Source organism: Macrotis lagotis, chromosome 1 (assembly GCF_037893015.1).
Source record: "Macrotis lagotis isolate mMagLag1 chromosome 1, bilby.v1.9.chrom.fasta, whole genome shotgun sequence".
Lineage (NCBI taxonomy): Eukaryota > Metazoa > Chordata > Mammalia > Peramelemorphia > Peramelidae > Macrotis > Macrotis lagotis.
In genome coordinates, this window is record NC_133658.1 from 631,452,149 (window position 1) to 631,740,506 (window position 288,358).

A 288,358-nucleotide genomic window follows, 5' to 3' on the forward strand; every position below is an offset into this window, starting at 1 on the left:
TTGAATAGGAGTTGAAAGGAATATACCATTTTTTCCTGTGGTGCATGGAACCAAGACAAAAAATTTTCAATGAATTAAGACATAAAACCCTCCTAATAGACTGCAGGAAGGCAGAAATATTGAATGCATCCTTTGCAATCCATGATGCAATAAAAATCACAAGTAATAGAGGGCCATGGAAAGATCAAACACAAACAAATTGAAAACGATTTAATCTAAGTTTAAAGAATGAGTGGATTAAATGACAAATCTTAGAAAAACTAAATGACTTCATTCAAGAAAATGACATTAACAAGACAACATACCACAATTTATAAGATACAACCAAAACAGTTATTACGGGATATCTTTTATCTCTAAATGCTTACATGAATAAAATAGAGAAAGAGAAGATCAATGAATTGATCATGCAACTAAAAAGAGTTAGAAAAACTAATTTGAAATCTCCAATTAAATACTGAATTAGAAATTCTGAAAAATAGAGATGAATTTAATAAAAATCAAAAGCAAGGAAAATTCTTGAACTAATAAATAAAACCAAGAGTAGAATTTATGAAAAAAAACAATAAAACAGAAAAATCTACGGTTATTTTCTTTAAAAAAAAAGAAGAAAGCCAAATTACTAGTACCAAAAATGAAAAATGTTAATTCACCAATGAGGAGAAAATTACAGTAATAATTTGGAAATATATCGACAAACTGTATGTCAATAAATTTGATAATCTAAGTGAAATGGATGAATACTAACAAAAGTATCAACTGTCCAGTTTAAAAGAAGAGGAAAATAGATACTTAAATAACCCTATCTCATAAAAAAGAAATTCAACAAGTTGTCAAAGAGCTCCTTAAGAAAAAAAATCTCCAGGATCAGATGAATTCACAATTGAATTCTATCAAACATTCAAGGAACAATTATTTCCATTTCTATATAAACTATTTGAAAAAAAATAAGTGAAAAAGGAGATCGGCAAAATTCCTACTAAAAACACTAGACAGCAGAGGAATAAATGGAAAGTTCCTTAAAATAATAAGCAGTATCTATCTGAAACCATAAACAAACATTATATGTAAAGGGGTTAAGCTAGAAGCATTCCCAATAAGATGAGTGGTGAAACAAGGAAACCTGTTATTACCACTTTTATCCAATATTGTATTAGAAATTATAGCTTTAGCAATAGAAGTCAAATAAATCAAAGCAATTAGAATCAGTAATGAAATATCAAAACTCTCACTCTTTGCAGATGATATGATAGTATTCTTACAGTTCCCTAAAAATTATCTAAAAAACTACTGGAAACAATTAGCAATTTTAGCAAAGGATATACAATAAACCAAGAGTAATCCTTAGCATTTCAATACACTACTAACAAGATACAGTAGCAAGAGAAAAAAGTGAAATTCCACTTAAGATAACCTCAGACAACATAAAATATTTGGAAATATGCCTGCCTAGGAAGTCTCAGAAACTTTATGAAACAACTATAAAATACTTTTCACGCAGAAAAATATCAGATCTAAATAGCTGGGCAATAAACAATTCCTCATGAGAAGGACAAGCAAATATAATAAAAATGACAATAGTATCTAAATTACTTAATGAATGTCATATCAAATTGACAAAAAATTCATGAGTAGAAAAAATACTAACTAAATTCATATGAAGGAACAAAATGTCAAGAATATAAAGCAAATTAATGAAAAGATAATTCAAAGAAAGACAGAACTATCCATACCAGATGTAAAATTATATTATAATATATTAGTCATCACAACTACTTGGTACTGGCTAAGAAATAGATTGGTGAAGGAATGGAATAGATTAGGTGCAAAAGAGAAACTAAAAAATATTTATAGCAATCTACTACAAAAATTCTACAAAGAATTCAGCTTCTGGAATAAGAACTCTTGGAAAAAATTGCTAGGGAAAACTGGAAGATAGTATGGCAGAAACCATGCACCTTAAATTCTATACCAAGATAAGGTCAAAATGGCTGCAGGATTTAGAAATAAAAGATATTATTATAAGCCAAACAAGAAAACAAGGAATAGTTTACCTTTCAATGTATGGAAAGGGGAGCAGTTTATGACCAAAGATATAGAGAACATTTTTAAAACCAACTGGATAATTTTGATTACTTTAAATTGAAAAGCTTTTGCATAAACAAAATCACTGCAAAAGATTAAAAGGAATGTAGCAAATTGGAAAACAATTTTTACAAATAGTATTGTTGATAAAGGACTCAACTCTAAAATATATAGAGAACTGACATAAATTTATAAGTAAAACAAGTCATTCCTCAATTGATAAGTAATCAAAGAACTTGAAAAGAAATCAAACTATCTACAGTCTTACGAAAAACTGCTTTAAATAATTATTGATTAAAGAAATACAAATTAAACCATTTCTGAGGTACCACCTCACATGTATCAGATTAAACAAAAATGCTAGAGAGAAAAATGATGAAGGTTAGAGGGGATGTGGGAAAACTGGGACACCAATACATTGTTGATGGAGTTGTGAACTGATGCCACATTTATGGAGAGCAATTTGGAATTTTGCCCCCAAAGCAAAAAAAAAATATGTTTACCCTTGGATCTATCAATACTACTGCTGGGTCTATACCTTGATGAGATCATGAGAAAGGGTAAAAATCCCACATGTATAAAAATATTCATAAAGATATAGTATCAAAGAACTGAAAATTGAAGGGAAGCCCATCAATTAGGCAATGATTGAGCAAATTGTTTTATATGTATGTGATGGAACACTATTATTCTATAAGAAATAATGAGGGACAGAGTAGCAGAAAAGTAAGGAAAGATCCACATGATTTGATGCTGAGTGAAATGAGCAGAACCAGAAGAATATTAGACACACTAACAACAATATGGACTGATGGTCAATCATGTTGGACTTGTTCATTTTGGCACTACAATAATCAAAGACATTTTTAGATTTGTGCTGGAAAATACCATCCCTACTCAAAGAAGGAATTGTGAAGTTTAAATGAAGACCAAAGCTTATTATCTTCAATTTTTAAATGTTGTCATATGTATTAAGGTATCCTGTTTCTCTGTTGTTTTTTCTTCCTTTTGAATCTTATTCCTCTCACAATATATTCAATTTCAGTCTTTGTTTATCATGGTTTCAAATGTAGATCCTATAAATCCTATATCAGATTGCTTTCTGTTGGTTGCAGAGGGAAGGGAAGGGGGAAAGGGAGAAAAATTGAAAAAACTCAAAATCTTTCAAAATATAATTGGTAAAATCTAACATTATATGTAGTTGAAAAAACAAATAAAATATCTATATAACTAACATAAATAAATTAATAAATTTAAAAATAAGATATAAAGGTGGCAATTATATCTTTTTCAAAGATACTATAGGCAATAAAGTTGTGTCATAATTAAACATATATACACTTTGTGTTATAGCATCCAAATTCTTAGAGAAGCTCAATGAATTACAAGAAGACATAGATAGCAAAACTATAAAAAGGGGGCATCTCAACCTCCCTCTCTCAGAATTAGATAAACCTAACTACAACATAAACAGGAAGGAGGTTAAAAAGGTGAACAAAACCTTGGAAAATTTAAATATGATAGACCTCTGGAGAAAAATAAATGGGGCTATAAATATATACCATTTTCCCCATAGTATATGCCACCTCTACCAAATTTAACCATGTATTAGGGCCTAAAAACTTAAAATCAAATGAAAAAAGGCAGAAATAGTAAATGTATATTTTTCAGATTACGATGCAATTAAAATTATGCCAAATAAAGTGTCATGGAAAGACAAAACCAACATCTAATTGAAAACTAAATAATTTTAAAGAACTAGTGAATCAATCAAAAATCATAGAAATTATCAATTATTTCATCAAAGAAAATAAAAATGATGAAACATCATACCAAAATTGATGGAATGTAGCCAAAGTAGATTTTATGGGTAATTTTATAACTCTAAATTTTTATATGAATAAAAGAGAAAAAAAGGAGATAATTGAATTGGCTATGCAATTAAAAAAGCTAGAAAAAGAAATTTAAAGATATCCAATTAAATACCAAAATAGAAATTCTGGAAATCAATGGAGAGATTTAAAAAACATTAAGAGAAAAAAATTTGACCTAATAAATAAAACTAAAAGCAGGTTTTAGGAAAAACAACAAATAGATAAATCTTTGGTTAATTTGATTAAATAAAAGAAAGAACTATGTCAAATTCCCAGCATCAAAAATGTAAAGGGTCAACTCACCACAGTGAGGAGGAAATTAAAGAGATAATTCAGAGATATTTTGTCCAATTGTATGCAAATAAACTTGATAACTTGAGTGTAACAGATGAATATTTCCAAAAATACAAACTGCCCAGATTAACAGACGAGGAAGTGAAGTACTTACAGAACCTCACTTCAGAAAAAAAAGAAAATGAATAATCCATCAATAATTTCCTTTAGGAAAGGTCTTCTGGTTCAGATGAATTTACAAGTGAATTCTACCAAACATTTAAGGAATAAATTATTCCAATTCTACATAAAGTACTTTAAAAAATAGGAGTCCTGCCACAATCCTTTTATGACACCAAGATGGTGCTGATGCCTAACCTTGGAACGACCAAAATAAAGACCAACCATCTTAATGAAAATTGAAGCAAAAATCTGAAATAAAATATTAGTAAAGAGATTACAAGTTATTGTTAGGATAATACACCATGATTAGACAGGAGTTATACCAGGTAGGCAGGCAAGGTACAATATTAAAAAATACTCAAAATAATTGAACATATCAATAACAAAAAATAGAAATCATATGATTATCTCAATAGATCTTGAAAAACCCTTTGGCAAAAAATAGAGCATCTATTCCTTTTAAAAACATAAGTGAGTATAGCAAGAAATGGAGTTTTCCTTAAAATAATAAGCAGTAGTTATCTAAAATCATCAGCAAATAATATGTAATGGGATTACCTAGAAGTTTTTCTAATAAGATCAGGGGTGAAATAAAGAAGCCCATTATCACATTGCTATTCAATAAAGTATTACAACAGTTAGCTTTATCAATAAAAGAAGAAAAAGAAATTGAAGAAATTTGAATTGGCAGTGATGAAGCAAAACTTCCACTCTTTGCAGATGATATGATGATATATATCGTCATACCATAAGCAATATATAATATATATATATGTATATATACATATATACATATATATATATATATATATATATATATATATATATATGCATCAAAGTCCAAGAGCAAGTGATAGAAAGAGAAATTCTATTTGAAATAACTGCAGTCAATTTTAAATGCTTGGTAATCTATCTTCCAAACCAAACCCAGAAACTGTATGAACACAATTAGAAAGTACTTTTCACACAAATAAAGTGAGATCTAAATAACTGGAAAAAGTCAATTGTTCATGGTCATATTGAGTTAATATAATATAAATGACAATTTTACCCAACCTAAAAAATTTATTCAGTGCCATACTAATTAAACTAGCAAATAACTATCTTAATGAGCTAGGAAAAATAGTGACAAAATTCAACTAGAGTAACAAAATATCAACAATATCAAGGGAACTGCTAAAAAAAATGTAAAGAAAGGGGACCATATTCTACCAGCTCTAAAAGACATATGCTATAAAGTGGTAGTCATTTAACTTCCTGATATTGTTTAAGAAATAGAGTATTGGATCAATGTATTTGAATAGGTTCAAAAGAAAGAGTAGTAAATTTTTTTTTTTGGTAATCTACTGTTTGACAAACACAGAGACATTACTTTATAGGATAATTTGACATTTCCTGACAAAAGGGGAAAATAGTATGGCAAAACCTAGACAAAGATCCACATCTTATACTCTAAACCAAAATATGGCCAAAATAGGTACAGGATTAGACAAAAAGGGACAATACCATAGAACAATTAATAGAACAAGAAAAATCTGTAAGATCTAAGAAAAGGAGAGAAATTTTAAGGAACCTGGAATGAAAGTTCAGTATAAATTGCAAAATGCATGATATTAACTGTATTAAATTAAAAAAAGTTTTTGCATTAAAATATCAATTATGCCAAGGTAAGAAGGAAAACAGAAAGCTGAGAAACAATTTTCACAGCTAGAAGTTCTGATGAAGGTCTTATTCCTAAAATAGATAGAGAACTGAGTCATTGATTTCCAGGGCAGAGCGAAGATGGCAGCTTGAAGTTACCATGTACCCATAGCTTTTCCAAAGATACCAAAGATAAATGAAGCCTCTAGTTTCACATTCAAACTACAGATCCCACAAAGAAAAGAGAATATTCAAAGAAGTTTTCAACTGTAGACATCTTGGAGGATATTCAAAGTAGGTCTGTCTGTTTGGGGGAAAAGGGCAAGTAAAGGACAAGAGACCAAAGTGTTGGAAAGTGAGGGGAAGGCATTTAGTCACAGCCTAATCCTGGTCCTGACAAATTAACAGCAATAGAAGTCCTGGCAGCTAGATAGCAAGCCAACAGAGAGGATCCCAACCCAAAACAAAGAATGAACCCTGAGAACACTGGGATATAAGGTAGGATTTGTTTTAGAACAAACAACCGCTAAATCAGAAGCTGGACATAAAGGAGGAAAAAGACCTCTGCAAAGGCAAGGTGTGGACTGCATAGGCAATATTTTGGTTGATGACTAGCCAAGGTTCAGACCCCAGGCTCAGCACAAAAATGAATCTTGGCTCTATACTCCCTACATCCCAGGAGCAAAGCTCAAACAACAAAGATGAACAAAAAAAGCTAAAAGAACACACACTTTATAAAATTACAGATAAAGTTGACAGCAATGCCATGCCTGAAGAAGAAAGCAGTGAAAAATCACTTATAGGTGGAGTATCAAAACAGTCTATAAATTGGAATCAAATGCAAAAGCTCATCAAAGAGCTTAAAAAGAATTTAAAAAACAAAGAACAGAGGAAGAAGAAAAATGGAAAAAAGAAATTAAAGTCATGCAGGAAAATTATGAAAAAGTGATCAAAGAAGTAAATTCCATTAAAAGTAAAAATAACCAGGCAGCTAGGTGGCACAGTGGATAGAGAACTGACCGTAGAGTCAAATCCAGCTTCAGACACTCAATAATTACTTAGCTGTGTGGTTTTGGGCAAGCCACTTAACCCCATTACCTTGCCAAAAAAGTAAACTGGAAAAGGAACTGGAAAAGGAAACATAATAGTTAATTGAAGAAAATTATAACCTAAAAATTAGAATTGAATAGAAAACAATGAATGCATAAGACTATCAGATTCCATCCCAATGAAAATACTAAAAAGGTTGAAGAAAATGTAAACTACCTTTTAGGGAAAAGGAGTGGCCCTGGAAGATAGATCAAGAAGAGACAATCTACAACTCTTTGGACTACCAGAAAGTCTAGATCAAAAAAAGAACCTGGAAAACATGATGCAGGAAATTATTTGGGAAAACTGTTCAAATCTATTAGAACAAAAATGTACAGAACACATCCAGAAAGAGATTCCAGGCTAAAAACTACAATGGCTGTTGTAACCAAATTCAAGACCTCTCAAATAAAAGAGAGAATATTGCAAAAAACAAAGAGAAAGCAATTCAAATACAAAGGAAATATGATCAGACTCACACAGGACTTTTCAGCCTCAACATTAAACAATTGGACCTGGAATAACATATATTGGAATGAAAAGGACCTAGGATTACAACCCTGGAAAATTCAGCATATACTATCAGGGAAAAAGATGGATGTTCAACAAAACCGAGGACATCCAGAATTTCCTGAAACAGAGAGCAGAACTTAACAGAGAATTCAATTGCCAAATACAGGACTCAAGAGTTGCATGAAAGTGGTAAATGAAAAGGGGCAGGGGAAAAAAACAAACAAAATAAATATTGGTCAAGACCATCGAGTTATATACAATCTTAAAAGGGAAGATATAACACTTCTAATTCTTTGGAATTGTATTTCTCTTAGGATAAATAAAAATCTAATATAATTGAAGAGAATGGACCTAAAGGATATGGCTATAGATGAGTTTTATTTCTCCATTTAAGAGGTCCAAGATGACAACACCATGTGTTAGACGAAAAGTCCTGAAGAAAAGCAGGAGTGTGAATTTTAAAGCTAACCCATTAACCCATTAGTACTGTGTCTAATGAGGGCATCCTGGTTCATTGTCTATGTAATCATTTGTGAGTTTCTCAGGTGAGACCCCTAGCATCTCACAGTACTTAGAGATGTTTAAGAGGCTTGCTGTTAATGAGATCAGGGTGTGACTTAACCTGTGCTTCACTTTACAAGGGGTTAAGTAAATTGACCCTGGCTGGGGGAGCAGATAATGTGTGAGAGAAATTAGGACAGGGGGAAGTAGCACAAAAATTTTGGAGAAATGATATGACTTTGGATGATTCTTTGGCTCATGAGGAGGATTGTATTTAATTGAACGATACTTGAAAAGAGGGAAAAATTGATTATAATTACAATTTGATATAATTTGAAACAATGCTGCCTATCAAGCAATCAAGCAAAGTATCTGTGATTATACCTTGTATTAATATAAGCTTATCAAGCAATCGTATGACCAATTTGTGATGGTTGATACCTAATTAATTGTACTAGACCAATAAATAACACCAAGGGAAGAGGCACAAAGATTATAATTTTAGAAGTTAAGAAGGGATAATATGAATGATGAATAAATTCTATTCAAAAGATTAAGCTCAGAGAGGGAATATGATACATTCCCAATTAGGTTGAAAAATTAACCCCAATCTCCTGAGAAGGGGGGGGGACTGGAAAGAGAAAGATACTTGAAGAGACAAATAAAAGGGAAGGCAAAGGTATAAGTTAAAATAAACTGAAAGTAAATTTTTAAAAAGAAAAGTCAAAGGGAAAGGTAGAAAAAAAAGTAATACATTTAGAAAAGAAAGGAGAAAAATATAAATGGAGAAAGATAACATGGAAGGAAAGGCAAAATTAGCAATCATAACTGTAAATGTGAATGGGATGAACTGTTCCATAAAATGGAAGCCTTCAGCAGAATGGATTAAAAACCATTCAATATGTTGTTTTCAAGAAACACATTTGAAACAGAGAGATATCCACAGGATAAATATAAAGATTGGATCAACCTATATTATGCCTCAGCTGAGGTTAAAACAAAGGGTAGCGATCCTAATCTCAGATAAAGTAAAAGCAAAAATCAATCTCACTAAAGGGATAAGGAAAGAAACTACATCTTCTTAAAAGGTACCATTCATAATAAAGTTATATCATTACCAAACATGTGTGCACCTAGTGGTATAGCATCCAAATTTCTAGAGGAAGAGTTGAGTAAATTACAAGGAAAACTTTAACAATGGGAGACTTTAATCTCCCTCTTTCAGAACTAGATAAATCTAACAACATAATAAAGAAGAAGGTAGTTAAGAAGATGAATAAAATCTTAGAGAACTTAAATATATTAGACCTCTGTAGAAAATGTAATGGGTATAGAAAAGAATATACCTTTCATTTGGCCGTTCTTGGCAGCTATACCAAAACTGGCCATGTCCTATGGCACAGAAATCTTTTAATCAAATGTGTAAAGGCAGAAGTAATAAATACACACTTCTCAGGCCATGATGCAATAAAATTTACATGTAATAGAGTTTTATTGAAAAATAATCCAAGAACTAATGTCTAAATAAATAACTTTATCTTACATAATTGGGATCAAATAGCAAATAACAGAAATAATCATTAATGATATTCAAGAAAATGATAATAATGAGACATCACTCAAAATTTATGGGATACAACCAAAGACAATTTGAGGAGAAATTTCATATCTCTAAATGCCTAAACAAATAAAGTAGATAAAGAGGAGGTCAATGAATTGGGTGTGCAACTAATAAAGCTATAAAAAGAACAAATTAAATATTTCCAATTAAATACTAAATTAAGGGGCAGATAGGTGGCACCATGGATAAAGCACAGGCCCTGGAATCAGGAGTACCTGGGTTCAAATTCTGTCTCAGACACTTAATAATTACCTAGCTGTGTGGCCTTGGGCAAGCCACTTAATCCCATTTGCCTTGCAAAAACCTAAAAAAAATACCAAATTAGAAATTCTGAAAATCAAAGGACAGATTAATCAAATTGAAAGCAAGAAAACCATTGCTCTAATAAATAAAAGTAAGAGTGTTTTTTTAATGAAAAATACAGTAAATAGACAAGTCTTTGGTTAATCTCATTTTAAAAAGGAAAGCAGATAATCAAAATACCAGTAACAAAAAATGAAAAGGGAGAATCACCAATGAGGAGGAAATAAAAGAGATAATTCATGACTACTTTGCTAAACTCTATGTCATTTAATTAGATAAAATATAAACTTCTCAGAATAACAGACAATGCAATAAATTGCATAAATAGCACCCTTTGAAGAAACTACCAATAAACCCTCTAATAAAAAAAAAAACTCCAGGTCCAGATGGATTTACAAAGGAATTCTATGGACTAATTCAGCAATAATTAATTCTTATTATACATAAAATATTTTAAAAATACTAAAGGAAGGAGTTCTGTCAAACTTTTTTATGATACAAATATGCTGCTGATACCCAAATCGGGAAGAGCCAAATCAGAAAAAGGAAATTATAGACCAATCTCCCTAATTAATATTGATGCAAAAATCTTAAAATAAAGCTTTAGCAATGAGACTAAAGGAAGTTATTACTAGGATAATACAACATGATCAGGAGACATAATTAAACTATTAATAACAAAACTAACAAATCACATGATTATCTCATTAAATGTTGAAAAATCTTTTGATAAAATAGAGCATCAATTCCTATTTAAAAAAAACACTAGAAAGTTTAGTAATAAATGGAGTTTTCCTTAGAATAATGAATAGTATCTTTCTAAAGCCATCAACAAATATTATATTTAATGGAATAAACTCAGAGCATTTCCAATTAATTCAGGAGATAAACAATTATTTTCATTATCAGCAATACTATTCAATATAGTATTAGAAATGCTAGCTGTAGAAATAAGAGAAAAATAGTAATTGAAGGAATCAGAATTGGCAATTTGGAAGCAAAACTTTCATTCTTTGCAGATTGTATGATTGTATAGTTAATGAACCCAAGAAAATCATCTAAAACCCTCCTTGAAACAATTAAAAAATTCAGTGAAATAGCACAATATAAAATTATCCACATAAATAATTATTTCTGTATATGAACAACAAAACCCAAGAGCAAGAAATAGAAAGAGAAATTACATTTAAATATGGAATAGCCAAGATTAAATACTTGGAAATCTACCCCCCCCCAAGACAAACCCAGAAACTACATGAAAACCAGTATAAACCACCTCTCACCCAAATAATGTCAGATTTAAATAATTGGGGAAATATTAAATAATCATGGTTAGGTCAATCAAATGTAATAAAAATGACAATTCCACCAAAATAAAACTACTTATCAGTGCTAAACAAATCAAACTACCAAATAACTACTTTCCCAAGTTAGAAAATATAGTAATAAAATTCATCTTGAGCAAAAGGGCAAAAATAGCAAGGTAACAGACGAAAAATATGGAAATCAAGGTGACCTAGCTCTACCAGATCAAAATGTATACTATAAGGAGGCAGTCATTAAAACTGCCTGGTATTTCTTAAGAAATAGAGTAATGGATTAGAAGATTAGAACAGGTTCAAAAGAAATCACAGTATATGACTAGAGCAATTTTCTATTTGACAAACCCAAAGACATCAGCTTCTGTGATAAGAACACACTATTTGCCTAAAAAACTGTTGGGAAAACTGGAAAATATTATGACAAAAAAACTAAGCATAGATCCACATCACACAACTTATACAAAAATAAAGTTAAAATGGATGAGGATTTGGACATAAATAATGAAAACATAGATAAACTAATCGACCAAGAAAAACTCTATCAGATCTATGGAAAGGAAAACCATTTATGATCATACAATAAATAGAACATGCTATAAACTGCAAATGAATAATTTTGATTATATTAAATTAAAAAAGATTTTGCACTTATAAAATCAATACTGCCAAAATTAGAAACAAAGAAGAAAGCTGAGAAACAATCTTCACAAATATGAGTTCTGATAAAGGTCTCTTATCTAAAATATTAAGATCATTTCATTAAATTTATAAGGTCACAAGTCATTCTCCAATTGATAGATTTTTTTTTCTCTTAAAAGAAAGATTTTATTTGTTTTGAGTTTTACAATTTTTCCCCTAATCTTGCTTCCCTCCCCCCACCCCCACAGAAGGAAATCTGTTAGTCTTTACATTGTTTTCATGGTATAAACTGTTCTAAATTGAATGTGAAGAGAGAGAAATCATACCCTTAAGGAAGAAAAGTATAGTATAAGAGCAAAATGACATAAGATAATAGTTTTTCCCCCTAAATTAAAGGTCTTTGACATTTGTCCAAATACCACAGTTCTTTCTCTGGACACAGGTAGTGTTCTCCATCCATATTCCAAAATTGTCCCTGATGGTTGCATTGATGGAATGAGCAAGTCCATCAATGCTCAAAATCACCCCCATGTTGCTGTTAGGGTGTACAATGTTGTTTTCTAGTTCTGCTCATCTCGTTTAACATCAGTTCATGTAAATCCTTCCAGGCTTCCCTGAATTCCCATCCCTCCTGGTTTCTAAGAGAACAATAATGTTCCATGACATACATATATCATAATTTGTTAAGCCATTCCCCAACTGAAGGACATTAACTAATTTTCCAATTCTTTGCCACTGCAAACAGTGTTGCTATGAATAGTTTTGAATAAGTGATGTTTATACCCTTTTTTCATAATCTCTTCAGGGTATAGACCCAGTAGTGGTATTGCTGGATCAAAGGGTATGCATATTTTTGTTGTCCTCTGGGAGTAATTCCAAATTGCTCTCCAAAAAAGGTGGATGAGTTCATAGATCCACCAACAATATATTAGTGTTGAGATTTCTCACATCCCCTCCAACATTTATCATTGTCTTGTCTGGTGATATTGACCACCCTGAATGGTTTGAGGTGGTACCTCAGAGATGCTTTAATTTGCATTTCTCTAATAAGTAGTGATTTAGAGCAATTTTTCATGTGACAATGGGTTTCCTTATCTGTAAATTGCCTTTGCATATCCTTTGGCAATTTGCCAATTGGGGAATGGCTTCTTTTTTTGAAAATTTGACTCAGTTCTCTGCATATTTTAGAAATGATTCCTTTATCAAAAATACTAGTTGCAAAAATTGTTTCCCAATTTATTACATTTCTTTTGATCTTGTTTACAGTGGTTTTGTCTTTGCAAAAGTCTTTTAATTTAATGTAATAAAAATTATCTAGATTTTTTTTGTTATTCTCTCTATCTCTTCTTTGTTCTGACAGGTATAGATCTGACTGCTATACCACTCTTTTGATCTTTTAGATCGCTTATAATAACATTTTTTACATCTAAATCCTGTATCCATTTTGATCTCATCTTGGTTTAGGGTGTAAGGTGATGGTCTAATCCAAGTTTCTTCTATATTAACTTGCAATTTTCCCAACAGTTTTTATTGAAGAGAGATATTTTATACCAATAGCTGGACTCTTTGTGTTTATTAAACAGCAGATTATTATAATCATTTCCTGCTGTCATTGCACTTTGTCTATTCCACTGATCTGCCACTCTATTTCTTAGCCAATACCAGACAGTTTTGCTGACTGATGTTTTATAATATAATTTTAGATCTGGTAAGGTTAAGTCACCTTTTTTTGCACTTTTTCATTGAATGCCTGGAAAGTTTTGATTTTTCATTTTCTCCATATGAATTTACCCATGAATTTTTCTAACTCATTAAAGTAATTTTTTGAATATTGATTGGCAGGGGCACTAAACAAGTAGTTTAATTTTGATAGAATTGTCATTTTTTATATTAGCTCAACCTATCCATGAGCAATTGATGGTTGTCTACTTATTTAAATCTGCTTTTATTGGTATAAGAAGTGTTTTGGTAATGGTTTTGAAAAAGTTTTTGGGTCTGTCTTTGCAGGTTAGACTCCAGGTATTTTATATTATCTGAGGTTACTTTGAATGGGATTTCACTTTCTAGTGCTTTTTTCTATTACTTTCTAGTAATATGTAGAAATGTTGAAGATTTATGAGACTTTATTTTGTATCCTGTGATCTTGTTAAAGTTGCTAATTTATTTCTAGTAGTTTTTAGATGATTTTTGGGGAGAATCTCTAGGTATACCATCATGTCATCAGCAAAGAGTGACAGTGCTTCCTTCCCAATTCTAATTCCTTCAAATTCTTTTTATTCTCTAATTGCTGAAGTTAACATTTCTAATACAATATTGAATGGATGTGGTGATAATAGGCATACTTGTTTCATCCGTGATCTTACTGGGAATGCCTCTAGCCTAGCAACATTGCAAATAATGATTGTTGATGGTTTTAGATAGATTCTGTTTATTATTCTATGGAACAATCCATTTATTCCTACACTTTCTACTGTTTTTAGTAGAAATGAGTGCTTTATTTTTCAGAATCTATTGATATAATCTTTTGATTTCTGATAGGTTTGTTATTGAAATAATTAATTACACTAACAGTTTTCCTAATATTGAAACAACCATGCATTCCTGGGATAAATCCTACTTGCTATATTGTATTACCTTAGTAATAGCTTGTAATCTTATTAATAGTTAAGATTTTATTTAAGATTTTTGCATCTATATTCTTCAGGGAGATAGGTCTATATTATTCATTCTCTGTTTTAACTCTTCCTGGTTTAGGTATCAGCACCATATTTGTGTCATAGTAAGAGTTAGGCAGAGTTCCATCTCCACCTCTTTTCCAAAGAATTTATATAGAATTGGAAACAATTGTTACTTAAATATTTGATAGAATTCACTTCTGAATGAATCTGGTCCTGGAGATTTTTTCTTAAAGAGTTCAATAATGACTTTTTGAATTTATTTTTCTGAGATAGTGTTATTTAGATATTTAATTTGCTCTTCATTTAATGTGAACAACTTATATTTTTTGTAAATATTCTTCCATTTCATTTAGATTATCAAATGTATTTGCATGGAATTGGGAAAAATAATTCTGAATTATTACTTTAATTACTTCCTCATATATGGTGAGTTCACCTTTTTCATTTCTGATACTAGCAATGTGGTTTTCTTCTTTCTTTTTTTTTCATTTCTCCTTTAATTATTAGAATTTCTAATTGGGGGGTTTTAATTTGTTCTTTCTCTATTTTTTATTTGCAGGTTTGTTCATTGATTTCCTATTTCTCTAATTCATTCATGTAAGCATTTAAAGATATAATATATATATACCCTGACAGCTACCTTGAATGTATCCCATAGGTTTGGTTATGTTGTTTCATTATTGTCATTATCTAGGATGAAATAATTAAGAATTTCAAAAATTTTTTGTTTGATCCACTCATTCTTTCAAATGAGGTTTTTTGGTTTCCAATTAGTTCTGGTTCTGTATCTCGCTGGCCCAATATTTCATATGATTTTTATTGTATTATGATCTGAGAAAGATGTACTCACTATTTCTGCCTTTCTGCAATTGATCATTAGGTTTTTATGTCACAGTACATGGTCAGTTTTTGTGTAATTGCCATGTACTGCAGAAAAAAAGTACATCTCTTTCTCTCCCCATTCAATTTCCTCCATATGTCTATCATATCTAGGTTTGCTAACAATCTATTTACCTCCTTAACTTCCCTTTTGTTGATTTTATCCAAATCTCAGAGCAGGAGGTTGAGGTCTCCCACTAGTAGAGTTTTGCTGTCTATGTCTTCCTGTAGTTCTTTCAGCTTCTCCTCTAAGAATTTGGATGTTAAATGATTGGGTGCATACATATTTAATATTGAAATTATTTTATTGTCTATGGTACCTTTTAGGAGGATAGAGTTTCCTTCATTATCTCTTTTTAACAATATCTATTTTTTTCAGTTGCTTTGTCTGAGATAAGGATGCTACCCTGTATCTCTCTCTGCTTCAAATGGGTTTCTTGTAAGCAGTATATTGTAGGATTTTATTTTTAATTCATTATGCTATTCACTTATGTTTTAAGGGATAGTTCATCCCATTCACATTAAAAGTTATAATTGCTAACGCTTTATTGTTATCCATACTATCTTCACTCTGGTTGTATTCCCCCCCCCCCTTTTAAACTTTATCCATCTTCCTCAGTATTTTGTGTCTGAATACCAGCACTTTCAGTGTGTTTGTCCTCCTATATTAGCCCCCCTCCCCTTTTGCTCCCACTTCCCATCCCCCTCCCCTTTTCCCCTTTTAATACTTGAAAAGGTATGATAAGTTTCTTAACTTAGCTGAATCTGTGCAATTTAACTTTTAGCCAAGTCTTATGAAAGGAAGATTCATTTGGTTCTCACCTCCCCCCTGCCCCTTCTCTATTACAAAATGTCTTTTGTACCTCTTAATGTAATGAGGTTTCCCCATACAGTGTCCTCCATCCTTATTGTCCCCATTTTGAAGGAGTTATTGCTTTTAAATCATTCTATCTGATTCACAGAAAAGTAATGAGTGTCCATCACTTCTGGCTTAGTATATTCTCTCTAATAGAGTTTCAATTCTCAAGAGTTATGGGAATCTTTCTCCTAGGTGAGGATATAGCCTGTTTCATCTCATTGGATAGCAGTTTTTTCTTTACCCTTTTTTTTAGGTTTTTTTTTTTGGTAAGGTAAATGGGGTTAAGTGGCTTGCCTAAGGCCACACAGCTAAGTAATTATCTAGTGTCTGAGACCAGATTTGAACCCAGGTGCTCCTGACTCCAGGGTGGGTGCTTTATCCACTACACCAACTAGCTACCCCTTCTTTACCGTTTTTAACCTTGTCATCTGTATCTTGAGCATCCTGTTTGATGTCCAAATTTTCTATTTAGCTTTTGTCTTTTCATCAGGATATATTGGAAGTCTCCAAATTTATTAAATGTCTATCTTTTCCCCAAAGAGAAGGCTCAGTTTTGCTGGATAGTGAATTATTGGCTGCATTCCAAGCTCCCTCGCTCTTTTGAATATCTCATTCCAGGAAATGGATCCATTAATGTTGATGCAGCAAGGTCTTGCATAATCTTTACTGATACTCCTTGGTATTTAGCTTGTTTCTTTCTGGTTGCTTGCAGGATTTTCTCACTCTTATCTGATAGTGCTGGAATTTGGCCAGACCATTCCTTGGGGTTTTAATTATAGGATCTCTCTCCAGATGGGGTTGATATATTCTTTCAATAACCATTTTGCCCCCTGTTTCCATAGTATCAGGGCAGTTTTCCATCACTAAATACTGTAATGTTAAGTCCATGCTTTTTTTGCTCTATAATGTTTTCATGAAGACCTGTAATTCTTAGGTTGTCCCTTCTCAAAAGATTCTCGAAGTCAGTGGTTTTGCTGATAAGGTATTTTACATTTTCTCCTATTTTTTAATGTTTTGCTTTTGTTTAACAGAATCTTATTGTCTCATGAAGTCATTAGTTTCCATAGATTACATTCTTTATTTTATAGAGGAATTTTCTTTATTTACCTTTTGCAATTGCTTTTCTAATTTGTCAATTCTATTTTTGAAGGAATTTATCATGTGCCCAAGTATAGTTTTGAGAGAATTATTTTCTTTTTCCATTTTTCCAGTTGAGGATCTGAGAGAATTATTCTCATTTTGTATTTGTCCAATTATATTTTTCAATGACTTTTTTTGTTGTTGTTGCAGTATGTTAATATTCTCTTGAGTTTCTTTTCCAAATTTTTCCAGTTGATTTTTAATATCCTTCCTGATTTCTTCAAGGAAGTGTTTCCAGGCTGTAGACCAATTCATATTCTCCTCAGAAGTGCTAGAACTCTCTGGGTTAAAATCTGTTTCTTCTAAGTAGTTGTCCATTGGCCTTGTCCCCTAATGGCCTTTCTTCATTTTTCTAGTATCTTTTGTTGAGGGAGGGGCTGGCTCTCAGAGGCTTCCTTATGAAAACCCTAGAGGCTTTGCTCACTTGGCTTAGTAATTCCAAGGACTGGCCAAAAGGAGGTGCTGATTGTTTCTCTGGAGTGTTTGAAGCCCTCTCCCTAAGATTGCAGGGAGTTAGGAGGAGGAGCAGTTTCTGAAATGACCTTGAAAAATGGGCTAGGCCCTGGGGGAGACAGTTACTCTCCCTTTCAACTGAATGAGTTTTGCTGCCTAAACTTGAGCCTGAGGGAGCACAGGAGCAGTTACTGTATGTTCTTAGAAGTATGCTCCCCTAAAGGTATGGAGCTCAGACCACCAGCCCAACTGGTAGATTTCCAGGCAGGCTTTGTGATTATCTGTGCTGGAAATGAACCTCATTGACTGGGGCTAACTAGAACTCCTCTCCCCTGGCCAAAGATTCCCTGGCTAATGTAGATCCTTGGACCCTCCCACTCACCAAAATCTCTGCAGTTAAGGCCAGTCCTCTGGCTTCCCCCTGATGCTGTCCTTGCACAAGCCCTCTGCTCTCCATTCCTGGTTCACCCATCAGACAGACCTTGTTGATAGGTGTTCTTCTCCTAGCTTCTTTTTCCTGGGTTCCGATTGATAAATGTTGAAAGAATAAGAACAGATAGTTTTCAAATGAACAAATTAAATCTTTACATAATCATAAGGAAAAAAATGCTCCAAATCATTATTGATTAGAGAAATGCAAATTAAAACAACAATAAGTTATTACCTCACACCTTTCAGATTGGCCAAGTTGAGAAAGAGGGAAAATGAGCAATATTGGAGAGGTTATGGGAGGACTGGGAAACTGATGCATTGCTCAGGGAGTTGTGAATGGATCCAAATTTGCTTGAGAGCAATATGGAACTATGTCCAAAGAACAATAAAACTGTTCATACCCTTTCATCTAGCAATTCCCATTCTAGGTCTATATCCAGAAGAAACTATTAAAAAGGGGAAAAGTCCTACATGTTCCAAAGTATTCATAACAGTTCTTTTTGTATTGGCAAATAATTGGAAATTGAGTAGATGCCCATTAATTGAAGAAATGGTTAAACAAGTTATAGTACATGAATACTGTGGAATACTATTATTTTTTAAGAAACTCGGAATGGTTGGACTTCAGAGATACATGGAATGAATTACAGAAACTATTGCTGAGTGATGGCAGCAGAATGAAGAGAACATTGTACACATTAACAACAACAACATGATGAGATAATCAACTTGATGTATACAGCTTCTCTCAGAAGTTCAGAGACTAGAGCAACCTGTCATACCTATTATGGAATGCTATCCACATTTAGAGGAAGAAAAACAAAACAAAAATAAAACAAAACAAAAACTATAGAATTTGAATAAACTCTATGTTCACTTTTTCAGCATTTCTCTTATGTTTTTATTTACTTTTTATTCATTTTCTATCCCATATTTTCTTTTTTTATTTATTCCTTATTCATACAGCAAATGACTATTATGTAAATACCTTAAACACAAATGTATATGCCCAATGTTCACTAGACTATTTGCTGCTGACAGGAAGGAATTGGAAAGGGAGGGTGGGAGGAAATTATGTGATATCTATATGCATGTGTATACAGATGAATGTTGAAAAACTGTAATAACATGCAATTGGAAAAATAAAGTAAAATATCAATTATGAAAGAAAATAAGAGAACCAAAAGGAAGTAAATAAATCATTAGAAAAAAAGACTACATTCAAAAAGAGGGGAACAGGGGCAGTTAGGTGGTGTAGTGGATAAGGTACCGGCCCTGGAGTCAGGAGTACCTGGGTTCAAATCCGGTCTCAGACACTTAATAATTACCTAGCCATGTGGTCTTGAGCAAGCCACTTAACCCAATTGCCTAGCAAAAACCTTAAAAAAAGAAAAAGAGGAGAACTGAGTCTCTCAGTCCAGAAGCAGAAATCAATAATTGGGGAATGACACTATTTAACTTGCAGGTTAGGACATGTATTTGAAAGTATTTGAAGACAAGGGTACATAGATGGATAAAGGGATAAAGCCAAGTGTCACAATTTCTAACTACTTTCCATAATGGTAAATTAGGCTATGTTCTAGAGACTGACATTAATGACAGTGTTCTGTGATAGTGATGAGCATTATTTTATTTTAGCTAAAGAAAAAGTAACCTGTTTCAGACCCTGCCACCACTGAGATGTAGTTATCCATTGTAGGTCATAAAGCTAAGCAGAAGGAAATAACTGATGACTATCTGGATGAAATGTCACATTGTTTGAAGAAGGAGAGGGAATCAGCATCTATTTCCCAAAAGTTATGTGTGTTTCCATAAGAATTGATTCATTTATCCCTGGGACCTGAATGCAGATGTTATGAAAGCTGAGTCAGGACTAATGCAACAGATCTATCTTGATACCTTCACAAAACATCACTAATTCAAAGATAGCCACAATGCCCCAACCATTTCCCAGGTACATGAATCATTAATCCAGAAAATAGCAATTCCACATGGATGTGAAAGACTGTAAAGAATTTGGGGTGGGTTGTGGGGGAGGCATGGTGTTATAATTTTCCATAGTGCTTATCCTACGAATGTGTCCAGGGTTCCTCTTCTTAGGAAAATTTGAGAATCGACAGCAGAATCTTCCTTCTGAGATCCAGATAACACCACCAGTGCTATCTCAACCATAATGGGCTTTTTTAATGCCTGCTTTTTAAGAGCTATATTTCAAGAGATCATAAAGAAAAACAACTTGAAGAAGAAGAAGAAAGATAGAAAGGCAGGAACAAAGGAAAAGAGAGAGAGAGAGAGAGAGAGAGAGAGAGAGAGAGAGAGAGGTAGGAGGAGCAAGAGGAGGAAAATGAGAACAAGAAGATGTTTTTCTATATCATGAAAATGATGTCTTGACCTATCTGGGATTTGCTGTGGAACAGATTATACAGAATTCAGTGGCAAAGCAAAGGTCAAAATGATTGGTATGGGAGTTAAGATGTCAGGTTAAAGGCAGGGAGACTCCTAACATCCCCACCATCTCACTTCAAATACCTTTAAATAAAGATTCTAAAAATTTCTGGAGTTGCAGAATCCAAAAAGAGATAGTGAAGCGATTGTACAGCCCAAGACAACATGGAAAATCAGAGGGAAGAATCTATTTCTCTGTGGTGAGAGAGAAACAGAATAACTTGGACGGAGCCAGAGTTAATTAGTTCCAACACTCTTGAAGCAAGAAGCATACTAACTGGGACACTGATAGAAGTGGAAATTTCTAGGCCTCTCAGCCCAGTGACTAATAAGAACAATTTGAAAGGTTACCAGGAAAAGTCTTACCCACTGGGGTGACAGTAGAGCATAGTTCAACATAGGCCACAGCAATGCAAACCCCAACAAATCAGGAATAGACCTTTGAAGTCAGTGCATAATCAGCAGCAGTTGCTTCTAGAACTCTCAGTTCATGGATGGTAAGGGGGTTAGAAGGAGATTACAGGGGTCTCTTTAACTATCACTGTGAAAGGACTCTATTACTTTGCCCATAAGCAGTCAGGGTTACAGTCTGGGACCCCAGGTGTAGGAAGAGGAGCAAAAGGTCAGCAGACCTTACAGTGAGGAAGCCCTATTCATAGTCCCAGGGAAGAAAGGAGGAGTTTGTGGTCACCCACAGACTAGAACACAGGGCAGGTGAATTGTCAATAACAACTTTAGGAAAAGTTTTGAAACAAGTTTCTCTGATAAAGACATCATTTCTCAAACACAGAGAATTGAGTAAAATTTATAAAAAATGAGAGTCATTCCCCAATTTATAAATGATCAAAAGATATGAATAGTTTTCAGATGAGTTTGCCAATATTCTCTATTTAAATCATTTTTAAAAATGTCCTTACACACTACTGATAGGAGAAATGTGAGTTGGAGTAATCCAGAGGTACTTCCTTAAACTAATTGAATTCACTAATAGATCAGAAAGAAAAAAAAAATGACAATGTAGGAGAAGATGCAGGGAAAATGAGACATTAATGCACTGATGGAAGAATTGTGAAATGATTCAACAGTTTTGTAGAATAATTTGGAATTGAGCCCAAAGGGTTATAAAACCATATCTACCCCTTGAACTAGCAGTGCTGCTACTAGATTTGTATTCCAGGAGAGATGAAAAACAGGAAGGAAAAGGACTTATATGGATAAGGATATTTATATCAGTTCTTTTCTAGTGGCAAAGAACTGGAGATTGAGGGGATGCCCATCAGTTGAGGAATGACTGAATAAAATGTGGTATGTGATTATATAAGATCGGATGCAATGAGAAATGTACTATATACAAAGTAATAGCAATGTTGATAGATGATCAGCTGTGAATGACTTAACTTTTCTCAGCAATGCTATGACAAAGAGAATTCTGAAGGAATTATGTTAAAGAATATCCCATCCCAAAATTAGAATTGCACTGTTTGGATACAGGTTGAGGAAATCTTTGTTTTTCCTGTATTTTTTATTGAGGTTCCTTCTTTTACTGTGGTGGGGTTATGTTTAATTTTATAACATGACTACTATGATAATGTTTATCATGATTATACATTTCTGACAAATACCAAATGACTTGTTTTCTCCATGAAGGGAATTTAGGTTGGAGGAAAGGAGAGAATTAAGGTGAATGTCAAAGGTTGTTTGTGCATGTAATAGGGAGAAAATCAAAATAAAACAAGCATGAATGGGGATAGTCCATATTAGACTAGTGAATATGACAGTAAAAGGAAAAATCGGTTTGTGGGAAATTAGGGTCACTAATACACTTTTGGTTTAGCTATGAATTTATTTATCTATTCTATAGAACAATTTGGAAATAGGTCCAAAGGACTTTACCTTTGTAAGGTTTAACCTCTTGTATAAGCTTTGACCCATAAATATCCCTACTATTGTTTTAACTCAAAAATGCAAAAAAAGGAAAAGACCTTTATATTTCAAAAACTGAATAGCAATTTTTTCCTGTATCAGCAAAGAAACAAAAATTGACAGGATGTTTATTAATTGGGGAATGAATGAACGAATTGTGGTCCATGATTGTCATGGAATAACACTATGTTATAAGAAATGATAACCAACATGTTTTCAGAAAAATGTGGAAGAATTACCAGATGTGAAAGCAAGTAAACTGAGAAAAAAAGGAGAATATAATAAATGGTAAAAGTAATATTGTAAAACCATCAAATGTGAATGACATATATCTTCAGTAAGATCATGATATAAGATCATTCCAAAGGATTTATGATGAAAAATATTACCTACCTTCATAGAAAGAACTGATGAAGTCGGCATGCAGATGAAAGCATACTCTTTTCTTCACTTTATTTTTCTTTTGTTTCTTTTTTTGGTTTGCTTTCCCAACATGATTTAAAATATCAAATAAGAGACAAAAATTAGGAAAAAATAAGGCATTACAAGAAAAGAAAAGAAAATTAAAAGGAAAACATATAAAAATATTACATGTAATTAGAAAAATATTTTAAAAGACATCTGTTGTTCTAATGACTACAATATTCATATATTTAGGTAAAACATAGAGCTATCATGTTTGCAAGGCATTTTGAGAGGGAAAAGCATTAATAACTTGAGGTCCTAGAAAGTTCTGAGTGAATGGAATTTGAGCTGTTTTTTAAACAAAGTAAGAAAGTGAAAAATCAAAGGTTGAAAAGACATAGCATTTAAACACTGAGAAACATGCAGTTAATGCAAAGGTTCGGAGAGAGAAGATGACGTATCCTATCTGCAGAAATCCAAGTACATCAGTGAAATTAAAACATACTGTGCTTTGAGGAAAATACTGAAAATACAGGAAAAAGATCAATTTATGAATAATCTTAAAATCCAAACAAATAATCTTATATTTTATCCTGTAGTTAATAAGGAATGACTGGACCTCATTGATCAGGGAGTTGATAAGGCCAGACTTATATTATGGAAAATTCACATGGGCAGTGTTTGCAGGATAGATTTGAGTGGAGAGAGATTTCAAGGAAGAAGATAAAGAACACTCCAAAATCCCAGAGGAGAGATAAAGAGTGATTGAAATAGAGGTGTTTTTGGTTGTTTGACTTGGGAAAAGGAATTTAGGAGAGATGGTATGAAAATAATAAAAAAAAATAAAAATGTAATCAAGATTTTGCAGTGAATTGCCAATGTGAGCTCAATAAACATCAGGTGTAAAAAAATCATCGTGAACTCCAACGATCTACCAAAGAATTATGTAGTACAAAGAAAATTAAATACCTCATTATTTACAATAACCATTAAAACATATAAATTTATAGGAGAGATCTGTGCTTAATATAATGGCTAAAAACAGACTCATAGGAAATATTATATTTCAAGCACCATTTCTAAATTATTGGTCTTGTGAATTTAGGCAGCTCTCTACATTGCAGAGAAATTAACAACCAATATTAGAAAGGGGAATTTCCTCACCTAAAATGTACCTGTATAAATGAAATTCTAGGTTATCTCACTGTTGTTACACTATAAAATGAAGTGGCAAGTCTATTATCTCAAAACTAGAGTCTGAGGATTATTTCAGTGAAAAAATATGAGCAGTGGCCATGGTTATTGAAATTATCTAGAAAATATTTTAATTCACTTCATTGCTTAGCAAATATAGCCCTTGTTCTTCAATTTGAGCTCAATCCATAAAATCAAATGCTTACTTAAACAGAAATCCCATTATTTCATATGTTAAGTTTGGAAATACTGAATTATATTTGGAAAATGCCCAGCACTAGTGAATCAATTTTCTATCAGCTTTATACAAACAACTTCTGGTTTATTGCTTTTTGGAAATGAAGTCGAAGCAAGACTTCACAAAAGCCACTGAACAGAATTCATGACAGGATACATTCAAATTTTTCTGAGTAATTTGCATCATTTCTGAATTTTTTGGATCATCTAATATCATTCTGAGAACTGATTATATTCTTCATTTCTCTCCATTCAAATGAAATAATTGACAGTTTCAAATAAAAAGGATAATTTAAAGTGATACAATAAGGGACAACTGGCTAATCAGTCTCATTTTCAATTAATCCTAATGGAATGTCATTTTTGTATTTAAAGTAACCTTGATATAATCTGATTAGAGAATAGAAATGCCATTCTTATATAAGGAACAAAGGCAATAATTTTTTTTTTTGAAAATGAAGATATTTTCCTGTTGGGATAAATGAAGCAGACAAGCTTTTGAGATAATAGAGTTCACTGGTTTTTGGTGGTTGTGGTGGTGCTGGTGGTAATTTGTGGGGGGATATTAGCATTTTTTTATGTTGTCAGGAAGTAATAGTTGGGAAAAATAAGAGTGTGATCTTGTACCTCAGTCCACCAGTGAAAAATAAAACTTTTTAAATTGAACTTAGTAATATTTCTCAACCACATGAACATTTTTAGCAAATTTTTTTTTAAATTTTGATTTCCAGATTATGTCTCTCTGTCTTACTTTCCTCTACCCTTGAGAAAGCAGTAATTTGATTTCATTTCTACATATCATGTCATAAAAAACATATTTCTGTATCAGCAATGTTGCAAAGGAAAAGAAACAAAAAGCAAATTGAAAAAAGTTTTAAAATATACTTCAAACTTTAGAATTCATTAGTGCTCTCTGTCTCTGCAGGTGGATAGTATGTTTCATCATAGGTTCTTTGGAATTATATTGGAACATTGTATAAATCAGAGTAACTATGTCTTTCACAATTATTATTATTTCACATTATTATTCCAATATTGCTATTACTTTATACAGTGTTCTTTTGTTCATTTCATTTTGTATGAGTTCATATAAGTCTTCCCAGGTTTTGTTGAAACCATACTGTTTCTCATTTCTTAAAGCACCATAGCATTCCAAAACATTCATATATCAAACTTGTTTATACATTCTTGAAATGATGGACATCACAATAGCTCCCAATATTTTGCCAGTACAAAAACAACTGCTATAAATATTTTTGTACAAATTGATAATTTTCCTTTTTCTTTGATCTCTTTGGGATATAGACTTAGAAGTGATATTGTTGTGTGAATAGTAAGCACCATTTTATAGACCTTCAGGAATACCATGAAATTTATCAGTTTTGATGACTGATACTTTATAATATAATTTTATATATGGTATATCTAGGCATGTTCCTTAGTATTTTTTCTTTAATTCCCTTGAAATTCTTGACCTTTCAGCTTTACCACATGATTTTGATTGTTATTTTTCTTGGTCACTAAGGTAATTTTTTGGAAGTTTGATTAGTATGGCATTAAATAATTAATTTAATTTATGTAGAATTGTTATTTTAATTATATTAGCGTGGCCTACCATGAGCAATTGATAGTTGCCTAGTTATTTATGTCTGATTTTATTTCTGTGAAAAGTGTTTTATAGTTGTTTTCATAAAGTTTCTGAGTCTGCCTTGTCACATAGACTCCCAATTATTTCTGCTCTTATTGAACTTATTTCTAACAGTATATTGAATAGTAATAATGAAAATGGGCATCCTTGTTTTACTCCTGATCTTATTGGAAATGCTATGAGTTTATCCTATTACATATAATATTTATTGTTTTAGACACTATTATTTTAAAGAAAACTCCTTTCCTAAACTTTCTAGTTTTTTAATAGGAATGATGCATTTTTATCAAAGCCTGTTTAGCTTCTACTGAAATAATCATATGTTTTCCTGTTGGTTTTGATATTTATATTTTTAAACTATTTTGAGTGTTTTCCAAATGTTGAACTATCTGCTACCTGATTGTGTTGTATTACATTATAATTTGCTGTAGTCTCATTGCTCAAATTTGATTAAGATTGTTGCATCAATATTCATTTGGGAGATTGGTCTATATCTATCTTTGTCTGTTATGGTTCTTCTTGATTTAGGTATCAGCATCATGTTGATGTTATAAAAGAAATTTCATAGAACTTTGTTGTCTATTTTTAAAATTTCTTTATGTAGAATCAGAATTAATTGTTCCTTAAATGTTTGGTAGAATTCACTTGTAAATCCATCTGCAACCTGGATACTTTTTCTTAGGCAATTTATTGATGGTTTCTTCAATTTCTTTTTCTGAAATGGGGTAATTTATGTAATTTATTTCCTCTTCTGTTAAATTGGACAGTTCATATTTTTTTAAAAATACTCATCCATTTCAGTCAAGTTATTCAATTTATTGACATAGAGTTTAGCAAAGTAGCTTCAAATTATCTCTTTAATTATCTCCTAATTGGTGGTCAGTTCAGACTCTTCATTTTTGATACTGGTAATTTGGTTATTTTCTTTCTTTTTAAATCAGATTAATCATAGGTTTGTCTATTTTATTGATATTTTCATAAAATCAACTCAGTTTTATTTATGAGATCAATGATTTTCCTGCTTTCAGTTTTATTAAGTTCTCCCTTGATTTTCAGAATTTCTAATTTGATATTTAACTGGGGATCCTTAATTTGTTCTTTTTCTAGCTTTTTAGTTACATATTCAATTCAATGATCTCTTCTTTCTCTATTTTATTTATATAGTAGGCATTTAGAGGTATTAAGTTTCTCTTCAAAACTGCCTTGGCTGCATCCCATAAATTTTGGTATGATGTCTCATTTATTATCATTTTCTTCCATATTATTATTGATTATTTCTTTTATTTTCTGTTTGATCTACCCAATCATTTAAGACAGAGTTATTAAATTTCATATTAGTTCTAGGCTAATCTTTCCATGAATGTTTATTGTATGTAATTCTAATTGCACCATGGTCTGAGATCTGTGTATATATTATTTCTGCTGTTCTGCATTTCATTAAATTTTTTTGTTTCCTAGTACAGTCAATTTCGGTATAGGTGCCATGTAGTGCTGGAAAAATAATATTCATTTCTATCTCCAATAAGTTTTCTCCAGAGGTCTATCGTATCTAAATTTTCTAAGATTTCATTTATTTTCTTAATTTCCTACTTGTTTTTTTTTGTTAGATTTATCTAGTTCTGAGAGAAAGGGGTCCATGTCTTCCATTATTAATATTTTGCTGTCTATGCCTTCTTATTTTTCACTCAACTTTTCCCCTAGAAATTTGGATGCTATACCACTAGATCCATACATGTTTAGTAATGATATAGCTTAATTTCCAATGGTGCCTTTTAAGAAGATGCTGTTTCTTCCTTTATCCCTTTTAATGAGATTGATTTTTGCTTTTACATTTTATGAGATTAGGATCCCTACCCCTCATTTTTTTAGTTCAGCAGAGGCATAATATATTTTTTCCAATCTTTTTCCTTTGCTATGTGTGCATATCTCTGCTTCAAATGTTTTTCTTGTAAAAAATATATTGTAGAATTCTGATTTTTAATCCATTCTGCTATCAGCTTCTATTTTATGGGACAGTATATCCCATTTAAATTTATGGTTATGAATGGTAATTTTGTATTTCCCTTCATGCTATCTTTCTCCATTTATAGTTTTCTTTTTCCTTCTCTCTTATTCCTCCTCACCAAAATTTTTCTACCTTTCTCTTTGACTTTTTTTAAAAATTAACTTTTAGTTTATTTCCACTCATACTTTACTTTCCCTTTTATCAGTCCCTTCCTCTCTTATCTTTCCCTTTCCCACTCCCCTCCTTCCATGTAGACTAGGATACACTTTTAAACCCAAGTGTGTTTGTATATTTTTCCCTCTCTGGGACAAATCTATTGAGTAAAATTTACTTATCATCCAAATTATCCCTTCTTTCCCTCTAAAATTATAAATATTTGTGCCTCTTACCTTGGTGTTATTTATCCCTTCATTACTATTAATTGATTATTATCAACCACAGTTTGATTTTTCGATTGCTTGATAAGCTTGCATTGTTATCAAAGTATCATTATAGATTGTTTGCTTGAGTGCTTGATAAGCAGCATTGTCTCAAATTGCTTCAAATTATATTTATAATCATTTTTACTTTACTCCCTTTTGAAGTTTTTTCAGGTACACATAATCCTGCTCATGAATCAAAGTATCATCCAAAGCCATGCCATTTCTTGAATTATTTGTGCCCCTACCCCAAGACCCATTTTGTCTCACACTTAAGCTCCTCACTTCCTCCCTCACTAAATCTTTTTAAATGAAGTGAGGCTTATTTTCTCTTCCACTTCATCTCCCTGGCTCTGCACCAGGGTACTTAATCCATTGTTAAGAAAAGCAAGGGATTAAATCAAACCCTGATCTAATTAACTGCAAGAAACCTAAAGTTTTCTAAGTGCTTGTAGGCTCTGACAGTCTCACCTGAGAACTTTGCAAAAGATTGTAAATTACTGAGACACTGACTCAGGACCTTGAATTTTATGATGGCCTCATTAGACAAAGTGCTAAGCTCAGTAGAATTACTCATTCAAAGGGTAATGAGACACTTAAATTTGAAGTTAACACTCCTGTTTTTCTTCAGGGCTTTTTGTCTCACACATAGTGATGTCATTTTGGACAGCTTAAATGAAGAAATAAAACCCAACTATACCCAAATCCTTTACATCCATTCTCTTTAATTGTATTTGACCCTTTCATTATCTCAAGAGAAGAAAAGTTCTACAGAATTAGAAGTGTTATGTCTTCCCTTTTAGGGTTGTATACATTTAAGGGTCTCAACCAAAGTTTGTTTTGTTTTGTTTTATTTTCTTTCCCATTTTTATTTAACTTTTTTATTCAACTCTTGAGTGGTATATTTGGTGATTTAATTCTCTGTTTTGGTCTGGTTTTTGTGTTAGGAAATTCTGGAAGTTCTCTATTTCGTGGAACATCCATCTTTTCCCCTGGCAATATATGCTGTATTTCACAGGGTAGTACAATCTGGGTTGTAGTCTAAGGTCATTCCATCTCCAATATATAGTATTCAAGATCTTCCTAACCTTTATTGTTGAGGCTGATAGGTTCTGTGTGAGTCTAATTGTGTTCCCTTTGTATTTGAATTGTTTTCTTTTTTGTTGACCAAAATATTTTGTCCTTTATTAGAGAGTTCTGGAATTTGACTATAACAGCCCTTGGAGTTTTTAATTTTGGGTCTCTTTCTGGAGGGGTTGTGTGGATTCTTTCAATGGTTATATTGCTATCTTGTTTTAGTAGATTTAGACAATTTTCTCTTATAATTTCCTGTATGTCCAGACCCTTTTTTTTTTGATCTAGGCATCCTGGAAGTCTGATGATTCACAGGCTGTCTCTCCCAGATTTATTTTCCAGGTCATTCAGTTTCCCTAAAAGGTACTTTACATATTCTTCAATTTTTTCAGCCTCTTTATTTTGTTTGATAGAATGTTGTAGTCTTGTAGATCCATTTGTTTCTATTTGTTCAATTCTAATTTTAAGCTTTTTAATTATCTTCAATTTACTTTTGTGTTTCTTTTTCCAATGGTTAGTTTTACACTTAATGGAGTTTATATCTTTGGTCAATTTTTTCATAATTTCCCTACATGAGTCTCATTTCTTTTTCCATTTTTCTTCTTCTGTCTTTTGCTTTTTAAATTTTTTAAGCTCTTTGATGAGTTTTTGTCTTTGAGTCCAATTTATAGACTGCTTTGATACTTCCTCTGTGAGTGATTTTTCACTGCTTTCTTCTTCTGACATGGCATTCCTTTCACCTTTGTCTGAAAAAAAATAGTTTTCTCTAATGAGCACTCTTTTAGCTTTTTTGCTTATCTTTGTTGTTTTAGCTCTGGTCCTGGGGTATAGAAGTATAGATCAAAGTTTGTTGGTTTTTTTTTTTTTGCTAGAGCTGTGGTATTTTCCATGACTTGTCATTAGCCAAGATGTAGTCTATGCAGTCTATTTCTTGCCTTAGAAGATTTTCCCCCCTCCATTATGTCCAGTGTCTGACTTAGCTTTGGTTTATTCCCTACGCAGTCCTGTCTTTTATCCTGGTGTCCTCTGGGTTCAGACTTTGTTTGGGGTTAAAGTACTCCCTGCTGGCATGTTATCTAGCTGTCTGGACATGGATTGCACTGCGGCTAAAAACCCCCCTTCTGAGTTTCCTGCTCTCCTACCTCCTGGATTATACAGGGATAGACCTTCATTGAAAATCCTTTACAATGTCTATAGTTGAAAACTTCTTTGAATCTTCTCTTTTTTCTTGGTGGAATATGTAGTTTGAAAGTCAGAGCAGCAGCTTCATTTATCTTTGGTAGGGAAAAGCTCCAGGAGCATAATAGCTTCAATCTGCCATCTGGGTTCTGCTCTGAAAGTCTGAGAAATGTCTTTGCAAAGGTTTATTATAAAGAAGGTATGATACATAAATGACATTTATTAAAAGACTTGGAATTATGAGTTCAAGTTAACAATGAAATATTGCATCATTAAAATAATAAATAATTGCTGTAACTACTTAAACCAGAATTTGAATACAGTTCTTGAGCTATTATTTTGCCCATTTTTTGTGATTCCATGATTCCATCTACATATCTTTCATTAATGTTTGGCTTCAGAATTTTTTGAATTCAACTGAATGTCACAGTATAGAAGGCATTTTTCCACTAAGACAGAGGTGAGCAATCTTTTTTTCTACCAAGGGTCATTTGGATATTTATAGCATCATTTGTGGGCTATATTTGGTCAAACATTTGATTAATTCATCTCTAAAAATCTTTTAGATTTATAGACTATCAATTCCTACCTGAGGTTGCTTTGGCAATGCCAGAGGGCTGGAAGTTCCCCCCCCCCACTAAGATTTGACAAATTATGGGAATCATTGATTTTGAATAGAAGGGGATATAGAGAACATCAAATCTATTACCATTTAGAGAAAGAAACTAAGACATAGCCAGGATTATAGACTTTCTTATGGCCACATAGCTAAAAATGTGTAGACATGGGATTTTAACTTGGTCTTCCTAGCTCTGAGTCCATTACTCCATCATGATTTCCACAGTATCTGTCCAGTGAATACCCTGTTCCATTAAAATACAGTATTAACATTTTGGAGTATTCAGGGAGCTCTGATCACACAAAGACTGGTATGAAATCCATTGTGTCAAAACAGTACTAAAAACTATGTATATTTCTTAGGGCACAGGCATAATAATTGGACATTGGTTTATATTTATGATGTCTTTGATCCATGTGAATGTGTTTCAAGAGAGTGATTTTTTAGATGTACATCATGGTCCATAGGTTGAGTTGTTGGAAATTTGAAGCAATAATGAAAATAATATGCAACTCCATTTTTTGTTCCTTCAAGAGCAATTCTAATCTCCAAGAACTACAGTTAAGGCATTGAATGACTTAATTTAATTTATACATTTTTCATACTGCTTAAATAATATGCTTTGCTTGTATACATTATTTATTGAATACATATAGATGCTGTTGTGATTCATAAAATGCTAATTTAAAGAATTAAGACAGTAGTTCTGCATCATCAAGAATTTTCTCAATCAGTTGTTACTAATAATACAACTACTATCATGTGGGAATTTGCAAAACATTTTGAAATTAAAAGGGAAAGGGGGTAGCTAGGTGGTACAGTGGATTAAAACACCAGCACTGGGGTTAGGAGGACTGGAGTTCAAATCTGGCCTCAGACACTTAATAATTGCCTAGCTGTGTGACCTTGAGCAAATTACTAAATCCCATTTCTTAAATAAATTTATAAAATGGACAATAAAAAAAGTAATTAAAAAGGAGAAATGAAAATATTGGAAACCTTTCATCTAGCAGAAAAATTCTGACCTCATTTTTATAATGTATTTATACTAAAAGTTGTCATTAATAAGATGATAGAAATGTAGGAAGGTGGCTTCCCAAATTATTTATGGGAGCTATGACTATGTCATTCTACCTGGGCTAGGAGTTTAAGAGGAATGACACAATTAATGACATTTGTATTTCCAGTGCCAAGGACAGCATGTTGCATATGGAAAGAGAATAATGAATACTTGGTGATTGATTTGTATTGCTCAAGACATGCCTAAAAATATGTTTAACATTATTGATTTGTTTGCTTGTCAATGCCTAGGAAGTCTTATAGGGCTAGGGGTATATCTAATATAGCATCTGTGTTTTTGTGTATAAGAAAGTAAACTATATGGAAGAGTGAATGGTGCTATTGTATACAAATTTAGAAATGGGAAGGAGTAAACCTAATCATCCAGTTATTTGCTCCAGAGCTATTATTGGTCATGGAAATGCTTAGACCTTTCTCTTTTAGGTTGTGGTTTCCCAGGGCAATGGAAATAATATCTTGTGGTATATGATCCATTGTGGATCAAATGTGATAAATTGTAATGTCATTTGTTAATATTTTAGAATTAACAAAATGTTAGATAGTATCATTATTGTTGCTACTGCTGTTGCTGTTGTTAATCACCAATAAGTTGGGGAAGGAAATAAGCATTTATATAATGCCTAGTATGTGACCAGGGAATGTGGTAATAGCTTTTTGAAAATCATTTAATTGTAGTAGTTATGGTCTTTGCAATTCCAGCTTGCAGCTATTTTTTCAAGTTAATAGATTGTTTCCAAAACTAAAGTAAATTTAAAATCTCTTCTTCTAGGACAGCCCTTCAGTTATTTGATGATCACAATCATGTTCCCAATAAATCTTTGCTACTAAAGGCTAAACAGCATTGGTGAAAGAAGAGAAAGCTAGGGTTTTGGGGGGCAGTCTGCTGAGAAAGAAACAAGACGGTTGTTAGTGATCTATGACAGGCAAAAAAGAGAAGGAAAAAAAAATTTCTTTCAGTATTAAGTGATACAAACCAGTTCCAGGGCAGCAGCTACCTATAATGTCCTATGTGGAGTAAGCATACAATTAGTGACACACCTCTTTCCACCCCACTGAAAGTTGCAGGTGTAACCCCATAAGTGAAAGTGAGAACAAGTATATTTCATGCTAACCATATATTTTGTATAAACCAATCTTCTTTTTAATCTTGGAAGAAAGCAAGTCAATATGGCAAATGTGCTACTTCCCCCCTTCAATAAAAATTTCAGAAGCTGAATTTTCCCTTAGTAATTAAACCAAGGACTTTCATACCTCTCTCCCTCTTCATTTTTGTATTGACTCTTTGTTATATCACAAAAGTGGTAAAATGTATTCAGAAGAATTTATGAATTGGGTGGGAGTGAAACTATATGATCTTTAACTTTCCCTCTAACTCTATGAATCAATGTTGCCATGAAATTGAAGTCACAGAAGGTGATAAATAAAGAGTACCTGGAAGACTAGGGAAGTATGGGATCTAAGATACAAGTGAATAGGGCTGTTTTGAGATTACAGGAGCTCTAGTTAACTATTTCATGAGGCAGACTAATTGGAGGAAAGATGAGAAGAAGAATCTTCAAACTTTTTTTTTAATTTACAAGTCAGTATTCTTTGCTCAATTTTCTATGCTAATTAGCACCAAATTAAAATATTCAAGCCCAGAAAAGAAAATTCAATTTGATATGGAAAGATGACATTTTCTTTCTTATTTTCTTGAATTTTTTCCTATATCTCTGAAATAGATTTAGTTTATTAAAAAAAGAGAAACATTGAATTCATAACATGACAACAAAGAAGGATCCCCATGTTGTTCAATCCTGACCCATTTCTCATACCTTGGGAATCTCTACCTTTCTTTCCCTTTATACCACCTTCTCACCTCCTTTCTATCTTCCCCAAGGCTCCCAGTAGAGGAGATTGCCTTTGTTCCTCTAGAAACAGAGATGTTATTGAGTCTTTTTCTTTTATTAAGGTGGGAAAAATGGTTAAGGGCTGGTAGGTCAGACAGCTGAAGAAAATGAAGTCTCAGGGTATGTAGAATTATCATCTAGCTCATATAAGAATCTGAGTCACTTGGGAATAGAGAATAACATTTGATGGAGGGATGACAACGGTAAATGTCTTATTAAGGATTTAAATGTTCCTTCTCTTAAAGCAATTTCTGTGTAAATGGCAGGAGTACCATAAGAAAGCCAGAATTAATCAGAGGCTATGTAAACTGCTTAGGGATTAACCTATCTAACCATAAAGGAAAACTTTCAGTGAATTTACTTGTTTAATTAAATTTAAATTTAAGATTGCTTTTAAGAGAGTAAAATGATGGAATAACATCTTTCCATAGCTCTAAAATGGTAAATCTTTTAGAATAAAAAGTGATTTATAAGTACATTATGCACAAAGCATTTTACTTCCAGAAAATAAGGCTGGTGACATTTAATCTCTTGATATTTATATTAAGAAAACGTTAGAGATATTTTTTCCTCAGGGGATAAAGCTACTGAGAACAACATTTGAGTCAACAAATGGAAAATTATGACCCTAGAGTTAGCATTAAAAATTTGAACATGGTATAAGAAAATTTTATTCTTTTTCAAGAGTTTTGGTTTCTTTCAACAATTAATACTCCCCTAATTCAGTTTCAGATGCCCAGCATCTGTGTGTCACCAGGCAAGTGCTTAGTAACCAATATGAATTTTTTAAGACTGGTTGCAGTGGTGTCTTAATTTAACTGCTGTCTTTGGGGAAACAAACAAAATTACTGTCAGCTTTTCAACAACAGAGACAAGGAAGATTGATTCTACTCTGATAAAGTCCCCAGAGTATTTTTCAGGTCTAAAGATAATTTAAAACCATTCCATGTAACTCCTAGGCATTTTGACTCTACTAAGGAGCTATTCCTGCCACAGCCTCTGGAAATTCTCTAGGGCAGGCAGACTAGGCAAGGGCAGGAGAATGGACCTCCAGGGATCAGGCATCTGTCCCTGAAAACTGAATGCAAAAGTGATAGAGCAAATAATATAATCTCCAACTGCAGATTCACTCATTTATTGTATAATCTTATAAGTATGTATTCATTCATTCTTTCAAGCATTCATTTTCCATTTACTATGTGCCCTATGCTATCAGACAATAAGGATTCAAATAGGAAAAAAAAAGTCTCCCCTTAAAGAGTCTTTATTTGTCCAGATAAGTCAATATTAATATATACTATGCACATGCAAAGCACTTTCAGTCAGAGGTTAGTAATAACTGAGTCATCCTGAATGAAATAATACTTGATATGAACCTTGATACAGGATGATAAAGAGACTTCCAGTGCAAAGAAAAAGAGGGAAGAGAGGGCATATTGTAGAGTATTAATGTCTGCCTGGAAAACAGAAGGTGTTGAGATATTTTATGAAATCAGTTTGGAACTATAGATGAACCATATTGTGAAGCTTTTTACATATCATACAAAGGATTAAAAAATATTATACAGGAGATAGGGAGACAATGACATTTCTCAAGTCAGAGAGTGATATGTTCATATCTATCCTTCTTTATTACCTTTTGCCTAAAGTCAAATATATTTTGAAATTGTACTAGATGGTGCAAGTAACTATGAAAGATTCCAGATCCCTTATATTTGTGGAATGCAGCAAGGCATAAAAAACAATTTATTATCTTGTGGTCAAAAGTGCAACTTTCAAATATTAGTTCAAGTACAGACACTGGCATAAGTCACTGATATTTGCATTATCTACACTGGAGGATTGTTTTGAAGAATATCTTTTAATCCTTATGGTATTTTGTCAATGTAAGTTATTATTACTTTTGAGACATGCCTCCTTCTCCATGAGAAATTGGTCATTTTGACAATAGAGCAGAGCTGTGAAAATCATGGTTACAAGTTACATGAAATCCATCTTGTTTCTTCACTGATTTCAGGATACTTTGACAGAGCATTAATATTTTTATGCTGAATTTAAAAATTTGGATTACAAAATTTCTATTTCACGACTAGACATTAAGATCTTCAAACAGTTAAGCAGACCACAAACATATACTTAACAAAGAAGTTTCATTGTTTCATGAGACACAGTGATCTAAGGTTATGAAAATTAATCCCTGGGATAGATTATGAAGAACAATAATGTATTTTTAAAATGCTTATTTAAATTTCACTTATGTTAAACTTGAAATCAAGAAAATGTCAGAACATTTTTCTCCTATTTTCCAGTAAATTAGTTAGGAATTATTTGCATATTTTAATACAATGCTACCATTTCCCCCATTTTGCATAAATTCACAAGGTTAGGTAACCCATTTGTTCTCTTCCTTTTAAAATTTGAGGAAAAGATAAATAAAATTTATGAAAATCCATACCTGATTTCCAAACTATTGCAAACTGAATGCCAAAATAAGGAAACAACTTCACATAAAGAGGCTAATCATTGCTAATTGTTTTCCTATTCATTTTGATGATAATAGTAATTATAAACTCATTTGGTGTATGTAGATGTAATATGCAATTATTTTCTCAGCTTTCCAAAACTCAAACAAGAATGCTGATATAGTATGATGCATTGTTTTATGGTATAGCTGCCAAACCATTTCACCTCCAAATAAAAAAGAAGAAATCTGTAATCCTACTTCAATCCTGTTGAATAGCACACATATTTTTATGTGTACTGATATAATGACAAAGGTCTAAAAAAATTCATTTCCATTTGCAAAAGCAGTGAGTGGCTCTTTCCATTGTCTATGAATCTCTGAACTAACTGGATAAGTAATAGAAATTATTTTATTTTGAATGTTATCCCTGCAGGAAAAATGGACCACTTGGCCAGGGCTGAATAGACAGAACTTAAGTTCCATGGAAATTGATATTTCCCATATAATTTGGATTAATGAAGAGAGGAAGGTAGAAGAGGTATGGGTAAGATACAATTTTAAAAGAACTGTTCAGGGGAATTCTGAATTCATTCTCCTAGAACTACGTATGCCTTCTGGGTTAGGTTACCTCCTAAGGATCTAGGTATATGAGGTTAGTCTCTGGGAAAGCACATGTGTTCTAGTCCCTTATGAAAAGGTGTATGTGATCAGAGACTCCTAGTGTATCCCATTATTGCAGACTATACCAAAGAGGGCTGAAAATTGAAGCAATTAAAATTATTCATTCTATTATCATAAAGAAAGAAAGACAATTCCTGTCTTTTTTAGTAAGCTCCTTGAGCTTTTCTACTGCACAAACTAGAGTCAGATGTGGAGATATTTTTATTTATTTTTAGAAATATAGCCCCAGAGAAAATATTTTGGGTCTTTTAAACTTTTTTTCCCTTAGTACTTAAAAGAAATCTATGACTATCTAGTACCTTTGAAATCAAATAGAAGGATTAATGGTATTAAAACCTTATTGTGAAGGAATAGTAACTCAAAACTATAGCTAACAATTTTGACATCTGAACACAGCAAGCAGCAAAAATGACCTTCCTAAATGGTAAAAAATTGTACTGAAAGTATAATAAATAAATAGAAAACCTTAGAATACTTAAAAGTCAAAGAGCAGGGGGAAAATAAGTCCCACAAACAATAGAGGATTGGCCCTGGATTAAGAGGACCTGAGTTTAAATCTGACTCGACTCTTAATACCCAGCATTGTGACTTTGGGCAAGTCACTTAACCCCATTGCCTTGCAAAAACAAAGTAAAAGCCAATGAGGGGAAGATTGAAGTCTGGGGTGAGGATAAATAATAGGACTATTACTTTTTTATATGTCAGTTATAGGGGTAAATTGTTGGTAGTATTCTATCATAACGAGTTATTCTTTCTCATTAGTTGCTAAGTTTACTTGCTTCTAACTATTGCATTGTAAGTGTTTGAAGGTAGTAAAAAGTAATTGCTTTGAAATTATAGTTTGAAAATTTGTACACCTGCTAAATCTGATCATTTAGTGAATATACATCTCTCCATTCTAGTTTGGTTCTGAAGCCAACTACTGATAATGCCACCTACTTTCTTAATATTTATCCATAGTTGGTTATTAGATGTTATATACTTGACTTTTCATTTCTTCATAGAGATATGATGAAATGTTCTTTTCATTTTTATCAATGAATCTTTAAATAGCAAATTCAATGGACAATGTTCAGTCCTGAAACCTGTTGACTTTTCTGCAATATTTGATAAAATTTATCACCCTTCCTCTCTATAATATAGCCCTCTCTTGGATATATTGCTACCAGTCTAATTATTCCTTTTCAATCTTTTTTCTTGGAATATCACTTACATTTCATCCTCAAATCACTGGTCTCCAAAACAACTCAGTCCTTGATGCTTTTTTCCTTCTAAAATATATTTTAACAAATTCATTAGTTCCCATGATTTTAATTATCTCAATGCTAATACCTCTCAAATTTAAAGTAAACCTAAGTGTTCATTCCTAGACCCTCTTTACTCTCACACTACCAGCTGTCTATTAAACATCTCCAAATGGATATCCTTTAAGATGTAGGCATCTCAAAATCAAGATATTTCAAATGAAATTTAATTCTCATCTCTGCCACATAAAAAATCTACCTCTAAATATCTCTCTACAATTCAATATTTCATTTTCCTCAATTATATTTTAAAAATATATATACATATTTATGTAATTAAATAAGAATTCCAAATTCTCTTACTCCATCCTCGATAGAGGCTATACTTGTGCAGTCATGTGAAATATCTTTGACATATTAGGTATGATGTGAAAAAAAAACAGACACTCCTTCCCCCCAAAAAAATTTAAAAGGAAAAAAAAGCAAAGAAACAGCATTTTTTTCTAAATTCAGACTTCAGCAGTTCTTTCTCTGGAAATGGATATATTTTTTCATCATAAGACCTTCAGAATTGTTTTGGATCAATGTATTGCTGAAATGAAGTCATTCACATTTGATAATCATACATTATTGCAGTTACTTTTTATAATATTCTCTTTTTTTGATCATTTCATTTGCATCAGTTCATGAAAGAATTTTTGAGGTTTTTCTGGAAGCATTCTAGTCATCATTTCTTATAGAAAAGATAATATTCCATCATAATCATATACAGCATTTTGATTCAGCCATATCCCAATTGATGAGCAGGCTCTAAATTTCCAATTCTTTGCTATCATTAAAATAGCTGCGATAAATATTTTTCTACAAAATGACAATTTTTTGAGGTAATCAGTATGAACTGACTTGCCCAGGGTCAATACAGCTAGCAAGTGTCTTTAAACATCCCTATTTCTAGAAGGTGCTATCATTTAGGTTGACATCACTGATCTCAGGACACACTAGATTCTACCAACACCAGTGAAACTGCTAGACCCCTACAGTCTCCAAGTGTACCCACCAACTTTGTTCACCATGGGCCTCAGGGAAATATCAGCATAGAACCAGGTAAACAACCAAGGTCTATAGCCATTGGCACAAGAAATCTGAATCAGGGTTCCTTCCATTCTATGAATAGAACCCACATGTTTTTTTAAAAAAAGAAAAAGACCAAAAAAAGGAAAATGAGCAAAAAACAACATTAAGAAATAAATGATTATAGAAAATTACTGTAATGACAGGGAAGAACAAGATACATACCCTGAAGAGGACATAAAAGTCAAAACACCTATGAGCAAAGTCCCAAAGAAAAAGTGGTTTCAAGTCAGAGAGAACTCCTGGAAGAGTCTTAAAAAGAGATGAAAATCATATGAGCAGTAGAAAAAAAATGTGGAATGAAACAAGATAATTATGAAACAAAAGAATCAAAAGTGTGGAAAACTGTTAAAAAAGTATAATTGGCCAAATAAAAAGGGGATATTAAAATCTAGTGAGGAAAACAATTAGCAAAATAAAAAACATTAAATTAGCAAAATAAAAAACCCCAAAAGTTATTTAAAAAAAATAAAATATTGAAAGGTAGAACTGGTCAAGTAGAAGCTAATGACACTATGTAACATCAAACACCAAACAAACAAGAAAAAACTGGAAAAATGCAAATTATCTAATGTGAAAAGCAAATGAACTGAAAAATAGATCCATGAAAGTCAGTCTCAGAATCATTGCAATACCTGAATGCCATAATCAAAAGGGGGACCTGAATAGTATCTTTGAAGAAATTATCAAAGAAAACTGCCTGATATCATATAACCAGAGGACAAAATAGAATTTAAAAAATCCACTAACCATCTCAAGAAAGATATTTCAAATTAAAAACTCTTAAGATCATTATAGAAAATTTTGGAACTATCAAGTCAAGGAAAAAATAGTACTGCAATTGATCACAAAAGGTAATTCAAATCAAAGGGAGCCTGCAACATTAAAAGATTAGATGTCAAGGAATATGATATCCTGGAAGGCAAAAGACTAAAGATAGCAACTAATAATCACTTACTCAGCAAAATTAACCATTGTACACTAAGGACAAAATGGTCATGCAATGAAATAGAAAGATTTCAAGCTTTCATAAGGAAAAGATCAGAACTGAACCAATAATTTGACCTGTAATATCAAGACACAAGAGAAGCATAAACAGATAAAAAGAGAAAGAAAACACAAGGGATTCAGTGAAATTAAACTGTTTACATCCTTACACATAATTCTTTTAAAAATTGTATCACTAATAGTATAGGTAGAGGAATTAACAGTATAGGAATAAGAGGAATTTGAGAGAATGACAAAATAATTAAGAGATAAGAAAGTGTAGTACACTGGCAGAGGTAGAATGGGCTAAATTTTTCACTTTATGAAAGGGTGCAAAGTACTATTACAGTGGAGAGAAAAATGGAAGTGGAATTGAGCATCACTTGAACCTACTCTCATCAATCTTGCTTCAAAAAGGGAGGATTACAAGCAATCATTTGGATGGAGAACTGTCTTACCAGACAGGGAAGCAGAAGGAGAAAACCTATAAACAGGATGGGTATGAACTGACAGAAAAGAGGGATTATGAGGGGAGTTAGTAAATAGAAGCAAAACATGAAGAGAAAAAGGGTAAAAGGAGAGAGAAAGCAAAAAGAAGGAAAATAGATATGGGGGTAGTGACTTTGTGAGAAATCAAGAAACAGTAAAACAAAACCAAATGAATGAAAAACTAGAAGAAAATGTGTATTATCTCATTGTAGAAACAACTGACCTGGAAAACAAATCAAGGAGAGATAATTTTAAAGTAATTGAACTATCTGAAAGTTATGACCTAAAAAAGAGCTTAGATATAACTTTTTTTTCAGGAATTATTCAGGAAAACTGTCCTGATCGCCTAGAAGCAGAGGGTAAAATAGAAATTGAAAGAATCCACTAATCACCTCCTGAAAGAGATCCCAAAAATAAAATGCCAGGAATAGTATAGCTAAATTTCAGAGCTCGGATTATGGTATTCTGGAAGGCAAAAGAGCTTGGATTACAACTGAGAATTAACTACTTAGCAAAGTAGAGCATCTTTCAGGGTAAAATGAAATAGGAGACTTACAAACTTTCCTGTTGATATAACTAGAACTGGACAGAAAGTTTGATCTTCAAGTACAGGTCTTAGGTGAAGCATAGATATGATGAATGGGAAGAACAAATAATGAGGGACTTAATGTTGAACTGCTTATATTCCTACGTGGGAAAATAATATTGATAAATCATATGAATCTTCTCATTTAATAGAGCAGTTAGAAGGAGTACATATAAACAAGGCTTAGAATGGACTTGAATTTGAGGGTATAATATATTAAAGAGATGGATGTAATGGGGGAGAAATGTGCTGCAAGAAAGGGAAAGGAGAATTAGAATGAGATAAGATCTTTCACATAAAAGAAGCAAGAAAAAGCTTTTGCAGAGGAGTGGAGGAGGGAGATGAGGGGAAGTGAATGATTCTTAATGTCATCATAATTGGCTCAGAGAGGGAATAACATACATACTAAATTGGTTATATAAATCTACCTTATCCTAGAGGAAAAATGGGAGAGAACAGGGATGGGAGAAAGGGGACTGAGGGTGGTATAGGTAACAGAAAGGGGGGAAGATGAGGGGAATCAGATGTAACACAATTGTGAGAAGAGACAGGGTGAAAGGAGAGAGAGATTAGAATAAATGAGGATGGGGGAATAGGAAAGATGGAAATACCCCTAGCAATAGAAACTATGGGTAAAAAGTATTGGAAAATAATTTTGTCTGATAAAAACCTCATTTCTCAAATATAGAGAACTGACTTAAATTTACCAAAAAAATTAGAATCATTCCTCAAGTGATTAATGATAAAGAGATATGAACAGTTTTCAGATTAGGTTATCAATGAAATCTGTTTAACTATATTTTAATTGTCCTGCCTCACTATTGAGGGGAGAAATGTGAGTTGGATCAATTCAGAGGTACTACCTTATGTCTATTAGAATGACTAACAGAATAGAAGGAGAAAATAACAGAAGTTGAAAGGAATGTAGGAAAATTGAGGCATTGATGCACTGTTGGAGAAGTTGTGAAATGATTCTACAATTCTACAATTCTCTAGAGAAATTTGGAGCTATACCCAAAAGGCTATATAACCATGGCAATACTATGACCTAGCAATGCTACTGCTAGGTATATATTTCTAGAAGAGATGAAATATCGGAAGATAAGGATCTATAGCTATAGGGACATTTATAACAGCTATCTCCTGGTGGTGGGGAGCTGAATTGAGGAAATGGCCAGTAGTTGGGGAATGAATGAACAAATATTGGCATGTGACTGAGATGAAATGCTGTCTTGTTATAGAAAATGATGAACAGGCTGCTTTCAGTAAAAAAAACTTAAACAAGTGCAATGGGAAATGTACTTTATACAAAGTAAAAGCAATATTGCAGGATGATCAACTAGGAATAGCCTACAATTCCTTTTTTATTGAAATTTAATTTTATTTTGTTGATTACATATTACATATTTCAAAATTCATCCACATGCATATGCATATTTTTAAGTTACATAATTTCTTCTACTCTTCCTTCCCATTCCCATCCCCTCAGCAACTAAAAGCCAGGTGAATATTGTACACGGACATTTGTACTTCTCAGATGTGCTTTCAGATTAGTCATTTTCAGCAAGAAAAATTAGGGTTAAGTGAAAAGAAAGAAAACCATGAGATAGGAAAGAAATACACAAGAGAATTTTTAAAAAACCCATAGGAGTGTTCATTCAATTACTGAAGGGTTTTTTTTTTATTTTGCTTTGTTTTGTTTATCTTTCTTTGGATGGGGATAGCATTGTTCATAGCCTGTTTCATAGGATTGCCCTAGCTCTGTGAACTGCTGAGAGGAATTGCATCCATCAAGGTTAATTAACTCACAATGTTGTTAAAATGTACAATGTTCTCTTCCTTCTGCTCCCTCTGCTCAGCATCATTTCCTGCAATTCATTTCATGCTTCTTTAGAGTCCAACCATTTGTGGTTTCTTATAGAAAAATAGTACTCCATAACATTCATATACAATAACTTGTTCAGCCATTCCCCAATTGATGGGCATTCCCTCAACTTTCAATTCTTTGACACTACACAAAGAACTGCTTGATTATTTTGGAATATGTGGGACGTTTCCCATTTTTTATGATTTCTCCTGGGCCTTCTTCTGGCCTAGAACTCGCATTGCTGAGTCAAAGAATATCAATAATTGTATTGCTCTTTGAGCATAGTTCTATATTGCTTTCTAGAATGGTTGGATCTGTTCACAATTATACCAACAATGCACTAATGTTCCAATCTTCCCATAACAATGATTATTTTCCCTCATTGCCAGCTTAATCAATATGATAGATATGAGGTAGCATTTTATAATTTTTTCAATTTACATTTTTCTAATCAGTAATGATTTGGAGAATTTTTTTCATATGATTACATAAATATTTAGTTTTTTGATTTGAAAACTATTCAAATCCTTTGACCATTTTATTAATTGGAGAATGACTTATAACCTTATAAATTTGATGTAATTCTCAATAGTTTAGAAATGAGATCTTTATCAGAGCTCCTATTTATGAAATGTTTCCTACCTCTCTGTTTTCCTTCTAATTTTGGCAGCTTTGGTTTTATTAGTGTAAAAACTTTATATTTACTACAATTACAATATAATCCATTTTGCAAATGAAAATATCCTCTATTTATTCATTGGTCACAAATTTCTCCCCTTTTCACAGATCTGACAGAAAGAATTTGGGGGTGTTCTGTTGACTGGTTCATAGTGTGGTACTTTATATTTAAATTCTGTACCCATTTTGACCTTATTTTGTTATGAGTTGTGAGAGGTAGGTTTATGCCTAGATTTGCCATACTATTTTCCAGTTTTCTCAACAATTTTTATCAAATAATGAGTTCTTATCCAGAAGCTGATGTCTTTGAGTTTGTCGAATAGTATATAACTCTAGTCAGTTTTGAATCTATCCTAATCCACTGTTTCATTACTTCTTAACCATTACCAAACAATTTTGATGATTGCTTTTCTATAGTATAGTTTTAGATCTAGTAGAGCTAGGCCACTTTCCTATACATTTTTTCATCAGCTCCATTGATATTATTAATTTTTTATTTCTTCAGATGAATTTTTTTTCGATTTTTTCTAGTTTAGTAAGTAAATATTTGGTAGTTTGATTGGTATGGTGCTGAATAAGTAATTTAGTTTGGGTAGAACTGTCATTTTTATTATATTAGCTCGACCTATACAGGAGCAATTTAGATGTGACTTTATTTGGATGAGAAGTGCTTTGTAATTGTGTTCATACAATTTCTAGCTTTGCCTTGGAAGGTAGATTCACAACTATTTCATGTTGTCTGAAGTTACTTAAAACGGAATTAATTTCTCTTTCTATCTCTTGCACTTGGACTTTGTTGTTCATATATAGAGATACTAATGATTCATGTAGGTTTATTTTATCATCTCATTTGCTGAATTTGTTTACTGTTTCAAGTAGTTTTTAGGTAATTTTCATGGAATAACTATATATATCATCATATTATCTGCAAAGAATTAAAACTTTGCTTCCTCATTGCTAATTTGATTTCCTTCAATTTCTTCTCATATTGCTAAAGCTAACATTTCTAATACTATATTGAATAGTAATCATGATAATGGGAAACCTTGTTTCACTCTGAACTTATTGGAAATGCTGCTGGTTTATCCCCATCACATATAATATTTGTTATTCATTTTGATAAATACTGCTTATTATTTTAATGAAAATTCTACTTATTCCTATACTATTCAGTGTTTTTTATAGGAATGGATATTGCATTTTATCGAAGTTTTTTCAGCATCTATTGAGAAAATCACATGATTTCTGTTGGTTTTTGTTATTGATATGTTCAATTATGTTGGGGATTTTCCTAATATTGAACCCTGCCTACCTAGTATGTCCTACCTTTTCTCAGCAATGCTTGACCCAAGAGAACTCTTCGGTACATATGATAAAGAATGCTGTCCATCCCAAAGGCAGATGGTGTGTGATCGTGTATGAATTCAGACTGAAGCATACTTTTTTCTTAATGTATTTTTCTTGAGGCTTCTCTTTCTTCATGGGTATGGGTTATGTTCACTTTTGTACCATGACTATTGTAGTAATGTCTTTTTACATCAGAAAACTTATCCCTTTCTACTAAAAGAAGCACAAAAGAGCTTTGTAATGTTGGTGAAAATGGAGGGTGGGGGATAGCATGCAAATCTTGCTAGTTGGAATTGACTTTCTGAAGGAAATATAGCATATAGTTGGGTATTGTCATCTATCCTGACATATTGGGAAGTAGGAAGGGAAGGGTACAGAGTACATTTGGTTCATGAGGGAGGAGTGACAGATAGAAAGGAGCCAGACTGGGGGAGGAAGACAGAAACAAAACATTTTTAAGAGTGGACAGGATGGGGCGGATCCAAAATGGCAACATGAGAACAGCCTTTCTTAGGTCCTCTCACCAAAATATTTCAAAAAACATAAAATGATCACCTTAACTATATTTTTGAGAGACAGAACCCAGAAAAAGATCCAGTGAGACAATTCTCTGGCCCAAGGCAACCTCTAAAATAGTGGGAAGGATCTGTTCCATGGAGTTGGAGGGGTGGCAGCACAAGAAGTTTAAGCCTTCGGAACAACCCCAAAGTGCCTGGAAGCAGAAGCAGTTTTCTGAACTTGCCTCCCCAGAGAGCACCAAGCACAACTTGGAAGATCAGCAGGGAGACCTCTGCCATTGCAACAGGGAAGCCCAGACAAACTTGGCCATGCTCGGTGTGGCCAAGGCCCTCAGCACAACCAGATTCCAGGAAACAGAAGCAGGACTGTGGAGCTGCCCAGCAGGTGCCAAACAGCAGCTGCTTCCTGGTTGCCCAGCCCACTGAAGATAAGGGAATGGAGGGAGACTGCTAGGGTCTATCTTCTGCCCCCTGGGACAGTACTTTGGGGCTTTTACTTTATTCAGACCCTGGTCTCAGTCTGAGTGCCCAGAGGAGTGAGCTTGTGACCATTCAACAGACTAAAAGAGTAGTCAGACCTTTACATACTGAGGTCCTTGTGGGGTGTCCCAATAATACTCAAAAGCTCAGGAAGTACCCCAGAACTAGTCAGAGGCTGTGGAAATGAGCAAACCAAAAATAAAGGAACTTGACCATGATAATTATTTTGGTCCCATGGAGAAACAAAATACTTAATCTGAAGTTGAGAGAATCCAAACTTCTGCATCTAAAGACTCCAAGAAATATGGAAGCTGGCTCAAGCTATGACAGAGCTCAAAAAGATTTTGAAAATAAAGTAAAGGAGGTAGAAGAAAAATTTAGAAAAGGAATGAGAGATGCAGGAATATGAAATCCGTAGCTTAGTCAAGGAAATCCAAAAAAATTCTGAAGAAAATAACATTAAAAAAACCAGTGTAGGTCAAATTGATAAAACAGTTCAAAAATTCAATAAGGAGAAAAATGCTTTAAAAAACAGAATTGGCCAGATGGAAAAGGAGATAAGAAAACTCTCCACGGTAACCAAATCCTTCAGATGTAGAATGTAGCTAAAGGAAGCTGATGAATTGGAGAGGAATCAACACACAATACTTCAACACCAAAAGAAAGAAAAACTAGAAGAAACTCATTGAAAAATCAACTCATCTTGAAAACAGATACAGAAAAGATAATTTAAAAATTATTGGGTTACCTGAAAATCATGATCAGGAAAAGAGCCTTGACCTGATTTAAAAAAATTTTTTTTTGACAAAGCAATGGAGTTAAGTTACTTGTCCAAGGTCACACAACTAGGAAATCATTAAGTATCCAAGACCATATTTGAACTCAGTGCTTCTGACTCCAGGGCCAGAACTCTATCCACTGCAACACCTAGCTGCCCTCTTGGCCTCATTAGTAAAGAATCTCTACAATAACATTTCTCCAATATCTTAGAAGCAGAGGGTAAAATAGTAATTGAGAGAATCCACTGATCTCCTTCTGAAATAGATCCTCCCCCACAAAAAAAAAAAACCCACAGGAATATTATATCCAAGTTCCAGAACTCCCAAGTCAAAGAGAAAATATTACAAGCAGCCAGAAGGAAACAATTCAAAGATCAAGGAACTACAGTCAGGATTACCCAGACTTTAGCAGCATCCACACTAAGGGCTTGTAATGCTTGGAGTATAATATTCTGTAAGGGAAAAGAACTTGGAAAGCAATCGATAATCAACTACCCAGCAAAACTGAACATCCTCTTCCAAGGGAAAAGATGGAGTTTCAATGAAACAGGGTAATTACAAATGTTCCTGTTGAAACAACCAGGGCTGAACAGAAAGTTTGATCCTCAAGTACAGCACTCAGGTGAACCATAGAGAGAGTGGACAAGAAGGGTAAATTATGACGGACTTAATGATGTTGAACTATGTGTAATCTTGCATGGAAAGATGATACTGATAGTACTCGCATGAACCTTCTCATTTAATAGATCAGGTAGAGGAGGCAGCTAGGTCGTGTAGTAGATAGAGCTCTGGCCCTGGAATATGGAGTACCTGATTTCAAATCTGGCCTCAGACACTTAATAATTACCTAGCTGTGTGACCTTGGGCAAGCCACGTAACCCCATTGCCTTGCAAAAAAAAAAAAAAAACAACTAAAAAACAGAGCAGGTAGAAGGAGTTTTTATAGATGAGGCACAGGAGAGAGATGAATTTGAAGATATATTATAAAAATGGAGCCAATTGGTGAAAGGGAAATGTACTAAGAGTAAGAGAAAGGGGAGGTAGAATAGGCTTAAGAGATTTCATGTAAAAGATAATTCATGTAGCTTTTCAAATGGTATGGAGTGGGGGAATGTGAGGGGTGAATGAGGGAGCCTTTATTCTCTTCCGAAATGACTCAGAGAAGAAAGAGCATACACACTCATTATGGTGTAAACATCTAGAAGAAAAAGGAGATGAGGGGGACAGGGGAGGGGAGGGGGGATTAGTTATAGAGGAGAGGGTAGATCATGGGAGAGGATAGTCAGATAAAACACATTTTATTTTTTGCAAGGTGATGGGACTAGGGGGTCTGTCTGGGACCACAGGGCCAGTTGGTTTCTGGGTCTCTGGGGTGGAATGTGGGCTTGGGGCCTCTTGGCCCCAGGACTGGTGCTCTGTCCACTGGGCCAACTCAGCTGTCCCACATTTTTGAAGAGGGACAGAGTGAAAGTAGAGAGAAAATATAATAGATGGTAGTGGGGAGGAATGGATGAAGGGAATTACAATCAGAAACAGCATCTATGGAAAAATATGGAAGTAACTTCTATGATGGACTTATAATAAAGAAAGTGATCCACCTCAGACAGAGCTGATGGTATCAGAACACAGACTGATACACATTTTTTCTCTTTATTTCACTTTATTTATCCTGAGGTTTTATATTTCTGTGGGGAAGGGAGTATTTTGTTTACTCCTAGACAAGAATATTTTAGTAATGTGTAAATAAATTAAAGAAATTTTTTAAAAAGAGTAGACAAGATGAAGTAATATGAAAACATGCTCTAAATTGTCATTGGTTAGAGAATGCAAATTAAAACAACTATGAACTACCAACCTAATCTATCAGATTGCTTAATAGGAGAGAAAAGGAATATTATAGATGTTGGTGGAGATGTGGGAAAATGGTGATACTTATACATTGTTGGTGCAGTAATACATTGCTTCAACCACTCAGGAAAACAATTTGAAACTGTCTAAAAAGCTATAAAATCATACATGCTCTTTAGGTAAAATCACACCATAATCTCATCTGTATTCCAGAGAGGTAAAAGAAAAACATTAGAATGACATACTTAAAACAGCTCTTTTAGTAGTAGCAAAAAATTTGGAATTAAGATATTGTCCATCAATTAGGGAATGACTGAAAAAGCCATACATAATTTCATGGAATGTTATTGTACTGTAAGAAATGATGAGCAAAATTCTCTGAGAAAAGTTTGGAAAGACTTAAATGAACTGTTAAATGAAATGCAAACTTATATGGAATGTGAAATGTGTTAAACCAGGGGAATATTATAAACAGTAATAGCAATATCGTATAAAGATCAGCTGTGAATGCCATATATTATTAGGAATATAATGATCCAAGAAAATTCTGAAGAACTTATGAAAACTGTTATCCATCTCCAGAGAGAGAATTGAGAGAGTCTGAATGCAGGTCAAAGAAATATTTTTATTTTTCTTGGGATTTTTGGTCTGTCTTTTCTTTCACAAAATGAATGACAGGAACTTGTGTTTTGAATGACTGCACATGTATAATGAATATCCAATTTCTTGCCTTACTATAGGCTTGAAGAGGGAGGAAGAAAATTGGGAACTCCAAAACATTCTAAATATGTTAAAATTATTTTTATATGTAATAGTGGTGGAGGGTGCTGCTAGGTGATACAATGTATACAGCACTGGTCCAGGAGTCAGGAAGACCTGAGTTCAAATATGTCCTTGGACACTTACTAATCACCTAAATGTGTGGTCTTGGGCAAGTCACTTAATCCCATTGCCATGCAAAAAAAGCAGGGGGGAAAAAAGCAATTGTGGGGAAATATAGTATTAAATTATAAAAGAATGATTATCAATATGTCTACCTGTGATTCCAGAGAACTATGAATTAAATCCTTTATACTTTTCCTGTGCTGTATATATGTATATAGAGAGTATAGATGTATACTCTCCTCACATAGAGATGATAAACTTAAGTTGCAAAATTAATACACATATGAATGCATTTATGCATACATAAGAGCATGTATTTTTTTTTACAGTCAAGAAGTATTTTTTTCTTTTTTGACTGCCCAGTTATTATGAGGAATTAGTTCTTCTTTCTTTAAAATGGGAAGGATGAAACAAAGGAGTGAGAATAAACATGCTTATGAATATAATTCAAAAAATAAAGAGGTGGGGACATGATATGGATTTGGAATATTACAGCACTTCAGATGGGATCACTCATGTTATGACTGTTTAGCAGCTTTATTACAAAACATCTTACACAAAATGAGGTAAAATAAACCTAAACCTTTGTAAACACATCAAGAACAATTGTTTTATTCTAATTTTTAGAAACATTTCATTTATTTTTATTTATTTTGAATTTTATAATTTTCCCCCCAATCTTTCTTTCCTCTCCCTTCCCGCCCCACAGAAGGCAGTTTGCTAGTCTACACATTGTTTCCATGGCATGCATTGATCTAAGTTGAATGTGATGAAAGAGAAATCATATCTCTACAGGAGGAACATAAAGTATGATATATAGCAAAATTACATAAGATAACATTTTTTTAAAATCAAAAGTAATAGTCTTTGGTCTTTGTTCAAACTCCACAATTCTTTCTCAGGGTACAGATGACATTTTCCAATGAAGATATCCCAAAATTGTGCCTGATTGTTGCCCTGTTAGTATGACAAAGTCCATTAAGGTTGATCATCACTCCCATGTTGCTGTGAGGGTGTACAATCTTCATTTGGTTCTGCTCATCTAGCTCAGCATCAGTTCATGTAAATCCCTCCTGGTTTCTAATAGAAAAATAGTGTTCCACCACATACACATACAACAGTTTATTAAGCCACTCTGCAATTGATGGACATTCATTCAATTTCCAATTCTTTGCCACCACAAACAGGTTTGCTATGAATATTTTTTTACAAGTGATGTTCTTTACCCTTTTTCATAATTTCTTCAGGGTATAGACCCAGTAGTGGTATTGCTGGGTCAAAGGGTATGCACATTTTTGTTGCCTTTTGGCATAATTCCAAATTGCTCTCCAGAAAGGTTGGATGAGTTCATAACTCCACCAACAATGTATTAGTGTTTCAGATTTCCCACATCCCTTTCAACATTGATCATTGATCATTTTGGCCAATCTGAGAGGTGTGAGGTGGTACCTCAGAGAGATTCAATTTTCATTTCTCTAATAAGTAGTGATGGAGAGCAATTATTCTTATGACTATGGATTGCTTTGATTTCCTCATCTGTAAATTGCCTTTGCATATCCTTTGGCCACTTGTCAATTGGGAAATAGCTTGTCTTTTTTGTCTTTTTTTTTAATTGACTCAGTTCTCTTTATATTTTAGAAATGAGTCCTTTATCAGAAGTACTGGTTGTAAATTTTTTTCCCAATTTATTACGTTTCTTTTGATCTTGATTACAGTGGTTTTGTTTGCAAAAGCTTTTTAATTTAATGTAATGAAAATTTTCTAGTTTATTTTTAATGATGTTCTCCATCTCTTTCTTGATCATAAACTGCTTCCCTTTCCATATATCTGACAATTAAACTATTCCTTGATCTCCTAGTTTGCTTATAATAGTGTTTGTGATGTCCATTTTGATTTTATCTTGGTATAAGGTGTGAGGTGTTAGTCTAATGCAAGTTTCTGCCATAGTAACTTCCCAACAGTTTTTATCAAAGAAAGAAAAAATATTTTTTTTTATTAATTACAGAATGTGAGTTAAATGGGGAGTATATCCAAGTCTGACTTATATCAGGAAAGATTATCAAAAAGTTCACCATGGAATGAAAAACAACTGTCTTTTTAAGAAGTCTACTTTTAAATAGTACTAAGTGTAGGGAAATTTTTTCACTTTCTACCCTTTGTTCCTAGTCAAACTATCTTGGGTCAAATAGAACAATTGTGATACCTCAGTGTGCCAGTGTTGCAAATCCTTGAAGACAGCTATTATGTTACTCCTGAGTCTTATCTTCCATAAATTGAATATATTTAGGTCTTTCAAAAGATCGAAGTTTACATCTTATGTTTTATTTGTGCTCTTTGAGCACAGGGTCAATTTTTTCTTTTTTCATTTTGCCTTTATCTCAACATTTGCATGTTCTTAGGCATTCAGTAATTATTTTCTGATTTAGAAAAAAATCCTACTACTTGTGTGTTAGAAGAAAATGCAATTAGTTGGGTTTATGTCCATCCCATTATGATTCTGGGGGGAGTATCTATCTGAAAGATTACTTAGTGAAATACAGATGCCATCTATGATTAAAAAACCAAGTGTTTGCTGCTGTTATTGTTGTTGTTTTGTATTGATCAGTTGGTTTGTTCTTATTATGTAAGCTTTGACTGTAGAATTTTGATATCATAAGAATTCCATTTTAATCAAGGGTATAGTGATAAATATTTAATAATGAACAAGTCATAAAAATGTACAAACAGCATTTTTTATGTTTGATATGCACTGAAATTTCTTCATTACTTTCTTAAGTCCAGACAAACAAAAAAATAAGAAATAAATTAGACCTGAATTTTGCAAAACTTGCCAAATTTCTGAAGTATAAATTCTCATACTGAAATGTAATAATTAGCTACAACTAACTGGCACTAACTTTCATAAAATCAACTTAATATTTCATCTAATGTTTCTAAAAATCTAGCATATTTTCACTTTCCATTAATATATTACCTAAATTATGGGAAAAAACAGTGATAAAAGGTTTGACAAAATATAAGAGAAAATGCCTAATATTTAATAAGAAAGGCAAATTCTTGAAAAAAAATGTACCAGTCTTTTGTAAAGGTGTTTAATTCAAGTAATTTTTTTTAAATAGTTGCTTTTCCCCGATGGATTACAGAACATACAGATCAATTAAATGAGACTGAATCCTAAGTTGTATTTTTATTTTGTGTCTTTTTGTTTTTAAAGTATATTTTGAGAAATGTGTAAATGGTATTATTCCCATATATTGAACTCGAGAAATAGATCTGAAGTGTCAGAAAAGGGTTCTTTCACTTTTATAAGGATGCTTCTTTTAGATTATTTGATGGAAGATCCAATATTTAGGGTAAATATTGAAGGGAAACAATAACACTTTCTCTAACAGTAAAACAAGTTAAGTAGCTTTCAGAAAAGTAGTTAAATCTTTTCAAGAACCATTCAGTCCATTATCTGTGATAATATTGAGATATTGAGGAAAAGGTAAATCCTTATAGTACTTTAGGGCTTAGAGACAAATTAATGATATTTTTCATACTAAAAGTAAAAACTATGCTACTAACTAAATGAGTGCATAGAAAAGGGGAAAGAAAAGAAAAAAAAGAGAACTATCACTGGCATTATCAATTCAATCCAGTTCAATCTGCATTTGGTAACTAACTATATGCAAAATACTGTACTTAGGAGCTAGATACAAGGCAAAATTGAAAAACCTGCCCTCCAGGGCTTTATATTCTAGTGGGAAATGGAATGTACAGTACAAATAAATAATTAATAAATGAAAAACTGAACCTTGAAGGATATCAAGAATTCCTGCTATCTCCCAGAACTATGATTATAATTATATATGGTCATTTCACTTGCTTTATCTATTATTATATATAACTTTATGGTATTTGTTACCATCCTTACCATAAATAACCATATTTATATTAATAATGCTGAAAATGCAACCTGACTTTTCTCTATAGACACAATGAGATGAAAATCCATGATAGACCCTTACTCTCTGTTACTAATTTTCATGAATTCATGCTCCCCTCCAATCTGTTGTAAATTTCTCATCGCTATAGTTTTTGATATGAGATGAAATTAACTTTATTATCCTTTAATTCCCAGAAAATTGCATTTAACTCTTATTCTCATTCAATATAATAATAATCCTGAAGAGTAAGTATGATTTTGATTCCAAAATTATAAGTGAAGAAGTTGAAATTTAAAAAGGTTGAGACTTTCTCAGGGTCATACAGATGATATATGAGTTGATACTCAAATACAAAACATAATTAACATATATCTGGCATTACCAACTAATATTCTCTGCTGGATCAATGAGGCCATAATTTAAATAGGCATATTATTTCCATGAGAGAAGCCCATTCTATCAAATTAAGAGGTGACATTTTAGAAAGCCCAGTAAATTTCAAAGCAGAAGAAAACAGAAGTCTTGGGAATCAGAGTGGTTAGGAAAAAAAAAACATGGTAAGTAGATCAACTGCAATAGTATATTTTTATTTAGTAATTGAAAGAGAGACAAAGACAGAGACAGAAACATGGACAGAGACAGAGATATATGAGGGAGATAAATTGAACAAAAAAGGGAAAACAAAATGATAATGACTGATATTTAGCAACATAAAAGTTTGCAAAGAATTGTACTATGATATCATTTGACCCTTGCAACAATTTTGAGACAAGATTATAGCCATTATTTTCAATCTTGTTTTAAAACTAAAGTGGTTTAAGTGACTTGCCCCCAGTCACATTTACAAGTAAAAGGATCTATAAGAAGAACATGTAAATGAATCCAGTTCTTTATCATTGGCATATTTTCTGCTTTGCTACAAACTTTTTCCATTTTACTATTTGTTTAGGACTTTCCCATCAAGTAATATATAATTACTGTTGGTAACAAGAGAAGCAAATCAACAATTCAGTTTATTGAAACATTAACTAGTTTTTTTATTCTTTAATAATATATCCTTTATTAGCAAGACCAACAAGGGTTGGCAGTACTTTGATATCTAGATGTGTCTTCCTTATGATTGACCTTACAGTACATAATTTGGATTGCTCCTTAGTTATCTGGATTGGTGGAAAGAGGAGGAGAGGGGCAAGAGTTCAACTCTTCCCCATTATTTCACTGTTGAGAGATGAAAGAATAATCCTCAAAAGGGCACATTAATTTTTAGATAGAGAAAATGACTAATTGCTTTCCAAACTTAAGGTTTATAAGGTTTATAAACCTAGCTTGCCTCTAGGAAACATGACCAAAAAAACAGAAGCCATCTCAACCAGATTTTTCTTGGTTATTGGTTTTCTCTCTCTCTCTCTCTCTCTCTCTCTCTCTCTCTCTCTCTCTCTCTCTCTCTTTGCTTCTCTGTCTCTGTCTCTACCTCTCTGTTTCTGTCTCTGTCTCACTCTTTCTATCTGACTCTGTCTCTTTCTTTGTGTGTCTTTGCCTCTATTTTTTCCCTCTTATTTTTATAATTTATTTTTTTTCATCCATAGGCATAAGTATATTATACCCCTCCCCTCTGTGACAAAAAAGTCAGGTTAGCATTCTACATAAATATTTTGATAAATGTGTTTAAAGATTACTTATTTTCGGTATGAGGAATTAAGATTAAGGGAAAGAGATTGTATAAGAGATAATTTTAATAAAGTATTCATCAAATTCTGAAGGGGTTTATTTTTGCATATGTGTGTGTTGTATTGTGTTTCATTTCATTTTGTTTTTCTTCCTCTGGAAGAGGATAACATAGTCCATTGCCTGTCTAATAAAATTATCCTCTCTGAACTACTAACAGGAGCTGCTTCCATCAAGGTTGTTCATCTCACAATGTTGTTGTTAATGTGTACATCATTCTCTTGGTTCTGCTCTCTTTGTCCAACATCAGATCCTGTAAGTCATTCCAGGCTTTTCTAGTGTCTGACCATTTATGGTCTCTTATAGAACAATAATATTCCATAGTATTCATGTATAACTTGTGTATTCATTCCCGAATTGATGGGCATCTCATCAATTTCCAATTCGTTCCTTCTACAAAAAGATCTGTTATGAATATTTGGGAACATGATAGAGATAGAAAGAGAAATTTCATTTAAATTTTTATATCCCTTTTTATAAAAAATTTCTTCTGGATATAGACCTAGAATTGGAATTGCTGGGTCAAAGGGTATGAACAGGTTTATTGCTCTATGGGTCTAGTTCCAAATGAGACTCCAGAAATGTTGGATTTGTTCACACCTCCCCAGTCAATGCATCAATGCATCAATGTCCCAATACTCCCACAACCTCTCCAACATTGTTCTTTTTTTTTTTCTCATCTTGGCCAATCTGATAATTGTGAGATGTAACTTCAATGTTTTAATTTGCATTTCTCCAATTTGGAGCATTTTTTCATATGATTATATATAGCTTTAATTTCTTCATTTGAAAACTGTCTGTTCAGACTCTTTATCAATGGGGGAATGAATTGTGACCTCATAAATTTGATGCAGTTTTCTCTATATATATTTTAGAAATGAGACCTTTATTAGAACTCCTAGTTGTGAAGATTGTTTCCCACCTTTCTGACTTCCTTGTAATTTTGGCAGCAGAAATCTTTTTAGTGAAAAACCTTTTTAATTTAATATAGTAAAAATCATTCATTTTGAAGTTTACAATGTGCTCTAATACTTTTTTGGTCATAAATTTATCCCCTTTCCATAGATCTGATAGATAGAGGATATCTAGGTCTTTTAATTTACCTATGGTGTAGCTCTTCATGTCTAAGACTCATACCAATTTTGACCTGATTTTGTTATAAAGTGTGAGAGATGTGGATCTATGCCTAGTTTTTGCCATATCATTTTCCAGTTTTCCCAACTATTTTTGTCAAATAGTGAGTTCTTACCCCCAAAAGCTGATGTCTTTGGGTTTGTCAAATAGTAGATTGCTATAGTAATTAATTGTAGTTTCTTTTAAACCATCCTAATCCACTGATCCATTACTCTATTTCTTAGTCAGTACCAGGAAGTTTTGATGACTGCTGCCTTATAGTATAGTTTTAGATCTGGTAGAATTAGGCCACCTTATTTTACATCTTTTTTTTCTTTAGTTCCCTTGCTTATTCTTGCCCTTTTGTTGCTCCAGATGAATTCTGCTAAGATTTTTCCTAGCCAGGTAAAGTACTTATTTCGTAGTTTGATTGGTATGGCACTGAACAAGAAATTCAGTTTGGGTGGAATTGTCATTTTTATTATTTTAACTTCACCTAACCATGAGCATTTGACATTTTTTACAATTATTTAAATCTGACTTTATTTGAATGAAAAGTACTTTATAATTGTGTTCATACAGATTCTGGGTTTGTCTTGGGAAAGATATTCCCAAATTTTTAATGTTATCTGATCCATATTTAAATGGAATTTCTCTTTCTGTCTCTTGCTCTTAGGCTTTTTTGTTAATTTATAGAAATTCTGATGATATATGTGGTTTTATTTTATATCTATCAACTTTGCTGAATTTGTTAATTGTTTCAAAGAATTTTTTAGATGATTTTTTTTGGGTTCTGTAAGTAGGCTGTCACATCATCTGCAAATAGTGAAAATTTCACTTTCTCATTGCCAATTCTGATTCTTTCCATTTCTTTTCCTTCTCTTATTGATATATTTCTCTCTTATTGCTCTTATGACCAGTACAATATTGAATAGTAATGGTAAGAATGGGCATCCCTTTTTCACTCCTGATCTTTTTGAAAATTCTCTGAGTTATTTTCCATCACATATAATATTTGATAGATACTACTAATTATTTTAAGGACAACTCCATTTATTCCTAAAATTTCTATTGTTTTTAATAGGAATGGATGTTGTATTTTAATCCAAGACTTTTCAGAATCTATTGAGATAATCATATGATTTCTGTTGGTTTTGCTCTTGATATGTTTAATTATGTTGAGTATTTTCCTAATGTTGAACCATCCCTGCCTACCTAGTATAAATCCAACCTGATTATGGTGTATTATCCTCATAATAATATGCTAAAATTTATCTGAGTTTTTTGCATCAATATTATTAGGGAGATTGGTCTATAAATTTCTTTGCCTGTTTTGGTTCTTCCTGTTTTCAGTATCATCACCATATTGGTGTAATTAAAGGAATTTGGCAGAATTCTCCTACTTTTTAAAACAGTTTATGTTGAATAGGAATTGATTGTTCTTTAAATGTTTGTTAGAATTCACTTGTAAATCCATCTGCACTTGGACAATTTTTCTCAGGGAGTTTATTGATAGTTTCTTTAATTTGTTTTTCTGAAATGGGGTTATTTAAATAATTTATTTACTTTTCTGTGAATCTGAGTTGTTTGTACTTTTGGAAATATTTTTGCCATTTCATTCAGGTTATGCAATTTATTGGAATACAGTTCAGCTAAGTAGCTTGGAATCATCTCTTTAATTTCCTCTTCATTAGTAGTTGTTCACACTTTATTTTTGATATTGGTAATGTGATTATTTTCTTCCCTTTTAAAATCAGATTAGCTAAATCTTTGTCTATGTTATTCTGGCAGGAAATTCTAGAAGTCCTATATTCTGTTGAACATCCATCTTTTACTCTGATGGTAGGTGCAGTATTTTGCAAGGTAGTACATTCTGGGTTGTAATCCAAGGTCCCTTTTCTCTCTGATAAATGGTATTCTAAGTCTTTATATCCTTCAGTGTTGGCTGATAGTTCCTGTGTGAGTCTGATTGTGTTTCCTTTGTATTTGTATTATTTCTTTTTGCTGCTTGTGATATTCTCTCCTTTATTTGAGAGTTCTGGAATTTGGCTATTATAATCCTTGAAGTTTTTAACATTGGGTTGTCTTTCTGGAGGGGTTCTGTGGATTCTTTCAATGATTATATTGTCAACTTGTCTAGTAGGTTTGGAAGTTTTCCCTTATATTTTACTTCATGCTGTTTTACAGGTTGTTTTTTTTAATCTAGGCTTTCTGGTAGTTGGATGATTCATAGATTGTCTCTTCTAGATCTATTTTTCCAGGTCATTTATTTTCCCTAAAAGGTATTTTACCTATCTTCAATTTTTTTCAGCCTCTTTATTTTGTTTGATGGAATCTTGTAGTGTTGTAGATCCATTGGTTTCTATCTGCTCAATTCTGATTTTCAGAATTTTATTTTCTTCAATTAGCTTTTGCGTTTCTTTTTTCGGTCAATTATTTTTACTTTTAATGGAGTTGATTTCTTTGGTCCATTTTTCATAATTTTCTTGTATGACTCTCATTTCTTTTTTCCTTTTTTCTTCTTCCTCCCTTCTTTGGTTTACAAATTCATTTTTAAGGTCTTTGATGAGTTTTTGTATTTGAGTCCAATTTATTGACTCCTTTGATACTTCCCCTGTGTGATTTTTCACTGCTTTCTTCTTCAAATAAGACATTTCGCTCTTCTTTGACTATAAAGTAGTTTTCTATAGTGAGTACCCTTTTAGCCATTTTGTTCATCTTTTTTTTAGGTCTGCTCCTTGAATATAGGGAGTATGGATTCATGCCTTTCTTTTGTTTTATTATTTATTTTTTGGATGGGACTGGGGTGTGATACCTGGCTTACTGGTGGCCAAGATATTGCCTATGCATTCCAGGCCTTCCATTTTCAGCTGTTTTTTTCTCCTATATGTCTCTTTTTCCTCAAAGAGACTTACCTTCACTTAAGTTCCTCCCTGATGTCTACAGTTGAAAACCTCTTTTAATCTTCCCTTTTTTCTTGGTAGGATCTATAGAGTTTGAATGTCAGAGTTGAGGCTTCATTTATCTTTGGTAGAGAAAAGATCAGGGAGTATGTGAGCTTCATGTGGATGTATTAGATCCACTCCAGAAGTCTTCATATTAAATAGTTTAGTCTGTTTTATAAAAGAGAACCCATCATTTCAATAAGGAAAAGTAAATGGAGAAAATCATGGCATTTCACAATTAACTTCCAGTCTTAAAAATTAGCCTTAGAGTTACATTTACAAAAGTAACAGCAAAATGGTGAGAATAATGAGCATATTAGTGAATTTTTGTTTTGTCCAAATTGTGATGAAATCTTTGAAGGGATTAGAGTGTAAAAGCAAAAGCCTAGGAAGATAATTAATAACAACCCTTAAAATTCCTTTGAAAGAACTTACTCCACATAAAAGAGGGGAACTGAGGTAATGATGTTTATTATAATTCTGAACTTTTAGGTTTATAGTCACAGATAGTTAAAATGCATAATACAGTTACATACAATATGAAATGTAGGGGGGGGAAGCAGTAAGTTGAGCATTTAAGATAGTCCTCCCATTGAACCAGTTTCCTTAAAAAAAGTTTAATGGGAGGAGGAGTGGTGAGGGGGAAGGAGTATGGGAGAGGGAAGGAAGAACAAGGATAAGAAGAGAAAATATAAATGATCTACATAAAAAATACATTGATATGAATTTTACAAGAAACATTCTGGCATAGTGAATCAATAGTTAGCTTTGTTACCAGGAAGACTTTAGATCAAAGCCTGCTTCTGATTTATTCTGGTTGTGGAACTCTGGGGAAGTCACTTAAACTTTCTGAGTCTCAGACTGTTCTCTATGTCAAACATTTACAGAAAAGTGACTAATATGAACTTATTGAAATCATTCTAGGTTTATAGGAAAATACAGTTCTGGTTCATTTTTTAAAAAAGCAATAGATGAGACAGCTAGGTAGTGTAGCAGATAGATAACACCAGTCTTGGAGTCAGGAGCACCAGAATTCAAATATGACCTCAGGCGCTTACTAGCTGTGTCACAAGTCTCAACCCCAGTTAACTCCAAAAACAAACAAACAAATAAAAACAATTTATGTATATATGTGTAGAAATATATCACTTAGCATATGTGAGAGGAATCACATAGTCTATGGTAATTGTCTTTCAACCACAAATATATTTGAAAAAGATTTTTTTGGGGAAATTTGACTGGGATTTTGTATTTGTGTTTTAATGGGCAAATAGATTACAAAAACAATGCTGTTGCTCATGGGTCAGGATCTTTTATCAATACTGGGCTTCAGTAGTAGAAATTTCAGTTCAATGAGAGTCAGTCAACCAGTTAGACAATGAAATGAGAATTTGACTGATATATTTACTGACCAAACTCCTTAACCAAATTCAGAACAAAGCAAAAATATCCTTTCATTTACAAATTTCATGCAACTCATATTTAAATAGTCACTAGGCTTCATTTTTGAAGGATATGAAGAATAAAATATTTTTCTTGTACATACTGGATTTAAAATCTGATGAAGAGACAAGACTTAAACATGGTAAACCATGTAAAAATTTGAACAACAGAATGATTCAGTGAAAAACATTTGAGTTTTCTTGGTCAAAAATACTGGAATTATTTGCCTTTTCTTTCTCTAGTTCATTTTATATATATGAGAAAACTGAGACAAATAGAGTTAAATGACTTTCTCAGATTCACACAGTAAGTGTCTGAGCATAGATAGGACCTCAGAAAGATGGAGTCTTTCTGACTCCTGGTCCAGAATTCCATTCAGTATTCCTGTTATCTTTCCTACAAGCATATATATATATGGATATATTTATGTGCATGTGTCTATGCATATATAATATATATATATAGAGAGAGATGGATGGAATATGTGTATATATTTAAATGTGTCTACATATGCACATATAATGAAGTATATACTTGAATATCCACTCATGTGTATGTTATTTACATGCATATGTGTAAATAAAGTACTATATGCATTTGCATTTAGATATTTGTGAAGTGTTTATATATACATATATGTATATGTGTGTATATATGTATGTATGTATATATATATATATATATATATATATATATATCTTATACATTCCATATTTGTTGGATCATCAACAAAGTCATGAGCACTAACTACAGGTGCACATTGAGATGCTATCTTGAGTCCTCTTGTTTTTTCCTTCTGTATCTTTCTTTGTGATTGCATCAGCTCCCTTAAATTCAATTATTATTTCTATGCCAATAATTCTCCTATATAAATATCTTACCTTAATATTTCTCCTGAGTTTTAGTCTTTACACTTGTGTTATACCACATCTTTACAATATCATTTCAAGAGTTTTCTATCTCTAGCACTCAACACAAAGTTTGGCACAGGATAAATAATTAGTAGAAGTTTTCTGTTCCATCCTATTATATTTTATTCTACCAAAATCAAATGATAATTTTAAGATTAATAAATAGTAAGCACTGTTCTCCCAAGCATCACAAATGATCATCAAACTGCTGAATCAAATGATCTTTTCTCATTCCTGTCCCTTATTGAACTTTCTGAAATATTAACTCTATCACCTCTGCTCCTGAATAATCTTTCCTCTTTATGTTTCATTCAACTGCTATCTTGCAGTTTTCCTCTTAATTGTCTGACCATTTCTCAGAATCCTCTACTGCAATTTAATCGACTAAATGTAGTTAGCTTTTAAGGCTCCTAAACATATACATACAAATATACATATATGTATAGAATATCCCATTATATTTCTGCATGTATGCCTACATTGCATACCCATGTATATGTATTCATATATGCACATATTTGTATAGTTAAATTTTAAAGATATACATTTTAACAATTAAATTATAGAATCTATTAATATTGTAATCTACAATTCGTATTTGACATCAATATAAAAATAAAGGATACAGAACAATGAGCACATTGATGATTCTAACATGAAAATAATTATTTTTTCTATGCAAATACTTGTCTATTAAAAATAAGATATAAGGATTCAGATACTTCACATCACATAATATTTTTCTTTAGCAAATTTCATACCATTTAATGAATAACAGGAAGTCCCTACAGTGGGACAGTGGTCACTTTTTATATGCAATTGTCATTATCTATTAATTAGCTTAATTTATTTTTTCACAATATTTAATTAAGGCCAATGAGATTTTAAAAATTTGAGCTTGACAAATATCTTGCCTACTGCTTCTTTAAGTGCTGAGGGCTACAAAATGAAATTTAGTGCATATGAGCTCCAAGAAGCTATTTACTACTTTAACATTTAACAAGCCATACATTAACATTTAAGAAGTCATAAAAAATTTACATCTTTAAGCGATTTTACTTAATAGGTTAGCAATATGCATCCCATGAAGGAGAGGGGGAGAAACATAGTTAAAATATATACTGAACTCCCTGAAAATAATTTATATAACTAGTAATGAGATGATGCCTAGAGGACATATCACAGCCATGAGTTTAGGGAATTTATCTGCACTCAAATGACAAAGTCCGCCATTTTATTCCAGCATTTGGATAGAGTTCTATATGGAAGTAATATCGAATGACCTTTCAAAATCTCTTTGAGATCAACTTCAAGTTCACTGTCTTCACAGCAATGTTCAACTCATACAACTGTGAAAAAATTGAATTACAGAGTCAATTACTGTGGAACATGTCTATAATACCAATTAAGACAGAAAATATGAGAGTATAGGATTTCTTTAGTTCATGTATCCATGCATGTGCACATATGCGTGAGTTTAAGCATCATGGACTAAAATTAACAGATATCTTTGATATTTCTAGTATGACTCTGGATGGGAGAGGCACTCTGTAAGCAATAGGCTACTAAGTTGTCTTATAAAACCTCCTTAGCAGGAATAATTGGCCAAGTTGAAAAATGGAGCAAGTCAAAGCTCTTAATCCTCTCCTGATCAATAGTGAAATTGAGCCCCATGAATAGTTCTTGCATTTCTATCCTGAGAAAAATATGGAGAACTGAACTTAGGGCAAAACAGAAAACCAAAAAAAAAATCATAGATTTAACAGAAAGATGCAACCCAAAGCAAAATAATAAGATGCAGTTACAGTGACAGGGTTGGCATATAACTAATTAATGGATAAACTAAAAAGAAACAACAGTTCATTAATTGAGAACACCAAAAAGGATGTGAAGACAAATTAAATAAAAGAATGAACACAGTGCTGACTGAATGATTCTATTGTATCTTTTAAATAAGTATATAAAGAAAAAAGGCTGCCACTGAAAACTACATTTTCCATATTAGCAGTTCAATGTGGATATGCACTTGACATGGGTCATTTAAAAGTATACTGCTAGATATTTAACTCTCCAAGGAAAGATTCATTTGTGTCCTACATATGGAACTTGAAAAATTGTTTATTGATCATTTTTCTTTCATGGCATGCAATTGGAATTTTTAAATAAAATTTTCATCTCTTTTTAAAGAAGAAGAAAAGGACACATAGCATTCATATAATTCAAATATGGTCGGTTAACAGATTATAAGTATTTCATTATAAGACAGCCAGCTTTCAAGTAGAGGATTCTTAATTTCTCAAAGACAGTATGTCAAAAAGTTTGCAAATGTTAAAAGGGAAGACACAAGCTAGCCATATTTTATAACTGTTATGGCACCTATTTTTCTGAACCTCAAGGGCCTGACAAATGTTTGTTGAAATAAAAAAACAAAGAACCAATTATCTTATTGGTTACAATAGATTTGATTCTCAGTACATGAAGAAGCACAGAAGTTTTTTTCTGGTTTCTCCAAGACTCTTGTTACTTAAAGGACTTGAGGATCCATTGAAAATTTAGAAGTAGAAAAAACTTATAATGATTTAATTTAAGAAAAATAGATTTAAGAAAATAGTTTGCTGTGACAAAAAGGAAACCATACTTGGAATCAGGAAGTCCAGTCTTCACATACTAGATGTATGAATATGGACAAGGGAATAAATCTGAGTGTACCTGGAAATTCTCTAAAATTATGTTAGGGGGAGGATCTTTTTTCACATTACAAATTCTCCATGTCTATGGAACCATAGGACCAGATCCCAAATTAAGTATATACACATGATTGGAAATAACAGAATTTGAGAAAAGATGAAGGAAAATGAAAATATTTCAAGTTAATGAAATTGACATTCAAAGTTCTTGCTAGACAACAATGAAAAGACTGATGTAGAAGTAAATTTTTTGCTTATATGGTGGATTTCTTTGACAGTATGATGAACTTATCTAACTTCATCAAAGAATATGTTCATATGCATAAAATAAAATACATAGGAAAAACTGTTCCACATGTTTTTGAAAAGAGATCATCTGTGCAGTTAGTAAAACAATCATCACAAAGCTAATGTAAGTGGTCAAATCTACATTCAGTCTAATGTGTACAAACTCATATGAGGTATTTCTGTGCCTGATTTTTTTTTTGCAAGGCAATGGGGATAAGTGGCTTACCCAAGTCCACACAGCTAGGTAATTATTAAATTTCTGAGGCTGGATTTGAACTCAGGTACTCCTGACTCCAGGGCTGGTACTCTATACACTGCACCACCCAGCCACCCCTGTGCCACCTAGCAGCCCCTGTGCCTGAATTTCTAAACAAAATTTGTGTTAGAGTTAATGCCATTGAGGAGGTTTTCAGTAAGAAGTAAAGAAAGGAGAAAAGTCTCCAACCCATCATCTACTATTATCTTGCTTTAACTCTTTTATCTTTTTTTTTCTGGGGAGGGGGGTGATAGAATGTAAGTATGATATTAGAATGTCTTTTTTTCTTTACACTAATCTTTCCTCTCTGCAACCTTAATTAACTTGTCTTTTTATCTATTTTATATTTCATATGGAAAGAGGAAGGAATGAGGAAGGAATGAGGAAGGAGAAAAAAGCAGAGAAACAAAGCAATAAGACAAGATTAATAAGTGAAAAAGGGACTTTATCTGTTTGAAAATGTGGAAATGGAATTAGAGATATCAGAAATACCAAAACTTCTTCCCTCTTTTCCTTACCATTCATAGCATCCTGGTTGATATCCACTAATATTTGGATGTATAGAGAGTACTGAAATAATTTTATAGAAGAAACATCTTTATAAGAAAAAAGATTGATTCCATGCCTTGTTTAAAACAGAATATAATGATTGCATTTTTCAACTTGATTGTATTCAAAGCATTTTTGTTAGGTTAAGCCATGAGGTCAAGAATCTTATTATTATTCTATCCAGAGTTAGACTAGAAAGACAATTTTTAATCAATTTTAATCTGATCCTTTTCTTCTTTAAATTTATACTATTTTCCTGTAATTTCATGTTCTTAAAATCACTGAAAACAATGATCTTAATCCAGATTTTGATAATATACTGGAATTTTCCAAGAGTGATGTGTAGTCAGATAATCAGGTTTCAAGTACTAAACTCACTAGTTACTACTTATGTGAACTTGGGCATATCAATTTCCCTCTCTGGGCTTCAGTTTGCTCATTTCTAAATATAATGGTCTGACTGTATGATCTTAAAGTTTCCCTTCATCTCTGAAGATTATTTTAGAGCTATTGGAAGAGGTATTTATTTTATTTATCTTTAGTATGAAGCTTATACTTCAACATGATCATAATATATATCCATTACAGCTATATCCAAAGATATTATGTCATTATAAAAACATAAAAAACATGTGCATTGAATTCATTTTCCATATTTATTTATGCAGGAAAAATGTCTCTCCCAAGTATCTTTTATAATTATGACTAAGATGAAAATTCTTAGATAAAAATACTTCAAAACTATTCCCAAAATACAATCAAAATAATATTTCCTGTATAAAATTGAAAGGTTTTGTGCAAAGAAATTTGATATAGTTAATAATAAAAAGAAAAATTATTGAATGGATAAGAAAATAACTACATTAAATATATTTAATGAAGTTTTGATATCCAAGATACAAAGGATATTAAAATTCACAATAATGTAAGAGCAAAACCCATTTGTCAGTGGATATAACTGAGGATATGGCCATATAAAAAGAAACATTGTAATCTTTTAACATTGTAATCACAAAAATACAAGCCAAAAAAGTTTGAAGTTTCACCTCACACACAGTAAATCATCAAAAATAATAAAGTATGGGAAAAGAATAGTTATTGTTGAAAGAGCCACGACATGCTAATAAATTAGCCCAAACAAGTGGTGAAGTGATTTGTAGTTTTATTTATTTATTTAAATATTTATACTTTTTTTTTATTTAAATTTTTATTTATTTAAATATTTATACTTTTTTGACAGAGTGGCAGCTTAGGTCGCCCAGTGGGCTTAGAATCAGGAAGATTCATCCCTAGATTCAAATCTGACTTCAAAACCTTTGATTTAATTTCACATTTTTATTAACATTTAATGGACATAGAAGACATTTTCACAAAAAGAAAAAAGAAGACAGTATAAAGAAAAAATAGCATACAAATTAATAGTCCTCATCTTCAACATTCCCTGTAGTACTATCTTCTCTGATCTTTTCATAATCTTTCTCCAGGGTAGCCATATACTCCTATACCTCATAGAATTGCCCTTCCTCCATGCCCTCCTCCACATACCAATGGAAAAAATGATGTATGTTTGGTATACATCAAATCAAACTTTTGGCACACTTGAGCCCAGTTCTCAGCAACAATTGTAATTTTACTCAATATGCACACAGCCCATTGTACCTTGATCAAGTCACCATCAGGAACCACATTGAGAGGCTGGTAATTGATGGCAACCTTGAAGCCACTTGAGAACCAACTTAAAAATTGAATGTTACACTTCGTCTCGATGGTGGCAATGACAGTATTGACATCTTTCGGAATCATCATGGTAGAGCAGGGAATAAGTCTTCTATTTACCATGGCAAGAGTCACGTTTCACCAGCTGGTTATTAGTTTCAAAGAGAGCATTGATTATTTCTGTTGCAATCTGCTCTTCATGATAGACTTTCTCAGCAAAGCTAGAGGGAGATGGATGTGGGGATCTGGCACCTGGTTGGTCTGGAATTCTATCACAGTACCATCAAATCTGGGAGAAACAGTGATAGAGGACATAAGTTGGCTAATAAGGTGATTCAGAGTAGTGTAGGCTGGGTGTTTAATATCCAGGTTTCTGCAACACTTATCATAGATGGCCTCATTGGCTTCCATAAAGTCACAATCAGAATGCTACAATGTGGTGTGAGTGGTCAGAATGGAATTGTAATCCTCAACTACAGCTGTGGAAACCTGAGGGACTTGGTAAAATTGACTTCTGGCCATACTCAACAGACCGAAGTTCCATCAGTAAAGATGTGAATTGAGGAACAGTTTCATCACCAAAGCTGAAGAAAACCAAGAAGCCTTGAAGACCTATGCACTGATCAGCCAGTTTCTGAATTCTGTCCAGAACCATGTCAATTATTTCTTTGCCAATAGTGTAGTATCATTAACAACAACATTGTGAGTTAACCTTATTGGAAGAAGTTCCTCTCAGCAGTACTGGGAGCTAGGACAACCCTAGGAGATTGGCTATGGCCAATGCTGTCTCCTTCCAAGGCAGAATAATAAGTAAAAACCAAAAAAAAACCCTTCAGAATCTGAAAAAACATTACATTCACTTTTTTAAAATTCCTCTTCTGTATTCCTTTTCTATCTCATGGTTTTCTTTCTTTTCCTTTCTTTTTTATTTTTTAATATTTATTTATTCTCATTTTGTACAAATAATGTTTTTATACATTAATAAAATATTCTTGTTTAAGAGTAAAGAAAATACCCCCTCCCCCAAAAAAAATATAAACTTGCTTGAGTGATAAAGTAAAGGGGAGAGAAAAAATTAAAATTAAAAAAAAGAATAGGAATGATTGTAGGTATGGTCAGGTGGCACAAGGCTGCTCCTGGAGTCAGGAGCACCCAAGCCCATATCCAGCCCCATACACCCAACAATCACACAGCCATGTGACATGCAAGCCACCCCAACCCCACTGCCCTGCAAAAAAAAAAAGGAAAAAAGGACCCGAAACAAAATAAAATGGTAATAATAGTAGGGGTGACTGGGTGGTGGAGAGAGCATTGGCCCTTGAGCCAGGAGCACCCAGGTCCAAATCCGGCCTCAGATACCCAAAGATCACCCACCTATGTGGCCCTGGGCAGGACCCCCAGCCCCATTTGCCCTGCACCCCCCCCTAATAATAATAATAATAATAATAATAATAATAATAATAAAATGTGCTTCAGTCTTTGTTCCAACACCAATAACTCTGTCTCGGGTGGATCACATTCTTTATGATAAGTCCATCACAAAAGTTATTTCCATATTTTTCCACCATTGCCATTGCTGATCACAACTCCCTCCTTTCCCTCCAACTACCATGTACTATATTTTCTCTCTCCCTTCACTCTGTCTCTGCTGTAGGGTAGCTGAGTGGCACAGAAGACAAATCCCTGGCCCTGGGGCCAAGAGAGCCGAACCCCCCCCCCTTAGGCCCAGCATCCACCTGGCCCTATGGTCCCAGAGAGGCCATCCAATCCCAGCCCCTTGCAAGAAGTAAAAATGAAAATGTGTTATATCTGACCACTCTCCTGCTATGGTCCATCCTCTCCTCCATCACTCACATCCCGCCCTTCCCCCTGTCCTCCCCATCTCCTTCTTACTCCAGATGCCTATACCTCCATTGAGTATATATGCTGTTTCCTCTCTTAGCCACCTCTGATGAGAGCGAAGATTCCCTCATTCCCCCTTGCCTTTCTCCCTCCATATCATTGCAATAGCTCATTGTAATAAAGAAAAATCTTATTATATGAAATATTTTGGCCTATTCCCCCTCTCCTTTTTCTTTCTCCCATCATATTTCCCTTTTTCTATTGACTCCATTTTTATACCATATTTTATCTTCAAATTCAGCTTTCTCCTGTGCTTCAACTATAAAAGCTCCCTCTACCTGCTCTATTATCTGAGAAGGTTCATATGAGTATTAACAGTGTCATTTTTCTATGGAGAAATACATGCAGTTCATCATCATTAAGTCTGCTCCAAAATCTGTGCTTCACCTGAGTCCTGTATTTGAAGATCAAACCTTCTGGCCATTGCAACAGGAAAATTTGAAATTCCCCTGGTTCATTGAAAGTCCATCTTTTTCCCTGGAAGAGGACATTCAGTTTTGCTGGGTAGTTGATTCTTGGTTGCATTCTAAGCGCTTTTGCCTTCTGGTATATTATATTCCAAGCCCTATGAGCTTTTAATATAGTTGATACTAAGTCCTGTGTGATCCTGACTGCAGCAACATGATATTTGAATTGCATCCTTCTGGCTGGTTGTAATATTTTCTCTTTGACTTGGGAGTTCTGGAACTTGGCTATAATATTCCTAGGGGTTGGTTTTTTGGGATCTCTTTCTCAGGGGAGATCAGTGGATTCTCTCCATTTCTATTTTCCTCTTTGCTTATAGGATATCAGGGCAATTTTCCTATAGTAATTCTTTGAAAATGATGTCAAGGCTCTTTTCCTGATCATGACTTTCAGGTATTCCAATAATTTTTAAATTATCTTTCTCAAATATGTTTTCCATATCAGTTGTTTTTTTCAATGAGATGTTTCACATTTTCTTTTTTTTATTTTTTAAATTTTATTTTTTTATTCTCATTTTGTACAATTTTTTTACATTAATAAAATATTCTTGCTTAAGAGTAAACAAAATACCCCCTCCCCCCATGAATATAGACTTGCTTGAGCGATAAAGTAAAGGGGAGAGAAAAAAATTAAAATAAAAAACCAGTAATATTTATAGGTATGGCAAGGTGGCACAATGGATGAAGCACCAGCCCTGGAGCCATGAGCACCCGAGCCCACATCCAGCCCCGTAGACCCAACAATCACCCAGCCATGTGTCATGCAAGACACCCGATCCCCACTGCCCTGCAAAAACCAAAAAAAAAAAAAGGAAAAAAAAGACCCAAAATGAAATAAAATAGTAATAATAGTAGGGGTGGCTGGGTGGTGGGCAGAGCACTGGCCCTTGAGCCAGGAGCACCAGGGTCCAAATCCTGCCTCAGACAACCAAAGATCACCTGCCATGTGTCTTCAGGCAGGCCACCCAGCTCCATTTGCCTTGTACCCTCCCCCAAATAATAATAATAAAAAATGTGCTTCAGTCTTTGTTCCAACACCAACAACTCTGTCATGGGTGGATCACATTCTTTATGGTAAGTCGATTGCAAAAGTTACTTCCATATTTTTCCATCATTGCCATTGCTGATTGCAACTCCCTCCTTTCTTATTTTTCTACTATCATGTACTATATTTTCTCTCTCCTTTCACTCTGACTCTGCTGAAGGGTAGTTGAGTGGCACAGCAGACAGATCCCTAGTCCTGGGGCCAAGAGGCCCTGAGCCCCCATTCCACCCCATAGGCCCAGAATCCACCTGGCCCCATGGTCCTGGACAGGCCTTCCAATCCCAGCCCCTTGCAAGACGTAAAAAAGAAAATGTGTTATATCTGAACACTCTCCCCGCCATGGTCAATCCTCTAGTCCTTTATTCACATCCCCACCCCTTCCCCCTGCTTCCCCCTCCTTCTTACTCCAGATGTCTATACCCCATTGAGTATATATGCTGTTTCCTCTCCTAGCCACCTCTGATGAGAGCAAAGGTTCCCTCATTCCCCCTTGCCTCTCCCCCTCCATATCATTGCAGTAGCTCATTGTAATAAAGAAAAATCTTATATGAAATATCTTGGGCTATTCCCTTCGCCTTTTTCTTTCTCCCATTACATTTACCTTTTTTGTCTATTGACTACATTTTTACACAATATTTTATCTTCGAATTCAGCTTTCTCCTGTGCTTCAACTATAAAAGCTCCCTCTAATTGCTCTATTATCTGAGAAGGCTCATATGAGTATTATCAGTGTCATTTTTCTATGCAGGAATACATGCAGTTCATCATCATTAAGTCCCTCATATTTTCCTCCTCTCCTCCAATCTCCATGCTTCACCTGAGTCCTGTATCTGAAGATCAAACCTTCTGTTCAGCTGTGGCCATTCCAAAAGGAACATTTGAAATTTCCCTGGTTCATTGAAAGTCCATCTTTTTCCCCTGGAAGTGGACATTCAGCCTTGCTGAGTACTTCATTCTTGGCTGCATTCTAAGCTCTTTTGCCTTCTGGTATATTATATCCCAAGCCTTATGAGCTTCCAATGTAGTTGCTGCTAAATTCTGTGTGATCCTGACTGTAGCTCCATGATATTTGAACTGTGTCCTTCTGGATGCTTATAATATTTTCTCTTTTAATTGGGAGTTCTGGAACTTGGCTACAATATTCCTAGGGGTTGGTTTTTGGGGATCTCTTTCTCCGGGGGATCGGTGGATTCTCTCCATTTCTATTTTGCCCTCTGATTCTAGCATATCAGGGCAATTTTCCTGTAGTAATTCTTTGAAAATGATGTCAAGGCTCTTTTCCTGATCATGACTTTCAGGTATTCCAATAAATTTTAAATTATCTTTCCTAAGTCTGTTTTCCATTTCAGTTGTTTTTTCAATGAGGTATTTCACATTTTCTTCTAATTTTTAATTTTTTGCGTTTTGAAGTATTGATTCCTGATTTCTGGTAAATTCATCAATCTACCTGAATGATATTCTTACTCTCAAGTATTTGTTCTCCTCAGAGAGTTTTCTTCTCTTTTTCCATCTGGCCAATTTTGGTTTTTGAATCATTGTTCTCCTCAATAACTTTTTGAACTGTTTTATCCATTTGACCTAAGCTGGTTTTTAGCATGCTATTTTCTTCAGCATTTTTTTGGATTTCCTTGACTAAGCTGCTGACTTCATTTTCATGATTTTCCTGCATTTCTCATTTCTTTTCCCAGTTTTTCTTCTAACTCCCTCATTTGATTTTCAAAGTCTTTTTTGTGCTCTGTCATAGCCTGATCCTTGTTTCGGTTTTTCTAGGATTCTTTAGATGTAGGAGCTTGTGTTTCCTTTCCTTCAGACTGAGTATATTGATCCTTCTTGGGATCATAAATAATTTATTGCTCAATTGTGTTCCTCTTTTTTCTCTGCTTGCTCATTTCCCAGCCTAAGCCTGTTTTTGGGGTGCTTCCTGACCTTTTGGGGCAGTCCCACAAGGGTCTCAGTGTGTGAGGCTCTGTCCTCCCTCCTGGTCTGTGAATAACCATATGCGCTCCCATCTGCCATGGGCCTGAGGTGGAGGGGGCTGCTGCTGTTTTGCGTGGGTGCCTAGACTGTGATCAGTATCTGAATGTGTTCAGAGGCCCAGAGTCCTGTTCCAGGGGCAGAGGACAGAGCTCTGCAGTCTCTCTTCACTCCCCTCCCTCAGCAAAATGGGCTCATGCCCTGGAGGCTCCTGCTTACTGGATCAGCTTGCTTTTGTTCCTGCATCTGGGCTGCTGAAAGACCATGCTGCTCACTGTGTGCCCTGAGGGCTGCGCTCCATCTGCTAGCTCTGGCAGAGGTCCCCTGCTGTTCCCCCACTTTGTGCCCGGTGCTCCCCGGGGTGTAGCTCAGGAGACTCCCCTGCTGCTGTGAGCTTGGGCTCCCAGTGCCCTGGGGCTGCCTCCAGGAGGCTGAAGTTCTTTTGCTCTAGTGGGCCGTCCCTCCAACCCCAGGGAGCAGAGCCTTTCTGCTCTTTTCCAGATTACCTTGAGTAGGAGAACTGCCTCTCTGGGTCCCTTTGTGGGTTCTGTCTCTCGAAAGTTTAGTTAGAGTATCTTAGTTTAGAAGTTTTATCAGAGAGCTCCTAAGACTTGATCCTTTCTCTGCCCCCTCTGTTTCACATTTTTCCCAATTTTTCATTTTTTTTTTTGGTTTTGAAGTATTGAGTCCTGATTTCTCATAAATTCAGCAATCTCCCTGAGTTCTATTCTTTGTCTGAAGGATTTGTTTTCCCTGGAGAGTTTTCTTAGCTTTTTTTTCCCATCTGGCCAATTTTTCTTTTTAAAGCATTCTTCTCCTTAATAATTTTTTGAACTGTTTTATCCAATTGACCTAAGCTGGTTTTTAGCATGCTATTTTCTTCAGCATTTTTTTGGATTTCCTTGACTAAGCTGCTGACTTCATTTTCATGTTTTTCCTTCATCTCTCTCCTTTCTTTTCCCAGTTTTTTTTTCCAACTCCTTCATTTGATTTTCAAAGTCTTTTTTGAGCTCTGTCGTAGTCTGAGCCCAATTTCTGTTTTTCTTGGAGTCTTTAGATGCAGGAGCTTGTGTTTCCTCATCTTCAGACTGAGTTTTTTGATCCTTCTTGGGATCATAGAAAATGTATTTCCCAATGGTGTTCTCCTTTTTTCTCTGCTTGCTCATTATCCCAGCCTAAGCCTGTTTTGGGGGTGCTTCCTGACCTTTTGGGGTACTCCTACAAGGGTCTAAGGGTGTGAGGCTCTATCATCCCTCCTGATCTGTGAATGACCGTATGTGCACCTCTCTGCCACAGGGCATAGCAGTCCTGTTTGTGGTGGTATAAAATTGGAAATTAAGTGAATGTCCATCAATTGGGGAATGGCTTAACAAACTGTGGTATATGTATTTCATGGAACACTATTGTTCTATTAGAAACCAGAAGGGATGGGAATTTAGGGAATTCTGGAAGGATTTGCATGAACTGATGCTGAGCAAGATAAGCAGAACCAGAAAAACTTTGTTCACCCTAACAGCAACATGAGTGTGATGATCAACCCCGATAGACTTGCTCATTACACCAGTGGAACAACCAGAGACAATACTGGGATATCTGCAATGGAGAATACCATCTGTATGGAGAGAAAGAATTATGGACTTTGAACAAAGACCAAAGACTGTTAACTTCAAATGAGAAAAACAAAAAACCATTATCCTATTATGTACTTTTGCCATCTCATACTTTATTTTTCTTCCTTAAGGATATGATTTCTCTGTCATCACATTCAACTGAAATCAATGTATAACATGAAAACAATGTAAAGACTAACAGACTGCCTTCTATGGGGGTGATGGAGAGAAGCAAGAATGGGAGAAAAATTGTAAAACTCAAAATAAATAAAATCTTTCTAAAAATAAAGGACCCATGGATTAGTCCCAGGTTTTTTTATATTATCAGTAATCTGGACAACGAACTCATTCTGCTTACTTAGAAGTCTATCAAATATAGTCCAATATGTTAATGTGGCTTTAAAATTATTCATTATTTGCTGAAGCTACTTTGTCTAACAGATATTAAAGAACAGTAAACTTGGTCTTAATGACATGATTTTAGGGCATTTTAGAGAAGTTTATGGCACTGTATAAGTTGCAGCCTAGCAGAGTGAATCAACAGGTAAGTCTTGCCTTAGATCTCTACTAGTTTATGTGGCATGGATAAGTAACTTATTTCTCAAGATCTTAGGTAATAACTTATATCTGAGTTGATCTATTATTTTGCAGAAGTTGCCCACATCAACGAAGCTACAGTTTTGGATAAAAGAAATAAACAAAGAAAACAGTGACTGTCAACAAGCTTCCCTTGTGTCTATATACTTTGAAATTTCTAGAAACTTCATTGATCAACTCTAAAGTTTAGACTTTAGATTTTAACACAAGTATTATTTAATTTTAATTCTAATGAAACTAATACTTAATTTAAAATCTCTGAATACAATTAATGACCAAATTAGCTGCTAAACATTGAACCCTAACTGTTTGCTTAAAACTTTTAAAATAATGGCAACATATAAAATAATTTCTATTTATTATGCAAACTGATAGATTTATCTAGCCTAATGTTTTTCAAATTACAACAGGATTTTACTGCTTTCAAGTAAAATCTTTATACAATCAAGAATGACAGAAGAGGGAGTAGGTGAAATGTTATCTTTAAAATAATGTTATAAACATTTAAGTGTAGTGAAGCTACACTAAATTTTTGATTAGGAAAAATGACAGTTCATAAAACTTTAGGCCTAGAAAGTACCGAATAATTAATAATGGGCAAAATTCAATCTCAGTTTTGCAAATGAGGAAATTAAGGCAAAGTGTGATGTACTTGCATGAGTTAACACTCAGACAACTAGTTAGTGGCAGTAGATAAGTCTCCTTACTCCCAATGTGGTGCACTTTCCACTACATCACAATAATTTAGATTAGATTGGCTTAAAAAAAAGTTCAGAATGAGCTTCAATTAATTTAGCTCTGATTTTTGAGGCATGCAGTACAAATGAAGGAATTCCAAAAGTTGTATTTTTTTATGTCTATGCGTTCCTCAAAAATTTTAATCAGAGGGTGAACCAAAAATTTTAAAATACATTTTCAGAAAACTTTTAATGATTAGGTTAACAGGACCTATGCCAATCTCCATACCTGATAAGATCTCTAACCCCAAGATTATTTTTTGGCATATTTTATATACACTCATGTACATGTGCATATGTTTTATCCCCCAGTCCAACAAATATGTAAACTCATTGAGGGCAGGAATTGTTTTATTTTTGTCACTGCTTCAAGATTTTAAATCTTGTAAAGACAAATCTTTTAAAATTATGATTAATGTAGTAGCTGAAAATCATAGCACATGATGGTAGCTATAAAGGAACTATGAATATAAAACCTACTGCCCACAGGTGCTTTCTTTCTCTTGGAAAAATTGGCATATCTCATTTTAATTATTCAAACTTGTAAGTTAGAAATATATTTTTAAGCAAGAAAAAAATACATTTTAAATGTTAGTTAAAATATGAACCCCTCTGTTTCTCTTTGAGTAAATGATACTTCCTTTCACAAATAGATTCCATTTTATCTCTATGACCATCAATAAATTCTAACTCAGAGATATCTGAGCCTCAATGTTCTCATTGGTAAAGCGAGGGTATGGGGGGAAGGTAAGAGGAATGAATTTCTATAGTATTTCTATTTGTATAGAATTTCTATTCCTAGAAGGTGTCAGATATTATACTAAATGCTTTTCAAATTTTATGTCACTGATATTTATCACTCTGTGAGTAAGCCTATAATAATTCTCATTTTCACAATTGTAGAAACTAAGGGAAACAGATATTAAGTGACTTGTCAAGAGTTAAGTATCTGAGACTTCATTTCAGCTTTATATTTTCTGAAGCTAGCTAGTAATCTATTCTAGCTGGTTATTCAGATTACCTCTGAATAACTTTTAAAATCATCATATTATATATATATATATATATATATATATATATACATATATATATTTAAAAACATAAGACTAAATTTTTTTTAATTTACAAAATTCTTTAGATATTTCATTTTTTTTTCAGGGTAAAAAACTGTGGAGGTAGGTGCTATAATGATCTCTATTTCACAAAATGAGGGAACTGAGATTTAAAGACATTAGATGCTTTGATCAGAACCACACAATGGTGTAGAATATTCTGCATACAGCATTTATATTTGCTATGCCAAGTTTCCAGTAACATAATATATTTTACATATAATAACTAATATCTACTCTATATTCTAATTAGCAAAGGAATCAGACTCTTACAAAATTCATGTAGAAAGATTCACTGTCTACACCTCATATTTTTTTTCTCTATTCTTATATATACCCTCAAGACATTCATTCAATTATCTCTTAATTGTTAGATATAATGACCTTTTTTCAGTCCTCATCCACCTTTACTTTTCTGTATTATTTTTTACTGTTGACCATAATGGTGGAATTCTGTACCTTTGATATTCTCTCCTCTTCATTTTCATGAAACTCTTGTTTCTTCTGTCTGCTTCTACTTGTCCCCTCCTCCTTCAATTTTCTTTTTAATCTAAATAATGCTTCTCAATTCGGTATGTCCCAAAGCTCTGAAGGAGCCATCTTCCTTCCACTTTTTATACTCCCCTGTGACCACATTAGTTTCCATGGGTTTAATTATTATATCTTTGCTGACGATCCCCACATCTATCTTTCCAGCCTTAGTCTCTTTTCAGAGACATAGTCCACTATCACCTATGGCCTGTTGGACAATGTAAACTTGACATACTGTAGAAATCTCAAACTCATTTTCTTTCTCCCAAAATCTCCCCCTCTTGAACATCTCTATTTCCTTTGAGATTGCCATCATCCATTCAGTCTCTAATCTTACATTGCATATGTTTTCCCTAACTACTTAATGTCCTTCAATCTAAATTTTGAATCAAAAGTCAAATTTAACTTTTATTACCTCAAAAACATGTTTCATTTCTGATCTGGTCTCCCTCCGTACACAGTCATCCTTTTATTTCACCTCAAGTATCATAGCAGCTTATCCCTACACCAATATTCTTCAAAGTGCTGCCAACTTTTTTATCTAAGTAGAGGTCCATTCCATTTAATTTACTAATAAACTCTATTGTCTCTAGTTAAAATATGATCCCCTCTGTTTCTCTTTGAAAGATTTTCATAAACCAATCTCTGCCTTTGAAATCTCACCACCTATTCTCCTCTCCTTGCACTCACTGGTGTAGCAAAACTGACCATAACATTTTGTATTCATGACTTGACATTAGCTGTCTCCCATAATCTGGAATCCCTTATTTTCCTCAAAACTTAGTTAAAGCACTATCTTCTATCCAAAATCTTTCATGATGTTTTCAATTTCTGATGCCTTTGCTTCTTAGGCTTCCTAGGCATGTATATACATACTATCTTTCCACGTCAAAAAAGTACATTTTGAGGGCAAAGGATTGTTTCATTTTTGTCTTTAATCCTCACTTCTTGGTAACTCCTGAGAAAATGTAGGCCCTTGATAAATACTTGGAGATTCGTTCATTCATTTAGATTCATTGAACATCTATTGACCACCCTCAATTTGCTTGGCTGGAAATCATTTCGTTTGAAGAGTACATCTTTTCACAATAAATTGTTTCACATGGTGCGTTGGAAAATGGATTGGACCAAAGCTTCATGCTTAGAGAGGTTAATTGCCTTAACTAAGGTCATATTGTTACTTCATGGCATTTAAAGCTACACACCTTGCCTCTTAGCATATTTTCATTTGTATCATTCTGGTAAAAAATAATTACAATTTAATTAGGTGAATGATATTTGCAAACTTATTTTATGTAACCATATGACCAATTTAAGTGATAATTCAGTTTCATCCCTCTCCTCCAATGTGCCTATTGACCTAATAGTATTCTTTGATTCTCAATTAAAATCTCAACATCTACCAGAATTTCCATCCTTCCTTAATTCTAATGTCTTGTCTCTGTTAATTATTTCCTATTTATCTTGTATGTTATATTTTTTGTATTTATTTGTTTGCATGATGTCTTCTACATTAGTATGTAAATTCCATAAGAATAGAGATGGTTTCTTTTTTCTTTTTTTTGCCTCTTTTAAAATACAATGTCCAGGATGAGGTAGGCACATAATAAATGTTTATTGTCTGATACATTATCAAATGCATTTCACCATACTTTTTTCTTATTCCTTAGAATTCTCTTTCCTTATCTTTAAAATGAGAAGACTGGGTATGAGAAACTTGATTTTTTATCTCAGTTCTAATGTTTTCAGACCATGTGTAAGCTATCTAATGTTCCTAAACTTCAATTAACTTAACTGTAGGAAAGATTGAAATGTCACACTATGTCTCTCTACACAAAACAATGAAAAGGAGTTGTGCAGAAAAGTTTTTATTGGTAAAAGCTGTATAAATATAAATTATTATTAGTTTGTTGTTGTGAATTATTATTTAGTCAGCCTGTCTTCACAAACTGTGCCCAACAACTGAAAAGATTTCCTTCTATGACTAACTATTAGTGAAGACTTAGGAAAGCATTGCAGTCTTGAGAAATGGAATCTAAATAGTTAGAATTAAGTAATGTCCAGATAGTTTTAGTCCTTGTAAAACAGGAAATGCTACAAATGAGATGCCATCAATATTATCAAAAGCATTCTGTCCTGTTAGAGAATTAATAAGTTTTAATTGCTGATGCACATGCTATTGGCATTGTAGAAGGAATAACTAAGTCAAATACAAAATGTATGACAAAAGCATATATGGGCATAAGCACTGCAATCTCCTGAACCAATCCCCCATAGAAAAAAGTATTCTACTTACAGAATTGCATACAAATGTATAGGAAAAGGCACTCTTGGACCGTATTGTATTTCCCTTAATTAAAGATGTATGTTGAGTTTCAATTGGTTAGTAAAAAGAAGTCTTAAGTGGACAGAAAGTGAGTGTACTCGAAGTGAAAACAATTTTGCTAATTTCCATCATGACAGGGAGGTACTAACTCGTAAGTTACACACACACACACACACACACACACACACACACACACACACACACACAAACACACACACACATACACACACACACACACACATATATTGTTTAGGTTTTTGCAAGGCAAATGGGGTTAAGAGGCTGGCCCAAGGCCACACAGCTAGGTAATTATTAAGTGTCTGAGACAGGATTTGAACCCAGGTACTCCTGACTCCAGGGCCAGTGCTTTATGCACTGCACCACCTAGCTGCCCCCGTAAGTTATATTTCTAAGTTTTGAAGTTGTACTTCATCCCCTGGTTTCCTTCAATTTTTGTCTAAAATCTCATCTTCTACAAGAAATAATTCACAGTTCCCTCAGTCTTAATACCTTCCCCTTAAGACCATCTCCAATTTCTCACATATTTATTTTATTTGTACATGTTTAAAATTATCCTCCATTAACCTGTGAACTCCTTGAGAACATCAGTTTTTTTTACTTATTTGTTTTTGTTTTATATTTCCTATCCTCAGTATTTAGCACATTGACTGAGTCATAGTAGGTACTTAATTGATAATTGACCAATTGACAGGGGAGTTTTGTTCCATTATATCCTACAAAAAGCATTCTGATCCATATTAGTATACTGGAACTAGCAGGAATCGACATGTGAAAATTATTTGTTAAATTTACAGTATGAGCATTTATGTCTCTGAAATTAGCAAATGATATAAATCAGGGATTGATCTTTTCTGTTGGATTATAGAATTAAATTGATGGAGAAATGTTAAGAAGAAAGATTAAATAAAAAAGTACATTAGACAAACATTTTTTCCTCTCTCAGAGAGCAACTTGCCAACATTTTAGAACTAATTTCCTTGTCCCTAAAGTACACAATGGTACTAAAAATACCATAATAATAATAATAGCTTTAAGTGATGTTTTATGAAAGCATTTTACATACATGACCTCAATTAATTTTCACATCTCTTTCAGAAAATAATTGATAGTATCAGTGTTATTTGAGAGATCAAGAAATTGAGACTTATAGATTAACTTTCTAATGATCACATAATATCAGTGGCATAATTTGAACCTATATTTCTTGTGATTACTAGTCCAGTGCTCTTCTAAACTGTGTCCTCCATTCCTCAAATATGGGAACATGGGATCTACATTTTAATTTGCAATGCCAGAGACACATCTCTCCTTCCATGTCTTCATTTTGACCTAGAAGTAGGTCCAGTGACTACGCACATTCACTTAAACACCTCCACTTATGAGAGTGTAGTATTCTTTTTTAGGTTTTTTTTCAAGGCAAATGGGGTTAAGTGGCTTGCCCAAGGCCACACAGCTAGGTAATTATTAAGTGTGTGAGACCAGATTTGAACCCAGGTACTCCTGACTCCAAGGCCAGTGCTCTATTCACTGCGCCACCTAGCCGCCCCTGAGAGTGTAGTATTCTTTAGGAATAGTAATGGGAATTAATAAGGAGTGGTAGTAGAAGAAGAAAAATAAGTAGAATAGATAGCTTTATATCTTGCAAAGTGCTTTTCAAATATTGACTTATTTGCTCCTCATAACAATCACGGTAGGTAGAAGTTATTATTATCCCCATTTTTTAGTAAAAAAAAAAAATGAGACTGAAAAATGAATTATCCAGGATCAAATCTTGAATTTCAGATTACATATCTGACGGGATAAAATTTGTTCTCAAGTGTTTCTGACTCCAGATACAAATGTCTATATACTATACTACTTAGGTGTCAATAAGGCTTCAATGTACCCATTTTACTTTTACATTACAAATTCTGACATTGATTAGCAAAGTTTTCTCTCTTCTCATTAGGTAGAAACTTATCTTCCTACAATTTGATTATTGCTCTAATTCTGCATGTGTTTTTGGTAACCAACAACATTAAGTCTCCCATGATACAACTCTACAGAGACGCTTGAACATATAACTGGAAACATAATTTGCAAAGGCAATTGAGCAAGCTAGTTTTATCACCAAAGAAAAGGAAAGTTGCATTATATTTCACATTAAACAATTATAGAGAAACCAGAAACCAGGAGGGGGAAGCATTATGTGAACTATTTGTGTGTTGATTAGTGGATGTTGGGGGTCCTTCCAACCCCTGGCAGAGCGAAGAATGAGTTAAAGAGTCATGTGACTGAAGGCTGACTAATAAAGGAAGAGACAGGACTCTGACAAGATGGAAAAGAATGTTTGATTTATTGAGCCATACACAAGGTTATATTTTGCAAAAATCACAAGGTCCCTCCTTTATCTAATTCCCTGAGCCCACTGAGTACTGCCCTTGTTCTCAGGCCGTGCTGTTTGTACTGGCATATCAAGTGTGTCATAACTGCAAAACCTCTTATCTTCCAGGGAACATTGTATGCTAGAAAGTAACTACTTAAGTTTTCTGGGATGGAGAACCAAATCACTGCTACAAAGAGGTTTATTCAACCAACATGGTCAAAGACCTACTCACTTGTGGTCTTCAACAATGAGATAAATAAAAAAAAAATTAGGAGAGAAATGAAAATGTGATAAGAATATAATCGTATACCTAGATAGAGAGAAGATATAGATAAGGGCATGGTTAAACATTTAGTATGTTTAATCTAATATCAATATAATAATATAATAATGATATTAATGAATGTGATAAATTAGTGATGATTAGTATCCTCCTTCCTAAATTAAACTTTATTTGCCAAGGTGCTGTCCTGGGCCTTTTTCTTTTTTCACTTCTCTCTCCACATCTTTGCTCTGGTGATCCTAGCAATTTTTAAAGTTTAATTAGCATCTGTATGCAGATAAATGTGATCAGATAGCAGATCAATATGACTAGCCTTGTTCTCTCACCTAAAATTCATACGAACATCATCAAATGTCTATTGAACATCTTCATTGAAATATATTATCACACTCCCTCCAGTAAAACCTGTTTGTTTTTCAAATAACCCTATTTATGTTAAGTAGAATATCATCTTTTGAGTCATTAAGTTCACAGTATCAAAACTATATTTAACTCTTTCCTCTACTTCATCTTTCATATACAATTGATTACCCAGTTTGATTGATTCTACCTCTTAATTCTGTCCTCTCCATTCATTCTCTATGCATTAATTGAGATTCTAATTTCCATTCTTCTGTTCCATTATGATTAACTTCTTTTTTCCAAGTTTGATTTTTTTCAAGTCAATGGGGTTAAGTGGCTTGCCCAAGGCCACACAGCTAGGTAATTATTAAATGTCTGAGGCTGGATTTGAACTCAGGTACTCCTGACTCCAGGGTCGGTGCTCTATCCACTGTGTCACCTACCTGCTCCCTTAACTTCAAATTGAATTCTTGGCTTCCCTTTTCTAATGTGTCAATCAATAATCTAATAAAATAATCATGTTAAAGGATGATCATAGCACTTATCTTTCAGAAATCTTGAGTGGTTCTCTATTTTGCCTTAAGAATAAAATATGATTTCCAAATGTTGCATTTAAGGCTATTCTCATTATGAATCTAGTTTTCCAAGGTTTAGTTTTTATAGTTTCTTAGTCTAGTTTTCCAGGATGAGATGCATGTTTCTATTTCTTTGGTCAAACCAAACTGATCTCCTTGATATTCCCCAAATAGGACCCTCCATCTCCATCTACAGAATTCATTACAAGCCTTCCCCCAATGCCAAAAATGTACTCTCTGCCTTACTGAGTTTCCTTCAAGGTTTGACACACATTGCATCTACCACTAGAATTCTTGCTTTGTCTATGGGTGTGTATGCATAGGGACAACTCTCTTAAAATTTTAAATTCCAGAAAAGGTACTTAACTGCATTTACAGAAAATGTTTTCTCACCTGTGTGCTTCCCATGTCCATGAAATACAGGCCTTATTATCAAACACAAAAATTGTATAATGGTAAAAACCTATTAAAATATGAAGAAATTGCTAAATTTTCAAGAGGATTGACAACTTTCAGTATAAAAGTTGTCATTGAGAAGCTCTTTCATTCCATTTGAAGACCCAGTACCTAGCATAGTATGTCTCACTTAATAGGAACTTAATACTTATTGAGTAATTCATTAAATGTAATAAAACTGAAACCTTATTTTTCTTGCTTTATAACCCTGATTCCTTAATAAAACAAAACAAACAAAAATAAAATGTGTTTTAAAAAATGATCTTCAAGCACAAGTTCTCTTATATCATTAAAACTCATTAAAATCTAACTATTTCAAATTTTGGGAAAATATTTTTTAGTTGAATTAAGCCCTTTATTTAATGTTACGGAAAATATTTAGTCAAACAGACCAAAACCCATATCATCATAAGACTCCTCGGATTCTTCTTTTTTTGCTTCTTCTTTCTTCTTCTCCTCAGCTGGGGCAGCTGCACTAGCAGGAGCAGCACCTCCAGCAGGGGCAGCACCACCAGCCTCTAGGGCAGGTCCACCAACTCCTACATTGCAGATGAGACTTCCAATACTGACATTAGACATAGCCTTTGCAAATAATCCAGGCCAGAATGGTTCTACATTCACACCTGCTGCTTTAATGAGGGTGTTAATTTTATCTTCCATGACCATAACTTCGTCCTGGTGAAGGATGAGGGTGGAGTAACTTCTTCCTTGTGAAGGATGAGGGTGGAGTAGATGCAGGAGAGTTTGGAGTTGGCCATTTCAGGGGATGGAGGAGACCTGTTTGTAGTGGTGCTAGCTGCCGGCTGAAGTGGAGTTACCTCAACATGGCCTTAGCTTCCGAAAAAGAACCGAGCACCTTACAGACAACGGAGGAGAGGCTGGGAAAATATTTAACATGAAATTTGATACATATGTACACACAACATAAAAAATACATTAGAGACACAATGTATAATGTAGTTCTGGATTTGGAGACATAGAGATTTGGTTCAATTCTATACTCTGACACTTAGTAGTTATATGTGGCATTGAACAAGTCATTTAATTTCTCTAAATCTCAGTTATCTATAAAATCAGCACACTGACCCCTGAGTAGTAAGGATCAAATGAAACACTATATTTTTTATTTGTAAAGATTTTATTTCTTTTGAGTTTTACAATTTTTGTCCCAATCTTACTTCCCTCCCCCCACCCCTACAGAAGGAAATTTGCCAGTCTTTCCATGCTTTCCATGGTATACATTGATCTAAACTGAATGTCGTGAGAGAGAAATAACATCCATAATGAAGAAACAAAGTATAAGAGATAGCAAGATCAGACAATAAGATATCAGTTGTTTTTCTAAATTAAAGGGAATAGTCCATGGTCTTTTTTCAAACTCCACAATTCTTTCTCTGGATACAGATGATATTCTCCATTGCAGACAGCTGCATATTGTTCCTGATTATTGTACTGATGGAATGAGTAAGTCCGTCAAGCCTGATCATCACCCCCATGTTGCTGTTAGGGTATATTAAGTTTTTCTGTGTGTGCCCATTTCACTCAGGATCATTTCATGCAAATCGCTCCAGGCTTCCCTGAATTCCCATCCCTCCTGGTTTCTAATAGAAAAATAGTGTTCCATGACATAAATATACCACAGTTTATTAAGCCATTCCCTATTTGAAGGACATTCACTTAATCAATTCTTTTGCCATCACAAACAGGGCTGCTATGAATATTTTTGTACACGTGATGTTTTCCACCCTTTTTCATCATCTCTTCAGGTTATAGACCCAGTAGTGGTATAGCTAGATCAAAGGGTATGCACATTTTTGTTGCCGTTTGGGCTTAGTTCCAAATTTCTCTCTAGAAAGATTGGATGAGTTTACATCTCCACTAAGAATATAATAGTTTCTCAGATTTCCCACAGCCCTTCCAACAATGATCATTGTCCTTTTTGGTCATATTGGTAGGTCTGAGAGGTATCAGTTGGTACCTCAGAGAAGTTTTAATTTGCATTACTCTAATAAATAATGATTTAGAGAAATTCTCATATGACTATGGATTGATTTGCCTTTCCATATCCTTTGACAATTTTTCAATTGGGGAACGGCTTTTTTTAAAAATTTGACTCATTTCTCTGTATGTTTTAGAAATGAGTCTTTTGTCAGAAATATTAACTGTAAAGATTGTTTCCCAGTTTACTACATTACTTTTGATCTTGGTTACAGTGGTTTTGTCATTGTAAAAGCCTTTAAATTTATTGTAATCAAAATCAATACTAGTTTGTTTTTAGTGGTGTTCTACATCTCTTTCTTAGTCATAAACTGCTTCCCTTTCCATAGATCTGATAGTTAAATTACTTCTTGATCTTCGAGTTTGCATATAATATTTTTTATGTCTAAATCCTGCATCCATTTTGATTTTATTTTGGTATAGGGTGTGAGGTGTTGATCTAATCTAAGTTTCTTCCATACTAACTAATTTTCTCAACAGTTTTTAATCAAAGAGAGTGTTTTTATCCCAATACCTGAACTCTCTGTGTCTATCAAACAGCAGTGTACTATAATGTTTTCCTGGTATTGCACCTAGTGTATTCCACTGGTCCACCACTATATTTCTTAGCCAGTTTTGATTGCTGATGCTTTATAATCTAATTTTTGATCAGTAGGGCTAAGCCGCCTTATTTTGCACTTTGTTTTCAATGAATCCCTGGAAATTCTTAACTTTTTATTTCTCCATATGAATTTACTTCCAACTTTTTCTAACTCATTAAAGTAATTGTTTGGAATTTTGATTGGCAGGGCACTAAACAGGTAGTTTAGTTTTGTTAGAACTGTCATTTTTATTGTAGTACCTTGATCTATCCATGAAAAGTTGATGTTTACCCAGTTATATAAATCTAATTTTATTTGTGTGAGAATTTTTGTAATTGTTCTAAAAAAAGTTTCTGAGTCTGCCTTGGCAAATAGACTCCCAGATATTTTATATTGTCTGAGGTTTCTTTGAATGGGATTTCTCTTTCTAGCTCTTTCTGCAGTATTTTGTTTGTCAAATATAGATACATTGAGGATTTATGAGGGTTTATTTTATATCAACTTTGTTAATACTACTAATTGTTTCCAGTAGCTTTTTGGATGATTTCTTCTCATTCTCTAGGTATACCATCATGCCATTTGGAAAGAATGAGAATTCTGTCCCTTCCTTCCCAATTCTAATTCCTTCAATTTCTTTATCTTCTCTTATTGCTGAAGCTAACATTTCCAATATGCTATTGAATAGTATTGGTGATAAGGGGAACCCTTGATTTACCCCTGATCTTATTGGGAATGCCTCTAGGCTCTCCCCAGTGAATATAATGCTTGTTGATGGTTTCAGATAGATTCTGCTTATTATTCTAAAGAACAGTCCATTTATTCCTGCACTCTAGGGTTTTTAGAAGGAATGGGTCCTGTATTTTGTCAAAAGCTTTTTCAGCATCTATTGATATGATCATATGATATCTAATATGTTTGTTGTTGATATAATTAATTATAAGAATATTTTTCCCAATATTGTTCCAACCCTTCATTTCTGGGACGAACCCTATTCGATCAAATGTATTGTCCTAGTGATAACTTGTAATCATTTTGATAAGATTTTATTTAAGATTTACTTCATCTTTGTTTATCGGGGAGATAGGTCTAAAATTTTCCTTTCTCTTTTTTATCTCTTCCTGGTTTAGGCAGCAGCACCATATTGGTTTTATAGAAAGAGTTAAGTGGAGTTCCATATTCACCTATTTTTCCAAAGAGTTTATACAGAATTGGAACCAGTTGTACCTTAAATGTTTGGTTGAATTCACTTGTGAATCCATCAGGCCCTGAAGAATTTTTCTTAGGGAGTTAAATGATGTCTTGTTTAAATTTTTTTTCTGAGATAGGCCTGATTAGGTATTTAATCTCCTCTTCATTTAACCTGGGCAATTTATATTTCTATATATTTTTCCATTTCACTTAGATTGTCAAATTTATTGGCATAGAGTTTGGTGAAATAATTCCAAATTATTAGTTCAATTTCCTCCTCATTGATGGTGAGTTCACCTTTTTATTTATGATATTAGCAATTTCTTTTTTTAATCAAATTGACTATAGTTTTTATCAATTTTATTGTTTTTTCATATAACCAACTCTTAGTTTTATTCATGAATTCAGCAGTGTTTTTACTTTCAATTTTATTATTTTTCCCTTAATTTTTAGAATTTCTAATTTGACATTTAATTGGTCTTTTAAAACTTTGTGCTTACTCTAAGTTTTTTAGTTAAATATTTAGTTCGCTGATTTCCTCTTTCTCTAATTTACCAATGTAAGAATTTAAAGATATACTATATTGTCTGATAGCTGCTTTGAGTGACTCCTAAAGGATTTGGTATGTTGTTTCATTATTGTCATTACCTAGGATGAAATACTTAATTCTTTCTATGATTGGATGTTTGATTCACTCATTCTTTAAAATGATGTCATTCAGTTTCAAATGAATTCTGCATCTGTATCTCCCTGGCCCAATATTGCATATAATTTTTATTGCAATGTGATCTGAGAAAGGTGTATTCACTATTTCTGCCTTTCTTCAATTTGTTATTAGATTTTTATGCCCTAGTACATGGTCAATTATTGTATAAGTGCCATGCACAGCAGAGAAAAAGGTATATTCCTTTCTATCCCCATTCAATTTCCACCATGAGTCCATCATATCTAGGGTTTCTAACAATCTATTTACTTCTTTAACTTCTTTCTTATCTATTTTACAATTTGATTTATCTAAATATAATAGTGGGAGGGGGAGGTCTCTCATGAGTAGAGTTTTGCTGTCTATGTCTTCCTGCAGTTCTTTCACCTTCTCCTCTAAGAATTTGGATGCTATGCCATTGGTTGCATACATATTCAGTATTGAAATCACTTTATTGTCTATGATACTTTTTAGGAGGAAATAGTTTCCTTCCTTATCTCTTTTGACACTATCTATTTTTGCAGCTGCTTTGTCTGAGATAAGGATTGCTACCTCTGCTTTTATCACTTCAGCTGAAGCAAAATACATTTTCCTCTAACCTTTTACTTTTACTCTCTCTCTCTCTCTCTCTCTCTCTCTCTATATATATATATATATATATATATACTCTGCTTCAAATGAGTTTCTTATAAGCAGCATATTGTAAAATTCTCATTTTAATCTACTCTGCTATTCGCGTATATTTTAAGGGAGAGTTCATTCCATTCACATTCAAATTTATAATTACTAACTCTGTATTGCCCTCCATGCTATCTTACCTCTGTTTGTATTTTTCACCTTTTTCCCTTTAACCATATTCCCCTTTATTGTTTTTCTGAATACCACTGCCTTCAGTGTGTTTGCCCTCCTATATTCACCATCCTCCAATTTCTTTCACCTTTTCCTTTTTTTCATTTTCCCTTTCCTTCCTTCTGTTAGTTCCCCTTTTACTCCTCCTCCCTGTCTCTGTCCCCACCTCCCCTTTCCCCCTTTTAATACTTGAATGGTAAGCTGTTGTTTAAGTTAACTGAGTGTGTGTGTGTGTGTGTGTGTGTGTGTGTGTATGTTAACTTTATGCCAAGTCTGATGAGAGGAAGATACAGGTGTTTCTTATCTCTTCCCTTCTTCAACCCTCTGTTATCATAGGTCTTTTTTACCTCTTAGTGTAATGAGATTTACTCCATTCAATCCTCTCCCTCCTCCTGTCTCATTCCTGTCCTCCTTTTTAAGGAGGAAGTGCTTTTAAATCATTCTATCTGAGTCAGAAAATTCTGAATATCCATCAATTCTGGCTAATTATATCCTCTCTGATAGATTTACAATTCTTGAGAGTTATTAGAGTCTTTCTCCCAAGTAGGGAAATAGCAGTTTCATCCCATTGGGTAGCAGTCTCATGGACAAGTCATGACTGTCCATCATTTATGGCTAAGTATATTCTCTCTGATAGAATTACAATTCTTAAGAGTCATGAAACTCTTTTTCCCATGCTGGGATATAGCCAGTTTCATCTTAATGGATAGCAGCATTTTTTTTTTCTTTACCCCCTTTTTTAATTTTTTTTTTTACCCTTTCATGTGTCTCTTAATCTCCAGTTTGATGTTGGAATATTCTATTTAGCTCTGTTTTTTTCATCAGGAATTGTTGGAAGACTACCATTTTGTTAAATGTCTATCTTTTCCCCTGAATCAGAAAGCTCAGCTTTGCTGGGTAGTATATTCTTTGGTGTATTCCAAGCTCCCTGGCTCTTTGGAATATCTCATTCCAGGCCCTTAGATCCCTTAATGTTGATGCAGCCAAGTCCTGCATAATCATTACTGTGGCTCCTTGGTATATAAAGTGTTTCTTTCTGTCTGTTTGCAGGATTTTCTGTGTTATTTGGAATTTGGCCACAAGATTCCTTGGTGTTTTCATTTTAGGATCTCTTTCCAGAGGGGAGCTATGTAGTCTTTCAATTACTATTTTTCCCTATGGTTCCATGACATAAGGGCAATTTTATATCACTTAATCCTGTAAATCTGGCCTAAGACACTTAACAATTACCTAGCTGTGTGGCCTTGGGCAAACCACATAACACCATTGCCTTGCAAAAAAAAAAAAAAAAAAGAAAGAATTACTTTCTTTTTGCTTTTCCCAATTGAGAATGTGAGAGAAATAGTCTCATTTTGTATTTGTCCAATTGTATATTCCAATGATGTGTTTTCTTGTTGCAAGGTGTTACTCTTCACTTGGGTTTCTTTTCCCAAATTTTCCAATTAGTTTTTAAACTCCTTCCTTATTTATTCAAGGAAATCTTTCTGTGCTGGAGACCAGATCATATTCTCCTCAGAGGTTCTAGGTCTCTCTGAGTTAGGGACTTTTCCTTCCAAGAATTTTTCTATGGACCCTCCTTACACTGGCCTTTCTTCATTTTACTAAGACCTTGAATTGGGGAGGGCCTGGTTCACTGAGGTTTGGCGTTGGGATCTCTAGAGGCTTTACTCACTGAGTGTACTCTCTCCTGTTTGCCAGTAAATGGTCCTAGAGGATTTGCTTGCTGAGTGTAATAGCTCCAGCTGGACAATAGGGAGTGATGGTTGCTTTCTCTGGAGTGTCTGTGACCTTGATTGAGGCCCTCTCTCTTTTGGCCTGGTGGGAGTGATTGAAGCTGTTAAATACTTTTGTCTTTGATCAATAATGGGCTGTACCCTGGGGTGAGGTGATCACTCTTCCTATTGTCAGCTGGAGTGGCTCTGCAGCTCAAACACCTGTGCCTGGGGCAGAAAGTCTGTCATTGTGTTTGTTCTGGGTAGAAGCTTCAGCTGAAATGGAGATGTGGACTCTGAGTTCCTCTTGACCTCTCTCTTTCCCTGCCAGCAAGTTCCTGAGGGTCAGCACCAACACCAATCCCTCTGTTCCCTAGTTGACCCAAGGCCCTGTGGTTGACTAGGTTTTGACCCTATTGCTGATCACCCTGGTCTGGTTCTCAGGACTTCAGGCTCCTGGGCTCCAAGCCCTCCTCTCATCAGGCTAAATCCTCAGCTGTTCCAGGCTCCCAGACCCTCCCCTGTCCTGTGCTCCTGGCAGATTCTACCCTCTGTTCCCGGACTCATTCATGACTGTAGAAGACAAATCCTGAGGTAGATGTTCTTTCTCCTGACTTTTCTTTCTGGATTTTGTTGATTGGATTTCTGTTAAGAGGTTTGTTTAATATCATATATGGGGGAATATCAGGGGATTTTAGAACTGTGTCTGTCTTCTCTCTGCCATCTTGGTCAGAAGTTCACAGGAAATAATATTGCTAAATACTTTGCAATACTTAAAAATGCTAGGTGATTGCCCTATAATATTAAGAACTAAACCTGTGAGTTTTTGAGCATTGATGAAACAGAGGTATCAAACATAGCCAATGTGTCACATACCATCTAAAACCTTTGGAAATATTTAACAAAAAAGTAAGGTACAATACAACAGAGATAATTTTATATTTTGAAACAATGTCAATACATAATGCAAAGGAATTCCTGCATATAGTTTAGTGACTGCAATTTCTGTTTAATTATGATACTACAGACTAAGAAATTTGAGTTCCACAGGTCACACAACCAGTTTATGTGAAAGGAAGGTTTTGAAGCTAGTTCTTCCTGATTTTTGAGGTCAAATTTTTACCTGTTATACTATACTGCTTCTCTATGAATATCATATATTATTCTTTCTAGATTAAAATTCATGATATATTACTATTATTCAATAGTAATAAACAAATAACAATCAAAATTCTTTACAATTCTGATTTCTATACTTTTAAAAAGAAGGAATATGATAATTCTTACTAGAAATGAATATAAGAAAATATTATTTTTAATAAATAAACCTTACTATGATTGCTGCAAAAATTATGACCTAGCAATATGATTCAAGAAAACTTTAGTGTCTTAAATACAAGCAAACAAGAAATTCCTCAATCACTATTCAAAACACACACACACACACACACACACACACACACACACACACATACACACTTAAAGACACACCAAGATTTTGTGTAAGGCAGGGGACTGTCTCAGTTTTTCCTTTTGATTGACTTGTTGCCCCTCAGATGAAACTGCCTCTTGTACAATTCACTAAGCCTGAGGTGACCTCAAATACATTCTGGTATGCACAATTTTGCTTTCAAGTTATCTTGTCAAGGAAGCTGACAATCTCAATAATATTACTTTATAGACTCCTTGGCAAAAATTTCTCCATCAAGAACCCAAACCACAAATGTTTCTTGTCCTTGGGTCAAGGAACATAAAATTTATTTGGTCTTATATTATTTGAAACTGGCCTACTTGTATAAACTCTGAGTTTGAAATTGAAACCAGAGGCAATGAAAAATAAAAAAGAAGACATCAGCAAAGACATTATATATATATGTATATATATACATACACATACATACATATGTACATATACAGAAAAATCCCATTTTTATTGATTCTATCTTTTGCCACATCATTTACTGATCCACTTCATCTGGTAGAATACAGATCTTTTGGGCTATCTAATGATGTTAAAATGCTATCACAGCAAAAATTTCCCTTATTGTCCTTGATTTTTTGCAGAAGAACTCAGAGGAATTGTACTACAAAAATATGACATTGACTCTCACAGGAAAAATGAGAATTATTTCCTTAGACACTTGTATTTTCGTTGTTTGTACCTTTGGTTATTCAATGACTGCTCATGTTGTCCATGTTGTATTCTGTATAGTCCAATTCTCTATTTAGCTATCTGCAATAAGTTTAATTAATGCAGATTTAGCACTGGGTTATTCATGTACCCTGCACAAAGCTGATTACAGCATTGTGATAGGAGACACAATTAGTGCTATAACATCAGTACCACATCTTCTACTTTATTCTTTCAAAAGTAAATTAAAATGGTGTTTAATTACAGTATTTTTGAGTATTCATTTTCCAGTTTAATAGGGTTTCCTGATAGAGAACAGCACTGATTATGTGTTCACGATGAATGTTTAATAGCAGAAAATGAACTTGGTTGTAACTGCATTCTGTTTTCTATCTATTCAAAAGAAAACCCATGCATATTTTTTCCCCGATGGTTGCTTTCCCCTCGTGGCACTTCTATTATTTATATAGGAATGCTAAAACATAAACCGAATAGTATGGTGATAGTGTCTCTTGTAATGCAGGTGAAAATAGCACTATTATTCTATGTGTAAAATTTGTGAATACAAAGATTTTAAAAATTGTTAAATATATGTCCACAATACATATGCAAATCACTATTATACTGAATAGAAATTCTTAACTCTAATATTTAACTTTATCCTGAATAAGCCACTCCCTTTGTCTAGTTCTTCTAAAGCTGAATAGTCAGATTTTGCTAGTGAATAAGCTTCATTTCAAGTCTCCATTGAAGACTGGATAATGTTTGAATCATAAGACATGAAGTGAAAATATTTGTGGAGTATAAATTTAGGTTTTAAAAAAGTACCACTCATCTGAACATTGAATATTACTGTGATATGTTGACTACAATCTTAATTGAAGGAAATGCTGTATTTTATTCAAAAGCTAGTGGGGAAAAAAAGATGGAATTTTCCCCTCCCACCTACGTTAACAAACCCTTTGAAATATATCCATGGACACAAATTCAAAACTCTTTCAGCAGAAACAAATCATGTTGTCATTATTCGTTTATGCATAGAAGATCAACCTGGGAGTCTGAAAGATCTGATTTTAAGTCTTGCCTCTGACAAATACTGACTGTGTGGTCATACATTTTCTAGTCATTCCATTTATTTCCCAGTTCCCTAAAAAAAAAGAAATAAAATAATTACATCTGTGTAGACACTTATATTTACAATGAATATGCAATAAACACATATATACGGATACATATGCATGCTTTCATACATAAATTTCTTAAAGAGATAGACACAGTACCTTGCATAAGATTCTCAATAAAATTTCTTAAGTAATTATTTTAACAATAAACTTACTCTGTAGAATGGGTTTCCATTTCCCTTAACTTAAAGGATTTAATAAGAAATACAGTATAGGGTGGCTAGGTGGTGCAGTGAATGGAGCACCAGCCCTGGAGTCAGGAGTACCTGATTTCAAATCCAGCCTCAGACATTTAATAATTACCTAGCTGTGTGGGCTTTGGCAAGCCATTTAACACCATTTGCCTTACAAAAACCTAAAAAAATTACAGTATAATATAGTTAAGTAATTTAGGTTTAATTTTTAACTATAGCTGTACTAACTCATAATTGTTTATTTAAAAAATTGCAGTCTAATAATTACCATTTGTTATTTAAACACATGGCTACAGAGAAATTAATCTAGTGTCTCAGAGTAAAGTGATCTGGCCCAGTCACACCAGTATTCAAAGAAAAGACTGAGAATTCAGTCTTGTTGCTTTCAAATCCAGTTCTCCAAATATAATAATAATAATAATAATAATGATAGTAATATGTTATTTTTATTACTAATAATCAAAATATTATACCATGCTGCATTCATTCTAAAATAGTTGGTCAATTTTTTGTTTGTTTTTCTTTTTTTAGTAAAGGTAATACATCAGTTCTATTTACTCAAAAAATAGAAAAGTTTTGGATGAAGGGAATGTCTCAGTGATGAGATAAAGCATTTTTATTTATTGAAGTATTTAAATATAGTATTCAATAAGCATTTAATAAAGGTCTACTGTTTGCCAGGAATGATATTAGTTTTTTTTTTACCATTTCCAGATAATTTTTTATGATAGTATCAAGAATTATACATGCTACAACAAAGCTGGACAGTCATGGGAAGTCCAAGAGTGGAAGCACCACTCTAAAACACCCACCCACTCACACCCACACCCACCCCCCCACACACACACACATATTGTGCAATCGTGCTGCCCACCTCCATAACCCTTGTGACTCATCCCTCTTTTAGAACACCCATGAATTTATTCTTTCTCCTCCTCCTATTCCTCTCTCTCTGCTTCACTTTGCACACAATGGATTATCAAGTCAATTTTGCTTTTTGAGATCATTCTTAAAACAGTGAGTGGTTAAATTATATGATTTTGAGAATTAGAGGGAAAGATTAAAAAAATTAAACCAATTACAATCTAGGTGGCCAGTGGTTTCAGTATATTTTTGTAAGATTTTGTCTGAGTCGGAAATTTAGGTGCAAAAAGGCATATTAAGAAAATAGATGAACAACATAAAGAAAACAAGTCACAGGATGAGATTAAACAATCAACTACAGATCAGCTTCTGGGAGGAAAAACAAACTGGGAGAGAACTGAAGTTAACAACTCACCCTGAAGAAAAAAAGACAACCTATAGGTTTATTGTAATAAAGCCCAGAGGGAAGACCCTTGCAGGTCAAGATGGGCTTTTGTTTGGTCTTTCTATCCCCAAGCTCATCAGGTGATAGCCACTTTATTAAAAAATAAATGCTGTTGAGTTGGAATGAAAAGCACATTCAAAAGAAGTATTCCTTTTTTTTCTGTAACTAAACCTTCATTGTATCCACCAATGTAGAAAGAGCTAACTTTGCCTTGAACAAGCTAATTTTCAAAGCTCTCCCAAGAAGAAAGAAGTCAAATGTTCCCTTATGCCTGTAGCCAAACCATAACCAGCATCTCCCAGACCCCTACTCCCTTTCCTTCTAAGTGACCTGCACTGAAAGATCCAATAGGGGAATGGAAGGCTATTTTTCAAACTCATCCTTTGGATAAGTAATACTGGTTTTCAGGGAAGAGGATGAAACCACCATGCTTGTGTTCTACAACAGGATGAGGGCACTTATGTGGAAATCCCAGAAAGCCATTTGTCTTGCCGTTTGGAGCTGCCTTGGGAAGCTCTGGTTCTACTGGAGGTATGCCAAAATAATACTGTAGGGGTGGTCCATATTTTCATGGGATCCTGCAAGAACTCAGGGTAGGACCTACTGAAGGATGATAATAAATGCACTGCATTGAGTTCTCTTTTGTTAAAATAAAGTACCATTCTTGCCATTAATTAACATAAAATATAAATTTTATAATATAAGTTCTGTCCAACATTTGACTTCTAGAACTGTCTTTTTAGCAGATGGGAAATGTCTTAAGAAGCTGTCCCTGAGAAAGGGGTCACTTGTATGCCCAAAGACACTGCAGTTGAAAAAGTCTTCGTTCTTTTAATAAGTTAAAGAAACAAGAATCCAGTGTTCTTCCTCAGAACAAATATCCATAAGTGGTCAGGCTAGAGACACAAGGCAAAGCATTTTCTGTCCCTCCCCCTCATTCCTAGGACAGAGGTCGCATGTCTATGAGACATGAGTATTCCATGGTGGGCCAGGAACTCCTTTTCTTTGTTTGAAAAATAAAGCCAGGCAAAATAAGAACTGTTTTCATTCCTTTTGCCTTATCAGCCTAGGCCAGGCTGAGGCCACACAGCCCACTTCCTGGTTGGCTTAGAACAATATGTCTTCATTCTCTATGAAAATCTGCATAATGCACTTCTGGTACTGCATGTCATTGAGAGTGGCTAGGGTGCTCTCCTCGGGGGGCCAAATACGATCCCAAGGTTTTCGGCATTCATGAAGTTTTCCTTCTCATTCATCATGACCTTCTTGAGATGAATCATTAGGTATCTGAGCGTCTCATAATGTGCAGGGGGCAGCAACATTAAGACTTCATGAACAGCCTCTAACCTCTCATCTGGATTGGAGATTTTGGCCACATCTATAAATTTGGCATAGGTGTCATATGTGATGACTGGAATTGGTAGGTCTCGAAAGTACAGTTTCAGAGCTCCAGTGATGATGTTGATGTCTGGATATATGTGGGCAGATATATTTGCCTTATCACCATCTCTGTCATAGGCTATCTTGACATCTTCAATGTGTTCAGTGAAACTCTGTAGAGGCCTTCTGACTTTAAACCTCTGCCCTCTCTCTCTTGGATGCACATGTCAACCACCATGGATCGCTGAGTGTTGTGGGCCTTCACCAGGGTGGTGAGATCACAGCAGTACACTTTTTTGATGTGCTTGAGGTCTGGCTGACAGTCATTGGGAACATGCTTGGAGCATTGCTTGTGGACATTCAAGCCATAGTCTGAACACTGGACTCCCTGGGCAATGAGTCCCCACATGAAATTGGCACAGTGTTCACACCAGTGTGGTCCTCAGAACATGTGGACCTTGAAGTTGTGGGTCTTTTCGTAGTTGCAGTGGTTGTCATTGTGCGTTAAGGCCGCTCTCCGGACCAGAGAGGAAATTTGCGAATAGGCAAAGAGATTGAGCGGGGACCCCAGCCAGACGCCCTTGGCCCCCACCTGGCCGGCCAAGGCCATGGCCAGCAGCTCCTGCCACAGCCTCCGGCTCAGCGGGGCTCTGCGGCCTCGGGCCACAGCTCCGGGGGCAGCCCTGAGCGCCCATCGCCCAGCCGGGAGCCCCGGAGGACCGGCACGTCGGGCCAGCCGCGCCTCATGGCCCGGCCCGGAGCCGCTGCGGGAGGGCGGCCCCTCGGAGAGGAGACACTCGGGGCTTGGGAGTCAGGAATGATATTAATTTTAATAAATGTCAACTCATTTGATCCTGGTAGCAAAATTCCTGTTCTCAAAAACATTATTAGACTTTTAGTTGCCTAAGGATTATAGTACAAAATAATAATAGCATTGCTAAAAGAAATATATATTTTAAATTTGATATTTTCCTATTGATAAAATATATGGTTTACTTTATGTACAAAGGTATACTGATAAACATACAAAATAGTGCATCCATTATATATGATTTAATTTCAATTCATACATTTTTAAAATGTTCAGATATTTTTATTTTCACTGAAGAATGTTTGGGAAAGAGTGAATTGTTTGAATAATATCTTAAAGAGGTAATATTTCTTAAACAATGGGGGGATGAGTTTACACTAATGAACAGAACTGCCCCCTGGTGGTTATTCTGAAAGGAATCATTCACTTTAGAATGGGACCTCTTGATAAAAATACTTCAAAGGCATGTGAATAGTAGTTAATCTCTTTTCCATTTAAACAGGATTTATTTAATTAAAATAAATTAAACTTTAATGAGGGAAAATTAATTAAAATTAAATTAATTGCATTCCATTTAACTAGGACTTAATTAAACACAGTTCACACCTCTTTACCAACTCCCATCAAGCCTTCAGAGGTTCAGCTAACATTGTCAGCATGCCAGAAGGAAAATCAAACTCCAAAATGCATATTTACTCTTTAAAATGAGGTACAATTGTAATAAGAAGGGAAACATCTATGGGGCAAACAGGCAAATAAATAGGGGTATATTTATTGTTCAAATGTCAAATGAATGTAGTGATTTCCATTTTCTAATTATCTACTAGGAATTTTCAAAAAGATATGTTTTGGAATTATTTGTAAAGACAAAAGGAAATTCAAAAAATTCTTCAGTGTGAGTTCTCAAATATAGGATAATGCATGTGAAATATAATTCTTATTCAGCAATTGTTTGAATACAGGTAATTTATTTAGGTTTTTCTTAGCTTTGTGTCTCTCATATCACAGTATCTGAAAATAAAAGAATAACCATATCTCAGAATCTGTTGTCCAGATTCAATTTTTAATTAGTGCAAAGGATATCTTGAACATGAGGACTATAGCATAAGGTACTGAGAGTTAATTTTGGTGAGCTCAGTTGGGTCACACGTTTTTAATGTTTGGTTATTTAGAAAGAATGTATACTATTATTCTTATTTTCGATCCTATGTTGTCCTGTTATATATAGTATCTTTATTATTTCTTCTAGAAATAAAATTGAGATTAAAAGTTATTCATTTTTGCATTCACATCTGAACAATGTTTTCACTGAGATAGGCTCTGGGTTGTTTAAACCACATATACACACACCCACACATAGATGCACACACACACATACACACACACACAGACAGACTATGGTATTATTAAATTTTGATTCAGTTTAACAAGTTTCCCAAGTGTTTCTTCTATGTCCTCATTATTCTCTTCTACATAAGCACTTAAAGGAAAAGAAGATTCAGAAAAGAAAGCAATAAATTTACTTGTTTAATTATAGTATGTTGTCTTTTCTCACATCTTATCAATTCATCTGTCAATCATTTTGAATACTTAACAATATTCTCTATGTTTATAGACATTTCAAATGCATTCATTTTGTGTTGAACAGAATTATTCAATTGCAAAGTTGCAATTCAATTGCATTTCAAAAGTTTTTAAACTCTATGTGTATGTGCATGCCTGAGTTTTTCTGTATGTGTAATGAAAGTTTTTCCTAGTGTGTTGAATTTCATAGACCATTTCTCCTAATGTTTTTATGCATAAAATAAAATATATAGGATTACAGAGAAAGCAACTGAAATGAAATCAAACTTTATATTTAAAAAAGGGAAAAAAAAAGCACTTTCACAGACCCAATGTGAAAAACCACAATGTGTAGCCCAGTGATAAGTATAATTAATGATTTAAAAAATAAGAAATTCTTAGAGCATGCACATGCCTTTTAACCTCAAGGATTTAATGATCTATTTGAGGAACTTAAAACTAATTGTGCATAAAATAATTAGATCACTTTTCAAAGTAGCTAATGACTAAATGTATAAGCACTGAAAATAAATGTAGTAGACATGTTTGTAAACTGCATTAGAACAGAAAAGATATAGGATGTCCAGGATTCGGAGACCAGATAAATACTGAGTTTCTAGAAAGGGAACAGAATTAATTCTAGGCAAGGAAGTAGAAGAAAGAATGGGAAGAGGTAAAGGTGACTATAAATAGTCCAACAATAAACCAATAGACAAAGGTTTAGACAGGAAATAATAAAGCAGTGTGAGAGAGAGAGAGATGCAGCAGCTACATTGATGAACAAGATATGAGAAGCATGGTATAGAAAAGCAGAACTGTAGTAACTGGAATGTTTGGTGGGAGAAGACAAAGTCAGGCCATGAGTCAAATCAATAAGTTAACAATCTTATGGGGATTGAGTCAAGATAGCAGAGAGAAGCCAGGAACATCCCAGAGTTCTCCTCAATTTCAATCATAAATAATGTTAATCAAACCTCTAAATAGATTTTAAAGCAACAAAACCAATGGAAAATGGTGAAATATTTTTCAAAACTAAGGTTATATTTGAAAGACTACAAGAAAGGTCTATCTCATTCAGGTGTAGAAGGAATATGGTCCAATGCAGGCTAGGCAGGGAAGATCAGCAGGAGACACTCAGTTCCAATGCTGATCACCAAACATAGTCTTTAAGTCCTGGCTCAGCAGGCCAGTGACACAGTATGGTAGCTGCAAGGCCTCTAGACCCAACACAGAAGGCAGATTACAAGTCCAAAAACACAGCTCAGTGAGTTTGACTAAGTAAGGCAACCACAGCTCAATTGGGAAGGATCTACCACCAGACATTCTATCACTCCAAAGATTAGTGACTTAGTCTCTAATCTCTAGGCCAAGAAGCTTGTAATAGCACTTTCCTGTGTTTCAGGAGCAGTGTTCATCTTTAAATACCACAATAAGGCTAAACATGAATAAGAAAAGGAAGAAACTCCTAATTAATAAAAAAAAAGATAGGGACCGATTGGTGACTCAGTGACAGAGCACCGGCCCTGGAGTCAGGGGTACCTGAGTTCAAATTTGGCTTCAGACACTTAATAATTATCTAGCTGTGTGACCTTGGGCAAGCCACTTAACCTCATTGCCTTGAAAAAACAACAAAAAAGATACTATGGAGATAAAGAATATCAAAAATCTCACAAAAGGATATTAAAAAATTTGTATATGTGACAATCAAGAGGGGAATATGGAGTGTTCTTAAGCAAAAAAATACTTTTGGAAGAGATCAGAAAGGGTTTAAAAAATCAAGTAGAAAAGCTGAGAAAAGAAATGAGAGATATGCCACAGAGATTTAACAGCTTAGATAAGAAAACACAAAATTTGAGTGTAGAAAACAACTCCTTGGGAGACTTCCATGCCTGAGTCAACATGGCGTGAAACTAGTATGCTCCTGGAGCTTTTCCCAACATTAAAGCCACAGATATCATGAAAAAAGACAAGATCCAAAGACGTTTTCTAAGACAGACATCATGAAAGATCTTCAGTGAAGGTCTGTCTCTCTGGGGGAAAGGAGAATTAAAACTCAGGCAAGATACAACAGGTAGAGCTAGAAAGAGAAATCCCATTCAAAGTATCTTCAGACAATATAAAATACCTGGGAGCCTATTTGCCAAGGCAGACTCAGAAACCTTTGGAAAACAATTATAAAACACTCCTCACACATATTAATTCAGATTTACATAAATGGGCAAATATCAACTTCTCGTGGATAGGTAGAATTAATATAATAAAAATGACAATTTTACCAAAACTAAACTACCTAATTAGTGCCCTACCAATCAAAATTACAAAAAAAAAAAATAATTTTAATGAGTTAGAAAAAGTTGTAAGTAAATTCATATGGAGAAAAAAAAAGTCAAGAATTTCCAGGGATTTAATGGGAAAAAAGTGCAAAAGAAGGGGGCTTAGCCATATCTAATCTAAAATTATATCATAAAGCATCAGTCATCAAAACTTTCTGGTATTGGCTAAGAAATAGAGTGGTGGACCAGTGGAATAGACAATTATAGTATTATAGTAATTATTATTATAGTAATTATAGTAATCTGCTGTTTGATAAACCCAAAGAGTCCAGCTATTGGGAAAAAAACTCTTTCTTTGATAAAAACTGCTGGGAAAATTGGAAGTTAATATGGAAGATACTTAGATTAAACCAACACCTCACACCCTATACCAAGATAAGAACCAAATGGATACTGGATTTAGATATAAAAAACAATACTATAAGCAAATTAGATGATCAAGGACTAGTCTACCTGTCAGATCTATGGAAAGGGGAGCAATTTATGACTAAGGAAGAGATGGAGAACATCACTGAAAATGAACTAGATCATTTTGATTACATTAAGTTAAAAAGCTTTTGCACAGATAAAACCATTGTAACCAAGATCAAAAGAAATGTAGTAAACTGGGAAATAATCTTTACAACTAACGTTTCTGATAAAGGACTCATTTCTAAAATATACAGAGAACTGAGTCGTATTCTAAAAAAAAAAGCCAATCCCCAACTGACAAATGGTCAAAAGATATGCAAAGGCAATTCACAGATGAGGATATCAAAGCAATCCCTATTAATGCCTCACATCTCTCAGACTTGACAATATGACCAGAAAGTATAATGATCATTGTTGGAAGAGTTGTGGGAAATCTGGGACACTATTACATTGTTGGTGGAGCTGTGAACTCATCCAACCTTTATGGAGTGAAATTAGAACTAAGACCAAAGGGCAACAAAAATGTGGATACCCTTTGATCCAGCAATACCACTACTGGGTCTATACCCTGAAGAGATGAGGAAAAAGGGTAAAAACATTACTTGTACAAACATATTTATAGCAGCCCTGTTTGTGGTGGCAAAGAATTGGAAATCAAGTAAATGTCCTTCATTTGGGGAATGGCTTAGCAAACTGTGGTATATGTATGTCATGGAACACTATTGTTCTATAAGAAACCAGGAGGGATTGGAATTCAGGGAAGCCTGGAGGGATTTGCATGAACAGATGCTGAGTGAGATGAGCAGAACAAGAAAAAAAAACAATGTACATTCTAACAGCAACATAAAAGCAAAGATCAACCTTGATGAACTTGCTCATTCCAACCGTGGAACAAGCAGGGACAATTTTGTGCCATCTGCAATGGAGAATACCATCTGTACCCAGATAAAGAACTGTGGAGTTTGAACAAATTTCAAGGACTATTTCCTTTAATATAGGAAAAAACTGATATCTTATTGTCTGATCTTGTTTCTCTCATACTTTATGTTTCTTAATTAAGGATATGATTTCTCTCTCATCACACTAAATTAGGATCAATGTACAACATGGAAATAATGTAAAGACTGACAAATTGCTTTCTGTGGGGGGACGGAAGTAAGATTAGGGGGGGAAAATTTAAAACACAAAATAAATAAAATCTTTAATAGAAATTTAAAAAAAAACTCAGGCTGGAAAGCAAAAAAAGCCAGTGGGAGACTTTAAGCCACAGTGCAGTCCAGGTCCTGACAGCTTGACAACAATTTAGTTCCAGGCAACAAGATAGCAAGCCAGTAGGGAGTGTCCCAACCCCAAGCAAAGTCTGAACCCTGGGAAAATGGGTAAAAAACAGGAGTAGTTTGGGAACAGACTGCAGCATAAGTACAACTTGGACATAAGGGATGATACAAACCTCCTTAAATGCATTTGGAATGCATAGGCAATATCTTGGCCAATGACAAGTCAGGGATCAGACCCCAAGCCCAACAAAAAACTTGTATCTATACTCCCTAAACCCTAGGATTAGACTTCAGACAAATAAGACAAGCCAAAAAGTTAAAAGAGCATTTATGATAGAAAGCTACTATGCAGATAGAGATAATAACAATTCCATCTTGGAAGAAGAAAACAGTGAAAAATAACCTACAGGGAGTCCATGAATGGGACTCAGCTCCAAAAGCTTATAGAAGAGTTTAAAGAAGAACTTAAAAACCAAAGAGAGGAAGAAGAAAAATGGAAAAAGAATGAGTCAAGTAAGAAAATTATGATAAATTGATCAAAGATATCAACTCCTTTAGAAGTAAAAATAACGAAATGGAAAAAGAATGCAACTCTTCAAAAATTAAATTGACCAACTGGAAAAGGAATCTAACTCATCAAAGAGGAAAATTAACTAACTGGAAAAGCTAACTGAAGAAAATAAACACTAGAATTTAGAATCGATCAAAGAGAAGTCAACAAATCTATCAGACTGAAAGATTCCATTAAACAAGGGTTGATCAAATGAAAGAAAAGGTAAAATACCTCTTAGGAAAAACAAATTATCTGGAAAATAGATCCAGAAGAGACAATTTACAAATCATTGTACTACTAGAAAGCCTAGATTAAAAAAAATAAGAACTTGCAAAATATCTTTCAGAAAATTATCAGGGAAAGCAGTCCAAATCTTCTGAGGCAAAGAGACAAAATGGTCAATGAAAGAATTCACTGAACTCCTTCAGAAAAAAAGACACCAAGATATAAACTCCAAGGCTATCATATCCAAATTCCAAATTCTGAAATAAAGGAGAAAATACTGCAAGCAGCAAAAATGAAGCAATTTAAATATAGAAGAAACACAATCAGACTTACATAGGATTTATTAACACTGAAGGACCTGAGGACCTGGAATACCATCTATCAGAGGGCAAAGTACCTTGGATTATGACCAAGAATTTATCATCCTAAAAAATTCAACATATAATGCTAGGGGAAAATATGGATGTTCAGTGAAATAGAGGATTTTCTCAATTTCGTGATGTAAAGACCAGAAAAGAATGGAGAATTCAATCTCAAAATACAATAATCAAGAAATGCATAAAAAGGTAAATGAAAATGGGAAAAAAATTTAGTCAAAAATATCAAATGATATACAACCCAATAAGTGAAGATATAATACTTGTAGGTCTTGAGAATTGCATTTCTTTTGGTATATTAAAGGGTTGAATAAAATTGAAGAGAATGGATTTAGAGGATATGGGTATGGTTGGTTCTTATCTTTCCATTGAGGAGAACCATGATGACATCACTGTATTAGAGACAAAAAGCCCAGATGGAAAGCTAGGGTGTTTATTCTAAACTCATGTGTCTCAGTTTCCTTTGATCTACTTTAATTTTGTCTTGTTAGTAAAGATTAGCAAAGATGAGGGCATGCTATGTTGGGCCATTCAGAGTCTCCCATACCTCACAATCAATTAAAAAATTCTTAAGAAAGCCTTTCAGGGTATCCCATTATTTAGAGTACTTAGAGGCTCTATAGTTAATTAAATCAGAAGTGACTTTAGGGAAGAGGGTGGTAACTTAGAAGGGTTGGACTTAATTCATACTTCAGTTAAAAAGGGCTTAAATACTATGATTGGGGATTTAAGGGGGGAGTGTGGGAGAATGCATGCTTGGAAGGTGGGGGTACAAATAGTTCATGAAATGACTTGACTTTTCAAAATGCTTTGGTACATGAGAATTGCTAGTCCTTGGAGGGTACTTGAAATGGGGATAAAGGATAAAATTATTATAATTCGATGTGATTCATGAGTCTTGAGAAGTGTATTTCTAATGAGATAGGGGGGAGGCAACTAAGAGTAATGCTGATAATTATGCAATCAAACAATCAATCAATCTGTGATTTTACACTGATTGATAGTTCTTTTAGTTTATCAAGCAATCAAGCAAAAAAATTAATCAACCTTTCATTGATGGAAGTTTGATAATGTTTGATTGAAAGAACTTCTACAGTGAAAAGGCACACAAATCTATTACAGTAGAGGGAAAGAAGGGAAGGTGGGAATCAATAGATTTGACCCAGAGAGAGAATAAGGTACATTTCCACCTGCATTTAAAAATCTATCCTAGTCTACAGGGAAGTGGGGTGGAGATGGGAAGGAAAAGGGAAAAGGGGGCTGATAAAATGGAAGGCAAAGGTATAAATGAAAATAAACTGAAAGTTAAAATATAAAAGAAAAGTTAAAGGGGAAAAGGGGGAAAAACTTTTGTGAGGAGGAAAAAAAGGAAAAGAAAGAGAAAAATATATATGTGGAAGGATAGTTTGTTGGGAAATACAGAATTAGTTATCTTAACTTGAAATGTGAATGGGATGAACACTCCCATAAAATGGAATGGATTAAAAACCAGAATCCTACTTTATGTTGTTAACAGGAAAAACATTTTTTTCAGGCAATAAGATATCTGTTTTTTTTTTTTCCTAAAGGGGCTAGTCTTTGAGCTTTGTTTGATTTCCATGGCTTTGTATCTGGATACAGATGGTATTCTCCATTGCAGACAGCTCAAAATTGTCCCCAATTGTCACACTGATGGAATGAGTAAGTCCATCAAGGTTGATCATCACCTCCATGTTGCTGTTAGGGTGTATCAGTGTTTTTCTGGTTCTGCTCATCTCACTCAGTATCAGTTCATGTAAATCCCTCCAGGCTTCCCTGAACCCCATCCCTCCATGTTTCTAATAGAACAATATTGTTCCATGACATACATACATATATATGTGTATATATACATATATGTATGTATATGTACCAAAATTTGCTAAGCCATTTCCCAAATGAAGGACGACATTTACTTGATTCAGGAAAAACATTTGAAGCAGAGAAATACATACAGGGTAAATGCAAAAGGCTGGAGCAAAATATATTATGCTTCAATTGAAGTAAAAAATCAGGGCTAGTTATCTGATTTCAGATAAAGCAAAAGCAAAAATTGGTCACATTAAAAGGAATAAGTAAGGAAACTACATAGGTAATGATGTTATGTCATTATTAAACATATGTGCGCATGGTGGAATAACATACAAAATCCTAGAGAAAAAGCTGAGTGAAGTGCAAGGAGACATAGATAACAAAATTTTCATAATGGAGACTTCAACCTCTTCAACCTCCTGAAAAAGCCTTTGATGAAGTAAATATATTCCTATTAAAAACACTAAAAAGTTTAGCAATAAATGGAGTTTTCCTTAAAATAATAAGTGGTATCAATCAGGGGGCAGCTAAGTAGGACAGTGTATAGAGTGCTGGACCTGGAGTCAGGAGGGCCTGAGTTTCAATCTGGTCTCAGACACTTAATTATCTACCTGTGTGACCTTCAGCAAGTCACTTAACCCCATTGTCTTGCAAAAGTTATAAGCAAAAAAAACACAAAAAGTATCCAATAAGAAATATCTATCTAAAATCATCAACAAATATTGTATGTAAGGGGAATAACCTCAAAGTATTACTAATAAAATAATGGGTGAAACAAAGATGTCCATTATCACCATGACTATTCAATATAGTGTTGGAAATGCTAGCTGTAGTAATAAGAGAAGAAAAAGAAATTGAAGGAATCAGCATTGGCAATGAGGAAACAAAGTTTTCATTCTTTGCAACTGACATGATGGTATACTTAGAGAACACCAGAAAATAATCTAAAAATCTCCTTCAAACAATTAACAAATTCAGCAAAGTAGCAGTATATAAAATAAATCCACATAAACCATCATAATTTCTATATATAAACAACAAAGCCCAAGAGCAAGTGATAGAAATTATTGATAACCTTAAATACATGAGAATCTTCCTTCCAAAAAAACCCCCCAGAAACTGAATATTCACAATTTTAAAGCACTTCTCACCCAAGTAAAGTCAGATCAAAATAACTGGGAAAACATTCAGTTGCTCATGGTTAGGTTGAGCTAATAATTTAATAAAAATGACAATTCTACAATTATTCATACAGTGCAATATCAATCAAACTACCAAATAACTACTTTCCTGAACCAAAAAATAGTAACAAAATTCATCTGGAGCAGCAAAAGGTCAAGAACAGCAACGGAATTGATGAAAAAAATGTAAGGGAAGATGGCCTAGCACTACCAGATCTAAAACTACTATAAAGCGGCAGACATCAAAACTGCCTAGCTCTGGTTAGGAAATAGAGTAATAGATCAGTGTTTCAAAAGAAAACATAGTAAATGAGTACAGCAATCTACTGTTTGAAAAACATGAAGACATCAACTTCTGGGATTAGAAATCACTATTTTACAAAAATTGTTGGGAAATATGGAAAATAAAGTGGCAAAAACTAGGCCTAGATCCACATCTCACAACCTATAGCAAAATAAGATCAAAATAGGTACAGGATTTAGATATAGAGTATAACAACATAGAGAAATTAATATACCAAGAAATACTCAAGCAATTCAATTGAAATGGAATAAATTTATGACCATCAAGGACTTAGAATTCATTATAAATCGCAAAATGAATGATTTTGATTATATTAAAATAAAAAAAAAAACTTTTCACTAGTGGATAGAGAACCAGCCCTGGAGTCAGGAGTACCTGAGTTCAAATCTGGCCTCAGACACTTAATTACCTAGCTGTGTGACCTTCAGCAAGTCACTTAACCCCATTGTCTTGCAAAAGCTAAAAACAACAAAACAAAACAAAACAAAATACCAATAAGAAGTATCTATCTAAAACCATCAACAAATATTGTATGTAAGGGGGATAAACTCAGAGGATTACCACACACCTAGCTGTGTGGCCTTGGGCAATTTGCTTAAACCCATTGCCTTGAAAAATTAAAAAAAAGTTTTACAATAATAAAATCACTTTTGCCAAAATTAAAAGAAAACAGAAAGCTGGGAGACAATCTTCACAGTTATGAGTTCTGATAAAGGTCTCATTTCTAAAATATATAGAGAATTATATCAAATTTAAAGGGTTCCAAGTCATTCCCCAATTGTTAAGTGGTCAAAGGATATGAATAGACAGTTTTCAAAAGAAGAAATTAAAACTACATATTATCATATGAAAAAATGCTCCAAATCATTACTGATTATTGAAATGCAAATTAAAACATCAATGAGGTATCAATTTACATTTAGCAGATTGACCAAGATGAGAAAAAAGGAAACTGATCACTGTTGGAGAGGTTGTCAGAGGATTGAGGTATTGATGCATTGCTGGTGGAGTTGTGAACAGATCCAACCTCTCTGTAGAGACATATGGAACTATGCCCAAAGAGACATTAAAATGTTCATTCCCTTTGACCAGGCAATTCCACTTCTAGGTCTATATCAAGAAGAAATCATAAAAAATGGGAGAAGTCCCTCATGTTCCAAAATATTCATAGCAGCTCTTTTTGTAGTGGCAAAGAATTGGAAATTGAGGGGGTGCCTATTAATTGGGGAATGGCTAAACAATTTTGGCACATGAATTTTATCTAATATTATTGGTCTCTAAGAAACCACAAATGTTTGGACTCTAGAGAAGTATGGGATGAGTTACAGGATCTGATGCTGAGAAAAGGGAGCAGAACCAAGAGAACAACATACATATTAACAACAACATTGTAAGATGATCCACCTTGATGGAAGTAGGTCTGCTCAACAGGTTAGAGAGCGAGGATAACTCTTTCAGACATTGTTTGGACAATGTTATCCCAATACAGGAGAAGAAAAACAAAAACAAAAACCAAGCAAAGAAAAGACAACCCTGCAGAATCTGATGAACACTTTATAAAAATTATCCCTTATGTATCTCTTTCCTTTAATCCTAATTCCTCATACTGAAAAATGAGTAATCTGTAAACATGCTCATCAAAAATATGTATGTGTAATGCTAACTTGACTTTTTGTTCCTTGGAGGAGCTGGAAAAGGAGAGTGGAAGGAATTTTTGTAACTTAAAAATATACATAAAAATATACAAAACAAAATAAATAAATAAATGAAATGAAAAGCAAAAAATTTCAAGTACCAGAAAGAAAGAAAGAAAGCCAAAAAGAAACAATTTAAATATCAAGGAGCCACAGTAAGGATCATGTAGGACCTTGCTGCATCAAAGTTAAGGGTTTTAAAGGGCCTGGAACCAGATATTTCCAAGACCAAGGGAGCTTGGAATGCAGCCAAGAATCCACTATCCTGCAAAGCTAAGGCTTCTCTTCCAGGAAGAAGATCAACATTTAACAAAATTGAAGAATTCCAGAAAATTCTGATGCAAAAACCACAGCTAAATAGAAAATTTGGACATCAAACGGAAGGTTCAAGAGACACATGAAAAGGTTAAAAAAGGGGAGGGGAGGTAAAAGCAAAAAAAACCTGCTATCCAATAAGTTGAAACTGGCTATATCCTTGCATGGGGGGAAAGATTCTCATCAATCTAGAGAATTGTAACTCTATCAGAGAGAATATACCTAACCTGAATTGATGGACATTCATGACCTATCCATGAGACTACTATCCAATGGGATGAAACTGTTTATAACACCACTTGGGAGAAAGACTCTAATAAATCTCAAGAATTTGAACTCTATTAGATAGAATGAACTTCGCTAGACATGATGGATACTCAGAATTTTCTATGATTCAGAATGATTTTAAAAACTACCTCCTTAAAAGGGGGGATAGGAAGGAGATGGGAGGAGGGAGGGGATTGAATGGGGTAAATCTCATTACACTAAGAGGTACAAAATACCTATGGTAATAGAGGGGAAGAAGGGAGGAGATGAGAAAGAAAAAGAAATGAATCCTTTATCAGAAACCCTTGCTGTGAAAATTGTTTTCCAGCTTTCTGTATTCCTTCTAATCATGTTTACATTGGTATTATAAGTTAAAATCTTTTAATTTTGATATGGTAAAAATTATCCATTTGGCAATTTCTTATATTCTCTATCTCTTCTTTCTCATAAACATGCCATAGCTCTGACAGACTATTCCTTTTTCCCCTAATTGGTTTATGATATCACTCTTTACGACTAATTTTTTTTCAATTTCAACCTTATCTTATTGTAGAGTATATGAGGTTGGTCCATAACTAATTTTTACTATTCAATACTACTAGGCAACTTTCCTGTGCAATTATTTTTCATTAATCTCTTGATATTCTTGATATTCTTTTTTTCCTCTCAATGAATTTTGTGACTATCTTTTTCAACTTTGAAAAATAATTTTTGGAAGTCTGATTGATATGGCACTGAATAAATAATTAAATAAATAATTAAATAATTGAAATTCTGTACAATTGTCATTTTATTACACTAGCTTGGCCTACCTATAAGTAATTGACATTATATAAATTGCTTAGATATGTCTTTATCTTTGTGAAAAATTTGTGTTCAAAGTTTCAGTATTTTTATCCTAAGATAGATTTCCAAGTATATCATGGTGTCTACAGATAATCAAAATAGAATTTCTCTTTCTATTTCTTTGGATTATTTTCAAGTACCAGAAGTACTGTTTTCTAAATATAACAATGATAACATCTGTAAAGAATGAAAGGTTTATTTCCCCAATGCCTATCCTAATTCATGAAATTTCTGTTTCTTCTCTTATTACTAAAACTATAATTTTAATTCATTATTGAATAGTAGTGGTAAAAATGGACATATTTGTTTCAACTGTGATCTTATCTGGCCTGCTTCTAGTTTATTCCATTTTATATGATGCTTGCTGCTGGTTTTAGATAGATACTGCTTATTAATTTTAGGAAAACACCATTTCTTTCTCATCTAAGTGTTTTTATTGGGAATGAGTATTGTATTTTTCCAAAGTCTCTTTAAGTTTATGTTGAATAAATAATATGATTTCTATCACTTGTGCTATGATATGGGTGTTTATGCTGATTGTATTTCTTTTTTTATTGGTATTTTATTTGATTTTTTCAAATTGGTTGTAAATGCTATGATTGTTTTTCAACATTCATCCATTTTCAAATTTGTAAGTTACACATTTTTCTATGCCCCCCTTCCCTCCACCCTCACCTTGGCAGCAAACAGTCTGGTAAAACTTGTACATGTAAATTTATGTTCAACACATCAACATGTTAGTCATTCTTGTGCAAAAGGAATTAGGACTAAGGAAAAATAAGAAACAACCATGAAATAGAAAGTCAAAACATAAGAGAAGTTTCAGAAAAGTGATCATAGTATGTATTTAGATTATATTTTGTTATGTTTTATTTTGTTTTCCTCTGGATGTCGATGGTATTGTCCATAATAAGTCCTTTGGAGTGGTCCTTGATTAATGAGCTGCTGAGAGGAGCTATATCCCTCATAGCTGATCAACTCATAATATTGCTGTTAATGTGTATAATATTTTCTTGCTTTTGCTCTTTGTTTAACATCAGTTCATGAAATTATTCCCAAGCTTCTCTACAGTCTGATCTCTCATGGTTTCTTACAAGGCAAGAGTACTACATAACATTCATATATCATAACTTATTCAGGCATTCGTCAATTTATGGACACCCCCTCAATGTCCAATTTTTTTGCCACTAAAAAAGAGTTGCTACAAATATATTTGAACATGTAGGACTTTACCTATTTTGTATGATTTCTTTGGCTATGGATGAAGCATTGATATTGGTTGGTCAAAAAGTATGGTAATTTTTATTTCTCTTTATATATAATTCCAGATTGTAATCAAGAATAATTATATCAGTTCACAACTGCACCAATAGTGCATTAATGCCAAAACTTCCCATATCCTCTCTGACACCAATCATTTTCCCTTTTATCTAAGCCCATCTAATAGGTGTGAGGTGGTACCCCATATCTATTTTAATTTCCATTTCTTTAATAAATAGTGATTTGGAGAATTTTCTGATATGACTATATGTAACTTTAATATCTTCATTTGAAAATAGCTTGTTCATATCCTTTAATCATTTATTCATTGGGGAATGTCTTGCAATTTTATAAATTTGATTCAGTTCTCTATATATTTTAGAAATAATATCTTTATCAGAAAAAACTATCTGTGAAAATTGTTTCCTTATTTTCTTGTTTCTTATTAATCTTGTCTGCATTGATTTTTTTAGTGAAAAACTTTTTAATTACTATAGTCAAAATCATCCATTTTGAAATTTATGATGTTCTCCATTTCTTATTCTCCCCTTTTCCATGGATCCAACAAATAGAGTGCTTTTTAATCTCTTAATTGGTCTATAATATTGCCCTTTATGTCTAAATTCTATACTCATTTTGACTTTATTTTGATATAAGGAGTGAGATGTGGGTTTATGCCTTGTTTTTTGCCATATTTTTTTCCAGGTTAGCTAGCTGTTTTTGTAGAATATTGAATTCTTATCCCAGAAACTAATGTCTTTGGTTTTTCCAAACAGTAGATTACCATAGTGATTTAGTGCCTTTTCTTTCGTATCTAGTATAATCCACTGGTCCATTACTCTTTTTCTTAACCAGTGGCAGACAATTTTGATGATTTCCATGCTATTGTATTCCTTTATTTCTGATACAGCTAGACCATATTTATTTGCATTTTTTCATCAATTCCCTTGATATTATTGGCATTTGTTGCTCCAGATGATTTTTGTTACTATTTTTTACAGCTCTGTAAAATAATTTTTGGGTCATTTAATTGGTAAGGCAATAAATAAGCAATTTAATTTGGATAGAATTGTCATTTTTATTGTATATTAGCTCATCCTAACCATAAGCAATTGACATTTTTCCACACTTTATATTTGTAAAAAGTAGTTTGCAATTGTGTTTATATAATTCTTGGTTTGTCTTGGGAAATTTTTTTCAACTGTACTAACACAAAAATAATTCTCAAGATTTACAATTATTATCTTCCCATGTAGGTATATAAACAGTTTGGTCTTATTGAATAATAATTCAATTTAAGCACTGATTTCTCTTTTTTTCTTATTCTTCCTCAATTTAAAGACTTATTTTCTTCAGTGAGCTTTGGTACCCACTTCTGCATTTGATCAATTCTGACCATAACCTCCTTCAATCTGCCCTCCCTTCAATCTGTTCCCTTCCCTTTGCATTCCCCTTGCCTTTGACTATCCCTTTTATTATCCCTCCTTCCCTATTTTTATCCCTTTCCCCTCTTAATTCCTTTAATGGTAAAATAAATTTCTAAGCACCCTGAGTATTTGTGTTATTTCTTTTTTGAGTCAAATACAATGAGAAAGATTCAAGCAATTCTCACTTCCCTCCCTCCTTTCCTTCTTTTCTAATAGTTCCTTTTTGTGACTTTATGTGATACTCTTTATATGATACTTTATATCATACTCTGCTTCTCCCTTTCCTCTCTTCCCAGTACAATCCTTTTCTTCTTACATTAAATAACTTTTTTTATCATTAAATCAAAATCAGCTTATGCCCACACCCTTTGTCAATGCATACTCCTTCTAATAGAAATACATTTCTCAAAAGTTACAAGAATAATCTTTACATTTAGGGATATAATTTTAAAGTTGAATTCTGTGGTTTAACATATTTTTCCTTTCATGTTTACCTTTTTTATGCATGTTTTGTATCTTTCATTTGAAGATTGATTTTTTGTTCCACTCAGCTTTTTCCAACATGAAAGTTTGAAAGCCCCCATTTAACTTAATGTCTAACTTTTTCCTGTAAGAATATTCTTAGTTTCATAGGGTACTTGAATCTTGCTTTAATCCAAGCTCCTTTGCCCTCCACAATTTTATATTCTAGTGCTTAAATTGAGGAGGAATAAGGTGAAAGAAGAGAGAAAACTACAAATAGAAAAATAGAATGTAGGAGAAAATGGGATGAAGGGTAATGCAGACTTATTAATCATAATAATGAATGTGAATGTAATTAACTTCTCTAAAAAGAAAGTGAATAGAGTAAAAATCAGAATCCTATAATATGTTTCTTACAAGAAACACAGCGGAAACAGAGAGATACACACATAGTAAAGATTAAAGACTGGAGAAGAATATATTACGCTTCAGCTGAAGTAAAAAAAAAATGGGGTAGAAATCCTTACCTCAGACAAAGCAAAAACAACTATAGATCTAATTAAAAGGGATAGGAACAGAAACTACATCTTCTAAAAAGGGCACATGGGCAATGACATAATATCATATTAAACATATATGAATCAAATGGTACAAAATCCATATTCCTCCTTAGTTAAAGGAAAATATAGTCAGCAAATGATATTAGTGGGGGACTTCAACCTAACTCAGAAAAAAAATTAATTTACCGACAATATAAACTATAAACAATTCAAGGAAGTGAATGGAATTTTTAGAAAATTTAGATTTGACAACATTCTGGAGAAAATTTAATATAGATAGAAAGGAATATAATGTTTTATTATTTTTAAAAAGACAGAAGAGGTTTTTCAGATTAAAAAGTGTCCAGGGTGACACTAGTTGTCAGTGGATAGGTGACACAGTGGATAGAGCACTGGCCCAGCATCAGGAGGTCCTGAGTTTAAATCCAGCCTCAGACACTTAATAATTATCTAGGTGTGTGACCTGAGGCAATTCACTTAAATCATTGCCTTGCAAAAAACAAAAAGAAAAAAAGAACAATTTCCCATATCTTAGATCGTAAAACTTTCACAATGAAATACAGAAGGATCAAAACATCAAAGACATCTTTTTCAGATCATGTGTTTAAAGGGTCATCCAAAACAGACTTAATATTACCTCTAAATTAAATAATCTAATTTTAAAAAATGAGAACAAAGAAGAAATGATAGAATCAATAATTTCTTCCAGGACAATAACTATAATGAGGCAATATAACTAAACTTGTAGGATGCAGCTGCAACAGGAATAAGGGAAAATTTTATACCTCTAAATGGTTGCATGAATAAAGTAGACAAAGAGGAGATCACTAAATGGGCTGTGCAACTAAAAGAACTAGGAAAAAAACCAATTAAAAAATTTCCAATTAAGTATAAAATTAGAAATTCTCAAAATCAAAGCAGAAATTTATAAAACTGAAAGTAAGAAAACTATTGAACTAATAAATAAAATGAAATGTTGATTTTCTAAAAAAAATAATGAAACAGATAAAACTTCAGTTAAATTGATTTAAAAAGTGCAAGAAGGAAACTAAATTGCCAGTATCAAAAATGAAAAGCATGCAATCACCACCAATGAAAAGGAAAAGCAAGTAATAATTTGGAACGGTTTTGCTTAACTCCATGCCAATAAATATAACAATCCAAGTGATATGGACAGAAATTTACAAAAATATAAATTGCCAATGAAATGACTCTAAACAAATTCTAGAGTGGCAGAACTTACAAAAGACAAAATAAAACAATTTTACAGTCCAAGATAATTTTGATAATAGGCAGGATAGATCTGGGTGAGAGAGAAGTTCAGTGCACTTTAGACTGGTCCCAGCAATCCAAAAACATGCAGTGGGGCAACTGAATCAGTGGCAGAGATGGCAGTTTCCAAACCTCTCTGTCCAGAGACATCAAAGACAACTTAAAATTCCTGCAGGAAAAGTCTATTGCACAGAGATGAAAATAAAGCACAGTACAGGGCAGGCCTCTGTAGCATAGTGAGGCCCTAGAAGGTCTGGAGCAGGCCTTGGGACTCATTAAGTCAGCAGGGGGGGATGCTGCTTCCAGAGCTCTTGACACACAAATTTTAAGAGGGTCAGGAGAGGACCCGGTCTCATTGCTATAATTGAGGCAGGATTCTGTGATCTAGGTTGATGAGTTGGGTCACAGTGTGAGGAAGAAGAGGAGCAGTATTACAAAAGAGCTTGTGTGCTAGGGAGCAGAGATCCTCCTCACCGTTACAATATGGAATGGAGTACTTGCAGTCAACCACAGACCAGAGCACAGTCAAACATAATAGTAAACAACACTCCTTAGATCAAACCACCATGGAAGAATTTTAAATTTGCAGTACCCTAGAAATTTCTTGAAAACGTCTACAAAAACCCTCAGAATCTTGGGATGGTGTACCCACCATCCTGGATGCAGAACCCTTCCTTAAAAAAAATTAAAACTAAGTCACAGGCTTGAAAAATGAGCAAGCAACAGGGAAAAAAATAACCATAAAATAATTGTAATAAGTAATACATAGAAAGTTACTATGATTTTAAGAAGAGCAAAGCAAAAACTTAGAAGACAACAAAGTCAAAGTTTCTAAAGTCAAAGCCTTCAAAAAAATATAATTGATTTCAGGTTATGGAACAACTTAGAGATGATTTTGAAAATCAAGTAAGATAAAAGTAAAAATTGGTAAGACAAATAACCGTTATGAAACAAGATATGAAAAACAAACCAGAAGCTTGTTAAAGGAATCAAAAATAACTGAAGAAAATAGTGAGTCAAATGATAATAGAGGTACAAAATGCCAATGAGTAAATTGGAAAAAAGAACCACAAATATTCACTGAATTAAAAAACAAACAAACAGCTCCTTAAAAAGTAAAATTGGTTAAAATGGAAATGGGGGTATCAAAAAAATGACTGAAGAAAATAACTACTAATAATTGTATTGAGCATAAAGAAAATAATGACTTTATGAGAAATTAAGAAAAAATAAAACAAAATCAAAAGAATGAAAAAGTAGAAGATTGTGCAATATCTAAATGGAAAAATAACTGTCCTGGCAAATAGTTTCAGAGAGATAATTTAAAAATTACTGGACCACCTGAGAGCCATATTCAAAAAATAAAAGCCTTGACATCATATTTCAAGAACTTATCAAGGGAAAAACTGCTCTGGTATTCTAGAATCAGAGAATAAAATCAAAAATTAAAAGAATTCACCAATTACATTCTGAAGGAGATTACAAAATGAAACTTCCTGGGAATATTATATCCAAATTACAGAGCTCCCATGTAAAAGAGAAAATATTGCAAACAGCCAGAAATAAACAATTAAATTATAATGGATCCACAGCCAAGATTACACAGGATATGGGGGCTTCTACATTAAAGTATGGTGAGTGAGAATATGATGTTTTAGAAGGCAAAACAGCCTCAATTACAATCAAGATTCAACCATTCAGCAAAGATGGACATTTTATGAAACAGGGGACTTCCAAACTTTCCTGATAAAAAGACCAATGCTGAATAGAAAATTCGATTTTCCAATATGAGATTCAAATGAAGTATAAAAAGGTAAGCAGGAAAGGGCTTTAATAATCTTGGATCATTTATATTCCTACATTGGAATATGATTGATAAATCATATGAACTTTGTCTTTTATTAGGACATTTAGAAAGAGAATATATAAACAGAGCACAGGAGAGAGTTGAATATGATGGGATTATAACTTTTAACAAATTAAGAGGTGATAGTAATGTATTAAGAGTAAGGGAAAGGGGATAGAATAGGGTAAATTATTTCACACAAAAGATGGAAAAAATGTTTTCACAGTAGAGTGTAAGAGAAGGGAAGTGAAAGAAAGTGAATGAACTTCACTCTCATGAGAACTGGTTTAAAGAGCAAAAACATATACACTGATTTATCCTACAGGAGAGTAGCAAGGGAAGGGAATGAGAGAAAGGAGTGATGGTGATGATGAAGGGGGGATAGATTTTAGAATAGCCTAGAAAGACTTGTATTAGATGATGCTGAGTGAAGTGAGCAGGGACAGTAGAACATTATATACATTAATAGCAACATTGTGTGATGATCAACTACGATCAGCTACTCTCAGCAGTTCAGCTATTAAGGACAACTCCAAGAATTGTACAGAAAAATACCATCCACATCTAGAGCAAAAACAAAGCTAAAGTACAGTGTCTGAACACATACTAAAGCATACTATTTTCACATTTTAAAGCTTGTTGGTTTTTTTCTATTTTTTCCTTTTATATCTGATTCTTTTTTCACAAAATGACTAAAATAGACATATGTTAGACATTATTTAAATGTGCAACCTATATCATATTACTCTCTGTCTAGGGAAGGGAGGGAGATATAAAAATGGGGATCTTAAAATCTTACAAAAAAAGATAAATGTTGCAATTTTTAATGTAATTGAAAAGATAGCATTCAAAAATAAAATTATTGTAATAAGTAAATAAGTATTTCTTAAGCTCCTAATACATTCTATGCATTTTATTAAATGCTAGACATTTAAAAGAGACAGAAAAAGTAAAACCAATGAGCAAACAAAAAACCACCTGTTCTCAAGCAGTTTATTGTCTATTTTGGGTGAATGCAGATGACATGCAACCACAATGTATAAAAAATATATCATAAGGATAAATTAGAGGTAAATTGAATTTTGAAACAAAGGATTGAGGGGAAGAGTGATACCTCTAAGAGGTATTTCCTACTAGTTTATTTTCTCTTTTGCTCTAACATAGGACATCAAAAGAATCTTAGAACTGAGAAAACTGGTGTCCTTAAATCTACAGAACCCTTTGGTTGGAAAAGCATCCCATAAGTAATGCTGAGTGATTATAGTCTTGCATTCAGATTTTAAATTGGAGTTGCAAGTACAAGTGCACATCAATCAGTGGCTCTGTTTCTTAACTTATCATTATAATTTTCCAGATCAAAACACACTTCCCTGGCTATCACTTATCCATCTCTTTTATTCCTCAACTACAAATATTATATTTGTGACCCCAGAAAAATGCTTGGAACAAGTAAACATTTATTTATTTTTTCATCTTTTCATTCATTTTCCTTAAGTCATATAATATCTGATCCTTCAGTGAGCAGACAATACAAATAAGTAATACATGCAGTCACAAATTGTTCTGAATTTTTAAAATCTTTGACTCCTGTGGGCTACATAAGGAAACTCTTATCAAATCTAAAACTCAAAGGGACAAGAAAGCCCCTTTCAGGGAGAAAAAAATTCAAATAATTACCCCTAGTCTGATGACTAACAATGTTGGGTTCAACCTCTCAGAAATAAACAAATGCTACAAATTCGGAATTGACTTATTGTCTTGACTATAGATTTAAAGGAATAAAGGAGTGCATGTTAACAATTCAAATTAAAATAGAAAGTGAATTATGGAACTATTACCTTTCTGTAAGAAGAAGAATAAAAGCTTCTGAACTTGAAAAGAGAGAAAGAAGTCCTTATAACTTAAGTTTCTGGACTTTAAGCTAAAAGAGAGATGTCAAAGTCTCCTGCTTTTCTTATAAATAATAGAGGTTGTAGCTCACTTATTTGAGGACCCAAGTGTAAACCAGAAGTTGAAAGCAGAGATTGGCTCCACCATATCCTGCCCAGAGGCAATGGTATACTGGAATTTGTTAGGTCACTGTTAAAATTTTGAGTGTGAGCTTTATGCCTCAGAAATTAGCAAATACTAAGAATTAAGGATTCACTTACTATTTTGATGATTGCCTGGTCTTAAGATTATTTATGGATAATAGGTTAACAATGAAGATTAAATTTAAAATGTATTATGGGAACCATTTTTTCTGTCTGCATGAGTATGTGTTTGATAACTCTGTATATATGTGTGTATGGGGGGGGTTAGGGACTGGTTATTAAGCATTTACCAGTATATTACTGTCTACTGGCACACAATTGCTTGAAAGAATAGCTACACTAAACTAGCAGGGTGCACTACCCTATACTCACACACTCAGTAGAGGCAATATACCTGGTAAAAAATAGTATACTGTGAGGGACTGGTGGGAAAAGTATCCAGTGGACCAACAATATATCACCAGAAGGCAGGAAATATACTGAGTGAAAGGCACAGAGATAATAGAATGTTACATTATTTTTATCTCCAGCCATATATAGGCAGCATGATTGCTTTCTCTGGACCAGAAATTTATTATTTGTTCTATATTATAAATCTATAGAACAATCTGTACTTCTATATGGAGCAGTAAGGAATACTGGGAATAGAGCACTGGACTAAGAATTAGGAAACTGACTTCAAATTTGACCTCAGACACATCAGCTTAATGGCCCTGGGCAAGTCATTTAACCAGGTTTGTCTTAGTTTTCTCATCTATAAAATAAACCAAGAGAAGGAAATAACAAATCTCTCCACTATCATTGACAAAAAAACCTCAAATGGGATCAGAAAGAGTCTGATACAACTTAAATGACTCAACAACTATAATTGACCTGATTAGATTTACACATATTTTTTCTCCAAGCAAACCATTTAAGCATTTTCAAATAAGGGTTTGCCAAATATGAATATAACTAGAATGAAAATTCACACAAATGAAGAAAAATCTTTAGATCGTGAGTCATTATTTTAGAATTCCTAAAATGTATATTGTGTGTTCTAGATTTAGATTCCAAGAATTTTGCTTCAAATCCCAATTGTTCATTTTATATTCCTATGATCTTGGGCAACACTTTACAGATTTCTATTTCCTTATCTATAAAATCAGAGAAATGGAAAAGGTAACATCCTAAAAGTCTCCTCCAGATATAACTACTACTACTACTACTACTACTACTACTACTATTGATATTCTTGCTATTATTGCTGCTGTCATTGCTGCTATCATTGTTGCTAATACTGTTGATTAAAAATAATAGATCACATGTATATGAAGCTCTAAGGATAGCAAGACACTTAATATGTGTCATCTTACTTGATCATTTGCAACAGTCTTATAAAGTTGGAAAAATCGTTATTTAATTTTTTCCCCATCTTATACATGAACAAACTGAGGCTTTCAGAGGTTAAGTGACATCCTTTATCTGAGGCGACTTTTGAAATAATGCTTTCTTCCTCCAAGTTCAACATGATCTGTTTCAATATCTACCTAATAACTGTCAACTCTTTGGTCTAATAATCTGGAATCTTAATCCCAATAAATTGTAGGTTTCATTAGAACAGAAACTATATAGTGCTATCTTTGTATGAGCCTAGCATAGTTACTATCTGAATAAGGGTCACTCACTGATGTGCTTTGAATAAGATTTCTCTGTGTGAATGACAGTATTATTGAAATGAGGAGACATGCTTAATCTCTTTCATCCATTTCAGTTCCTTTTTGTTGACAAAGACTTCTTCAGATCAGTGATTAGATGGTAACTCACTGTTGTCTTAAGGAAGAGAAAATGTAAAAGCTCATGCCTGTCTAAAGAGAATTTATTAAAGGACATTTTGTAAAATAACTAAGGCTTCAGCAAGGGTAGAAAAGTGTAAAAGAAGTGTTTTTCCTCCAAATATGCATCATCTTGGGATGGTGGTGCTTCATCTCTAAAAATAATTTTCAACTTTGTCTTTTGGGACAGTAAAATTCTCATTTCTGATTTGTGTTAGGGATATTTTCACTTTTCTGGAGTTCAGGATGGTAATTAATGGGAAAGAAATTATCTCAACTTTAGTTATAGATCTTTGAATTCTGCTTTGTCAAGGAAGTGAGTATTATAAAATTCTAATCTTTCTGATGTACTTGAAGTTAAGTCACAAAGAATATTTGGATAATCTTATCTTTGATCTCAAGTATTTTGGGTTCAAATGAACCTATGTAAACATATACTTGGGGAGTCAGGAGATATTTTTTCATTTGGTTTTAGGGAGAAAGAGAAGAGGAAGTAAAGGCAACTAAATAGGTTAATAGTCAATGACAATAGCTGATATTAATTACAATATTTGACATAGTAAAAGAACAATTATTTAAAATCAATATATATCTGTGTGTGTTCACATATATACACATTACATATACATGTAGACATGAGTATATCCACATATGTGAGTATAAATTGATCAATAGATAATAGAACAGATACTCATTTTAATTTTCTTGCGGATGGGAGGAAAAATTCATCACAGTTTTCAAGTAAAATGATTTGTAAAATAAGTTGTCTCCATTCAGCCTATAATATCAGTGTAGATTTAATTCAAGAATGTGCAAAGTATAGGAAAATTTTCATTGATTATAGAAATTATTATGATGATAGTAACAGTCAACAAGAATTTATTATGTGCTACAGTGCTTTTATGCTTCTTTGGCTTGAGGAGAATGAAAATAACTTATAGGGAATAGATGTCAAAGATAAGTAATGAGAGAGTAGGAAAGGATTAAGCTGCCTTCAGTGAGGTCAAGTCACCTGGTTTGGATTGAGAAGGGTACTGAAAGGATTGGAAGATGCTATTTTTGAGTCACATCTGTTGAGTGATATATGAGATGTGACAAATCAGGAATTACTCCAAGACTGAAGAAAGGAAGGTTTCATGCCAATTTCCAAAAAAAGATAAGAGAACAAAGTTTGTAAACTATAGAATTTAATTCTAATTCTAATAACATGGTATAGAGATTAAATATTAAAAATTAAGAGATGATTTATGAACATGAGCATGAACATGAACTGAAAGAAAAAGGAGTGATACCAGTTTCAACATGGCCTTATTAAATACAAGTCATGAACACAATAATTTATAAAATGTAAACAGTGTTTTAAAGGGGAAAATAACTCTGAAAGACTAAGAATTCTTATCAATAGAGTCACAAAAATGAATCTAAAAAGGAAGATGATAAAATATAATACCCTTCTCTTAGTCATAGACACAAAATGCAGAATAAGTCACATTCTGGGACATGGCAAGTATGTGGATTGGTTTTGTTTGTTTTTATTTATTTGTCTGTCATTAAGGAATGAGCTTTAATTTTTTTTCTTTTGTTGGGAGGGCATTTGGTGAGAAGAGGGCCGTTAACAATATTGTTACTCCCCCTAAAAAAATTCAATTAATTAAAATATTTTTAAAATTGCCCAATTTAAAATTGAAATGAAAACAAGCAAAGTAGCTTTGAAAGTAACATGAAAGTAACTTTAAAAATGTCTGTAATACAGATACAAAGGTTCACTTATTTACTTAATACTTTGCATATGGAAATATTCTCCTTTTGGTGATTACTAAAATTGGGGATGGGCTATGGAGGGGAATAGGCCATTCCAGACTTTTTTCAACATGGTCATGGAGCTGCTAAATGAGGAGAATTATGCAAATTTGAACAAAGTACTTGGTGATATATCACTTTCTATTCTTGTGCAAAAGATAGAATATGTGGGATAGAAATAATAAAGTTAGATATGTTGTTAACTGATTAAATGTCTAGAAGTCATTAATGGCTCAACTTGGAAGGATCAAATAAAATAGTCTGGGGATCAGGTCTTGGTCTAGTGTTATCTACCATTCTAAATTATCTAGAAAAAGGTATGTGCTTTACAAATGACACAAAAGTTATTTTGGATAGTCAATGTATTAAATGATAGGACACAAACATGTGCGCATGCACATACACACACACACAACGATTTGTAAATGGAGACTGCTAAAATGTACAAAAAGAGCCTTTTGAATCACAGATTGACTTAGAAAACCACATATTAACATTATCTGTCTTCTATTTTTTTTGTTAAACATTTCTCAATTACATTTCATTCTGAACCACACTCAGTTGGATTGGGACCACAATGGGGCTTTTGGGCTGCATAGTTAACCCATAAGACCAAGAAAATGGGCTAAAGAAGAACAGATGATTTTGAATAAAGAATAAAATAAATTGCCTAAGATTTTGATTTTTTAATCAGCTATGTAAGTGAAAGATGGAGAAAACTCTTATGACAGTTAGTCTAAAAAAAAATCTCTCATTAATGGACTTTTCTTCTCAATAATCTGTCATAATGACTAAGATAGCTAATGTGATCTTTGACTGCTTTGGTAAGAGTCCTGTTAGGGTCTCTTCTAATCAGATAATAGAATACCTTGAGAGATATGCTCAGATCAAGACATAGTTAATATGACAACGTATTATCAAAAAATACTATGTAATTATTTAGTCTAGTCTCTTTATTGAACAAATGAAAGAACCAAAACTAAAAGAACTGGGATTTCTAAGACTATATAGTGAAATAATAGAGGTATTAAGTATAAAGCCCAAGCTTGTTACCCTCTCATTCAGAGAGGATTTTTTGTCCTTTTCTATTCTTAACCCTATCTTTACTTTTTACCACATACCTTTTTCTTCATGTTCTTTGAATTGCTTAATGTCAGACTGAATAGTTATAGTGGGCATAATACCCAGTGATATGACTTATAATTCAGGAAGACCTGGATTCAAGACACACTTGTGTCACAAACTAACTGTCTTACTGTAAAATTCACAAATCACCCTGTAAACTAAGCAATTGTCTATGAATAAAAGTTGCAGAGAAGGTGAATACTTTTATTGGCAAAAGAGGTTTCCTCATCCAGGTATTCTCTATATGAGTGTAATCACAAGCCTATTCCTTATCAATATTTCATATGAACTACATTATATCAAAGGGAAGGTAAGTAGGAGTACCTAAAAGTTTATATGAGAATCAGTAGGAGGACCTGATCCCTAGTTTGGAGATAATTTATGAGAACATCATAGTCTACTTCTACTATTTGGTGAGAAATAGAGATTAAGCTTGTTCTGCTTGATCAAAAAGTCAAGAAACAAAAAGAATGTATAGAATTTGAAGAGGAGGAAATTTTGACTTGATATAAGCCTGATATTTGAAGATATCCTATATTGGAATAAAACCATTTGGGTTTTAATGCTCTCTACTTCCTCTGAGGTCAAAGATTAACTGACCATTTTGTCAACTATAGTGCTTAGGAGAGGCTCTTTCAGGTACAGGAATGGAGTAGATGATTCTACTGGTCCTGTAATTATCAATATTTTTGCCCATTTGTGACTGGCACACGCACATGAGTTTGGAATCATTGCTTATTCCACCAGGCTTAGTAGAAGACATTTAAGAACTATTGTACATATCTCCTTATTTTATTTTATTCCACTGCAAAGTAGATATCTATTCTCTCCATTGCTGCTGAAGCGTATTCATCCCTTTAACCTCCCCTCCCTCTTGCTCCTTCTGTCTTCCCAGTAACTCTGTTTTCACTATGTTTTAATTAATTGTCCTATCTTCATGAGTGCTCCTTATAAGAGCTTTAAGATCTCATTCAAACATATACATCCCTCTCTCAGAATCAGATAAATCAATTCAGCTACAAAATAAACAAGAAGAAAGTTAAGAAGATGAATGAAATCTTAGAAAACTTGGATATGATGGAACTCTGGAGAAAACTTACTGGGGACAGAAAACAATATAACTTTTTCCCTGTAGTTCATTGCACAAATATCAAAATTAATATTAGGCATAAAAAATCTTATAATCAAATGCAGAAAGGCAGAAATAAAAATGTATACTGATAATATCATGATGCAATAAAAAATAACATGTAAAAAAGGGTCATGCTATGAAACCAAAAATTAATTGTAAAGAAAAGTTCTTGGCCTTTGTTATCAAAGAAGACCAAAATGAATTCATTATTTTTGAGACAAATTACAGTGTGTCCAACTGTGGGCTGATCAGACAAATATGAGCTCTGAAATCTCTAACACAGCTTGAGTAAAAGTAGTCCATGTGAACATCTGGGGAGGGTACTTTAAACTTATAGATGTCATATTTCCTTTGACCTGCTTCAATTCTGCCTTCCTCATAGAGTGCAGCTCCTTCATAGATGAGGGCAAATCATGCTGGGAGGTCCTGTGCCAGTGTCTCCCATGCTATATAATCAATTCTGAAGTTCTTCAATGAGATTTCAGGATGTCTTAGTATCACTTTTTCTGATCCCATTGTGAGTGCTTGCCCTATGTGAGTTTTCTAAAACAGATTTTTTTTTTTTGCCGAGCATACCCCTGGAATTCTAAAATGTGTCTAGTCCATTGTTGTTGCATTCTCTATAGTAATGTTGGAATGCTATATAGCTCAAGAAAGGACCTCAGTGTTGGGTATCTTCCCCAGGTGATCTTCAGAATCTTCCTAAGACAATGTAAATAGAAGTGATTCAGTTTCTTGATATGGCACTGGAATACTGTCCAGGTTTTGCAGGTATATAGCAATGAGGTCAGCAAATTGGTTCTGTAGACCTTTAGTTTTGTGGTCAGTCTAATACATCTTCTCTCCCATACTTCCTTTTGTGGCCTCCCAAATACTGACCTTGTTCTGACAATGTATGTGTCAGTCTCATTTTCAATGTGCATCTCCTTGGAAAGCACACTGCCAAGGTAAGTGAACTTGTCCACAGTACTCAAAACTTCTCCATTTGCTGTAATCAATAGGTCTATATGTGGATGGTATGGTGCTGGCAGATGGAGCACCTGTGTACACAAGCAGCAGAGAATAGATCCAATAATTTGTTGCATCTCAACTTAAAAGACTGCATTGAGTGCATAGTCATCTGCAAACAGGATCATGCACCAACACTCCATCCTCTTTGGATCTGGCTTGCAGTCTCTTCAAGTTGATGAATTTGCCATCAGTGCAGTTAGTTGACCTTGTGACCATGATCATCCTCTTTGAAGGCATTTGATAACATGGTTGAAAATATCATGTTAAAATGTATGGGAGCAAGGACATATACTTGTTTCATTCCATTGGTGACTGAGAAATCTTGAGATGATCATCCACTCTCTAGAATCCAGGTATACACCCCATCATGAATTTAATGTATGGTACCAATAAACTTCTCTGGGAAACCATATTTTGACATAATTTTCCATAAACCCTCATGATTGAAGGTATCAAAAACCTTGTTCAGATTCATAAATGTTGTTTGCAGACCTCTCTTCTGTTTCTGGAGTTGTTGGGCAACAAACACCATATGGACTATTACTCTATCCTTTCTGAAGATACCCTGGCTGTCAGGATTGTGAACAACTTCCAGATGAAAGATAAGGATATTGAGGACTCTGTAAAGAATCTTACCAGCATTAACTAAAAGAGAAATACCCCTGTTATTAAGAGAGGACAATCTATTCCCTTTACCTCTATAGAGATGGACAGTGGAGGCATCCTTGAATTTTGGGGGGATAACCTTTTCATGCCTTATAATCTGGAAAATTTCAGTCAGATTTTGGATGAGTAATGGGCTCTCCACCTTGAAGATCTCAGCTGGAATATAATCAGCACCAGATGCTTTGCCACCTGAAAGGAGCCTAAGGACATTCAAAACCTCTTCTTTAGTTGGAAATTCAGCTTGTGACCGGTTGAGTTAAATTTGAAGTAAATGGTCAATAACTTCTGCATTAATTGATGATGATCTGTTAAGAACACTATGGAAGTGTTCAGCCAATTGCTCTAGTATCATGTCCCTATATTAATCAATGTGGATCCATCCAACTGAGAAGATGAGCTGTACCATACATCTTTGGCCCATAAATAGCCTTCAGGGCATCAATCAAGCATTTTGGTTTGTTACTGTCTGCATAAAATTGAATTTCATTTGCCAACTTACTGTCAAGAATCTTGTATCTTTCTGAGCTTCTCTTAGACTTTACCTTTTGATGGGATTAAATGCTACCTCCTTAGAAATCTATGAATTATCCTGTTGGTAAATCATGTGGAGTTTTCACTTTTTATTTAGTAGTTTCTGTAGTTCTCCATCATTTTCATCAAACCAATATTGGTCTTTGTGAGTATTCTGACCCTGATGAGCAAATGCAGTATTGTACACTGGATGTCTGAAAGCTGCACATTCCTTTTCTTCTCGAATGTTGCCAGTTGTGTGTAGGCTCACTTTCCCCTCCAAGTTAGCAAAAAACTGTTTGTTCTTGCTCAGAGATACTCTAATCTCTTGACATTAAGTCTTCTAGTATTCATTTTTCCTTGAGGCCATCACTTTGGTTCAATATGAATATTTAGATTAGAAAGGTTGAATCTGTGATCAGTCCAGAACCCTACAGCACACTTTGTCTTTGTTACTCTCCTGTCTGTCTCTTCTACTTACAGTCACATAGTCTATTAGATGCCAGTGTTTGCTACCAGGGAGCATCCAGGAAGCTTTATTGCATTTAGGTAATTGGAAGACAGTGTTTGTGATGCATAAGATGCACAAGTCTTCTTTAGAAGGTGACCACTGCTGTTGCTGTTTTCAACTCCATTTCTCCCAATGACTCCCTGCCATGTCTGGTAATCTGAGACTACTCTAGCATCAAAGTCACTCAGAATAATTAGCTTGTCCTCTTTTGATACACTTATGATGGATATTCCAGGTCTTCATAAAATTTTTCTTTAACTGCATCAGTGTTCGTTATGATAGGAGCAGAGACCTTGATGATGGTGGTATGGCATTTTCTGGAAGTAGCAAGCTCATTATCTTGAGCTTGTCATTCACTCCTTTTTGTAGGCATTCAAAAATGTTGACTAGATAAGTTTTGATTGCAAAACCTTCCCTTTCACTGTGATCACTCCAGAAAAACATGTATCCCACTCCCATGTCAGTAAGATGACCTTCATTTGCAAGTCTTATTTCATTCAGGGTTGGTATTTGGATAACATACCTGATGAGTTCTCTCACCGCAAGAGCTGTTTATCTTTTAGGTCTATTGGTTCTTGTATCGTCTATGAGCGTGCAAACATTCCATGTACCAATGGTGAGAGCATCTTCTTTGAAGAAGTTTTTAATAGATTTTTTGTGTCTCAACTGCACTGTGGGATTCCCTGCCTGACATGGTAATCAGGCCAGGGTTGGGTAAGTAGACAATTTTGAGCACTGTTTCTAGACCTTTGGTCATATCAGGAGGTGAACAGTGTGATTCTTAAAAGGGCTGCTCAGTCACCCAGGGCACTGCCAAATCCCATTGTTACTTTCAGTGGAGAAGCTACTCTATTACTCTGGCCCAACTGTGTGCAGGGTTGTGACTATAACTCCTGTACCTGTTACTTCATTACTTGCTTGTCACCACAGGACTTTCAGAGATGGTTATGAGTGATGTATTTTGTGGCATTGTTAAATTGGATTTAAATGAGTTAGAGCCGCACAAGATCAACTGCCTCACTCTGTCTTCCAAAGTCATCATGATACAGCATAATAAGATAGACTCAAGCCAATGGTGATGGTTGTAGATGCAATGGATGACCTTGGCATCTTTTATGTCTAACCAAGCTCTAAATGTTCCAGAGCACATGCTTCAGCTGGGTTCATAATCATTTGAACGAATTGTTCTTCTTGGTCTATTCCACCAGTGGAGGACTTCACATACTTTAAATAATAAATGAATCAAACAAAACATCTTAAAAATAATGAATATTTATCCAAGAAAATGATAAAAATGAGATCATGCCAAAATTCATAGGATGAAGCCAGGGAAGATTTGAGGGGAAATTTTCTATCTCTAAGTGCTTCTAGAGAAAGAGGAGATCAAAGACTTGGGTACACAACTAAAAATAGTAGAAAAAGCACAAACTAAATATCTCCAATTAAATGCCAAATTAGGAATTCTGAAAATCAATGGAGAGATTAAAAAATTGAAAGCAAGCAAGCCATTGATTAATAAATAAAAGTAGGAGTTGGTTTTATGGAAAAAACCAATAAAATAAATAAACCTTTCTTTGATTTGATAAAAAAGAAGATAAACAAATTATCAGTATCAAAAATGCAAACCACTAATGAGGAGATAGCTAAAGAGATATTACAGAGTTACTTTGCTGAATATGCCAATAAATTCTATACCCTGAATGAAACAGATGAATATTTACAAAAATATACAGAATAATGGAAGAGGAAATAAAGTATTTAAATAATTCCATTTTAGAAAACAAAATTGAAGAAATTATCAATAAATTTTCTGAAGAAAAAAGTTTCCAGGGCCAGATGGATATACAAGTGAATTCTACCCAACAGTTATAGAACAATTAATTCCTATTCTACCTAAACTATTTAAAAAAGGTAGGAGTAGGGCAGCTAGGTGGTGCAGTGGATAGAGCACTGACCCTGGAGTCAGGAGTACCTGGGTTCAAATCCGGCCTTAGACACTTAATAATTGCCTAGCTGTGTGGCTTTGGGCAAGCCACTTAACCCCATTTGCCTTGCAAAGACCTAAAAACAAAACAAAAAAAAATAAAAAAGGTAGGAGAAGGAGTTCTGCCAAATTCCTTTTATAACACCCACATGGTACTGATATCTAAACCAGGAAGAACCAAAATAGAAAAAAAAAAACTATAGTTCAATCTCTCTAATGAATATTGATGCAAAAATCTTGACTAAAATTTTAGCAAGGAGATTACAGCAATTTATTACTAAGATAATACAACTTGTTCAAATAGGATGTATACCAGGGAGGTAGGGCTGGTTCAATATTAGGAAAACACTCTACATAACTGAGAATATCAATAAAAAGCCAACAGAAATCATATGATGATTTCAATATATGTTGAATAAAATGCTTTGATAAAATGCAACACCCATTCTCTTTAAAACATTAGAAAATATAGGAATAAATGGAGTTTTCCTTAAAATAATAAATAGTATCTATCTAAAATCATCAACAAATGTTATATACAATGGGGAAAAACTAGGAGCATTTACAAAAAGATCAGGGGTGAAACAAAATTGCCTATTATCACCGTTACTCTTCAACAGAGTATTAGAAATGGTAGATTTAGCAATGAGAAGAAAAAGAAATTGAAGGAATCAGAATTGACAATGATGAAGTAAAACTTCTCTGCAGATGATATGATGGTATACTTAGAGAATCAGGAAACCATCTAAAATTACTTGAAACAATTAACAATTTCAGTAAAATAGCGGAATATAAAAGAAACCCACATAAATTATCAGCATTCCCCAAGAACAAGAGAAAGAGTAATTCCATTTAAATTAACTGCAGATAGCATTAAATACTTGGGAATCTGTCTCCTAAGGCAAACACAAAAACATTATGAACAGAATTACAAAACACTTCTCACACAAATGAAGTTGGATTTAAACATTTGGAAAAAAGGTCAATTTCTCATGGTTAGGTCAATTTAATATACTCAAAATAATAATTCAACCCAAATTAGATTACTTATTCAGTGCCATAGAAATCAAATTACCAAATAATTATTTTACTGAGCTAGAAAAAGTAGTAACAAAATTCATCTGGAGCAATAAAATGTCAATAATATTAAAGGAAATGATAAAAAAAAGTAAAGAAACATGATCTAACTCTGCCAGATGTAAATTTATATTATAAAGTGTTAGTCATCAAAATTCTCTGGTACTGGTTAAGAAATAGAGTAATGGTTCAGTGGATTAAAATAAATTCAAAAGAATCAGTAGTAAATGATTATAGAAATCTGCTATTTGACAAACTGAAAGACACTAGCTTCTGGGATAAGAAGTAACTATTTGGCAAAAATTGTTGGGAAAAGTTGGAGACTACTGTGGCAAAACTAGGCATAGACCCATATCTCACACCCTATATCAAAAAATGGTAAAAATGGGTACAGGACTTAGACATAAAATGTGACACCACAGGTAAAATAATAAACCAAGAAATACCCTATATGATAAATCTATGGAAAGGGGAGAAATTTATGACCAAGCATGAAATAGAGTATGGTATACATTGCAAAATGAATGATTTTTGACTATATTCGATCAAAATTTTGCACTAATGTAACCAATGCTGTCTAAATAAGAAGAAAAACAGAAAAGTGGGAAAATTTTCACAGTTAAAGGTTGCATTTCTAAGATATACATTTCCATCGAATTTATAATGTTACAAGTCATTCCCCAATTGATAAATGGTCAAAGGATATGAACAAAGAGTTTTCAAATGAAAAAATTAAAACTACACATAATCATATGAAAACTTACTCTAATCATTATTGATTAGAGAAATGCAAATTAAAAAAACTATGAGGTATCACCTCACACCTATCAGATTAGCTAAGATGAGAAAAAGGAGAAATGATCAATGTTTGATAGGTTGTGAGAGTATTGGGACATTAATGTATTGCTGCTGGAGTTGTGAACTGATCCAACCATTCTGGAGATCTGTGGAACTATGTCCAAAGAGCAATATAACTAATCATATCCTTTCACCAAGAAATTCTAATACTAGGCAGAAGAAATCATAAAATATGGGAAAACTCACATTTTCCAAAATATTAATAGCATCTCTTTATAGAGGTAAAGAATTGGAAATTGAGGGGATGTCCATCAATTGGAGGGGAATATTTGAACAAGTTATTGGACATAAATGCTATTGTTCCAAAAGAACAAACACATAAATGGTCGACCTCTATAAAAGTATGGAATGAAAAAATAAAATCTGATGCTAAGTGAAAGAAACAGAACCAAGAGAACATTGTACACATTAACAACATTGTGAATTGATCAACTTTGAGGGATATAGCTCCTCTCAGTAGGTCAGAGAGCTAGGACAACCATAGAAGATCAATTATGGACAATGCTCTCCCCATCCACAGGAAGAAAAACAAAACAAAATTAAATAAAAAGAAAATCCTTCAGAATCTGACAAACACTGTATTCAATTAAAAAATTATATTTTGTATTTCTTTCCCTTATTCCTAATTCCTCATACCAGAAATGAATACTCTGTAGACATTTTTAGCACAGATGTGTATGTGCAGTATTCACCTGACTATGCCACTGAGTGGATGGGGGGAAAATATCAATTAAAACACATAGATATGTACATATCTATATAAACACATACATCACTTTCTGTCCTGTACCACCTTTTGGCTCACCTTTGCCTTATAACTACAATACTATGTTTCCTAGTTCCCACTTATTTATACCTATTGAAATTAAAATCATCTTTTAAAATTCAAGTAACTTTTTTTCCATGATATTTGACCAACCTAACTGTGTAGTTAGGCACTCTAAACTGCTTTCCCTTCCTCTCCAGGAAACACTATCAAAAAAATTTTTTTTAATTTATTTATTTTGAATTTTGCAGTTTTTCCACAATCTTGATTTTCTTCTCCCACAATTCCACAGAGGGTAGTCTGTTGGTCTTTACATTGGTTACATGGTATATATTGGTCTAAATAGAATGTGATGAGAGAAATCATATCCTTAAGGAAGAAAAATAGAGTATAAGAGATAGCAACATTATATAATAAGATAACATTTTAAAATTAAAGCCTTTGGTCTTTGTTCAAGCTTCACAATTCTTTCTCTGAAAACACATGGTATTCTCTATCAAAAATACACCAAAATTGTCCCTGATTGTTGCACTGATGGAATGAGCCAGTCCATTAAGGTTGATCATCACCCCCACGTTGCTGTTAGGGTATACAGTGTTCTGGTTCTGTTCATCTCATTCAGCATCAGTTCATGCAAATCCCTTTCAGGCTTCCCTGAATTCCCATCCCTATTGGTTTCTAATAGAACAATAGTATTCTATCACATACATATACCACAATTTATTAAGCCATTCTCCAATTTCCAATTCTTTGCCACCATAAACAGGGCTGCTATGAATATTTTTGCATAAAAGATATTTTTACGCTTTTTCATCATCTCTTCAGGATATAGAGCCAGCAGTGGTATGCACATTTTTGTTGTCCTTTTGGTATAATTCCAAATTGCTTTCCAGAAAGGCTGGATGAGTCCACAACTCCACCAACAATGAATTAGTGTACCAGATTCCCCACATCCCTTTGAACATTGACCACTGTCCTTTCTGGTCATATTGGCCAGTCTGAGAGGTGTGGTGGTACCTCAGAGATGCTTTAATTTGCATTTCTCTAGTAAGTAGTGATTTAGAGCAGTTTTTCATATGACTATGGATTGCTTTGATTTCCTCATCTGTAAATTGCCTTTGCATATAACTTGACCATTTATTAATTGGGGAATGGTTTATTTTTTAAAAAAAAATTACTCAGTTCCCTGTATATTTTAGAAATGAGTCCTTTCTCAGAAACCCTAGTCATAAAAATTGTTTCTCAATTTACTACATTTCTTTTGATCTTGGTTACAGTGGTTTTGGCTGTGCAAAAGCTTTTTAATTTAATGTAATCAAAATTACGTAGTTCATTTTTAATGAGGTTCTTCTTCTCTTCCTTGATCATAAATTGCTTTGCTTTCCAAATATCTGGAAGTTAAACTATTCCTTGATGTCCTGGTTTGCATATAATAGTGTTTTTTTTTTTTAATTCCAAATCCTGTATCCATTTTGATTTCTCTTGGTATAGGGTGTGAGGTGTTGGTCTAATCCAAGTTTCTTCCATACTAATTTCCAATTCTCCCAACAAGTATTTTTTTTTTATCAAAAAGAGAGTTTTTCTCCCAATGGCTGGATTTCTTGGGTTTATCAAACAGCAGTTTAGTATACTCATTTCCTGTTATTGCACCTAGTCTATTCCACTGATCCACCACTCTGTTTCTTAACCAATACCAGACAGATTTGATGACTGAGGCTTTATAATATAATTTTAGAATTCATAGGAGTGAGCTACCTTCTTTTGCACTATTTTTCATTAAATCCCTGGAAATCCTTGACTTTTTATTTCTCCATATGAATTTACTTACAATTTTTTCTAACTCATTAAAGAAATTTTTTGGAACTTTTGATTGGTAGAGCACTAAGTAAGTAGTTTAATTTTTATTATATTAGCTTAGTCTGTCTGTGAGCAGTTAATATTTGCCCAGTTATTCAAATCTCATTTTATTTGTGTGAGAAGTGTGGTGCAATTAATTTCAAAAAGTTTTTGAGTCTGCCTTGGCAGGTAGACTGCTTAGTATTTTATATTATCTAAAGTTACTTTAAATGGGATTTCACTTTCTATCTCTTTCTCCTGCATCTTATTCATCATATATATAGATATGTTGAAGATTTATGAGGGTTTATTTTATATCCTGAGACTTTGCTAAAGTTACTAATTATTTCTATTAGTTTTTCAGATGATTTTGAGAATCTCTAGGTATACCATCATGTCCTCTGCAAAGCGTGAAAGTTTTGTCTCTTCCTTTCCAATTCTAATTTCTTCATTTGCTTCCCCCCCCCATTGCTGAAGCTAACATTCCTACTACAAAATCAAATAGTAATGGTGATAATGGACATACTTGTTTCACCCCTGATCTTATTGAGAATGCCTCTAGTCTATCCCCATTGCTTATAATGCTTGTTGATATTTTCAGATAGATAATGCTTATTATTCTAAGGAGCAATCCATTTATTCCTACACTCTGCTGTATTTTGTCAAAAGCTTTTTCAACATCTATTGATATAGTCATATGATTTCTGATAGGTTTTTTATTGATATAAATAATTATAATAACAGTTTCCCCAATATTGAACCAACCCTGCATTCCTGGAATAAATCCCACTTGGTCATAATGTATTATCCTAGTGATAACTTGTAATCATTTTGCTAAGATTTTATCTAAGATTTTTGAATCAATCTTCATCAGGGAGACAGGTCTAAAAATTTTATACAATTTTTAATTGTACTTTTTTGGGAAATGTTATATTATTTTCTAAAATGGTTATTTGAATATATGTCATTGTTTTATTTAGTGGTGAGCTCCATAATTATAGGATCCAGATCTTTTTTGGACTTTAAATTTTTCTCAGATCTTGTACATATAGCAGCTATGAGTGAAATAGATGAGCAGACTTGATTTTTCATAATGCCTGGGCCTAGAATATTGAGAGAAATTCCCATACTTCACTTGGCAAATGGAAATTATATGCAGAAACCCTGACTATACTAGTGATCATAACTTAGTATGTGCATAGAAGTTTGATATAATACTTACTTAACATCATCCTTGACATGTAGAAGAGCTTATTAATTATTTGATACAAACTGGAATAAAAATATCACACAAGGATCACAAAGAGATCAGAAGAAGCTATAGGACACAATCACTGTATCTCTGAATAATTTTGGAATTGAATGTGAGACATGGAAGACACTGCCACAAGATTTCATAGCATGCCCACATCAAAGTATGTTCTCTGCTCTATGAGAGCAAAGTACAATTTCAGTGGCTTAAAAGGACCAAGATGTATAAAAAATTATTAAGAGACATTTCCACTCCAAATATCTACATGGACTATTTGTACCTGACCTGATCCCAAGCTCACATTGGTCTAACCAAGGACAGTTGGATGCACTATACCTTGACAGAAGCCTAGTAATGTTGTTTTGGTCCTCTTAGAGAAAGAAGTACCACAACCATGTTTGTCATCAGGGGTCTGTCCTGAGTCCTCTTCCCTTCTTCTATTTTACTTCACATGTGAACTCATTAACTTCCAAGGATTTAATTATTGTCTCTTTGCTTGTGTTAATTTATCTTTCCTTCCTAATCTCTGCTGATCTCCAACATTCTTCTGTAACTCCCTTTCAGATCTTTTGAACTGGATTTCTAGTGGACATTGTAAATTTAATATGTCTAAAATAGATCTCAATGTCTTTCCTCCAAAAGCCTTTTTGACCTCCAAGCCTCTATATTTTGTACAGGGCAACAATATTCTTTTAGTCCCTCAGACTCCCAAATTAAATTCTAGATCTCCCACTATTTCTCACTGACCCCAAATTCCAGCTGATATCAAAGCATGTCAATTTCACTTTTGCATAATGTTTCAAATATGCCCCTTTCTCTTCTCTTATATGCTCAATATTCTAGTACAGACCTTCATCACCTCATGACTTGGTTTTTGCAAGTACTAATAAGTCAGCCTGCCTTTTCTCTTTATTCTTTCTAATCCATTCTCCATTTAGACACTAATTATTTTCCCTAAAACTTGGGCCTGAATATGTCTTCCTCCTACTCAATAAATTCCAATTCCTTCCTGTTACCTCCACAAATAAATACAAATGCTCTGATTGACATTTTAAGCACTTTATAACAAAGCCCATTCCTACATTTCTAGTCTTTTTACTTCTTACTTTCCAACATATACTTCTAAATCAGTTACACTGATCTCTTTTTTGTTGCATGAAAAAGACACTTCGTTTTTAACTGCAGCAATTTACTCCAGCTGAATACCATGTCTGGAGTGTTCTATCTCCTCTACTCCAACCGTTGACCTCCCTGGCTTGCTTTAAGTCCCAATTAAAATGCTACTTGTAGAACTTGGCCTGTAATTGAAAAAAAATACAGAGGCCAGGTAGGTGGTTCAGTGGATAGAACACCAGTCCTGGAGTCAGGAGAGCCTGAGTTCAAATACTGCCTCAGGCATTTAATAATTACCTAGCTCTGTGGCCTTGGACAAGCCACTTAACCCCATTTGCCTTGCAAAAAACCTAAAAAAAAAGAATGGTGTCTCTGAAGCCACAGGAAGAAAGACTAGTGGTTAAGAGTCTCAGTTTGGAGGCAGCTAGGTGGTGCAATGGATAGAGCACCAGCCCTGGAGTCAGGAGTATCTGAATTCAAATCAGGCCTCAGACATTTAATAGTTACTTAGGCTTGTGGCCTTGGGCAATCCACTTAACCCCATTTGCCTTGCAAAACAAAAATGCTATTTAAAAAAATAATTAATAAAAAAATCCTACCTTTCCTAACTCCTCCTGCAGTGCTTTCTCTCTTTTATTTGCTTCCTAATTATATATATATATATATATATATAGCTTGCTTTATATACAATTGCTTGAATTTAGATTCCCTCATTATATCATGAACTCCTTGAGAGTGGAATCTGTCTTTTTTTTTGATGTTGTTGCTGCTTTTAATTTTTATTTTTAAACTACCTTTTGTCTCTTTTTGCAGCCCCTGTGCTTAGCAGAGTACCTGGCAAAGAAAAGGCACTTAATAAATACTGATTGATTGATTGATTGATTTTCCCTTCTTCCCCAGTGAAGCCTTGGAGATTGATTCAAATACTTTTTTCAAGTAAGTAGCTTGGTACATAGAAGGCATTTAATAAATACTTTTTCATCATTCATTTGATAGAACAAAGGGTGGTATGAAGACAGGTATGAGATTTCAAGCCTGGGCAATTTATTTTCCCAGTCTACTGAGAAGTATTGCCTTCATTTATGATTAGTAAAATAGAAACTATGTGCAAAAGTTCAGTTCATCTTTGTCCTCAATGGGAATATAATAACTGTTTTAGTCTCGTAAAGCTAGCAGTCACTGTCAAAGAAACTGTCTTCAGTTAAATCTGCTAAAATATTTGAATGAAGTTTACTTTAAAAATAGTGAGATATATATGACAGCTGACCAATAGTTATTGAAGTAACTTTGGGCATGATGTTTACAAATAAACACTGAGGAGGAAGTGAATGTTTAACAGTGAATGTATAACCTCTTAACAAGATCAAGTAACTCCTGAAAACAGCTGAGAAATTTCCCTGGTTACCTGTCAAAAATTCTGCATTTTCTATTTTATGAAAGATCATGAATAGGTGTACTACCCTAAATAACCTACTTAGTAAGTTGACATTATAAGAAATTTCCCAGCACACCACTCTATGATTAAATTTAGTCACACAAAATAATATAGAGTGTTTAAATCTTAGATGACTCTGAAGCCAGAGGGGCTGGTATCAAATTTTACTTTAGATGTTCACAATTTGTGTGCTTTTCACACAATGACATATATTTACATTTACATATGACATTTACATATGACATATAAGTCATTCTCATTATGAAATGAACATTTAAAAACATACTTTTTCAGTTATTTAGAAAATGCACTTCTGTGGAATAGTTTATTTTGTGATCACAATGGATAGATACTTTGTCTCCAACACATGAAAGATATACATCTTTCAGAGGTGACTGTAAAAAAGGAGGTCTTTTATTACTTTGACAAATGGTAAGAACATTACATACATAGAAAAGACTGTGGGATTTCTGTATTCATTCCTTCATTCTTCCCCTCAGGTGGTATTTAAATTAAATTCAATGACTATATATTTATCAAAACTTATGAATACAAAACAAAATCACATGATCAGACATGTATGATTATCATGTCATCAATAAATAATGACAAGAATAATGGCAATTCTTTTGAAAATGAGGAGGAGGCAATGTCCTTAATGAATATTGGGGCAAAAATCTTAAAAGAAATTTTAGCAATGAGACTACAGTAAGTTATTACTAGGAAAATAGACCATTATCTGGTAAGATTTATATCAGGGAGGCAGGGATGATTCAATATTAGGAAAACACTGAACATAATTGGACATATCAATAGCAAAACCAACAGAAATCATATAATTATCTTAATAGAAAAAGTTTTGATGAAATACATCAACTCCTATTAGAAACACTAGAAAGTTTAGAAATAATTGGAGTTTTCCTTAAAATAATAAATAGTATCTAACCCAAACCATTAACAAATACTACATGTAATGTGAATAAACTCAGAGCATTTGCAATAAAATCAGGGGTGACATGAGGATGCTCATTATTACCATTACTATTCAATATGGTATTAGAAATGTTAGCTGTAGCAATAAGAGAAGAAAAAGGAAATGAAGGAATCAGAATTGACAATGAGAAAGGAAAACTTTCACTCTTTGCCATTGATATGATTGTATACTTAGAGAAACCAAGATCATCTAAAAAATTCCTTGAAACAATTAACAAATTCAGTCAAGCAGAAGGATATAAAATTAACCCACATAAATCATCAGCATTTCTATATATGAACAACAAAAACCCAAGAGCAAGATAGAGAAAGAGAAATTCCATTCAAAGTAACTAGAAGCAATCTTAAATTCTTAGGAATCTACCCCCCAAGATAAACACAGAAACTGCAAGAAAACAATTATAAAGAACTTCTCACCCAAATAGTCAGAACTAAATAATTGGGAAAATGTCAATTGTTCATGCTTAGGTCAACCTAATATAATAAAAATGACAAGTCTACCCAAATTGAAATCCTTATGCAATTTGATACTGATCAAACTACCAAATAACTATTTTGCCAGGCTAGAAAAAATAGAAACAAAATTCATCTGGATCAACATAAGGTCAAGAAAAGCAAAGGAACTAATAAAAAAAAAATGTAAAGGAAGGTGGCCTAGTTCTACTAGATCTAAAACTATACTATGAAGCAGCAGTCATCAGAACTGCCTGGTACTGGTTAAGAAATAGAGTAATGGATCAGTGAATTAGGGAAAACTCAAGGAAACCACAGTACCTGAGTACAGAAATCTACTATTTGACAAACGTAAAGACATCAGCTTCTGGGGTAAGATCTCACTATTTGACAAAAATTGTTGGGGAAATTGGAAAATAGTATGGCAAAACCTAAATATAGACTCACACCTCACACCTTATACCAAAATAAGACCAAAATGGGTACAGGATTTAGACATAAAGAGCAACACCTTAGATAATTTAATAGACTAAGAAATATTCTATCAGATTTATGGAAATGGAATAAATCTATGACCAAACAAGAATTATAAACTGCAAAATGAATGATTTTGACTATATTAAAGTAAAAAAAAAATTACACACTAAAAAATCAGTGCTGACAAAATTAGAAGGAAAACAGAAAGCTGGGAAACAACCTTCACAATTAGAAGTTCTGATAAATATCTCATTTCTAAAATATATAGAGAATTGCATAATTTTATAAGGTTATAAATCATCCCCCAATTGATCGATGGTGAATAGAGACTTTTCAAATGAAGAAATTAAAGCTATATATAATCATATGAAAAATGCTCCAAATCATTATTGTTTAGAGAAATACAAATAAAACCACAATAAGAGATCACCTTGCATCTATTAGAATGTCCAAGATGAGAAAAAGGGAAAATGAACAATGTTGGAGAGGTTGAGGGAGGATTGGGGCATTGATGCATTGCTGTTGGAGTTGTGAATGTATCCAATCATTCTGGAGAGCAATATGAAACACTAAAAAGCAATAAAAATTTTCACTTCCTTTGATCCAGAAATTCCAATTCTAGGGCCTATATCCAGGAGAAATCACAAAAATTGAGAAAAGTCCCACATGTTCCAAAATAATCATAGTAGCTCTTTTTGATGTGGCAAAGAATTGGAAATTGATGAGATGTCCATCAGTTTTGGAATGGCCAAACCAGTTATGGTACATAAATACTATGGAATAGTGTTCTTTAGAAACCATAAATGGTCAGACTTTAGAGAAGCATGGCATGAGTAACAGAATCCGATGCTGAGTGAAGGGAGCAGAACCAAGAGAACAATGTACAATTTAGCAATAACATTGTGAGATGAACAACTTGATGGAAGCAGCTCCTCTCAGAAGTTCAGAGAGCTAGAACAAACATATTAGACCATCTATGGAAAATGTCATCCCCATCCAGAGGAAGAAAAACAAAACAAAACAAAACAACCCTTCAGAATCTGATGAACACTTTATAAAAATTATCTCTTATGAATCTCTTTCCCTTAACCCTAATTTCCCGTACTGAAAATAACTAAACTGTAAACATGTTTATTTAAATTTTGTATGTAAAATGCTAACCTGTCTATTTACCACTGAGGGGAGTGGTCTCAGAAGGGAGGGTGAAAGGAAATGTTATAACTTAAAAATATACATGTGCTTATGGATGAAAAATAGATTAAAAAATAAGTTAAAAATGGAGGGGGAGGGGGAGGAGTACTTTCCAGATCTTATTATCTTTTTTTTTTTTTAGGCTTTTGCAAGGCAAACGGGGTTAAGTGGCTTGCCCAAGGCCACACAGCTAGGTAATTATTAAGTGTCTGAGACTGGATTTCAATCCTGGTACTCCTTACTCCAGGGTCAGTGCTTTATCCACTACGCCACCTAGCTGCCCCTAGATCTTATTGTCTTAATAGATACCATGCAAAGTTTTAATTTGAAGAGCTTATTACATAAATTTAAAACCTTTACTTTTATGTGAGACAGGACATGCATTTGGAAAACAGAAATGAACAAAAAACTTGGTTATGATTTGTTTAGATCAAGCATAACCATAGATGTTATCTGATCCCACTCCATTATTTTATGGATAATGAAACTGAGGGCCCAGAGAGTTTAAAACTTGGGTGAAAATGTCAGTGGGAGAGACAGGAAAAACAAAACAAAACAAAACAAAGACCATTTTCTTAATGCTTTCTGCTATAAGCCTCGAATTTAAAAAAGTACATAAAATGATCACTTTATGATGCTTTAGAATTGTCTTTTTAAGTTTTACAAAAGGAAGAAACGATGATATGATGACAGCAAATAGCATTTATTTCTATCATCTTCAGTTTTTTCCCCCCTCCAATCATTGAGGAAGCTATCATATATTCTCTGATATTAAAAAATTGGTACTCAGTGAGAACTTCTTCAAAGACTTTTGTACTTACTGAATGTAATGAAGAAGAAATTAAAGGAATTTTACATACTACTATAATAAAACAGCATATGGTTGATTTGGGAGGTACTTTACTTAGATACTTTATTTTTGTTTTGTTTAAATTTTGGGTGAAAGGATGTCAAATTAATGATACCTTCACTAGCATAACAGTGATTCAGTGAAGCTTGCTCTCCTTGTGGTCTAGAATATAATTTATAGTTTTCCTTTCTCATTCCCACATTAAAATCTAAAGAAAAACTACACAAGTTGACTCAAGGAATAATTTTACAATTTACTGTAGTAGTTAACTTCAATGTGTATTCTATTCATTGAAAACAGAAACTCATTGAGAATATAACATCTTTTTGAGAATGAGGTTGTCAAGCTGGGGGTCAGTGCTGATTATATGGGATATTGCTTTTCTGCTTTCTGCTCTAATTGAGGAAGAGCCAAGGGAACAGAGTTCAACAATGGAACTGATTTGTTAGGGGATGAAGATAGAGGTATTCATCTTGGGCCAGAACTGAGAGCGAAGATCAGAAAGTCTGATGAGTTGAAACAAAAGAGATGTAGAGATTGATAGTGCAGATCACTGAAGAAGAACCTAAAACTATCTGCTTGGGGTCAGTTTGATATATGGTACTATCAGAATGCACTTCAAAGGAACTTTTCCAAGGAGTGGAGCAATCATTGCCAAAGTGTGTGTGTGTATATATATATATATATATATATATATATATACACATATATATACATATATATGTGTATATATATATATAGTATGCCCTTATAAAATTTCAATATGTGATATTACATCTTTTTACACTGCACTGTATTTTTGATAATATATAAAATTTTGAAATGTGCTACTATATATTATGTGTTATATATGACATTTATTTGATCTACATCTATGTGATGTGGTATACATTATTTGTACACGCAAATATATGTTTTGATGAAATTTTACAGGTTTTATTTTTATTAAAAACATTTTTGATTTGTGTATTTCATACTATACATGTGCTTGTGTCCTATGCCTATGATGATATTGTCTTCAAATTAATATCTTGTTTTCATAGCATTGCCCTAAAACTAGCTATACATTTTTAATATATGTGTTTTGTAGGAACTGTAATTTTTTTCATAAGGCAAAAGATATAGCTAATGTATCTGACATGAACAACAGGGCTGTAATCTTCATGATTTTTGAGCTAAAAAAATGATCACTCATTTGGAAAACTTCCCAGAATTCCACTTTTCATCAGATTATATGCTTCTAGCACTGTGACAAGGGCTAAATACCAAGTGAAATAAAAATGTTTAGGGGAAATAATTCCTCATTGTAACTTGAAACATGAGGTGACTTGCATTACAGTGACCATTTCCAAAAATTAAAGGAATAATGGGGACTACTGAATTGCGATGTAATAAGGAGAGAATACACCCAATCCCAGTAATGCTCCCAAGGAATCTTAAACTATACTACGAAAACTAGAACTGAAATTATTCAGTATATTTTCATTCTGGTTGATTTTAGAGGGAAGCAAAACACAGGAGAAAATATTTCTCTCTATCAGAAGTAGAAAGATTGTATGTATCTAAAGTCAAAACTTCTCCACAAACTCAAGTATGATGTTAATTAATGAGATAATACATATAACTGAAGACAAAGAAATAATAATCACTATCAGGAATATACAGAGATATTTTTAAATTAAATTTGACTTTATTTTATTGTTTTATTATTTTGTTGACGAAATTCCTTTATTTTTATATATAAATATTCCATTTTTTCAAATTTATGCAAAGTAATTTCTATCAATCATTTTTTGTTAAAGATTTGAATTTTACAATTTTTTCTCTTTCCTTCCCTTCATTTGCCCCCCACTCCCCAACAGAAGACTCTGATAATCTTTACAATTTTTCCATGATATTCATATATTTGAGAGAAAAAAAATCCTTGAGGAAGAAATAAAACATTAGAGGCAGCAAAATAATGCAATAGATAAAATAACTTCTTTATAAATTAAAGATACTAGTCTTTGGTTTTATTTAAACTCCACAGTTCTTTCTCTGAATATAGATCATATTTTCCATCACATACCCTAAAATTTTCCCTGACCATTGCACTGATGGAGAAAGCAAATCCATTAAATTTGATCATCACCTCCATATTGCTGTTAGGGTGTACAATGCTCTTTTGATTCTGCTTATCTTGCTCAGCATCAATTAATACAAGTCTGCCCAGGCTTCTCTGAAATTCCATCTCTCTCCTGATTTCTAATACAACAATTATGTTCCATCACATACATACAGCACAATTTGTTCAGCCATTCTCTAAGTAAAGGACATTCCCTTGATTTCCAATTGTTTGCCACTACAAACAGAGGTGCTATGAATGTGTTTATACAAGTGATGTTTTTACCCATTTTTATGATCTGTTCAGGTTGCAGATCCAGTAGTTATATTGCTGGATCAAAAGGTTTGCACATTTTATTGACCTTTGGGCTTAATTCCAAATTGCTCTCCTGAAAGGTTTGATCAGTACACAGCTCCAGAAACAATACAATGTTGTCCCAGATTTCACACATCCTTTCCATCATTGATCATAGACGTTTCTGGTCATAATGGCCAATCTGAGAGGTGTGAAGTGGTATCCCAGAGATGCCTTAATTTGAATTTCTCTAATCAGTAATGTTTTTGAGCAATTTTTCATAAGACTAGAGATAGTTTTGATTTTCTCATCTGCAAACTAACTCTGCATATCTTTTGACCATTTGTCAATTGGGGAATAGCTTATTTTTCTGTAAATTTGATTCAGTTTTCTCTCTCTCTCTCTCTCTCTCTCTCTCTCTCTCTCTCTCTCTCTCTCTCTCTCTGTATATATATATATATATATATATATATATATATATTTACATATGTAAGATATATTAGTTAGATAGATAGAGATAGACAGAGAGATAGAGATAGAGATAGAGATAGAGATATTGATAGAGATAGATATTAGAAATGAGTCTTTTGTTGGAAATAATAATTGTAAAAATTAGTTCCCAATTTACTACATTTCTTTTGACATTGGTTACATTGGTTCTTTTTGTCCAAAAGTTTTTGAATTTAATGTAATCCAAAATAATCCAATTAAAACTTTCTTCTCTATCTCTTCCTTGGTCATCTTTCAAAACATCTGATAGGTAAATTATCCCTTGTTCTTCTAGTTTGTTTATAATATTGTCTTTTATGTCTAAATACTGCACCCATTTTGATCTTATCTTGGTATAGGGTGTGAGATGTTGGTTTAATCCAAGTTTCTGCCATATTATCTTCCAGGTTTCCCAGCAGTTTTTTGTTGAAGAGTTCTTTTCCCAGAATCTGTACTCTTTCTCTTTGGCTTTATAAAACAGCAGATTAATATAATCATTTTCTACTGTCTCTTTTGCACCTTATCTATTCCACTTATTCATCACTTTATTTCTTAGGCAATACCAGACAGTTTTGATGACTGATGCTTTATAATTTTAGATCTGGTAGGGCTAAACCACCTTCTTTTGCATTTTGTTTCATTAAATCTCTTGGTATTCTTGAGCTTTTGTTTCTCCATATGAATTTTTTTCAGGCAATGGGGTTGAGTGACTTGCTCAAGGTCACACAGCTAGGTAATTATAAATTTGTATGAGGCTGGATTTGAACAAAGGTCCTCCTGACTCCAAGCATGATGCTCTCTTCACTGAACCACCTAGCTACACCTCTCCATATGCATTTAGTTACAATATTTTCCTTGTATTTCTAATATTTCATTAAAGTAATTTTTGCAAGTTTGCTTGGCATGACACTAAATATGTAGTTAAATATTTGTAGAATTGTCTTTTTTACTATATTAGGTCAGCCAATTCATGAGCAGGTGCTATTTTTCCAGTTATTTAGATTTGATTTTTATTTGTGTGAAAAGTATTTTATAATTGTTTCTATAGAACTTCTGAGTTTGCCTGTTGGGTAAGCTCCCACATATTTTATATTTTCTGAAGGTATTTTAAATTGGATGTCTCTTTCCAACTTCTGCTGCTCTATTTAATTTCCTCTTCATTCAACGTGGACAAATTATATTTTTGGAAATAGACCATTTCACATGGATTATCAAACTTAATGACGTACAGTTGGGAAAAATAGTTCCAAATTATTACTTTATTCGTACAAATTGGTGGTTAATTCACCTTTTTCACTTTTGATAGTAATAAATTCATTTTCTTCTTTCTTTTTAAATCAAATTAACCAAATATATATTTATTTTATTGATTTTTTCATAAAACTAACTTTAGGTTTTAGTTAGTAATTCAATAGTTTTATTGCTTTAAATTTTATTAATTTCTCCTTTAATTTTAAGAAAGTCTAACTTGGCATTTATTGGTGGGGTTTAATAAGTTCTTTCTCTAAATTTTTAATTTCATGCTTAATTAATTTATTTCCTCTTGCTGTATTTTATTCACGTAAACATTTAGAGATACAACATATCTCTTAATAATTGCTTTATATGTATCCCATAAGTTTTGGTATGTTTTGTTATTATTGACATTGTCTAGGATGAAATTGTTAATTCTATCCATAATATGCCATTTCATCCACTCATTTTTAGTAAGAAATTATTTAGTTTTCAATTAGTTTTATGTGTATCTCTCCAGGGCTCATTATTAAACATGTTTTTTTATTGCATTATGGTCTGAAAAGTAAGAATTCAATCTTTCTGCCTTTTTTCATTGATTTTTGAGGGCTTTTTTGCCCTAGTACATGGTCAGTTTTTCTGTAGGTGCCATGTTCTGCAGAAAAATGTTATATTTCTATCCCCATTCTATTTTCTCCAAAGGTCTATCATGTCTGTTTTCTAACATTCTGTTTACCTCCTTAACTTCCTTCTTGTTTATTTTATGATCAGATTTAACTAATTTTAAGAGAGGGAAGTTGCTAAGATTTTTATTTAAGATTTTTGTGTCTATATTCATCGGGGAAATAGGTCTATAATTTTCTTTCTCTGTTTTAACTCTTCCTGGTTTAGGTATCCGCACCATATTGTTTTCAGAGAAAGAGTTAGGCAGAGTTCCATCTGTCCCTATTTTTCCAAAGAGTTTATATAGAATTGGAATGAATTATTCCTTAAATGTTTGGTAGAATTCACTTGTGAATCAATCAGGCCCTGGAGATTTTTTTTAGGGAGTTCAATGATGGCTTGTTGAATTTCTTTTTCTGAGATAGGGTTGTTTAGGTATTTAATCTCTTCTTCATTTAACCTGGGGAACTTATATTTTTTTGTAAATATTCATCCACTTGAATTAGATCATCAACTTTATTAGCATAGAGTTAGGCAAAATAATTTCAAATGATTACATTAATTTCCTCCTCATTGGTGGTGAGTTCACCTTTTTCATTTATGATACTAGCAATTTGGTTTTCTTCTTTCTTCTTTTTAAACAAAATGACCAGAACTTTATCAATTTTATTGGTTTTTTCATAATACCAATTTTTGGTTTTATTTATTAATTCAATAGGGATTTTTTTGCTTTTCCTTTTATTAATTTCTCCTTTAAGCTTTAGAATTTCTAATTTGGCATTTAATTGGGGATTTTTGATTTGTTCTTTCTCTATTTTTTAGTTGCATGTTTTTTTCATTGATTTGCTCTTTCTCCAACTTATTCATGTAAGCATTTAGAGCTATAATATATCCCCTCAGAGTTGCTTTGAATAAATCCCATAGGTTTTGGTATGTTGTTTCATTATTATAATTATCTAGGATAAAATGGTTAATTATTTCTATAATTTGGTTTTTGGTCCACTCATTTTTTAAAATGAGGTTATTCAATTTCCAATTTGTTCTTGGTCTATATCTCCTTGGCCCAGTATTGCATATGACTTTTATTGCATTGTGATCTGAGAAAGATCTAATCACTATTTCTGCCTTCCTGCATTTGATCATTAGGTTTTTATGTCCTAGTATATGGTCAATTTTTGTATAAGTTTCATGTACTACAGAGAAAAAGGTATATTACTTTCTATCCATGTTCAGTTTCCTCCATAAGTCTACCATATCTAATTTTTCTAACAATCTATTTACCTCCTTAACTTCTTTCATTTCCTTCATGTTTATTTTATGATTCAATTTATCTAGATCTGAAAGTGGGAGCCACTAGTAGAGTTTTGCTGTCTATGTCTTCCTGTAATTCTTTCAGCTTCACCTCTAAGAATTTGGGTGCTGTCCCCCTGGGTGCATATATATTCAGTATTGAAATGAATTTATTGTCTATGGTACCTTTTAGGGGGATAAAATTTCCTGCCTTATCTCTTTTATTGCTATTTATTTTTGCTGCTTCTTTGTCTGAGATAAGGATTGTTACCCCAGCTATTTTTACTTCAGCTGAAGCAAAATATATTTTGCTCAAACCTGTTACCTTTACTCTATATGTATCTCTCTGCTTCAAATGAGTTTCTTGTAACAGCATATTGTAGGATTCTGGTTTTTAACCCACTCTGCAATTTGTTTACTTTTAAAGGGAGAGTTCATCCCATTCCTGTTCAAAGTTATGATTACTAATTCTTTATTGCCCTCTGTGATATCTTCCCTCTGTATTTTTCCATGTTTGCCTCCCTTATCCATATTCCCTAGTATTTTCTTTCTGAATATCACCCCTTCAGTGTGTTTGCCCTCCTATATCACCCCTCCCCTTTCTTTCCCCTTTTCCCTTCCTTTCCTTTGTTATTTCCCCTCTTTTTCCCTCACTCCCCTTCCCTTTCTCCATCCCACCTCCCCTTTTCCCCTTTTAAAACTTGAAAGGTTAGATGATTATAAGTTAACTGAGTATGTGTATGTTGACTTTAAGCTAAGTCTGATAATAAGAAGATTCAGGTGTTTCTCATCTGTTCCCTTCTTCCCCTCTATTACCATAGGTTTTTTTTTGTATCTCTTAGTGTAATGAGATTTACCCCATTCAATCCCCTCCCTCCTCCCTTCTCTTTCCTGTTGCCCTTTTTTAAGGGAGTAGTGATTTTTACATAATTCTATCTAAGTAATAGAAAATTCTGAGTGTCTTTCCCTTCTAGTTCAGTATATTCTATTGAATAGAGTCAAAATTACTGAGAGTCTTTCCCCCAGGTAGGCTTAAAGTCAGTTACATCCCATGGACTAGCAATCTCATGGATAAGTTCATCATTTCTGGCTAGGTATATTCTCTCTGTTACAGTTACAATTCTCAAGATTTATGAGAATCTTTTTCCTCATGCTGGGATATAGCCAGTTTCAAATTACTGGATAGCATTTTTTTTCCTTTTACCACCCCTTTTTTTTTACCTTTTTGTGTATCTCTTGAACCTCCTGCTCCTGTTTGATGTCCAAAGTTTCCATTTAGCTCTGGTCTTTTCATCAGAAATTTTTGGAATTCTACCATTTGATAAAATGTTCATCTTTTTCCCTGGAAGAGAAGGCTCAACTTTGCAGGATAGTGGATTCTTGGCTCCATTCCAAGCTTCCTTGCTCTTCAAAATATCTCATTCCAGGCCCTTCGATCCCTTAATGTTGATGCAGCTAGGTCCTGCTTGATCCTTACTGTGGCTCCTTGATATTTAAATTGTTTCTTTCTGGCTGCTTGCAGGATTTTCTCTTTTATCTGATACTTCTGGAGTTTGGCCACAACATTCCTTGGTGTTTTCATTTTAGTATCTTTTTCTGGTGGGGATTGAGGTACTCTTTCAGTAACTACTTTGCCCTCTGATTCCATGATATCAGGGCAGTTTTCCATCACTAGATCCTGTAATATTAAGTCCAGGATTTTTTTCTCTTCAATGTTTTCAGGAAATCCTATAATTTTTCTGTTGCCCCTCCTCTATCTGTTCTTGAGGTTAGTAGTTTTGTTGATGAGGTATTTTACATTTTCTTCTATTTTTTCTATGTTTTGATTTTGTTTAACTGACTCTTGCTGTCTCAAGGAATCATTAGTTTCTGTAGACTCCATTCTTTTTGGGGGAGGAGGAGTTTTCTTCATTAACCTTTAGCAACCACTTTTCCAATTGGTCAATTCTACTTTTGAAAGATCTTTCCATTTGACAAATTCAGGTTTTGAGAGAATTATTTTCTTTTTTCATTTGCCCAATTGAGGTTCTGAGAGAATTATTCTCATTTTTCATTTGTCCAGTTGATGATGTGAGAGATTTATTCTCATTTTGTATTTGTCCAATTGGTGATCTGAGAGATTTATTCTCCTTTTGTATTTGTCCAATTGTACTTTCTAAGGTTTTATTTTCTTGTTGCAAATTATTAATTGTCTCTCCCAAATTTTTAAGCTCCTTCCTTATTTCTTCTAGGAAGTCTTTCTGTGCTGAAGACCAGATCACATTCTCCTCAGAGGTTCCAGATCTCTCTGAGTTAGGGTCTTTCCCTTCCAAGAATTTTTATATGGATCCACCTTTCTGCTGACCCTTCTTCATTTTGCTAAGACCTGAGTTAGGGAGGGGCTGGTTCACATGGGCTTGGGATCCCTAAAGGCTTTACTCACTGAGTGCAATTTCTCTGCCTGGCCAATAGGAGGTGTTGGTTGCTTTCTCTGGAGTGTCTGTGAACTTGATTTAGGCCTTCTCCCTTTGCTTGAAGGGAGGAGTTGGAGCTATTGAATTATTTTGCCTTCAATCAGTGGTGGGCTTTACCCTGGCCTGAGGTCATTCCTCAGCTGGGCTGGTTCTTCTGCTCAGACACCTGGGCCTGAGGCAGAATTAGTTTGCATTTGGTTGTTTGGGAGGAGGTCTGAGCTGTAATGGGACTGTGTTCCTCAGACCAGAGGAGCCCAGGGATGGTGTCCCCAACTCTCCTGCTCCGGAAGTCTCCCCCCAGCCCTGTCCGCAAGCTCCCAATGGACAGCCCCAAAACCAGTGTCTCTGCTCCCTAGTTGACTGCTGTCTAGTCCCACAGCTGATATAGCAGGTCCGGCTCTCAGGCCCTCACACTCCTGGTTCCAATTCAGCTGCTAATCTGTCTGATCAGGGGCTGATCCTCCCTCTGAGTCCAGACTCACCTGTTGAATTCATCCAGTGCTGCTGCTGGAGACAAATCCTGAGGTAGATGTTCTTTCTCCTGACGTTTCTTTCTGGGTTTTGTGGGTCGGATTTCCTTTAAGAGGTTTGTTTCATGTGATAGATGGGGAAGAGACCAGGAGATTTTAGAACTGTGCCTGTTTTCTCTCCACCATCTTGGCTGAAGTCTCTGCTGATTTTGTTTTCATGTTTTTCTTGAATCTCTCATTTCTTTTCCCAAATTTTATTTGACCTACCCTTACTTGATTTTCAAAATCTTTTTTGAGTTCTATCATAGCCTGAGCCCAACTTCTATACTTCCTGGAATCTTAAGATGCAGAAGCATGGATATTTTCATCTTCAGATCAAGTATTTTGGCCCTCCATGGGACCAAAGTAATTGTCTAAAGTCATTTCCTTCTTTATTCTGTTTACTCATTTCCCCAGCCTGTGCCTAGTTTTGGCGTGGTTCCTGAGCTATTGTGTATTATTGGAACACTCCCACAAGGACCTCAATGTGTGAAGCTCTGACTGCTCTCCTGGTCTATGAACGATCATAAATGCACCCATCTGCCACAGGGCTGTATGTGGGGATCCCTGTTCTATTAAGGGGGGCTTGACTGTTACCAGGGTCTGAATGTGGTAAGAGCCCTAGAGTCCTGTTCCAGGGACAGAATACAGACCTTGGAAGTCTCCCTCCACTCCCTTACCTTCAGTAGGCTGAGCACTCAGGGTGCAACTGCCTGGATGTTCCTGCTGGGTGACTCCAAGCGCCTGTATCTGTTAACTGGATCTGTGCTATCTTGGCTATGCTGAGTGCCACAACTGCATTGAAGGCCTGGGCTTTGAGCCTGCTCTGGCAGAGGTCTACCTGATGATCATCCAAGTTGTGCTTGGTGCTCCCTGGGGCACACATCAGGAAACTGCTTCTGGTGCTGGGAGTTACCACTCCCAGTTGCCCTAGGGCTATATCCAGGAGGCTGACATTCCTTCTCTCTGATATGCCTACCCCTCCAACCTCATGGAACAGAGTTTTCCCACTATTTTCCAGGTTAACTTGTGCTAGAGAATTGCCTCACTGTATCTTTCTGTGGGTTTCTGTCTCCTGAAAATTTAGTTAGAGTCATAATTTTAAGGTTTTTTTAAATATTTTGGAGAGAGCACCTCAGAGAGGCTCTTCTTCTGCTGCCATCTTGACTCAGCCCCCCCCCCCCCAATCACTTCTAAGAAGTCTTTCTGTACTGGAGACCAATTTATATTCTCCTTTGAAGCTCTAGTCCTCTCTTTGTTAGGATCATTGACTTCAAAGAAACATTCAATAGACCCCTCAATTCTGCTGGCCTTTCTTCACTTTGGGACCTTTTCCTAGGATCTTGTGTTGGGGTGGGGCTGCTTCACACAGCTATGCTGTTGTGGTCCATAGGGGTGGGGGGAGGGGGCAGCAGGATCTGGATTATCCTTGACAAATGTGGGGTAGGGGCTTGGATATATATATATATATATATATATATTTATATATATATATATATATATATAATTAAATCTCCTTAATCTTTTATCAGCCCTAGGGGAGATATGCTGCCCACACCCAACACCTGAGCCTTTTGATTTGGGGGTAGCTGTTTCTGTGTTTGTTGAGGGGAGAGTCACTTTCTCCCACAGGAATTTTGGGGTGGAGTTCACTGAACTGGAAACTCTCTGACTTCACTGAGAATATGGGGTCTTGTGGCCATGGTCTTTCAGACCAGTCAAGCTGAACAGATTGATGTCTAGTCGCAGTCCTGTATCTCTCCCAACCACCATGTACAGTAATAACCTCCACTTCTATTCTCAGGTTAGTTTCTGTGCCTCAACCTGCCACCCATGCACTGGGTCTCTGCTCTTTGCCCCCACCTCTCTCACTCTACCTGTGATAAACCTTGCTGTGCATGTTTTCCTAGGTTCTCCTCTTTGTTCTGTAGATCCAAATTCTGTTAAGAGACTTGTTTCATGTTAGTTCTGAGGGAAAGCAGTGGAGCTTAAGACAGTGCCTGGATTTTCTCCACCATCTTGCAGGGAAGGTTTGAGATTTTTTTAAACAATAATTTTGCTTTGGAATTTAATATTTCAATATTTTCAATGGTGGAAGCCATTAGATATTTAGATCTGAGTTACATAATAGAAGGTCCCACTTTCAAATTGAGATGGTACTCAAACCAAAACTGGTAAAAATCACTATTCAAATAACTATTAATAGGAACTTTTACCTTAGGTCAAGTATTACAAAGTAAACATTCAGCAAATTTTTCCAATCATTTTCCCATCAAATTAGAGTTCAAAAAGAGTATCACCATGTGCAAGAAGTGGGGGAAGAAAGATATAAAAACTAGAGACATTAGCATTTTCTATGATGTGATGGCCTCTTTGAGGTTAAGGGAGGGAGGAACAGGAAAAGACAGAGGGAATTTACCCAACTCTTCAGCTGTTAACATCTCATTTCAATTTGGTTGTTAACCCTTGTTAATAACTACTAGACTCTGATGCTTCTATGCTACTGAAGTCTGGATAAAAATATGACTCAAGTTCGTGATCTGGTATTTTGTCTATTCTTTTTGTTTATGAATCAATTGCATTAAATTCCTGTCCACGAACTGTGATTGGGGCTGGGCTGCCATTTCAGTGAAATGGAAAAGAAATCATATCAGTAGAAATGATGTATATAATATTAATATGGATTACAAATTTTCAATGATTTAAACAATGTAAAAGAAGTTAAATATTAATCATACTGAATATATACTGTTGATTTAGAAGGCATTTAAGATTCTTGGAGGATCACCTAATTAAAAAATTATTCTAGTATATACGTATGTACATACACACACACGCACACACACACACACACACAGAGAGAGAGAGAGAGAGAGAGAGAGAGAGAATGGATACAAATATATAGCATAGATATAGATTGAGACAAATCCAAACTTCTTAAAATCTACTCTAGACTGATATCTTATGCTTGTGACATGTTTCATTTTTTGAAAATGCCAAAATATTTTAAAATAGGTATTTGAACTTTCTGGTTCTTTGAACTGCATATAAGAATGGGTTAACCTCTACATATGATGATGTATAATTTGTCAAAAGGCTTTGGAATTGTTGTTTTTTGAAACATAAAAATTTAATGTATTATGATGTACCCTTCTACCACCATTAATTGGTTTGTCAGATAGTTTCTTGATTAAACTATAGTTTTCTGGTTTCTTTGTATATTCTTTTTGTATTATTTTTTTCTCTTCCTTTCTTGTAGAGAAACCAGAAACTATGGAAACTGAATAATTTTTCTCAAAAAAAAGAGAGGTGAACACAATAATCTCTCTGTCTCTATAATAAACTATATTAGAGTTCTAGAAATTCTGTCTGGCCTTTTATTTGTTTAGATGATTTGCAGAATATACTCTTGATTCAATATATATTTCATGAGAAGTTTTTATTTCAAGTTTTAGAAGTTGTATGCAAAGGAGTACTAAATCTCAAATACTAGTATACATTAGAATAAAGGTTCTATAAATGTAAGTGAGGTAAGAATGATGGCATCAAAGGGAATTCTAACTTAGATGATCTCACCTTATCAAGTAAATTCAATTCTGGGTTTTGGGAAGAATTATGTTTTCAACTTCAAAAAATGTCAAAAGTAATACTGTTATCACAATTTCCTTTTATAAGAAAAGAATATCTTTCTTATGGGAAGAATATTTGTACATGTGAATAAGAAACAAAATAGTCACACTACACTTTTTTTTTGTAGGTAACGGGGTTAAGTGACTTTCCTAAGGCCACATTGCTAAGTAATTAGTAAGTGTCAGAGGCTGGAATTGAACTCAGGTCCTCCTGACTCTAGGTCTGGTGTTCTATACACTGTACCACCTAGCTGCCCCATGTCATTAACTTCCCCTGTGTTGAACTTTTCTACCTATGTGTTCTTTTTTGTTTCATTGTTATAAACTTGAAAAGTGGGAAAAAGGCATTTCAAGTTTCAAAGGAATATTAGGTTTCATATAATTCTACCCATAAACTATTTTGAATAATAAGAGCTTACAACTATACATAAAACTTTTCTTATTGGATAGATTTCTAGATTTACAAAGTGGAGACAAGTTCAAGTTTTGTCTCAGAAACTTACTACATAACATTTGGATTGTTACGTAAACATTCTCAGGTAGTTTAGATATAAAATGGAGATAATAATAATGGTTAGATCTTAGCAATACTGTAAAGATCATATGTGATTACATATGAAGTGATTTCAGTCTTGTAGTATATACATGCTTGTTATTTTTAGTGTTATTATTGAGATCTACAGTAATAAGGAACATTCCATTAAAATTGCCTTGCATTTTTTGATAGTAGCAAGAGTTGAGAAATTTTTTCTAAAGGGAAATCATTCCTTTTTATTGTCTCTATTTTTTCTTGTTCTACTTTCCTGGAACATATACAAGTAGCAACAAAAACAACAAAAAGACTCATAGAAGAGTTCTTCAATGTCATCTCTACTTAAATAATCTTAATTACCTAAACAAAATCTTATATGGAATAGTGTCCCATACTCATCATTCTATTTCCTGTTCCCTGTATATGACACAGACCATGAATAGAATTCCTGAAATGTAACACATAGAGACAAATGTAACAAAATACAAGAAAACGATATCAGGATCATTATCTACTTAATGTGGGAAGTCATACTTTACACTCAGAAATGCATACTTTCCTATTTCATCAGTCTTCTCAATTCAATTCCTCTCACCTTTACCTTTAATCCACTTCAGCTATACATTGTTTGATATTGTCATCATCTACAAGTATTCAATTACCATGTCTAATAATTTTTAAATTTCCATTATTTGATCATAATCTTTTATGTTACCATATCTTCCTGTGTTTAATTCCTCTTAATCTTACTTTTTATTCTTGCTAGAATTTCCATTTTCTCCATCCATCAGTACTATTCCAGGAATAATCTGTATTCTTGCATACTGTATTCCATGGTCATAATATTGATTATGTCCTGTCAACTCCCTAACATGTAATGCTTTCAACATCTCTCTATTTCTTTCCTACTCCTAAGCTGCTGAACAGAATAGGTAGAAATTATAAAAACCACCCTTACTGGATGCACTATAGATTTAATCTAATTATTCTCAAATTAACTTTAACAACTTCAAGTCAATCCTATCACTTCTCTTTGTTCTACTCAGTACAAGCTCCTTTTCTTAGTTTTTCCACACCACTTCTTTCCCTCATTCTCTATGATGAGGACCTCAACTTATAATAACCCACTTCCGCAATAGACCAAAAGAAATTAAGGACAACTTTGAGAACTCCTTTTATTGCCCTTTCATTTCCCCTAATCATCTATGCTTATCCTCAGCTCACATCCTTCAAACATCATTTTTTATTCTCTCATAATTCTCTTTAGTATGATTATGAGGTGGTCCTGATGCTTACCAAGATCAACCAGGATTCGTATACTTTTAAAAATATTTTTATTAATGGAATAAAACAATAATTTTAATAACATAACAAAATAAAAGCTGATTGTACATGATACTGCAAATCTATTACATAAAACTTGAAATTCCTTTCAAATATAAAACTCAGTTACTTGCAAATTTCTTTTATAACTCCCCTCCCACACCAACAAGTATTAGAAAAAATAATATGCATTTGCAAAATTATTTTATATATAATTCTACTTATCAATTCTTTCTATGGATGCAGACAACATAATCTTTCATATGCCCTTAATAGTTATTTGGATATTTGCAATAAACAAAATATCTCAAAATCATTCTCAAATCATTCAAAATCATTGTGGTTATCATATACAATGTTCAATTGGTTCTGCTCTTTTTGTTCTTCATTATTTCATGGAAGTCTTTATATTTTTATTTTCTAAAATCACTGAATCCATCATTTCTTTTATTACAGTTGTATTCCAATATAATCTTATATCATAATGTGTTCAACCATTACCCTGTGGTTGGAATGGCCCAAATTGAAGGACAGCCCTTTAATTTTTATTTCTTTGGCACCTGAAAGCGAGCTGCTATAAATATCTTAGAATATATACACTATCTTTGGGAAATAGAACAAATAGTGACCTAAGTAGTTTAATTACTTTTTGAGTATAATTTTTGAGTATTATTATAGATTGTTCTCCAAAATGCTTGGAAAATTTTACAATTGCACAATAGTGAATGTGTTCTAGTTTTTCTGCATCCTCTCCAATATGTCTCCTTACTCTTGTGTCATTTTAGTCAATATGTTAGGGTGTAAAATGATATCTCAAGGTTGTTTTAATGTGCAACTCTCTAATCAATAATGATTTAGAGCATTTTTATATGATATGAATTGTTTTGACTTTTCCTCAGGTCATGTATCCATTTTGACCTTTTCTTGGTAATGTGTGAGATATTATGCTGTATAGTGGTGATTATTCTTAGTGTCTGCCATTCTGCTTTCCAGTTTTTCCAACAATTTTTACTAAACAAAGAATTCTTATACAACAACTTTAAATCTTAACATTTTTCAAATACAAGGTTGTTATATTTTTTGCTGATATAAATTGTATGTCTATTCTTCCTCTTCAGTCTTATACATTATTCACTTTGATTCATTGTATGTTCTAACCGTACATGCTTACTTGTGGCGTCTCACATAAAATACTCTATCTCACATTTCTGGGCCTTTGTATTGGTTGTCCCCAATGTCTTGCATTGTGTCCATAAATTTAAACTTGGATTATTTTTCTTTAATAGTCAATTCAGATACGACCTTCTCCAAAAGTCCTTTCTTCATTCTCATAGCTGCTAATGCCTTTCCATCTAAATTTACTTTCCATCTGTAATAGTTAAAATAAGGCAGACTGAGGCATAAAGTTTCAAGCACAATCAATTTATTAGTAAAGTACAGATTTACCACTTAATAGGATCTCAGCTTCCTCAGCAAAGTAGAGACTCTGCATGAGGAGAACAACTTTCTTGTATAGTTCTGGGGAATACAGAATTTTACGGTAGTGAACAAGATATGATTGAGTATACATTCATCATTATGAATGTTGAAATCAATATGATTTGTTATAGAAATGAAGTGAACCGGCCAAGATGGCAGAGAGAAGACAGGCACAGTTCTAAAGTCTCCTGATCTCTTCCCCATCTATCACATGAAATAAACCTCTTAAAAGAAATGCGAACCAGGAAACCCAGAAAGAAAAGCCAGGAGAGGAAAATCTACCTCAGGATTTGTCTCCCGCAGACCCTTGGCTGAGTACCGGCAGGTGAGTCTGAGCCCGGGATCAGCCAGATCAATAGCTGAATCGGAACCGGGAGTCTGAGGGCCCAAGAGCCGGACCTGCTGGATCAGCAGTGGGGCTGGACGAAGGGGGCTTTGGTCCGTGGGGAAGCAGAGGCGCTGGTTTTGGTGGTGTCCCCTGGAGCTTGGGGAAGGGGCCGTGGGGAGAGGTCTGGTGCAGGAGAGCTGTGGATGCCATCCCTGGGCTGTTTGGGTCTGAGAAACTCTGAGTCCACACCTCCATTGCACTGAGGCCTCCTCCCAAACAAACGTAAATTACTTCTGCCTCAGGCCCAGGTGTGTGAGCAAAAGAACCACCCCAGCTGAGTAATTACCTCAGGCCAGGGTAAAGCCCACCATTGATTGAAAGCAAAAGAATTAAATAGTTCCAATTCCCTCCCTCAAGCAAAGGGAGAAGGCCTTGCAACCAAGGTCACAGACACTCCAAAGAGGGCAACCAGCTCCTCCTACTGGACATCCAGAGAAACTGCACTCAGTAAAGCCTTTAGAGATCCCAAGCCCAGGTGAACAAGCCCCACCCAACTCAAGGTCTTAGCATAATGAAGAAGGGTCAGCGGAAAGGTGGATCCGTAGAAAAATTCCTGGAAGGAAAGACCCCAACCCAGAGAGACTTAGAACATCTGAGGAGAATACAATCTGGTTTCCAGCACAAAAAGACTTCCTTAAAGAAATAAGGAAGGAGTTTAAAAATCAACTGGAAAATTTGGGGGAGACAATTAATACCTTGTAACAGGAAAACAAAACCTTAGAAAGTAGAATTGGACAAACACAAAAGTAGAATAAATCTCTCAGATCATCAATTGGACAATTACAAAATGAGAATAATTCTCTCAGATCCTCAAATGAGCAAATGCAAAAAGAAATTAATTCTCTCAAAACCTCAGTTGGTCAAATGGAAAGCTCTTTCAAAAGTAGAATTGACCAATTGGAAAAGGTTAATGAAGAAAACTCCTCCCCCCAAAAAAGAATGGAGTCTACAGAAACTAATGACTCCACGAGACAGCAAGAGTCAGTTAAACAAAATCAATAAATAGAAAAAATACAAGCAAATGTGAAATACCTCATCAACTAAACCACTGACCTCAAGAATAGATCAAGGAAGGGCAACCTGAAAATTATAGGACTTCCTGAAAACATTGAAGAGAAAAAAAGCCTGGACTTAATATTACAGGATCTAGTGATGGAAAACTGCCCTGACATCATCGAATTGGAGGGCAAAGTAGTTATTAAAAGAGTACTTCGATCCCCACCAGAAAAAGATCCTAAAATGAAAACACCAAGGAATGTTGTGGCCAAACTCCAGAGCTATCAGATAAAGAGAAATTCCTGCAAGCAACCAGAAAGAAACAATTTAAATATCAAGGAGCCACAGTAAGTATCACGCAGGACCTGGCTGCATCAACTTTAAGGGATCAAAGGGCCTGGAACGAGATATTTCAGAGAGCATGGGAGCTTGGAATGCAGCCAAGAATCTACTTTCCTGCAAAGCTGAGCCTTCTCTTCCAGGGAAAAAGAAGGACATTTAACAAAATGGAAGAATTCCAAAAATTTCTGATGAAAAGACCAGAGCTAATCAGAAAATTTGGATATCAAACAGGAGATTCAAGAGACACATGAAAAGGTAAAAAAAGGGGGGGGGGGTGGTAAAAGGAAAAAAAATGCAATCAAGAAAGTTGAAACTGGCTATATCCCAGCATTGGGGGGGGGGGTAGAGACCCTCATAAATCCTGAGAAATGTAAATATAACAGAGAGACTATCCCTAGCCAGAAATGATGGACATTCATGACCTATCCATAAGACTGCTACCTAATGGGATGTAAGTGGCTTTAACTCCACTGGGGAGAAAGACTCTAATAACTGTCAGGAATATTGACTGTATTCAACAGAATATACTGAACTAGAAGGGACAGACACTTTGAATATTCTAAGACTTAGATAGAATGATCTAAAAAAAATACACTACCTCCCTAAAAAGGGTGACAGGAAAGAGACGGGAGGAGGGAGGGGATTGAATGGGACAAATCTAATTACACTAAGAGGTACAAAAAAACCTATGGTAATAGAGGGGAAGAAGGGAGTAGAGGAGAAACACCTGAATCTTCTTCTCATCAGACTTGGCTTAAAGTCAACCTACACATACTCAGTTAACTTATAAAACGTCTAACCTTTCAAGAAGTAAAAGGGGAAAAGGGGAGGGGGAACAGAGAAAGGGAAGAGGAGTGGAGGAAATAAGGGAAACTAACAAAAGGAAGGGAAGGGAACAGGGAAAGGGGAAAGAAAGGGGAGGTTGTGATATAGGAGGGCAAACACACTGAAGGGGGTGGTATTCAAAACAAAATACTAGGGAATATGGATAAAAAGGGGGAAAGGGGGAAAATACAAACAGAGGGAAGATAGCACAGAGGGCAATAAAGAACTACTAATCATAACCTTGAATGTGAATGGGATGAACTCTCCCTTAAAATGTAAGCAAATAGCAGAGTGGATTAAAAACAAGAATCCTACAATATGCTGCTTACAAGAAACTCATTTGAAGCAGAGAGATACATATAGAGTAAAGGTAAAAGATTGGAGCAAAATATATTTTACTTCAGCTGAAGTAAAAAAAAAGCAGGGGTAGCAATCCCTATCTCAGACAAAAGCAGCAGCAAATATAGTGTCAAAAGAGATAAGGAAGGAAATTTTATCCTCCTAAAAGGTACCATAGACAATAATGTCATTTCAATATTGAATATATATGCACCCAGTGGGACAGCACCCAAATTCTTAGAGGAGAAGCTGAAAGAATTACAGGAAGACATAGACAGCAAAACTCTACTAGTAGGAGACCTCAACCTCCTGCTATCAGATCTAGATAAATCAAATCATAAAACAAACAAGAAAGAAATTAGGGATGTAAATAGATTGTTAGAAAAATTAGATATGTTAGATTTATGGAGGAAACTGAATGGGGATAGGAAGGAATATACCTTTTTTTTCTGCAGTACATGGAACCTATACAAAAATCGACCATGTACTAGGACATAAGAACCTAATGATCAACTGCCGAAAGGCAGAAATAATGAATACATCTTTCTCAGATCACAATGCAATAATAGTCATATGCAATACTGGGCCAAGGATATATAGACCCAGAGCAAACTGGAAACTGAATAACCTCATCTTAAAAAATGAGTGGACCAAAAAACAACTTATAGAAAGACTTAACCATTTTATCCTAGATAATGATAATGATGAAACAACATACCAAAACCTATGGGATTCTTTCAAAGCAACTCTCAGGCAATATATTATAGCTCTAAATGCTTATATGAATAAATTGGAGAAAGAGAAAATCAATGAACTAAACATGCAACTAAAAAAATTAGAGAAAGAACAAATCAAAAATCCCCAACAAATTAGAAATTTCAAAAATTAAAGGAGAAATTAATAAAAGCAAAAGCAAAAAAAACTATTGAATTAATAAATAAAACCAAAAGTTGGTATTATGCAAAAACCAATAAAATTGATAAACCTCTCATCAATTTGATTTAAAAAAAGAAAGAATAAATCCAAATTGCTAGTATTATAAATGAAAAAGGTGAACTCACAACCAATGAGGAGGAAAGTAAAGTAATAATTTGAAATTATTTTGCCCAACTTTATGCCAATAAATTTGATAATCTAAGTGAAATGGATGAATATTTACAAAAATATAAGTTGCCCAGGTTAAATGAAGAAGAGATTAAATACCTGAACAACCCTATCTCAGAAAAAGAAATTCAACAACCAATTATTGAACTCCCTAAAAAAAATCTCCAGGGCCTGATGGATTCACAAGTGAATTCTACCAAACATTTAAGGAACAATTGGTTCCAATCCTATATAAACTCTTTGGAAAAATAAGGAAAGATGGAACTCAGCCGAACTCTTTCTATGAAACCAATATTGTACTGTTACCTAAACTAGGAAGAATTAAGACAGAGAAAGGAAATTATAGACCTATTTCCCTGATGCATATGGATGCAAAATTCTTAAATAAAATCTTAGCAATCGACTACAACAAATCATCACTAGGATGATACATTATGATCAAGTAGGATTTATTCCAGGAATGCAGGGGTGGTTCAATATTATGAAAACTGTTAGTATACTCAATTATATCAATAACAAACCTATCAGAAACCATATGATCATATCAATAGATGCTGAAAAAGATTTTGACAAAATACAGCATCCATTCCTATTAAAAACACTCGAGAGTGTAGGAATAAATGGACTGTTCCTTAAAATTATTAGCAGTATCTATCTGAAACCATCAACAAGAATTATACTCAATGGGAGAGGCTAGAGGCATTCCCAATAAAATCAGGGGTTAAACAAGGGTGCCCATTATCACCACTACTATTCAATATTGTATTAGAAATGTTAGCATCAGCAATTAGAGAAGAAAAAGAAATTAAAGGAATTAGAATTGGGAAGGAAGAGACAAAACTCTCACTATTCGAAGATGACATGATGGTCTACCTAGAGAATCCCAAGCAATCATCTAAAAAACTACTGGAAGCAATTAGCAATTTTAGCAAAGTTGCAGGTTATAAAATAAACCCCCATAAATACACAACTTTCCTATATATGACTAGCAAGAAACAGCAGGAAGAGCTTGAAAGAGAAATCCCATTCAAAGTAACCTCAGACAATGTAAAACAATTGGGAGTCTATTTGCCAAGACAGACTCAGAATCTTTTTGAAAACAATTATAAAACACTTCTGACACAAATTAAATCAGATTTAAATAACTGGGCAAATATCAACTGCTCATGGATAGGTAGAGCTAATATAATAAAAATGACAATTCTACCAAAACTAAACTATCTGTTTAGTGCTCTACCAATCAAAATCCAAAAAAATTACTTTAATATGGTAGAAAAAATTGTAAGTAAATTCATATGGAGAAATAAAAAGTCAAGAATTGCCAGGAATTTCATGAAAAAAAAATGCAAACGAAGGTGGCTTAGCACTACCCGATCTAAAATTATATTATAAAGCATCATTCATCAAAACTGTTTGGTATTGGCTAAGAAATAGAGTGGTGGACCAGTGGAATAGACTATGTGTAAAAGCAAGAGAGTATTATAGTAATCTGCTGTTTGATAAACCCAAAGAGTCAGGACACCAGGATAAAAACTCCCTCTTTGATAAAAACTTCTGGGATAATTGGAAGTTAGTATGGAAGAAACTTAGATTAGAACAACACCTCACACCCTTTACCAAGATAAGATCCAAATGGTTACAGGACATAGACCTAAAAAACAATACTATAAGCAAATTAGAAGATCAAGGACTAGTCTACCTGTCAGATCTATGGAAAGGGGAACAGTTTATGACTAAGGAAGAGTTGGAGAACATCACTAAAAACCAATTAGATAATTTTGATTACATTAAATTAAAAGGTTTTTGCACAGATAAAACCAATGTAATCAATAATAAAAGAAAAGTAGTAAATTGGGAAACAATCTGTACAACTAAGGATTCTGACAAAGGACTCATTTCTAAAATATACAGAGAACTGAGTCATATTTTTAAAACAAAAAGCCATTCCCCAATTGACAAATGGTCAAAGGATATGCAAAGGCAATTTACAGATGAGGAGATCAAAGCAATCCACAGCCATGTGAAAAAATGCTCTAAATCATTAATTATTAGAGAAATGCAAATTAAAGCTACACTGAGGTATCACCTCACACCTGTCAGATTGGCCAGTATGACCAGGAAGGATAATGATCATTGTTGGAAGGGATGTGGGAAATCTGGGACACTATTACACTGTTGGTGGAGCTTTGAACTCATCCAACCCTTCTGGAGAGCTATTTGGAACTATGCCCAAAGGGCAACAAAAATGTGCATACCCTTTGACCCAGCAATACCACTACTGGGTCTATACCCTGAAAGAGATGAGGAAAAAGGGTAATAAAATTACTTGTACAAAAACATTTATAGAAGCCCTGCTTGTGGTGGCAAAGAATTGGAAATCCAGTAAATGTCCTTCAATTGGGGAATGGTTTAGCAAACTGTGGTATATGTATGTCATGGAACACTATTGTTCTATTAGAAACCAGGAGGGATGGGATTTCAGGGAAACCTGGAGGGATTTGTATGAACTGATGCTGAGTGAGATGAGCAGAACCAGAAAAAAAACTGTACACCCTAACAGCAACATGGGAGTCATGTTCAACCTTGAAGGACTTGCTCATTCCATGAAAATGTTGCCTTCATCCTGCCATCTTGGGTCCACCCCCTGTGCATACCCTTTGATCCTGCAATGCTACTACTAGTTCTGTTTCCCAAAGGAATCACAAGAAAGAGAAAAACAAATGCTATTATTTACAAAATTATTTATAGCATGCTTTTATGTATTGGAAACAACTTGGAAATTTGAGAACATGGCTATCAACTGGGGAATGACTGAACAAATTTTGGTATATTAATATTATAAAGTACTACTATAATGTAAGGTATCATGAGTGGTGGAATTTCAGAAAGACCTGGTAAGTCTTGCAAGAACTGATACTGAGTGAAATGAGCAGAATTAGAACATTGAACATATTAATTATAACATTCTGTGATGATCAATTTTGATGGACTTAATCATTTCAGCAGGATACTAATCAAAGATAATTTTATAGGACTTGTGATGGAGGATTTCATTCACATTGAAAGAAAAAATATGGAGTCTGAAACAGCCCAAAGCATACTATTTTCATTTTTTCATGTTTTATAGTTTATTTCTCCTTTTTTGTTCTGATTCTTCTTTTATAACATGGCTAATATAGAGATCTATTTAATATAATACACATTACAAACTGCATTAGATTGCTCTCTGTGGGGGGTTGGGGGGAGAGGGAGAAAAATACATAAGTGAAAATCCTTACCGAAAATGATTGTTGAAAATACACTTTGCATGTAGTTTAAAAAATAAATTAAAAATGTTTTTAAATGAATATAAAGCAATTTAAATACCTGGAAGAATGTTCTATTCTCATGACTATGCTGTGCCATCATAACAAAAATGATACATCAATTATCAATGAAATACATTAGAAAATCTGGTAAGATAAAAATTCAGTTAATTTAAAGAGAAAAAATTTCTAGATTACAAAGAGAAATAAAAGAGGAAAAAATATGGGAATGAAGGGGAAATACTACTTCCAGAGTACCACCTTTATTATTTAAGACAGGAAATATGAAAACCTGATTAGACAAGGGAAAACCAGTACACAGAATTTAATAAAACAACATTTGACAAAAACTTTCAAACAAATTACTTCAGAAAGAATTTTGTATTTAATTAAAAAAGCAAACAAACAATTATTTGTAAAACAAGAAAGTAGGCTGGCAGAAAATAGGCTAGAGTAATACCTTCCATCATATTGCAAAATGAATTTAAAAAGGTTTTGATACCTGGATACTAAAGATAAAACAAAAAAAAGAGAGAATCATATCACTGTGAGTATAAATATATATATTTTTAGCCAAACAGGAAATGGAAGCACTTATGTTACACTTACAAATTATTTTCATTATATTTAAAAATTAGATCCCAACTTTGAACCAATTACTATGAAAATGAAGAAAATCAGTGGAAATGGGGGGGGGGGGTCCATTGAAAGTTATATAGAAGATAAAGATCCTTAATTGGAGAAGTCCAGGAGTTCTGAGGAGAATATGAATTGGTTTCCTGTCTGGAAAGACTTGATCTAGAAGGAGTTTAAAAATCAATTGGAAAAATTCGGAAAAGAAACACAAAAGAAAATTAACACTTTGCAAGAGAAAATCATCATCTTGCAACAAGAAAACAAATACACAATTGGACTAGTGCAAAAAAGAAAATAATTCTCTCAAAACCACAATAGGGCCAAAGGAAAACTTCAAAAAATAAAATTGAACAATTGGAAAATGATTTGCAAAAGGTAAATGAAAGAAACATTTCTTTAAAAAAATGATTGGAATCTGTGGAAGCTAAAGACTTCTTGAGACAACAAGAATTTTTTAAACAAAACAAAACAAAAAAAACAAAAAGGAAGAAAATGCAAAATACCTCATCAGCAAAACAAGTGACCTAGAGAATATATTCAGGAAAGGAAACTTAAGAATCATTGGCCCTCTTGAAGGCAAATTTCCCTGATATCATGGAACCAAAGGGCAAAATAGTTATAGAAAGAGTACATTGATCCCCTCCTGAAAGGGATTCCCAAAATGAAAATGCCAAGGAATATTGTGGCCAAATTCCAGAAATATCAAATAAAAAAGAAAATCTTTCAAGGAGTCAGAAAGAAATAATTTAAATACCAAGGAACTACAGTAAATATTTCACAGGATCTGGCTTCAACAACATTATGGGCTCAGAGGGCCTGGAATATGATATTCTGAAGAGCAAGGGAGTGTGGATTGCAGTCAAGAATACACTGACTGGCAAAACTAACCTTTCTCTTCCAGGGGAAAAGATGAACATTTAACAAAATAGGAGAATTCCAACCTTTCATGATGAAAAGATCAGAGATAAATAGAAAACATGGACTTCAAACAGGACACTCAAGAGATATATGAAAAGGTAAAGCATGGAAAATTTTTAAAAAAAGCTGTCATATACCCACCTGGGAGAAAGATTCTTATAACTCTCAAGAATTTTTAACTTTATTGTAGAGAATATACTTATACTCATGACTTGTCCATGACTGTGATAGAATGGTTTAAAAACAATTACATCTCCTTAAGGGGGGGGGCAGAAAAGAGACAGGAGGAAGGATGAGATTGAATGGGATAAACTGAAATACTTGAAGAGGTTCACAGAACCTATTGCAATAGAGGGGATCAAGGGAGGAGAAAAGAACCATCTGAATTTTAGTCCCATCAGATTTGGCTGAAAGAAGGATAAACATACACACACTCAGTTATGTTTAGAAAGTTATCTTACTTTTAAAGGATTAAGAGGGGAAAGGGGGAGAGGGGGAAAGAGAAACTAACAGAAGGAAGGGAAGCAAAAGAGGGTCAAAGTGAAAGAGGAAAGAAAGGGGAGGGGACACTTGGATATATGGGGGCACATACATTGAAGGAGATGGGATTCAGAACCAAAATACTGGGGGAATATGGAAAAGGTGAAATAAAGGGAAAATACAATTGGAGGGAAAATAGCAGGGAAGGCAATAAAGAGTTAGTAATTAAAATTTTGAATGTGAATGAGATGAACCCTCCCATAAAATATATGGGAATAGCAAAGTGGGTTAAAAATCAGAATTCTACTATATGCTGCTTATAAGAAATTCATAAGAATACAAATCATACAGGTAAAAGTGGAAAGGTTAGAACAGAGTATGTTATGCCTCAGTTGAAGTGGAAAAGGAGGGGTAGCAATTCTTATCTCAGACAAAGCAAGGGCAAAACAAAAATCTCATTAAAAGAGATAAGGAAGGAAACTATATCCTCCTAAAAATCACCATAGACAGTGAAATAATTTCAATACTAAACATGTATGCACCTAGCAATATACCATACAAATTCTTCGAGAAGTTGAATGAGTTACAGGAAGACAAAGACAGCAAAACATTACTGGTAAGAGAACTTAATCTCCCTCTCCCAGAATTAGAGAAATGTAACCATAAAATAAAGAAGGTAAATAGAATGTTAGAAAACCTAGATATGATAGATCTTTGGAGAAATTTGAATGGGGATAGAAAGGAATATAGCTTTTCTTCTGTAGTACATAGCACCTACATAAAAATTGACCATGTAAAAGGACATTAAAAACCTCAAAATCAAATGCAGATAGGCAGAAATAGTAAATACCTCCTTCTCAGACAATAATGCAATAAAAATCATATGCAATAATTGAACATGAAGTGGAAAACCTAAAACAAATTTGAAACTAAGTTCATTTTAAAAGATTAGTGGATCAAATAACAAATTACAGATAGAATTAACGATTTCATTCTAGACAATGATAATACAAGACAACAAACCAAAACTCATGGGATACAGCCAAGGCTGTTATTAAGGGATATATTATATCTTTAAATGCTTATCAAAATATAGAAATAAAAAATTGATGAATTACGCATGCAACTAAACGAATTGGAACAAATTAACCCCCCAATAGAATATGTTATTAGAAATATTAAAAATTAAAGAAGGTAATAAAATCAAAAACAAGAAAACAAACTAATAAATAAATAAAAGCAAGATTTGGTTTTATGAAAAACCAAATAAATAGATAAAATTGGTTAATTTGATTTAAAAAAAGAAAGAAGAAAACCAAATTACAAATATCATTAATGAAAAAGGTGAACTCACCACCATTGAGTAGGAAATTAACATCATCATTTGGAACTATTTTTGTCCAACTGTATGCCAATAAATTTGATAATCCAAGTGAAATGGATGAATATTTACAAAAATATAAGTTGCCCAGGTTAAATGATAAGGAAATTAAATGCCTAAATTATCCTATCTCAGAAGAAGAAATTCAACAATTCATCAAGACTCCCTAAGCAAATATCTCCAGGACCAGTTGGATTGACAAGTGAATTCTATCAAATATTTAAGGAACAATTGGTTCCAATTCTATTTAAACTCATTGGAAAAAATAGTGAAGAATGAATTCTACCTAATTCTTTCTTTGCCAACAATATGGTGCTGATACCTAAACCAGGCTGAGTCAAAAAAGAAAGAAAACTAATTTCTTAATGAATATGTATTCAAAATTCTTAAATAAAATCTTAACAAAAAGACTACAGTAAGTTATCACGAGGATAATAACACTATGACCAAGCAAGTTTTCCCCCACCCAGGAATGTAGGGTTGGGTCATTATTATGAAAACTGTCAGTATAATTGACTATAGCAATAAAAATCTAACAAATGATATGATTATATCAATAGATGTTGAAAAAGCCTTTGAGAAAATAGAGCAACCATTCCTACAAAAACACCAGAGAACCTAGGAATAAATGGATTGTTCCTTAGAATGATAAGTACTTTCTATCTAAAACCATCAGCAATCATTTTTTGTAATGGTGATAGACTAGAGGCATTCCCAATAACATCAGGGGTGAAACAAGGATGTCTGTTATCACTACTATTCAATTTTGAGTCCGAAATGTTAGCTTCAGCAATAACAGAAGAAAAGGAAATTGAAGGAATTAGAATTGTGAAAGAAGAAAACAACTCTCATTCTTTGCAGAAGACATGATGGCATACCTAGAGAACCCAAGAAAATCATCTAAAAACTATTAGAAACAATTAGCAACATTAGCAAATTCACAGGATATAAAATAAAGCCACAAATCCTCAATATTTCTATATATTCCTAGCAAGATACAGCAGCAAGAGCTAGAAAGACAAATCTGATTTAAAAAATACTTGGGAGTCTACCTGCCAAGTCAGACTCAGAAACTCTATGAAAAAACTATAAAACATTTTTTACACAAATAAAATCAGATTTAAAAATCAACTGCTCATGGATAGCTCAAGCTCATAAAAAGATGATAATTCTACCTAAGTTGAATTACTTACTTATTTCATGCCTTACCGATCAAACTTCCAAAAAATTACTTTAATGAATTAGAAAATAAATTGTAACTAAATTCATAGGGTGAAAGAAAGACAAGAATATCAAGTGATATAATAAAAAAATGTGCAAAAGAAGGTGGCTTAGCCTTATTAGATCTAAAATTCTATTATGAAGTATCAGTCATCATCAAAGCTCTCTAGTATTGGCTAAGAAATAGAGTGGTACATCAGTGGAATAGACTAGGTGCAAAAGAATCAGCAGGAAATGATTATAGTAATCTACTATTTAATAAACCCAAAGAGTACAGCTTCTGGTATAAGAACTCTCTCCTTAGCTCTCAGAACTTTGGAAATGGAAGCAGTTTTCTGACCAAGGAAGAGATGGAGAACAACATTACAAATGAATTGGAAAATTTTGTTTACATTAAATTAAAAAACTTTTGCACAAACAAAACCACTGTAACCAAGATCAAAAGAAGTGTGGTGAATATGGAAATAATTTTTACATCTACTGTTTCTGACAATGGACTTATTTCTAACATTTTTAGAGAACTAAGTCAAATTTGTAAAAAAAAATTGACAAATGATCAAGGATATGCAAAGACAATTTGAGGATTAGGAAATCAAAGCTTTCCATGCCCATATGAAAAATAGCTCTAAATCACTATTGATTAGAGAAGTGCAAATTAAAGCTTCTCTGAGGTACTACCTCATACCTCTAAGATTGTTCAATATGACCAGAAAGGACAATGATCAATTTTGGAAGGGATGTGGGAATTCTGACACATCAATGCATTATTGGTGTATTTGTGAACTGAACCAAACTTTCTGGAGAGTAATTTGGAACTGTGCCCAAAGGGCAATAAAGATGTGCATACCCTTTGATCCAGCAATAGCACTACTGGTTCTATATCCTGAAGAGATCATGATAAACGCTAAAAGCAGCACTTGTACAAAAACATTCATAGTAATTCAGTTGCAGTGGCAAAGATTTGGAAATCGAGGGGGTGTCCATCATTTGGGGAGTGCCTGAACAAATTGTGATATATGTACATTATTAAACTCTTTTGTTCTATTAGAAACAGGATGGATGGGATTACAAAGAAACCTGGAAAGACCTGCATGATTTGCTGCTGAGCGAGATGAGCATTAGACACCCTAACAGCAACATGAGGGATATGATCAATCTTAATGGACTTGCTCATTTCATTAGTGCAATAATCAGGAAAAATTGTAAGATCTCTGTGATGTAGAATACTAACTGTAACCAAAGAAAGAACAGTGAAATTTACACAATGACCAAAAATTATTACCATAATTTAAAAAACTGTATTATGTTCTATATAATTTTGTTATCTCTAATATTTTATTTTTTCCTCAAGGATATGCTTTTTCTCTCAACACATTCAATTTTGATCAATGCATAGCTTGGAAACAATGTAAAGATAATCAGATTGCCTTCTATGGGGGAGGGGCAGGGAAGGGAGGGTAGGGAAAATTGTAATATTTATTAGTAAAAATGATACATGAAAACTGTTATTGTATATAATTGGAAAACAAAATAATTATATATTAAAAATAAAAATATTCTGTTTATCAAAAAAATTAGACCCTCAAAACTTCAAGCAAATATAGATTTTTCTATCTCTTTGAGGGACACTTCATGAACACCCAAGAGCCATCTTTGTCATATTTTAAACTGTTATCTAGAAATCCAAATTCCATTTTAATTCACCATCTTCTGGAAGAGACGTTCACTTATAAAATCCCCGTTCTTTTCTGAAAATCCAAATCAGAAACAATGCTGAAAATTGCATCTGGATCACTAATTTCTTCAATATATTAGATATGTCTATTTCCTAATTATCTTATACTAGTCCCTCTTGGGTCTATCATTTAGCCTCATGTAAATCATAAAAGTAGAGGAGAGTCATCTTATTTGAAAATTCATAGATGTGAGGTGGCTAGGTAGCTAGGTGGCTAGGTGGCTAAAGCACCGGCCTTGGAGTCAGGAGTACCTGGGTTCAAATCCGGTCTGAGACACTTAATAATTACCTAGCTGTGTGGCCTTGGGCAAGCCACTTAACCCCATTTGCCTTGCAAAAAACCCCAAAAAAATGTTCATAGATGCTCTCTAGGCAAAATCAAATAAATTTAGTAGGCTGTCACTCAGGAACCACTTTATAAAAATCAACCAGAGATCATATCTCTTTTTTTCTCTTAAAGTTATGAACCAATTAGGCAAAGATATGGAGTGATCAAAGTATGACTCCATTTCCCTGCTAACTGATCCTTCATTTACTAGGTCTTTTCTTTTATAAGTGCACTGACAGATATAAGGATTAAATGTAACACCGTACTTGAACATTGTCCTTATAGATATTTCCTTAAGTTTAGGTCTTTTATTATTTTTCACATAATAAATATTTTCCTGTGAAAAAAACAAACACAGGGGCAGAGGCAAGATGGCGACAAGAAGGGAACGAGTCTTAGGAGCTCTCTGATAAAATGCATCAGCTAAGGACTCTAACTAAACTTTCAAGAGACAGAACCTACAAAGGGACCCAGTGAGGCAGTTCTCCTACTCAAGGTAACCTGGGAAAGAGCAGAAAGGCTCTGTTCCCCAGGGTCAGAGGGGCGGCCTGCCAGAGGTGTGGCCCACCAGAGCCAAAGAACTTCAGCCTCCCGGAGGCAGCCCCAGGGCGCTGAGAGTCTCAGCTTACAGCAGCGGGGGAGTCTCCTGAACTGCACCCCAAGGAGCACCGGGCACAAAAGTGGGGGAACAGTGGGGGACCTCTGCCAGAGTGAGCATGTGGAGCCCAGCCCTCAGGGCACACAGCAAGGAGCATGATCTTTCCCCAGTCCTGATCCAGGAAAGAGAAGCAGAGGGTGCTGGTAAGCAGGAGCCTCCATGGCATGAGCCCATTGAGCTGAGGGAGGGGAGTGACAGAGTTCTGTCCTCTGGCTCTGGAAAAGGACTCTGGGGCTCTGACCACATTCAGATCCTGATCCCAGTCTAGGACCCCCATAGAACAACAGGGCCCCCCCCACCTCGGGCCATGGCAGAGGGCGGGGTGCTTATGGTCATTCACAGACCAGGAGGGAGGACAGAGCCTCACACACTGAGATCCTTGTGGGAGTGTCCCAAAAGCTTAGGAAGCACCCCCAAACCAGGCCCAGGCCAGGAAAATAAGCAAGCAAAGAAACAAAAGGAAGACTATTGAGAAATATTTTGCAAATGAGCGCAAGAAGGATCAAAATACTCAGTCTGAAGATGAGGAAGTACAAGCTCCTGCATCTAAAGACTCCAAGAAAAACAGAAATTGGGCTCAGGCTATGACAGAGCTCAAAAAAGACTTTGAAAATCAAATGAGGGAGTTGGAAGAAAAACTGGGAAAAGAAAGGAGAGAGTTGCAGGAAAAACATGAAAATGAAGTCAGCAGCTTAGTCAAGGAAATCCAAAAATATGCTGAAGAAAATAGCATGCTAAAAACCACCTTAGGTCAAATGGATGAAACAGTTCAAAAAGTTACTGAGGAGAAGAATGCTTTAAAAAGAAAAAATTGGGCAGATGGAAAAAGAGATAAGAAAACTCTCTGAGGAGAACAAATCCTTCAGACAAAGAATAGAATTCAGGGAGATTGATGAATTTACCAGAAATCAGGAATCAATACTTCAAAACAAAAAAAAAAAAGAAAAATTGGAAGAAAATGTGAAATATCTCATTGAAAAAACAACTGATATGGAAAACAGACTTAGGAAAGATAATTTAAAAATTATTGGAATATCTGAAAGTCATGATCAGGAAAAGAGCCTTGACATCATTTTCAAAGAATTACTACAGGAAAATTGCCCTGATATTCTAGAAGCAGAGGGCAAAATAGAAATGGAGATAATCCACCGATCCCCCCGAGAATGAGATCCCAAAAAACCGACCCCTAGGAATATTATAGCCAAGGTCCAGAACTCACAAGTCAAAGAGAAAATATTACAAGCAGCCAGAAGGACACAGTTCAAATATTGTGGAGCTGCAGTCCGGATCACACAAGACTTAGCAGCAGCTACACTGGAAGCTCATAGGGCTTGGAATACAATATACCAGAAGGCAAAAGAGCTTAGAATGCAGCCAAGAATGAACGACCCAGCAAGGCTGAATGTCCTCTTCCAGGGAAAAAAAATGGACTTTCAATGAACCAGGGGAATTTCAAATGTTCCTTTTGGAATGGCCAGAGCTGAACAGAAGGTTTGATCTTCAGATAACAGGACTCAGGTGAAGCATGGAGTTGGAGGAGAGGGGTAAAATATGAGGGACTTAATGATTGAATTTTTTTCTCTCCCCTTTACTTTATTGCTCAAGCAAGTCTATATTCATGAGGGGGAGGGGGTATTTTGTTTACTCTTAAACAAGACTATTTTATTAATGTAAAAAAATTTGTACAAAATGAGAATAAAAAATAAAAAAGGAAATTCAATAAATACTACAGTGTAGAAGTTCTTTTTCTCAATGCATATTGCATTTTCCTTTTTATGTTCTTTGAAGTTAATTTAGGTATTTATAATAGTCAAAATGAATTAGTTACTCAAAGTTGCTCTCTAATACAATATTGTTGCTATTATATATAATATTTTCTTGGTTCTATTTATTTTTCCTCTTCATTATTTGTGAAAATCTATTCATGGTTTGTCTAAAATCATCATTCTTGTCATTTCTAATAACTATATGGTATTCCATTACAATCATATATCACAAGTTATTCTGGTACACATACACACACACACACACACACACACACACACACACACATATACATACACATTCCTTGCCTTGGAGAAATTTTCTTTTCCTCCAATTATCTTTTTTGCTATATAGTCCCCTCAGTACTATTAAATATTTATTTTCATGCTATTTTTTGGTATTTTATAACTTTTAAAAACCCTTCTCTCTGACAGATTTATTAGTTGGGTGACTTTTTATATTTGTACTAAGTACCAATCCTTTTCATTCTCTTTTTACCCCCAACTTCAAATCGTTTTTGCCTCTATACTGTGCTTTGTGGACTCGGCTATCCTGAGGCCTTTCATGAAAGCTCTTTTCTCTTAGTATGGAAATAACTAAGTCCTTTTTGATTCAAGCTCTTTTGCAGGGTTTACAATAGTGTGAAGTTCTTGCTTTGATTCAATAATGTGCTAAACATTTCAATCTTTTTTGTGATTATTCTGAAGTCCATTATATCATGAGAAATGTTTTTGAGCAATATAAATTTATTTTCCACTGTTGTAGCTGACCAGTATTTTAGTTCCTCAATAGCTTTAGGGACTTTCACCATTTTCTTTCATTTTACCCCCAGCTTCATCATCATCATTATCATTATCATAATCATCAAATGATAATCACTTCATCTCTTCATGTGGGACTTAAATGGTAGAGTTGGAAAACAATTTAAGTTTTGCCCCTGTTCTTCTGAGGCTTACAAACTAAAAATAAATGTAATTAATATGCATATCTACAGCAAACATGATCACACTTTCTCTTAAAAGAACCTTTTCCTTTTGTAAATATTGTATATAGTACCAGTACAAATTTATCTATGGACATATAACCTCCCATGGATAGAATTTAACATTCTAGAGAGAAAGAACTGCTTTATTTTTGTCTCCGTATCTTCAGCACATAACACAGAGCCTGGTCCACAATAAGCATTTCATAAAGGCTTATTGATTAACTGATTGCACAAAGGCAAAATATAAATAATAATAGAATAAAATGGCAAAAATTTGAGATAAAGTATCAACATTGTCTGTAATTAGACAAAGATTTTAAGTCAAAGGTCATTTCTTTACAATGAAGCACCAATGAAGATTATATTCTAAGTTATTTAAAAATTTCTGAAGACAACTATTATAAATTATTTATGATTCTGTGAACAATAGTATGCAAAAACAATCCCTCCAATTTTATCATGCATACCCTGCTTTTCCTGAATTTTGAAAGGTATAATCAGAAAATTTGCCTGAAAGGAGGAGTTTGAGTATGTCTATGAGAAAGGTAGCAGGGCATTTGAAGTATGGAGAAAAGCTGTTCAGAAAACATTGCTTGGAGACTGTAGAATTTAAAGTATAAGATAATTTAGTTAGAAATCAGAAGGTTGATTAGGAGGAAACTGAAATGATAAGGTTCAGGGATTTGTCCCAGGTTACAGAGCTAGTAGTAATTCAACTATGGTTCTCATTTTTCAGAGGCTGAAAGTGAAGCTCAGACATTCTGAATAATTTTCCTAAAGTCACAAATCCAGTTTGAATGTTGATTTGAGACTTGAATTCAGGTCTCCTATTCTTGTGCTTTTTTGTGACATATCACTAAATGAAATTGCATTAATAAAAGCTTCATGAGGGAAAAATACTCTTATATCCAAAATGGAATTATATTCCCTAATTATGGTGACCCAAAGTCATTTGTACTCTTCTAGTACACAAAGATTTTCCAGCTTCATTTCCAGCTGTTCAGCTGCACCTAAGTAATAACTCAGCTAAGAGCTTTTATTCTTCTTGAATGAATTATACTTCATGTGTGCTAAATATTCTAAGGGCAGCCAACCATAAAAATTGTATTATGTATCTCTCTTGTGTAACTTGCGTGAAAGTGGAGTTTGTCAAAAGTGGCTGCTCAGTAGTTAATGGAAGCCTCCTCTGCATTTGATCCAGAAAGCCAAGCTGTCCACAAAGGTAGGTATATAGAAGAAACATACAAAAGACAAAACCAGCATAATAGTAAAAAAAAAAAAATTGTAAGTGAAGGATTGCAAATTGAAAAATGAGGAAATTGATGGGAAAAGTCCACAAACTATCCCATTTGCTTTAACTTTAAGGTTAATCTGCTTTGTATATGCCAAGACCTGAGATTATGGGATTGTATTTCCCTTGAAACTCTTAATACCTATTGCTAAAATCAGCAGCAGATGTCTATCTGACCTCTACCTAATTGAACAGGAATGTCAATTGGAGGAGAGTCATCAATCTTCAAATTGTCTTGTAGAAGGTCTTAAGGATTTCTGGTACATCAACTCAGTAAGAATAGTGTATTAAATAATCTCTCAAAACGTAAAGAGCCCAGGTTTTCTTAAACACAGAACTGGAAGTTAGGAAAATTGAAAGGTAATAAATATTCCATATATATATATATATCACTTTATTTTTAATATTTTTATAGACTATGTGATTTATTTTGAGGAAAAGTACTCAATCTGTTTTCAAAAATCTTCAATTAAGAGATGAAATATTCTGTTATACTTATATTTTCAAGCCTGGAGGTAGATCCCATCTCAAAGTCCAATGTGGAAAGGTCCAGAGAGAGAGTTTATAAATTTGTAAGTAGAAATTTGTGAGTAGAAAAAAAATCCTATGTTCATATAAGGAATTTCCTCTAACATTATCTATGCCATAAGAGAAGGGAGTGGTAAGCAACCTTACACCCCACAATTTCTTTGGTACAGTGTAATTTTTATGCTGGAAAATGAAAATCAGTCTATTTTTCTCCTAAGGCAGGTAGTGTTGCCTTCATAGGGAAATTACAGGAAGGGGAAAGCTAAGAAACATTTCTTCTCCCTCCTTCTCCAATCAGTGACAGTTCTTGACCATCACCACCATACTTGGGCTGTAAGTCTGGATATGGCTTTAATGGGTAGCCCTATTTCCTAATTACATCTGCATATATACTGTTGTTACTTGACATTTTCTCTCTACCTCCCTTTCCTCTCCACTACCCACTCTGCCTCTGTTTCTATCTGTGTCTCTTTTGCTCCCTTCCCCTCTGTTTTTTTTACTTTTCTCTGTCGTTTTTTGTGTCTCTTTATACCTTTCTCTAACTCTGTATTATCTCCCTCTCTCTGTCTGCTTCTCTATCTCCCAGTCTTTCTTATCATCTCATCTCAGAATAGATGTCTAGAACAAATTGTATTGCCTTTCTAACTTCCCACCTCATCTTCTGAACATATAAGAGAATTAAAAGATTTTAGGAACAAAATACTTTTTTTTCCCTTTTTAACTAAAGCTTGCTCCAAGAGTTTTTTGCTTGTTAGATTTTTAGAATAATTTATTGTTCTTGAAAACATGAAGTGTGTGCAGGTACAGCTTGAATCCTTTCACCACTTCTACAGTGGAGTTCCACCTATATTTAGGAGCCCTTGTCAGTGGTAGACATACAAATGCTATATACATAAAGGCTTGCTATTACAAAATGTGTTGCAATCTCAATGTTGATTGAAAATTTTAATTATCAGTATTAAAATTGAGCTAACAAGAGGTACTTAAAATTAAGCTATTTGAATCACAGTATACCCCTGACACTCCTTAGCCTTGCTAAATAAAATTCCTATAGTGAAACAGAGCTCAAACTATTTATTTTTTAATATTCATAATATTTCTAAGGCTATCAGTGGGCAGTTCAGTCTTACTATAATGTTTGATTATTGAAGGTTGAATGCAAGTCTCTAGTCTAAACAGCCATTAAGATTTTTGAGATGCTTGCTCCTTAGCTATTAAAAACATATATCTGGATGCAGAAAATGTAAAAACAACCAATTACAATTTTATTTTTCTCCAAGAGTAGAATACTTTGGTTGAAATTATAAAAAAAAAATACTACCTGGCAGGAGAAAGTAGTCTTTTACTAATTTTTGACTTCTGTCTCATTACAACATTCTAGATGAGAAAAAAATAGATATTGAATCCTGGAAATTCATGCAAGGGGACCGTCATATCTTCTTGATAATGAAATTTGTTTGTTGCTCTAGTAACTAATTAGTAGCAACTAATAATTTAATGGTATTTAAGACAAATCTATATTTTTGGAGGGGCAAATTCTGCTTTGTAGTGAAACTATAATAGCAAGGTTCAGTTGTTGCTATTGTTAATATATTATACAGGAAAGCACTTGTCAATATCCCAATATCCCTTTATACATTGTCAACATTAGTGCACATTTGGTGATGTTATTTTACATGCAAAATAATGACTCCCTACTGACAATATGCTCTGTTTCAATAGCTTTGACAAATTTTACATATTTCCTAGGGTTAAAGTATTAGCTCTGTGGAAACACTTTGTGCAAATGATCTTTTTAAAATAAACCATTAAGCCATCAAAATATTAGAATATTAAGATTAATTATTTAAATAAATAGATTGAAAACAGTGAACTTAGTTAAGGTTTTTATTGCAAATATAGGTGTTATTCTCTCAGCCTCAATTTGCTCTTTGTAAAATGAAGATAATAATAACAGCACCTACCTCTTGAGATTTCTGAAATGATAAAGTGAGAATTTATTTGCAAAGTGCTTCACAGACCTTAAAGTGCTATAACAATGCCAGCTATTGCTTGTTTGTTATTGTTTGCATTATTATGGAGAGTTAGCTCTTGTCCTTAGTTATTGAAAAAGACAAAAATGACATCCCTGTGTTAGAGACAAGTTTCAGTGAGTCTGCCCATGGCTGATCAGGGCAATAGGAGCAAAGAATGCTCTACCATAGGTAAAAATAGGCCATGTAAACACATGGAGCATCTCACATTTCCTGGTTGATTCAATTCTGCTTTGCTCTTAGAGCATAGGATCCTTTCTAAAGAGGATAAGACATGCTTGGCAGTCCTATGTCATTGTCTCCTGTGATGCAAATCAGTCCAAATCCTTAACACATACCTTCAGAGTATCACTTCTTCTGACCCCTGAGCACTTGCTCCGAGTGAGTTCTCCATAAAATAGTATTTTTGGCAAGTGAACAATTGGCATTTATTCTGGTACTCTAAGACTATTCTAACATTAAAGTTGCTCAGAATTACAAACTTGTGTTCTTTTGGAACATTAATGAGAAGGATCTCCAGGTCTACATAATTTTTTTTTTTACTTCACCATGGTTTGTCCTGGTGGGTGCACAGGTAGAAGATAGTAGTTTGACATTTTCCTGCAAGTGTCAATCACATTGGCATGAGCCTTTTATTCACACCTTTTGGTACAAGTTTGTTGACTAGATAAGTTTTGATTGCAAAACCTACCCCAAATTTATGATGTTCCCTTCACTACAGGATACACTCCAGCATAGCACATATCCAGTTCTGAGTTCACTAAGCTGGCCTTCATTTTCCAGCCTTGTTTGGATATGATACCTACTAAGTCCTCTTGCAACAAAAATTGTTCATCATTCAAGTATATTGGATCTTTTGTTGTCTTTGAGTGTGTGTACATTCCATGTATCAATGGTGAGTAGAATCTTCTTTGAAGAACTTTTTGTATATTGTGTTAATGTTAGTGTGTGTCTGTGTGTGTGTGTGTGTGTGTGTGTGTGTGTGTGTGTGTGTGTGTGTGCGCTTTGATTGAAAGATGAGGTTATAAAAAATCAGACCAGGACTGGGTAAATAGACAATCCTTGGGGTACCTTTTCAAGTCCCTCCCTAACACCAAAAGTAAGCAATAATTTTCTTAGACACTGGTTGGGGGGGTCCTGGGGGTGTGCTGTGGAAGCGAGGAAGGATGGCCAAATTCGACTGCTACTTGCTGTGAGAAGACCCAATGGCCTGGGCCACCTATGTGCAGGGTTTGGGACGACAGTTCCCGGTGTATCTACACCTGCTGATTCATCCCTTATTTGTTTCACTGTGCTTGCTAGGACTTCTTGGAGCCACAGGTGACAGTTATGTCCCTTTATACACAGCAACAAACAAACATCTAAGATTAAACAGAGATCCAAGATTAAACGTGAGATGCTATGCTTATTTAGTTCACTGAACAGAAGAAAAACAGTTACTGTGATTGGCTGATGGTTACTATGAAAAAGCAGTATCTATTCATGAATTTAAAGTAGCACAGAAAAAGTGATGACAGAAGAGACAAAATAGAATTAAAGGAAGGAGAAGTATAAGGATGACCATGAGAGAGATGAGTAGTAGTAATAGCAACAGTAGAAGCCAGAAGATAGAGCGAATGTATGAAAGCCATATTAACAGAAGAGCAGAAAGAGATTGACAAAAAAAGAAACAGTTGCTAAAAACAATTTTGTAATCTAACAGGAACAGAAAACTACCTATACAATTCTGCAATCTTTAAAAACAAGGCATATTTATTGTGTGTATTGTGACTGGAGAAAGCAGAGAGAGGAGGATCTTTAAGAAACAAAAAGCCACACTTTACGTTATTTTTAGGCATCTTTATCCAGTGAAAATGGCACATTATCTAGCTTAATTAATCATTCTGAAGGCAAATTTACCCCCCCAGTATTCAAAGCTAAGGCAAAAATACAGTAAATAATAGTAATATGTAGTTATATACATGAGTGGCAATGTAATATAGTGATTTTAGTTTCCCCAGTTTTTCCATGAATAAGATATTCCATCTCTCAGTTTGAGGAATTGGGGGTGAGGGGGAGGAAGATCGAGATTTGTTTGTTGTGAATTGTCTTTTTTTGCTTTCTATTTCCTAAGTTAAAGGCTAGGCTAGACAGCTTCTGAAAAATAGGGCTGATGAAGAGATTAGATCAACATTCTCCTCAATCATGGGTAGTACCACAAGGAACTGGGAGGATTTATTTCTGATTAAAGTTTAAAGAGAATTTAACTGAGGTGAATTCTGATCCAATTGCCCAAGTAGAGGTAGATCCTTTTGTCTAGATGAACTAATTTGTATCTCTAGCAGTTAGCACAATGCTTAATTCATAGATTCTGAAGATCCATTGGCAACATAAGTGATGCTGAGGTTTTCTCAAGCTAAACTGTCTATCATTAAAACTCTAAAGCAGAGTCCAATTCTAGTGGGTTGGAGATATAGTTAGAATGCTAAAGGTACGTTTGTTTTTGATTATTTTGTGAAAAACACACAAAGATGGAACTCACATTGTTTTCAGAAGATGTGATATAAAGACACTCTCAAGGTATCATTGAGGACCCTGGAATCGATGGTGTGACATGGGAGATTCTGAAAAAGGACTTGCTTAGAATGTCCTGACTGCATCAAAGAAGGCACTGTACTCTAAGAATGAAGCAAAACAGAAACAACTGAAAAGAAATGTGAGATGTGCAAATTTAGAGATATATTCACTCTAAATGCTCACATGAATTATTTGTGCCATTTTGAATTCCTATTGGTTTGATCATAGTGATATCATTTTGGTGCTTTTCCAGAACAAAGGATAATGACCAATAAATGCTTATTGATGTGGTTATCTATCAAATAATTAAAATTTACTTCCAAAGATAAATTCTTAAGTACATGTAATGTATATTACTCAAAGATACAATTGGTCTCTACTAATTCCCTAGAGACTGTGTCCTATTTTATTAAAGGATCACTCAGGGTGTTTACAATTGTTTGGCTTGCCAATAGATAGCTGCCCTATATTCCATTAAACATGTCTAAAGAACATCTTTACATATAGCAATGGGAAAATAAATTGTAAACACTTACTTGTACTCAGTTTAAGACTTTAATACTTTTCTATTTTTGTTACATGACCCTTACTTCCTATAATCTCATTCCTTGATCTGGGAGAAGATCAACTGACCAAAGATGTTATGATAAAGTCCTACACATTATACTATAAACAATATAGAACTTTGCTGCTGGTATTGTTCAGTCTTTTTAAATTGTGTGCAACTCTTTGTGAACACATTTGGGTTTTTTTCTGTAAAGATGCTGAAATGATTTGCCATTTCATTCTCTGGCTCGTTTTACAGATGAGGATACTGGAGAAAATCAGGTTAAGTGATATACCAAGGGTCATGCAACTTGTAAGTGTGTGAGTTACATTTGAACTCAGGTCCTCTTGACTCCAAGTCAAGTACTCTCTCTACTAATCTACCTAGCTAAAAGCAATACTTCAACATGGATTCCAATTTTTCTTCCATCAAAATGTAAAGGAGAAAAATAAAATAGATCAACATAGCATAAAGTATAAAAATAGATGGGTGCAAACGATTTTAATTGGAAAAGCACAGACGGTTTAATTAGAATATTGGTTAATCCTGCAAAATTTCAAAGATCATAAAATGGACATTTGATATTCTGAATCAATTAAATTTGTGCAGTTCCATATATAAAGAATCTACCTAATTTAAAGCATCTTAGTTATAGGTTAACTGGTTTAGATTTCTTAAAAATCCAGGTTTCTATAATCTGAATATTTGAAATTTTTTTACCATAACAGAGATTTCAAAGATATCACTCAATTATGTATGGATAATGAAAAACAAGTTAAAATATGATAATATATACCTATACTATAGGTATATACAGAATGTACTATATATGCCAATAATGTGCTTTTATATTTATATATGTATGCATGTATATATGTATTCACATGTATAATTTTGCATATATAGTACATATGTACAAATTTATAATAAGTTGTATATAGTATTCATATGTGTTATAAATGGCTCGTGAATACTTAGTCCAGAGTGATTAAAATGGCCTTTTATTAATACATTTGGCAAAGAAGGACCACCTCTATCAAAGGGAGAGGGTCATCCAATCCCAGAAATGCTAGGTTTTATATGCACTTTGAAAGGCTAATTCCTCCCACTTTGTGCCAATCACTGACTGGAATGACAATCTACTTGAAACATTCAACCTAGCCCTTCAGGGGTGGGAACAGTAATCTCTTGGAGCATGCAAAAAAGGAGGACAAAGGCCCTAGATTAACTCAGAACTAGATGGGTCATACCTGATTTAATCTCAGGTACTGATCAGAGTCTGTCTTTTTTCTTTTTTTTTTTAACACTCACATACCTACCCATAGGCACCATCACAGACAGACCTCAGGTTTTATAATGTAAATTAACAATCTCCCTTCATATTCTTGTGTACATCTTCACAATAAGGATACAGATATATTATGAATAGATAAAAATGTGAACATTTTTGCATTTACATTTTCTTCTGTGGATTTCCTTGCTAGCTCAATCATCCATTTCTACCATTGCTGAAAGTTTATTTGAGACTCCAGAATAACCTGATGATAAAAATGCTATACAATTTCTGAAGAACCTGAGTTTTTAATCAGCTTTCTCTCTAGTGCTAGTCAATGTTTTCAATCTATAGAACCACTTATTTTTCAGACTCTCACAACATTTTTTACACAAGAGGTTTCATGAGAAATGTTAATCCATTACATAGGTACTATGAAGGAGTTTCAATTTCCTTGTCATTTTCAATTTTGTTTCTGCCTAAGATTTAATTAAAATCCAAACAATAAGGAAAATTTGGAGTAAATTTAGGTCTGATGTTATATTAATAAAAATGTCATTTTCTCATGATAAAGATAAAGGAAATGTAGGCTTTATTACAAGTTCTCTCCCTAGGCCCCAGCAAATATGCTTGAAATGGCCAGTGCTTCTCTCCCTTAATACTCTACATTCAGACAATGAAATTTAAGACAGAAGGGGTAGCAGGAGCCTGGCAAGGGGTCTGTGATTCATTATATTATTCATGTAGAAATCAAACCTAATGTTTGAATGCTGCTGTCAAGTTAGAGGACACAGCAAAAGGGAAGACGATGATGAATTTCTAGAAATATAGAAAATCTCTTGGGAGAAGAAAACTTCAGGTTTTGATTGTTTAATTAATTGTGCGGAAAGACATTCATGTTTCACTGCCCCCAAAGGTCATTCAGTTGTACATGTTTCACTCCACCTATTATGATAAAATGGCAAATGACCCAAAAGGAAAAGATTTTTTTTTTTAACAAGGTAAGTTCTAGGTCCCCAGCTGGAATCAGTAATTATTTGGTCCTTTTCTAACATGGTCATTGTCTACCTTTCCTTCTGCCAAATATTTAGCATATCTTAATAATGGACAAAATGGAATATAATAGAAATAAAAATCAATTACTGAGTCTTTTCTAGGTGTCCAACTAAGTACTAAGGACCAGGGATACTGAGAGATAAATAAGATAAAAACTTTTTTTCTCATCAAACTTACATTGAAATTAGGAGAAATATGAGAGTGTCTGTAACTATAGAAAAAATGGAAAATCTCAGTTGGCAATGTCTATAATCAGTGACTGATGAGAGGAGTCCATCTCCAATTCCTGTGAACTATTTCCCGTCACTGGACCCAGATGACTTCAAAGAGAATAAAGCAGGTGACTTTGAACAGCACTCCACAACTTAAATCTAATTAGCAACTTTTGGTATCACCTTGCTGAAGTCATAGTCCTCTTCAAGAGCATAGGGCAAACAACAGCCTATGAGTAGTAGCTGCCCTACTAGGTATTCAATTAGTCCATTCTAGTTGGGCAATGCAGCTCCTCTCTCTCCTTCCCTTCCTTCTTCCCTCCCTCCCTCCATTCCTTCCTTCCTTCTTTCCTTCCTTTCCTCCTTCCTTCTTTCCTTCCTTTTTTCTTCCCTTTTTCTTTCCATAGTCTTCCTCCCTTCTATCCCTCTGACTATAAAGAGTATCATACTCTTACCTGCAGATGCTTTGCTCAAAGGACTATAAATTTGGATCACTGAAACCATGCAAGATATCTTGGAATTTGAAGACTAGAGTTCTTTCTTAAAGACGCATGCCTTAAGCCCAAATCACTCTGGCTTTTATAGATTTGTCAAAAATAGGCACCAGTCTATGCCTCAATTGGTCACTGTTTGATCAAACCCTGATGGCTCATAATGAGGTCAGAAATCCTAAGTCTTCTTCCTCTTCCAGACAGATTTTTTTGAACCAGGAAAAAGAAGTCATTCTTTGCCCCCTTTTCTTATCTAGTCTTAATTACTTAATGAGTGTTGACTCTGTCAGGGTCCTAGGAACTTTGCAAAGCCCTCTCTCACTTAAATCCAATTCACTTGCCAGATATGAATATCATCTTCCTGATTTCAGGATCTTCTTAGAAAACAAAGTACAAGGGGCAGCTAGATTGCCCAGGGGATAGAGTACCAGCCCTAGAGTTAGGATGATCTGAGTTCAAATCCAGCCCCATACACTTAATAAGTACCTAACTATGTGACCCTGGGCAAGTCACAACCCCATTGCCTTGAAAAAGAGAAAAAGAAAAGAAAAGAAAGGACAAACTACTACAGCAACTAATCAGAAAGCAAGGAATAAAGAAAGGAAATACACACACACACACACACACATACATCTTGCATGTGGGGTAGAGGGTATTACTATCCTCTCTATACAGTTAAGAAAAATAACGTTCTCAAGAGGTTAAATGACTTGATGAAATACACAGAGTTGTAAGAGCAGCAGTTACGTTTGAACTTTTTGACAATGGATTAAGTATTTGATCCATTGATCCAGCAGTTGTCTCAGTCTATAGCTGTGAATTTATTCCAATGCATATCAGAAAGTAGTCAATAGGGTTAGGACAAGAAGGGGAAAGGTTTCCTGAAATTTTCAGTGAGACTCTCTAGAACCCATTGACTTCTTGGTAGTTTGAGGTGCATTAGAGAAAGAATAAGAAAGAGATAAATTGAAAAATCTCAGGCATAGGTTCAATTTCTTCATATTGGCTTATGTACTCATATCACTCACAAATGCCACTTATATGAAAGTGCTCTGAAATGCTTTATCTCATAATAAGCTTTTGTTGTAACGTTTGTCTTACCACTTAACACTTTCAATCCAATTTTTCTTTCTTGTTATAGACTTCATTCAAGCTAATCTTCACTATTAGTAACATTCATCATATAACTTAGAGTTACCAAAAAGAAGCATCAATAATTACCAAGTATACAATGTTTAAAAAGCAAGAAAAGTATAGTATACATTAAAAATAAGTACTACATAATGAATTGAAGTAAAAATCATATTATTGAAATAATTCTATAGATAATCAGAAAACTTGGTTATCCAAAAACATTAACTTCTAGTAGATTCTAGTTACATAAATTTTTGCATCATTTTCAAATAGTATTCTGGTTACATTGAAAGACAAACTGTTGGCAAGAGTACAAACTCAAATTAGCATTTAATTCATGTTCAAGATTTTCTATTTGTAGTTTTGTTTCCATGGAATGTATGAATAACTTAATGGAACTGAATTAGAAAAGCTGAAATTGTTGCTTCCTTTAAATTTTCCTTTACAGAATATAATTATTCCAATGGTACTTGAAGTGAATCCTAAGGCCTTTTGTGGCTTAAACCAAATCCTTCTCATGATAACAAAGAAATCTCAAAGAAGTAATGCCAAAATGTTAATGGTTTTTCTGAAATCACACAATTCTTGGGTTTGGTTTCTATTTAGATTTATAAAGAGACTGTTCCAGAGTCTTGAGCATGTGTCCTTTGCTGCCCATAAATATCTTACAGTGGTTTCTGAACTATTCAGTTGCATATTTATTAAACCTGATATTTTTATTGTTTATATACTTTATATGTTTTTTAAAATTTACCATTTATTTATTTTAATCCTTTTCTTTTTAAATTTTAATTTCTATATTGTCTTGCTCCTTCCCATATACTCACAAAACATCTGAAAAAGCATTTAATATAATATTAATTGTACATGTGAAATCATGCAAAACATATTTCCATGCTAGCCACATTGCAAACTAAAGGCAAGGAAGGAAGGAAGGAAGGAAGGAAGGAAGGAAGGAAGGAAGGAAGGAAGGAAGGAAGGAGGGAAGAAAGAAGGGAGAGAAGGAAGGAAGAAGGAGAAATTTACACTCAGAATTCATCAGTTCTCTTTCTAGAGATAGATAACATTTTTTTTTCATCATGAGTCTTCTAGAATTGTCTTGGATCATTGTATTGATCAGCAGTTCTAAAACTTTTATGCACCATTGCTGTTGCCATACACAATAATCTCCTGATTTTTCTCACTTCGCTTTGCATGAGTTCATGTAGGTGTTTTTTTTTTCTGAAACCACCATTCTTGTCATTTTTTATAATGCAATATTACTCTGTCTCAATCATCTTCAACCATTCCCCATTTTATAAACATCCCTTAAACTTCTAATTATTTACCAACATCAGAATTGTTTCCAATGAATTCTGTTTTCTTATTACGTGGTCATTAAACATCAGATCTAGCATGTGACTGTCTTTCAGTGAATTTATTTAGGTACTGATTGATTTGATCCCCTGGATTTCCAAGGAACTCTCAGAAATCTCTTCCAGCACCACAGTATGAAAATGTAGAATTTTTGGTACTCAGCTTTCCTTATAGTCCAATTCTCACAGTCACACATTATTACTGGAAAAAACACAACTTTAACTATACAGACCTTCTCTGGCAACATAAGGTCTTTGTTTTTTGGGGGGGTGATGTTTAAATTTATCTTAAGCACCTCTTAATTTCATGGCTGCAATCAGAAGTGATGGGATCATCAATTGTCAAAATCTTACTTTTTTCATGTTAAACTTCAACTCAGATTTTACACTCTCTTCTTTCACTCTCATCAAGAAATTAGGAAATCAATTTCACCTTTGTCACTTTTCTCCCATACTTCCCCTTCTTTCCTCTGATTCTGTCATCACTGTGGAATAAGTCATCATCACCTCATTCCACTATTGGGAATAATTTGCTAATTGTTTAACCTGTTACAAGTAGCTTCCCACTTTAATTCATCCTCCATTTAACTGTCCTCTCTTTAGAGGACAAAGTGATTTTCCTAAAGCACCTGCCCATCTTTGTTCCCTGTACTCTCTCACCATTTACAAACCTCCAATGAATCCTGATAACTTCTAGGATTTTTTCAGTGTTTTTTTGCAAGGCAGATGGGGTTAAGTTGCTTGCCCAAGGCCACACAGCTATGTTATTATTAAGTGTCTGAGACCAGATTTCTACTCAGGTACTCCCAACTCCAGGGCCGGTGCTCTATCCACTGCACCACCTAGCTGCCCCCACTTCTAGGATTAAATAAAAATTTCTCTATTTGGTAGTCAGTCATTCATAATCTACCCTGCATTAGCTTTTCAGATTTCTTATACCTTATGCCCCTCCCAGCTCCATGTATCCTTCACATCAATGACTTTAATCTTCTTCTTCACACAAATTCCATTTCTGAACTTTGGATAATTTTTGCTGGTTGACTCTGATTCTTGGAATTCTTCCATTCCTCATTTCAACATCCTGATTTCCTCAGTTTGCTTCAACTCTTAACTAACACCCCACCTTCTACTACAGAAAACTTTACCATTCATCTTAATTCTAGTGCCTTCCCTCTGTTTAGGATTTCAAATATGCGATGTATTTCATATAGCTATGTATAGATAAGAAAGATTAAAAAACATATATAAACATATATATATAATATATTATGTTCCTATATATTCTATATATTCTATATATATTATATATACATATATTATATATAATATAATACATATATTAAAACATATCTATATAATAAACGTATCTATGTATAAGATATGTATAGAAATTATATATATATATGTATATATATATATATATGTGTGTGTGTATATAATTTTTTAAATATGACCCCCCCCACTGGAGTTACTGTTTATATGTTCAATCATGTCCAACCACTTTTGTGACCACTGTTGAGGTTATCTTGGGACAGATCCTAATTTGCTTTGTGGTTTTCTTCTCCAACTCATAACTGATTTCTTTGCTAAGAGCTATACTCAGTTGTTTCTTTTTTAATTATTTTCCAAATACATGCAAAGATAATTTTCAGCATTCATTATTTTGAAAGTTTTTGAGTTCTACCTTTTTTAACCACCCTCCCTTACCTCTCCTCTCCCTCTGGCAGTGTCCAATCTGATTTAGATTGTACATGTATAATCATGCTAACCTAATGATATGAGTAAGTGTAAGAATCTGCTAACTGTTATAAAAATGAGAGTTGCTTATTTATGGCTAAGAGTGGTCAAAGATCACGAGGCTGCTTCTTTTTCACCCAGTCTTTTGTATACTTCAGTAAAAGCCCCTAACCTTGTAATCATAAGTTTGTTTGTGTGTATGTGAGTGTCTAAATGCATGTGTATGCAATTACAGCCACAACTTCATACTTCAAACCCAGACACTGAACTGGTGTTCAGTTCAACCAACACTGGTCAATAAGGCTATTTTGTGGGGTCAAAATTTCAGTTTCATTTGTGAGAGAAATTCTTTTTTAAAATTTTAATTTATTTTTTTTTTACTTTTTATTTTGTTTTATTCATCCATTTGTATGTGTATATTTCCAAGTTTCAAAGTTTCCCTCCATCCTCCCTTACCATTCTCCTCCCCTCAGTTGGGAATGGTCAGGTTAACATTTTACATACATATTTTGTTAAACATATTTATAAATTAGTAGTTTTTGGTGGGATGAATTAGGATTAAGAGAAAGAGATACATAAGAGATAATTATTATAAAGTGTTCATCAGATTTGGTAAGGGTGTATTTTTTCTGTGTATTTTTTTGTTTTGTTTTTCTTCCTCTCATTGGGGATAATATAGTCCATAATCTGTCACATATATTTGTCCTAGCTCTCTGCACTGCCAAGAGGGGTTGCTTCCATCAAGGTTGTTCATTTTATAATGTTCATGTATAAATTGTTCTCTTGGTGCTACTCCCTTAGCGCAATTTCTCATCCTGTAAGTCATTCCATGCTTCTCTAGAGTCTGATCATTTATTGTTTCTTACAGAACAGTAATATTCCATAATATTCATGTACCATAACTTGTTTAGCCACTCCCAAATTGATTGGAATTTGTGATAGGAATTCAGTCAAAAAACTCTATCAATGTAGATCAACACCAGTTTTACAATTTATGGTGATACTGAATTTCTTGGGACACTGAGAAGTTAAATGACTTTAATAACCAACATGTCAGAGGAGGAATTTGAACCTAGGGCTTCACTATATAATTTCTAAGTTTTTATAGATAAAGAATATCACATACTTTGTTACTTGCTGATAAACTGATCAATTGAAAAATTAATCTAATTAAAGTCCAAAGGGACTTAAGAGATCATCCACTCCGTCACATTTTACATATAAGTAATTGAAAAGAAATACTGAGGTAATACAAAGAATTAATGGATGGGGAGTGATAATGAAATAAAATGTAGGTTTCCACTCAATCAATCAACAAACATTTATTCAATAGAAGTTTGCTTGTGGAGACTGCCTTGATGAAAATGATGGGGAAATAAAGAAGCTGCTGATAAAGAAGTACACTATAGGGTTTAACAGCAGGATGGATTATTCATTTCTATGAAGGCAGCATTTAATTCCATCAAATGTAATGTACAAGTAAAACTTGGAGTGATGCAAGACTCTTGGCTCAGTAAGAAGGCAGATAAAATTCAATTTTATGCAGATAGTAGCAATCCAAAGTTGTTTTTTTTGATGCCCTGAAAGCTGTTTATGGGTCAAAGAATATGAGACATTTCAAATACTCAGCATAGATTATTGATAGGGACATGATCCTAGAGAGAAGGGCTGTACTCTTTGAAAGTGTTCAAAATGGGCCATCATTAGTCAAGGTAGCAATCATTGACCTTTTACTTTAAGTCAATCCATCCCTAGCTGAAATTCCACCTGAAGAAGTTATTTTTAATATCTTTAGGTACTGGTGTTGATTCTATTTCACCTGAGATTTACAAAGGGGGAGGGTTGTTCAGGTTCCATTGCTCATCAAAAACTAAAATTTTGCAGGTTATATGGCAGGAAGAGTTTGTTCCCTAGGAATTCAAGGATGCCTCCATTGTCCATCTCTATAAAAGTAATGGGATTAGACTGTTATGTGATAATGAAAGGAATATTTCTCTTGTAATCATTGCTGGTAATATTATTGTCAGAGTCCTCCTCAAAAGGCTGATCCTTTACCTGAAAGATAGCCATTTCCCTAAGAGCCAGTGTGGGTTTAGAAAGGGTCAAGGAATAGACAATATGCTATTTTCTGCCTTGCAACTCCAGGAAAAACGCCAGGGGCAGAATAGAGATTTGTATGCAATGTTCAAAGATCTGAACAAAGGTTTTGATACAATTTGTCAGGAAGATTTATGGAAAATTATGTCAAAATTTGATTTACTGGAGAATTTCATCATTATTTTATGTCAATTTCATGATGGTGGGCTTTGGATAGTGGATGAAGCTCTTAAGTCTTTCTGGTCACTAATGGAGTGAAACAAGGCTGTGTCCTTGCTCCCATATTTTTAGCATGATATTTTCAGCAATGTTAACTGATGCCTTCATTGAGGATGAACACAACATCAAGGTCAGTTACTGCACAGATGGTTATTTCTGAACTTGAAAAGGCTACAAACCAAGACCAAAGTGGAGGGTGTGCTGGTGCATGCTCTTCTGTTTACAGATGACTGTCCACTCAGTGCAGTCTCTGAAGCTGAGATGCAACAAACTATGGATCATTTCTCTGTTGCTTATGCTAATTTTGACCTAATAATCAATACCAAATAAACCAGGTACTCCATCAGTCAGCACCACACCATCCATATTTTGGATCATCGGCAAATGGAGAAGTTTTGAACACTGTGGATGTTAACTTACTTTCCAAGGAGGTACTCATTGATTATGAGGTTGATACATGCATTGACAAGAGCTAGCTCAGCATTTTGCAGGCTCAGAAAGAAAATGTTGAAGAAACAAAGTATTAGACTGACTACCAAATGGAAGGTCTAAAGAGCTGTTGTGCTGTCTTCATTACTATATTTCTTTGAAATCTGGAGAGTCTACATGCTATGTCAGGAAACTAAAACAACTTCCATTTAAATTGCCTTAGGAAGATTCTGAAGATCACTTGGCAGGAGAAGATGCTGGACATAGAGTTCCTTTTTCAAGCTAAACTGCCAAACATTCAAACATTACTACAGAAAGCAGAACTACCATGGCTTGGTCACATTCCTAGAATATCAAATTTGCTTGCCAAAGAAACTATTTTAGGGAGAACTCACAAAGGGCACATGCTCAGAAGGGGGTCAGAAGAAATAATACTGTGATACCATGAAGGTCTCTCTTAAGAGCTTCAGAAATGATTGTGCAGCATGGGAGCATGCCCAGCATGGCATGACCTCATTAGAGAGAGTGCTGAGGTCTATGAGCAAGTTTAGAATCGAAGCAACTCAAAGGAAACAAGATAAGAAGGTTTAGAGAAAAGTCACAGGGACTATTTGTGCCCATTCTGTGGTAGTGCATTTTGAGTTCATTAGGAGCACAGGAATCAACTATTAGATAGAAGTTTGATTGTGGAGATAGGAGGATAAAGGAGACACACACAAACACACACACACACACACACACACACATATACGTATGTATGTATGTATACAAATAAAAATGTGAAGTAGTTCCTGACCTAAAGAGGTGTATTTTTTCACCATTGGAACAATATCAGAAATTGAAGGTTTCGTGGAGAATTGTTTTTTTTTTTTGTTGTTGTTTGTTTTTTTATAGGTTTTTTGCAAGGCAAATGGGGTTAAGTGGTTTGCCCAAGGCCACACAGCTAGGTAATTATTAAGTGTCTGAGGCTGGATTTGAACTCAGGTACTCCTGACTCCAGGGCCAGTGCTCTATCCACTATGCCACCTAGCCACCCTGAATTGTTTTTTTTTTATTAAGAAAGATTTTATTTATTTTGAGTTTTACAATTTTCCCCTCATTATTGCTTCCCTCCCTCCACCCTCCCAGAAGTCATTCTGTTAGTCTTTACATTGGTTCCAGGTTATACATTAATCTCAGTTGAATGTGATGACAGAGAAATCATATCCTTAAGGAAGAAAAATAGAGTATGAGATAGTAAAATTACATAATAATATAGCTTTTTTTCTAATTTGATGGTAATAGTCTTTTTTATTTGTTCAAAGTCCATACTTCTTTCTCTGAATACACATTGTCTTCTCTATTACATTAGCCCAAAATTTTCCCTGGTTGTTGCAACTGAAGGGATAAGTAAGTCCCTTAAGCCTGATTATCACCCCCATGTTGTTGTTAGGGTGTACAATGCTTTTCTGGTTCTGTTCATCTCATTCAGCATCAGTTCATGCAAATTCTTCCAGACTCCCCTTATTTCCCATCCCTCCTGGTGAGAATTGTTATTTGAGATTAGTTTTAATGGAACCAGGAATTCTGTGAAGGAGCAGTGAGGAAGGACACATTCCAGACACTGTGGATAACCAACACAAAGTCATGAAGTATCACCTACAAGAAACAAATGTGCAGGCAAGTTTGCTTGGATTGTAGAATTCACACAAGTAGAACAATGTGAAAGTAGACCAGAAAGATAAGAAGGGATAAGTCAGTGAGTAGATAATTTAAGTGCCATAGGAGTCTATATTTGCCCTTAAACCCATGGAATTTATTGAGACAGGATATACATGTGTGTTTGTGCAATTGCTCTTGGCGAAGTATATGTGATTTGTATGTTTGTAAAATTTGTTCAGACTAACCCTTTAGAAAAATCCCATTCAGAGCTGCATGGATGGTAGGTTGGATAAAAAAGAGAAGATATATGGTAATCTATAGATACAAGGGAGTCAGATGAGAGGTAGATGAGGACCTGAAATCAGGTGGTAGCTATTCAAATGGAAAGATATAGATGTATGCTAAAGATGCTTTGGAGATGAACAGCAATAAGAACTGGCAACCACAGTGAAGATTAAATAGAATTTTGAGAAAATAAATTTGCAGTGCAGCAAGTCAGCATTATTGGATGATTTTTCTCTAGCTCTCTTCAGCAGCATATAAGTAGAAGCAGAAATGACAAAAGTAGGAGAAATTTAGGACTGGGATTTGGCAAAGCATAAGCAAAGTTTAGAGAAGGAAGCAGGGGATTCAAGGACAGGATTTAGTGTACAGTTGAACTGGTTAAATAATAGATTGAGACTGGAAAGGAAGGGGACCATAACCAAAGCAGGGGTAAAGTCAAAGAAAAATACTGACTGGTGGAGTATTAGATGTTTATACTGAGGACCAGAAACAGTTTTATAATGAATAAGGCAATAGACAATGATGGAATGAAAGTAGATGATGATCAGATAGTGCAACTTCTGAGTTCTTAATCAGGAAAATGGAACATAGGATAAATAAAGGGTATGACACTTTTCATACATGACTGAGATAAAGTGGAGAAATATTTAATAAGAGTTGAACAACTTCGAGGAGAAACTTTTTTTCAAGGTAAAACACTTATTTGGCATCCCCTATCATGAGGGCGAAAGACTATCTGCCAAGCAATAAATTCAATGAGAAAAGAGATTGATGCCACCTGCCAGGGTGGGAGTTACATGTATGAGAGACATAATCATGCTTTCTAAAATTGTCTGTGTCTGAATAAATGTAGGTTAATATATGTCATATACCCAAATGATATTATGTAATATATAATAGGAGCTAGGGATGTGAACTGCACCTTTGATTTCAATGATATAATGAATGTGCAGATAAGAAAATACCTTTTGTCAATTTAGGTTGGAACATTCTATGTAATTCTATGATTATATACTGACTATATTACGAGGCTTAGTGTAATATAACCAGTTTCTATCAAATGTAAGATTTGAACTCAGGTCTTCCTGACTTCTTCCTGGTAGATTCTCTAATCACTTCACTTACATATTTTATTACTACTAAGAACTAGCCATTATGCTAGGAGTTGATAAAAAAAGAAGTAAAAATAAGTCCCTTCCCTCTAGGAGCTTACAATTGAAATAGGGAGGACAATTTATTACAGCCTGGTTATATCCTTCACAAATGGGAAATAGTTCACAAAATGGAGAATACTCTTTTTTTAGAGGGTATATTTTAGTTGATACTTTTAGAAGTCTGGGAAATAATATAAACTAAATTTGCATATATATGTATAGTTCTGTATTTCTATATATATATACATGGATATGTTTGTTTATATGTGTAATATATAACACAATGTATGTATATGTGACTAGAAATTTGCTTTGTTACTTATATCCTGCATTTTTTATGAAACTACTCTTTCCATACTATGTATTCTCAAAAATGCTTTCATAAAATCAGAAGTACACAGTTTATTCAGCGTGTGCAGCATTTCATTCTGTATTACTAGTTTCTTTATTGTCATCCTATGACAAAGTTAGTTTCTTACACATATGGACATGTAAATAGGACATTCAAAGTTTCACCTTCAGAACCACCAGCCAAAGGTAAATTGATGCAGCAGGAAGGGATAGTCTCTCTCTTTCTCTCTCTCTCTCTCTCTCTTTCTCTCTCTCTCTCTCTCTCTCTCTCTCTCTCTCTCTCTCTCTCTCTCTCTCTCTCCACACTCTCTCTCCAGTTCAAGAGGAAATGGACATTGTTTCTCTCTAATATACTAAAGTGCATTTGAGTTAATTCTCAAGTGAATTTTCATTTTGACAAGATAGATGGCAACAGAAGCAGAATTATATAGATCTTCACATATATTTCTATTTATCAAGGAACAACAGGCCAACCTTACCTTATTTGGTAACATAAAACACCTTGTCATACTGTCCCTAAGCATGAAAGTGCTCAGGAATTGGATGCTGTCATATGACATTGGAATATTTCACAAGTTTACTGGACTGAGCAACATTTTGAAATGTTCAAGAGTAAGAAATTCTATTCCAAATTTACTAGAAGGCTTTCTTTTAGTTTTCTATTTCAGTATAATTATTTCAATATACTTGCTTACCTGTAAAATTTATGAAGTAATTTCTAACCTAGATAAATAATTTTCCACTAAGGATCCATCCTTGCTTTCTGGTCCAATATTTATTAACACATATTGACTAAACTAGGGGCATCATCTATGATTTTATAGTGTTTTGTGTTTATTTTTCCTGTGAGATACTAACTAGCCAGTAATATAAGCAGACATTTGAATTTAGTTGTGTTTTCCTTTCCTTCTTAACAAATCATCTGTAAAGAGGGGTTGATAGTCCACCAAATGAATGAGTCATAATATTATCCCAAGGAATGTATAATCAAATTAGAGGATAGAAACGTAGGTTATATCATATTATAACCAATCTTAGATTTTTGTCTCCAATGCAATCATGTCTATTTCTATCTCACAGCACTCCCCCCATTCCATTCTCTTTCTTTGTTATTTGTGCTCTTTACTTACCAATTCCAATCTGGGTGTTGAACCTTCAAACCAATTTTAAACTAATAATTATCCAGGTATCCTCAGCAATATCCAAGTAACCATAATTGGAAAAATCCCCACTTATCAGCTCTATTTTCTGACCATCCCCCATGATATCATAGTTGTAGAGATTAGCTTCTAGAGGATGGATTCTGTATACCAGGCTAGTGACCTGTGAATAAGACCCCAACCATTCTTTTCATTTTGGGTGGAAAAGAATAAGTTTTATAGAATAAGTCAACATAGAGAAATTTCATCATCATCATCAGCAACACCTAGGTGGGTCAATGGATAGAAGCAGTGGACCACTTATTGATTGTATTTCAGGGCAGGTTAATCTTTTTTCTTCCTCAGTTATCTTGTTGTTTTTTTGTAGGTTTTTGCAAGGCAAATGGGGTTAAATGGCTTGCCCAAGGCCACACAGCTAGGTAATTATTAAGTATCTGAGGCTGGATTTGAACTCAGGTACTCCTAACTCCAGGGCCATTGCTTTATCCACTATGCCACCTAGCTGCCCCTGTTCCTCAGTTATTTTATCTGCAAAACTAGGAAAATTATATTCTCTATGTTCCAGGGCTACCATGAGCATAAAATGGGATAATCATCATCATTATTCTCATGGTCTTCATTATACTACATTATCTTTATGGATGAGTTGGCACCTGCATCATAGATTTCATTGCATTTTTGTTTCCTCCAAACCACCTCTCTTCCCAATTTCACAATTATTTTTGAGGCTATGACCATTCAGATTTGCAGAGTCATCTCTAATTTCTCTCTCTCTCCTTTATTCCTTGTTTTCAAATAGTAACCATGTTTCATAATTTATCCATATCTTCAAATTTCATTTTTCTTTAAGTCACATAATCACCTTTTTAGTGATATATTATTTCAACAGTCCTCAAACTGATATACTTGACTCACACTTTCACTGCCCCCAATCTATCCTTCATATAATCTATGATAGCAATTTTCGTAAAGTGCAAGTCTGACCCTGTCACTCTCCATCTCAATAAACGCCACTGGTTCCCTATTAATTTTAAAATCAAATACTATTTCATTTTTATCTCATCCTTTATTTTTTTATTTTGTATAATTGTTGCAATGAATATATTAGTACAGTAGTACATTATAAAATTCATATAAACACATACACACATACACATATATGTGTCTATATATACGTATGTATACATATATACATAGATAGATAGATAGATAGATAGATAGATAGATAGATAGATAAAATCTTGTGAGGGCACATGGTAAAAAAATGTTTTCCTTAAGGATGCATTATCAAGAGTTTGCTTATCACTGCTCTAGAGAGTTAAACTAGCAGCACTGGTATAACAAAAGTATTGAATCAAAACACTTAAGTCTGTCTTCTGATTTAACTAGTTCCATCAATGAGCAAGTCTGAAGAAGCAAGGACCTGATTGAAACAGGATTCTATGTCATTTCAGATTCAAAATCTCAGCATGCCTAAGGTACTATGGAGCTCTTTGCTCCTGGATTCTCAGGTACTAGGACTGAGTAACTTTTTAGCTGAGATATCTTATCCTAACAGTTCTTACTGCAGCTGGGCAAGTTGTCTCATTCTTTTTATATTAACATTCATACGCTCCACAACAACTAGTGCAAATCTGGTATATTTCTCAAACTTTTGTGATATCTTATACTCACAACCTAATTTAATTTAAGCATGGATCTGACTTAAGTCAATACCCTAATAGTTCAGGTTTGATGTTATATCAAATCTTCCATGACTCCATATTGCCTTTCCTCTTTAGCTTCCAAATCTATCTCTCACTTACATTTCTAGCCTTATTTATATGACTCATATTCATACCTTCCCTGACCCAGTAATATTTATCTGCTTATTGTTCCTTGAATACAAAATTTCTTCTTTTACTTTGAATAAAGGATTTTATGCATCAATGTGTCTTTCCTTTTTGGAGAAAACAAAATAAATCAGGATTTAATAAATATTAAATGCCAAGATGTAATTGTTGAATAAATTAAAAATAAAAAGTGCTGTCTAAGCAATGGTTTTATTTTTAAAGTCACTTATTCTTATACACACACACACATAACACACACACACACACACACACACACACATCCTTTACATCACTGTTTTCAAAGTATGATCCAAAGACTCCTAGGCATTTCAGAGAGTTCTTAGGGCATTTGTTAAACCAAAACTATACCCATTGTAATCTCCTCCTTTTGCTAAATATAACAGTGTGTTAAAAGAGATTTTCTTCATATATATTTTGAACAAAATAAAATATTAGAATAGATTCAATGCATGAACTTACATAAGAATATAGGTTTTTTTTTAATTTTTTCTATGACTTTTAGGTTTTATCTTAGGATGAACAATATCATAAATGATACTAGCAATGTTAGAAACCCTATAAAATATATATCTGCAAGAAAATTTAAAATAATGTCATTATTTTCATCATTTTTTGGTTTAGGAAAATATAGCTTTTTCCCACAAAACATGGCATTCATGTCATCATGTACTGTGTCTATTATTGCTAATTTAAATTATTTTAATAAATATTTTATGTGTATCATTTTTCATTTCCATGTAGTAAATATTGGTAGATATAACTCACGTAAGCAAAAGCTCTTTGGGGTTCTCAGTAATATAAGTGTATAAAGGGGTCTTCATAACAGAAAATTGGAGAACTTCTGCTCTATTGTACAGATAGGCATAAAATGAATGTACGTTTTAGTATAGGTGCACATACAAAATAGTTCCTTCCATTTCTCTTTGTTATTATACTGATTTAGAATATCTTATATTTTGTTATCCCTTCTCCAGATCATTGTACAGTTAAGGAAACCAAGGCAAGCATGGTCAAATAAAATTATTTCCCCAAGGTCATATGGCTAGTAAGTATATGAGGCTGAATTTGAACACAGATCCTCCTGACTCCATGACCATTACTCTATTCACTGCACCACCTAGCTTCTCCTTCTATTTTCTTCAGTGTCTACATGACTCCTTTAAATGTGACTGAAATTTAGATGAACTCAATAATGTAAGATTGAATTCTGAAGGTTTAACCTATTGTGAGCAGCTCAATTCTATTCTCTTTCCACAGTGATAGTAATATATGACCTAGTTTGGTAGGAAGAGGTAGATAGTATTTCTAGAATTTAATTTTTGATGTCTATCTCTTCCCATTCTGAAGAGGACAAGAAAATACCATCTTAATTAAGTTTTCTCTCTGCGCCTTTCTCTTTCTGTCTGTGTGTGTCTATCTCTCTCTCTGTGGCTCTGTCTCTCTGTATCTCTCTCTCTCTCTCTCTCTCTCTCTTTCGCGCACACACAAAAACACACACACATCCCTTTTTCTTTTCTATTCCCTCCTATTAGAAAAGTCTCTTGAAAATATCCTCATGAGGTAGGACAAAGAAAAGATACTGTGGATCTTATAAGATTAAAAAAGAAGCATTATTAGAGATTCTAGCTTGTAAAAGTCATTTTAACAGTTGTTTGTTATTTGATAAATTCATAGTTCATCTCATGATGAATGTGATTAGTAGTTCAATTCAGGTTATAATATTACATTTATAATTGAACTAAGGATAAAACATCCTCATAGTCACTACTAAATTTTTATTTTTAAAATTTTTTCTATTACTTGTAGGATTTATCTTAGGAGGAACAAAATCATAAATAATACTAGCAATGTTAGAAAACCTATAAAACACAGGACATGAGAAGCATAAGAGTTTGTAGAAGTTATATATTTATCCTTTTTTAAATAGTTCTAGGGGTAGATACAAGCAGAACCCTAAACAGAATGCCTTACAAAATAATGATGAGATAATTGTGATGATGATGCCAATTGTATAATATTTATATAAAACTTTAAGATTTGTTTTATAGATGTATGTATCACATACACACATATGTATATAATTTATTTCTACAAAATTCTTGCTTCTATTAACTTCATTTTGCAGTTGAGAAAACTGATAGAGACTGTTTAAATGATATGTTTAGGGGTAGCTAGATGACATAGTGGATAAAGCACCAGCCTTGGAGTCAGGAGTACCTGGGTTCAAATCCGGTCTCAGACATTTAATAATTACCTAGCTGTGTGGCCTTGGGCAAGCCACTTAACCCCATTTGCCTTGCAAAAACCTAAAAAAAATAAAAAACATAAATGATATGTTTAGAGTCTTAAGTCTATCAATTGTCTGAGGTAGGATTTGAATAGAGGTCTTTCTGACTTCAAACCCAGGAATCCTTTCTCCTTGCCACCTAGCTGCCTACAGGAGGTAGTACCACATAATTTGATCAAAAGATGGCATGAATACCGTTGTCATAGGAGTGGAGGATTTGGGAATATAAATAGATAGAGATAAGTATACCTTAAAAGCTACAGAGAATATATCCAAAATAGAAATCCTATAGAAAATCAAGTCATTCTGTGTGTTTTACAAAGCAGTTATTATCACCTGAGTAGCAGTTTCATAACACATATTTGAATCAAATGCTATTTTGTGATTATTCCACATGATGAATAATTTCAAATATAATAACAATAAATTTAAAGAAACATTGGAAAACTGTTTACAACATTTAATGCTATAATGAAATTGTTTATTAATTTTTTGTCATCATTTTGAACAGTTTTATCCATTGTAAATAATTCCATATAAATCTCTATATTACATATATGGGTAGATAGATGCACAGTATGTTTATATAATTTTCATTTGTCACCATTATTGGGGATAATTGTGACTGAAACCTGAGCCAAACTGCTCCAAGGTAATCTGGAAGTCAGTTTTATATTAGCAGTCTTCAAATTTGAAGAACTGTCATTTGGATGAAGGAGCAGGCTTGTGTGATCCCACAGTGCAGAAAATGCCTAACCTTGAAAACCATCCAAGAGAGTTAGTGAGGGTCACTGAGATACGTCTCAATGGAAACCTTGAAACCTAGGCTGGATCTAGTTCTATTGCTAAGGGACTTTTTTTATTCATGGCAATATTTGGGCTAAGACTTCTGGGGTTTGTTCTTATTTTGTGATATTCAATCTGTTTCTTAACATGATTTATATAACCTAGAAATGGCCTTGTGGTAGCCTTTGTACTATAGGACAATGAAAGAATTACAAGAAACATAAAGATCTTGGAAAGAGAGTACATAGTTTTCACTTGATCACTGATATCTCCTAATGAGTTGATGACCTTACAAATACTACAGTGCTTATCAGCTAAACTCAATTTAAGTTGTGCCAGTATCACCAGAATAAAATTTAAATTCCTCAAAGAAATATACATTTGTCAAGGACTTCACATTTCTCAAAAATTCCTTTTCTTTTTAGAAGTATTTAAATTATCACAATTATTTGTCAAGATAATTTTCAGTATTCATTTTTACAAGATTTTGAATTCCAGATTAATTCTCCTCCATTCCTCCATTCCCCTTTTTTGAAAATGGTAGGCAGGCCTTCCATCCAAGATGGTAGAGAGAAGACAGGCACTTTGATAATTGCTCTACTTTCCCCTCAATAAAAACATGAGAGAAACTTCTTGACAGCAATTCAGTTAACAAGACTCTGAAAGAGAAGCTATGAGAACACCTATCAAAAAGGTCTGTCTCAGGAGACTGTGGGTGAAACAGGAGATAAGAACAGAGGATCAGCACTGGACAGCAGTTGGGGGAAGCCAGCCTCAGCCATAGAAACTGTGGTGAGTGGGGAGTGTGAGATCCAAATTTAGCTTTGGAGTATTTGGCCTGGGGGAGAGGAGTTATAGGAGAGTGAGTTCTAGCACAGAGTCTTAGAGCTTGCCCAGAGAACAACCAGCTTGGCCAGGGACCTAAGCTCCATAGTTTCTGCAGACCCCTTTGTGCAGAACAAACAATAAACTGCCCCCCCACCCCCTCAGGGAAATAGAGGTCACTCAACAGAAAGAGATTACCTCCCTCCTCCAGGGCCCAGCCCAGTGTTCAAGGTCAACTCAGATCCTGCTGCTGAGAACCTCAAAAACTCCAGAGAAAGCAACCAGCACCCCGCTTCTGGTTGGTACTTGGAATTACTTAGCCAAGTGAACAAAGCCTCTAGGATCTTCAAAAGCATACTCCCGAGAACCAGCTCCCAGCTTCCACACAAGATCATAGAAAGATGAAAAAAGGCCAGAGAAAAGGGGGGCCTAACGATAAATAATTAAAAGAGACAGTTTAACCCAGAAAGATCTAGAACTGTTGAAGAGAATATTAATTGATCTCCAGACCAGAAAGACTTCCTTGAAGAAATCAGGAAGGAGTTTAAAAATCAACTGGAAAAAATTGGGAAAAGAAACTCAAGATAAAATTAACACATTGCAAGACAGAATTAACATTTCACAAGAAAACAAGTCCTTGGAAAATGCAACAGGACAAGTTCAATATGATAACAATTTTTTCAGATCCTCAATTAGGCAAGTTAAAAAAGAAAATAATTTTCTCAAAACTCCACTTTGGGGGGGGGGGAGGCTAGGTTGCATAGTGGATAGAGCACAGGCCCTGGAGTCAGAAGTACTTGAGTTCAAATCTGGCCTCAGACACTTAATAATTTCCTAGTTGTATGGTCTTGGGCAAGCCACTTGAATAAATGAAGAAAATTCTTCACTAAAAAAAAAAAAAGAATGGATTCAGTGGAAAGTAATGACTTCATGAGACAACAAGATTCTGTTAAACAAAGCCAGAAGAAGAAAAAGAAGAAAATGTAAATGTAAGAAAATGTAAAATACCTCATCAACAAAACCACTGACCTTCAGATCAAGACAGGAGAACATGAGAATTATAGTTCTTCCTGAAAATATTGAAGAGAAATAAAACCTGGACTTAATATTACAGGATTTAATTATGGAAAATTGCCCTGATATCATGAAACCAGAGGGCAAAAGAGTTATTGAAAGAATACATCAATACCCTACAGCAAGAGATGTAAAATGAAAACACCAAGGTATGTTGTAGCCCAATTCCAGAACTATCAGATAAAAGAAAAAAAAATCCTGGTAGCAACAAGAAAGAAAAAATTTAAGTACCAAGGGTTCATAGTAAGGGTTGCACAGGTCATGGCCACAGCAACATTAAGAGATCAAAGGGCCTGGAATGAGATATTCTGAAGGCCAAGGGAGCTTGGAAAGCAGCCAAGAATCTACTACCCAGAAAAGGTGAGCCATCTCATCCAGGGGAAAAGGTGAACATTTAATGAAATCAGATACTTCCAAGATTTCATGATCAAAGGATATGAGTTAAATAGAAAATTTGGACATCAAACAGGAGGCACAAGAGACACATTAAAAGGTAAAAAATACTGCTCAATAAGAAGAAACTGGCTATATAAGTATTTGGAAAAAATAGTCTCATAACTTTTGAGAATTGTAACTCTATTAGAGAAAATATACATAGTCAGAAGTGAGGGACATTCATAACATTTCTGTGACTCAGACAATGATTTATAAACAATACCTCCTTGAAGAGGGGGGAAGTAAGGAGAATGGAGGTTGGAGGGGGACTGAATGGGGTAAATCTCATTACATCAAGAGGTAAAAAGACCTATTGTAATTGAGAGGAAAAAGGTAGTTGATAAGAACCACCTGAATCTTCATCTTTTCAGAGTTGGCTTAAATTTAACATAGACATACTTAGTTAAGAAACATATCTTACCTTCCAAGCATTAAAAGAAGAAAAGAGTACGGGGAGGGAAGGAGAGGCGGAGGAAAAGGGAAACTAACAGAAGGAAGGGAAAAGGGGGGGAGGGAAAGGGAAAGAAAAGGGAGGGGGTTGATATAAGAGGGAAAAGACACTGAAGGTAGCAGTATTCAGAAATAAAATACTGGGGAAAATGTAAAAAAGGGAAAAAAAGGGGGAAATGCAGAAGGAAGATAGCATAGAGGGCAATAAAAAGTTAGTAATTATAGCTTTGAATGTGAATGGAATGAATTCTCCCTTAAAAGGTAAATGAACAGCAAAGTGAATTAAAAACCAGAATGCTATAATATGTTGCTAACAAGAAACTCATCTGAAGCAGGGAGATGCATTTAGACTAAAGGTAAAAAGTTGGAGTAAAATATATTTAGCTCCAGCTGAAGTGAAAAAAAGCAGGGTTAGCAATCCTCATCTCAAACAAAACAGCTGCAAAAATAGATAGTGTTAAAAGAGATAAAGAAGGAAACTATAACCTCCTAAAAGGTACCATAGACAATAAAGTAATTTCAATATTAAATATAAATATACCCAGTGCTTTAGCATCCAAAGTCTTAGAGGACAAGTTGAAAGAACTACTGGAAGACATAGACATCAAAAATGTACTAGTGGGAGACCACAACCTCCCACTATTAGATTTAGATAAATTGAATCATAAAATAAACAAGAAGGAATTTAAGAAGATAAATAGATTGTTAGAAAACTTAGATATGATAGACCTATGAAAGAAGCTCAATGGGGATAGAAAGAATATACATTTTTTCTGCAGTACATGGCACTTACACAAAAATTGACCATGTACTAGGACATAGCAACCTAATGATCAATTGCAGAAATGCAGAAATATTGAATACATTTTTCTCAAATCATAATGCAATGAAAATTATATGTAAGGCTGGACCAGGGAGATATGGATCCAGAATTAATTGGAAACTAACTAAAGTCATTTTAAAGAATGGGTGGATCAAGCAGCAAATTATAGAAAGAATTAATTATTTCATAATAGATAATGACAAAAATGAAACAACACACCAAAACCTATGGGATACACTCAAGGAGCCTGTCAGGGGATATATTATATCTTTAAATGCTTTCATGAATAAATTAGAGAAAGAAGAAATCAATGAAATAAATATGCAACTAAAAAATTAGAGAAAGAACAAATTAAAAACCCCAATTAAATGCAAATTATAAATTCTAAAATTTAAATGAGAAATTAATAAAATTGAAAGCAAGAAAACTATTTAACTAATAAATAAAACAAGAGCTGGTTTTATGAAAAAAAACAAAAAAATTGATAAAACTCTGCTCAATTTGATTTAAAAAAAGAAAGAAGAAAACCAAATTGCTAGTATCATAAATGAAAATGGTGAACTCATCACCAATGAGGAAGAAATTAAAGTTATTATTAGGAATGATTTGGTCCAACTATATGCCAATGGATTTGAGAATCTAAGTGAAAAAGATGAATGTTAAAAGATTAAATTAAGAGGAAATTAAAAACCTAAATAACTCTATTTCAGAAAAAGAAATTCAACAAGCCATCATTGAACTCCCTAAGAAAAAATCTGCAGGGCCTGATGGATTCACAAGTGAATTTGTTCAAACATTTAAGGAACAATTGATTCCAATTTTATATAAACTCTTCAGAAAAATAGGTTTAGACAGAACTCTGCCTAACTTTTTCTATGACACCAATATGTTACTGATACCTAACAAAGGAATAGTTAAAACAGAGAAAGAATATTCAAAACCTCTCTCCCTGATGAATATAGATGCAACAATCTTAAATAAAATCTTAGCAAAATGATTGCAACAACTTAACACTAGAATAATACATTATCATCAAATAAAATTTATCCCAGGAATGTGGGGTTGGTTCACATTAGGAAAACTATTAGAATAATTAATTATATCAATAACATACCTATCTGAAATCATATGATCATATCAATACATGCTGCAAAAGCTTTTGACAAAATACAGCACCCATTCCTACTACAAACACCAGAGATTGCAGGAATAATAAGCAGTATCAATCTGAAAACATCAGCAAGCTATATGCAACAGGGATAGGTTTGAGGCATTCCCAATAAGATCAGATTGAAACAAGGATGCCCATTATCACCACTACTATTCAATATCGTATTAGAAATGTTACCTTCAGCAATAAGAAAAAGAAATTGAAGGAATTAGACTAGGGAAGGAAGAGACAAAACTCTTACTCTTTGAAGATGACATGATGGTATACCTAGAAAATCCAAAAAAGTCATCTAAAAACTATTCAAAATAATTAGCAATTTTGGGAAAGTTGTAGGATATAAAATAAACCCTCATACATTCTCAACATTTCTGTATTTGATTAGCAAGATACAGTAGAAAGAGCTAGAAAGAGAAATCTCATTCCAAGTAACCTAAGACAAAATAAATTACCTGGGAGTCTAGCTTCCAAGGCAGACTCAAAGACTTTTTGAAAATGATTACAAAACACTTCTCCCACAAATAAAATCAGATTTAAATAACTGGGCAAACATCAACTGTTCATGGATAGGTCGAACTAATATAATAAAAATGAGAATTCTACCAAAACTAAACTACTTATTTAGTTCCCTACCAATCAAAAAAGGAGAAAGAAAATATAGTGTACAGTAATGGGGAAATAAGAATGGAGGGAGTTGTGACCAGCAATGCCGACAGTGGAAAAATATGGAAGTAGCTTTTGTGATGGACTTAGCATAAAGAATATGATCCACCTGCAACAGAGCTGGTGGTGTTAGAACACAGACTGAAGCACATTTATTATTATTATTAATAATATTATTGTTATCATTATAATTATTATCATAATTATTATTGGGGGTTTGAAGGGCAAATGGGGTTGGGTGGCTTGTTCAGGGCTGCATAACTGGGTGATTGTTGGGTGTCTGAGGCTAGATTTGAGCCTGGGTGCTCCTGGCTCCAGGGTGGTGCTCTGTCCGCTGTGCCACCTAGGTGCCCATATTATTATTATTTTTTATTTTTATTTTATTTTTTCTTTCCATTACTTTATTGCTTATGAGGGTCTACATTTTTTGGTGGAGGGGGTATTTTGTTTACTCTTGAACAAGAATATTTCAGTAATGTATAAAAACAATCATTAGAACAAAATTAAAAATAAACGTAAAAGTTTAAAAAAATTAACTAAAACATAGTTAAAAAAAGAAATAATACATTGATCACCTTCTTTAAAGGGATCCTAAAATGAAAACACCAAGGAATATCATAACCAAATACCAGAACTATCAAATAAAAGAGAAAATCCTCTATGCAGACAGAAAGAAGCAATTTAGATACCAAGGAGTCACAGTAAGGATTACAAAGAAGCTGGCTGCATCAACATTAAGGGATCAAATGGCCTGCAGTGAGATATTTTGAATTGCAATGGTGCTTGCAGTCCACGATCTGGCAAAGCTGAGCTTTCTCTTTCAGGGAAAAAGATGGACATTTAACAAAAATGAAGAATTCTAACAATTCTTGATGAAAAAAAACAGAGCTAAATAGAAAATTCAGACATCAAACAGGAGGTTCAAGAGACACATGAAAAGGTAAAATAAAATTTAAGGGGTAAAGAAAAAAAATGCTACACAATAAGATGAAACTGGCTATATTCCAGCATGGGGAAAAGAGTCTCATAACTCTTAAGAATTGGCGGCTAGGTGGCGCAGTGGATAGAGCACTGGCCCTGGAGTCAGGAGTACCTGAGTTCAAATCTGACCTCAGATACTTAATAATTACCTATCTGTGTGGCCTTGGGCAAGCCACTTAACCCCATTTGCCTTGCAAAAAAAAACAAAAAAAAATTAAAAAATTAAAAAAAAGAATTGTAACTCTATCAGAAATAATATACTTAGGCAGAAATGATGGATACTCATGAGTTAACCATAAGACTACTACCCAATGGGAAGAAATTGGCTATATTCCTACTTGGGAGAAGAATCTAATAAGTCTGAAGAATTGTAACTCTGTTAGAGGGAATATATTTAGCCAGTTAAAATGATTTAAAAACACTTCCTCCATAAAAATGAGGACAGGAAGGAGACAGAAGGAGAGAGGGGATGAATGGGGTAAATCTCATTACACTAAGAAGTAAAAAAGACCTATGGTAATGCGGGGGGAGGAGGGAGAAGATGAGAAACACCTGAATCTTCCTCTTATCAGACTAGGCATAAGGTTAACTTACACACATACTCTGCTGACTTAAAAAAAAAATTACCTTTGAAGCATTAAAAGGGGAAAAGGAAGGGGGGGGCAGAACCAGGGATGGTGAGAAAAAGAGGAAGTGTAAAGGGAAAAAAAGGAAATGGGAAAGAAAGGAAAGGGAGTGGATGTAGTAGGGAAAACACACTGAAGGGTGGTATTCAGAAATAGAATATTGGGGAATATGGAAAAAGAGACAAAAGAGGAGGAAAAATACAAACAGAGGGAAGATAGCATGGAGGGCAATAAAGGGTTAGTGATTATAACTCTTAATGTGAATAAGCTGAACTCTCCATTAAAATGTAAGTGAATAGCAGACTGGATTAAAAACCAGGATCCTACAATATACTACTTACAAGAAACTCATTTAAAGCAGATAGATACATATACCATAAAGGTAAAAGGATGGAGCAAAACATAATTTGCTACATTTGAAGTGAAAAAGCAGGGGTAGCAATTCTTATCTCAGACAAAGCAGCTGCAAAAATAGATAGCTTTAAAACAGATAAGGAAGGAAACTATATCCTCCTAAAACTTACCATAGACAATAAAGTGATTTCAATACTGAATATGCATGCACCCAATGGGATGGCACACAAATTCTTAGAGGAGAATCAGAAAGAGGTAAAGGAAGATATAGACAGCAAATCTCTACTAGTAGGAGACCTTAACCTCCTACTCTCAGATTTATCATAAATCAAATCATAAAATAAACATGAAATGGGGTGCCGAGGTGGCACAATGGATAGAGTACCAGTCCTGGAATCATGAGTACCTGGCTTCAAATCCGGCCTCAGACAATTAATTACCTAGTTGTGTGGCCATGAGCAAGCTACTTAACCCCATTTGCATTGCAAAAACTAAAAAAAAAATAAAAAATAAAAAAATGAACAAGAAAGAAGGTAAGGAGATAGACTGAAAGAATACCTAGATATGATAGACTTATGGAGGAAATTGAACGGTTGATAGAAAGGAATATGCCTTTTTCCTTCAGTGTATGGCACTTATACAAAAGTTACCATGTACTAGGGCATAAAAACCTAATAATAAATTGCAGAAAGGCAGAAATAGTGAATACATTTTTCTCAGATCACATTGCAATAAAAATCATCTGCAATATTGGGCAAGGGAAATATAGAACCAGAACTAATTGGAAACTGAATAACATCATTATTAAAGAATGAATGGATCAAACAACAAATTACAGAAAGAATTAATTATTTCATCCTAGATAATGACAATAATGAAACAACATACCAAAACCTATGGGATTCAACCAAAGTGGCTGTCAGGGGATATAGTATATCTTTAAATGCTTACATGAATAAATTTGAGAAAGAGCAAATCAATGAACTAAATATGCATCTAAAAAATTAAGAGAAAATCAAATTAAAAATACTCAATTAAATATCAAATTATACATCTTATAAATTAAAGGAGAAATTAATAAAATTGAAAGCATAATGAAACTCGATTTCATAAGTAAAACTAAGAGTTGGATTTATGAAAAATAAACAATAAAATTGATAAACCTCTGGTCAATTTGATTAAAAAAAGAAAGAAGAAAACCAAATTGCTAGTATCATAAATGAAAACAGTGAACTCACCACCAATGAGGAGGAAATTAAAGTAATAATTTGGAATCATTTTGCCAAATCTATGCCAATAAAGTTGACAATCTAAGTGAAATGGAAGAATATTTACAAAAATATAAATTGCCCAGGTTAAATGAACAGGAGATTAAATACCTAATCAACCCTATCTCAGTAAAAGAAATTCAACAAGACATCATTTAATTCCCTAAGAAAAAAATCTCCCTGGCCTGAAGGAATCACAAGTGAATTCAACCAAACATTTACAGAACAAATGGTTCCAATTCTATATAAACTCTTTGGAAAAATAGGGCAAGACAAAACTCTGGCTATCTCTTTTTATGACACCAATAAGGTGCTGATACCGAAACCTGATACCTAAAACAGAGAAAGAAAATTATAGACCTATCTTCCTGATGACTATAGATGCAAAAATCTTAAATAAAATCTTTGCAAAAACATTACAAGTTATCACTAGGATATTACATTTTTGACCAAGTTGGATTTATCCCAGCAATGCTGGGTTGGTTCAATATTAGGAAAACTATAAATATAATCAATTATATCAACAACAAACCTATCAGAAATTATATAATTATATCATTAGATGCTGAAAAAGCATTTGACAAAATACACCACCCATTCCTACTAAAAACAGTAGAGAGTTTAGGAATAAAATGACTGTTTCTTAGAATAATAAGTAGTATCTATCTGAAACCATCAACAAGCATTATATTCAATGGGGAGAGGCTAGAGACATTCCCAATAAGATCAGGGGTGATCAAGGATGCCCATTATCCCTACTACTATTCAATATCATATTAGAAATGTTAGCTTTAGCAATTAGAGATGAATTAGAATTGGAAGGAAGAGACAAAGATCTCATTCTTGCAGATGACATGATGGTATACCTAGAGAATCCCAATAAATCACCCAAAAATCTACTGGAAACAATTAGCAATTTTAGCAGAGTTTCAGGATATAAAATAAACCCTCATAAATCGTCAATTTTTCTATATATGCTTAGCAAGATATTGCAGGAAGAGTTAGAAAGAGAAATCCCATTCAAAGCAACCTCAGAGAATATAAAATACTTTGTAGTCTATCAGGTAAGACTGACTGAGAAACTTTTTGAAAACAATTATAAAACACTTCTCACACAATTAAATCAGATTTAAATAACTGGTCCAACACCAACTGCTCATGGATAGGTAGAGTTAATATAAAAATGAGAATTTGCCCTACCAATCAAAATTCCAAAAACTTACTTTAATGAGTTAGAAAAAAGTTGTAAGTAAATTCATATGGAGAAATAAAAAGTCAAGAATTTCCAGGGATTTAATGAAAAAAAAAGTACAAAAGAAAGTGGGTTTGCCCTACCAGAACTAAAATTATATTATAAAGCATCAGTCATCAAAACTGTCTGCTATTGGCTACGCAAAAGAGTGGTGGATTAGTGGAATAGACTAGGTGCAATAGTAGGAAACAATTATAGTAATTTGCTGTTTAATAAACTCAAAGAGTCCACTTTTGGGGATAAAAATTCTCTCTCTCTCTAATAAAAACTGGAAAGTTAGAAAATTGGAAGTTAGTATCAAGAATCTTAGATTAGACCAACACCTCACACCCTATACCAAGATAAGATCCAAATGGATACAGGGTTTACACATAACAAACAATACTATGAGCAAATTAGAAGATCAAGGACTAGTTTACCTGTCAGATCTATGGAAAGGGCATCAGTTTATGACTAAGGAAGATATGGAGAACATGATTAAACACACTAGATGATTTTATTTACATTAAATTGACAAGCTTTTGGGCAGACAAAACCACTGTAACCAAGATCAAAAGAAATGTAGTAATCTGGGAAACAACCTTTATAACTAGTATTTCTGACAAAGTGCTCATTTCTAAAATATACAGAGAACTGAGTCATATTTTTTTTAAAAAGTCATTCCCTAATTGACAGATAGTCAAAGGATGTGCAAAGGCAATTTATAGAAGAAGGTATCAAAGCAATCCCTAGTCATATGAAAAAATGCTCTAAATCTAAATCATGACTTTTTCTAGAAATGCAGATTAAAACTTCTCTGAGGTACCACCTCATACCTCTCATGCCTGGCCAATATGACCAGAAAGGAAAATCATCATTGTTGGAAGGGCTCTGGGAAATCTGAGACGCTATTTCATTGTTGGTGGATCTGTCAACTCATTCAACCTTTCTGGAGAGAAATTTGGAACTATGCTCAAAGAGCAACAAGAATGTGCATACCCTTTGATCCAGCAATAACACTACTGGGTCTATACCCTGAAAAGATTATGAAAAAGTGTAAAAACATCACTTGCACAAAAATATTCATAGCAGCCCTGTTTATGGTGGCAAAGAACTCGAAATCAAGTAAATGTCCTTCAATTGGGGAATGGCTTAGCAAAGTGTGGTATATGTATGTCATTAGAAACCAGTAGTGATGGCAATTCATGGAAGCCTGGAGGGATTTGCATGAACTGATGCTGAGTGAAATGAGCAGAACCAGCAAAACACTGTACACCCTAACAGCAATATGGGGGCAATGTTTAACCTTGATAGATTCGCTCATTCCATCAGTGCAACAATCAGTGACAATTTGGAGCTCTTTGCAAGGGAGAATACCATCTGCATCAGAGAAAGACCTGTGGAGTTTGAACAAAGACCAAGGGCTATTACCTATAATTTAGGAAAACAACTAATATCTTTTTGTCTGATCTTGTTATCTCTTATACTTTATGTTTCTTCCTTAAGAATATGATTTCTATCTCATCACATTCAATTTGGATCAATGGAAACAATGTAGACTGACAATTTGACTTCTGTGGGGGGTGGGGGGAGGGAACTTAGATTAGATGAAAAATTGTAAAACTCAAGATGAATAAAGTCTTAAAAATACACTAGATAACATCGGAATAAATGGATTGTTCCTTAGAATGATTAGCAGTATCTATCTGAAACCATCAACAAGCATTACATGCAAGGGGTAAAAGCTAGAGAAATTCCAAATAAGATCAGGGGGACAAACAAGGATGCACATTATCACCACAACTAGCCCATATCTTATTAGAAATATTAGTTTTATCAATAAAAGAAGAAAAAAATTGAAAATAATACTTGGAAAGGAAAAATTAAACTCACCTTTTGCAGATGGCATGATGGACCTATATAATCCTAAAAAAAATCATCTAACAAAATACTAGAAACAATTAACAGATTTAGCAGGCCTGGGATATAAATTAAACGCTTAAATATGCTTAATTTTTCTATATATTATTAGCAAATACAGCAGTAAGAATGAGAAAGCGAATTCCCTTTCAAAGTGACTGCAGATAATATAAAATTATTGGGAGTCTACCTGCCAAGGCAGACTCAGAAACTCTATGAAAACAGTTTCAAAACATTTCTCTCACGAATACAATCAGATTAATAAAACTGGACAAATATCAACTGTTCATGGATAAACCAAATATAATACACATGAGAATTGTACCTAAATTAAACTACTAATTTAATGCCCTACCAATCAAAATTTCAAAAAATTACTTTGAGTAAGAAAAAATTGTCAGTAAATTCATATGGAGAAATAAAAAGTCAAGAATTTCCAGAAATTTACTGAAAAAAGGAGAAAAGAAGGATGCTTAGTTATCCAAGTTCTAAAATTATATTATAAAATATCAGTCATCAAAAATATCTGGTATTGGCAAAGAAGTTGAGTGATGGATCAATTGAACATACTACATTAAAAAACAGGAAATGATTATTAGTAATTTGTTCTTTGATAATCACAAAGAGTCCAGATATTAGGATAAAAACTCTCTCTTCAGTAAAAAATAAAACTTGGTTAAATTGGATTTTAGTATGTCAGAAACTTGGATAAGAACAAAACCTCACACCCTATACAAGAAAAGAACAAAATGGATACAGGATTTGGACATAAAAAACAATATTATATGCAAACTAGGAGATCAAAGAGTAATTTACCTGTCAGATATATGGAAAAGGAAGCAATTTATGACCAAGGTAGAGGTGGAGAACATCATTAAAAACAAACTAAACAATTTTGATTACAATAAATTTAAAAAGCATTTACACAGACAAAACCACTATAACCAAGATCAAAAGACATGTAACATTGGAAACAATTTTACAACTGTTTTTCTGATAAAGACTTATTTTTAAAACATATAGAGAACTGAGTAAAATTTTCAAAAACACCCAATCCATTCCCTAATTGATAAATGGTAAAAGGATGTGCAAATGCAGTTCACAGACAAGGACATCAAAGTGATTTATATTAAATTAATGCATTTCTGAGGTACCACTTCACACCTCTCAGCCTGGCCAACATGTCCAGAAAGGACTATGATCAATGTTGGAAATATGAGGAAAATCTGGTACACTAATTTATTGTTGGTGGAGTTGTGAAATCATTCAACCTCAATGGGGAGCAATTTGGAATTACAGCCAAAGGGCAATAAAATGTGTATACCCTTTGATTCAGCAATACTACTATACTACTACTGGATCTATACCCTGAAGAAATCATGAAAAGGGAAAAATTGTCACTTGTTCAAAAATATTCATAACAGCCCTGTGTGTGGTGGCAAAGAATTGGAAATTGAGTTAATGCTCACCAATAGGGGAATGACTGAACAAATTATGGTACTTGTATGTTATGGAACACTATAGTACTATTGGAAACCAGGAGGGATGGGAATTCAGGGAAGCCTAGAATTATTTGCATGACCGGATGATGAACAAGATGAGCAGAAACAGAACAACATTGCATACCATAACAACAATAGGGAGGTGAGTACCAGTTTTAATAGACTTGCTCATTCCATCAGTACAATAGTCAGACGCAGTTTTGGGATACCTGTGATGGAGAATTACATATGTATTCAGAGAAATAATTGTGAATTTTGAACAAAGATCAAAGACTATTGACTTTAATTTAAAAAATATAGCCATTACCTTATAATATAATTTTGCTATCTCTTATGCTTTATTTTTTTTTCCTTAAGGATATGATTTCTCTCCCATGATATTCAACTTATATCAATGTATACCATCAGATCAATGTAAAGACTAATAAACTGCCTCCTGTGGGGGTGTGGGGAGGGAAGTAAGATTGAGGGAAAATTGTAAAATTCCAAATTAATTAATCGATTAAATTTAAAAAACACTTTCAAACAAATACAATCAGGTTTAAATAGCAGGGTAAATATCAAATGCTCATGGATACACCAAGATAATACAATAAAAATTATATTTTTATCAAAATTAAACTACTTATTTATTGCCCTACCAATCAAAATTTCACAAAAATATTCAATGAGCTAGAAAAAAAGTTATGTAAATATATATGGAGCGATCAAAAGTAAAAATTTCCATGGATTTAATGAAAAAAATTGCAAATGGAGGTAGTTTTGTCTTACCAGATCTAAAATTATTTTACAAAGCATCAATCATCAAATCTGCATGGTATTGCCTAAGAAATAGAGTGCTAGATCAGTGGATGGATGGATGGCTCAGACTAGGTGCAAAACACATAGAAGGGAATGATTATAGTAATCTGCTGTTTGATAAACCCAAATAGTCCAGCTTCTGGGATAAAAACTCTCTCTTCAGTAAAAATTGTTGGAAAAAGTGAAGTACAGTATGGCAGAAACTTGGATTAGACAAACATTTCACACCAAAAATCAAAATAAGAACAAAATGACAAAAGACAATATTATAATCAAGGAGATGAAGGAATAGTTTACCTTTCAGACCTATGGAAATGGAACCAGTTTATGACAAATGAAGAGATGGAGAACATCATTAACAATAAACAAGATAATTTTGATTATATTAAATTAAAAAAAAACTTTTGCACATACAAACCATTGTAATCAAGATCAAAAGAAATGTAAATAGGCAAACATTTTTTTATTTAACATTTATTTATCCTCATTTTGTACAAATAACGTTTTTATAAATTAATGCAATATTCTTGTTTTAGAGTAAACAAAGTACCCCTCCCCCCAAAAAATAGACTCCTTTGAGCGATAAAGTAAAGGGAAGAGAAACAATTAAAATTAAAAAAATAATAGTAGTAATTATAGGTATGGCCAGTTGGCACCAGCTGTAGATCCAGGAGCACCCGAGCCCAAATCTGGCCCCTTACACCCAACAATCACCCAGCTGTGTGACATGCAAGCCACCCCAACTCCACTGCCCTGCAAAAACCAAAAAAAGAAAAAAAAAAGATGCAAAATAAAATAAAATAGTAATAATAATAGGGGCAGATGGGTAGTGGACAGAGCACTGGCCCTTGAGCCAGGAGCACCCAGGTCCAAATCTGGCATTGGACACTCAACAATTACCCTGCTATGTGGCCCCAGGCAGGCCACCCAGCCCCATTTACCCTGCACCCCCTAAAGTAATAATAATAATAATAAATGTACTTCAGTCTGTGTTCTAACACCACCAACTCTGTCACAGGTGGATAACATTCTTTATGATAACTCCATCATAAAAGTTACTTCCATATTTTTCCACCATTGCCATTGCTGATCGCAACACCCTCCTTTTGTATTTCTCCACTGCCATGTACTATATTTTCTCTCTCCTTTCACTCTGACTCTGTTGTAGGGTTGCCGAGTGGCACAGCAGACAGATCCCTGGCCCTGGGGCCAAGAGGTCCCGAGCCCCGATACCATCCCTTAGGCCCAGCAACTACCTGGCCCTATAGTTCTGGACAGGCCATCCAATTCCAGCACCCTTACAAGAAGTAAAAAAGAAAATGTGTTATGTCTGACCACTCTCACCCCATGGTCCATCCTTTCCTCCATTATTCACATCCCCACCCCTTCCCCCTGCCCCCCACTCCTTCTTACTCCAGATGTCTATACCCCATTTAGTACATATGCTGTTTCCTCTCCTAGTTACCTCTGATAAGAGCAAAGGTTACCTCCTTCCCGCTTTCCTCCCCACTTCCATATCATTGCAATAGCTCATTGTAATAAAAAAAATCTTATTATATGAAATATCATGGCCTATTCCCCTCTCCTTTTTCTTTCTTCCATTACATTTCCCTTTTTTCTATTGACTCCATTTTTACACCACATTTTATCTTCAAATTCAGCTTTATCCTGTACTTCATCTATAAAAGCTCCTCTACCTGCTCTGTTAACTGAGAAGGTTCACATGAGTATTCTCAGTATCATTTTTCAATAAAGGGATACATGTAGTTCATCATTCTTAATTCCTTCATATTTTCCCCTTCTCCTTCACTCTCTATGCTTCACCTGGGTCCTGTATTTGAAGGTCAAACCCTCTGTTCAGCTCTGGCCATTCAAACATGAACATTTGAAATTCGTCTGGTTCATTGAAAGTCCATCTTTTTACCTGGAAGAGGACATTCATTTTTAATGGGTAGTTGATTCTTGGTTGTGTTCTAAGCTCTTTTGCCTTCCAGAATATTATATTCCAAGCCCCACGAGCTTTTAATGTAGTTGCTACTAAGTCCTGTGAGATCCTGATTGCAACTCCATGGTATTTGAATTGGGTCCTTCTGGCTGCTTGTAATATATTTTCTTTGATTTGTGAATTCTGGAATTTGGCTATAATTTTCCTGGGGGTTGTTTTTTTGGATATCTTTCTCCGGGAGATTAGTGGATTCTCTCCATTTCTATTTTGCCCTCTGCTTCTAGGATATCAGGGCAATTTTTCCTGTAGTAATTCTTTGAAAATTATGTCAAGCCTCTTTTCCCAATCATGACAATAATTTTTAAATTATCTTTCCTAAATTTGTTTTCCATATTAATTGTTTTTTCAATGAGATGTTTCATATTTTCCTTCTAATTTTTCATTCTTTTGAGTTTTGAACTATTGAGTCCTGATTTCTCATAAATTCAGCAATTGCCCTGAGTTCTATTCTTTGTTTGAAGGATTTGTTTTCCTCAGAGAGCTTTTTTATCTCTTTTTCCCATCTGGCCAATTCTGCTTTTTAAAGCATTCTTCTCCGCAATAACTTTTGAACTGTTTTATCCATTTGACCTAAATTGGTTTTTAGCATACTATTTTCTTCAGCATTTTTTTGGATTTCCTTGACTAAGCTGCTGACTTCATTTTCATGTTTTTCCTGCATCTCTCTCATTTCTTTTCCTAGTTTTTCTTCCAACTCCCTCATTTGATTTTCAAAGTCTTTTTTGAGCTCTGTCATAGCCTGAGCCCAAATTCTGTTTTTCTTGGAGTCTTTAGATGCAGGAGCTTGTGCTTTCTCATCTTCAGACTGAGTGCTTTGATCCTTCTTGGGCTCACAGGCAAAGTATTTCTCAATTGTATTCCTCTTTTTTCTCTGCTTACTCATTTTCCGATCCTGAGCCTGGTTTTGGGGTGCTTCCTGAGCTTTTGGGATACACTCACAAGGATCTCAGTGTGTGAGGCCCTGTCCTCCCTCCTGGTCTGTGAATGACCATAAGCACCCCCCTCTGCCACAGGGCTGAGGTGGGGGGCTCCTGTTCTTCTATGGGGAGGGGTACTAGACTGCAATCAGGATCTGAATGTGGTCAGAGCCCCAGAGTCCTGTTCCAGGGGCAGAGGACAGAGCTCTGCAGTCTCTCTCTTCATTCCCCTCCCTAGGTTCATTGAGTTTATGCCCTCCGTGCTCCTGCTTATAGGCTCTGCCTGCTTCTGTTTCCTGGATCTGGACTGCCTTGGCCATGCTGCTAGCTGTGTTCCCTGAGGGCTGGGCTTCATGTGCTCACTCTGGCAGAGGTTCACACACTGTTCCCCCAAGTTGTCGCTGGTGCTCCCCGGGGTGTAGATAAGGAAACTCCCCCACTGCTGTGAGCTGGGGCTCCCAGCACCCTGGGGCTGCCTCCAAGAGGCTGAAGTTCCTTTGCTTTGGTGGGCCACTCCTCTAAACCTGGGGAACAGAGCCTTTCCACTCTTTTCCAGGTTACGTTGAGTAGGAGAACTGCCTCACTGGGTCCCTCTGTAGGTTCTATCTCTCCAAAACTTAGAGTACTTAGTTTATAAGTTTTATGAGAGAGCACCTAGGAGAAGATCCTCTCTTGTTGCCATCTTGGCTCTGCCCCTCTTGCAAGCAACTTTTACAAATATTTCTGACAAAGGACTCATTTCTAAAATTTACAGAGAACTGGGTCATATTAAAAAAAAACAAGCCATTTAACTATTGCTAAATGGTCAAAGGATATGTAAAGACAATTAAGAGATGAAGAAAACAGATCTATAGTCATATGAAAAACTTCTCTAAATCACTACTTATTAGAGAAATGCAAATTAAAGAATCTCTGAGGTACCCCCACATATCTTTCAGAATGGCCAATATGACCAGAAGGGACAATGATCAATATTGGAAGGGATGTGGGAAATCTGGGACACTAATACATTGTTGGTTGAGCTCTGAACTCATCCAAATTTTCTGAGAAAAAATTGGAGTTATGTCCAAAAGGCAATAAAAATGTGCATGCACTTTGATCCATTACTGGGTCTATACCCTTAAGAGATGAGGAAAAGTATAAAAATATGCCTGATACAAACATATTCATAACAGCTCTGTTTGTTGGGCTAGGAATTAGAAATTGAGTGAATGTTCATCAATTGGGGAATGGCTGAATAAGTTGTATATGTATGTTATGGACCATTGTTGTTCTATTAGAAACCAGGAGGGATGGGAATATAGAGGAACCTGGAAGGATTTGTATGAACTGATGCTGAGCAAGATGACCCCAAATAGAAGAACATTGTACACTATAACAGCAATCTTAATAGACTTGCTCATTTCATCAGTACAACAATCAGGCAAAATTTTAATGTATCTGAGATGGAGTATGATATCTATATCCACACCAAGAATTGTGGAATTTGAATAAAGACCAAACACTATTACTTTCAATTTAAAAAAAAGTTACCTTATTATGTGATCTTGCTATCTCTTATATTTTGTTTTTTTCTTTAAGGATATGATTTCTCTCTCAACACCTTCAATTTTGATTAATGTATACCATGGTAACTATGTAAAGACTATCAGACTGACTTCTGTGGGGGTAGGAGGAGGGAAGTGAGATTAGGGGAAAAATTGAAAAATTCAAAAATAAATAAATTGAAAAAAACAAGGGCAGTTAGGTGGCACCATGGATGATAGAGTATTGACCTTCAAATCATGACACACATAAGCATCTGACTTCAGACATTTTTATTAGCTATGTGACCATGGACAAGTCACTAAACATCTCCAATTGTCCTGATTTTTATCTGGTCACTGTATCTAGATGACTCTGGTGGAAAAAAAGGATGTTGGTGACTGAGCACAGCACTATGCCTCACTCCAATCCAATTCACGAATTTGCCATGGCATCGCCTCCCTGATGTTGTGGTCTTCTTTGAAAATGATGCACAAACATTATAACTATGACAGACTTAGTTCTTCTTAGTAATGCAATCATCAAATACCATTCCAAAATATTTGTAATAGTAAATGCTAGCAACATTCAGAAAAAAAGAACCATGATATCAGAATACAGTTCAAAACATACTATTATCACTTTATAAATATCTTTCTCATTTGTTCTGATTCTTGTTTCACAAAAGGCCTAATATGGAAATATTTTAACGTAATTGTACATATATCATTATTTGCTATCTTGGGAATGGTTGACGAAGGAATAAAATGTGGAATTCCAAATCTTACAAAAATTGTATGTTGAAAGCTGTCTTTATATGTCATTATAAAAAACATAAAAAAAAATATATTAGGGAAAAGTGTACAAAGACAAACATATAAAATATTCATTATCTTTGTAAAAGAAACATGAAAAATACTGATGAAAATGAAAAAATAGCAGAAATGATAAAAAGAAGCACAAAATTGAAAGAGAAATATGTCTTGAAAAGCAAAATTAGGCAAATGGAAGAGATACAAAATTTCCATGAAGAAACAACACCTTTAAAATTAGAATTGCCTAAGTGGAAATAGAATTTCAAAAACTCATTAAAGAAAATAATTATTTAAAACATAGAATTGGGCAAGTGGAAGGTAATAACTATGAAAAATCAAGAAAAAGTAAAGCAAAAAAGAACAGAAAATAGAAAACAAGCTTGCATATCTCATTGGGACAAAAAGTTGATGAGGAAAATAGATTGAGTACAGATGATTCAAGAATTACCAGGTTATCCAAAGGTTATATTTTTAAAAAAAAGAAAATGAAAAAGTTTAGACATCATCATACATGAAATTATCAAGGATAACTGCCAGATAGTCTAGAACCAGAAATAATTCCCCAATCAACTCCTGACTTGGTTCCAAAAATGAATACTCTCAGGAATATCATAGCCAAATTCTAGAGTTCCCAGACCAAGGAGAAAATATGCAATATAACAAAAATGACATAATCTAAATATTGTGGAACCAATGTCAAGACAATCCAAGATTTAGCACCTTCTAGGTTATAGGATAGGAGGGCTTGGAATAGGATATTCAAGAAGGCAAAACACAAGGATTACAACCAAGAATCACCAGACCAGTAAAACTGAGCATGATACTTAATTAAAAGAAACAATACTAAATGAAATAGAGAAATTGTAAGTATTCCTGATGAGAACATCAGAGCTGAACAGCATGAAAAAAATTAAATAGGACAAACCTATCGTAAAGGATTCAATAAGGTTATACTGTTTGCCTTCTCACATGGGGAAATGATACTTATAATTCCTAAGAAGTTTCTCATTTTTACAAGTGTAAGAATGAGTATATATGTATATATATATATATATATATATATATATATATATATATATATATATATATATATATATAGACAAATGTCACAGAAATGAATTGACTATGATGAGATGATTACCAAAAAACAGGAAATTTAAGGGATGAGAAGGAAGAATGCACTGGGCAAATGGGAAAGGAAAGGGTAGAATGGGATACAAAGTTAAAAAACAAGAAATGAGGGTGCCTTTACATTAAAGGGGAAAAGAAAAGAAGTGGGAATGGGGAGCAAAGGGAACTTACTCTAATCATAATTGGCTCACAAAAGAAATACCAGGCACATTGAGTTCAGTACAGAAATATCTTTTATATTATAGGAAAGTAGGAAGAGGAGGTAAGGTAGTGTGGATTGTTGGTAGATAAACATCAGAAGCAAAATACTTTTTAGAATTGACAGGGTGAAATGAAACAGACAGACAGAATTACAGAGATAGAGAAAGAAAAGAGACAGAAAGAGAGATAGAGAGAAAGAGACAAGTGACAGAAATAGACACACATAGACACAAACAAAAGTCACAGAGACTGACACTGAGACAGAAAGTCAGTGAGAAAAGGGACAGAGAAAGAGCTCAGTATAAACAGGTGTGTTCCCTTCCCAGATGAAGGAAAATACAGAGTAAACATAACTGTAAAAACTAAAATTATAACAAGTCTCAATGATAAAGAAGTCCTTTCTTAAATGTATTCAGAATTGAAAAGATTTATAGAAATAAGGTCTATTTCTCAAATGGCCAAAAAGTTGGACAATCAATTTTCAAATGAAAAATTTGAAACTATGAAAAATGCTGAGTCCTTACTGATTAGAAAAATGCAAATTAAAGGAATTCTGAGATATCACGCGATGTGTATCAGATTGACTAAAATGACAAAAATGGAAAATGATTATTATCAGGTATAGGGAAAATTAAGACAAAGATTTTCTAATGATATAAACATCAGAAGCAAAATACTTTTTAGAATTGACAGGGTGAAATGAAACAGACAGACAGAATTACAGAGATAGAGAAAGAAAAGAGACAGAAAGAGAGATAGAGAGAAAGAGACAAGTGACAGAAATAGACACACATAGACTCAAACAAAAGTCACAGAGACTGACACTGAGACAGAAAGTCAGTGAGAAAAGGGACAGAGAAAGAGCTCAGTATAAACAGGTGTGTTCCCTTCCCAGATGAAGGAAAATACAGAGTAAACATAACTGTAAAAACTAAAATTATAACAAGTCTCAATGATAAAGAAGTCCTTTCTTAAATGTATTCAGAATTGAAAAGATTTATAGAAATAAGGTCTATTTCTCAAATGGCCAAAAAGTTGGACAATCAATTTTCAAATGAAAAATTTGAAACTATGAAAAATGCTGAGTCCTTACTGATTAGAAAAATGCAAATTAAAGGAATTCTGAGATATCACGCGATGTGTATCAGATTGACTAAAATGACAAAAATGGAAAATGATTATTATCAGGTATAGGGAAAATTAAGACAAAGATTTTCTAATGATGAAGTTATATCCTGATTACATTTTTCTGTAGAACAATTTGGAAATATACACAAAGGATCATAAAATCATGCATAACCTTTGAGCAGGCAATACCACTAAAAGATCTTTATCCCAAAGAGATCAGAAAAAAAGGAAAATAATCTTTGGTACAAACATATTTATATTTATCTCTCTCTCTCTCTCTCTCTATCTATCTATCGATATATATGTATATATATATATATATATATATATATATATATATATATATATATATATATCCAATTCTTTGTCCTACAAAAGCTGAAATATTCTTGTAGGGCAAAGAATTGGAAATTCAAGTGATAGTGATAAATTTGTGAATGGCTGGACAAGTTCCATATGACTATGATGGAATACCATTATACTATAAAAATGATAAACAGAATGCTCTCAGAAAAACTTGGAAAAAAGTTATGTGAACTTATACAAAGTGAAATCAGTGAAACAAGGATAACAATATACTATACTAAACTGTTACTATAGTAATAGCAACATTGTATAATGATCAAATGGGAATAATTTAGATATTCTCAGCAATAAAATGATCCAAGATAACTTTGAAGGACTTATGATAAAAATTGTTATCCCTTTCTGGAGAAAAAATTGATACAGTCTGAATTCAAACTAAAACATAATTTTTCTTTACTGTATTAATTTTCTTGCTTGCTTCTGTGTATGTAATTACGTTTGCAATATGACTCACTTGGAAATATAATTTTTATGACTGGAGAAGTATAAAGTATATCAAACCATTGTCATTTTAAATGAGAGGAGGAAGAAAAGTACAAACCTGGAAATAGGTATGGGTGAATTAATTTATTTAGGAAAGATACTGAAATTCATTTTAAAGCTTTCTATTCATAATTCATAAATCAAATTTCTATTATATAAGGTTTTTTTTTTTCCCATTTGGGGCACTTGCTACAAAAAAGGCACAGACTATCTCCTTTGACTCCTTGACTGTGATTTCACTGATGTAAGGAACTTTCAATAAAGAAATTTCCTCTACCAATATGGATAGAAATTCCTATGTAAATCAAATATCATCAACAAAGTTCACTGGAGGGGCAGAGCCAAGATGGCAGCAGGAGAACAGCCCTTCCTAGAAGCTCTCTCAAAAAGTATTCCAAAAACCTTAAAATTATGGCTCTAACTAAATTGTCCAGAGACAGAACCCACAAAAAGTTCCAGTGAGGCAATTCTCCAGCCCAAGGAAGCCTACAAAATCATGGAAATACTCTGTTCCATGGGGGTGGAGGGCATAGCAGCACAACCAGGATTATTGCACCAGTCTTCAGAACAGCCCACTGGGTGCCTAGAGGCTTGGGTCATGGGGAGTGGGAGCAATTGCTCCTGGCAGCAGAAGCAGTTTCCTGACCTGGCAACCCAGGGAACACCAAGCAAAACTTGGAAAAATAAGTGGGGCAGCATGGCCCTCAGTGCAACCCAGAACTCAAGAAATGGAAGCAGATTCACTGAACCCCCCAACAGCAAGTCACATGGCAGCTGCAACCATATCACTCAGCCCATGGAAGGTAAGGGGATGGGGGGAGACTGTAGGTGTCTCTCCTCTGGCCCTGGGACAGATCTCTTGTGCTTTTTCCATATTCAGACCATAGTCACATTCTGGGAGCCCCTAATGCCATCCACAGACCAGAGTACATGCAGAACAGTCCCATATACTGAAGTCCTTGCTGGAGTGTCCCAATAGTACTCAAAAGCTCAGGAAGCACCCCAAACCAGATGGAGACTGGAGAAACGAATCAATAGAAAAAATAGGAACCAGACCATAGTCAATTACTTTAGTTCCATGGAGGACCAAAACACACAACCAGAAGAAGAGAAATTTCCAACTTCTGCATCTAAATCCTCCAAGATATATAGAAGGTGGTCTCAGGCTATGATAGAACTCAGTTAATAATTACCTTGCTGTGTGGCCTTGGGGAAAACACTTAACCCTGTAAGCCTTGCAAAAAAAAAACTATGTGGTTTTGGCTAAAAAATAGAGTTGTGTATCATTGGAATAGAATATGTGCAATAGCAGGAAATGATTATAGTAATCTTCTGTTCAATAAACACAAAGAGTCCAACTATTAGGTTAAAACCTCTCTCTTTGATAAAAACTGTTGGGAAAATTAGAAGTTAGTTTGGAAGAAACTTTGATTAGACCAAAACCTCACACCCTATAACAAGAGAAGATCCAAATAGTTACAGAATTTAGACACAAAAAACAATATTATAAGCAAACTACAAGATCAAGGAGTAGTTTACCTGTCAGATCTGTGGAAAGGGGAGCAGTTTATGACCAAAGAAGAGATGCAGAACATCATTAAAAACAAACTGGATAATTTTGATTACATTAAATTAAAAAGTTTTTCCACAGGAAAAAAAAATCTCATGAGAAAAAAAGTGAAAGAATGAGAAAAAAAATGCTTCAGTCTGTGTTCTGATACCATCTGCTCTGTCTATGGGGTGGATTGCATTCTTTATCACAAGTCTATTAGAGAAGTTAATTCCATATTTTTACACAGTTGCTGTTGATGATTGTAATTCCCTCCATCCATTTCTCTACACTGCCAATTATATTTTCTTGATCCTTTCACTCTGTCCTTCTTCAAGTGTGTGCCATGGGGCAGCAGAGTGGCTCAGAGGACAGAGCACTGGCCCTGGGGCCAAGTGGCCCCAAGAGTAAATCCCACCCCAGAGACCCAGCAACCACCCAGTCTCGAGGTCCTCAACAGGCCACCCAATACCACCACCTTGCCAAAAGTAAAAAAGAAAACGTATTATATCTGACTATCCTCTCCCATGATCTATCCTTTCCTCTTTTAATTTTTTGCCTACCTACTCCCTTCCCCCAGTGCCCTTTCTCCATCCCCTTTCTCTCCATTTTCTTCTAGATTTCTATAGCTTATTAAGTACATATATTGTATGAGACACCCTCATTTCCCCATCACCTCCCCCTTCCATACGATTTCAAAAGCTATTTCTTGATGATTTTACAGAAAATATCTTAGTCTATTCTACCTCTCCTTTCCTTTCTCCCAGTACATTTCCTTTTCACCCATTGATTTCATTTTTTAAAATATATATTATACCTTCAAATTCGGCTCTCTCCTGTGTTTAAACTATAAAAGCCCCTTCTAACTGTTCTAAATGTGAAGGTTCATGTGAGTATTAGCTGTATCATCTTCCCATGCAGGAATACATGCAGTACATCATCATTAAGTCCCTCATAATTTACCTTTCTCAGCCACTCTTTCTATGCTTCACCTCAGTCCTGGATTTGAATATCAAACTTTCTTTTCAGCTCTAGTCATTTCAAAAGGAATATTTGAAATTCCCATTTCATTTAAAGTCCATATTTTGCCCTGGAAGAGGATGTTCAGTTTTTCTGGATTTTTCTTGGTTGCATTCCAACCTTTTTTGCTTTCAGGAATATTATTTTATAAGCCCTACAAGCCCTTAATGTGTATGCTACTAAGTACTGGGTAATCCTGACTGCAGCTCCCTGATATTTGTTTTGTTCTGATTGTGTGAAGTAATTAGTCTTTGTCATGGGAGTTATGGCACTTCGCTGTAATATTCCTGGGTTATTTGGGCGGGGTTTTCTTTCAGTAGGAGATGGATAGATGCACTCAATTTCTATTTTGTCCTATACTTTTAAGAAATCAAGGCAATTTTCCTATAGATATTCTTTAAAAATAAAGTTGAAGCTCTTTTCCTGATCATGGTTTCAGTAGCCCAATAAATATAAATTGTCAATTGGGTCTGCTGTTGTTGTTTTTTCAATAAGACATTTCATGTTTTCTTCTTTTCATATTGTTTCATTGTGTCTTGATTCCACACAAATTCATCAGCTTTCTTTAGCTCAATTCTACATTTGAAGGATTTGTTTCTTCAGAGAGCTTTCTTATCTCTGTTTTTTTTTCCATCTGTCCAGTTCTGCTTTTTTTAAGTTATTTTTTTCTCCTCAATAACTTTTTTTTTGGTTCATTATTAACTTTTTTTAACTGTTTTTTTTTCCCATTTGACCTAAACTTGTTTTTAGTATGTTATTATCTTCAGAATTTTTTGGATCCCCTTGACTAAGCTGTTGACTTGGTTTTCATGTTTTTCTTGTATCTCCTTCATTTCTCTTCCCAATTCTTCCTCTACCTTCCTTACTTGATTTTCAAAATATTTTTTGAGTTCTATCATAGCCTGAGACCACCTTCTATATATCTTGGAGGATTTAGATGCAGAAGTTGGAAATTTCTCTTCTTCTGGTTGTGTGTTTTGGTCCTCCATGGAACTAAAGTAATTGACTATGGTCTGGTTCCTATTTTTTCTATTGATTCGTTCCCCCAGTCTCCATCTGGTTTGGTGTGCTTCCTGAGCTTTTGAGTACTATTGGGACACTCCAGCAAGGACTTCAGTATATGGGACTGTTCTGCATGTACTCTGGTCTGTGGATGGCATTAGGGGCTCCCAGAATGTGACTATGGTCTGAATATGGAAAAAGCACCAGAGACCTGTCCCAGGGCCAGAGGAGAGACAATCATTTATTCCTACACTCTCTAGTGTTTTCAGTAGCAATGGGTGCTGCATTTCGTTAAAAGCTTTTTCAGCATCTATTGATATGATCATATGATTTCTGATAGGGTTGTTATTGATATAATTAATTATATAATTAATTATATGCACAGTTTTCCTAATATTGAACCAACCCTGACATCCTGAAATAAATGCTACTCAAACATAATGTGTTATCCTAGCGATCACTTGTAATCGTTTTGCTAGAATTTCACTTAAGATTTTAACATATATATATATATATATATATATATGTAATATGGATATATTATATATATTATAATATGGATATATATATAATATATATATATATAATCATCAGGGAGATAAGTCTATAATTTTCTTTCTCTGTTTCAACTCTTTCTGGTTCAGGTATCAACAACATATTGGGGTCATAGAAAGAGTTGGGTGTAGAGTTCCATCTTCACCTATTTTTCAAAAGAGTTTATATAAAATTGGCACCAATTTTTCTTTAACAGTTTGATAGAATTCACTTGTGAATCCATCTAGCCCAGGAGATATTTTCTTAGCAATTTCAATAATGCCTTGTTGAATTTCTTTTTCTGAGATAGGATTATTTAGGCTTTTAATTTCCTCTTCCTCAGAAAATCATATTTTTTGTAAATATGCATCCATTTCACTTAGATTGTCAAATTTATTGGCATAGAGTTGTGCAAAATAATTCCAAATTATTACTTTAATTTCCTCTTCATTGCTGGTGTTTACCTTTTTCAATTGTAATACTGGCAATTTGGGTTCTTTCTTTTTTTTAAATTAAATTGAGCAGAAATTTATCAATTTTATTAGTTTTTTCATAAAACCAACTCTTGGTTTTATTTAATAGTTCTATAGTTTTCTTGCTTTCAATTTTATTAATTTCTCCTTTAATTTTTAGAATTTCTAATTTGGTATTTAAATGGGGGCTTTTAAATTGTTTTTTTCTCTAATTTATTCATGTAAACATTTAAAAATATAATATAGGCCCTGACAACCGCCTTGAGCACATCCCATAGTTTTTGGTACGTTGTTTCATTATTATCATTATCTAGAATGAAATAATTAATTCTTTCTATAATTTGTTGTTTGAACGATTCATTCTGTGAAATGAAATTATTTAGTTTCCAATTAGTTCTAGGTCTATATCTCCCTGTTCCAGTATTGCATATGATTTTTATTGCATTATCATCTGAGAAAGATGTATTCACTATTTTTGCCTTTCTGCTATTGACAATGAGGTGTTTAATGTCCTAGTACATGGCCAATTTTTATGTAATTTCCATGTACTGAAGAAAAAGTATATTCCTTTCTATCACCATTCAATTTTCTCCATAAGTCTATCATATCTAGGTTTTCTAACAATCAATTTACCTCCTTAACTTCCTCTCATTTATTTAATCATTAGATTTATCTAAATCTGAGGTTGAGGAGGTTGAGGTCTCCCACTAGTAGAGTTTTGCTGTCTATGTCTTCCTGTAGCTCTGTCAGATTCTCCTCTAAGAATCTGGATGCTATACCATTGGGTGCATACATGTTTTAAAATTATTTTATTTTCTATGGTATCTTTTAGGAGAATATTGTTCCCTTCCTTATCTCTTTTAACAATATCTATCTTGCAGCTGATTTGTCTAAGTTAACGAATGCTATGTCTGCTTTTTTTCACTTCAACTGAAGCAAAATATACTTTGCTCCAACCTTTTAACTTTACTCTATATGTATCTCTCTGTTTCAAATGAGTTTCTTGCAAGAAGCATATTGTAGGATTTTGGTTTTTAAGCCACTCTGCTATCTGCTTACATTTTAAAGGAGAGTTCCTACCATTCACATTCAAAGTTATAATTACTTCCACTTTATTGCCCTCCCTGCTGTCTTCCTTCTGTTTGTATTTTTACCACTTTTCCCTTTATCCATATTTCCCAGTGTTTTGCTTCTGAATACCAACACCTTCAGTGTGTTTGCTCTCTTATATCAATTCCCTTCCCTTTCTTTCCCCTGTCCCTTTTCCCCTTCTTCCCTTCCTTCTGTTAGTTATCCCTTTTCTCCCCATCCCTGTCCCCCTCCCCTTTTATCCTTTTAATGCTTGAAAGGTAAGATAAGTTTCTTAACAGATTAGGTGTGTCTAAGCTAACTTTAAGTCATTTCTGAAGAAAAGAAGATTAAGTTGGTTCTCACCTCCTTCCTTCATCCCCTCAATTACAATAGGTATTTTGTACCCCTTCATGTACTGAGATTTACCCCCCATTCAGTCTCCTCCATCCTCCTTTCTCCTCACTGTCTCCCTTTTTTAAGGAGGTATTGTTTTTAAATCATTTCATCTGAGTCACAGAAAAGTTATGAGTGTCCATCACTTATGGATAAGTATATTTCCACTAATAAAGTTGTAATTCTCAAGAGTTATGAGACTCTTTTCCCCAAGTGGATAAAGAGCTAGTTTCATACTATTGGATAGCAGTTTTTTTCTTTACCATTTTTTAAAACCTTTTCATGTTTCTCTTGAGGCTCCTGTTTGATGTCCACATTTTCTATTTATCTCTGGACATTTCATCAGGCAATATTGGGAGTCTCCCATTTTATTAAATGTCCATTTTTCTCCCAGGAAGAGAAGGTTCAGCTTTGCTGGATAGTGCATTCTTGGCTGCATTCCAAGCTCTCTTGCTTTTTAGAATTTCTCATTCCAGGCCCTTTGATCCTTCAATATTGATGCAACTAGGTCCTTTGTAATCCTTACTGTGACTATTTGGTATTTATTTTTTTCTTTTCTGGCTGTTTGCCAAATAATTCTGGAATTTGGTCACAACATTCCTTGGTGTTTTCATTTTAAGATCTCTTGCCAGAGGGGGTCAATGTATTCTTTCAATATCTATTTTGCCCTGTAGTTCAATAATATCAGTACAATTTTCTATCACTAAATCCTGTGATATTAAGTTCAGGCTTTTTTTTTCTTCAATATTTTCAGGAAGGAATATATTCCTCAGGTTGTGCCTTCTAGATTTGTTCTCTAGGTCAATAGTTTTAATGGTAAGGTATTTTACATTTTCTTCTATTTTTTGATCTTTTGGTTTTGTTTAACTGAACCTTGCTGTCTCGTGAAGTCATTAGTTTCTACCAGTTCCATTCTTTTTTTAAGAGAAGAATTTTCTTCATTTTTTAACTCCTTTTCAAGTTGGCCAATTCTGTTTTTGAAGGAGTTTTCCATTTGTCCAAGTGCAGTTTGGAGAGAAGCATTTTCTTTTTGCATTTACCCAATTGAAGACCTGAAATATTCTCATTTTTATTTGTCCAATTGAATTTTCCAAGGATTTCTTTTCTTATTGAAATGTGTTAATTTTCTCTTGAGTTTCTTTTCCCAGTTTTTCCAATTTATTTTTAAACTTCTTCCTGGGACTCCCGGCCAAGATGGCAGAGAGAAGACAAGAACAGTTCTAAAGTCTCCTGATCTCTTCCCCATCTATCACATGAAACAAATCTCTTAAAAGAAATCTGACCCACAAAACCCAGAAAGAAAAGCCAGGAGAAAGAATATCTACCTCGGTATTTGTCTCTGGCAGGAGCTTTGGCCTTATTCAGCCAGGTGAGTCTGGGCTCAGAGGGAGGATCAGCCCTGGATCAGACAGATCAACAGCTGAATTGGAACCTGGATTCTGAGAGCCTGAGAGAGCCGGACCTGCTGGATCGGGGTGGGGCTGGACTGTGGGGGCGTGAGTTCAGCTGGGGAGCAGAGGTGCTACTGTTAGAGCTGTACCCATGGGAGATCCTGGACAGGGCTGGGGAGAGTGTTTAGGAGCAGGAGAGTTGTGGGTACCATCCCTGGGCTCCTCTGGTCTGAGTCCCATTACAAACTCAGACTTCTTCCCTAACAAACAAATGCTACTTCTGCCTCATGCCCAGGTGTGTGAGCAGAAGAACCAGCCCAGCTGAGGAATGACCTCAGGACCACCATTGATTGAAGGCAAAATAATTCAATAGCTCCAACTCCTCCCTTCAAGCAAAGTGAGAAGGCCTTAATCAAGGTCACATACACTCCAGAGAAAGCAACCAACACCTCCTATTGCCCAGCCAGAAAAATTGCACTCAGTGAGTAAAGCCTTTAGTGATCCCAAGGCCCTGTGAACGAGCCCCTATCCAACTCAGGTCTTAGCAAAATGAAGAAGGGTCAGCAGAAAGGTGGATCCATGGAAAAATTCTTGGAAGGGGAAAGACCCTAACACAGAGAGATTTGGAAACTCTAAGGAGAATATAATCGGTCTTCAGTACAGAAAGACTTGGTAGAAGAAATAAGTTAGGAGCTTAAAAATTTGGGAGAGACAATATCTTGCAACAACAAAATAAAACCTTAGAAAGTACAATTGGACAAATACAAAATGAGAATACTTCTATCAGATCCTCAATTGGGCAAATGCAGAAAGAAAATAATTCTCTCAAAACCTCAATTGATCAGATGGAAAGCTCTTTCAAAAGTAGAATTGACCAATTGGAAAAGGAGGTGCAAAACGTTAATGAAGAAAAGTCCTCCCCCCGCCAAAAAAAGAATGGAGTCTAAAAAAACTAATGATTCCATAAGGAAGCAAGAGTCACTTAAACAAAATCAAAAAATAGAAAAAATAGAAGCAAATGTAAAATACCTCATCAACAAAGCCACTGATCTCAAGAATAGATCGAGGAGGGGAAAGCTGAAAATTATAGGACTTCCTGAAAACATTGAAGGGAAAAAAAAAAGCCTGGACTTAATATTACAGGATCTAGTGATGGAAAACTGTCCTGATATCATGGAATTGGAGGGGAAAGTAATTATTGAAAGAATAGATTGATCCCCACCAGAAAAAGATCTTAACATGAAAACACCAAGAAATGTTGTGGCCAAACTCCAGAACTATCAGATAAACGAGAAAATCCTGCAAGCAGCCAGAAAGTAACAATTTAAATATCAAGGAGCCACAGTAAGGATCACACAGGACCTGGCTGCATCAACATTAAGGGATCAAAGGATTTGGAATGAGATATTTTGAAGAGCAAGGGAGCTTGGAATGCAGCCAAGAATCAATGTTCCCACAAAGCTGAGCCTTCTGTTCCAGGGAAAAAGATGGACATTTAACGAAATGGAAGAATTCCAAAAATTTCTGATGAAAAAACTAGAGCTAAACAGAAAATTTGGACATCAAACAGGAGGTTCAAGAGACACATGAAAAGGTAAAAAAAAAAGGTGGTGGTAAAAGGAAAAAAAAATTCAATCCAGTAAGTTGAAACTGGCTATATCCCAGCACGGGGGGAAAAATATTCTCATAAATCTTGAGAATTGTAAATCTAACAGAGAGAATATCCCTAGCCAGAAATGATGGACAATCATGACCTATCCATGAGACTGCTATCTAAAGAAATGTAACTGGCTTTAACCCCACTTGGGAGAAAGACCCTAATATCTTTCAGGAATTTTGACTCTATTCGATGGAATATACTGAATTAGAAGCGACAGACACTCAGAATTTTCAATGACTTAGATAGAATGATCTAAAAAAAACTACCTCCTTTGAAAGGGGGACAGGAAAGACAATGGAGGAGGGAGGGGAGTGAATGGGGTAAATCTCATTACACTAAGAGGTACAAAAAAACCTATGGTAATAGAGGTGAAGAAGGGAACATATGAGAAACACCTGAATCTTCTTCTCATCAGACTTGGCTTAAACTCAACTACACATACTCAGTTAACTTATAAAACATCTAATTTTTCAAATATTAAAAGGGGAAAAGGGTAGGGGGAAGAGAAAGGGAAGGGGAGTGGGGGGAAAATGGGGAAATAACAAAAGGAAGGGAAGGGAAAAGGGAAAAGGGAAAGGGGAAAGAAAGGGGAGGGTCTAATGTAGGAGGGCAGAGACACTGAAGGTGGTGGTATTCAGAAAAAATGTGCTGGGGAATATGGATAAAGGGGAGAGAAAGAGGGAAAATACAAATGGAGGGAAGATAGCATGGAGGGCAATAAAGAATTAGTAATCATAACCTTGAACGTAAATGGAATGAACTCTCCCTTAAAATGTAAGCAAATAGCAGAGTGGATTAAAAACCAGAATCCTACAATATGCTGCTTACAAGAAACTCATTTGAAGCAGAGAGATACATATAGACTAAAGGCAAAAGGTTGGAGGAAAATATATTTTGCTTCACCTGAAGTACAAAAAGCAGGGGTAGCAATCCTTATCTCAGACAAAGCAACAGCAAAAATAGCTTTAAAAGAGATAAGGAAGGATTCATTATCCTCCTAAAAAAAACCATAGACAATAAAGTCATTTCAATATTGAATATATATGCACCCAGTAGGACAGCACCCAAATTCTTAGAGGAGAAGCTGAAAGAACTACAGAAAAGCCATAGACCACAAAACTCAACTAGTGGGAGACTTCAACCTCCCACTATCAGATCTAGATAAATCGAATCATAAAATAAACAAGAAGGAATTTAAGGAGGTAAATAGATTGTTAGCGAAATTAGATATGGTAGACTTATGGAGGAAACTGAATGGGAATAGAAAGGAATATACCTTTTTCTCTGCAGTACATGGAACTTATACAAAAACTGACCATGTACTAGGACATAAAAACCTAATGATCAACTGCAGAAAGGCAGAAATAGTAAATATATCTTTCTCAGAGCACAATGTAATAAAAGTCATATGCAATATTGTGCCAAGGAGATATAGATGCAGAACAAATTGGAAACTGAATAACCTCATTTTAAAAAATGAGTGGACCAAAAAACAAATTATATAAATAATTAACCATTTTATCCTAGATAAAGATAATAAGGAAACAACATACCAAAACCTATGGGATTCATTCAAAGAGACTCTCAGGGGATATATTATAGCTCTAAATGCTTACATAAATAAATTGGAGAAAGAGGAAATCAGTGACCTAAACAGTCAACTAAAAAAATTAGAGAAAGAACAAATCAAAAATCCCCAAATAAATACTGAATTAGAAATTCAAAAAGTTAAAGGAAAAATTAATAAAATCAAAAGCAAAAAAGCTATTGAATTAATAAATAAAACCAAAAGTTGGTATAATGAAAAACCAATAAAATTGATAAACCTCTGGTCAATTTGATTAAAAAAAAAGAAAGAAATCCAAATTGCTAGTATCATAAATGGAAAAGGTGAACTCACCACCAATGAGGAGGAAATTAAAGTAATAATTCAAAATTATTTTGCCCAAGTCTATGCCATCAAATATGATAATCTAAGTGAAGTGGATGAATATTTACAAAAAATATAAGTTGCCCAGGTAAAATGAAGAAGAGATTAAATACCTAAACAACCCTATCTCAGAAAAATAAATTCAACAAGCCATTATTGAAGTCCCTAAAAAAAATCTCTAGGGCATGATGGATTCACAAGTGAATTCTAGCAAACATTTAAGGAACAATTGGTTCAAATTCTATATAAGCTCTTTGGAAAAATAGGGAATGTTGGAACTCTGCCTAACTCTTTCGAAGAAACCAATATGGTGCTTTTACCTAAACCAGGAACAGTTAAAACAGAGAAAGAAAATTATAGACCTATTTTCCTGATGAATATAGATGCAAAAATTATAAATAAAATCTTAGCAAAATGATTACAACATTAATAATGTTATCTAATATATTATATAATACAAGTAGGATTTATTCCAGGAATGCAGGGTTTGTTCAATATTAGGAAAACCTTTAGTATATTCAATTATATCAACAACAAACCCATCAGAAATCATATGATCATATCAATAGATGCTGAAAAAGCCTTTGACAAAATACAGCATCCATCCCTATTAAAAACACTAGAGAGTGTAGGAATAAATGGACTGTTCCTTAAAATTATTAGCAGTATCTATCTGAATACATCAACAAGCATTATATTCAATAGGGAAAGTCTAGAGGCATTCCCAATAAGATCAGGGGTGAAACAAGGGTGCCTATTATCACCACTACTCTTCAATATTGTATTAGAAATTTAGCATCAGCAATTAGAGAATAAAAAGAAATTGAAGTAATTCGAAGTGAGAAGGAAGAGACAAAACTCTCACTCTTTTCAGATGACATGATGGTCTACCTAGAGAATCCCTAGAAATCATCCAAAAAACTACTAGAAACAATTAGCAATTTTGGCAAAGTTGCAAGTTATAAAATAAACCCTCATAAATCCTCAACTTTTATATATATATGTCTAGCAAGAAACAGCAGGAAGAACTAGAAAGAGAAATCCGATTCAAAGTAACCTCAGACAATATAAAATACATGGGAGTCTATTTGCCAAGACAGACTCAGAATCTCTTTGAAAACAATTATAAAACACTTCTCACACAAATTAAGTCAGATTTAAATAACTGGGCAAATATCAACTGCTCATGGATAGGGAGAGCTAATATAATAAAAAAATGACAATTCTACCAAAACTAAACAATCTGTTTAGTGACCTACCAATCAAAATTCCAAAAAATTACTTTAATGAGTTAGAAAAAAATTGTAAGTGAATTCATATGGAGAAATAAAAAGTCAAGAATTGCCAGGAGCTTAATGAGAAAAAGTGTAAAAGAAGGTAGCTTAACCCAAACTGATCTAAAATTTTATTATAAAGCATCAGTCATCAAAACTGTTTGGTATTGGCTAAGAAATAGAGTGGTGGACCAGTGGAATAGACTAGGAGTAAAAGTAGGAGATAATTATGGTAATCTGCTGTTTGATAAACCCAAAGAGTCCAGCCATTGGGATAAAAATTCCCTCTATGATAAAAACTGCTGGGATAATTGGAAGTTAGTATGGAAGAAACTTAGATTAGACCAACACCTCACACCCTATACCAAGATAAGATCCAAATGGTTACAGGACTTAGACATAAAAAACAACACTATAGAATACTACAAGCAAATAAGATCAAGAATTAGTTTACCTGTCAGATCTATGGAAAGAGGAGCAGTTTGTGACTAAGGAAGAGTTGGAGAACATCACCAAAAACCAATTAGATGATTTCAATTACATTAAATTAAAAAGCTTTTGCACAGACAAAACCAATGTAACCAAGATCAAAAGAAATGTAGTAAATTGGGAAACAATCTTTACAACTAAGGATTCTGACAAAGGACTCATTTCTAAAATATACAGAGAACTGAGTCATATTTTTAAAACAAAAAGCCATTCCCCAATTGACAAATGGTCAAATGATATGCAAAGTCAATTTACAGATGAGGAGATCAAAGCAATCCATAGTCATATGAAAAAAATGCTCTAAATCATTAATTATTAGAGAAATGCAAATTAAAGCTTCTCTGAGGTACCACCTCATATCTCTCAGATTGGCCAATATGACCAGGAAGGATAATGATCATTGTTGGAAGGGTTGTGGGAAATCTGGGACACTATTACACTGTTGGTGGAGTTGTGAACTCATCCAACACTTCTGGAAAGCTATTTGGAACTATGCCCAAAGGGCAACAAAAATGTGCATACCCTTTGACCCAGCAATGCCACTACTGGGTCTATACCCTGAAGAGATGAGGAAAAAGGGTAAAAACATTACTTGTACAAAAATATTTATAGCAGCCTTGTTTGTGGTGGCAAAGAATTGGAAATCAAGTAAATGTCCTTCAATTGGGGAACGGCTTAGCAAACTGTGGTATATGTATGTCATGGAACACTATTGTTCTATTAGAAACCAGGAGGGATGGGATTTCAGGGAAGCCTGGAGGGATTTGCATAAACTGATGCTGAGTGAGATGAGCAGAACCAGAAAAACACTGTACACCATAACAGCAACATGGGAGTGATGTTCATTCTTGAAGAACTGGCTCATTCCATCAGTGCAACAATCAGGAACAATTTTGGGCTGTCTGCAAAGGAGACTGCCAGCTGTATCCAGATAAGGAGCTGTGGAGTTTGAACAAAGTTTAAGGACTATTCCCTTTAATTTAGAAAAAACCAGATATCTTATTGTCTGATCTTGTCACCTCTTAGACTTCTCTTCTTTAAGGATATGATTTCTCTCTCATTACACCCAATTTGTGTCAAGGTACAACATGGAAACAAAGTAAAGAATGACAGAGTGCTTTCTATGGGGAGGTGGGGGGTGGGAAGCAAGATGGGGGGAGAATTGTAAAACTCAAATAATATCTTTAGTAAAAATTAATTAAACTTCTTCCTGATTTCTTTAAGGAAATCTTTCTGTTCTGGAGACCAATTCATATTCTCCTCAGAGGTGCTAGGTCTTTCTGGGTTAGAATCTGTTTCTTCTATGTATTTCTCCATGCCCCCCACCCCTTACTGGCCTTTCTTCATATTTCTAGCAATTTGTGTTAGGGTGGGGATGGCTTTCAGGTTTGCTTTTGAAATCCCTAGAGGCTTTGTTCACTTGACTTAACAATTCCAAGTGCAAGTCAGTAGGGGGCACTGTTCTCTTTCTCTGGATTTTTTTGTGCCCTCATCAGCAGAGTCTGAGTTGATCTTGAATAATGTACTGACCCCTGGAGGAGGTAGTTAATCTCTTTCCTTGAATGGACTCTGTTGTCTACACCTTAGCCTCAGGGGCTGGTTGATTGTTTTTTGTTTCTTCTGGGCAAAGGGCTCAGCTGAAAGTATGGAACTCAGGCCCCTGCCCCAGCTGACTGCTTTCTAGGATTGTTTTGAAACTGTGTGCTGGAATTGAAATTTTTTTTTTTATTTTTGTGGTGGGGAGGGGAGATTATGCTTACTCTTACAAGACTATTTTAGTAATCTATAAATAAATAAATTTTTTAAAAGTTCAGTGGTCAAGCTTATTCATAAACTACATATCTTTCTCCTATTCTGACAAGTATAAAATTTCATCTCAAATGCATAGACAGTAAATGGGTATATTTACTGACAGTCCTGATAAACTCAAGCATGCCAAAGAATCCCCAAACATTCTGATGGTCAGATTCCATCACATTAGATAATAACCTTCACATTACTGTATGACCAAATATAAAATGATTTTGAGCCCCATTGTCTTAATGCCCCTCTCACCTCCACTGCATCTTTGTACGCAAAACCAAGGCTTTAATGGTTATGATAGGAAATGGAGGAAAAAAGTCAGCATTCTAGATATTTATATATATATACCTGATCACAAGTTCTGCTACACTTTCTTCTTGTTAATTTTGATGAACTTAACTTTTTCCTAAATTAGGATAATAAAACTAGCATTACTTTTTACTGCACAAGACTATAGACAGAAATTATGAAGTATCATAAAAATGTGCATATATATGGAAAAGATAGAGAAAGACAAGATAGAGACTGACAGACAACTGGGGAGGGCAGAGACAGAGGCAGACATATAGAGAGAAACAGAGACAGAAAGACAGAGAGAGAGAGAGAGACAGAGACAAAGAGATAGAGATAGAAAGACAGAGATACAGTGAAACAGGAACAGACAACTGAGAGAATTGAGAACATTGAGAGAATATAATATATTTTGCCATAAAGGAAATTACATTTTAGATCCTGAAAGATAATGTCCTGAACAAAAAATGAAATGTGCATGGAAATCATGGGACCTAACCTCATTTTTCCTATTGAACCCTATTCTCAGTACTCAAATGATCAGACTATCAGTTTTCCAATTCTACTTCCTTAAGAAGCCACTCTGTGATATCCTCACTATGATACTGTATAAATATACTCCCATTCTCCATTTTCATAAACCAATCCTCGATCTCCCAAAATTCTTGGAGAAAATCACAATTCATGTAATTCTTGTTTCCCAACCACAATGGAGATACAATCATTACTTGGTTTATTGGGAAGGCTATGGGCAAACTAGGAGTCTCAGCACCAGTTAATATTCCCAATCAAAACATAATTCCTGCAATTCCTTTTCTTTTGCTCTTTGTTGAGAATCTAGGATTACTAGAATAATAATAGAAATTCAATAGAAATAGTGAATGTGTTTCAGGGCAAAGCTAATGAGCTTTCTTTTGGACATGTTGAGTTAAAGATATCCATTTGAAATACCCAATAGGCAGTTAGTAATATAAACCTAGAATTCAAGAGAAAGATTAAGCTGTACATATCAATCTGAGAGTCATATGTATTGAATTTATAATAAAAATTGAGGAAAATGATAATGAAGTAAGACATAGTGAGAAATAAAAAAGGGACCCAAGGTAGAGGCTCTCACACTTACTGAGTGCAATATTGATGATGAGTCAGAAAAGGTGACTTCAAAGTTTTCAACCAAAAAGAATAATCAAAAGGGAACCTTTATCAGGTTAAGTCAGAAAGGGAGTCTGAGTAAAAGGCAAATGATGCAGCAGTGAAGAAGGATTAAAATTTTATGACAGGGCAAATAAGAGATCTTTGGTGACTTTGAATTTAGCAATTTCAATTAAACCTGAACTCAAGGAAAAGGGGAAAGCTTCAAGTCTAGATTAAAAGGCTGGTGCTACTCTATGAAAATATGAAGTACAGTGAAAAGTTAGGGGTTTGGAATACACACTGTCCATGTCATTGAGAGTACAGATGGTTATCAGAGAACAGGTTATTGAGAAGTTGGAAAGGGGGTAGTAGAAATTTTCTTGATTTGCTTCTATGTGCATCTGAGTTCCAGGGGGGAGAGTGTATGTTTTATTCTTTGAGGTCAGTGTAGAAGTCACTGTAACATTAACCTTTAAAGGTTAGATGTGGGATGGAGTGAAATGAGGTAGTATGTAAGAGAATTCTGCATTCATGCTGAAGATAAAACTAAATTTGAGAATAATAGGAGAAAGAAGGATGCAACTCAGTTTTCCACTCCAAGAATGACTGACCCAATATTCTGGATCAAGTGATGACATTTTGATGATTATCTCATGTTACCTCAAAGATACAGAGACCCCACTTTAGAGACCATTATTCATCTAAACAATGAAAAGGGAATCTTGACTGAATCCTTCTGTCTTGACAGGTCATAATCTACACCTTCTAGCCTACAGCTGTCCACCCTGATAATAGCACAAAAAATTAATACATAGTTTGCTTTTGCAACTGAATTTCCCTATGAGAAATGCACTCTTGTCAATTTCTTCCATTACTCTATCTTTTCTAAGAAAAATGATCTCCTGAAAATGGGGTTGACTTAAGGAAGAAAGAAGACAGGGATCATATATCAAATATCCAGTAAACAGGTTGCTATAGCTTCTTGCACATGCCTGAATGTGTTGGATATGAGAAGATTGACCAGTGGGTCAGAAATTGAAAATTGTTTTGTGGAATAGTGTGAGTGAACAACTTAAGGCTATAATGATAAAATGCTAAGAATATTTTTTTCTGTACATTTCAACCTTTAAAAAGTAGAATCACTGAAGTAGTAAAGGTACAAAGAACAGGTAAAATGGAATTTAGCCTTTGCATTGGAACACATTTAGAAGGAACAAAAGATTTTACAAGTCAAAAGTACTTAAGGTTTTCAAAACTTATAGAAAAGCTTCAAAGGTTTTGCATTTTCTTTACTAAAAGGATAAACTTGGAAACAAAAGCATATTTTACAAAGGCTTTGAAAGAGTTATGTGTGTGTGTGTGTGTGTGTGTGTGTGTGTGTTTGTGTGTGTGTGTATGTGTGTGAATATATGTGTGTGTCTGTATGTGGAATGAGGAGAATTAAAATGCTAATAGTATGTCATGGTGTCAAAGAATTAAAAATTTTATAGTGGGTGATATAAATAAAAAATTAGAACACCTAAGTAGAAAATGAAATAAATTAGAGATTCTATAATGAATTCAATAATTAAACACAATACAATATTTATTGTTTTTAAATACAGAGGATCTAAAAGAGTTCTTCAAGGATTTTGCTCTATCAATCACATTTCAAAAATCTAACATTAATTAAAATTTATTTTAATAGATGTTTCCTGTTGAGTCACAGAAAGAAACTAAAGAGCTACTAGAGATACTAGCCCTGTTGGGGGCGGGGGGAAGAGGCTTGGCGGTCGCTTAGCAGGGGAAACATAATCACCTTATAAGGGAATGTTACAGAACTCGGCCCCTCATTGAGTAAGAGTTCATGGGAGGGAGGACAGAGGGGATTAAAGTGTCTGCTGAGAGGTTGGGCGAGAGCGGGATGTGATCACAGAAGAATAAAGACTCATTATCCACCTCAGGTGCTCTGTCTGGTTCTTCCCCCATCAAAGAGTGGGGGCCGGAGGTACCCCGAAGACTCATCATGCGTTGGACTGGTGAGTAAGAGGACGGACTAGCATAAAGAAGCCGGCATTGTAAATAAAAACCCGGCAAGTGGCACCCGGAACAGGGACCTGATTTTGCTAGGGAACGTCTGAATCCGCTGGTCGGATTCTCCAGACAGCCTCGGTCGTTTCCGACCAGGAGGAAGGAGAGGGCGTTTACTCTCAGATATTGCCTGAAGGACATATCCCTATTGTGTTGACTATGCTTCCTTTCTCTTCCCTTTCTCCTTCTGCTCTAATCACGCTCCTTGCCGTGCTGGCCTGTCTGATTGTGCCCTGCTGCCTCCTTCTCTTTTGCCGAACGGGAATTTCCAGTTCTGCCACCTGTTAGGATTGCAGCCTCGGCTAGTAGACAGCATGGGGGGCCCGAATAGTATTCCCGCCTTTCAGCCGGAGGAGAAAGGGGTCGTTGCAGCGCAGCTTTATAAACTCTGCGCTAAGCATGGCTGTAAATTACCTATCAAGACGTGCCGTGCTTTTGTTGAGAATATCTGGAACATCTGCCCTTGGGTGCAACATAGTGGGATCCAACCAGGTAAATGGAAGGTGGTAGGGCAGCAGATGGCCTCCTATGATGACACCTGCCCAGGAAAACTGACCCCTGAGGATTTTACAGTGTATAAGATAGTGGATGCAGCCCTGCATCCCCAGAAGGTGACTTTGGCACGACCAATCAGCACTCAGGTGGGTAGCTCGTTGGCGGGATCGGATTCAGAGAGCTCAGAGGAAGAGGGAAGGCCACCCCCTCCCCTGTATCCATGGGAGGAACTTAGAAGAAACAATGGGGGAACAAGGGGCCCCCAGGGAGAAGAAAATGCCGCATGCCCCTCCTTACCGAGACAGAATGAAAAGGGGGAGGGCGATGAATGTGGCACACTTAGAGATTCAGGGCCGGAAGTTTCCGAGCGCGGGAAGGACGGGGTGCAAACAGTCCTCAGGGGTGGCAGGAAGAGGAGCGTGAGTAGGTGGGACCGGGAGGCTGCTGACAAGGAGGGAGAAGTCCGCGCTGATTGGACAGCTGCCGCGCCCCAGACTTGGCGGCCCAGCCAGGAAACAGAGGCAAAAAAATCCCCCGTGTTCCTTGTCTGCCCTTCAGAGATCCCCTCAAGGGCTCCGCCCATCTGGCCTACTTGCCACCAGTGCCTCCATAGCAATAGAGAAAGGGGAGGAGGTGGACTGGGATGACTGGGGCCTCTACCCGGTATTTACGGACCCCCTTACCGGAGCCCGAGACTACCGCCCTGTCCCTTTTAAGATGCTTAAGGAACTTAAGGAGGCCGTGACTAAATACGGCCCAAGCTCCCCTTATGTAAAAAGACTGATGCAAAACCTCTTTGCTACGCACCCTTGGACCCCTGCTGACTTTGACGAAATTGCAGCCGCGTACCTGGATGCCTCCTCATATTTAGCTTTTAAGGCTCAGGCCCGCAGAGAGGCCTCTAAGCTGGCAAAATCCCGGGGTTATACTCCCCTGGATTTAGCCATTGACCTCCTGTGTGGAACTGGAGCCTATACTGACCCTGCTGTTCAGGCCCAGTATGGCCAGTTTGAGCTAGAGACTGTTAAAGAAACACATGTTGCAGCTTGGGATAAGATTGGAGCCATGAAAGGGGGGAGAGCCACACAGAAGTTGGTTGGGCTGAAGCAGAGAGCAGATCAGACACCCCTCTCATTTGTGAACGAGGTTAAAGAGACAGTGACTCGTATAATGGGAGACACCCCGGGATCTGATCTACTTATGAGACAATTGATTAAAGAGGGTCTTCGCCCCAAAGGGATCGCAGCCATTAGCAGCCTTCCCCCCGACGCTTCATTAGAAGAAATTGTTGACAAATTGCTGGACATGCCCAGCGAGGATTCAATTCAAGCCTTAGTGACTGCCATGGAGAACCGGGAGGATAGCCTCCTGACCGCCCTTCGCGGTAAGCAGGTGAGACCCACCTGTTTTGGGTGCGGAAAGCCAGGGCACCTCAAAGCACAGTGCAGGCAGCGGCCCCCCTCCACTTCAGTTCCGACCTGTTATTCCTGTGGAAAGCCAGGTCACATAGCCAGGTTCTGCCGATCCAAAGGGAAGTCGGGAAAAGGGAAAGGGAGGGGCCCGGCCGAGGGCCCCCCCCCCCCCCCCCCCCCGTGCTCGAAGACAGCGGCCCCATTACTGTGACTATCCCCGTGAGGGTTGACTATAGAGAAGGGACACAGCAGAGAGAGATCGGGCCTTGGGAAACCTCGATGATTCCCATCGAGCTAAATATTTTCCCAGCGCTCATCACAGGGCCTGAGAGATGTGTGGACTTAGTCACCCATACCCAGGTCATTTTTGGTCCCGGAAGTCCCACATCCGTAAGGGTCACAAACCCCCACCCCTTTCCCACCTTGGTAAAACAGGGCCAAGAGGTGGGAAAGGCGCTGCCCTTGCGGGCCCCTCCCGCTCATGTGAATTGGGTCCACCCGGTCAGCTCTGGGCGACCACTGTTAACCGTCACGGTGGAAAATCAGAAGCTCGAAGGGATAATTGACACTGGAGCCGATTGCTCTGTCATAAATAGGGGACAGTGGAGGCCCGAGTGGCCACTCCTACAGAGCCCTCAAGCAGTGACGGGGGTGGGGGGCAATAGATCTGCCATGAAAGCAGCACACGCCTTACGGTGGTCAGCTTTGGAAGAATCTGGACTCTTCACCCCACTGTGCCTACCCGACCTCCCTTATGCATTATGGGGTAGAGATATCTTGAGCCAGCTTAACCTGACACTTGCCACCCCTGATAGCCTGCGGGGAAATTAATTGGGGCCACTCTAGAGATGAGCTTTTCCCCCAGAATAACATGGATTAATAAGAAACCTATTTGGGTTGAGCAGTGGCCCCTGACAAAAGAAAAGCTCATCGCCCTCACAGACATAGTAATGACCCTCCTGCGCGAGAACAAAGTGGAACCGTCCCTTAGCCCGTATAACTCCCCCGTCTTTGTCATAAAAAAGAAAGGGGGGAGTTGGAGAATGTTGATTGATCTTCGGGCAGTAAATGCCAACATGGTACCCATGGGGACCCTCCAACCTGGTCTCCCTATGCCCACTGCAGTCCCGCAAGGGTGGACTATTATAGTGATTGATGTTAAAGACTGCTTCTATAGCATTCCCCTCCACCCGGAGGACAAAGAAAAATTTGCCTTTTCCCTCCCCGCGATCAATTTCCAAGCCCCCAGTAAACGTTATCAGTTCACCGTCCTACCGCAGGGAATGGCCAATAGCCCCACCCTGTGCCAGCTTTACATGGATACTCTGCTACATCCTATCAGAAAAGAATTCCCGAATTGCATGCTCATACATTACATGGATGATATCTTGATTGCAGCACCTTCTGTGACGGGGGCTCGGGCTTGCTTGCAATGCACCACCCATGTCCTCCGCAAGAAGGGGCTTCACATAGCCCCGGAAAAGGTACAGATGGATTTCCCCTATGATTACTTGGGGCATAGGATTTTTCCGGGAAAGATTAGTAGGGCACTTCCTCCGATCAACGTGGAGGGATACACTACTCTTAATGATTTTCAGAGGTTTGTTGGCGCCATACAGTGGCTGCGTCCTGCTATGCCCCTCCCATCCTCCTTAATGCAACCTCTATATGATGTCCTTAAAGGCGACTCCCATCTGTCATCCCCTAGAAGTTGGACCCCCCAGGCAAGACAGGCGCTCTCGGAAATTTTCCGCAGAACCTCTTCCTTCTTGGTTCAATACGACCCGGAGTCGCCTGTCCTCTTCCACACACTGGGGGACAGTTCCCTGGGCTGGGGATGTTTATTCCAGAGACATGGATGCCTTGAATGGCTATACCCCCGGACCACTAAGAGCATCATCCGGGACCGGTGGGAGGCCCTGGCCTTATTTTGCCTTCAGGCCTCAGAGCGATGCCAGCATCTCTTTGGCCTCTTGCCTGTCCTCAACTTTACCCTCCCAGAGGAGGTGACCCACTCGCTAGTTGATAGATCTATCGCTTGGGCCACTGTCCTGACTACCCTCTCTCAGACCAGACTCACGCCACCTCCCGTGGTTAGAGTGTTCACTGAACTGCACCTTTCCCGCCCGCGCCCTCTAGTGTCCCCAGAACCAGTGACCGGCCCTAATGTCTTCACTGACGCTACCAGGTTGGGCCCTGCTGTGGTCCATGACCCTGCTAGACCCGCCACCTGGATTTTTGATACCCCCTTTGACTCCACTCAGAAGAATGAACTATATGCTATACTTCAGGCTTTCCGTCTCTACAGAGACACCCCTTTTAATCTTATTACTGACAGTATGTATTGTGCCATGCTAATCTCTCGTTTAGAAGATGCCTTCATTTCCTCGACTTCTTCCATTAGCCCACTCCTTATACAGCTACAATCCTCCCTCCGTGATAGAAACCACCCCCTGTTTGTTCTTCACGTGCGCTCTCACGTTTCTTCCACCGGCCCCATATTCCAGGGCAATGCGGAGGCAGATAGGGCTCTCTTGTTAAACCTGTCCACACCTGCCCAGCTGGCACATGGTAAGTATCACTTGTCATCCAGGTCGCTCCGGCGCCTATACAGCATTCCCCGGAAGGAGGCTCGCCAAATTGTGCGCTCCTGCACTTCTTGTGCTCCCTTTAGACAAGCCCTCCCCGCGGAGGGGTCTAACCCACGTGGGGACGGCCCCAATGCTCTTTGGCAGATGGACATTACTCACCTGGGTCGTAAGTACATCCATGTCTCGGTGGACACCTTCTCCTCCTTCACCTTCGCCTCTCTACAGCCAGGAGAAGCGGTTAAACACGTTCTCTCACATCTATATGCCCAGATGGCTGTCTTAGGCGTCCCCTCGGCTATCAAAACCGATAATGGGCCCGCCTACACCTCGAGAGCCTTTGCTTCCTTTTGCAAAGAATTTTCCATTTCCCATTCCACCGGGATCCCTTACAATCCCACTGGCCAAGCTTTGGTAGAAAGAGCAAATTGCACACTCAAAACTACACTCTATAAACAGAAAGGGGGAGTTGGCAGGTCACTGACCCATTTAGACCTGTCTCAGGTACTATTTACCATGAATTTCCTACAAGTCAGGGATGACGGCACTACAGCCGCCCAGAGATTTTTCTCCCCAAAAGGACATGCTAAGAAAGAACCAACGCTCCTGCCCTCTCCCACCAAGGCCCTACCAGGCTCTAAAGTCATGTGGAGAGATGAAGAGGGAGGTTGGCATGGCCCTGTAATGGTAAAGAACAGAAGACAGGGCCACCTGTCATTTCATCCCGAGGATAAGATAGAAGAGCCAGAAAGATGGCTCCCTGTTTACAAGATAAGAGACCTTGATTAATGCCCAACCCTACGGGGTGAGAGGAATTTCTTCCTTTTTCAGGCCTTCTGATCGTCGTAGGGATCCTTGGAGGTGCTCCATCTGAAGGAAATCCGACATGGGGAATACTCCGAGTTATTCCCTCTCCCCTTCCGGTAGCACGGAACTCCCCGATCTACCCTCGCCTGCTAGTGACCAATACATCGATGGGGCTCCCTTCTGCATATATGGACCCCGCTGAAGCACCGGTCCAGAACTCCTTCTGCTGGGACCTGAACAACTCCCTATGTTTCGACATCGGGGAAGAAAATCGGTCCTGGAACTTCAACTCCACAGGGCAGAACGATTTTAACTATAGCACTGCCCCGACTGACCCCTGCGTCGGCCTTTTCCCGCAGACGACTGTCAGCCCAGCAGGGACAAAAAAGGGGACCCAGCTCCGAGGCCTTCTGGGTTGGCGACCCCTGGTGAATCAAACTCAACGGGACTTCACGATTCCTCGGTGGGGCCCCTCATGTGTGGCCACAGGGGAAGACATCGAGGATCCCATACCATGGAGGGATTGCCAGATGGCGGGAGGGTACCCCCTTGAGGGTGAACAAGGACGCTGATTCTGGGAATCACCCTACTTGTTGTCTGTTTCTGCCGCCTAGCTAGGCGACAGAGGGGCTATATGCTTCTTACTCAGAAAGCCTTCATGGCCATGGAGACGGGGGAGGATCCCCAAGTCTTGCTAGCCTCCATGCATGACATGTGACACCTAGGGGTAAGACGAGGTAAACCCCAAGACGGGCAACCTCTCCTAACCCAGCCACCTAAGACAGGCCCTGAGGGTGTCGGGCGCCTAGGACGGGCAAGGTCCTGGGTTGAAGGAGATGACCTAAGACAGGGTTCCTCGCCCCCCGGCTATCAGAGGCCAGTAGAAATGACACCGCTTAAGGCTAACCTCAGCACCGCTTAAGGTCACACCAAGTGATAACCTTGTAAAACAGAAAGGGGGAGATGTTGGGGGCGGGGGGAAGAGGCTTGGCGGTCGCTTAGCGGGGGAAACATAATCACCTTATAAGGGAATGTTACAGAACTCGGCCCCTCATTGAGTAAGAGTTCATGGGAGGGAGGACAGAGGGGATAAAAGTGTCTGCTGAGAGGTTGGGCGAGAGCGGGATGTGATCACAGAAGAATAAAGACTCATTATCCACCTCAGGCGCTCTGTCTGGTTCTTCCCCCATCAAAGAGTGGGGGCCGGAGGTACCCCGAAGACTCATCATGCGTTGGACTGGTGAGTAAGAGGACGGACTAGCATAAAGAAGGCGGCGTTGTAAATAAAAACCCGGCACTAGCCCCATGACAGTTAACTTTACCCTAACTCAGCGTCAGTCACAGATATAGAATTATGGAATTAAAAAAAAAATCACAAACCAATTAATTATCCAAACAACAAGAATTTATTAAACACAAATAATATATACCATTATAAATATATATATATATATATATATATATATATATATATACATATGTATACATAAATATTCTTCATATAGAGAGGAGTCTTGACAAGTTTGTGGAGGGAAACGTTTTCGTTGTTAATATAGCCAACGGAAGAGCACTTAGAAAACTGATTATAGGATCACAGCTCCAGAGTGGGAAGGAGTGTCAGAGGTCATCTCATCCAACTCCTTCATTTTATAAATGAAGATCCTGAGACACTAAAAGATCAAATGATTTACCTAAAGTTGCATAAATATTAAGAGTAAGGTAGGGTGTGAATACATGTCCTGAATTATAAAGAGAATGTTCTTTACATTGTATCATGGTGTTTCCTATTTTCTCAAGTAAAATAAGAAATACATTGATCATCCCACCCTTCAGCATACAGCATAGTATCTTCCAAGTTGATTGAATAATTAATACTTATTAGATTATATTGGTGGTAGCATGATGAAACTTCTCTAATGATTTCTAGTTATAAGTATTAGCGCCATCAACATTATCATTAGCATTGCATTTATTTAGAAGTTTAAGGTTTGGACATTAGGTTATATATATCCTTTTTAATCCTCACCATAAGCTTTTGAATTTGGTTCTATTATTATCCCAATATACATAAGAAAACTGAGCAAATGAGCAAAAGAGACATTAAGTGATTTGCCCAGGGTCAAATAGCTGATAAGAAACTGGGGTAGGATTTGAACTCCTTTATTTTTTCTGAGTCCAGGTATAGTTCATATTTGTTTATAGAATTTTATGATACATTTTATGCCTTAGAAAAAGCTGTTTTTGCAAGGTTGTTCCATTTCCTTTGAGCTACATGACAAGTTACATGGCTATCTTGAAATTATTATGGATTTGATTAAATGATTTCTGAGATTCCATTTCATGACATCAGTTTAAATATTCCATTAATGTGGGGGAAAGTGTTAAAGAACTGAGAAATGATACTAACATTGATATCAAAAGACTACAGAAAGATTTGTTTGAAGTTAGGAAGGATAAGGTAAAAAAATAAATAATATATACAATGAGGAAAATAACATAAATATTTAAAATCTCAAAAAATAGCCAAGATGCAGACTCCTTCTGGTCCAGAGAACACACTTTTTTTTCTCAATAGAGAGATGGATATAAATGTTGTGTTCACTGTTAGATTTGACTTTTATGATCAATTTAACTTAACATTTTTTTTTCTTTATCACTAAATAAAGTTGGTGGAAGAAATCAGAAAATGACTGCTATAGAAAGTCATTAATATAACAAAGAAAAAATAAATTAGGGAAAGAGTGTTGAAGTTAATAGCTCTGCCTTGGCTGGTAAATGGTCATATACCAGAATTTGTAGCAGCCTTGGGAGAGAGAAAAGAGACAGAGTTATTTGAAACAGAATCTGGAAGGGTTCATGGAGAACACAATCAAGAATATGCATTACTCAGCTTACAGAAAAGTACTTGCAAAATCTGATCTTTTTAGGATTTGGGGGATGGCTGAGAGAATCCAAGCTACCCTAAGTTCTCCCAGGTTTTCCTCAGAATCAACATTATTCAAGTCTCTAATGAATTTTGGAGCAATGGAATCCAAAAAAGAAGATAGTGGAGAATTTTACAGTTTAAGATATCTGGGAAATATTTCAGGAAATGTATGTCTTGCTGGAGTGAAGCAGGAACATGACCTAGCATAGGGAGTAGAGCCCATTTCAAGGAATGGAGACCAGCAGGCATATTGCACAGGAGGCCAGAGACTCTCAACCACAACAGATATTTGCAACCAATGCCTTTGAGTCCTGACCCTGCAGGTCAATAGCAGAACAGGCCAGCTGAAAGGACTACAATACTGACACAGATGATGGATTCGGAGCCTAGACTTACTGTGAATGTGACTCGACTGGCCTGGGCCCACTGAGCAAGCCACTAGTTTTTTTTTTTTTTAACATGAAAGATAAGCAAGGACCCTTATTCAACACAAGAAGCTTGAGACAACACACTGTAGCTCTGAAGCAAATTTCAGGCAGAAGGCAGAAGGGAAGATAAAAGTAGGAAAAAAAGGGAAAAGTAACAGGAGGGGGTTGAGAGAAGGGAGGGCTTATTAAGGGAGATGATGATCAAAAGAAAAAGATGGGTGAGGAGGGATAGGAGAGAGAAAACTACAAGGAGTGGGATGATAGGATGAGTTGAAGTAATATAGATTTAGAAATTCTTTTGTGATTGTGAATCGGCTAAAATCTCCCTAAAATGGAAGTAGATATCTGCAAGGATTAAACACCAGAATCCTACAATATGGTGTTTACAAGAAATATATCTGAAGCACAGAGATATATACAGCATAAAGGAAAAAGCTGGAAGAACAATATGTTATGTTTCAGCTGAATTGAAAAAAACAAGAGTAGCAATTATAATCTCAGACAAAGCAAAAGTAAAAATAGATCTCATTAGAAGTAATGAGAAAAGAAAATACATTTTCCTAATAGGTAACATAGACAATGAAGCAGTATCAATACTATGTGTGTGTGTGTGTGTGTGTGTGTGTGTGTGTGTGTGTGTGCGTGCGTGCGTGTGTGTGCATGAGCATGGGCCAAATATTCATAGCATCCAGATTCTTAGCGGAGAAGCTAAATGAGGTACAGAAACACAAAGACAGCAAAACTTTACTATGGCAGCCCTCAACTTCCCTCTCTAAGAATTAGATGATTCTGGGGTGGCTAGGTGGCATGGTGGATAAAACACCGGCTCTGGAGTCGGGAGTACCTGGGTTTAAATCAGGTCTCAGTCACTTAATAATTACCTAGCCATGTGGCCTTGGGCAAGCCACTAAACCCATTTGCCTTGCAAAAAACCTAAAAAACAAGCAAACGAACAAAAAAAAATTAAGTGATTCTAACTACAAAATAAGCAAGAAGACCTTTTAGCAAATTTATATATATCATCCTTCTTATGAAAACTAAATGGGGTTAGAAATGAATATATATTTTTTTCTTCACAGTACATAACACCTACACAAAAATTGACCAAATATCATTGCATAAAAACTTAGCAATTAAATTTAGAAAGCCAAAGATATTAAAAGTATCCTGTTCAGAGCATGATGCAATAAAAATCATGCCTAATAAAAGACCATGGAAAGATTGTCTAAAAATTAATTAGAAACTAAATAACTTAGTTTTTAATAATGAGTAGATCAAACAACAAATCACAGAAATAATCAATAATCTCATGCAAGAATATGACAATAATGAGGCAACATACCAAAACTTGTGCTATATGGCCAATGTAATTATGAGGGGGAATTTTTATACCTCTAAATGTATACATAAAAAATAGAGAAAGAGGAGATCAAAGAACTATCAAATTAGAAAATCTGAAAATCCAAGGTGAGATTAATAAAATTGAAAGTTAGATAGAAAGTAAACTAACAAATAAAACTTAAAGTGGTTTTCTAAAAAAAATAAAATAAAATGTTGGTAAATTTGATTAAAAAAGAGCAAAGAGGGGTGGCTAGGTGGTGCAGTGGATAGAGCACTGATCCTGGAGTCAGGAGTCCCTGAGTTCAAATCCGGCCTCAGACACTTAATAATTAGCTACCTGTGTGGCCTTGGGCAAGCCACTTAATCCCCATTTGCCTTGCAAAAACCTAAAAAAAGAGCAAAGAAAACTCAATTACCAATATCAATAATAGATAAGAATTCATCATCAATGAGGAGGAAATTAAGGTAATAATTTAGAATTAAAATCATCAATAAGCCTCATAAATAATGGGAATCTGCTAGAAAAATTCCCCAGTAAGATCAGGGGTGAAACAAGGATGGCATTATCATCACCATTATTCAATATTTTATTAGAAATGTTAGCATTAGCAATAAGAAAAGAAAAAAATTGAAGGAATTAAAATAGGTAATAATGTTTGCCCTTCATTCCCAAAGAGGACCAAAACATCAGGGGTACCATGATAAGCAAATGAATTGGATTTTTTTTGAGTGATGGGGTGGTGTGTTAAATCGTACTTTCCAAGTCATATTTTAAAGCTTCAATTTCTCCTCTAGAGCAAGTTCTCTCAGCAGTTCAGAGAACTAGGACAGTCTCTGGTTATTGACAATGCTATCCCCATACAGAGGTAGAAAACCAAAACAAAACAAACAAAAAAAACATTGTCAGAATTAAATGAACACTACATTCACTTTTTTTAAATCTCATGTATTTCTTTCCCTTAATTCTAATTCCTCATATCAAAAATGACTAATCTGTAAATGTGTTTTAACACAAATGTGTATGTACGATATTAATCTGACTGTTTGCTGCTGAGGGGAGGGGGTGGGAAGGGATAATGGAAGAAAATTTAACAACTTAAAAACATATATATGGATGAATGTTGAAAAACTTTAATAGCATGTATTTGAAAAAAATAGCAATAAAAATAAAATACGAAAATTAAAGTAACTATAAAAAACATGAAATACCTTAGAGTTTACCTGTGAAGACAAACTCAGAACCCAAACATGAAACCAATTACAAATGTTTTCACACAAATAAAATCAGATTTTAAAAAATGCTAAAAAAATGCCCATTACTAATTGATACAGTCAATATAATAAAACTGACAATTCTACTTAAATTAAATAAAATTAAGTGCCCCACAAATTTAACAACCAAAGGTTTTAGTAGAAGCTAGGAAAAATAGTAACAAAATCCATCCCAAATTTCAAGTATACAAAAGGAAATAATGAAAATAATGCAAAGGAGGGTGACTCAACTATACAGATCTAAAATTATGTTATAAAAATAGCAGTCATCAAAACTGGCACAGGTTAAGAAATAGAGAGGTGGATCAGTGGAAAAGATTAGCTATACTAAATGATTTTAATAAACACAAAGGTTCCAATTTTTGAGGTAAGAAATCACATTTGACAAAAACTGCTGGGAGACTGGAAAATAGAATGGCAGAAAAAAGACATAGAATAACATATCACACCTTATTCCAAGGAAAAGTTTGAAGTGGCTACAGGATTTAGACATGAATGATATAAGTAAAGTAGAAGAACAAGGAATACTTTCTATCAGATCTCTGGAAAGGGGAGAAATTTGTGACCAAATAAGAGATAGAAATAATTATAATATTCAATTGATTGTATTTAAATAATTGATTTTATTTAAGTAAAAAAGTTTTTTACAAATAAAACCAACAACCAAGAATAAAAGAAATATAGGAAACTGGAAACGATTTTTACAGTTTGCATTTCTGATAAAGAACTTGCTTGTTTGAGGCAAATTTTTTAGAAAATGAATCATTCTCCAATTGATAAATGGTCAAATATTATGAAGAGACAGTTTTGAGATGAAGAAATTAAAACTATTTATAATCATATGAAAAACATCTTCTAGACTTTTGGCCAAGATGGTGGAGAGAGAACAGGTACTATGCTAAGTTCTCCTGGTTTCCCCTCAAAATTAACATGATAGAAACCTTGTTACAGAAATTTGATTGACAAAACACAGAAACACAAGCTAGGGGAAGAACATCAACCAAAATATCTATCTCAAGGGACTGTGGGTGAACCAGGAACAGAGAGCCAGCACAGGGGCAGCAGTGGGATAAAGCCAGAGGATCAGTCTTAGCAGTGGAGGCTTTGGTGAGTGGCGGGTCCAAGGATCAATTTTAGCTGGGAAATCTTTGGCTGGGGGAGTGGAGGTCTATTGAGTCCTATTTGGGCTGGAGGGAAATTTCCAGCACAGAGAGTTGCAGAACTTGACTGGACATCAACCAGGGCCTGAGCTCTATACTTTTAGCAGAGCCCTCTTCCCATAGTAAACAATAATTGCCCCTGACCCCATCAGGCTAAGGTGTGAACAGCAGAGCTCCCTTACCTGAAATGGAGATTAACTACCTCCCCTAAGGCCCAGCTCACATTGTTCAAGGACAATTCAGATCCTGCTGCTGCCCCTCACTCCCTCCAGGCCAAGGAAGAAGGCTTCAAACACTCCAAAGAAAACAACCAGAACCTCCAACTGGCTGGCCCAACTGGATTTACTAAGTAAATAAAACCTCTGGGGATCTCAACACTGAACCTCTGAGAGTCAGCCCCTCCTCCAACACAAGATCCTAGGGAAATGAAGAAATGCCATCAGGAAGGGGGCCCATTGAGAATTACTTTGAAAACACAGATCTGAATGCAGAGAGATCTAGAACTTCAGAGGAGAATATGAATTTATCTCCAGCCCAGAAAGACTTACTTGAAGAAATCAGGAAGGAATTTAAAAATCAATTGGAAAAATTGGGAAAAAGAAACTCAAGAAAAATTAACATGTTGTTAGAGAAAATTAATATCTCACAAGAAGAAAACAAATCTTTGTAAAATACAATTACACAAATACAATATGAGAATAATTCTCACAGTTCCTCAATTAAGAAAATAAAAAAGAAAATAATTCTCTCAGAAATACACTTGGACAAATGGAAAACTCCTTGAAAAATAGAATTGACCAATTGGAAAAGGAGTTACAAAAGGTAAATGAAGAAAATTCTTTTTTAAATAAAGTGTTGGAATCTTTGGAACCAATGACTTCAGGAGACAACAAGATTCTGTTAAAAAAAACAAAAGATTGAAAAAAATAGCAATTTCAGTGAAGAGAAAAAAAAAGTTTGGACTTAATATTACAGGAATTAGTGATGGAACATTGCCCTGATATCATGGAACCAGCGGTCAAAATAGTGATTGAAGAATATATTGATCCCCTCCAGAAAGGGATCCTAAAATGAAAACACCAAGGAATGTTGTGGCCAAATTCCAGAGCTATGAGATAAAAAGGGAAATCCTGAAAGCAGTCAGAAAGAAACAATTTAAATACCTAGGAGTGACAGTAAGAAATAGAGTGGTGTATCAGTGGAATAGATGAGGTTCAGTAGCAGGAAATGATTATAGTAATCTGCTCTTTGTTAAACAAAAAGAGTACAGCTTTTGGGATAAAAACTCTCTGATAAAAACTGGGAAAATTGGAAGTCAGCATGGCAGAAAGTTAAGAGCAATCAAAAGGTAAGATCAAAATGGATACAGAATTTAGACATAAAGAACAATTTTATAAGAAAACTAGAAGATCAAGGAATAGTTTACCTCTCAGAGCTATGGAAATGGAAGTAATTTAGGGCCAAGGAAGAGATGGAGAACATAATTAAAAACAAACTAGACAGTTTTGATTACTTTAAATTAAAAAAAGGTTTTGTACATACAAAACCACTGTAACCAAGATCAAAAGAAATTTATTTAATAGGGAAAAATTTTTACAACAATTATTTCTGACAAAGGATTCATTTCTAAAATTTAAAGCGTTAAGTCAAATTTAAAAAAAATATCAAGCCATTCACCAAATGACTAATGGTCAAAGGATATGCAAAGGCAATTAACAGATGAGGAAATCAAAGCAATTTATAGTCATATGAAAAAGTTCTCTAAATTACTACTTATTAGAGAAATACAAATTAAAGCCCATCTCACATGTCTCAGAATGGCCTATATGACCAGAAAGGATAATGATCAATGTTGGAAGGGATGTGGGAAATCTAGATGGTGGAGCTGTGAACTCATCCAACCTTTCTAGAGAGAAATTTGGAATTCTGCCCAATGGGCAACAAAAATGTGCATGCCCTTTTATCCAGCAATACCATTTCTGTATATATACCCTGAAGAGATTATGAAAATGGGTAAAAACATCAATTGTACAAAAATATTCATAGCAGCCCTGTTTGTGGAGGCAAAGAAATGGAAATTAAGTGAATGTCCTTCAATTGGGAATGGCTTAGCTTACTGTTGAATATGAATGTGATGGACAATTATTGTTACATTAGAAACCAAGAAGGATGAGATTTCAGGGAAGCCTGAAAAGGTTTGCACAAACTGATACTGAGCGAAATGAGCAAAACCAGAAAAACATTGTACACTCTAAGAGCAGCATGGGGGTGATGAACATGTGGGTGATGATCAACCTAATTGGGCTTCCTCATTCCATTGGTGCAATAATTAGGCACAATTTTGGGTTATCTGCAATGGAGAATACCATCTATATCCAGAGAAAGAACTGGGGAATTTGAACAAAGACCAAAATCTATTAAGTTTAATTTAAAAAAAAAAACTGTTATCATATAATTTTGCTATCCAATACTTTATTTTTCTTCCTTAAGGATATGATTTCTCTCTCATCACATTCAACTTAGATCAATGTATACCATGGAAACAATGTAAAGACTAACAGAATGCATTCTGGGAGGTTGGGAGGAGCAAAGCAAGATTAAGGGAAAATTGTAAAATTTAAAATAAATAATTTTTTTAATTAAAAAGATGTTCTAAATCATTATTGATTAGAAAAATGCAAATTGAAATATCAATCTGAGGTTCCACCTCACATCTATCAAGTTGGCTAATATGACAGAAAAATAAAGAGATAAATTCTGAGATTTTGGAAAACTGAGACACTGATTCACTGTTGATGGAACTTTGTTGATCCAATCATTTTGGAGAAAAATTTTGGAACTGTACCCAAAGTGCTAAATACTCTTTGATCCACAAATACCATCAATACCACAACCAGTTGCACAACCCAAAGAGATCATTTAAAGGAGACAAAGATCAATATGTACAAAAATGTTTGTAACAGCTTTTTTGTAGTGACAAAGAATTTGAAATCGAGGGGATGCCCATTAATCAAGGAACAACTGAACAAGTCATGGTAGATAAATGTGATGGAGTACTACTGTTCTGTATGAAATCATAAGTGGCCAGACTTTAGAAAAGGATGGAAAGACATGCATGAATTGATGTTGAGTGAAGTGAGCAGAACCAAGAGACCATTCAACCCCTTTAACATTAGTACTGAGAAGATCAGTTTTGATTAGCTTTGCTCAGCAATACAATGATCAAAGACAATTCTTTCAGACTTGTGATGGAGGATTCCATCTACAATCAGAGAAACAATTATGGATCCTGAATGCAGAATATAGCCCATTTTCACTTTTAAAAAATTATGCTTTTGGACCTGATGTTGAGTGAGATGAGCAGAACCAGAAAAACACTGTATATACTAACAGCAGCATGGGGGCGATGATCACCCTTTGATGGATTTGCTCATTCCATCAGTTCAACAACCAGGGAAAATTTTGGGCTTTCTGCAATGGAGAATACCATCTATATCCAGAGAAAGAACTGTGGAGTTTGAACAAAGACCAAGGGCTATTACCTTTAATTTAGGGAAAAAAACCTGATATCTTATTGTCTAATCTTGCCATCTCTTATACTTTGTTTCTTCCTTAAGGATATGATTTCTCTCTCATCACATTCAATTTGTATAATTGTATACCATGGAAACAATATAAAGACTGGTAAATTGCCTTCTGTGAAAGGTGTGGGGAGGGAAGTAAGATTAGGGATAAAATTGTAAAACTCAGAATAAATAAAATCTTTATAATTCAAAAAATTATGGTTTATGTTTTATTTTCCCTATCATTTTTTCTTTTTGTTCTGATTCTTCTTTTATAATGTAACTAATATGGAAGTATATTTAGCATAGTTATATATGTATAACCCATATCAGATTACTTGTTGTCAAGTGGAAGGGTAAGGGAAAGGAAGGAGGGAGAAAACTTACAAAAATCTTGAAAACTATTTGTATGTAGTTGGAATAATACATTATTATTTTTTTTTAAATTGAAGCAAAAAAATAATGAAATCATAGGTTGATATTTTTTTTTCTTTCTGTTCCTTCTCCTTAAAAAAATAACCGTGAAAACAATGTAAAGACGAACAGACAGTCTTTTGAGATGGGATGCAGAGAGGAAAATGAGATTAGGGAAAACATTGTAAAATTCAAAAATAAATAAATCAATTTAAAAATAATTTTAAAAATCCATTGAAATATGCATAAATTTCAAGAATTTCCAGCCATCTTTTCTAGAAGAGGCAGCAAGGTTTATTGGAAAGAACACTAGATTTGAAATCAAAGCCCATCGCTGCTATTGAACTAGTTATGAGACCTTGTTGGTCCTCAGTTCTTTATTTGTAAAATGAGTAGGTTTGAACTAGGTAGTCTCTAAGAGTCTTATACAAATCAAATTCTATATTCTTATGATTATTCCTCCCAGACTTCTCTAATATTATTTCTCATTCTCTTTGCATATGGTTCCTCTACTCTAGTCAGTCTTATGGTTTCTAGAACACCAATAGCTTATTCTTTTTCTGAAAAGTATTTTCTCCTATTTTTCTCAATGATATTGTCCACTGAATCCCTTTTAAAACTAACTTATTAGTTATGTACCTCAACAATCTTTCCTCAATTAACTCTATCTGAAGGAAATACACTTAAATTAATGATTTTTTGTTTTAATTTGTTCTATTGTGTATAGCTTTCCCAAAACCCCTCCAATAAGGGTCATTTTCATTTATGGTCATACTGGCCAATCTTAGAGTGTGAGGAGGTACCCCAGAGATGTTTTAATTTGAAATTCTCTCATCAATACTAATTTAGAGAACTTTTTCATATGACTATATATGTGAGAATAGTTTTTCCATATCTTTTGAACATTTATCAATTGGAAAATAATTAATTTGTTTTTTTTTTTTAGGAATTAAGTTCTCTAAAAATTCTCTATATATTTGACAATTCTTGAACAAAGGAATCACAACTATCTATTGTCATATGAAAAACTATTGTAAATCATTGTTGAATAGGGAAGTGCAAATAAAAAATAAATTTAAATTAAAAGTAAATTAAAATATGTAACTCACACCTTTCAGATTGGTCAATACGACTAGAAAGGAAAGTGAGTAATGTTGGAGGAAATGTGAGAAAACTGGGACAGTAATGCTTTGTTGTAGGTATTGTGAACTGATCCAACCTTTCTAGAGAGTAATTTGGAATCATTTCAAGAGGGCAATAAAACTCTGTATACCCTTTGATCCAGCAATACCACAACTGGATCTATATCCTTAGCAGATCATAAAAAAAGGGTAAAAATCCCACTTATACAAAAATATTCATAGCAACTCTTTTTGTAGTGGCAAAGAATTGGAAACTGAGGGGATGTTTATCAATTGGGGAATGACTGAACAAATTGTAGTATGTTTATTTGATGGAACACTATCATGCTATAAAAATTCATGAGGGATGGGATTTCAGAAAAGCAGGAAAGATTTGCATATATTGATGCTGAATGAAATGAACAGAACCAGAAGAACATTATACTAACAACATGAGATGATGATTAACCATGATGAACTTGGTCATTCCATCAGTGCAATAAATGTACAATTTGGCAGGACATGTGATGCAGAATATCATCCATATCCAGAGAACTGTGAGGTTTAAATGAAGACTATTATCTTTAATTTTTAAGTTGTCTTTTGTATTATGCAATTTTTTTTATCTCTAATGTGTTCTTTCTTCCTTTTGGACCTGACTCCTGTCACAACACATTCAATTTCAATCTATATTTATCATGACTACAAATATAAACCCTATATCAAATTGTCCTCTTTTGGAGGTAGGGGGAGGGAACTGAGGGAGGGAGAAAACTGTTGATTAGTAGAAATTACCATTGAATGTAATTGGAAAAAACAATAAAGTATTTTATAATAAAAAATTTCCCCAGAAATTATTCTTATTTTTTAAAGAAAGGTTGTATTTTTTTAAAGAAAGTTTGTATTTATTTTGAGTTTTACAATTTTCCCCCCTATTCTTCCTTTCCTTCCACCACCCCCAAAGAAGGTAGTTTGTTAGTCTTTACATTGTTTCCATGGTATACATTGATCCAAACTGAGTGTGATGAGAGAGAAATCATATCCTTAAGGAAGATAAAGTATAAGAAATAGCAAAATTACATAATTAGATAACTTTTCCCCCATGAAATTGAAGTCTTTGGATTTTGTTCAAACTCCAAAGTTCTTTCTCTGGATACAGATGGTATTCTCCATTGCAGACAGTCCCAAATTGTCCCTGGCTGTTGCACTGTTGCAATGAGCAAATCCATCAAGGTTGAGCATTGCCCCCATGTTGTTATTAGGGTGTACAACATTTTTTCTGGTTCTGCTCATCTTGCTCAGCCTCAGTTCATGCAAATCCTTTCAAGCTTCCCTGAATTCCCATCCCTACTGGTTTCTAATTGAAAATAGTGTTCTATGACATAATTATACAAAACTTTGTTAAGCCATTCCCCAACTGAAGGACATTCACTTAATTTGCAATTCTTTGCCACCACAAACAGAGCTGTTATGAATATTTTTGTACAAGTGATGTTTTTTCACTTTTTCAAATTCTTTTCAGGGTATAGGCTCATTAGTGGTATTACTGGATCAAAGGATATGCACATTTTTGTTGCTCTTTGGCCATAATTCAAAATTTCTCTCCAGAAAGGTTGGATGAGTTCACAGCTCCACCAACAATGCATTAGTGTCCCAGATTTACTTTATCCCTTCCAACCTTGACCATTTTACTTTCTGGTCATATTGACAGTTCTGAGAGTTATAATAAGGTGGTACCTCAGAGATGCTTTAATTTGCATTTCTCTACTAAGTAGTGATTTAGAGCACTTTTTCATATGACTATGTATTGTTTTGATTTCCTCATCTGTAAATTGACTTTGCATATCCTTTGACCATTTTTCAATTGGGGAATGGATTGCTTTTTTAAAAATTTGACTCATTTCCCTGTATATATTAGGAATGTGTCCTTTGTCAGAAATATTAGTTGTAAAAATTATTTCCCAATTTACTACTTTTCTTTTGTTCTTGGTTACAGTGGTTTTGTCTAGGCAAAAGTTTTTTAATTTAATGTAACCAAAATTGTCTAGTTTGTTTTTAATGATGTTCTCCATCTCTTGCTTGGTCATAAACTGCTTCCATTTACAGAGATCTGACAGGTATTCTACTCCTTGCTCATCTAGTTTGCTAAGATATTATTTTTATGCCTAAATCCGCCATCCATTTTGATCTTATCTTGGGCTAGGGTGCAAGGTGCTGGTATAATCCAAGTTTCTTCACTAACTTTCATTTCCTAGTTCTACTAACTTCCAATTTCCCAACAGTTTTTTTTTTATCAGAGAGAGCTTTTATCCCAATAGCTGGACTCTTTAGGTTTAGCAAATAGCAGATTTCTATAAACCCAAAATAATTACCTTACAAGGACAAAATGTACCAACAGAACCTTTTAAAGCTATTTTGATGCCAGAATTATTTGGTTTGACTGTTTCCAAAAATTAAATTAGATGTACATGGTGGAGGGGGGAGAAATGTTTCTTTGTCAGAAACACTAGTTGTAAAAGTTATTTCCCAGCTTATCATATTCCTTTTATTCTTCATTGAAGAGGTTATGTTTTGCAAAAAAATTTAAATTTAATATAATATTATCCTATTCTATGCTATCCCATGCTATCCCATCCTATCCTATCCTATCCTATACCATACCATACCATACTATACTATACTATACTATACAATTCTATACAATACTATGCTATGCTATAAAGCAGCAATAATGAAAACCGCTTAATGCTGGTTAAGAAATAGACTAAGAAATTAGTGAATTAAGATAGGTTCAAAAGAAGTCACAATAAATGACCACAACAATCTACTATTTGACAAACACAAAGACATCAATTTCTGGGATAAGAACTCACTATTTGACAAGAGTTCTTGGGAAAACTGGAAAAGCATATGAGGAAAACTAGGCATAGATCCACATCTCACACCATATACTAAAATAAGGTCAAAATGGATACAGGAATTAGACAGTAAGATAAATACCATAAATAAATTTATAGGTCAAGAAATTATCGATCAGGTCTATGGAGAGGGGTTAAATTTATGACAAATCAAGAATTAGACCACATTTTAAACTGAAAAATGGATGGTTTTGACTATATTAAACTAAAAAAATGGTTTTACACAAATAAAATCAATGCTGCACAAATTAGAAGGAAAGTTGAAACCTGGGAAACAATCTTCACAACTAGGCATTCTAATAAAGGTCTCATTTCCCAAATATATTGAGCGTTACATCAAATTTATAAGGTCACAAGTCATTCCCCATTTAATAAATGGTCAAAGTATATGAACAGGTAGTTTTCAAATGAAGAGATTAAAGATATATATGTATATATATATATATATATATATATATACATATATATATATAGATAGATAGATAGATAATTATATGAAAAGATGCTCCAAATCTTTATTGATTAGAGAAATGCAAATTAAAACTATAATGAGGTTTCACTTTATATACATATATATATATATATATATATATATATATATATATCAGATTGGCTAAGATGAGAAAAAGGGAAGATGATCAATGTTGGAGAGGTGGTGGGAGGATTGGAACATTCATGCATTGTTGATGGAGTTATGAGTGGACCCAATCTTTCTGGAGAGCAATATGGAACTATGACCAAAGAGCAATCAAACTGTTCATACCCATTGACCCAATAATTCCAATTCTAGAATTCTAGGTCTATATTCAGAAGAACTTCTAAATAGAAGGAAAAGTCTTACATGTTCCAAAATATTCATAGCAGCTCTTTTTTGTAGCGACAAAGAATTGGAAATTGAAGGGATGTTCATCAATTGGGAAATGGCTAAATAAGTTATGGTACATGAATACCATGGAATGCTATTTTTCTATTTGAAACCATAACTGTACAGACTGTAGAGAATCATGGAATAATTTATGGTATCTAATGCTGAGTGAAGGAAGTAGAACCAAGAGAACCATGTACACACACATCAATAACAACATTGTGAGATGAACAACCTTGATGGAAGCAGCTCCTCTCAGAAGTTCAGAGAACTAGGACAACTGTATTAGACTAGCTACAGACTATGCTATCCCTTTCCAGAGGAAGAAAAACAAAACAAAACAAAACACAAACAAAACAAAAAAACAATCTTTTAGAATCTGATGAAAACTTTAAAAAAATTAGCTCTTTTGTACCCCTTTTGTTAATCCTCAAACCAAAATAACTAATCTGTATAAATGTTCATATATATATATATATATATATATATATGTGTGTGTGTGTGTGTGTGTGTGTGTGTGTGTGTGTGTGTGTGTGTGTGTATATACAAAGCTGAAATAAAATAAATAAATTTAATGTAATCAGAATTATCCAGTTTGTTTTTATAATGCTCTCTATCTGTTTGTCATGAACTGTTCTCCTTTCCCTAGATCTGAGAGGTTGACTATTCCTCGTTCTCCTAACTGGAATATAATATTACCTTTTAAGTCTAAATTCTGTAACCATTCCTACCTTATCTTGCTATAGGGTGTGATGTGATGGTCTAATCCAAGTTTTTGCCATACAATCTTCCACGTTTCCCAGCAGTTTTAATTGAAGAATGAGTTCTTATCCCATAAGCTGGACTCTTTGGGTTTATCAAACAGCAGATTATTATAACCATTTACTTCTTATTCCTTTAAAAAAATTTTTTTTATATAAGGCAATGGGTTAGAGTGACTTGCCCAAGGTCACAAAGCAAAGCAATTGTTTTGTGTCTGAGGTTGGATTTGAACTTATATCCTACTTACTCCAGGGCCAGCTCTATCCACTGCACCACCTTGCTGCCCTGACCTATTGTTTCTTTTGTACCTAATCTATTTAACTGATCCACAAATATATTTTTTACACAGTACTAAACAGTTTAGATGACTGATGCTTTATAATATAATTTTTAGATCTGGTATAGCTAGGTCACCTTCCTTTAAAGGTTTTTTTTCATTAATTCTCTTGATATTCTTAATCTTTTGTTCCTTCATGTGAATCTAGTTATTACTTTTTCTTACTCACTAATGTAATTTTTGGAAGTTTGATTGGTATGGCACTGAATAAGTAATTTAATTTATATATAGCTCCCATTTTGATCATATTAGCTCAGCCTAACCTTGTATAATTGACATTTGCCCAGTTATTTAGATCTGAATTTATATATGAAAAGTATTTTATAGTTGTTTTCATATAATTCCTGAGTCTACCTTGGCAGGTAGCCTCCAGGCATTTAATATAGTCTGTAGCTTTTTAAATAGGATTTATCCTTCTATGACTTGCAGCTGTATCTAATTAAAAATATATAGAAATGTTGAGGATTTATGTAGGTTAATTTTATATCATGTAGCTTTGCTAAAGTTGCTAGTTGTTTCCAGTAGAGTACTGTACTATTTCTAATTTTCTCTCTTCTTCCTATCTAGAGGAATGAACAGTATGGAGAAGAAAGAATAATGAGTTTATGAATCAGAGAAACTGAATGTAAATTTTGCCTCTCCTATTGACCTGGTGAAAGTAATTTTATCTGTTTTGATCTCAATTTCCACAATTGTATAACCAAATTACTCTTTGTTTTTAAACGTATATTATTGATACCATCGAAATTTGTCCACCCAAATTGTCTTTTTTTTTGCTTTTTTGTAAGGCAATGCAGTTAAGTGACTTGCCCAAGGTCACACAGATTGGTAATGGTTAATAGTGTTAGGCCAGATTTGAACTCAAGTCCTCTTGACTCCAGGGCTGGTGCTCTATCCATGCCACCAACCTTCCTCCTAAATTGTCTTTTCAAGACTTATGTATGGGGGGGGGGGGGCGGAGCGAAGATGGCGACAATAAAGGCTCAAGTCTTAGGTGCTCTCTGATAAAACTCATAAGCTAAGGACTCTAACTAAACTTTCCAGAGACAGAAACCACAGAGGGACCCAGTGAGGCAGTTCTCCTACTCAAGGTAAGCTGGAAAAGAGCAGAAAGGCTCTGCTTCCCAGGTCGGAGGGGCAGCCCGCCAGAGGGGAGGCCCACCTGAGCGAAAGAACATTAGCCTCCTGGAGGCAGCCCCAGGGGGCTGGGAGCCATGGCTCACAGCAGCAGGGGAGTCTGCTGAGCTGCACCCCAGGGAGCACCAGGCACAAAGTAAGGGAACAGCGGGGGACCTCTGCCAGAGCAAGCACATGGAGCCCAGCCTTCAAGGCACACAGCAAGCAACTTGGTCTTTCTGCAGCCCTGATCAAGGAACAGAAGCAGGCAGAGCCAGTAAGCAGGAGACCACAGGGCATGAGCCCATTGAGCTGAGGGAGGGGACTGAAGAGAGAGAGACTGCAGAGCTTTGTCCTCAGCCCCAGGAACAGGACTCTGGGGCTCTAACCACAGTCAGATCCTGATTGCAGTCTAGGCCCTCCCCCCGGAAGAACAGCAGGGCCCCCCCCACCTCAGCCCCGTGGAAGAGGGGGGGCACATATGGTCATTCCCCGACTAGGAGGGAGGATAGAGCCTCACACACTGAGACCCTTGTGGGAGTGTCCCAAAAGCTCAGGAAGCACCCCCAAAACAGGCCCAGGCTGGGAAAAATGAGCAAGCAGAGAAAAAAGAGGAACACAATTGAGAAATATTTTGAAAATGAGCCCAAAAAGGATCAAAACACTCAGTCTGAAGATGAGGAAGCACAAGCTCCTGCATCTAAAGACTCCAACAAAAACAGAAATAGGGCTCAGGCTATGATAGAACTCAAAAAAGATTTTGAAAATCAAATGAGGGAGTTGGAAGAAAAACTGGGAAAAGAAAGGAGAGAGATGAAGGAAAAACATGAAAATGAAGTTAGCAGCCTAGTCAAGGAAATCCAAAAAAAAATGGTGAAGAAAATAGCATGGTAAAAACCAGCTTAGGTCAAATGGATAAAACAGTTCAACAGGTTATGGAGGAGAAGAATGCTTTTAAAAAGCAGAATGGGCCAGATTGAAAAAGAGATAAGAAAACTCTCTGAGGAGAACAAATCCTTCAGACAAAGAATAGAATTCATGGAGATTTATGAATTTGCCAGAAATCAGGAATCAATACTTCAAAACCAAAAAAATGAAAAATTAGAAGAAAATGTGGAATATCTCATTGAAAAAACAACTGATATGGCAAACAGACTTAGAAGAGATAATTTAAAAATTATTGGAATACCTGAAAGTCATGATCAGGAAAAGAGCCTTGACATCATTTTCAAAGAATTACTACAGGAAAATTGCCCTGATATCCTACAAGCAGAGGGCAAAATAGAAATGGAGAGATTCCACCGATCCCCCCAAGAAAGAGATCCCAGAAAAACAACCCCTAGGAATATCATAGCCAAGTTCCAGAACTCCCAAGTCAAGGAGAAAATATTACAAGCAGCCAGAAGGACACAACTCAAATACCGTGGTGCTGCAATGAGGATCACACAGGACTTAGCAGAAACTACATTGGAAGCTCGTAGGCCTTGGAATAGAATATACCGGACGACAAAAGAGCTTGGAATGCAACCGAGAATCAACTACCCAGCAAGGCTGAATGTGCTCTTCCAGTGAAAAAGATGGACTTTCAATGAACCAGGGGAATGTCAAATGTTTCTTTTGGAATGGCCAGAGCTGAACAGAAGGTTTGATCTTCAGATACAGTACTCAAGTGAAGCATAGAGATTGGAGGAAAAGGGGAAAATATGAGGGACTAAATGATGATGAACTGCATGTATTCCTGTATAGAAAAATGACACTGATAGTACTCATATGAACCTTCTCAGCTAATAGAGCAGGTAGAGGGAGCTTTTATAGTTGAAGCACAGGAGAAAGCTGAATTCGAAGATAAAATATGGTGTAAAATGGAGTTAATAGAAAGAAAGGGAAATGTAATGGTAGAAAGAAAAAGGAGAGGGGGAATAGACCAAGATATTTCATATAATAAGACTTTTCTTTATTATAATGAGATATTGCAATGATATGGAAGGGGGGAAGGCAAGGGGGGAATGAGGGAAACTTCGCTCTCATCAGAGGTGGCTAGGAGAGGAAACAGCATATGTACTCAGTGGGTTATAGGCATTTGGAGTAAGGAGAGGGGGTGACAGGGGAAGTGGGGGATGTGAGTGATGGAAGAGAGGATGGACTATGGGGGGAGAGTGTTCAGATAAAGCACATTTTCTTTTTTACTTATTGCAAGGGGCTGGGATTGGATGGTCTGTCCAGGACCACAGGGCCAGGTGGATTCTGGGCCTAAGAGATGGTATGGAGACTCGGGGCTTCTTGGCTCCAGGGCCAGGGATCTGTCTACTGCACCAATCAGCTACCCTACAGCAGAGTCAGAGTGAAAGGAGAGAGAAAATATAGTACATGGTAGTGGAGAAATACCAAAGGAGGGATTTGCGGTTAGCAATGGCAACGTTGGAAAAATATGGTGATAACTTTTGCCATGGACTAATCATAAAGAATGTGATCCATGCACAGCAGAGTTATTGGTGTTAGAACAAAGACTGAAGCACATTTTTAATATTATTATTATTTTTTGGGGGGGTGCAGGGCAAATAGGACTAGGTGGCCTTCCTGGTGCCACATAGCAGGGTGATCCTTGGGTGTCTGAGACTGGATTTGGACCCGGGTGCTCCTGGCTCAAGGACCAATTCTCTGTCCACCACCCAGCCACCCCTACTATTATTACTATTTTATTTTATTTTAGGTCTTTTTTTTTCTTTTTTCTTTTTTGTTTTTGCAGGGTAGTGGGGATCGGGTGGCTTGCATGTCACACGGCTGGGTGATTGTTGGGTGTAAGGGGCGGATGTGAGCTCTGGTGCTCATGGTTCCAGGGCTGGTGCTCTGTTCATTGCACCACCTGGCCATACCTATAATAATTACTATTATTTTTTTTAATTTTATTTTTTTTCTCTCCCCTTTACTTTATCACTGAAGCAAGTCTATATTTATGGGGGGAGGGGTTATCTTGTTTACTCTTAAACAAGAATATTTTACTAATGTAAAAATAACATTAATTGTACAAAATGAGAATAAATATTAAATTAAAAAAACTTATGTATCTATCTATCAACTCAGTAGAAATCTCCATCTAACTGCATATTAAAGAATGGACAATAAGAATGTCATTTGAAGTATAGTATTTTCAGTTCCATATGTGATTTCTTTCTTTTTATAATTTTTTTTCTATTTTCTTTCACAATATGACTGATAGGAAAATGTGTTTTATATGATTTCACATCTATATCCTATATCAAATTGCTTACTCTTTTAGCAATACTGAAGTTGAGAGAGGGAGGCAGAACAAGTCAATTTTTTTAAAATGAATGTTAAAAATTGTCTTTACATATAATTTGAAAAAAATAAAATGCTATACAAAACGAAAACAATTGTTGTTGCTGTTTCATTTCAGTGTCCAACTCTGATCCTATTTGGGGCTTTCTTAGAAAAGATACTAGAGTGGTTTGTCATTACTTCCTCTAGTTCATTTCACAGTTGAACTTGAGTTACAAAGGGGCAACAAGGTGGCACAGTGCCTAGAGCACAGGCCCTGGAGTCAGGAAGACCTGAGTTCCAATCCAATCTCATACATATTAATTGCCTAGCTGTATGACCTTGGGCAAGTCACTTAAACCTATTGCCTTAAATAAAAAAAATTTTAAAGGAAGAAAGTGAGTTACCTAGAGACATACAGATAAGGCCTTAGGTTGGAGTTGAACTTAGTTCCTCTAACTCTAGGAACAAGGCTCCATCTACTATGCCACCTCATTGACCCCTTTGAAAAATAATTTTTTTTCTTCAAAAAAAGTATAATTTAGATTTTGAAACAGACTCTTCTATCACAGAAATATTTTTTGTATTGGTATTTCAAATAAACTGACATGCAGAAATAATTTAAATACTAATGAAATAAAATCAAATTGATTATATATTTATCAGTCAAGGGTACATTGAGTAAGATAATAATGAACTAATTCTGTATTCTAGGTATGACAGAAAAAGGAATCATTGACACAATCAAAACAATGAATCCCTATACTATAGTGGGAGAGTCAGGGTAGGTAAGATGTAAATTCTGGTCTGGAGTGTTACCTTCACCTCATACTACCCTTCCTTGAATAAAAATTGCTTGTGGAGTTATTAAATGTTGTGACAACTATTATTTTCCTCCATGAAAAAGGTCATGGACTCCTAGCTGCAAACAAGTTGAAAATCACCAAGAATGACTATGAAGTAATATAATATCCTGATTTTTTTAATATGGAAATTCACAAAATCATTCCAAATATTTAACATTTTAAACAAAATTTCATGCCTTGGAAAGTTGTTCAAGAAATGTTATTATAAGGTAAAAAGAAAGAGAAAACATACTCTTTCTTCTCCATTTCCCTCTGCCTTTGGATGTGGATAAATCATCAAAATGTCCTAACTCATATAGATGTTGTAAGGAAAGACCATGTTGAAAAATGATTTGGGATCTATGTTCTGGACAACAGACCTGACAGTAGATTAAGATTAAGTAGATTAGGATTTGGCCTGATTTCTTTCACAGGCTCCTCCTTCAACCCAGCCCCAGGGCTAAATCTCATAAAAAGGTTAGTCTGAGTCTATAAAGAAATCATTCCTTGGAGATGGTGACCAGAAAGTAAGGTCTAGTGCAGTAAATATTCTGTTCACAATTGTAGGGATAGAAAGTCAAGTGCCAGACATAGTAGGATAGGATTCTTTAGGATTCAGTTCAAGACAATAAGTTAACTATGTTGCAGGCACTATGCTGAAGTCTGGGCACACAAATGCAAGGAGAAAGAAAGATTAGAACTGCCCTCAAAGTTTTTAACATTCTAAAGGGAGAAGGCAACATATAAAAAGAACCTGAAAAGAAGGGGGGTGGGGGGATGAAATTATCACATGGAGCCATTTTAGAGAAATTTTGAGACAGTCAGGACTGTGATCTGGAGAAGAAAGAAGACATAGCTTGAGAGTCATTCTTAAAATGGAGGTTTAGGAGAAATCAGTCAATAAACAGCAGAAGTCACAGAAGGCTAATTCCAATGTATGTAGCCCAGACTTGCAATGAACTTCCATAGTGGACAGATTTCTAGATCACTGTACAACAAACTGGAGAAAAGAGTCAAAGAGTGCAGTGAATTCTTGATATAGCCCTTTATAATTTTTACACTATTTAATTGGATACTCATAGCAAGCTCTCTGACATAGCCACTATAGGTACTGGTATCTCTATTTCACAGATGAGGACAGTTAAGGGCAAAGAGGTTAAATAACTTGTCAAAATTCACACAAGTAATAAAAGACAAATTACTTCCCATTTCATTTGCTCAAAGGATTACATATAGAGATAGAAAGGCCCTTTAAAGTGATTATGTTTCACTCCTTTATTTTACAGGTATGAAACTGAAGTCTGGAGAGACTAAAGAATTTATTCTTAGTTATGCACTTAATAAGAGACTGAGGCAAGATTTGAACCCAAGTTTTACTGACTCAATCACAGTTCAAATCCATATTTCTTTTGATTTTCAGATCTGTGATTCTTCTTCACTATAATAACTTACTTTTCAAAATGACTTCTCCCAGAGCTAGCTCTCTAAGGAAAACCTTCAGAATGCTAAAGTATTTTTTTAAATGGTAACCTTCCTTAGAATCAATTTATGGAAACACCATAAAGGTGGTTTTGACTGATGAAAACTTCTCTTGAAGTGCTCACATACATTATAAATTTATAAAATCACAAAAACATATAATATCAGAGATAGAAGAAATGTCTTGATTATATAAACCAAACTTCCTGATATTATATATGAGTTAACTAAGACTTGGAGTTGGAAAACCTCAGTTTAAAACTTGATTTAGACACTTAAAAGTAATACGACTGTGAGTAGAACACTTAAGTTTTCTGAGTCTCAATATTATTATTTTTAAAATGGGGGCAGTGATATTAAATGAATTCTTTCAATCCTAATTATTTGATTCTATGATTGTATGAAATGATTTGCTTAATTCCATATACCATATTTCCCCATGTATAAGACACATCCTTTTTTGAAAAATCTGGGAGTGTATTATACAGTGTTTGAAGATTTGTTTTTTACTTGCATTTCTCACTTTTTCATGCTTGTTGTCTTTTTGCTCATTATTTCAAATTTGTTACTGGTTTATTAGGTTACATTTTGCCACATTCTACCCAGAAATGGCTCAGAAAAATTTTTGTATTGTGCCAACTTCAAATTAAAAGTGATCCAGTTTGGAAAAGTGAATGGAAACTGTGCTGCTGAATAGAAGTTTGTTCCTCCTTAAACTGAGAAAACAAATCAAGACTGTGTATGGGAAGAATAAACCCTACAGAAAATGCCATGTCAGAAGAAAGCTATGAGAGGCAAGTTAGTCAAATGATGTGATTCAGAGAGGGAACTGAAGAGATGGATTGAAGAGCAAAGATCAAGTGGAATTACTGTGACCACAAAGATGGCTCAGCAGGAGGCCAGAAGAAATGCTGATGAAAAAGAAGTGACTGATTTCAAAGGAAATAATTGCTGCTTCAGGTTCACGAAAGAGAATGAACTAAGCATTCGTTCACACACCAGGCTTCCTCAGGAAGTGTTTGTAGTCAGTCACAGACCACAGTACAGGCAGGAGAGCAGTCAGAGACTCTCCAAAGACAGGGATTCATCATCAAATACAGATGAAGACAAGCTAATGGATGGGAATTTTGACAGTGATGAGGAGTTGTATGAATTTTATGATGAATTAAAACCTGAGATCAATAACTTTATGTAATGCAGTTTTTTCAAATTTTGGGCCCCCAAATTATTGTGCAACATATACATGGGGAAATATGTTATAAACTTTAATAAGTAACAAAACCATATTTCAAAATGGTGCTAATCTCAAGTTTGAGGACCCTTTCTTTGCTGTACCATTGAAACATGCCAGATTCTGACATTATAAATTATCCCAGCAGAACTTGTTCTGGATCAATGGTAAGTCAATGAAACCATGAGAATATAATCAAGGAAATTTCTGATAAATTTCTGAAATGCAATTAGTCTTCCTGGTTTTTATATTCCCTCCAACACAGGTAATTCTACCTATGGGCTTGAACTTTTAAAAACTCTGAATTGAAATGGAACCAGGCCCCCTTGAGCATGTTGCTGGGAGACTTAAAATGAGAAATCCAAAGCTGGCTGGATGTATTTAAAGAAACTCAGTTAATGACTCCAACCACTCAGTTGGCACTATGTATATCCTCTAGCTCCATAGTGTTTTGATTGTTGTCTCTGGACAAGGCTCAATTGAATCACTGATCACATGGTTATTTAATGTTCACAGCATTTTAAGAGTAAATGTGTTAAGTGGGGTGTCCTGCACATATTACATCTGTGTCATTTGATTCTTTTCTTTCAATGTAATGCAGCCTTATTTTTTAATAATTCACGCTGATATACAAACCATGTTTTCTTATATACAGCTCTACAATTTAAAGCTAAAAGAGGCTGAGTGGAGATGACTCATTCAGCTTTTGTATCTCATTTCATAGTTTCTTCATGTGCATGCTTTTGCTATGGGGAAAAGCACAATCCAAGTTTATTTATTAAGTATATCATTAAGTTATATTATATATATATATATATATATATATATATCATTAAGAATTTATTAGGATATAATGAAACTTTTGGAGATGAAAATTCATTTGACATCAGCATCTAAATACTCAAAATATGAAGCCAAATGATGAAAAAGATAAAGACTTTTTATTAATAACTTGTTGCTTAATGAATATGAATCAGTTAAAAGGTGGACATTCCTGTTTCAAAAACTGAGCATACTTAGAGAAAGAAAAATCCTATATGATTAATTTTAGAGAAGTATAATTGACTAACCTTAAAAAAATCAAATCTATATTTTTTTAATGTAGGGAGAGAGTAGTAAATGTTTGGAGAAATTACTGTTCTCATCTATTTCTTAAGAAGCAGTGTGGCATAGAGGAATGAATATGGGCTTTGGAGTCAAGAATACCTGACTCAACTCCTAAATCATATCTCAGGAAAGGTTTTACCAAATGCAAATCACTTAAACTCTTAATAAATCACTCTCAAACAACATTTTTAAACACAAACTAGAGATACAATAAGAAACGGAGAGTCTCAGTCTCCACATCTTTGAAATAGAAGTGGACAAGAACTGTAGTATCTATCTAACAGGATTATAGCAACACTCCAAAGAGATAATGAAAACAAAGTCCATATATCTGCAATTTATTATAATTATTATTTTTATTAATATTGATATTTTCAGTAATTACACTTACACATTCTGCAACATTCTAACTCAATTTACATATTTTAAGATGAGTTTTAGACCTTGATAACTTAAAGGGAGAGAGTAAATTAGCTAATATGCTTTCAATGCTGTTCTTTTTATGAGAGCATAACAGTAAGGACATCCCTAAAAAACAATCACACTATTTCAGACATAGTGCCTATTGACACAGAGAAAGTTGCTAAATTGCTTTCACACTCTTAGTCCATATAGCACATGTTTGGAGGACACAAAACTGATTACTTCTTATGGTTTCTTTTAGTTTTGAGTCTCTGATGCTTCTTCAACTAATTTCTTCATAAATGAAAGATAACATCTACAAAATTTCCAAATTTCATTAAATAGAAAGAAAAGGGATAGAGGTAAATGATTGAAATCTCAGTAATGATCTTTCTCCCTGTCTTTTCAGAAGAGGAGCAACAGATAAAAGTTATATTATTGATTGCACCTACTCTTTTGCACCAATAGCACATGAGATACCTAATGATTTCTCATTAGGAAATTTTGTTGTTTTAAATACACCCTCTCAGAACATTAGGGGCATTAAATGCAAATAGAATCTAATATTTTTGAAGAAAAGAGCAGGTTTTTGAATTGTCTTTGTATCCTGAATGATGAGCTCAGTGCCTTACGTGGATATGCTTATTAAATACTTCATGAATTGGGTTGAAATGGGAACACAATGATGAAATTTACATGTTATTGAGCTTGTAAAGACTCAGTTTCCTCAAGACATACTTGGACTTCTGCATCTCTTTCCCACTTCTATCAGACCCTCTACTTCCTACCACTAGACGTATGTGTTCAGTCTATACTTCCCATGCAAACTCTCCTCCCAAGGAAAGATTTAAGTAAACTATTTAGAATCCTTCTATTAATTTAGAAGTCCAAGTTAGTTCATTGTTTGAGGGTCAGAATATACTTCCTTCCTTCTTTCTTTCTTTTTTTCTTGGAACGAACACTGGATTTAGAGTCAGAGGAAATGGAAGCTTTGTAAGTTACTCTCTCTGTGACCTTGAGTAAGTCACTTAAGCTTTCTTAACAAGGTTTGAATTTGCTTATCTAATAAATAAAGGAAATACTAGATATCTTCTGATTTCCTTCCATCTCTAAATCAAGGAATATGACTGGAAGTCTATTATATTGTAGTGGTACAGAGGAAAGGACATTATATTTGGAGTCAAAGGAAAATTCTGACTCGACTACTTAATTTTTTTTTTGTGACTGGACAAATCATTTATTCACCACAGTTTCCCCATCCTTAAAATGAGGAATTGGATTAAATGCCCTCCAAAGTAACTTCACACTCTAAATCTACTGTCTTAAGATTCTTCCTTCCTTGCTTCCTAAATGTTTGTTGGATTGAATTGGACTGGATTTATGGCCCCAAAATTTAGTTTTCTTTCTCCTTCCCTTCATTTGTGAATGTTTGAAAATAATTTGATTATTACCATGATTATCAATCAATTAGCCAAAACCAAACATTTCTTAAACATCTGTTCTTTCCAGTCTTTACACTAGGTATTGAGGACACAGAGAGAAGTGCAAAAATTCACTAAATGGAGTGTGTTTGGAGTTCAAGACATTAAAAATTGGATATGGGGTTAAGAAATGCTTTATCTGTGCTTCTGGTCAGGATGGTGGAGAGATGTCAGGCACAGCTTTAAACTCCTTTGACTTTCCCTCAGAACTGACATAAATCAAGACTTAACATATTTTGGAATGACAGAACCCCAAAAGGAACAGAGCAGAAAGGCTTTCCGGTAGGGTGGTAAATAGAAGGGTGATCCATTGAAGGAAGTGGTATTCAGAAGTAAAACACTGGGAGGAGACATAAGGTAAAAAGTGGGAAAATATAAAATGGAGTGGATATAGCCTAGAAGGTAAAGAAGAGTAATTATAATTGTAAATGTGAATGGGATAAATTCTTCCATAAAACAAAAGTGAATACCAGAATGGATTAAAAACCAGAATCCTACAATATGCTGCTTACAAGAAACACATATGAAGCAGATAGACACAAAGGAAAGGCAAATGGCTGGAGCAGAATAGATTATGCTTTAAAATGAAGTGAAAAAAAGCAGGTACAGTAATCCTTACCTTAGGCAAAGAAATTGAAAAGCTAGATTTCATTAAAAGAGATAAGGATGGGACTTCCAGCCAAGATGGCAGAGAGAAGACAGGCACAGTTCTAAAGTCTCCTGATCTTTTCTCCATCTATCAAATGAAACAAACCTCTTCCAAGAAATTATACCCACAAAACCCAGAAAGAAAAGCCAGGAGAAAGAACATCTACCTCAGGATTTTTTTCTCCTGCAGCAGCATTGGCAAAATTCAGGAAGGTGAGTCTGGGTTCAGAGGGAAGATCATTCCCTGATCAGTCAGATTAACAGCTGAATTGGAGCAGGGAGTCTGAGGGCCTGAGAGCCGGACCTGCTGGATCAGCTGTGGGGCTAGATGGCAGGAGCTTGAGTCAACTAGGGAGTAGAGGCTCTAGTGTTGGTGCTGTCCCCCGGGAGCTTGCAGACAGGGCTGGCGGGGGGGGGGGGGGGGAGAGTTCTGGAGCAGGAGAGCTGTGGACACCATCCCTGGGCTCCTCTGGTCAGAGGAACTCTGAGTCCCATTACAGCTCAGACCTATTCCCAAACAAACAAATGCAAACTACTTCTGCCTCAGGCCCAGGTGTGTGAGCAGAAGAAACAGCCCAGCTGAGGAATTACATCAGGCCAGGGTAAAGAGCACCATTGATTGAAGACAAAAGAATTCAAGAGCTCCAACTCCTCCCTTCAAGCAAAGGGAGAAGGCCTCAATCAAGGTCATAGACACTCCAGGGAAAGAAATCAACACCTCCTTTTGGCCAGCCAGAGAAACTGCACTCAGTGAGTAATGCCTTTAGTGATCCCAAGAACCTGTGAACCAGCCCCTCCACAACTCAAGGTCCTAGCAAAATGAAGAAGGATCAGCAGAAAAATTCTTGGAAGGGAAAGACCCTAACTGAGAGAGACCTGGAACCTCTGAGGAAAATACAATCTGTCTTCAGCACAGAAAGACTTCCTTGAAGAAATAAGGAAGGAGCTTAAACATTTGGGAGAGACAATTCATACCTTGCCAAAACCTTTGAAAATACAATTGGACAAATTCAAAAGGAGAATAAATCTCTCACATCCTCAATTGGACAAATATAAAATGAGAATAAATCTCTCAGATCCTCAATTGGAAAAATACAAAATGAGAATAATTCTCTCAGATGCTCAATTGGGCAAATGCAAATAGAAAATATTTCTCTCAAAACCTCAATTGGTCAAATGGAAAGCTCTTTCAAAAGTAGAATTGACCAATTGGAAAAGGAGTTGCAAAAGGTTAATGAAGAAAACTCCTCCCCCCAAAAAAGAATGGAGTCTACTAAAACTAATGACTCCATGAGACAGCAAGAGTCAGTTAAACAGAATGTAAAAAATAGAAAAAATGGAAGAAAATGTAAAATACCTCACCAACAAAACCATTGACCTCGAGAACAGATTAAGGAGGGGCAACCTGAAAATTATAGGACTTCTTGAAAACATTGAAGAGAAAAAAAGCCTGGACTTAATATTACAGGATCTAGTGATGGAAAACTGCCCTGATTTCATGGAATTGGAGGGAAAGTAGTTACTGAAAGAGTACATCGATCCCCACCAGAAAAAAATCCTAAAATGAAAACACCAAGGAATGTTGTGGAAAACTCCACAACTATCAGATAAAAGAGAAAATGCTGTAAGCAGCCAGAAAGAAACAATTTAAATATCAAGGATCCACAGTAAGGATCATGCAGGACCTAGCTGTATCAACATTAAGGGATCTAAGGGCCTGGAATGAGATATTTCAAAGAGCAAGGGAGCTTGGAATGCAGCCAAGAATCTACTTTCCCGAAAAGCTGAACCTTGTCTTCCAGGGAAAAAAGATGGACATTTAATGAAATGGAAGAATTCCTAATATTTCTGATGAAAAGACAAGACCTAAACAGAAAAATTTGTAAATCAAATGGGAGGTTCAAGAGACACATGAAAAGGTAAAAAAAAAAGGGGGGGTGGTAAAAGGAAAAAAAAATGCTATCCATTAAGTTGAAACTGGCTATATCCCAGCATGGGCGAAGAAGAGTCTCATAAATCTTGAGAACTGTAACTCTAACAGAGAGAATATACCTAGCCAGAAATGATGGACATTCATGACCTAACCATGAGACTGCTATCTAAAGAAATATAACTGATTTTAACCCTACTTGGGAGAAAGACATTTTTTTTTAGGATTTTTAGTTTTTTTGAAAGGCAAATGGGGTTAAGTGGCTTGCCCAAAGCCACACAGCTAGGTAATTATTAAGTGTCTGAGACCGGATTTGAACCCAGGTACTCCTGACCCCAAGGCCATTGATTTATCCACTTAGCCACATAGCTGCCCAGGAGAAAGACTCTAATAACACTGAGGAATATTGAATCTATTCGATAGAATATACTGAATTAGAAGGGACACTCAGAATTGTCTATGACTTAGATAGAATGATCTAAAAATCACTACCTCCCTAAAAAGGGGGGACAGGAATGAGACAGGAGGAAGGAGGGGATGGAATGGGGTAAATCTCATTACACTAAGAGGTACCAAAAACCTATGGTAATAGAGGGGAAGAAGGGAGCAGATGAGAAACACCTGAATCTTCTTCTCATCAGACTTGGCTTAAAGTCAACCTACACATACTCAGTTAACTTACAAAACATATAATCATTCAGGTATTAAAAGGGGAAAAGGGGAGGGGGGATGGAGAATTGTAAGGGGAGTGGGGGAAAAGGGGGAAATAACAAAAGGAAGGGAAGGAAAAAGGCAAAAAGGAAAAGGGGAAAGAACGGGGAGGGGCTTATATAGGACGGTAAACACACCAAAGGGGGTGGTATTCAGACAGAAATTCCTGGGAAATATGGATGGGGGGAGGGAGAAAATACAAACAGAGGGAAGATAGCAAAGAGGGCAATAGAGAATTAGTAATCATAACCTTGAAAGTGAATGGGATGAACTCTTCCTTAAAACATAAACAAACAGCACAGTGGATTAAAAACCAGAATCCTACAATATACTGCTTACAAGAAACCCATTTGAAGCAGAGAGATACATATAGAGTAAAGGTAAAAGGTTGGAGCAAAATATATTTTGCTTCAGCTGAAGTGAAAAAAAAGCAGGGGTAGCAAACCTTATCTCACACAAAGCAGCAGCAAAAAAGTTAGAGTTAAAATAGATAAGGAAAGAAACTTTATCCTCCTAAAATGTACCATAGACAATAAAGTCATTTCAATACTGAATATATATGCACCCAGTGGGACAGCACCCAGATTCTTAGAGGAGAAACTGAAAGAACTACAGGAAGACATAGACAGAAAAACTCAACTAGTGGGAGACCTCAAATTACTACTATGAGATCTAGATAAATTGAATCATAAAATAAGCAAGAAAGAAGTTGAGGAGATAATTAGATTGCTAGAAAAATTAGATATGGTAGACTTATGGAGGAAACTGAACAGGGATAGAAAGGAATATACCTTTTCCTCTGTAGTACATGGAACTTATACAAAAATTGACCATGTACTAGGACATAAAAACCTAATGATCAAATGCAGAAAGGCAGAAATAGTGAATACATCTTTCTCAGATCACAATGCAATAAAAGTCAGGCAATACTGGGCCAAGGAGATATAGATCCAGAACCAGTTGGAAACTGAATAACCTCATTTTAAAGAATGACTGGACCAATAAACAAATTATAGAAATAATTATCCATTTTATCCTAGATAATGATAATAATGAAACAACATACCAAAACCTATTAGATTCATGCAAAGCAACTCTCAGGGGATATATTATAGCTCTAAATGCTTACATGATTAAATTGGAGAAAGCAGAAAACAGTGAACTAAATATGCAACTAAAAAAATTAGAGAAATCAAATCAAAAATCCCCAATTAAATACCAAATTAGAAATTCTAAAAATTAAAGGAGAAATTAATCAAATTGAAACCAAAAAACTATTGAATTAATAATTAAAACCAAAAGTTGGTATTATGAAAAAAAAACAATAAAACTGATAAACCTTGGGTAAATTTGATTAAAAAAAGAAAGAAAATAAAATTTCTAGTATCATAAATGAAAAAGGTGAACTCACCACCAATGAGGAGGAAATTAAAGCAATAATTTGAAATGATTTTGCCCTACTCTATGCCAATAAATTTGATTATCTAAGTGAAATGGATGAGTATTTACAAAAATATAAATTGCACAGGTTAAGTGAAAAAGAGATTAAATACCTAAACATCCTTATCTTAGACAAAGAAATTCAGCAAGCCATTATTGACCTCCCTAAAAAAATCTCAAGTGCCTGACAGATTCATAAGTAAAATCTAAGAAACATTTAAGGAACAATTGTTTCCAATTCTATATAAAATCTTTGCAAAATAGGGAAAGATGGAACTCTGCCTAACTGTTTCTATGAAACCAATGTGGTGCTGATACCTAAACCAGGAAGAATTAAAAGAGAGACAGAAAATTATAGACCTATCTTGCTGATGAATATAGATGCAAAAATCTTAAATAAAAGCTTAGCAAAAACGATTACAAGTTATCAACAGGATAATACATTATGATCTAGTAGGATTTATTCTAGGCATGCAGGGTTGGTTCAATATTAGGAAAAGTATTAGTATACTCAATTATATCAACAAAAAATCTATCAGAAATCATATGATCATATCAATAGATGCTGAAAAAGCTTTTGAAAAAATACAGCATCCATTCCTATTAAAAACTCTAGAGAGTGTAGGAATAAATGGACTGTTCCTTAAAATAATTAGCAGTATCTATCTGAAAAAATGAACAAGCATTATATTCAATGGGGAGAGGCTAGAGGCATTCCCAAAAAAGATCAGGGGTGAAACAAGGGTGCCCAGTATCACCACTACTATTCAATATTGTATTAGAAATTTAGCATCAGCAATTAGAGAAGAAAAAGAAATTGAAGCAAGTAGAATTAGGAAGGAAGAGACAAAACTCTCATTCTTTGCAGATGACATTATGATCTACCTAGATAATCCCAAGAAATCATCCAAAACTACTGGAAACAATGAGCAATTTTAGCAAAGTTGCAGGTTATAAAATAAACCCTCATAAATCCTCAGCTTTTCTATATATGTCTAGCAAGACATAGAAGGAAGGGCTAGAAAGTGAAATTCCATTGAAAATAACCTAAGACAATATAAAATCCTTGGGAGTCTATTTGCCAAGACAGACTTAGAATCTTTTTGAAAACAATTATAAAACACTTCTCACACAAATTAAATCAGGTTTACGTAAGTGGGCAAATATCAACTGCTCATGGATAGGTTGAGCTAATATAATAAAAATGACAATTCTACCAAAACTAAACTATCTGTTTACTGCTCTACTAAAAATTACTTTCATGAGTTAGAAAAAATGGAAAGTAAATTCATATGGAGAAATACAGTCAAGAATTGTCAGGAGCTTAATGAAAAAAATTGCAAAAGAAGGTGGCTTAGCCCTACCTCATCTAAAATTATATTATAAAACATCAGTCATCAAACTGCTTGGTATTGGCTAAGAAATAGAGTGGTGGAGCAGTGGAATAGACTAGATCTAAAACTAGGAGATGATAACAGTAATCTGCTGTTTTGTAAACCCAAACAGTCCAGACATTGGGATAAAAACTCCCTCTTTGATAAAAAACTGCTGGGATAATTGGAAGTTAGTATGGAAGAAAATTAGATTAGACCAACACCCAACACCCTTTACTAACATTAGATCCAAATGGTTATAGGACTTAGACATAAAAAACAATACTATAAGCAAATCAGAAGATCAAGAAGTAGTTTACCTGTCAGATCTATTCAAAGGTGAGCAGTTTATGACTAAGGCAGAGTTGGAGAACATCATCAAAAACCAATTAAATGATTTTGATTACATTAAATTAAAAAGCTTTTGCAAAAATAAAACCACTGTAACTAAGATCAGAAGAAATGTAGTAAATTGGGAAACAATCTTTACAACTAAGGATTCTGACAAAGGACTCATTTCTAAAATATACAGAGAACTGAGTCATATTTTTAAACCAAAAAGCCATTCTCCAATTGACAAGTGGTCAAACGATATGCAAAGGAAATTTACAGGTGAGGAGATCAAAGCAATTCAGAGCCATATGAAAAAATGCTCTAAACCATTAATTATTAAATAAATGCAAATGAAAGCTTCTCTGAGGTACCATCTCACACCTCTCAGGTTGGCCAATATGACCAGAAAGTATAATGATCATTGTTGGAAGGGATGTGGGAAATCTGTGAAATTATTACACTGTTGGTGGAGCTGTGAACTCATCCAACCTTTCTGGAGAGCTGTTTGGAACTATGCCCAAAGGGCAATAAAAATGTTCATACCCTTTGTCCCAGCAATGTCACTACTCTATCTATATCCTGAAGAGATGAAGAAAAAGGGTAACAACATTACTTGTACAAAAATATTTATAGCAGCCCTGTTTGTGTTGGCAAAGAATTGGAAATCAAATAAATGTCCTTCAACTGGGTAATGGCTTAGCAAACTGTGGTATATGTATGTCATGGAATACTATTGTTCTATTAGAACCTAGGAGGAATGGGATTTTAGGGAAGCCTGGAGGGATTTGCATGAACTGATGCTGAATGAGATGAGCAGAACCACTAAAACACTGTATACCCTAACAGCAACATGGGAGTGATGATCAACCTTGAAGGACTTGCTCCTTCCATCTGTGGAACAATTTGGATTAATTTTGGGCTGTCTGCAAAGGAGAGTGCTATCTGTTTCCAGTTAAGGAGCTGTGGATTGTGAACAAAGTTCAAGGACTATTCTCTTTAATTTAGAAAAAAAACAGATATCTTATTGTCTCATATTGTTACCTCTTAGAATTCTTATCTCTTCTCTAAGGATATGATTTCTCTCTCATCACACCCAATGTCAATCAAGGTAAAACATGGAAACAAAGTAAAGACTGACAGATTGCTTTCTGTGGGGGTGAGTAAAACTGGGGGGGGATTGTAAAACTCAAATAATATTTTTAATAAAAATTAATAAAAAAGGAGATAAGGATGGGACTTCCAGCCAAGATGGCAGAGAGTAGACAGGTACAGTTCTAAAGTCTCCTGATCTTTCTCTATCCATCATATGAAACAAACTTCTTAACAGAAATCCAACCCACAAAACCCAGGAAAAAAAGCCAGGAGAAAGAACTTCTACAAGATTTGTCTCCTGCAGCAGGCTTGGGTGAATCAGTGCAGAGTATGTCTGGGTTCAGAGGGCAGATGGCACCTGGATCAGCCAGATTAGCAGCTGAATTGGAGCCAGGGAATCTGAGGACCCAAGAGATGGTCCTGCTGAATCAGCTGTGGGGCAAGACCAGGGGCTTGAGTCAAATGGGGAGCAGAGACAATGGTGTTTGCACTGACCCTCTGGAGCTTGCCAACAGGGCTGAGAGTTCCTGGGGCAGAAAAGCTGCAGGCACCATCCCTGGACTCATCAGGTCTGAGGAAATCTGAGTCCACACCTCCATTGTGCCTGAGGCCTCTTAATAGAACAAACAATAGCAGACTACTTCTGCCTCAGGCACAGGTGTGTGAGCAGAAGAAACAGCCCAGCTGACAATAGGGAGAGGAATGACCTCACACAAGGTTAAAGCCCACCATTGAAGGTAAATGGATACAATAGCTCCAACCCCTCCCTTCAAGCTAAGGGAGAAGACCTCAATCAAGGTCACAGACACTTCAGAGAAAGCATTCACCTCCTCCTATCGGCCAGCCACAGAAATTTCACTCAGTGAGTAAAGCCTCTAGGGATACTAAACCCCTGTGAACCAGCCCCGCTCCAACTCAAGGTCTTAGAAAAATTAAGAAGGGTCAGCGAAAAGGTGGATCCATAGAAAAATTCTTGGAAGGAAACGACCCTAACTTAGAGAGACCTAGAATCTCTGAGGAGAATATGATCTAGTCTCCAGCACAGAAAGACTTCCTTGAAGAAATCTGGAAGGAATTTAAAATCAACTGGAAAATTTGGAATAAGAAACCCAAGAGAAGATTAACAGCTTGCAACAAGAAAACAAATCCTTAGAAAATGCAAGTTGACAAATACAAAATGAGAATAAATCTCTCAGATCATCAATTGGGCAAATACAAAAAAGAATAAATCTCTCAAATAATCAATTGGACAAATACAAAATGAGAATAATTCTCTCAGATCATCAATTGGGCAAATGCAAAAAAGAAAATAATTCTCTCAAAACCTCAATGGGTCAAATGGAAAGCTCTTTCAAACCTAGAATTGGCCAATTCGAAAAGGAGTTGCAAACGGTTAATGAAGAAAACTCCTCCCTAAAAAAAAAAAAAAAAAAAAAAAATGGAGTCTGCAGAAACTAACGACTTCATGAGACAGCAAGAGCCAGGTAACAAAATGAAAAAATAGAAAAAAATAGAAGAAAATGTACAATACCTCAACAGGAAAACCACTGACCTCAAGAATAGGTCAAGGAGGGGCAACCTGAGAATTATTGGACTTCCTGAAAACATTGAAGAGAAAAAAAAGGCTGGATTTAATATTACAGGATCTAGTGAAAGAAAATTTCCCTGATATCATGGAACCAGAGGACAAAGTAGTTATTGAAAGAATATATAGATCCCTTCCAGAAAAAGATCCTAAAATGAAAGCACCAAGGAATGTTGTGGCCAATTCCACATAAAAGGTAAAATTCTGTAAGCAGCCAGAAAGAAACAATTTAAATATCAAGTAGCTACAATAAAGATTACACAGGACCTGGATGCATTAACATTAAGGGATTGAAGGGCCTGGAAGGAGATATTTCAAAGAGCATTGGAGCTTGGAATGCAGTCAAGAATCCATTATCCTGCAAAGCTGTGCCTTCACTTCCATGGAAAAAAAGATGGACATTTAATGAAATGGAAGCATTCCTAACATTTCTGATGAAAAGACCAGAGCTAAATAGAAAATTTGGACATCAAACAGGAGGTTCAAGAGACACATGGAAATGTGAAAAAAAGGTGGGCTGATGAAAGAAAAAAACTGCTATGCAATAAGTTGAAACTGGCTATATCCCAGCCTGGGGGAAAAGATTCTCATAAAATTTGAGAATTGTAACTCTAACAGAGAGAATATACCTAGCCCGAAGTGATGGACATTCATGACCTATACATGAGACTGCTATACAATGGGATGTAACTGGCATTATCCCCACTTGGGAGAAAGACTCTTATAACTCTCAAGAATTCTAACTCTATTATATAGAATGAACTTAGCTAGAAATGATGGATACTCAGAATTTTCTATAACTCAGATAGAATGATCCAATAAACACTACCCCTTAAAAAGGGGGACAGAAAGGAAACAGGAGGAGGGAGGGTATTGAATGGGATAAATCTCATTACACTTAGAGGTACAAAATACCTATGGTAATAGAGGGGAAGAAGGGAGCAGATGAGAAACACCTGAATATTCTTCTCATCAGACTTGGCTTAAAGTCAACTGACACATAATTAGTTAACTTAAAATCATCTAACCTTTCAGTTATTTAAAGGGGAAAGGGAGGGGGGGATGGAGAAAGGGAGGGGGAGTGGGGAAAAAAGGGAAACTAAAAAAAGGAAGGGAAAGTGGAAAGAAAGAGGAGTGGTGATATAGGAATGCAAACACATTGAAAAGGATGATATTCAGAAAAAATATTGGGGAATAGGATAAAGGGGGGGGAAGGGTGAAAATAAAAACAGAGGGAAGTTAGCATGGAGGGAAATAAAGAATTAGTAATCATAACTTTGAATGTGAATGGGATGAACTCTCCCTTAAAAGGTAAGCAAATAACGAAGTGGATTAAAAAACCGAATCCTACTATACGCTGCTTACAAGAAACTCTTTTGAAGCAGAGAGATACATCTAGAGTAAAGGTAAAAGGTTGGAACAAAATATATTTTGCTTCAGCTGAAGTGAAAGAAGCAGAGGTAGAAATCCTTATCTCAGATAAAGCAGCTGCAAAAAAAGGATAGTGTTAAAAGAGAAAAGGAAGGAAATTTTATCCTCCTAACAGGTACCATAGACAATATGCACACAATAGAATAGTATCCTAATTTGTAGAGGAGATGCTGAAAGAACTACAGGAAGACATAGATAGCAAAACTCTACTAGTGGGAGACCTCAACCTTCCACTCTCAGATCTAGATAAATTGAATCATAAAATAAACTAGAAAGAAGTTACGAAGCTAAAGAGATTGTTAGAAAAACTAGATATGGTAGACTTGTGGAGGAAACTGAACAGGGATAGAAAGCAATATACCTTTTCTCTGCAGTACATGGAACTCATTCAAAAATTGATC

General features: G+C 34.6%; 1 protein-coding gene and 2 pseudogenes across 1 annotated transcript; all 3 read right to left on the bottom strand.

Moving 5' to 3' along the window:
• Window positions 1-67,847: 67,847 nt before the first annotated feature.
• Window positions 67,848-68,827, bottom strand: LOC141522139 (tubulin alpha-1C chain pseudogene; annotated as a pseudogene).
• A 16,039-nt stretch (window positions 68,828-84,866) lies between these two features.
• Window positions 84,867-85,246, bottom strand: LOC141522145 (large ribosomal subunit protein P1-like). The gene is made up of 2 exons (XM_074235305.1): window positions 85,185-85,246; window positions 84,867-85,077 (listed from the first exon to the last, which is right to left on the bottom strand). Exons 1-2 carry the CDS (start codon window positions 85,244-85,246, stop codon window positions 84,867-84,869), a joined length of 273 nt encoding a protein of 90 aa, XP_074091406.1.
• Window positions 85,247-97,441: 12,195 nt separating this feature from the next.
• Window positions 97,442-226,584, bottom strand: LOC141505858 (beta-chimaerin pseudogene; annotated as a pseudogene).
• Between the last annotated feature and the right edge of the window lie 61,774 nt (window positions 226,585-288,358).

What these genes read in the sequence shown, in the direction of transcription:
- LOC141522145 (XM_074235305.1), bottom strand. Translation starts at nt 85,246, where the DNA reads ATGGCCAACTCCAAACTCTCCTGCATCTACTCCACCCTCATCCTTCAC. An exon ending in CTTCACAAGGAAGAAGTTAC is followed by an intron (nt 85,078 to 85,184) that starts TCCACCCTCATC and finishes GCCTGGATTATT; the next exon opens with TGCAAAGGCTATGTCTAATG.